Below are 272240 nucleotides of genomic sequence, written 5' to 3'. Positions count from 1 at the left end.
TCGGTGTGAGGTATCACTGGGCATATATAATATATATATACGTGTATATCACCAGGACCTGTGTCGCCAGCGCGCGGCCTCCAAAGGGGCCTTCGGCCGGCTGGAAGCCGCCGCCCTCGGCGCCGTGGGAGGAGCGGGCGGAGGAGCAGGGGGGGTAAAAGGAGGAGGTGCTGGCGTGGCGGGCGGGGCAGCGGCGGGCGGAGGGGGCGACTCCAGAGTGAGCAGCGTGTCGTCCCAGTTCAGCGACGGCGCCCAGCCCAGCCCGAGCTCGCACAGCAGCACGCCGTCGTGGTGCGAGGAGCCGGCCCAGGCCAACATGGACATCTCCACGGGTCACATGATACTGGTCGGTACCGGGCGTCCCCGATCATAACGCGCGCCGTGTCACGGTGGGGCAGCGGTGTTCTGAGATGTCAAGTGGTCCCGCAGGCCTACATGGAGGACCACCTGAGGAACAAGGACCGCCTGATGAAGGAGTGGGAGGCGCTCTGCTCCTACCAGGCCGAGCCCAGCGCCGTCTCGCTGGCTCAGAGCGACGCCAACGCCAAGAAGAACCGCTGCTCCGCCTCCGTGCCCTGTGAGTGTGGAGCGCGAGGCCCGGGGCATCTGGGTATCGGTGAGGGGCAGGTGGCACGTTCAGGGTTCTAATCTCACTGCTTTCCCTCAGATGACCACGCCAGGGTGAAGCTGAGGCCGGAGGTCAACCCTTCGCGCTCCGACTACGTCAACGCCAGCACCATAGTGAGTACGTCGCGCTGGTGGTTGCCGTGGCAACTAGCTGAGAGTGCAGTGCTTAAGTATGTATTTAGATAAAGTGATATTGATGCGGTGGGTTACGACTAAAACATCAGAGCTGTGGCCTCCACAGTGACCTTTGGCCCCTCTCTAACCTTTCACAACCCCTCCCCTCCCCTTTCAGATTGAGCACGACCCCCGGATGCCGGCCTACATCGCCACCCAGGGCCCCCTGTCCCACACCATCTCTGACTTCTGGCAGGTCGGTCCATCAACACGTTCATCAATGACCAGCGGATCGCATCAATGCCCCCCCCCCCCCCCCTCCTAACCAGGAGCACGCTGTGTCCCTCACAGAATACCCGCAGATTGTTCTTTTAAAAAGCATGCATGAAGAGAATGTGCGTTGCAGATGGTTTGGGAGAACGGCTGCACGGTGATCGTGATGCTGACGGCGCTGGTGGAGGACGGAGAGAAGCAGTGTGACCGGTACTGGCCCGACGAGGGCTCGTCCCTCTACCACATCTACGAGGTGAGGGGGGGAGACACAGTTGGGGGGGGGGGGGGAAGCAGTGAGATGCAGGGAGAGACAGAGGGGGAGTCAAAGGGGGAAAGAAAGTGGAGAAGCAGGAGGATCCCATCCGCTCCATCATCTGCCCCCCCCCCCCCAGGTGAACCTGGTCTCGGAGCACATCTGGTGCAACGACTTCCTGGTGCGGAGCTTCTACCTGAAGAACGTGATGACCCAGGAGACCAGGACGCTGACTCAGTTCCACTTCCTGAGCTGGCCGGCTCAGGGCATCCCGCCGTCCACGCGCCCCCTGCTGGACTTCCGCAGGTACCACCACTCCCCCCCCCCCCCCCCACCAACGAAAAGAAGGGACTGGGAATGTGTCGCAGAACCTCTATCAGTGCTGAAACGCTGGTGTGAAAGGATGTGTGATGATGCAGAAGAGACTTTGATCTTAGCCCCCCCCCGGTGCGATGAGGCCACTGGGGTCCTCGCTTTTATTTTTCAACATATCTGTCTGTGTCATTCTTGTGGTTTGCAACTAGTAGTCTGGCTCCAGTTGCATAGTCACAAAAATGATCATGGACTGATGTGGCTGCAGCAGGAGGTCCATCGCCAGCTACCCCCCCCCCCCGCTCCCATTTAACCCCCATATCCACATCTATCCGTCTCCTCACACTGTTATTTACTGCTCATGGAAGTGGAGTACACGTGTTTTACTTGTATGACACCGGTGCTACATGTGTGAGGTCACGAGGCCTCTGAGGGAAACTAAAAGTTCTCGTCTCTTCTCTCCAGGAAGGTGAACAAGTGCTACAGAGGACGCTCCTGTCCCATCATCGTGCACTGCAGGTAAACCGTGGCTCAAATCAAGAAATAATCCTCAAAAACATCAGGTCTGCGGGTTTCTTTTGTTCATTCGAGTTCGCTCTGTTTCCGTAGCAACGGCACAGGCCGCACGGGGACTTACATCTTGATTGACATGGTCCTCAACCGAATGGCTAAAGGTGAAGTGCACGCCGTGAGTCCAAATAAAAAGGTTATTAATCTTCCTTCTGTAGTTTTTATGGATGTTACCTGTCGACCTGCAGGTGTGAAAGAGATCGACATTGCTGCGACGCTGGAGCACGTCCGGGACCAGAGGCCCGGGATGGTCCGCACCAAGGTCAGTCCCTCTGAGGCCCTCAGTAATCTCAATGACCTACACGACCTTTATTTCCTCCCTGGCCTTTGACCCGTATGCCGCTACGGCTGCAGGATGACGTTTCTCTCCCTGTTTGCAGGATCAGTTTGAGTTCGCCCTGACCGCCGTCGCTGAGGAGGTCAACGCCATCCTCAAAGCTCTGCCCCAGTGAAACCATCAGGTCCTCTGACCTCTGACCACTGACTTCTGCCTTCTCCTCTCTCTGATGAGGATTTCCATGATAAAAAATCTGAAATTCCTGAAAGATAAAGAATAAAAATCAACTTATAAGTTAGTAAGGATTTATGCACTAATTTGTGGTCCAGATGTGATGCGTTTAGGGACTTTCTGAGTCCTAATATAAAAGCTGACCCTGAATGAATGTCCTGCACCGTGTGACTGACCCTGAATGCATCACCTGCGCGGCATGACTGACCCTGAATGCATCTCCTGCACGCCGTGACTGACCCTAAAGGTATCTCCTGCACCGTGTAACTGACCCTGAATGCATCTCCTGCACCGTGTGACTGACCCTGAATGCATCTCCTGCACCGTGTGACTGACCCTGACTGCATCACCTGCATGGCGTGACTGACCCTGAATGCATCACCGAGCCACAGAGGGTTGATACTGCCTGAAGCGAGCTTGCTTAAAACATTCCTCTCGTTGGGGGAAGTGTGTGGTCACCATGTTTGGTTCTGGTCTCGGCCTGGAGGCCCAATGATTTGAAAAAAAGGATTTTAGAGGAACTGGTGTGTCGCCTCCTGCAGGAAACGGACTCCCTGGCAGCACGTTTCTCTTCACGTTGCTGCTCAGTCCGTTTCAGTCTTTGGATGTGTTGTTGTTTACTTCACGCAAGTCACAAAAAAGAAATAAAAAAAATTAAAATAAATGCTATTCTCTGAAAAGAAAAGCTTTTTGTTATCTGTGAGACATTAATTAAATATGTTTGTGTTTAACTGCTGCAATCACTGGTGTGACTTCTCTGACTATCTGCACTTTATAAACATCTCTTTTAATGTGAATATGTGCTGAATCCATATGAAATTACATGTATTTTACATTCATGGACTAAAAAGAGGGGACTAGAGGAGGTGTATGTGCAGAGGGAGGAGTCCAGAGTAAAAGTCAAAAATCTTTGAGACCCAGAAAGGAAATAATGCGACTGAATTTAACCCCCCAGAAATGAGCAGGTACTGTCGAGGACGCTTCTCTGTGGACTGTGGAGGAAGAAGAACTCAAAGAGAAAAGAGATGTAGTTCATCGTTCATCTTTAATGACACCGACCAACAGGTTAGCATCAGCCTTCACCTTGTTAGCAACTCCACACAATATAAAAACACAGTTTGCATGGGTTCAGCTGGTGAGTGAACTTTAAATGGAGTCCCTTTTGCATCCTACAGTTAAAGGTGTGTGTGCACAGCGGTGATGCGTTCAATGTCTGAATAGAGTGGAACAGCATTCAGCGATGAAAAGAGGACTCAGAAAACCAGATAAAAGCGAGTGTCTCTGCTCCGGTCCGACTCTCGACGCAAAGCTTCACGCAACAAAGACATCACCAGCAATACGAAACCAAAAGGACGGGTGTGGGATTAGAACCAACGTTCGCCCCCCTGGAGGAGCTTCAGTGGGGTCTGTGTGATGACACCAAGATGAGACGCGCCCCCCTTTCTACTGGAGGAGTCAGCGGCGCCGCAGGGGGTGTGGGGGGGGAGGGGGGAGGGGGGGCATGGGGGGGTTACACCTTCTGAGTGAAGTTCTCGGGGAAGACGCCTTTGGCTGAAGTGTCTTTGTTCTGCACCCAGTGGGCCTCCTGCACGCCGAGCAGCCAGCCGTCATCCTGCGGGGGGGAGGAGACGCGGTTCAGATCAACGTTTACACACAGACCTCACCAATGTGTGTGTGTGGTGGAGGGGGGGGGGGGGGGCAACGCGACACCTGCTCATCCGGGTTGTCGAAGGCCAGAACCAGCACGTCGTCTCCGATCTTCAGCTCCAGCTCGTCTCCGTCGGTGGCAGCGTACTCGTGGACCGCTTTCACCTGGGGACGCGCAGAGCCACAGGTGAGCCGGGGAGACAGAGAGCTCACCTGATGCACCTGATGATCCTGAGCTCTGGGCAGGGAGGGGGGAGAGGGGGGGGGGGGGTCAGTTCACCTTGTAGAGGAATCCTGGAGGCAGATCTCCACCTGAGCCGTTGGTCACCGCACTCTGCAGGAAACAAGCAGAGGAGGTTCAGCTGTAACCCAGAAGTCAGGGAGGAGGGGGGAAGGGGGGGGGGGGGGGGGGCAGGAGGAGGACAGAAACACAGAAGAGGGGGAGGGGGGCGATGCTGACTACGGATCCTCATAGTCCAGACCTCTCCTTCCTCCGACCCTACCTGCACCTCTCCAGCGTCCCCCCAGTCACCTCCCACCTGGGCGCCGTCCTCCCCCCAGCCCGGCTGGCTGTAGGACGGGGCGCTACGGCCCCCGCTCTCGGCCCCCTCGTGGGGGTCCTCCTCTAGGTGTGGCTCGCCTTCATGCTGGGCCTCTGCGGCGCCCTGTTCTCGCTACAAAAGGTCGGGGGGGGGGGGTTGCGGAGCGTCGCGGCGGGTTCGGGGGCAGGAAGGGGAGGCAGGAGGGGAGGGTGGGAGGAGCATCGGAGAGGTCAGGACCCCCGCGAAAGGGAAAGGAGGGAGGTTTCAGATGGGAAAAAAAGAGGCTGTTATGTCTTGCAACTACTACACGCGCTGGGCTCCGCGGAGGATGGAGGAGGATGGAGGAGGATGGAGGAGGATGGAGGAGGATGGAGGAGGATGGAGGAGTCCACCAGAGCGCAGGAACTTACCCACGAGTCCCATGATGGCGCCTTCCGTGGGTTAGAGGGGTACAGACAGGACAAGCAGTGAGACCAAAGTCCTCGTACGTTAAGGAAGCACACACCACCTCTCGCTTCCCAGTTTTAAATGGGGGGGGGGCGACCGACCTGCTGCAGCTTCATCAAAGCTGTGAAACGTGCTGCAGATCTCGGATCAGCCGATGGCGACCAAGAAGCAGCAGCGCGCGTACGCACGCTGAGGCCCGAGACGCCACGCAGCTCAGAGACACACACACAGTGTCAGAAGCCGTGTTCACATGCACGTCTGACCTCATGGGGGCCGATTTAAACGTAATAATTTTTATATCTGCACGTAAACACACGCGTTCCACCCTTCAGCTCCGCCCACCTTTGACCTTTGGCACACCCACCTTGGGAGCGGGCGGTGTGGCGGGCTGTAAAACCTCCACATCCCAATCGAGCAGGTTGACCCCCGACCAGGGCGCACACTGCCTCGCACGCACACACGGACACACACACACACACACACACACACACACACACACACTGGGGTCAGGAGGGTCGACTATATGGGCGAAGTCGTTAGAGGAAACCGCACAACAATCAGCCTGACCTGCTGCGTCGTCGTCGTGGGGCTGGTTGCCGCGGCGACCGCGGAGTCTGCGGCGGGCACCGCGTCCTCCTCCGGGTCCGGGGACGGCATGGCGCGGGCCTTGGGCCGGCTGGGAGGAGGACCGGGCCTCTGCGCCGCCAGCAGGGTAGCACACGCATGCAAGAGGCAGAGGCGCATTAGTACACGGCACCACGGGCGCGCGTTAGTCACCTGCGGACGAGGTCACCTGTGGAAGTTTACCTTTGGTGCTGAGCTGGCTGAGTCACTGTGGTTGATTCCCTCACTGGGAGGAAAGAGAAGAGAAGCTCAGACAAGAAGAAGGAGGAGAAGAGAGAAAGTAGTAGAAGGGAGTAAGGGAGCATGGACGTGCAGCTCTCACATCCGTCCACACGAGGGCGACAAACAACTTAAGCAAACGTCTGCTGCTCAACAGGTGAGCGAAGGTGTCACGTGACATGAATACAGCAGGAAGCAGGCAGGAAGTGTGAGCGGCAGGTGGAAGTCAGCTGAGAAGCTGCAGGACCTGGTGAGAGCTGGACTGTGTGGAGGAGTCCAGGCAGGAGGCACCAAAAGACGTCCTTTAACTACACACCATGACTCAGGTAAATGTAACTTAGAGCCGGATCATAATATCCGGACCGCTTCCTAATCCTTAATCTCACACCTTTTACATTAAGCTATTTTCCTGGTTATTAGTTGTATTTTTCCTGCAGCATGTTAGAGGGTCACATTCCACTCAAACAAGTCGCGCGTTAGTCTTGTGAAGGTGACCATGCTCCGTTTTACCTCTTGGATCCTTCGCCTGTCTTTGCTGCTGCAGGAGCATCTTTTCTAAAGTAGGGGGCGGTGTGAGGACGTTATTGACATTGCTCCACACCAGGTGGACCTCTCAAGAGACGGGAAGCTTCACTTACTTCAGCTCCCGCTGCTCCTCAAGTTTGGTCATGATGTCGTTCAGGTTCTGGCTGAGCTGAGGAGCAGAGCGGATAACAATCGATACGTCTGCTGATCATCTATCAATACGTCTACTGATCATCTCGACATCCCACAACAACACGTCAGCTCACCTTGCTCATTTCCCCGTGGAACTTCTCCTGATGACCTGCCAAGCCTTGGAATGTGTTAACATAGACGCCAACACGACTACACGCACACAAACACACACACACACACGCACACAGTTTAAATATGTGACCCGAGTCGTCATGAATAGCTTTCTATAAGAAGGAGGAGAAGAAGAGTCTCACTTGTCCCACAGTGATGGAAGCTCGTCTTGTAACTCCACGTTCAGCTCCTCGAAAATCTTCTGAGCTCGGCCCAGCTCTTCCTCTGCCTACACACACATTAATAAAACAACTGTGTGTCTCTTAGTGTGTTTATAAGAGCACTCCAACATGCAGACAAACAGGGTTTCATAACTACGTGAATCAAACTACTTCTTCTACGACACAAAGACAGCTGAACCATAGTTTGGATTTGGGGTCAAATTATAGCGAAGCTCTCTACACACAATCATCAGAAAAGAAGCTTCAAGGTGCTTCAAACAAATCCGAACTGTGTGAGCATGCTTTGAATGACAACTGGTGACCGTGAGCAGAGAGCCTCTGGGGCAGGGGGAGAGGTTAATGAGGGGGGCGTGGAGGGGTGATGAACCAGAGTTTCACCTGGTTGAAGGAGAGGTTAGTCTGAGCCACCTGGTGGGCTGATATCAAACCCTGAGCCCAGCTGGGAGCCGCCATCTCCAACAGAGCTGCTTGCTAACCAACACACACCATGCAGGAGAGAGGAAGAGGAGGAGGAGGAAGGAGAAAGAGAGAGATAGAGAGAGAGAGAAGAAAGCAAACGATTCAACACACAAAAATGTTAGTTAGCATTTGGCAGGTAAATACGGTTAATTAGCTCACACTTTAAAGGGATGACTTAAGGTGGTATGAATTGTCTGAGTGTGTAACTCATACCACCTTAAGCCCAGAACTGGTCCTGTAGACTTTAACGTAGGCAGCAGAACGTGTGCATGCTGCATTATACATCCCATAATCCACCACACACACACACACAGGTGGTTACCTTGGCGATCTTGGCCTCATCCTTCTTCTTCCCTTTCTGTAAGGAGCTGAAGTGATGCCGCGCGCTGTCAAAGTCCACCATCTTCCTGTCGCGCTTGGCAATGCGAGCCTGCAGCAGATCTCAGGTCAGATTATCCAATGTTTATTTATTCATAATCAGGGGATTCCCAATGAACACGTGTGAGAAGAACACAACATTTAGACCTTAATATCGGGGAACTGTGCCAGGTACGAGTCCAGGGAGGTCAAAGATTTATCCGTGATGTTCTGGTGGTAGTCCAACCACAGGGTGTCTGTGTCCTTCAAGACACACACACACACACACACACACACAATGAGACGGGTTCCCACACATTGTGCTCACTGCGTTATGAAAGAAAACATGTTTGATCTCCAGTTCCTTCTGTTGCAGCAACTGCAAAAGTATTAGCATCCAAATACACTTTTCACATTATGCAGAATTAAAATGCTCATTTAAATGAACACTGGTTTGATAATAAACCCTCTTTTACATTTGATTTACTAGTCTGTATCTATATCTACAGCTTTAAAGTGAATTTATTTCTGCATCAGTGATGAGCTTCCAGTCCCCCTGGGGGGGGGCTCTCTGTTTTTTTTACCTCCAAGTTATTGTCCATCTCCTTCTCTATCATCTCCTTCAGGCGGAAGGACAGACGCATGCAGTTATGAGAGGAGAGAGGGGAGAATCATGCACAGCTTAAACGTTATTTCAGGGGGGAGAAAAGAAGAAGCACACAGATTCTTAAATAGCACTGTATTCTTTTCCCAGGTGGGGGGGGGGGCGTCCCTGAGGTCCCTGAGGTCCCGCTGTCTCACCTCCTTCATGGCGTCCATCTCCTCTTTGCCGAACCAGTCGGGCTCGTACATGTCGGCGAGGCAGTCCTGCAGCCGGCGGGACGCGTCGTGCATGGCTGCAACGCAAGAGAGAGGAGGGCGTGAGGAAGAGGAGGAGTCCTCTTCGCCTCGCCGGCGTCCGGTTACCTGCTCGCGTTACATCACTCACTCTTGACTGCCATCAGGTAGGCCTTCAGGTCCTTCTGCAGCTTGCTGCCTTCTGTCTGTGGGGGCAAACACAGCGGTCACAGTGGACCTCTGCACTACGTGTGTGTGTGTGTGTGTGTTAAAGAGACCATCCCTTGGGTGTAAATAAAGCACTAGGAGACTTCTGCTGACCATCTGCTTGTTGAAGTTGGCCACCATTTCCTCGAAGGCGGTGTCTCGGGTCTCGTCTGCTTTGCCGAGCTTCTGCATGACCTGCAGAGGAGACGGATTTGTTTTATAGGTCGAAGCCACATAAGATAAAGAGGTCAAAGGTCAACGACCAAATGACCCGGTGCAGGTTCCTTCAGGATGCCTTCCGAGCTTATGTTTTAGGAGAGGAGGAAAGAAAACTAATACTGAAATTAGCCGATGCCTATTTTCTTTCTTTCATTTTCAACTTTATCTTTCATACATAAATTATTTTATTTTTTTATTGTTTTTAAATTTGTATTCAAATATTCTTAAACATACATTGAGTAAATCTTAACATTAGTACATTTTCCGAGGTGAAAGTTCTGCTACTTACCAAAGGGTGTAATAATAATGATGTCACATTCATTTAAAGCCATTTGCTCATTTTGCTCAATACACAAGGTCACCGGCTAATCTGAGCCTCCATCAGCACCACCTGCCGCCCTAATCCTGTGACCGATACACAAACCTCCATCGGCACGACGGGGACTTCCCCTCTGCTGCACACACACACACACACACCTCACAGCAGCATTACTACGAGCACTCTGCGTGATGTCATCAGATACCAAAGCGTTGAACCTTTTCTCTTTCTGGCTTTTCTCTTATCTTTTATTTTGTCATCCATCCAAAGCGTGTGCTGCAGTTCAGATGCATTCATGGCTATTTAAATGCGGGCCTATATTTGGAGACACAACTGGCGTGTCCTTCGCAGCCCTCAGAGTCTCTGGGCTCATTGTGCACCTGTCAAACGCTTCGTGGTGCCTTCAGGGACCTCCCGTGAAGTCTGGAAATATGTGTCTCCATACTGTAAACCTAGGTGTAGTTGGTTATACAGCATGTGTGTGTGTGTGTGTGTGTGTGTGTGTGTGTGTGTGTGTGTGTGTGTGTGTTCTTAGTTCCCCCTCCAATATACCCTGGAGCACACAGCTAGTTTGTGGGTTATTAAAAAGAGGAAGAGGTCCAGAAGGGCTATTGATAGACCCCCCCCCCCCCCTGCAGTGAGGCATGCAGGGAGTGGGGGTGGGGGTGGGTCAGGTCTTTAACAAACTTAAGCTTTGAATTCTAAATCATAGGAAGATGATTTATTTCCATGTAAATGATGTGTACATAGGTACATTTAATAACATGTTCGTAATGTCCATATAGTATCATCTAACATCATGTACAATGGGTATATAAGTACATTTAATAACACTTCTCCATACAATAAGAAATGCACTATAACTATATTTAAAATACAAGAGGGGCCCTCTTTGACCCGGGTCTCTGGCTGCTCCCTAAAGGGCACGACCCCGAGAGGGAGGGAGGGGGGCAGCAGCAGTCGTACCCATCATGCTTTGCTGCACAGCGGTTCATGAGACATCACCAGGACAACCGTGGTGGTGTGAATCAAACTTACAGAGAAGGTAAAGGAGAAATGTGTTTTTGCCCTTTTAGATGAAATGTAATGCCTTTAACAACACCTAAGCAGTGAATGCGTGCGCCCCGTTGTCACGGGAACCCGTGGGCGTGAAGGCGACACGCCGGACGAGGTGGAGGCGGCGTGCCAGCCGACAGACAGCTGAGGCCGAGCCCCCCCCCTCCCCACCCCCCACCTCGAAGGGAAGATGATACTCGGACCTTCCTCTTTCCTCCTCAGCTCAGAGCTGTATGTTTCCTCCAGAAGAACTTCCCTGCTCTTTATATCACATATGTATCAACAAAACAAATTTTATATTCACAAAATGACAATGAAATTTAACCTCGTCATTAAGTGCAGCTCTACTATAGAAATAGTTCTTGATATGACAAAGTTATTTATTCAGCAAAGTATTAAATATTTCAATAAAGAGTGTGCTGCAGACATCTGGCATACAACATTATTGCACCTCATGCACGAGCATCTATTTGAGCTCAGAAGTTCAGGGCGGATGGATACCAAAGAAATAGTCCCGCCACTGTTATGTCTGTGACAAGTCCCATGCTCCTCAGAGGCCGTTCCCCTCTAAACATGTGCAGCTGCCCCGAGGGGAATCTCTAGCCCCCCCATCCTGGAGGGAGGGGGGGGGGGTCTCTGGAAGCAAAGCACAATGAGTGGACTGGATGTCTGGCTGACTGACAGCCCTCCTGGTGGAGGGTAAAACCTCAGCAGGCTTAAGCAGCAAGAGTGATTAAGACAGACCATAATAACTCCCACGGCAGCACCGGGGCTCTTTCCGTCACTTTTACACCTGCTTTTCTGAAGCTATGAATGAAAGAACTTGGATGAATGAATCCTCCTTTTGCTTTTTCATTTGATCTCGATCTACTTTGAAAAGCTTAAATTCTAATTTAAGGTAACAATCGTATAATGATACAATCTGAGTGATTATGAAATATTGATCTTTGGCGGTTGGAGTTGAAGGATGTCTAATAATGCTGTTGAGATTTGACCCGTGACACCGTTTACACATATATTATTGCCTCCAGGTTGACCCCCACATTCCGGTTTAATGCTGCCCATTGTGCCCCAGACATCAAACAGTCAGTGCAGCTACACCCTCAACCTGACGGAGTACCACTACGCGAGAGGCATTAGAAGGTAGAAAGTTGTGGATCGGGGGTCTCCCAGGGACAGGAGGACGTGCGTACCTTCTCCTGCGCTCTGGTCAGCCTCTTCTGGACGCTGATCGCCAGTTTCCCGGCCGTGCCCCCTTTCCCGATCTCGGCCATGTCTGGCGGCGTGGAGGGCTCCCCGGTCGGTGCAGAAGGAGAGAGAGAGACGGAGGGTTTTGGGGCGGGAGGAGGGGGGGGGGGGAAACGTTGTCGAAGGAGACCCTCTACTCTGGAAACGGACCGCGCGTAAAACCCGTCCGGGGGGGCGACGTGGCTCGCTGCGCGTGGCTCTAATCCGGTGACCGCTTCTTAGAGGTGCGATGCGTAATTTAATCCGGTTTATGTGGGACAAGACAAAAACAGAGCAAGGCAGAAAGAGGTTCAGAGCTCGGCTGTTCTCACTGATAAATGATGGAGACTGGACATTCGGGGATATTAAGTTTCCTCCTCAGTCGGCCCCTTAAAGGCGCAGCGCGGCGGTATTATTAGCCGCCATCTGTTGCTTACATGCAAGCGGTGTGTGTCCGTCGTTACGCGCGGCCTTATTTCTGCACACAAAGTCTGAAGCGAGGGCTAAATCCGTCCCGAGCGGACGCGGGAGACTCCTGCAGCCGGTAGATGTCACTGATGGTGCGTTCACGTGTCAGCGGGACAAAAAAAAAAAAGACAACACTCATTTACATATAATTTAATTTAAAAAATAAATCTTTTTTTCACCCAAAATAACTTCATGAACATTATTGGATTTGTGTAAACAAATGATACTTAAATACAAATCATTTAATGATTAAAGTAGTATTATTAAATAGAATATGACACACCGGTGGACAGTATTCAGAGCTTAATGGGATTAATGACATTTCATACTTCATTATCTGCATAACTTTCCCTTCATTGACACATTTTGTCACATTTTGACTAATCAAGCAATTTCAAGAAGCCGTTTAGGGTAGTTCATGATTGGTAATATTTTAGAAACAAATTAATTGCATATTAAGATTTTTGATTGATTGGGTTTTTGAAAAACATCCCTGTAATTTCCAATGAAGATGAAGATTCACAGGGAACTAAACCAGTAACAGTGAAGCAATTGAGTTATTTGAACTTGACTTCATGGGGTTAATTCCATGCAATACAGTATTTCTAATGGACTATCTACATTGTTAAAGTGGTAAAAACACGCCAGGGATGTTTTAAAACTGTGCATGAACATAAATCCCTCTTATTTGTTATCAGATACCGGAATACTGGGAAGAGGCCTCGGAGAAGACGAGTGGAGAGATTAGCGCTCCACACTGGGAACGCCTCGTGCCCCCCAGTCACAGCTGCTAGATGTGGAGGAGGAAGGGGAAGACCCCGGATAAGAGGGTAAAGATGGAGAGTAGAATCCCTTAAAAGCTCAGAACTTTGCACCTGGAAATGTTTCCGACCTCTAAATCCCAACCTCAGTGATGGTTCCCCAGAGTCACTTATAGCCTTTGAGTCCTTTTGCCTCAGAGTGTTTCTTTTGGTTCACCTGTGTCCGTTCACAGCTCCTTCCTCACTGCTTGTAAAACTCCCATCATGCCTCAGGAGAAACCCACACGCCAGGCGGCCCATCGTGGTCCTGTCCAGTCAAAAGTCTCCACCCCATGGGTCCTTTCGCTGACCTCACCTGTCTCCCTGAGCCGCGCCCAGCGGGTGGAGGCGCCCCGAGTCCAGCAGCATCCTGCCCAGCCAGTGTAAAAGCCGAGAGTACCAGTGGACCCCGTCCCGGTGGCTCCCAGTGGAACCAGTCCAGCTGTGGAGCAGCCGAAGCGGCGAGAAGGCCCAGTGGGCCAGGGAGTGCTGGTCCACCACCGCGTAGCAGGACGCCACCACGCCGTCCACCACCAGCGTGCCGTGCTGCGTGAGCGGCGCGAACGCCCCCCTGCTCTCCCTCACGCTGACCCGGGTGATCCGGGACAGGCGCCCCCGACCCGCCTCCCCCGGCGACACCAGCACGCACTGCCCCGGCCGGGCGTCGCTGGCGTACACGGCCCCGAGGGCGCCGCCCTCCGAGCAGTTCCCCCCGGACACGAACACCAGGTGGGCGGCGGTGAGCGAGAGGCGCGCCCCGGCCTCTGTGTGCAGCGTGTAGAAGAGCTTCCGGGCGACCGGGTCCCGGTCCAGGAAGACCAGCACCTCGCTGTAGACCAGCTCGCCGCCGCCCGCCGCCGCCAGGACCCGCTCTCCCGGTCGCAGGTCGCCGATGGGCTTCTGAGCGCCGCTCGCCAGCGTCACCGAGGCCTCGCCGGGGAAGCAGCCTCCGGATTTGGCCGCCATGGAGTGATCTGACCAGGAGACAGACGTGGGGGGGTCAGCAGGGTGAGGTATGCCAGAAAGTCACATGACTTTGAATAGAATTATAGTGTTGAGATGATCTAATATTATATATTTACAATTTCAGAATTGTATTTTCCCATCAGTGTTTTTTGGTTTTATTTTTTCGTGTTCTCAGGAATCTTCTTCCATGCAAAGTTGCACAATTATATCTTTTCAATCCTTTAAGTTACATATTGACTTCTTCCTCTGAACATCAAGGAACAATGAGCTGTGTGTGTGTGTGTGTGTGTGTGTGTGTGTGTGTGTGTGTATGTGTGTGTGTGTGTGTGTGTGTGTGAGAGACACTAGAGAAGTCTATCTAGGATAAATATTTGGAGAAGGGAGGAAGCCTGATGAGGTGAGTCACCTGGAGGAGGAAGGAGCAGCCGGTCAATCTTTAAAAGGCTGCACACATTTCTCTCCAGGACCCTTTTTTTCTTTAAATATACTTTTTTTTTTAAATAAATAAAAATCCGATAATTTAATTCAAAATAATAAAAAACATTATTTTTATACATATTCGGTGGGTGAAATAAGTATTTAACACGTCACCATTTTTCTCAGTCAATATATTTCCTAAGGAGTGATTGACAGGACATTTTCACCAGATGTAACAACCCAAGTAAAACATACGTACAAAGAGACCAGAGCAAAGGCGTTCAGAAATAAAGTTATGTGTAATAATGTGAAATGACACAGGGAAAAAGGTATTGAACACGCTTACTGATATTTATTCAATACTTTGTACAAAAGCTGGTTGGTAATGACAGCTTCAAGACGCCTCCTGTCTGGAGAAACTAGTCGGATGCTTTGCTCTGGTGGGATTTTGGCTCATTCTTCCACACAAACAGTCTTCAAATCTTGAAGGTTCTGTGGGCCTCTTCTATGAATTTTCGTTTTTTTCCATAGATTTTCAGTGGGATTTAAGTCAGGTGATTCCGGGCCATTCTAGCAGCTTTATTTCCTTTCTTTGACACCAGTTGACTTTCCTTGGCTGTGTGTTTGGGATCATTGTCTTGCTGAAATGTCCACCCACGTTTCATCTTCATCATCCTGGTGGATGGCAGCAGATTTCTGTCAAGAATGTCTCTGTAAATTTGCCCCTTCATCCTTCCTTCAATTATGTGTAGTTTGCCAGAACCATTTGCTGAGAAGCAGCCCCCACACATGATGTTCCCACCTCCAAACTCCACTGTTGGTGTGGTGTTTTTAGGGTGATGTGCAGTGCCATTTCTCCTCCAAACATGGTGTGTATTATGGCATCTCATCTGACCACACTACGCTCTCCCTGTATTTCACTGGCTTTTCCAAATGTTGTGCAGCAAACTCTAAACAAGCTTCAACATGCTTTTTTTCATCAATGGAGTCCTGCGTGGTGAGCGTGCACACAGGCCATGGAGGTGCAGTGCATTACTTACTGTTTTCTTTGAGACAACCTGCTAATTGCAGCTCTTTTTGAAGCTCTCCACAAGTGGTCCTTGGCTCTTAAACAACTCTTCTGATTCTTCTTTTCACTCCTCTGTGAGAAATCTTGCGAGAAGCACCTGGTCGAAACAAATCAATGGTGAAATGATTGTTTTTCCACTTCCGTATTATGGCCCCAGCAGTGCTCACTGGAACATTCAGAAGCTGAGAAATGCGCCTCTAACCAATGCCATCATTGGGTTTTCCCACAATTAGGTTGCGAAGGTCTTGAGCTCTTTGCTGTTACCCATCATGGGACGTGTCTTGTGTGACTCCTTGGCAATGAGACCTTTTTGTAGGCCATCAGTTGGGACTGAACCAGCTCATATTCATTTGCACTGACAAATTTTCTGGGTTGGTTTTTGATTACTGACAGTTTTCAGCTGTTGTCTTGGTTTTCCAGACCTTTTTGCACCTCCCTTTCTTCATGTGTTCAATACTTTTTCCCTGTGTCATTTTACATTATAACACATTTTAACACACTTTATTTCTAAACTTCTTTATTTTGGTTTCTTGTATGTTTGTATTACTCGGGTTGTTACCAACATCTGGTGATAATTTCATGTCAATAGTTTCTTTGGAAATATATTTACTGAGAGAAATAGTGACGTGTTCAATACTAATTTCAGCCGCTGTATATCGGAGGGGGGGTTGTGACCTTCAGGTTCTGGTGCTTTGCTGCCCACTAGTGGTCGTTTCCTCAACTTCCCCCTTTAAATGTCTTTAAGGAGGGTTCGAGTGTATTCTTTTTCAGCTGTCTTCTCAACAACAACTTCTTTTTTGAAGAATGTTGAACAAATTCTTTAAAAAAAAAAGGAGAACTTAAAAACATGATTAAAAATACCAACTTGATTGGTTGCCCTTCTGATCAAGTCAAGAACCGGGCTCTCGTAACCCGATCTGGGAGGGAAGGAGAGACAAGGGAAGGGAAAGGAGAGATCAAGTAGGAAAAAGAGAAAGAGGAGAATCTTTAAACCGTGGAGCCTTAATGTCAACGTGTCCTCGGGTATTAACATGCAAACTACTGCTGATCTTTACTGGATGAGACAGAAACAAAAAATACAAATACACGATTCATCCACTCATTCTGTCTGAGACCTTGTGTTCTGGCTTCAAATACTACAGTACCCATGAGCCTCGGCGGTGTTGCCACGGAGAAGAAGCCAGCGAGAGCAGCAGCAGATCAAAGATTAAAATGGGGAACCGAAACCAGCTTCATACTTTCCTCATTCATCCTGAACAGTCTGGTGACTGTGAATCAAATCTTTAGCTTCAGACCATCACCCTCTGTGATTGGATGCTTGTTTCTTTTGAATCAGCTGTTAACGATTCAACCAGGATTGTTGGATTGTTAAAGTAGTGCGGACAAACGTGGGAAAAGAGACGGATAGAGAAACAAAGTGGAAATATGAGAGCTGAAGTGAGTGTAGGTGCAAGCAGGAGGGTCAGTGATGAGCGAGCTTTGTAAAGTCCACAAAGCTAAATGTCCTGAGGGTTAAATCTTCCCCGTTAGTAAATCCAGGATGAAGGAAAGAACCAGGAACCAGCTCACTAAGATGGATTTGCTTGGAATAAGATTTGTTTATAGAGGTAGTTATCAGGAAAGAAAGATGCAAGGGTTCAACCTCCGGAGGCTTTTACTTTGAAAATCAAAAGGCTCACCTGACTTGACGCTGCAGTGGATGTGGGCCTTGGACTCGTAGTAGACCCAGTCGAAGCCCGCCTCCACCGCCAGCCGCGCCAGCATGGCGTACTTGTTGCGGTCCCGGTCCGAGGTGGTGATGTCCACGGCCCGGCCCTCGTAGTGCAGCGACTCCTCCGAGTGGTGGCCGTCCTCGTCCCAGCCCTCGGTGACCCGCAGGCGGACCCCGGGCCACAGGTTCATCACCGAGATGGCCAGAGAGTTCAGCTTGTCTTTGCAGCGCTGGAGGAGAACACTCGCATGAACGTGCGCATTGATGACGTGGACAGTGAGCGCTTTTATTTTGAAAAACCTGCAGGAAAGTCTTCTTTCCTGTATTCAAGGGCTGCAGACTTCACCTTTGACTCCAGGCCCACTGCTGCTGCTGCTGCAGGGTGAACTCAAACACCCCCCCCCCCCCCCCCCCCCCCACCTCCTGGTCAATGGCTTCAGCCTTCCCCCACAATGCACCCCTGCAGCTCTGATGTTTGCTCTGTGTGGTGGGAGAAGGAAGGCGATGTAGAGGATGGATGGAGGGGGGGCAGAGGGGGGCTACGTGAACAAGAGGTCCCCAGGGTCCCTCTAAACCGGGAGTCTGGTCCCGCTGAGCAAACAGAAGGTGAGAGGCCCGATTGAAGGACTCGGCTCTGCGCGATAAATCCCCCAGTCAGCTCCGTTAATCTCCTCCGCCCGACGAGGGGCGGGACGCGTTCCGCTGCCCAGTAGAGGGCGCTGCTGGCCCAAGTCAGATGATCAGAAAGGTCAGATAAGAAAGGTCAGATGAATTTGAATCTGAGATTTAAAATCCAACAAGAGCTTTTGTCCTCACCGGAGGAGAATCGGCAAGAAAATTGTTTAAAGGCCTTGGTCAGCCTTCCGATTATTTTGTTATAAAACGGCACACTCCGGCCTGATGGGGGCGCTGCTGAAAATGAACAGCATATCTCAACACACTCTTGATCAGGGTCCACATATCTAGAATTACTTCAGCATGAGCTCAGCATTAGGATCAAGGGGTATGCTTCAGATGTTGATGAACTGAGATGTTAGACTCCAGTCCCCTGCTTGTGTGTGTGTGTGTGTGTGTGTGTGTGGGGGGGGGGGGGGGGGGTGGTCCAGTCTAGAAAGATGTGAACAAAGACCCAACAGGAGGAACCGCCAGTTTCCATACTTACTCGATGCAGTGTGCATTTTAACATGGTTCATCTGCATCATAACACTGACCGTCCTGCAGGTGGAGTTTAAAAAGCATTGATTTCAATTCATGATTCAGATGTAACCAGCCGGGACGTTTCATTGCAACGGAAGAGCTCAAATGACTGAATGAACGTGGAGTGAGATCATGACTAGCAGGTCTTGTGTTTCCGCACAGCATCTCGTTTCATGAAGTGGGATCAAACCCTATATAAAGGCCTTTTTTCCACGCGGCTGGGATGAGAATAGCTCGCGTCTCGGGGGCCACAGATGCCTTTTCACGGTGTTCACTGTGGATTTTAACTGCGGTCACAGCAACGAGCTGGCCTCCATAAATCACGCGATACATTCGGTGGGTTTTCCTCTTAAGGTCTGCACATCGACGGGGGTTGGAGCACTAAACCGCTGGCTGCACAAACATTGGACGCCTGTGCACACCTTTAAACGTCCTCCCGAGCAGGTCCCCTGGTCTCACGAGGCGTCTCGGAGTCTAGTTCGCATCACACGAGGGGACAGACTGTTATTGAAATAGGGGAAAAGGGGGGGGGGGGTTGGATGCTTGTTGGGGGGGGGGATCTGCCAGCTTTTACGCATCCATCCGGATCTGATGGCGGCCCCGGGTGGGAAGGAAGCGGGACTCTTCTGACGCGCATTATCCGTGCACGCCAAAGAGAAGACACCTTGTCTAATAGAGGGTTTATCGGCAGTGGGGCTTCTTAGTGGGGCTCCCCGGAGAAAGCGAATACAAATGTGTATAATTAAAGCGCCGCTGGAGCGAAGTGGGCTATTTCTGCTCGTGTGTGCTGCGAAAACAAACCCCAGAGTAACACGGACTAGTAATAGACAAACACCAGGCTGTCTCCTGCGGCTCGGAGCCCATAAATTGTGCGCAGGTCTGCGCCGCGGTTCGGGAGCGCGCTGCAAAAGATCCCCCCCCCCCCCCCCAACAAGTTGATCGGACTGTTTGCTGATTGGATCCTCTGCCTCCCACGTGCACGCTCTTTTTGGATGCATTTGGGTAATAACCGCTGCGGTGAATGGCGCTCTCTGCGCGAGCGACATTTCTTGCAGCGCGCACGCAGAGGTGACAGCTCCGGACGGGACGCTGCGCGCGCGCTCACTCCCCCCACGTCGGTCTGTGGACACAAGCGCCGCCGCTCGGAGAGGAAGCCCGCGGTCACCAGGGCCAGATATAAATACGGTATTCCTGGGGAAATTGAGAGTCAAATAAATTCCACGCGGGGCCACATCAATGTCGGTGTCGTAAAAAAAAAAGTCTGACAGTCCAAAGGGCGACTGTTAACTCTGGCCAGTCGGGCTAAAAGGAAAACGGTAAACATGCGCACCCGCGTGACCCGGCTCTAACCAAATACGACTTTTGGCGGTTTTTCCACCCAGAAACATGATGTAAAACAGAGGACTAGTGTTTTAATTAAGAGTTTTTCCAAACATTTTTAGACGGGGTTGCCCTCTTTACGCACCAGCTGCCCACAGTGACCCTGTGGAGGTCCACGTGGAGCACAAGAGGAGAGCTCTGATTCCAGCTGCAGGGGGGTTTGAAACATGGACGCAACAAAGCGTCGTTATCCGTTTCTTGGCATGAAAACCCCGCTTTGATTTGTATTTGTATCGGACAGAAGGGATTTGGCTGTGATTTACCCAGACTGTGAACGCAAAGTGCCGTTTGTTTGTGTAAAGACGGATTCCTCCTTTCAGTGACGACGAGCCTTGAGTCAACAAGAAACGCGGAAAAAGATAACAGTGGCCACGCGTTTAAAGACTGGCCAAAGTGCACTAAAGCGCAGTGAAAGGCCTCCTCACGGGCATGTTTTAATGGCCACAGGGGCCCTACGGTGTGCGGAGGGGGGGGGGTTTACCTGTGTCATCATGCGGTCTGCACCTGTGTTCTCCTCATCCTTGAAGATGATGTCGGGGTTGTAGTTGGGGGTGAGCTCCTTGAAGCGCTCAGAGTTCCGGGTTATTTTCCCTTCGTACCTCCCGCTGGCCCCCAAAGTCTTCTCGGCCACGTTGGGGGTGAACTGCTTGTAGGCAAGCGGCGCGAGTTTCCGCGGTGACCGCCTCTTGCCGTAGCCTCTGCCCGGCCCGCAGCCCTCGCTGACCGGCGAGAGGAGAAAGGCGCACCCGGCGAGGCACGTCACCAGCGTCGGAAGCAGCATTCCGCCCCGGGGCCGGTGTTTGCCCCCCCTCCCCAGCTGGTGGCTGTGCTTCTCTCGGTGGAGCCTTGAGTCGCCTTTATGATTGTAGCGGAGCAGGACTCATTCCGGAGTCCCCAAAAGTGTCCATTCCCGGCGCGTAAAAGTGGCCAGTGCGCCGCTGGAGAGGACCCGGAGACCTTAACCTGTCCCCTGAGCGGCTGGCTCTGCGCTGTCCCGAGTGCACGCGGAGGTAGGGGCATAAATAGCCAAGGTGAGTTTATCTTGGCAGGCAGGTTCAAAGCTGCCTCTCTGTGTCGGAGCTGTGAGAAAAGCGCTGCAGACAGACGCGGAGGCGCGCGGTGCGCAGTCTGGCTGCGCCTGTTGGGCACGGCGGTCAAAGGGTGTCCCCGCAGCGGTTTGTCTCCCTCTGGGCTGGCTTCTCAATGCGTCCCTGTGGCAGGAATGGAAGAGATCCTACGACAGAACAGATGAGGTGCCGCGGGAGAAGAAGACCGCGCCCTGCCGGACCTGCCCTCCGCCGCGTCCTCTCCTCCCACCGGGGTGGCACCGGGCCCCGCGGCCGCCTTCATATCTTCAGCCAAGAGGGCAGACAAACGGCTCCAAGTTACGCACGCAGGTGCGCGCGTTAAAGCGGTTTCAGCCCCCCCCCTGTTGCGAAATGAGGGTCCGAGTGGAACGAACAGATCCTCATGACGACATTAAATTATCCATCAGGGAAACCCCAAAAGATTTCCCAGAATTCCCTCAGAGGCTGAATGGACTCAGAGTTAAAGGAGCTGACATGTTTACATTAATGTCGTCTTTGCTGTTCAAAGTCTTTCAGGCTGACCCAAGGTCAAACTGCAGGCTGAGGACCCCAGGGGGCCTTAGGCCGTCGCTAAGGGGCCCAAAGTGATATATTCCCAGACAAATAAGGAAAAGATAAGGGCCTTCTTTACATGAATGAATGACTTGTGAAGGTGTGACTCGAGGTCACCAAACGGCTCAGCAGTCCCACCGCGTTCGGCTCTGAATGAAAAAATATTATTTGCTCACATTAATGAGTCAATGAGTTAGTCATCAACAGGTCCAGCTCTTCTCACTTAATTATGAATCACTAACAGAGATCCTCTCTGCATTTCCAGTTAACCCGATGCCCCCCCACTCCCCCACTCCCCTCTCACAAGCAAACAGTGACTTGTGACTTCTCATCTGAGACTTCGATGGCATTCTCCATATGCAGCAAGCACTTGAGTCAACGTCTCAGTGCTGTCAGAAACGTCGGTGTGACATCACTCCGTTTCTATTTCATGGAGAACGGACAAAAACAGCATAAAAAACAAATCATCTTTATTTAACACTTTAAAATACTGACATCAAAATGCATTTCAATCTAAAAGCCGATTTCTGAGGCATAAATAAAGGTTAAAATCGGTTAAAAGAAGCAGATCCTTCCACAGGTTGGAGAAGGTCTGAACGTGCGCTCAGCGGAACAGGCCCACTGCTTTCTTCTTCTTTGGTTTGGAGGATGGCCGTGCCGCCGGATTGGACAGGACAGGGAGAGACTGGAGGACAGGAAGGGGGGGGGGGACACACGTTTTTTTAAGCAGGTTTGTTGGTATTTCCAATCAAAGCGTTGCTATGGTTTCTCTCCGACTTGTCACTCGGTGAAGGTACCTGTGTCGTACCTGTGGCACAGCGGGTCTGTCGGCCATCTTCGATACGGCGCCCTGCTCCGTCCCGCTCTCGCCTGCTTCACTGGAGGCGACGGATCCACCTTGACGTAGAGGAGGTAACTCGTAATGCCTGAGGGGCATGTGCGTATGCATTCTACCTGTGCGTGCTTCTATACCTGCGATGCTACACTGACCCAAAGACGGGGCGCTGGCGGCGGTCTGCTGCTCCTCGGACAGCTTGCGTTTCCGAGCGTTGCCGCGGGCGACCACTGCGCCGTACAGACGTTGGAGGTCGACGTTGAAACCCAGAGCCTCTGACTGCTCTGAGGGCAGGAGAGGTAGAGCCTGGGGGGGCAGGGGAAGGGGGGAGGGGGGGGGGCATGATTCAAGCTTCCCTTCTTTTCATTCGGATTTATCTCGTCAGGTGCACGCAACGTTTGGACCTCTCTGGGCTCAGGTGTTACAGCTGTTTATTGGTTACCGTGGCAACAGATATGTTTCAGGTTGTCTAACCGCAAACCGACTGAACACAACCCAACTTCTACTTTCACTTCGTTCTCTTTGGTCACGTGTATCATGTCATGAGATGCTCCACTTCTGAACTGCTTTTCGCTTCAGACCAGTCGCGCAGCTCCAAAAAACCATTAAAATATCAACGGGCAGTAATCAGGTGCATGAACTCCAAGCAGGAAACGGAGGCCGCTCGGGTGCGTTTGTTTTTTACGGCTCTGCCCGAGGAGTCACATGCCCGAGGTGTGACGGAGCCGCGATAAGCCTCTAATCAAAGCTGCATTATTGGCACAGCTGACCGCAGGTAGAGCAGTTAACACACACACACACACACACACACACACAGATAAGGGTGCGTGTAAACGGCTGCGACATTATGCAAAGGCACGGCCTGCGCGTGCAGAATCGCTCCCTATTCACTAAATCCCCCTTTCTCCCCCGATGGAGGGGACAAACTCTCCGAATTAGCTCCTCAAATATTGACCGGGAGAAATTGGTGGTCTCGCGCTCGCTGTCAGGGCAGAGGGGCTCCTAAACACACTTCGGTCAGGTTTAGAGGTTTTGCATTGATTTATTTTTGTTATTTGTTGGTTTAAATATCGTAAAAAATAAATGTAAATGATCTGGTGAGGCTTAGTTCTGCTTTGGGCACAGAGAAAGCAATGTGCAGCAGAAAGCTCTTTTTATCCACTTCCCCTCCTCTCTGGCTGCATCATTTCATGAGAAACCTGCAGTTTATTTGACCCCTTTAAGCCCCCCCCCCCCCCCCCCCCTTTGTTAATTGTGCATTCATTTACGCTTTCTGTCCCGAATGTGAGACCCCTAATGTTTCCAGGTAGGAGGTCATGACCTTTTAGATATGACATTATGGGATGTGGAGTGTTTTTGGAATGAAGGCGGAGAGGGGCTTCCCTACGTCTCCATATTTATGAGGAGCATAAAGGAGATTACAGCGGGTCAACAACCTCTCCACAAGCTGCTCCTCCTCTTGCAACGGAACAAAGTCCTCAAACCAAGGAGGAGGAGGAGGGGGGGGGGGGGGGGCTCCTCCTCCTCCCGCACAGCATGATGCTCAATTATTAGCAGCTCGGGTTGTAGACCACCTCAAGGTGCCGAAGAGTTTCCGGCCTCGCCTTCCCTCTTCCTCCTCTCTGCGGCAGCCCTACACGGCCGCCTTCCTCTCCCCCCGAGGAGGTGCACTGTGGGTAGTCAGGGTGCCAGATTTCGACTCCTCCCACAAGATGTGGCCGGAGAACCAGGATTTACCTGGAGGTAGATTTCCCACAATCCTCTCCGCTTTGTTTCACTGTCCTCCCGTCTCCCTTTCAGGACGATGACTCGGGGACGTCTTTCACCTTGGGCCTTCACCCGAGGACCTACAGCGTAAATGTGTCCCCCCCCCCCGTTCCCCCGCCTGGGGACAGGAGGACATCCGGCGCGCTCCCAGCGCTGCTGATGTCTCTGCAGGCAGCTGCAGAGGGGAGCAGCCCGGCCACAGAGCGCCTAATTACAGAGCTGCAGCGGGGACGGCCCTGTGGAAAGAACGTGCCACGGACATGGGGGAGAGGGAGAGGGAGAGGGGGGGGGGGCACGCTCTGAGCTTTGTTTTGTTACTTGTTAAGATTTCTCTGGTAGTTTTCCCGCATGAAGCATCTTTGTTTCTATTCCCTCTGAATAAATTCCAATTACAAAAGGTTTCTGAGGACCGGCTCTACGGCGACCAAAACCCACGTCAGGTCCCAGGAGGACGCCCAACGAGTTCCTCAACACGGGGGCCAAGTGGAGACCCAGAACAGACCAGGTCCTACGTAGTCCAGGTAAGAAGACACACAGATCAAACGCATGAACCCTCGCGTTGACGCTCACAGCCCAAGTTCTCTTTTCATAAGACGCAGCGATATTTGTCCTTGAAGCTCCACATTGTGGCTTCAAAAGGTTCTTTTGATGCCCACGGCTTCTCCTCCTCACCACCCGGGCCCAAAATTCCTCAGCTAGGTGAGACCACGAGACGCTGGCCGGGGCTGTCAATGATTCACGAGGAAGACGAGGAGGCTCTCACACTGCTTAGTGTGTGTGGGGGGGGGGGGGGTACGATTCTCCTCTTCAAGCCCTCAACGCACCTCCTCATGGCCGCCATGCTCCTACTGCAGCTTCGGGGGGGAGGGCTTCTGGTCGGCAGGAACACCACCAGTGGCAAAGGGCGTGAAACACGGTTGCCTTGGAGGGCGAAAAACCGGCGTCTCACGATACAGAAAGTGTGTGCGACATTTCCAAATGGGGACAACTCAATTCAGAGCTGACACACACACACACACACACACACGCACGCACACACACATATCTCGGAAAAACCCGCAGCATGTGTCACAGCCTGTGGACAAGCAGACACTCCCCTCTGTCAGGTCAGGAGCTGCCCACTGACACACACACACACACCAAATATAGGTCCTGTGTGTGTGTGTGTGTGTGTGTGTCAGTGGGCAGCGCATGCTAATTCCACCATGTAAATGTTGACCTGAGCTGGGTGGGGTGTTTTTGTGGTGGCGGACTGGGGAGGGGCATCCGTGGAAAGCTGCGATAGAAAGTAAAAGCTGCTGCTCCTGTCATCATTGACTCGCTGTCCCTCTTCACACACACACACGCACACACACACACACACACGAGCAACACAACACTGCTTGTAAGCGATGTACACAGCACTAATGTATTTATGTGTTAGAGAGACGCTCTTCTCACGTCTGGGTGCTACGCAGTTAGCTTAGCACAAAGACTGGAAATAATAATAGAATAATCAAAATAACGGCTGGGTCAATAGGCCGGCGACCTGTGTGGTGAGCGTCACCATGGAGACGGACACACACCCTACCCTGATAGATAAATACTGCACACACGCGGCAAACGCCTTCAGCTGGGTTTCTCCTGCTGACACACACACACACATATTTAACATTTTCCCAGTCGGGTTCTACACAGGCTGGATCGATGTAATTAATACACATTTCAAAATGAACAAGCTGTAAATTAAGTTAATGGCGACGGGAGAGAGGGGGGGGGGGCAGATACCAAGTTAAAATTCCACAGGTGGATCTGAAATGCCTAGTCAGTCAGCAACACACACACACACTGATGACAAATTCCACACCTGAATACAGTAAACACTTCTCATAAGCTTCGCCCCCAAATATGTGATTGCAGTGTGATTGGCCACTGCCAGGGAGCGGTTTAACGCGTGGAACATGCGTACATGCAGGACGGTAAAAGGTAAATGGAGTGGTGTGCGTGACCTCTCACCTTTGACATGAACTCCTCTCTGTAAGTTTCCTTCTCAAAGATGTCCGTCTGCAGCCGCTCTGGTTTCACACACACACACACACACACACACACACACACACACACACACACACACACACACACACACACACACACACACACACACACACACACACACACACACAGTTAAAGCTTATTAAATAGACACACACATGTGAACATTGCACACCAAATTACTTTCAGCTCACAGGACAATATTTAACAGGCTTCTGTAGAAAATGCTCTGACACACCTGTGTGTCTCACAGGTGTCCATAAACGGGTATAAAAGTCGACGTGTTAATGAAGACGTGTGTAATGTGATGCATTTTTGTCAGATCGCTCTCTTAAAGTGCGACTTGTGGTCTTAGTTTCTGTGTGTGTGTGTGTGTGTGTGTGTGTGTGTGTGTGCGCGCGCGCTACCTCTGCTGAGTGTGGCTCCGTTCTCTCTGTAGTCCTGGATCTCTGCGTCCTTCCTTCCCAGCAGACCTCCCAGCTGCTCCACCTGCCGCTGCAGCAGGTGGCTCATGGCCAGCAGGGGGCGCACCAGCTGATTGCACACCTGAAAAAACGCACACCTGAGGTTACGAGGGTGAGGTGTGGCTTATTGAAGACAACTTCATGAACAACTGATCACATGCTTCAGCTCCTGGATCCGAATGTACATTATTATTATTATTATTGTTATTATTATCCACCCGTCTACTAAGAGGTAGACTGTACCACGGGGACGGGGGCGGGGGTGCAGTGGAACTCCCAGTAGAAGGGCAGCTCCGCCAGCTTGCTCTTCAGCTTAATGCAGATGTTCCCGTCCTGCTGCCGCGTCAGCGAGAAGTGGGCGTCGCCGTCGGGCGGCCCGTCACTTCCTGTCAGGCACGGCCGCACCACGTCACACAGCTGGGAGAAGAAGGCCTCGGCCGTGGCCTGCAGACGTCTGTTCAGCTCCTGGGCGGAAGAAGAAGAAGGCACGGATCCATGGGAGGAACCACGATGGCTACGGGTGGATGGATGGATGGATGGATGGATGGGGGGGGGGGATGACCTACCTTTGCTCTCCTCTGGATGGCCGAGGAGTCCATCCTCTCCTCCCACACGCAGCTCACGTCCGTCAGCAGGACGTGGTACGCCGCCGTCTCCCCGAACCAGCTCTTGGCGAGCAGCTGGCACCCGCCGATGCTCACCGGAAGCCACGGGCGCCGAAGCAGGACATCGGAGGGGGCGGGGGGGCCTGCGACCTCCATCGCGGCACTCAGACCGCCACACGCGCTGAAGCGGGTCCAATCGCCGGTCCAAAAAAATGAAGCATGCTTTTTATTCTAAAATGAATTCTATTATGATGTAATAATGAAGCCTGTTTATTTCCCAGATCAGACCCTCTCTTCTCCACGGTCTGCAGAAGGTTCCTGGGGGTGGATGCCCATGAATGTTGTGTTGATCGCTCACCTCCAAGCACTGCGTCCCTGGTCTGAGGTCTGTTAGAGCCCGCCCGCATCACCGATCGGATCTCCTCCTCCTCCTCCTCCTCTGATGGGGCTGTTTGCTGGGGATAAAAAGGAGGCATTTCTCCTCAGTCACCACGTGAGATACAGTGAGCGCAGGTAAATAAGTGACGTCATGAGAACAATGCAGAGAAACCCGGAAGCCTGCGATGGGAGAGATTTGACTCTATGGTTCGGCGCAGATTATAACGAGTTTACATCATATCACAAATCTTCCATCCGACGAACATCTGCTTACGTGCAAGGAGCCGAACGTGGCACCAAAACGCTCCACCTTTGAATCGCGTCCTTCTCGAATAGTGATGGACGGGACACTGAGAAGCTGGTCAACTCTAACGGTTCGTTCACTGAAAACGGTTCAAACTAAAGGGTTTCTCCACAACGACAGCTTCCAAACGCACGAAAACCACCATCACAAACGGTGTAAAGTACCAGCGACGCCGCGTCGCCTCGCTCCCTGTCGTCCGTCCGGGATTCAGACTCCGACCTTCTTCTTCTTCTTCTTCTTCTTCTTTGGGATTTTACGGCAGCCTGCATCCAATAAGTTGCATTGCTGCCATCTATGGGCCTATCCCACTATTCCTTTACACTCTGTCATACACTCCAGCATCTCTTAAAAATTTAAAAAGACAGTTCTTTCCCCACTCGCTTACTCCTAGAATATTTTCCAGAGTTAGATCTTCCACGCCAATTTCTCTCAGTCCTGAGAATAGCTCCTGCCTTTGCCGATCATACTTCCTACACAACATCAACACATGCTCCACTGTCTCAGGTTCCATACATGAGCACAGGCCACTCTGATGCTTTCCAATAATATATAAAGTGCTGTTCAATCCTGTGTGACCAATTCTCATTCTAGCCATAGTAACCTGCTCTTTACGACTGCTCCCCCCTCTGCTTTTATTGATATTAACCGTAGCATGTACCCTGAATAGATGCCTCCCTTTGGCTTCCTGCTCCCATACTTGCTGCCACTTTAGCATTGTTTCCTGCCACACTACACTTTTACCTTCTGCCTTAGATAGATTTAAATTTACCTCTATAGCCTCTTTTTGAGCAGCCCTTTTCGCCAATTTATCAGCCTTTTCGTTATATGTAATGCCTACATGAGCTGGAACCCACATAAACGAAATTTCTACCCCTCTCCTTTTCACATCTCTAATTGCTATTAAAATCTCATATACAAGGTCTTGCCGCCTCTTTGACGACCCTTTCCCGATACTACTGATAGCTGACACAGAGTCACTACATATCAATACTTTTTGGTTCTGAATCTGCTCAGTCCATTGCACTGCCATCAAGATTGCATATAATTCCACTGTGAATACACTTAAAAAATTTGACGTTCTCTTAAAATCTTGGACCTTCCACCTCTGAATAATAAAAGCTGCTCCTGTGGCACCGGTTGTTTGATCTTTCGAACCATCTGTAAAAATGCTAATATGTTCCTGATATCTCTCCATTATCTGACATTGGACTGCATATACTAAATTTGCCTCAGGATTATCCGTCTTAATTTTAAGTATCTCTAAATCGGTTTTTGGGGCCTCTAATAGCCATATAGGAACTGCCGGCCACATTACCCCTGGGCAAAAGTTCTTATCTTTTATAGCCATTTCCTGTGCCACTGCCTCCCCTGTCCATCCAAAACTTGACAGTCTTGCCATCTCTCTTTCCCAGCTTGTCTGAATTGTACTGTTCACTGGGTGATCCCCCTTTTGACCCATCAGATTTACCCAATAATTCGCCTGAAGCTGCTTTCTTCGCAGATCTAATGGCATTTCTCCTGCTTCTACCTGCAATGAACATACTGGAGAAGTTCGCACGGCTCCTGTACATATTCTCAATGCCTTAGCTTGGATTACATCTAATCTGGCTAGCACTGACTTGGCTGCAGATCCATACACCAAGCACCCATATTCAATTCTTGCTCTAATTAAATATATATATATTTGCTTCAAGGAGACTACGTCTGCTCCCCACTCTGTTCCAGCCAGGCATCTCATTACATTCATTACCTTTTTACATTTGTCTACTATACTTGCCACATGGTTCCTCCACGTAAGTCTAGGATCAAATACCACACCAAGAAATTTAAAGCCTTGCACCCTTTCCAAATTCTTACCATACAACTTCAAGGTTATATTTTCGTATATTTTCCTCTTAGTAAAACACATATATTTAGTTTTCTCAATTGAAAATCTAAAACCCCATTTCCTTCCCCAATCCTCTACTGACGTCAGAGCTTCCTGCACCTTCTTCAGTGTGTATTTCACATTTTTCCCCCTTTTCCATAAGCTACCATCATCTGCGAATAATGACTTTCCAATTCCTGGCTGAACATTAGAAAACACATCATTAATCATTATATTGAACAGCAATGGACTCACCACACTACCTTGTGGCGTCCCATTTTCTACGAAACACCTTCTAGATATTGCTCCTCCTATTTTCACCTGAATGCTTCTATTATATAAGAAGTCCATTACCCAGTTAAACATATTTCCCCCAATTCCTAGTATGTGCATTTTGATTAAGAGACCTTCTACCCATAGCATATCATATGCTTTTTCCACATCTATAAATACTGCCACAACAGTCTCTTTCTTTACCTGAGCTTTTCTTATTTCATCCTCAAGACATATGATTGAGTCAATCGTACTTCTTCCTTTTCTAAATCCACTCTGACAGCTAGCCATCAGCCCCCTTTCTTCCATAAAGTGCATAAGCCTTCCATTCACCAATCTTTCCATTAATTTACCCAAGTGAGACGTTAAAGCTATTGGTCTATAACTTGCTGGATTACTAGCATCTTTCCCCGGTTTTCTTATTGGTAAAATAACTGCCTCTTTCCATCCAGTAGGAATCTTTCCCTCCTCCCACACTTTATTAAATAGATTTAGAACCTTCTCTATCCCTTTATTACTTAAGTGCCTTACCATGCTATAGCATATTTCATCTTGGCCAGGGGCTGAATTCTTGCATTTATCTAACGCATTTCTGAACTCTCTCATTGTAAATGGAACATTATATTTATCCTCTAACTTCCCTTTCTTTTGGATATTCTCAGCATATACCCTCCTTGTTTCTTCCCTACCCATTCTTTCTTCTTCTGATAGATTACTGGAACTATGCACCTTACTCAAAGTACTCGCCATCATTTCTGCTTTCTCTAAGTTCGACATAGCCAGCTGCTCCCCATCTGAAAGAATTGGATAATTCCACTCTCTCTTATTACCTTCCATTTTCCTGATCATTCCCCACACATCCTTTATATTAGTATTGCTTCCGATGTTACTACAATATCCCCTCCAGAATGCTCTTTTCTTTTGCCTTATTGTCCTTCTCACTTCTGCCTGTGCTTGTTTATACTCTATCATATGTTGAAAGTTATGAGTTCTTTTTAACCTTCTAAATGCTCTGTTTCTCTCCTTAACTACCTCCTTACATTCACTACACCACCATGGAACCGCTTTCCTTACAAGTTTACCTGAGCTTTTTGGTATTGTAGCACTTGCAGCCATATAAATACTCTTCCTCACCTCGATTTCGTTCCTTTCAACATCCATTGTTTCCTGATCTGACCTAAAATAGGAATCACTTATTTCTATAAATCTCTCCCAGTCTGCCTTATTGAACATCCACCTTCCATACCGAACTTCTGTGCTCCCCCTTACCTCAACATTCAGTTTACATATGACTGGGTAGTGGTCACTTCCAAAAGTGCCGTCTTTATACACTTCCCACTCACATTTTAAAGCCAGCCTGCTAGACACAAGTGTAAGGTCTAATACTGACTCCCTGCCCGATCTAACATCTATCCTAGTCTTTCTACCATCATTCATACACACTAACTTCCTTTCATTCATTATCTCCTCAATCACCTGTCCATTATTATCTGTCTTATCCCCCCCCCACAATGTGTTGTGAGCATTAAAATCTCCACACCATACAACATTATCCCTATCCTGGCCTTCTATTTCCTCCATTTCTTTTACTTCTAGCTGTTTACAAGGATTATAATAATTTATTATTACTATTTTCTTTCTATCTGCCCATACTTCCACTACCACATATTCTTGTTCCTTCCCTGTACCCAACACCCTATAAGGTACACCCTTCCTTATAAAGGTGGCACACCCCCCACCGCTACTTTGCTCCCTATCTCGTCTAACGATAACGTAGTTATTTAAAACAAAGTCAAATCTGGGTTTTAGCCATGTTTCCTGAATACACATTATATCGGGCTTTTCACTTTTATTGTCTATGTATTGTTTAAAATCTTGACCATTTGCTAATAAGCTCCTTGCATTCCAATGTAGAATGAACATAATAGATATGCTCACCCTTTACCTATTTCTTGGCTTGAATGAACGGCAAGACAATCCCTTATTTCTTCCCATTTTAGGTCTAGCATGCCCAAATGCTGCATTGCTGCCTTTGCAATGATTTGAATCCTTTCTGTTTTGGATTTGGCTTCAGCTGTTGCATTAATTACCCCTGCAATAAAGATAACCAAGTCTCTCTTACTATCCCTCCTCACCTTCCTTTCCTCATCCCTAACACGTTCCTGCCTCTGAGTCCATGCATTCACTGTTCCTATTTCCTCTCTAACACTTTCTTCATTACTTCTCTTGGCTTGCTCCACTCTTTTAACTGCTTCTGTATAAGGAACCCTATCCTTCCTTTTCACATTCTGAATCTCAGTCTCCTTTCTCATTGCTTCACAGCCCCAGAAGGCCGCACTGTGCTCCCCTCCACAATTACAGCATTTAGGTATTACCCCCTCACCGCATTCTCCATAGTCATGCTCCCCACCACATTTAGCACACCTTTTTTTCCCCTTACACATTTTAGCTACATGGCCAAATTTTTGGCACTTGTAGCATCTCATTGGCTTATGCATGAACTCTCTTACCCTGTATCTCATAAATCCAAAGTAAAGTTCTGTGGGCAATTCTTTTGAGTTAAACTGTATCAGAACTGACTCGGTTTCTTTCTTCTCAACCCCCTTGGTTAGACGTTTTGCACTCTGAACAGATTCACATCTTTCTTTTAAATGCTTAACCAGCTCCTTTACCTCAATTGCTAAAGGAATCCCATAGATCACTCCTTCCCTACCTTGCTCACCCACTTTCACCGCCTTTACTACCACTACTTTCCCCACAGCTTGCATCTTTAACGCTCTTCCAGCCTGCTCTTCAGAGTTGCATCCAATTAATAAATTTCCATCATTAAGAATTCTAGCATACTTGACCTCGCCAACCTGATTCTTAATTATTTTTGTCAGTTTTAGTGGATCCAAACTCTTCACCCCTGGCTCTTCAAACCTAACAACAACATTCCATTTCTCCTCACTTTCTTTCATCCCTCTAGTCCGCTTTGCTTTATTTATTCTCCTAATCTGCCAGCTTCCATCATCTTGATCCAAACCATCCATACTGCAACTGCTATCCTCCTGCATGTTTGCCATGATAGAAAACTCTGCAGGTGTATCGTGTACCGGACCTATACAGGCCGTCGGCCGATACTCCCGCAAAATTCCTCCCTCACTACCTCTATCCTAAGTCTAACAATTCCTAACGATGCTTCTTTTTAAATTTCCTCCCTTATTGTTTTTCCAACAAGTTACGGCGCAGCTCGATGCTCAACCCACGCCTGAGTCGACATCCAGACTCCGACCTCAAACAAAAGCCTCTTTTCAAAGGTTCCGTTTCTGTGAAATCGAAACCTAAGCGACCGCGGGTGCATTACACAGGTGTATCAGGTGTAACAGGTGTAACCGGTGATCGAGCCCGCCACGGATGCGGAAGCTCATGGCGGACACGGAGACGGACATGGACCGGCCGGGGGCCAAAGAAGAGTCCCGAGAAAAGGGCACCAGCATCGGGGAGCAGAAGGATGGAGGCACTCCAAGAAGCAGGTATGTCCCCTGTGCGTCATACCCGGATCCACGGTGATCACGTTCTGTGTGATTTAATGCTGACGTCCTTCAGCAGCACAGAGGCTGGAGACAGTCCTGCAGGATGCATAGATGGGACAGAACAGAACCCGGAAGAGGAGGACCACCACAAACTGTCTGTGATCTCCTGGAATGTGGATGGACTCGATGGAGAGGAGCAGCCGGAGAGAGCGAGAGGCCTCTGCTCTTACTTAACCTCGTAAGGCTTTAAAGGAGACCAGGATGCCGGTGTGACTGTGGCACGAGGTCCTCGGGATTCACCAGGTTCATGCTTCAACTGGTCCTGAGCAGAATGGTCAGTCCAGTCTCCCTCTCAGATGTTTCTCCACACAGGCACTCTCCTGACGTGGTGCTGCTTCAGGAGCTCATCCAGCCATACACCCGCTTTATGAAGAAACGCCTGGCGGAGCACTACATGTTCATTGAAGGTCTGAACCGCGCGGACGCGTTAGTCAGTGCAAACACAACCAACAGTTAAAACTCTGAACATAACGTACTGTACATGTTGAACCTGGGCAGGCGGAAAGGAAGGTTACTTCATTGGGATGATGCTGAAGAAGTCTCGTATCACACTGCTGGACAGCGAGACACTCGCCTATCCAACCTCTGGCATGATGAGGAACCTGCTGGTCGCGCAGGTTGGTGCACAGAACTTTTCATTGCAGCTTTACCCCGTGTGCGCCGACTCGAGAGATTTCCCCTCCAACCAGGTGCTGTTCAGAGGCCAGAAGTTCTGTCTCATGACGTCCCACTTTGAGAGCTGTAAGGCCAACGCAGCAGAGCGGATGAGACAGCTGAGGCTGGTGATGAAGAGGATGGTGCGGGCGCCCGATGACGTCACCGTCCTGTTCGGAGGGGACACCAACCTGAGGGATGCTGAGGTTTGAGGATCCTCCCGTCTGTTCTCTCTTAACACAAGCATTGAAAAGATATGGAACTTTGTTGATGCACACTCCCCTCCTCCCTCAGGTGGCCAAAGTGGGCCTTCCTGGCTGCGTCTGCGATGTGTGGGAGCAGCTCGGAGAGCCGGAGAATTGCCGCTACACGTGGGACACTCACGCCAACACCAACCAAGACCACCGCTACAAGAGCCGCTTCCGCTTCGACCGGCTCTACCTGCGGCGGCCCGGTGGAGCCGGGGCCCCCCCGGTGGAGCCGGAGAGCATGGCCCTGATAGGGCTGGAGAAGCTGAAGTGTGGCCGCTTCACCAGTGATCACTGGGGGATCTACTGCACGTTCTCTGCTCAGTAGAAAAGTACCAAACAAAGCAAAACCGCCGCATGTGTCCTTCAGACTACAGAAATGTTGAAGAAATAAAAAAAGAGTAAGGAAATTATGCATGTGGTATTTGGGAAAGGATAAAGATAATAAATCATATGTATTGGTTGGTTGCACAAATTCGTATGTGGGTACGGAACTTTTACCACCAACTGACAGAATGTATTATTATTTTACAATGGAAAAGCTTTTTTTTTCTTCTGATCAAGAAACCCATATTTCAAATACTATTATTTTCTCCATCAGCGTAAAAACAAACGCCCTGAGGGTCACGTCGTCAGCGTCATGACGTCGTTCCGTCGTAACCTAGGAGATGTTCTGTTTACTTCCGGGTTGTCGAAAACAAGAGGGGCAACAACACGCCTATGAAACCGTGCAAAGCGGATTAAAGTCCTACAGACATGGCCGGGGAGTCCGAGGACGAGATTCCTGGTAAACAGAGACGCTTGTTTTTATCGTTTTAGCTATTTTAAAATGCATAACGCTCGCTAGCGTTAGCGGATAGCATGCAGGTCATTGAGTTCACTTTAGCTTTGGCTAACAGGAAAGAACACTTCTTATATTCATCTTCACCGCTTAACTGCAATGTATTTGTGTGCCATAAACGTTTAAAACGTGCTTAAGAATTAGTTAAACACAAAATAGCTGTAAAAAATGACATAAGTAAAATAAAATTATACGAAATGTTTGGATGCCTAGGATAGTAAGTTAACTTCAATGTTGGTACTGTTATACTCTTTATTTTATTTCTACAATCACCTAATCATTTTGGTTTGGTTTTTGATTCAGTGGAAGAGTAAAGGTAATAATTTGATCGCATTTAACATTTTTAAGTTGGCTTCACATATATGTAACTTGACGTGATCAATTCATCTAGGTTATGATGGATTTATTGTCGGTTTGAAACATTCTTTCATCCCTTGGTTGGTGACTTGGTTTCTTTCCCCTCAGAATCAGGAGCAGTTTTCACTTTTGGAAAAAGCAAATTTGCGGAAAACGTCCCCAGTAAATTCTGGCTGAAAAATGACGTCCCCTTGAAGATAGCGTGCGGAGACGAGCACACCGCCTTAATAACAGGTGAGCGAGAAGAGGCTTTTACGAGAAGGAATCACCTCCTCCAGCTGAAGCACGTCCACCACACACGCATCAATCTGTCTTCGTCCTGCACAGGAAACGGGAAGCTCTTCATGTTTGGAAGCAACAACTGGGGCCAACTGGGTCTGGGGTCCAAGCTGACCGTGAGCAAGCCCACCTGTGTCAAAGGTCGGTGTTGTGCTGCTTCCTGTTTGAGCCTGAAAAAAAGCAAAGGGAGAGCATTGTGCATCCTCACAGAGGAGTGCAGACCCTTTGTGCTGAGGGAAACCATTCCCATGGTAATCCCAATCTGGAAGGTCCGTAATCCTTGTAATCTGGAGAGGCGGCGGCACACAGGGAGACAGTCAGAGTTGTAGAGGCTTGAACCATTTCAATACAATTACATCAGCTGTTACACAAACATTTTGATATTTGGTCAATATATCAGTCAAAAGATGAGGGAATTTTTTTAACTTCAGTCTCAAAGTTCTTATTTATTTTTCCCAAAAAATAAAATAACAAAACAATTCCAACTTAAATTCACTGATAAGCTTTTTTCCTGCGTCTTTCATCTGTGTGGAGAAGGTCTCCATCTTCACGGTTGTTTCATGCTCTTTAAACTTAGGAATCCTAAAACTGCTTTAAACGGCAACACTCAGCTCACAGGTCAAAACGCTCCCGTCTCCATGACAACTCGTCAGGCTCCACCTTCCGATGAAGGCCATGTGGCACAATTAAAACCAAGCTAAACAACAGAGCTAAAGCTGGCAGTACATGTCTTTTTAATTATTGTATTTGTGTAATTTCAGCTCTTAAATCTGAAAAAGTCCAGCATGTGGCCTGTGGGAGAAACCACACCCTCATCTGCACAGGTGAGCGTGCGACAGGTGAGCTCTGCTTCCAAAGAGGTCTGCCCAACTGAAAGCTGTGTTTCCTTCGCTGAAGCTCGGGGCAAAGTGTTCGCCTCGGGGGGGAACAGCGAGGGTCAGCTGGGGCTCGGCGACTGCGCGGAGAGGACGTCCTTCCAGAGGGTCGACTTCCTGGATTCCCACGGACCAATCAAAATGCTCGCTGCCGGCTCGAACACCTCCGCCGCCCTCACAGGTGCTGCTCACGCGTTCCTTTCCTGTGGAGCAGAATTTTTTTTCATAAGCATATGTACAGTTCGTAAGGTTAAAAAGTCATTTTGAAAAATCTAATTATTCCAGTACACTTGATTTTTTTTTTTGCAAGAGTGCGGAAAACTGTTCATGTGGGGCGACAACGCGGAGGGGCAGATCGGGTTGGGGAAGGAGAGCCACGCCTCGTCGCCGCAGGAAGTCAGCGTGGGGCGACCAATCAGCTGGGTGTCCTGTGGATACTACCACTCTGCCTTAGTCACAGGTGAGAGCGCTGGGGGGGGGGGGGGACGCACCTGACGACCTGCAAAGGAGTGATGGGTGTGGATCTCAGAGTAAATGTCCCGTGCATGAACCCGGGGGTTGACTTTGATAAAGTAAATGAAAGCTGAAAGTTCTGATCACCACATGAGTGTCTGCAGTGACAGCCTGTGTGTGTGTGTGTTTGTGTGTGTGTGTGTGTGTGTGTGTGTGCGTGTGTGTGTGTGTGTGTGTGTGTGCGTGTGCGGGTCTCTCAGCTGACGGCGCTCTCTACACCTTTGGCGAGCGGGACAACGGTAAACTGGGCCTGAGCACGGAGCAGCTGGCCCAGCACCGCGTCCCCCAGCCGGTGAAGAGCCTGAAGGAGCCGGTGAGCCAGGTGGCCTGTGGAGGAGGACACACCGTGGCCCTCACAGGTGGGGAGTCAGGAGGACGAATGTGTCCGCAGGCCACACGTCTCAGGATTTATTGGTCAATCGAATCCGTCTGAGGTCTATTTCTCGTATTTGTTTAATGTTCTTGCACATGTTTTAAGATGAATTAAAGGGAATCAATCATCTAAATAAATATAGTAACTACAGTATGAAGGAAGGTCAATAACCTTAGAGTGTGTACATAAAAGCACAGAGATTACAAACAAAAGGTTTATGGCTCATTTTCCTGGTTTGTGGGCTTCTCGTCCCTCAGAGGACGCCGTCTTCACCTTCGGTCTGGGTCAGTTCGGGCAACTGGGTCACGGGACGTTCGACTTCGAGGCTCGGGTGCCGCGGCCCATCCGTCACTTCAAGAAGGGTCGCGTCCGCCATGTGACGTGCGGCGAAAACCACACCGCCGTCCTCACAGGTCACACGGGGCTTTCGCGAGGTTCTTCTTCACTGGTTTGGATGAGAGAGGCTCACGCCTCCCTGCGGTGTTTCTGATCCCCAGACGGCGGCCTGCTCTACACCTTCGGAGACGGACGCCATGGGAAACTGGGCCTGGGAGAAGAGAACTTCACCAACCAGTTCAAACCCACCTTGAGCCCACGCTTCCTCCAGTACAACGTTCAGGCCGTACGTCTTTCGCACAACATTTGAAACATAATTGGAATAACGGGGATTTTCCGCTTTGGTTCGAGTCATTTCTGATGTGAGGATGGATAAAGAAGGCGGAGCTTGTCTTTGGCCAGGCTTCCTGCGGCGGCTGCCACATGGTGGTTCTGGCCCGGCCGAGGGACGAGAGCTGCGCCGACGTGACTCTGGAGGCAGACGACGTGACGGAGGACCACCTGGAGAAGCCGTACGAGCAGCTGCTGGGGGACGCGGCCGACTGCTCCGCCCTGCAGAGGAGCCTCTCCGCCCGGGTCCGCCGGAGGGAGAGGGTGAGTACGGAGCGCCGGATCCACCCCGCCCGGGCGGGCCTCGTCCTCACCCCTCTCCCCACATCTCCCCTCAGGAGAGATCCCCGGAGCAGTTTGGCGCCCCGTTCCGCACGCTGCCCGCCACGACGCCCAGCTACCTCCACCCGCCGCCGCCGCCGCCCCTCTCCAGCCAGAGCGTCCCGCCTCCACCCGAGCTGGGCCTCAGAAAGGTGCTCAACGGCACTCACCAACACAGGAGCGCAGGGTCAATGCACCAGGGTACCTACCTCACTTCCCCCTCCTCCTCCTCCACCTCCTCCTCCCTGAATGTGACCATCATTTGAAGTCACAAACCCTACAAAAGACGACCTCTTTGGCAAAGCGTCGCTCCGATGCCACAGCTGCTTTCACACCTTCACACTCACGATGTTTTCAGTTGTGCCACTTTACAGAGGGATGACAAACGCACACAAAGGAAATATATGTCTTTTAAAATAAATCATTTTCTTTACCAAAAGCCACATTCTCTGCAGGATGTTGTTTCAAAGCGGGCGTAGTCGGGTTTAATCCGGACCTCCTGTATTCCAGAGCAGACGGCGGGCGAGGCAGACGGCGTGGTGGAGAGCCTGACGGACAGCGACAGCGTGAAGGGCCTGGGAGAAACCTCCGACTTCCTGAACATGGTGAGGGACCAGCGGACGCTCCGTCTGATGCCCGCTCCGTCTCATCCACCGCGACGCTGCTTCTTACCTCCGTCTCCTCTTCTTCCTCCTCCTGGTAGACTCACGTGATGAAGATGGACCCCGCTGATCAATCGCTCACTTTGTCTCCAGTTCAGAAGGTAACCCTCCTAACCTTCTCGGAATGATTCCCTTCAATAGATAACAGAGCGGCCCTTAAAAGAGTGTACGCTCATGTGTGAGTGTCAAGCACTGACTGGATCAGAATCTCGTAGAACCTTCTAAACCTTCTACCCCTTCAATGGCCGAGATGTTTCATGATTTCATTTTAAACATCACTTTCCTTCAGTCTCTCTTGGTTCCCCTACACGTCTCCTATCCTCTCTAAAGCATGACTCCTTTCCTCTGTTATTTATGTCTCCTTTTCTCTCTAAAGCACGACTCCTTTCCTCTGTTTTGCATGTCTCCTTTCCCTTCTAATGCTTCTCTCCTTTCCTCTTTAATGCATGCCTCTTCTTGCCTGCTGGTGCTGGGGATAGAGGAAGGGTAAGCCCGGTAAGGCCTCCAAAGGGCACCCAAAAGAGGAGAGGAAGCTCTGGGGGCAGAGCAGCTTCTCTCCTGGTGGGGCAGTGAGCCCCCCCCGACGCAGAACCACCAATCGGAACAAAGAGAACGTGATGGAGCAGCTGCAGAGGAGGCCCGGCGGGGACAAGCCCAGTGGCGGGGACATCAGAAGGACGGCTTCCGGGCGGCGGCTCCGGCCGGCTGAGGGGAGGGGCCGGCTGACGGAGGTCAGCAGGAGGCTGGACGCGGCCTCCCTGGGCCCTGAACCTGTCCGAGAGCAGAGCACAGCCATCGCGGTGCAGAGTCGGCGAGCGGGGAGCCCGGCGGGCCCACCGCGGCGGAGAGAGAGCGGCGACCTTTTGAAGCGATCCAAGAGCGAGAAAAACAAAAAAAAGGACAAGGCGGCGAAGCTCGGCCTGCTCGCCGGAGCCGCCGCCCTCGCCGCGGGGGGGTCGCTGATGATGCACCAGGCGGCATCCAGAAGCTCGCCGCCGCCATCTGATTTAAGCATCAACATCATACCTGAGGGTCAAGTGGGGGAGGAAGGGAAGGGATGGGGGGAAGAGAGGAAGGACTCTGCAACGGCAGAAGAGGAGGAAGAGGAGGAGGAGAAGGAGGAAGGGAAGAGGACGAGGGCAGAAGTCAGTGAGGAGGAGGAGGAGGAGGAGGAGGAGGAGGAGGAAGGGAAGAGGACAGGGACAGAAGTCAGTGAGGAGGAGGAGAAGGAAGAAAACGAAGTCATTCACTTTATTGAGAAATTTACTGAAGAAGAAGACGAAGAAGAAGAAATCAACACTCTTCAACCTGAGGATGAGTCCGAAACTGAAAAAGGCAAAGAGAAGAGCAGAGATGAGGAGGAAGATGAGAGCAGTGCGCTGGAAGAAGAAACAGAAGAGGAAGAGGAGAGCAGTGCGCTGGAAGAGGAAGCAGAGGAGGAAGAGGAGAGCAGTGCGCTGGAAGAGGAAGCAGAGGAGGAAGAGGAGGCTAGCTCCACAGCAGAAAGTGAAAGTGAAGATGAGACGGAATCAAGGGAGAGCAAATTAGGGGATGCAGAAGGGGAGGAGGATGAGGAGGAGTCCAGTCATGACACAGAGAGCAAAGGGGAAGAGTCTGAAGGTGAAGAAGAGGGTCTGGATAGTGAGGAAGAGGACGATGAAAGTGAGTCCTCAAAGTCATCAGAGGAGGAGGAAGAGAGTGAGACAGAGAGAGGAGAAGAGGAGGAGGAAAGTAGTGCTGAGGATGAAGAGGAAGAGACAGCGAGTAGTGAGGAAGAAGAGGGTGAAAATGAAGAAGAAGAGGAGGAGGAGGAGAGTGAAGATGAAAAGCGGGAGGAGGAGGAGGAGGAAGAAGAGGAGAGTCAAGGTGAAAAGGAGGAGGAAGAGGAAGAGAGTGAAGATGAAAAGTGGGAGGAGGAGGAGGAAGAGGAACAAGAGGAGGAGGAGGAAGAAGAAGAAGAGGAGAGTCAAGGTGAAAAGGAGGAGGAGGAAGAGGAGAGTGAAGATGAAAAGCGCAAGGAGGAAGAAGAGAGCACTGAGGACGAGGAAAAAGAGAGTGAGGAGGAAGAGGAGGATCAGAACAGCGAGGAAGAGGCTGAGGAAGAGGAGGTTGATAGCGGTGAGGAGGAAGGTAAAGAAGTAGAGGAAGAAGAAGAAGAAGAGGAGGAAGTTGTGAAAGAGAAAAGGTCTTCTGAGGTGAAAAGTGTAAAGTCTGGAAGAAGGCAGAGGTCAGGGGTCAAAGGTCAGGCAGCAGACGAGTCGGAGGAGTTCTGGGACGACGTTCTGCCGCAGTACCTCCAGCTGAAGTAACGCCCATCATCAGCATCACATCTGCTTCACTGTGAAGACTCAGCAGGTCCCTGAACTCATCGCTCACGGTGCCTTTACTGCCGGCTGTCATTATAACATTTACATTTTTAATCATTTCATTTCATGTTTTTATTCATTCAATTGTTGGATTTTTTTTTTGTATTTCTTTTGTTTCTGTTAAAAATATATTATTCATTTTCATATTCATTTCAGAACAAACTATCCACAGAGCTCCGATTTGTTTTATTTTCTATTCTTTATATTTATATTTCTTTGTGTTTAAATTGATAGTTTTCTCTTTAAAACATCTTCAAATGTCCTAAAAACAAAAAAGATGTACGATAACTTACATTGTTTCCTGTGGAATGACTTCCTGTCTGGAGCCCTCCAGATGTTGAGATGTTTCGGAGTCTCAGGTGGGGCTCTTTTTTTTTACAATCCCTCCCGTAGTCCCGTCCCAGCATGCACTGCTGTAGTCTGGAGGAACTCCACAGGTACCAAACCATCCCAGTAGGATGAAGATGTCCTTCCTTCATCTTGATCTCGAACCCTGACTCTGTGCCAATTCATCTTAGGTTAAGAGTTTAAATGAATGAAACATCTGATTATGACATATTTGATTGACACTTTTCATCAGGATGCAAGTGAAGGATCTGCTCCGACGTGGAGCACGGGTCAAGAGGAGGAGGAACAAGAAGAAGAGGACACTGATACGTCAGCTGAGCAGAGTTTAGACGACCCGACGGAGGAGCCGACGGAGGAGCCCAGTGCTGTGAGTCCACGATTCTAAGTTCATTCGTACTTCCTGTTGATACCAAAATAAAATCACCTGATCGTTGCAGGAGCCTGAGGAGCTGGAAGTAGAATCCAAAGCTGAGGGCGAGCAGAAAGGTTCATATACACATTCGATGTATCCTAGAAGTTCTGTGACGACATGATCCCTCACAAACGTGATGTCCGTCATCAACAGCAGCGGAAGTCGGCGAGCAGCCCGCCACCGCGCAGGAAGAGGGGAGGGACCACGGCCCCGAACCGGCCAATGGGACGGGGGCCCTCAACCCCAAAGGCAACAGCAAGAAGGTAAGCTGCAGACGCCTTCACGGCCGGCGGCTCACGCAGCGCGGCGGCGTGTTTCATTCTTTGTCCTCCTTTCAGCTCTCTCTCTTCAGACGGCTCTCCTTCACGAGGCCCAAACACAGGGACGAGACCCTGGAGGGGGCCGCCTCCCCCCTGGCCGGTGGTGTTGAGCCAAAGACACAGCAGAGAGCGCTGCCACCTGGAGCCAGGGGCCCCCGCTCTGGAGCCTGCAGCCTGCTGTGAGCCCTGCGGATAAACTCTTATTTTGAAAAGACCAAAGTCAGACCCCTTTTTTTCAACATCTCTGGAGAAGTTCTCCAACTGTCTTAAATAAGAAAGAAAAGCTGCACTGATGATATTTCTTTCTTTTAAATCAACCACTATACGTTCACAAGTGACCTTCAGCTGAGCCAGCTCCCCCCCCACAGGTATCCCCATGTGTGTGTGTGTTTGTGTGTGTGAAAGAATAATGTTAAACTGTGAGGATGTAAATAATCATATTTATTATGACATGGTCCTTGAGCACATTTTTGCACTTTAGATGTCATCAGTTATATATTATGACATAATATTCTCATGTGAACTCACTTTTATATTAATGGATTTTTGCTACATCAGTAAAACGTTTTCATATGAAGCTGAACATGTCTTTTTTATTTCCAGTTTATTTAGGCTTGAGAAAAGCATGGAACCAGAACGGTACACGGTACATAAACATTAAATAACAGTTAATCAGGAATCAGGAAACGTTTATTACCATTAATATGTCAGACATAAATGGAATTTGACTTGGCGGTTGGTGCATGACGGAAGACCAGTACAATAATGGACAATGGACAACAGACAACGTAGTGCAGGATTAAGATAAGAAATATAAGAAAATATAGTGGAATCTATGCTGGGTTAGTAATATACAGCTATGGGTTAGTTAAGTTAAGAAATAAAGATGAAAAATTAAATGTTATGTCCTATTTATTTTCCCTTTTTGTGAATTTATAAATTGAATAAACGAGTGAATCGACGTACTAATGCTAAACGTTTAAGACGCAGTTACCTGTCGCTACCAGCAGGTGTCCCCCTGTCACCGGTAACTCACCCGGCTCTTCTTCTTCGTTGCTCTTTATTTTACTGTGTTGACAGTTCACCGGAAGCTCGGTATTTTCCCGAAAGAAAAATTCTCTTTTTCATCTCCTTTTCTGTGAATAAAACTAATCATTCAGCCCCTCTGGAGCGGCGGCAAATGACGACGATGGAGGAATATAACAACGGCAGCGAGGTTCGTCCTGAGTCGGCGTCACTTATGATTCAGCACGGTAGAAGTTAGCTAACGTTAGCTGTTAGCGGGCTAGCTGCACTAGCTCCTCCAGCTAGCCACTCCTAAACATGATTTCTGATGCTGAACTAACTAACAGTAAAAGTTACTCCAATAAAAGTATTTATACAACATTCAAAATACACCAACCGATTGTATTGCACGTCACATAGTATCACGTTCTCATATTTGTGTGTTTCTCACTCATCAGGGCTCATTTAACTCTGAAGAAGCTGATGCCATCGTGAAAGAGGTAATGTCATGTGTTCTTTTGTTTCCCTTTTCAATTAGCTTTAAATTAATATTGTATTGTTTAATCTATTCGAATCAAGTTTTTCCCTGTTCCACGTTTAGTTAATAATGTGGAAAACATTTAACCTATACTCTATTACTCATTTGTCATTCTGGTTAATAACTAAATTAAAAGAAAAATAATTGAACAGCTTTGATGAGATCATCATGTCTTTATTTCTAACAGATTATTGTGTAACTGTGACTTTAGAAAAAATAAATGATAACCCGGCCCCATAGTAATGACATCAAATGTTTGCTTTTGATTCACAGGATTATTAAAAGAATAATTTCAAATTTTAGTAACTCCTTATAAGGTTTTTTAAAGGCTGCACTTCTACATTTTTACTCCCTTAACATGAAAGTGTCGATAAAACGGCCCTTCCGGGGGGGGGAGCGCGCGGTATTTCCGTCTCTCCCCCCCCCCCCCCCCCGGTGACTTCCACGTGACTGTAAACACTGATCTGTGATCTGCTGCATGTCTCAGTGCATCGAGGGCGTCGTCGGGGCTGACGACTACAGCCAGAGTCTGGTGAACAAATGGACCGCCGGCATCGTGGAGCGCTGCCTGACGCAGCTGGTGAAGCAGGGGAAAGCCTACAAGTACATCGGTACGTTGGAGCGCAGCTGCACGTTTCACTTTGGGTCCATCGAGTAGTTTGGATGGCCCAGGCGCCCTTCCTGGAGCCCTTCCTGGACCCTCTGAATAAAGCAGCCATGCGTGTTTCCGAGGGACGGAAAGAGAGCTGAGGCTAACGTGAGCTCCGCGGGTTTCTTCCATCTTAGTGGTGTCTAAACGTTGGATAAAAAGTCAGTTGATGACCGCTTCTGGCACACCGCAACATAAAGGGACCCTAACTTTTTAATGCGTAAATTACATACTGCACCTTTTTAAGATGGAAGAAAACACGTGGGACTAAATCCAGGTTCAATATTGAAACTAGAACACAAATGTTTGTTTATGTGTTCAGTGACCTGTGCTGTGATGCAGAAAACTGGAGCAGGCCTCCACACGGCTAACTCCTGCTACTGGGACACGGCTATGGACGGTGAGCAGAGTCACATGACAATCGGTCAATGAGCTGATGATTCCATCGGCTCACTTCCCTCTGTTCTCGTTCCCTCCCTCGTTTTGTCCCCTGCAGGGAGCTGCACCGTGAGGTGGGAGAACCGCACTATGTACTGTGTGGTCAGTGTGTTCGCTGTGGCTGTGGCGTAGGTCGGTGTCCTCCTGTGAACAGCAGGGGGCCCCAGAGAGCCTCCTGGCAGCTCCACCCCTGACACCCCCCCCCCCCCCCAGAGGAAAACGACTGTATTTTCTGCCTTCAGATGCATGCAATCATCGTAAAGTATTGATCCCCCTTTATTTATCCTTTGCTCCAGCTGGAGTCGTCCTTCTCCTGTGGTTTCTCATGTTTAAAACGTGTCAGTTCTACGAGGATTTTTTTTTCTGATCCATTTGCAGGAAAATGAACAAGTTCAGACATTTATCTTGACTCAATAAAGGTTTGAACAAAAACAAACTGCTTCTATGACCAGTTTGTCCTCATTTTTTGTTCGGTGTGTTTCTGCTCCGTGTGTTGCATTGTCTACGCTTTGATGCATCACTGATGTAACTCAATACACTTGGGTAGAATTCTGAGGTACTTTTACTTGTGCTGTTTGCTTCCTTTCAAGTTTTTACTTTACACAGATTAAAGCACATGAATAAATGCATCAATTACTATAATCCCACATGATGTGTGAAGGCATTCTGCATGATGAGGTCTTTAACTTTTTATCCCTCAATGAATCTCTCAAAACTAAATAGATTCATGTCTTTATTACCAGCTGTAGGAAGTATTCCGTAAAGTACTAATTCCCCTTTGAGAAAATGCTTGAGTAATACTTGAGGTGTTCTTTGTTGGGACTAAAAAGTAATCACTGTCCAAAGAAGCTTTCAAAGCAAAGTTTATTATCGGAAAAGAGAAATTCCCTCCGACCACACTTTTATTTGTCCAATTTAAATAAACACAAATCGCACAGTGTAACAGAAGCGGCTCCGGGGAAAGAGGGGGGTTTGGGGGGGGGCTACCAGGCGGGACAGTGGTCTCTGCTACTTGGCAAAAAAGAAACCTGAACACTTTGTCCCAGTTCTTGGAAAGTAAGCTCCTAGAAGTTCTCTTTGTTGAAGATGAACTTGACGTCGCCCTCTGAGTGGGACAAGCTTTGTTTCTCCAGAGACTTCCCGAGCTGGGGGGGGCCGCACAGGAACACCCCTACTTTAGTCCTGGGGACACGGGAAAAGATTGTTGATGTGAAGAGCAGCTTTAATATCTGTAATGATCACTGGAGAGCCTTGATGATATTTAGTTATTTATAACTTTTTATTTCCATCTTTATTGAGACAAAAATGAGTAAAAAGTCAGGATTTCAAGAAGAAAATCGTTGATGAGGTCGTAGTGCTAGTTAAAGGAGGAGTAATCCTAGTAGGTAGCATTACGTAGTGTGTGTGTACATTGTGCGTCCCTCACCCCGGGTGCGCCGCGGCGATGCCGCTGAACTCCTGGTCCCAGTTGGGTTTCCCGTACAGCGTCTTCTGCTTCAGGCCCGTGATGGGGTCGTTCTCCGCCTCGTGGTGGACCCGGAAGTGAGCCGCCTGCCGGGGGGGAGAACACACGCAGCTTCAGGTCAGGGGGCGTCTGGCTCCACACCCGGGCCCCGCCTGGTCTCACACACCCCCCCCCCCCCCCCGTACCTCGGTCTCCTTCCAGCGCGTCAGGTAGATGTTGTAGCTGAGGAAGTCCGTCACGCCTTTCTCCGCCATCTGACCCTCCAGCGACTGCAGCAGGTCTGCAAACCACTCGAAGGCCTCGGTCTCCGGGCACAGCCAGTAGAAGTAGATCTGAGGGGGGGACACTTTAGACGCACGCCCTCCCCTCGGTGAAGACCATGTGATCAAGGACCTGGAGCTCCCGGCTCACCTTCTTAGTGAAGACCTCCTGGTTCTGCTGGATGCGTTTGTACCACACGGACTTGAGGATGGAGGCAAAAGGAGTCACGCCGATGCCCGCCCCCACCAGCATGACCACCTCGTACCGGAACACGTCCTCGCTGGCCGTCCCAAAGGGCCCGTCGATGGCCATCCTGAGAGGTCGACGTTCATGCATTAGAACATACTCATACCAGCAGCTGTGTGAGTGATCTCATCATCAGGTTAAAATGACAGTAAATGTCCATCATGACTTATTATGACATCATTAGACGCTGCTCCTCTCATTGTGTGGTCAGAACAACACAACATGCCCCCCCCCCCCCTTATAAGCGTAGAATGTCCTACTTGGGCAGCTTCCAGGCCTCCTGGGACTGGGTCTTGTCCCCCACGCAGGCCTCGTACAGCGCCTCGGTCCAGTCCCCCACGATGCGGATGTGGGCGCTGAAGTAGTCCTCCTCGGGGGCCGAGGTCAGGGTGAAGGGGTGCCACTCCAGCCTGGAGACGGACGGGCACTGGATGAAGACGTACTGACCCACCTCCATGTGGAAGCCTTTCCTCTTCATCTGCAGCTCCAGAGTCTTGGATGGGTGCATCACCACCTGAGAGCAGGGGGGGGGTTTCATCTGATGATTACCAATTCACTATTTCTTTCCATCACGACTTCAATTAAGGAATCCTAGAGTCCGGTGGAGATGTGGGTGGTTTTGATGTCTCCCCACCTTGGTGATGACCACCTTCTGGTGGGCCCGGTAGAAACGGACGAGCCGCTCGCACACGTAGAGGATCATGGGGCCCACCACCCACTTCCACGTCTGGAGAAGAGGTGAATGTCATTAGTGCGCCCAACACAGCCTTTCTTCCGAACACCCCCCCCCCCCTCTCCCGGCCCTCCTCCCCCATGCTCACCATCGGAGGGTTCCCAGCAAACGCCGGCACGGCACAGCTAGACCCGGAGGCCCCCCAGTCCTCAAAGTGCTCGGCACACGTCTCGGGCTGGTTGGTCTTCAAGCTGCCGGCGGTCTGTCCTCTGACGATCCGCCTGCAGTCACGTGATCACGTTATAGGAAAGCTGGCAGAGACGACAACAACAACAACAACAACAACGCGTCTCACCCGAAGCCGTGGAACACCAGGCCCACGAAGAAGATCACGAAGAGGTGGTGCGTGTACCAGAAGACCTCGAAGTAGGACCTGCGGATGACCTCCATGGACGAGGTGATGATGAGGATGAGGGCCAGCGTGATGACCACGCCCGTCACCCCGGCCACCGTGGTGAACATGACGATGGTAGGGTTCTGCACACGCACACACACACACACACACACACTGAGTGGTCAAGCGGTCAGGTTGTCAAACTTCCCCTCATGTACCAATGTGTGTGTTGTCAGACTGTGGAAGTTAAGTAATTGCGGATGAAAGAGTAAACGTCTGCATGTGGAGCATCTGCAGCGCTGAAAGCAGTTCAAGTGGAAGCCGAGTGCAAAAGCACAGATTAGAAACCAGAAGAATTTGTGTGTGTCTGTGAATTTTGATTGAAATCATCAATCAAAAAGCTAAATGGTCTATTTGAAAAGAGGAAGTTTCTCAAAAGAGGAGAAATAGCTGAAAGAGGAAGCTGATCAGATGAAGCAAGCGGTCATGCAGCAATGAGGAGGATTTCACAGATTTGAGCAACACGGGGCGTCCTCACCGTCTCGTTGGTCCTGATGGGGTTCAGGAAGGACGCGTTGTCCCCGCTGCCGATGACCGACAGAATGAAGGGAAGATGGCTGCTGTTCCTCTCCAGCTGGGCGTCCATGAAGTACTCAAAGTTGAACAAGTGAGCGACGATGTGCACGGCTGCAGGAGGAGGGTGTGAAGTTACGGATGTGCAGGAGCTCAGGCTCCTTCCATATGAAAACCCACGAATGAATGAATGAACGCGGGCGGGAGGTCTCCCCATGGAGCAGCTCACCCGTGTGGAAGGCGATCATGTAGGCCACCAGCTTGTGGAACGTGATGTTTCGGTCCAGCTGCCGAGCGGCCGTGCGGCTGCAGCACTGATACACAAAAGGTCACCAGGTTAATAAGAGTCGTGATTGGTTTCCCCCCCCCCCCCCCCCCCTCACCCCGCAAGCCTGTGCACGGGCTCCTCACCTGGACGGTGCCCCGCAGGAAGGACAGCAGGTTCCTGCAGACCGGCAGCAGGATGAGCAGGCAGTTGAAGTTAAGGCAGGCGGCCGGAGCTCTGGCCCAGGACAGGGCGTGCTGACGGGCGAGAGACACACACACACACACAGAGAGAGAGCGTAATCTGATTACTCTGCAGAGCAGGACGCTTTGAGACCGAAGCTGCAGCTCGATGCGTCCGGGCCGGGTTTCACTTCTGCTCCGTGCATGGCGGAGCAGACTTTAACCCTGCTGCGCGCCAGGTGGGGCGGGTGGAGCGGGTGGTGCAGACACAGGGTTAATTAGTGTGGAGGCTTTCATGATGTCGTGCTCCGTTAACGGGAAACTCGTAAATGACTCACCTGCTGGAACCCGTTGCAGTGGTAAAATGTCATATTTGATTGTAACAATATGCACTTTGAAGCAAGGGATCCGTTGTGTGATTAAATGGAGGGATTTCTGACAGCCAATGAAAAGCCTCCTCTAGCAGTAAAGAAATGTCCCCCCAAATATTCACTTCTCTCAGTATGTGATTATTGGCAATCCTTTGTGTCAATAGTGACTCAAGCTACTTGTTCATATATGTGTCAGAGATGTTAATGATTAGTGATGTGAATCGGGGGCTTTCCTTAGAATGCACCCCCCCCGGCTGCAGTTTGAGGAAGTGAAAAGGGTCGGGTCCTGTTTTTTTTTAATGCATCCTCTCCATCGATAGCTTTGGAGCTTGAAATACAAAAAAGAACCTGAAAGACAGAAGCTCCGACTCACCCCCAGCAGAACCCGGGTGTAGAACCACCTCTCCACCAGGAAGGCCATGTAGAAATGGACAAACAGGAAGGCATTGATGCCGAGCCAGACCAGCTGTAACAGGCAAACACCCACAAAAGGTCACAACTTCATCCTTAAGAACCCAAAATCTGAAGCTGAATACGATCTAAACTGTTGGATTAAAATCCGGAGAGTTCCAACGCAAAGAAGAAGACGCCCTGGATTCAACATCCTCACGAGAGACTTCAAACTGCATTTTGTATCAATTATGATCCTCCACGTTCTACACAAAGCACATTTCACTGCGTATGGGGAAAAAAAAGTGTACTCACAATAACAAAGATGGAGAGCCCCTCATTGGCCACAAAGTTCCCCATGGTGGAGAGAGCTGCTGAGGGTCACTGCGACAGGAGAGAAGGAAGCACGAGACGGTGAAGGAGGCGAGTGGAGGGTGCAGTGCTCTAGTTCCTCACTTTATAACTTTCTACCAGAAGCAGATTAGGAAGTGGCCCGACGCCAGCTGCTGGGTTTCTCCTCGGAAATTTCCTCTGGCCGTAAAGGAGGAGGCGCAGAAGGGCTCCTTGTCGATGACCTCACCCCGTGGACAGCCAACAGTGGTCTGCTGCATCCACCTGGAGATTAGTGATGAATGTGACCAGTGAGGACGGATTCCTGCAGGTGGAGATAAGACTCACAGCAGCGAATCGGGGGGCACTGACGGAGGCTCCACCTTCTCACTCCTCGCAGAGGGGGGGGGGGGGGGATGGAGGAGTCGTGGAGGTGTGGACGGCCTGCAGATGACCGCTCAGGAGGAAGCTGTTAGGCAGAGGAAGTGGTGCATTTCTAAACACCACGCCGCTTGCCACATGCATCCTGTTTCGAGCTCCGCCGCAGAGAGGAAAACAGCTGAACCCGAAGGAGCTGCAGATGGAGCTGCAGATAGAGCGGCATCGCTTAACGGGAGGTCGGGAGGTCAAGGGGGGGGGGGGGGGGGGCTGATGAACTGAGGGAAGGCTGCAGAGGCTCCTGGGCCTCATCCTCAGGAGGATGAGAGGAGCATCAGTGGCTCATTGTGGCTGGTGAACGTGCACCGGGATCAAAGACCAGGGATTACGCCCTGCTGCCGCGCTGCCTCTGAGCAACGCCTCCGTCGCCGTGTCACATGAGCGCCGCGAGCCGATTAGAGGAGCGTTGTGCTGCCACCTTCAGTGCCACCAACAGGAGGAGCAGGGGTGCGCGATGACCAGTGTAATGAGCCGTCTGGAGTTGGAGACAGAAGGAGTGCAGTGGTCCTGCCACGTCGTGATTACTTCCATAAGGGTGACGGGCTGCAGGGGTGAGCAATGCTGCATGGGGCCTGGTGGCTGCAGTCCAATCCAAATGTTTACCCTCCCGACTGATACAAGACGGAAGGATATCTTTGTCATTGATTCCAGGCTGTATTTAACATTCTGAGGACCATCCGTAAATATGTATTTAACACGAGGTGAAGCGTTGAAAACGATGAAGCTGAGGGTGTAGTTCAAGGCACACAGTGTATAATTTAGACAAAAGGCCCCAGGTGATTTCTAGATTAAACCTGTTTCCTGGGGGCTGGGGGCTTTTATTGTGAAGCAGCAAAAAGAAATACACCTTGTTTGTTATCTCCATTGGGAGATTATGTATTCAGTATATAAATCGGTTAATGTGTTTCCCTGTTACATAAAGAACTTTTGTTTTTTGTTTTTTTTTAACGTGAGGCGTTCAGGGACTCCTGTAAACCTCCCCCCTCTTCACCGAACTGCTCGGGTTTCACGCTGGTTTCTGAGTCTTTCACCAACGGCTCATCCATCACAAGCAGCTCCCTCCTTAAGTCACGTGGTCAGGTTTCAGCACCTGGTTGGGGGGGGGGGGGGGGGGTCAGTGGGTAATCCCGACTTCCGAGGAGATGCAGGAGGGTCCAACGTGACATCTGTGACCTTGCTGCTCCCTCTCCGCGATCAGATCATCGGGTGGAGAGACAAGGGGCGAGCTGATGGAGATCACGTGTGATGAGAGCGTCAGGACATCGATTAATCGACCACATCTAACAAGAAATAAAATCTCATGTTTTCTGTTTTTAATAAACCCTTGTCTTTACTTCAAATCTGATCATCTGTTTCTTTTTTTATTTATTCAATGCCACGTTGGACTTCCATGTTCTGCATGACACTCTTCTGACTCAATGACTTTGTGTGGTCTTGTCCTTTGAACAGAATTTAAAACAAAACTAAATGAATCGGAAAGATAAATCCATTTAAAATGACTGAAATTCAAAAGTGTAGTTTATTGAACATATCAGACAGATGTGTCATTTGTGCCGGTCACGGTGATTCCTTTTTATGCTTTCAAACGGACTCACATTTGTTTGTGTGCTTTCACATCATTTGGAATCAATATCTCCTTCTGTGCTTTTATCCAGCGGTTAAAGAGACAGTGTCCTGACTTGGGGGGCGGGGCGGAAACGTACACCGACGCCAGTGAACGCACCACTCCGCCGACAGCGAGCCGACGGACATCAGCCGGCGCGCGCCTTCACGCGGAGTGCACGCGCAGCACGGCACTGGGTCCCGGACGCGGGTCCACAGGCTCGAGGACTGTCCCTCCGGAGGACATCCACGCTGCTCGCCCACGTGAAGAGATGCGAAACGGCTCGTTGAAGCTGAGGGGAACGCTCGTGCACAGGTGAGCCTCGTTAGCGACCCGTCGGGTAATTAACATTAGATTAGAGATTAACATTAAAGATGTAATATGTTTTAAACCCCTTAGGATGGCACCTTTTTTATTCACTTAATCACTTAGTTTAAGTTTCGTTTTGATGATTAAATGTTAAAAACTTTTATTTTGTAGTTTGATGAGAATGACAGAGGTGCAGGATCACCTAGATGAGTGTTCCAGGTTTCACATGAAGCTCAACTCTGTCTCACTGAACACATGGAAGGAGGAGACACCCGTAATTAAGTCAATAACTGTAACAGAAAAGCAGCGTTTTCCTTTTAAAGCGAAAAAACAACAATACAGTTAATTTGAGTCCATCTGAATAATTAATTCAGCACGTTAAGGTTCGTAAATGTGGAGTTGAACGACTGATCGAGACCCGTGTTTGAGAAGAAGCGGGTCCCCTCCGTGGCGCAGATGAGCAGTCAAACGGCCCACATGTGTCCCAGCTGATAAGAAGGGGGACCACACCTCCAGAGGACCTCCAGCGTGCCTCTGCTCAGAGACCTTCAGCCTCCATGTGGCGCTCAGAGGCTTCTGACCAATAACAACGTGATTACCGAGCAGGGACGGCGTGGACTTTGTCCCCAACGTCCACGCGCCAGCTTCAGATAGTGTCTGAATGTTACCGGGTGAGAACATTGCTGCGAGCTTAAATCCCCCCCGAGGCTTTTAATGTGGAGTTTGGATTGGAGGCAGCGTGGAGACGTGATGGAGCTTCTGCCTCCTGCTGTCGCGCTCCACGTCTTCAGAACTCCTCGCTCTTCTTTGAGGACGGCGTGAAAACCGCGGTTTTGACGTGGTCGGCGTTCGGACTGTGCTTCCTGTCAGGCCCGGGCGCACGTTTAACCCCGTGACCTTTGACACCCCGTTCCTTTTTACCCCAGCAGCTCACAGAAAAGTCTCGGAGGGGGGGGCGAAGATAATTTTGTTAGCCGCGCGCTGAGGGGCACGACGTCCCGCTTGGTAACCACGTTACCATCAGTCTCAAATCGAGTTAACGGGACTCTTCATACATGTCGTAAACCGTTCATGTTTATGTCTCTGTCTCTAGTTCCAAGTCTCCTTTAACGCAGCATAAACAATGATGGACCATTTAGTGTCAAACAGACCAGAGAGCAGGGGATGCTGTGATTGACAGGCCTCTCGTAGATAACCCGCAGGGGACACTTTAGGGGCGGGGCTACCTCGTTTGTCCGGGAGTGTTCCCTCTTTCCCTCTGTGAACTTTTAACCCTTTCGGTGTGTTTTCACTTCAGGAAAGTTCATTCTAACATTGTGCTTACTTAAAAATCTACCATCCTACCATTTTTGGCCCAAAGCCGCCGATCAGCTCAGCTCAGACTTTGAGAACGCTGCACAGGAAGTCACATCACTCACTATTTAGCACATGGCGTCTGTTAATTAGCACCACGCAGCATTATGTAACGCCGTGTGTGTGTGTGTGTGTGTGTGTGTGTGTGTGTGTGTGTGTGTGTGTGTGTGTGTGTGTGTGTGTGTGTGTGTGTGTGTGTGTGTGTGTGTGTGTGTGTGTGTGTGTGTGTGTGTGTGTGTGTGTGTGTGTGTCTGTGGGAGCTCATTGACGTTTTACTCTCTCGTGGTTTTAGTTCGGACTCTTTTTATTCTCTATTGACTCGTTCACCGTTTTGTCTTATAAACTATTGCCATCATTCAGCGACCACATTTTTAATATTAAATCTGTAAATGTTCCTTTTAGTCTCTGAATGTTGGTGCATTCTTTGGAGCCTTAATACAGAGTCTCTAATTACTAATTCATCCATCCGTAATGAATTCACCTGAATATCATCTACAGGTCAATTTGTAATATTCAGTTATATTAAATGTTATTCTAAGGTATTTAACGCTGGAAGTTTTACCTCAAGAACAATCAAAGAACTGTTCATTTATAACAGATAAAACGGCTGCAACGTTTCCCTTCAAAATAAAGATTAATTTTCATTATTTGAGGATTTGTAAAGAGTTGCACATCCTCTTTGCATTAGAACCGTTTAACTCTCCCCCCGAGGGACTTTAATCCTGTCCCACAGCTGGAAAAGGATGATGTCATCCCTTTGGGGTGGGTCAGTAAAGAGGTCAGCCAATGATCGATCAGGGATTGGTTTGTGCGGACGTCCCGCTGTTGGCCGGCGGGGAGTCGGCCTCGCTCCGCTCTGACGGGCCCACCCGTCAGAAGAAATCTGCTCTGGAGGCAGTCGCCACGGCAACGCGACGCGTCAGGTGACCCTTGTGTTTTCTTAGAAGATGAAGCGAAGGAGGAGCAGGATGATGATGCTCCTGGTCTGGATTCTGTCCCTCAGGCACAGATTAAAAGTCTTTGGCTTAATGGAATCCGTGCTTTTGATTCTGGACTCTGGTTACGTAAAGATTTATAGTTTGGGATAACAATGTTCTTTATGTAACGTGGTTCGGATTATAAAAGTCTGTCTTCTGAGAAGCAAGCACTTCAGGGAACGCAGTGAATAACGTCAGGGTCACCGATATTTAGTTGATGCAAAGGGAAGGAAATTCAAATTTATCCGAGTGTGAGACACTGGATCCCACGCTCTTGCTCATGGGCACTTAAACCTAATCTAATTCACTCTGTTTATCTCCAGGTGGCAGTGTCTTTAGAGCTGTGCGTGTGTGCAGGTAGAACTCCTCCAGGAGATCAGCCTGCCCCTCAGACTTTTAACCATGTGTTGCCCCGTTGCATCATGGGCTAATCGGTGATATTTAACGCAGCTGAAGGACTTTGAGACGCGACCATAAAAAGACGCAGTTCGCCAGTGAAGCCCCGCCTCTTTACGCCTTCATCCTGGTCCACCTGGGGGCTTTGTGTCACGGAGGAAGTGAATCAGCTGAAGCCCCCCCCCCCCCCCCCTCCCCTCCCCTGACTGACAGGATGACGACTCAAAGTGTACATGCAGTGTGTGACCGGCTGCTCTGCTGCAGGTCCGACTCGTCCTTCTGGGGTCCAGTGAACCAGGTGTGGGTCCAGATGTTTGACCGCGGGGACGCGACCTCGTGCAGGTACGACTGAACGCGTCTTGTGTGCACGCAGCACGCTTCTCACACTGCTTTCATGGGCTTTTGTCTGCACAATTATTCATTTAATTTTTAAATTATATAATAATAACATTGACTTGATTTTCAAAGGTAACAAAAGTGGAAGTAAATACATCAAATAAAATAAGACGTGCAACAAAAAAGTTTTATCTCATATTTCTGTTATGTTTTTGTGTCCCTGTGCCGTCTTTTATTCCCTTTGGTTTATTGTGGAGACGGTGAGACGTCTCAGCAGTTGTGCAGCAGGGGGCGGGGGGGGGCGGGTGTTGAATAGTGTGGATTACATCTATGAAACCCAAGCTGAGGAACATTCTGTCCTCCACATGTAGCGGGTCGAGTCCTGAGTATGATGCGCAGCTTCTGGTTCTGATGCAGGAGGAAGCCTCCAGACTCACGAGGACTTCCTGGTTGCTGGAGGAGAAGAGGACTTGTTGTTCCTGCCATGAAACTATTCAATCTTACCTAATCGCTGTGTCAGACTGTAAACATTTTTATTTTGGCCTCTTGAAGCCAAACACGGGTTAGAGCGGCGACTGTCACTGAGCAACTCGTAACTGAATGTCTCCGACAGAATCTGATTAAAGCAAACTGTTGATTTGTGGAGAGACTTTAAATGAGTCTCATGTGGGCAGCTTGTCACGGGCGATGTGTTCAGGGGCTCTCTGGGAAAATGAAATTATATTGATGGTTATTAACAGTCTGACCTCAGCAGGGGTCACTGGACTAATCTGATTACAGGAAGAAGCTTTCAGCAGAGTCCGTTAATAGCCTTGTTGTAATGTACAACAAGCAATGAGTAAAGTCCTCAACCCACAGGGGGGGAGGGATGAGGATGGGGGGGGGGGTCCCATGACTGGAGGAAGATGCGCCGTGGGGCCCTGCTGAATGGTCCAGTTGTCTCCGGGTCACGTGTTGGATGGCAAGCCGCTGGTTTTAAATGTTGGGTTGGGGTCGGCAGGTCGTCCGGAGGCGGCAGGATGCCGCGGCTGCTGCGGCTGCTGCTCTGTCTGCTGCCGCTGGTGGCCGGCGGCGGCGCCGAGGTCCCGGACGCCACCTACCAGGAACGCCACGGCCCCGGTGAGTCCATGTTCTCAGATGCCATCCCCATGTTTGACGAAAGGAGACTTGATCCTCCCTCGTGACGCCTTCAATCCGAAGCTAGCTCCAGAGGTCTCCTCCCGCGTGACGTCGTCTTCGTAGTTATGTGTCTCTGTGTCACTCTGTGGGAGATAAGGAATCAGTGGTGATGGATTATCTTTACATGATTTCCATGAAATGAAACAGAGGGATTATTCAAAAAAATGTCTCTTTGAATGAGCCTGCATTAGGTCGCTGCGTGCTTCTCTCTCCTGAGAAGTGGCTCGGCGAGCTGCTTACAGCAACACTGAGGCCTTTGTCCTCTGGCAGATTACCGCCGGCGAGGTCTCGCTGAGCGATGGACGCAAAGTCTCTGACCTCCCCGTCCTGAAGAGGCCAGGGCAAAAAAAAATCGGTTTAAAACATCAGTGAGCCATGCAGTAGGTCTGTGTGAGAGACTTTTCAATCCACTCAATCTGTGAATTAAAATAAATAGTCTTTAAATATGTCAGTTGGCTCCATAAACAATGAGAATTCAGACTCTCTTCCACTTGCTGAGCAACAACGTCTTCACCTGTGTAACAACACGATGCACCTGTCCCTCCTCCTCCCTCTACCCAGTGGTTGCCGCGACGACGAGGCCTCACATCCACCTCTGCCGCTCTCCCAACATGGAGGACTTCAGCTGCTGGTGGCGTCCACTGGACAACCTGACGGACGGGGAGCAGGTGACCTACGACCTCAGATACTCCCATGGGTACGTAGTCAGTACAAGTACACGGCTCAGGTACTTGTACATTCATTTGAGTACTAGAACTATGCAGGAGTGCAAGTACAGTTTGTAGTGGTGACTGTTGTTATTATTGTAACGCGTCATCCAATGTGTGGTTTGATTGTAGTTTGCAGAACTAGAAACATTTCATTATTTTGTTCTAATATATGAAAATAATTTTAATTGTCTTACTTAATGATTATTAATTTGTTGAAAGAACTGCCATTACTGGAAACATTTACTGGAAATGGAAGACACAGGGACATCTATAAACCCTCTGTATGAGGGACGTCCCCGTGTATTAGTACATCAGTTAATAGCTGCCCCCCCCCCTCGTTCCTGCAGTAATGGGCCCTGGCTGGAGTGTCCCGACTACGTCAGCTCGGGGCCCTTCAGCTGCCACTTTGACAGCCGCCACACTTCCATCTGGAAGCCCTACTGCCTGAAGGTGTCCGCCCTCACCCCCCACGGGAACTACACCTCCCAGAAGCTCTGCGTGGACGTGGCAGACATCGGTGAGGAGGAGGAGGAGGAGGAGGAGGAGGTTGAGGAGGAGGAGGAGGAGGAGGACCATGACAGTAATAAAACAGCTACAAGACGTTATTTCATAATGTTAATATCTACGACTCCATCTGAAGAAATATAAGAAAAATAATTTGCTTTGATTGATATATGACTTAAATAGGTAATTGATTTAATGAGCTGTTACTGAATTATCAAATATAATATTTGAAGGTTTATAACCGATGTCAGTCTTTTTCAAGGATTAAAGAACTAATTAGAAATCTAAAAAAAGCAGCATGAATGTAGAACTGAGATAATGTGCACACGAATGAATAATGTCTTCATTGTCCTCCTCGCGATGTGATGAATGCATGAATCCAGTTCAGACCGAGGCTCCGGTGAACCTCAGCTTCTCGCTGAAGGACGCCGGGGGGGACGAGGTGGGTCACGCCGCCCTGCTGTCCTGGTCCTACCCGGTGCCCTCGGACCTCCGCTACGGCTGGATCACGCTGGTCTACGAGCTGCAGTACCGCCGGCTCACCGAGCCCGACGCCTGGAAGGTACCCGTTCCCCCCCCCCCCACCCTCCCGTCCATCGGGACGATTCACACTCCACTGATTACCTTTAACTATCATCCCGGGATGACCCGTTCAAAACCCGTTCAAACCCCTCTGATTGGCTGACAATTAGGGACGACGATGATGATCGTCAGTGTGACCTCTGAACCCCCCCCCCCCCCCCTCCCCTCCTCAGGTCAAGCACCCCCTGCGGGAGCCTCGGGTGGTGCTGCTCGGCCTCCCCGTCGGAGACTACGCGGTCCGGGTCCGCTGCCGCTCCCAGAACAACGGCATTTGGAGCGCGTGGAGCGCCGCCATAACGATGAGCCTCCCCGCCGGGCGGCTGCAAGGTACGCGCGACGTGGCGGGGGGGGAGGGGTGCCATTTGGCTGTGTATTGACGGTGTGTCTGACAGGTAACCTCCTGGTTGTGATTCTGGTGACGGGGGTCGGCGTGGTGGCTCTGCTGGGGATCCTCTTCTTGGTCGTCCCGCAGGGAAAAAGGTTCATAATACTAGTTCTACTAATACTAGTTCTACTAATACTAGTTCTACTAATACTAGTTCCACTAATACTTCTACTATTACTCCCAATGTACCGTTTATTATGAATACGGTTTAACTCTGTTTAAAACTGTTATTAATCCTAAGTGAGGTCAATGAAACTTTGGCGCGTTGCTAGGCAACAACACGGTGGACAAGGAGGATATTTTAAAATGTGTGAATGTGACCATGTGATATAAGAACAAAGCAGTGACCTCTTTAATGTGGTCATTGAATATTCATGTTCATGCTTCCTCTCCTGCGCCGACAGAATTAAAAACTACTTCCTGCCGCCTGTTCCAAAGCCGAGGATCATCGGCATCGACCCGCTGCTCCTGAAGGTAACACACACACACACACACACACTTCTACCCATGTTACATGTCTTATACAATATTGTTCTCCCTCCCCCCCTCCACCCAGAAGGGGAACCTGGACGAGATCAACCGTCACTTCAGTAGCTTCCACAGCTTCAGCCCCCCGAGCTACGCGGAGGACGTCTGGGTCCAGGTGAGCGGCGCCGACGTCTTCCTCGCCCCGCCGAAGGTCCCGACAGGACGCGGGAATGTCGCCCCGTGTGAGCAGATGCCCCCCCCCCAACAGCAGATGACCTCCCGCCCGCCGTCCTACATTCAGAGCGTGTTGCCCAACTGCTCCTCCCTCCCGCAAGCCGACGCCCCGTTTACGTGGTCGACGCCGGAGGTGGTGTCCCTGCCGGGGTCAGGGTACAGCGTGATGGGACGTCCCGCCCCCCCCGGCACCGCCCCCCTGCCTCCTGGCGCCACCAGCCGCTCGCCTCAGGATTTCTACACCTGCGTCCAGCTGATGAGCGAGAGCGGCGAGGTGCACCTGGTGCCCTGTCTGCCGCCGGCCTACTGCCGCGAGGCCCCGCCCCTCCCGAAGGGCGTGGGGAAGAAGAAAGGGGTGGAGCAGCAGGAGCAGGTGGAGCAGCAGGACCAGGAGGAGGAGGAGCTGGCTGGCCGCAGAGCCAGGACACATCAGAGGGAAGATGGCGGCGAAGGGGAGGGGAGCGAGGCGGCCCCTTTGCTGCCCGTCGCCGGGGGCAACCAGGCCTGAGCGCTGGATTGGTTGTTCTCCTGTTTCCTCCACAGCAAGTTGGACTTTGCCGAAGTGGAACCTGAAGAGAGAGAAATGGAGAGGTTACCCTTTAAATATATAAACTATTACCACTCACTGACCATTTTGAATACTATTGACTATTCACCTTTTTTAACCATTGACTATTGTTGACTTATTGACTGTTGAACCATTGTTGATTATGAACCACTATTAACCACTATTAACAATTGTTGACCATAAAACCATTGTTGCCCTTTGTAAAGCATCTTTTACGGGTCGATGGTCCTCAACTGTTATGTTTCTCTTTCTGGTGTTCAACGTCTTGCAGTTTTTATTCTTGTGCCTTTTTGTATTTACAGAACTGTTTGTATCCCACTATGTTTGACATAATGACTATAAATAACACATATATATATATATAAATATATATATATACATGTGTGTGTGTGTGCTGTACAAATACCTGTTTGGTGTTGGGCACTTTTTCACCTTTTTATTGTGACAAAAGCACTTTGCAGCCAATTCCATAAAAAGTGAAAATGAAGGCTTAAATGTGTGCACGGGTCATCATTCATAACACACACGCACAATACACACACACACACACCTGTGTAGATCGAATACTCACCTTGATGGAGGTAAAACGCGACTGAACAAGGCTTCTCAAAAGAGGAGAATCGAGCTGTTTTTAGAGACGGTGACAAAGTTCATCAATTCACCTCTGATTGCAGCTCGTTCTCTTTCAATCCAAACATTTGGGTTCATGTGTTCACACAGCTCGTCTGCAGTGGAGACGGGTCAGAAGTACTAAGAAGCGTTATTGCGCCGCCGTGTTTCTCTGAGTGCGCGGCTTCATGCGAAGCCACAGCTCCCCGTTGTTCATTATCGTGGGTCATCAGACTCCCATTAAAGCCCGTGGGACTGATCCAGGATCAGCTGGATGATTCAAAGTGTGAGGACACGTCAGAGATGGTTCACCGAGGTCTAAAGACAAGTAAACAATTGTCTGTGTGTGTGTGTGTGTGCGTCCTGTGACTCGCGTTAGGTGCATTCTCAGGTTATTAATAGGGTTCATTATCAGCTGACTGAAGATAAAACACTGGAGCAGCCTCTGAATAACCGATTTCATTCTGTTCATCCCGTCCCATGATGGTGACGAGGGAAGTAAAAGTAAACACAAATATGAAATCTTTTATGAAGGGAGGGAGGGAATTAAAGAGGAGACAAAAACAAACAAACAAGGACAGAAGGAAGGAAGGGGGAAGGAGAGAAGTAAAAGGAACTAGCAAAGGACAGAAGAAATGGAGGAAGATGGAAATAAAAGTAACGCTAAAAGTAGAAAAACATGTAGATGTACTTTACTGATGAATGATTATCAAGGGGGGGGGGGGGGGGGTGGGGGTAAACAGTTATTGAAGAAAAGAAAGTATGGAAGTCAAAGTACTCTGAGTACTCTACTGGAGTAGAAATACTGGGAGTATCAGAAGTACTCTTGAGCAGTACTCTACTGCTGCACATGTACCGGTGTCGGGTTCTGCAGGCCTCATGTGGGGGAGGGGAGGGGGGGGGCGGACTCTAACGTTTGTGTCACTCTGGAACCGCCGGCTCCACACGAGTTGCTTCATACCGGCCGAGGTAAGAACACACACACTCTCACACGCGCGCACACACACACACACACACACACAGCGGCAGAATGGTGGTGTTTCATTTAAAGTCGTCCTCCAGGTCTCTGAGCTTCTTCTCGCTGTTTGGTGTTTAAAGTGTTTTCTCTCCGGAGGCCTCGAGGCCTTCAGACAGCTGTTGCCTTAAAAATAGATCCTCGTGTGTGTGTGTGTGAGTGTGTGTGTGTGTGTGTGTGAACAGATACAAACATAATATGAGGATGACGATTATTTAGTGTTTTTATGCATACTACTTTATTGTCTTTTAAGTGAGGTCCAGATTGCTCCCAGCAGCACTATACTACAACTTTTACTTTAAAAAAATGTTTCTATTTCTTATTTCTTGTATTTATTACTTTTTAATATACTTCCCATACTACCATGGTGCTGTTTTTCAGTTATTGCCTTGTTGTGAAAATCCATTTCTCTTTAAATGAACAATGTCTTACTGAGCATGCAGCAGCTGGTTAGCTTAGCTTAGCATGAATCCTGTAAACATGTAAACTATTTTCTAGATCTAACCTTATATATATATATTTGATGTTTATAATTATAATGTTTCTTTATGTCAGCACATCTCTGCATCATTATGTCATGTCATATATATATATATATATATATATATATATATATATATATATATATATATATATATATATATATATATATTTATATATATATTCTAAAGAAGTGTTTGTTTTTATTTGATGGTAGAAAACATCTAGAATACATCTTGGTTGCGATGGCGTCGACCAATGACAGCGGAGAGCACCAGGACCAGACGGTTCCTGGGGGGGAGAAGGAGGAGGAGGAGGAGGAGAGGAGGAGCGCCAGAGGGATCCAGTCCCGTTACCTGCGCTGTCCGTCACCCAGGTAGGAGAGGAGGCCACCTGGAGAAGTTCATTGAATCGTGCCGAGGACGTGTCGTTTTGTGTGATGAGCTGCTCCTCTCCCTCAGTTTCTCCATGGCTTCAGAGTCCAGGTTCTCCACGATCTCCGGCTCCGACGCCGCCAGCATCTTCATGGAGCCCATCCACCTCTCCTCGGCCATGGCTGCCAAGCAGATCATCAGCGAGGGTGAGAGGAGCGCCGCTTCCGTCACCAGATCACATCAGGTCGTCCTCCACCAAATCATTTCTCATTTCTGAGTCCACGTCCACCGCTTCTAATTGAGTGAAGCGCTCTTCAATCAGCGGCTCCTCGCCTCGGGCTCCTTGGTGCCTCTGATCGGGGCCATTAGTCGCTTTAATGGACGCCGCGTGCTTCATCGGCAGGGGAGGACGAGTTTTAACATCTCCAGTGGAGACTTCACAACCCCCATCGACGCATATTTCTGTTCAGTTGTTATACGTTGAAGTTCCCAAAAACTAAAGTATTTACCAAAGTTAAACAAAAATGTACTTGTATACTTATAAATCTTGTGGCGAGGTGAAATGATTGTGCTCTTGGAGAAGCCCACTGAGCATGTGCAGAGTGCCGCCACTAGCTCCTTTCTGATTGGTCGATCCGTGCGTTACTGTCGCCCCAGTTCTCTCCTAATCTCACGAAATCGAGTGTAGTCTCGAATGAATCAAAAAGGGGTCGAAATCTGCGAAGGATTATTGTTATTATCGTTATGACTATTTAATCCCCCTTTGAGCTTTCATGGAAGGTCAAAGGTCAGCGTATTCGGTCCATGTCCCTCCTCAGAGCTGCCGCCCCGCAGGGTGCAGGCCGAGTCCGTCTCCGAGTCCATGCTGGAGTCGGCCGACCAGCTGATGGTGGAGGACCTGTACAACCGCGTCAGGGACATGATCGACGACCGCAGCCCCTACAACACGCCGTGTGTGCTGGACATCCAGAGGTCGCTGCTGCAGGACCGCGTGGAGGCCCCCCTCAACCCCGTGGACGAGGTGTGGCCCAACGTCTTCATCGGCGAGAAGTGAGTCCTCCGACGGCTCCCCCTGGAGGAACCCGCTCCAGCGGCTGGAGGCAGCGCAGGAGGTTCATGGGGATTTTTCATCTCCTTCCAGGTCCGTGGCGGTGAACAAGGCTCGCCTGAAGCGAATGGGCGTCACCCACATCCTCAACGCGGCCCACGGCACGGGGGTCTACACGGGCGAGTCCTTCTACGCCGGCATGAGCCTCCGCTACATGGGCATCAAGGTGGACGACTTCCCCGACTCCGACATCGCGCCGCACTTCCGGCCCACCGCCGAGTTCTTGGACGACGCTCTGCTGACGCACAAAGGTGAGAGGAGCTTCTTCAGGTTTCCACCCATGGGACCATCATCTGTTCCACGAAGAGGTCTCCATCCATCAGCTCATTCATTTGTTTGAGAAGCTCTACTCCCGACTTGTGTCCGTGCAGGAAAGGTGCTGGTCGTGTCCATGATGGGCGTCAGCCGCTCCGCCGTCCTGGTGGCGTCCTACCTGATGATCTTCCAGCACATGTCCATCATGGAGGCGCTGACCTCAATGAGGAAAAAGCGCGCCATCCACCCCAACGAGGGCTTCCTGAAGCAGCTGCGTAACCTCAACGAGAACCTGATGGAGGAGCGCGACGACGACGACGAGACTCTCAGCCAGTGCTCCGTCATCGACGCACGCGGCCGCGCGCGCATCTTCGGCGAAGACGAGGACGACGAAGACACGGACAGAGAGGAAGAGCAGAGCATGGTCGGCGTGAAGGCGCACTCCATCGTGATGGAGGAGGAGGAGGACGGAGCCAGCGTGATGAGCAGCGTCGCCTCCTCCGCGGCGGCGGCCGCGCTCCGCGGCGGATCGACCGCCGCGCCCAACGGGCCGGCCGACCAGGGGGCGATCGAGGAGGAGATCGTCCTGCCGGAGACGGAGGGCGAAGAGGACGAGGACGGCCTCGACTGCATGATCCGCGAGTGGCAGAGGAGGAACGAGAAGTACAAGGACGACGACTGGTGGGAGGCCCAGCTGAACAGCGACGGGGAGGACGGGGAGGACGCGGAGTCCCTCGGCGAGGGCCGGCCGGCGAAGACGTCCCCCGCGGACGTGGAGAGCGTCACCAGCGAGGACGTGCGCGCCGTGAAGGAGCGGTTGAGGCGCCGCGGCAGGCGCCCGGCCTCGGACGCGAGGTCCACCTCCAGCTGCACGAGTTACTCCGATCTGTGGAGACAGCGGCTGAGGGAAATCGAGGAACAGGCCGCTGCTCGCTACCGCAGGAAAGAGGACGAGGACGGCAGCGAGAGCGCCTCCACCGAAGGTGGAGGAGGAGGGAGGAAGATCGACGAGGAGGTGGAGAGCCTCATCTCCGACACCAGCTCCATGTACAACTTCTGCCAAAGGAACAAGGAGAAGATGACGCCTTTGGAGCGCTGGCGCGTCAAGAGGATCCAGTTCGGCTGGAACAAGAAGGACCGAGAGGACGGAGAGAAGGGCGACGGGGAGCGGGGGGGCGGCGAGGGAGACGCCGCGGCGCCGTCCCACCAGGACGTCAACCTGACGGCCTATCAGACGTGGAAGCTGAGGCAGCAGAGGCGCCTCGGGGAGGAGAACACGGAGGAGATCGTGGAGATGAGTCGGGGCGAGGACTCCGCGACCGTCAAGCGGAGGCAGAGACGCGAGGAGATCCTGGAGCGCTCCAAGAAGACTCTGGAGGAGAGCCAGTCCATGTCCGGCTGGGACGACGGGAGCAGCGTCAGCGGCGGCACCATCCCGCTCTCCGCCTTCTGGGCCGGAGCCGGGGTCGCGGGCCCGCCGAGCGTCGCCAACGACGACAACGTGTCCGTGCTCAGCGGCCGCTCGTCCGCCATCTCCTCCGTGTCACAGCCGCGCAGCGCCAGGTCGGCGAACGCCGTCGCGCCGGTCCCTCCCATCCTCCCGGCTGCCGCGGCGCCGGGCCCCGCAGGAGAACCCATGGTCAATCTGGCCAGCATCCAGAACTGGATCGCCAACGTCGTGTCTGAAACCATCCGGCAGAAGCAGAGCGAGATGAGCCTGCCGCCTCCGTCGCGCGCCGGGTCGGAGCTCAGCTTCGGCGCCCTGATTTCGGGGCGCGGCGTGGACGACGACAAAGCCTCCCTGCTGAGCGGCGCCTCCTATTCCAGCGCGCTGTCGCCGGGGAGGCGCGGGGCGGCCTCCGTCCTCTCCGGCGGCGGGTCGAGCGCCTTCTCTGCTCTCACGGGGAGAAGCTCCGCTCCGGGATCCAGGAGGAACAAGATCACCACCACCAGCGTCCCTCTGTACAGCCTCTTCCAAGACCAGGTGGACATGGGCAAACTGGACGCCATGGACAAGGAGATCAAGTCTGAGATGAGGGGCAAGATGGCCGCCTACGAGAAGAAGAAGATCCTGGAGGACAACAAGCGCAGCACGCTGTACAAGAAGAAGAAACCCAAGGAGGAGGTCGGCGAGGAGGAGGAGGAGGAGGAGAGAAAGAAGAAAGAGGAGGAGTTTCTGGAGGAAGCAAAGAGAAAGGAGAAACCCGCGAGGAGCTTCGGCCTCTCTGGGCGCCTGAACCTCAACCCGTCTCTGGAGCGAGATACCAACACCAGCGTCGACGAGTGGCTGTCGAGCGTGCGGCCTCCTCCGAGGAAAGCGGCGCCCGGAGGCGAGGCCGACGCCGCCGTGGATCCTTATGACGACCTCGACGCCTCTGCCTCCGAATTCGACTTCTCCAGCCGCCGGGCGTCCTACGCCCCCGAGGAGGAGGAGGAGGAGGGCGCGTCCTCCTCGTACAGATCACAGCTCCGTGAGCTTCCGCCGGGCGGAGGCCTCGGGTACACGCCGGACGGGAGGGGGAGCAGGAGGCAGGAAGCCGGCCACGAGGCGGAGGAGGAGGAGGATGACATCGCCACCTTCATCGCCCAAACCAGGCAGAGGATCCGAGCTCGGGCCGCCGCCGAGGCCGAGGGCGACGAGGTGCTGGAGGCGTGGAGGGCGCAGCAGGAGGCGAGGTCACAGAGCAGGAAGGAGTCCTAGAGGTTCACAGACTTTGAACCTGAGGAACGACACCTTGAAAAAAAGGGAAAATCGATTGGAAACACTTTTAACTTTAAACAGGAAAATATGCACTTTTGCATCAAAACGTAGAGTCACACGTGGTTTATTTTATTGTTTGCACTACCGTTAAAACTGAATGTAAAACACATTTAATACATATTTTCATAAATGATGACATGGAAACAAAAACTCCGGAAAACAAGCTATCATTTGTTTCAGTGTTATGTAATCAATGCTCAGATATATTACAACATTTGGGCTGTTGATCTGATTTAGATTTTTTTAATAATTTTTTATTTAACATAGGATTAAAGGGATACACATTAAGAAACAACTGATCCAAAATAGTAATCACGATAGTAAAAAATAGGAATAGTAACAATGATTTATTCATAATAACTATTATTCTGATGATTCTTGTATCATTTTTGTTTCAATTAATTAATAAATGAATGATAAAATATATTATTGTTTGTTATTATTTATTTAATAACTACATTTTTGTATCATTATTGTGTTTGTTTTAATAGATTAAACTATGTATAATAATTATAAACGGTCTACGCATTGATCAATAGGCCTGTTGTTCGTGCTTACGTATGACATCTTATTTTTGTCATTTTTATCTTGTGTAACAAGACAAGTGGAGGATTTCCTGGAAGAATCAGTGACTCTTAATTCTGCTGATTTTGTCGATTATAAAAGACATCTTTTCATATTTGAGAAGAGCGCTGTTCACCCATTACGAGGTTTTACCACCATCTATGGGACACTTCAGGGAAGAGCTTCGGCTTGGTTTCAGATTCCCGAATAGACGAAAAAACACATATTTATTATTTATTGTCTCTCTCTCAAACAACAAGGCCTTGTTTATTGGGGATCCGGCGACACAATGTGAGTTCATGTGAGGCTGTAAGCGTGTTGAGCAGCTTTACATTCCACTGAGGGATCAACGCTGTGGCAACGGGGACATTATGAGACATTTACAAACACGCAACATCAGCGTTAAATGGGAGTTTAAAAAGGGTGGAAAACACTTTAAGATGGAGTATTTTTGATCTGGTTGTTCCAAAATAAAAGGAACAATCTCTCAGTACAGTAAAGGATCTAATATCTAAAAGTACCATCATTAAATGATGCTTGATGAACCATTATAATATATTACTATATCATGATTATTGACTATTCAATGCGGTAACAGCTGATAAAGATGCATCTCGTGTGAATGGCCTTTAATTCCTGATACCAGTCAAACAAATGTAGTTTAATAAGAAGAACAAGATGTTCTCCAGAGAGTCGCTCAGCATGACACTAGTGAATTACTTGATTGATTGTGTGTTTTTTCAGGTGGAGCCGGGCTGCAAACACAGAACGTCCGTCCTGTAGAAGTGACGCGGGAGAAGGAGCAAGATTAAAGTATTAGGCTGGAAACGAGGCCTCCGGGTCAGCGGACCGACGCCAGCTCCTCATTCCTCAATTCAATCCTTCACAACGCCGGACCTCCTGCTCTCCGCTTCCCTGCGTCATGGCGAGCTGGTGGACCGCCGAGGAGGTGCTGGACCATCTGGACCTGGAGGAGGACTCCATCGTGGCTCGGGTCATTCAGGCCGTCGGGCTGTTTGGGGACCTCCTGTCTCTGGAGGACTCCATGTCGGGGGAGAAGGACGGCAAAGAGGCGGAGGGGGCAGAAGAGGAATCGCAGAGCGGGGAGGTGACGATGGAGGGACGCGAAGGAGATGAGGTGGGAAAGGAAGAAGAAGAAGAGGAGAAAGATGATGAAGATGATGAAATGGAAAAGCCTGTAGAAGTGAGAGAAAAAGTGGAAGAAAGGGTAGGAAAGGGGGAGGTGGAGGAGGAGAGAGAGGGAAGAGAGGAAAGGCGGGTGTTAGAAAAGGAGGTGGACAAAGAGAAAAGAGATGAAATTGATGAAGAAAAGACTCACATCGAGGCAGAGGAAGGAGGAAGGGAAGAGGATACGTTTGAGGAGGAAGGGGAGGAGAAGGAGGCAGATGTAGGCAGTTTAAAAGAGGAGGATGAGGATGAGCACAAACTCATGTCAACAGTTGAGGAGGAAGAGACAGAAAGACAGGATGAAGAAGTGGAAGAAGAAGAAAAGGCGCCCAGGGAAGAAATAGAGGCTCGGGAGGAAGAGGAGGAGGAGGCGATTATGGGGGATGGATGGATACATGGAGGAGATGAGGTCAGCGATGATGAAGAGGCTGAAGAACAGAGTGATGAAGGGATGGAGGAAAGAGAGGAGGACCCAGCAAAGAAAGAAGAGGGAGAAGAAGGAAGAAATGAAGGGGGGTTTGAGAAAAAAGGACATGAAAGAAAGACGAAGGCCTTCAGAGCGAAGGTAGAAAATGTAGAAAAAGAAATAAAGACCATAGGAGACCATTTGGAAACTGTAGAAGACGAAGAAAAGATGGAGGCCTTGGGAGATCAGGTAGAAAAAGTAGAAGAAAAAAAGATGGAGGCCTTAGGAGACAATTTGGAAAATAATGAAGAAGAAGAAATGATGGAGGCATTGGGAGACAAGGTAGAAAATGTAGAAGAAGAAAAGATGGAGGCCTTAAGAGACCATTTGGAGAATGTAGAAGAAGAAGTAGAAGAAAAGATGGAGGCCTTGGGAGACAAGGTAGAAAATGTAGAAGACGAAAAGATAGACAGCCTAGGAGACATTTTGGAAAATGTAGAAGAAGAAAAGATGGAGGCCTTAGGACACAATGTAGAAAATGTAGAAAAAGATAAGATGGACGCCCAAGGAGACATTTTGGAAAATGTAGAAGAAGAAGAAGAAGAAGAAAAGATGGAGGCCTTAGGAGAGAAAGTCGAAAATGTAGAAGAAGAAAAAGAGATGCCAGATACGGGAAATAAGAAGATGGAGAAAGAAGAAGAAGAACTACAGACTGTGTTCAAAGAAGAAGAGACGGAGACCTTGGAACACCAAGTAGAACATGAAGAAGAAGAAGAAGAGACTGTGGAACCCAAATACGAGCCAGAACACCAGATCGATCCACCAGATTCCCAGAAATCATCTGCCTCAGCGCCTCCACCTGCCTCTGAATGTGCAAAAATGCTGAGTCATACCGCAGGAAAAGAACCCTGCAGAGAAACCACAGAAGAAGAGCAGAGCTCAGCCGCTGCCAAAGCCCTCAACAATGACCGTCCTCCAACAGCAGCGAGCGGAGACAAAGAGACGGAGGGACGGCAGAATGTGACGGACACAAAGTCTGTGGACGCCTGTCTGGACCTGAGGGAGGAGGAGAGAAGGAGTTTGGATGAGCGACTTGACGCAACGCCGCTGACATCACTTCCTGTCTCTGGACATGAAGGAGAACCTGCAGGTGACCCCCAGGACACGACACCTGAGCCACACACAGGTAACTGGAATATGACAAGTCTGAAAATGTCCCCAAAGCTCACATGAAGAAAAAAGAAAGTAAATCCCCTCGTATTCAACCTTTGACCTCTAACATTTCCGCCAGGTTGCAGGTCGGAGGCGAAGGCGTCGCCGATGGACGCCGCCGGCGAGTCGCAGAGAGGAAGCAAAGATGCGAGTCCGACCGTGAACTCGTCCGCCACCGGAAAGGAGGACAAAGACCTGAGAAGTCCGAACTCTCTCGACACAAACAGCGAGACGGACGGGAAGAAGAACGGCAGCCATCAGTCCTCCAAGTACCAAACCGTGTCCTTCAGGAAGATCCGCAGAGGAAACACCCGACAGAGGATCGATGAGTTTGAGGCCCTGATGGACGCGTGATGAGAGCCCTGAATACTGTCTGTTGGTTCTTTCGTGTTTTTGTGCTTGAATATGACGATCTCTAGTGGCAGTAGGCCCTGGAAAGAGCCTAGTGGTACACCAACCTGTAATGTAATGTAAACGTTCATGATAATTAAACCAGACAGAGTAAATATGAGATTGTAATAAGCTGACATACTCCACGTTGAAATATTTAAAATACATGACTGATGGTATTTTTATAAACAGGCATTATACCCATCTGACGATACTAGATGGAGAGAAATCATAACTATCAGAATGCTTATTAAATTAAACAACTTTCATTTAAAAATATCCACATAACTTGGAAAAATAAATGATGAAAAATAGGTCCAAGACCAGGGGGATATGCACAGCGATACGTATAGTACCATCTGTCTTAGAATAACCACATATTTGACTATAAATATTTTAGCTTTTAATAAATGTGCCATTCAGCTTCAGTTTTGGGCTGGAGTATTACCCATCACATAATCAATACATGAATTGTTTATTGTTATATATTGTTCACAGTAGTACTAATAATGCAGGATGAATATTAGTTTTATTTTATCAAATACAATATAAAGTAGATCATTACATTTTTAAAACCTAAATCTGTCTGTTTTTTTTATGTGACACGTGTTGTCACCGAGACCCAAAACCAGGACTACAAATCCCACAATCCTCTACTCCTGTCAGTGACGTCACCCAGAGACCCGGCGTCCCTCTCAGCAGTGAGCGGTGCGCGTTTGGCAACAAAAGACTCATTTATTAACCAGTTTGCAGCGTTGTAACGACCGCGGTATTTTTTGCGACGTAACCACAGGTTTGTTTAAGAGCGAAGTGATATCTCAATATGTAGTTTTTATCCGAAGTTTGATGTTTAAATGGTTAATTGGGAATGTCGAAGTCGACTTGGATGCTAGGTGGCTAACAAGATGGCTACGTCTATTTACTGCGGAACAACGAGACGTACTTACTCCAAGCGACTTTAAAGTGTGTTTAGTGTCACTTAGCCAACCAATACAAAACCAAGAACACACATTTCTTAAAAGTTTGCGCTTAGGAAGCGGCCTTTAATCGGTGTTGGTGTCGGTGGACACGCTTGGTTCCAGGCGGTAGTTGGTAGCGATGACACCGCTGCTGCTGTCCGCCAGAGGAAGAGGAAGAAGAAGATGATGATGATGATGACATGCAGTTAGTTGGCTGGCTGGCGGACGGACGGGCGGACCACCACACCGGGACCCGGGACGACAAGAGGCCGAGATGCCTCGCAGGAAACAATCCAACCCCCAGCCGGTGAAATGTGAGTTTAAATGGTTGTTGTCTTAACAGATGTTTGAGTCAACTCAGGTGCTTTCACTGTTGTCCTACAGATGTTTGGGTCTGTTTCTAGTGCTTTCACTGTTGTCCTACAGATGTTTGGGTCTGTTTCTAGTGCTTTCACTGTTGTCCTACAGATGTTTGAGTCAGCGCTGGTGCTTTAACTGTTGTATTAACCTAATTGTAGATGGTATTTATTGGGTTAACCCGGGGTAAAAGGAGGAAATGGACACATGAAATGTTGCCCAACTGGTCTGACGTGTTGACACAACAAGCTTCCTCATGTCAGAGAGGAAGGTTGTTGAAGACGCGTCTTCTCTTTAACGATATGTGTTTGTGTGTTATCATTTCCTGAATGCTGGGGCTGGGTCCAACCCTCCACTTCCTCTCTTCCTCTCCTTTCTGCTTCCTGTCTCCACTTCCTCTTTTGACCTCACTCTCCTTCCCGTCGTTCTTCCTTTCTTTATTTTGGCGCTTCCTGTTGGACTTCTCGATCATTGTGATCTTTCTCTTTCACGTGTGTGTGTGCCCTCGTGTCACCTTTTGTGTGTGTGTGTGTGTGTGTGTCCTCAGGCATCAGAGAATCTGTATTCAGAAGTTTGTGACATCAGTGCTGGAATTTAAAGGAGTTTTTGCATCCTCGTATTCAAATGAGTTGTGTTTGATTTTTAGATAAAGGAACTTGCAAAACGTTTCATATCGATTCCGCTGGCTCCTTTTCCTGCCCCTCTTCTTCCTCCTCCTCTTATATCATCCTCACTGGATTTATTGTTTTTTTTTACCCTTTATGCTTTTACCTAACATTAACTAATCAGTCCTCTGAGCTTCAGTTTTTTTTTTTTTAAATGTCCCATGAAATATTAAAAAATCATTTTTGTTGTGCAGTCAAAGCTCCCTTTTATTTAATATGCTGTGTAAAGCAGTTGTAATCATAGGTTTTATGAATGTACCCGACACGTGTGTTCCAGTGGAGACGGAGGACGGGGCGGTGCTGTGCGACCCGGGCTGCCTGGTCCTGGACAGCGACTTCCTGCTGAGCGGCGAGCTGGAGTTTGGAGACTCTGAGATCATGGGCCTTGATCGAGACTCAGGTCAGTGGCCCGCAAACGTAAAGACACAAACGCTGCCTCGTCACTGCGATGATGACTGATAAAATGAAACAATATCAAAAGTGTTTTAGTATGTTACTTCAGACTAGTTATAAGACTTCTTCTTCTTCAGGTTTGACGGTGTTCTCTCTGAGTGTTGACGACGAACCTTCAGCACCAACAGGCTCCGCCTTCCCAGCCTTCCTGTCCTGTAAAGGATGTGGTGGACTCCTGGGAGACCCGGCTCTGGGAGCAGGTCTAGACCTGGGTAACCTTCACCCCTGATGCGCTGTTAACCTGGAAAACCCTGATGAACAGCTAGTTCTTCTTCTGTGGTTTAGTCATACGAGTGGCTGATTTAAGGTGTTGTTTCAGGTGTGGGCCTGGACCTGGGGGCGGAGCTCTACTGTCTCACCTGTGAGAAGGGCCTCCAGCACGAAGCCTCGCCCCAGGCGGAGGGTTCTGCGGAGGCCGACGGGAAGGACGGTGACGAGGACGCCCCCCCCAAGGTGTTCTCTTGCTCGCTGTGCGCCTTCACCTCGCGGTACTCCAACCACCTGAAGCGCCACATGAGGACGCACGACGGCCACAAGCCGTACCGCTGCCCCGCCTGCCCCTACGCCTCCACCCAGCTCGTCAACCTGCAGCGCCACGCCCGCACCCACACCGGGGAGAAACCCTACCGCTGCCCCCAGTGCAGCTACGCCTGCAGCTCCCTGGGAAACCTGCGCAGACACCAGCGCATGCACGCGCAGGAGAGGCCGCGGGAAAGGAGGGAGAAGGAAAAGCGCCGGGGGAGGAGGAAAAAAGGAAGCGCTGCGAGCGGAGAAGGTGACGCCCGTTTTCATATTTTTGCATGTAAAACCACAGTTAATCTATGATTAATTATATCAAGAATTTTAAAATGTCTTGTAACCAAAATAATCAGCTTTAAGATGTAAGTTCATCGAGCGGAAAAAAGGAACTAACGCTTATAAACTGAGAGGTAGAAAATGAGGAAGAGAAGTTCTTCCTGGTTTAGTGCTTATTGAGAGGAGCGTTAAACCTCCTCTTTTCTACTGCCCAGAGCTACACACAAGTGTCCTCATCTGTCCTCTGTGTGTCCTCTTGAGAGTTTTTCTAATGTTCCTCTCTCCTCCCCCCTCAGTGGTGTCAGACCTGACCCTGCGGGTGTCCCAGGACTCTGGGTACTTCCAGACCCTGGGGGGCCTCGGCTCCCCTTCTGCCCCGCTCCCTGTCCTCCTCTTCCCCCTCTGCTGCCGCATGTGTGGCCTCACCCTGGAGGAAGACGACCTGGAGGGGGACAAGGGGGAGGGTGACGGGGAAGCGGGACAGGTACGTTCCCTCGCAGCCACAGCTCCACTGATTTACTGTCACAGGACCAAAGCTCTCAAACATTTTTGGGGCTTTTTGTCTGATGGAGCTCTCTGTGTGATGTGTTCAAGGACCTGCTGATAATATCAGTTTTCACAGCTTCTACTGACTGTTCCCTTGTTTGCTCCGCGCTCCCCCTCAGGTGTGTCGGCGCTGCTCGCTGCCCTCCAAAGATGGATCCGGGTCCCCTCGTGACCTGTCCTCACCTCGGGGCTCCCGTCGGGGGCGGCGTGGCGCCAAGCTGTACCGCTGCCCCCACTGCCCCTTCCTGTCCCACTATCCCAACCACCTGGCCCGCCACGCCCACACCCACTCTGAGGAGAAACCCCACAGCTGCCCACAATGCCCTTACACCTCCTCGCACCTCGACAACCTGAAGCGCCACCTGCGCGTGCACACTGGAGAGAAACCTTACCAGTGCCCCTCCTGCAGCTACGCGTGCGGGAACCTGGCCAACCTACGGCGCCACGAGCGCATCCACTCGGGCGCCAAGCCCTTCCACTGTGGCGTCTGCGGCTACTCCTGCAACCAGAGCATGAACCTGAAGAGGCACATGCTGCGGCACACGGGCGAGAAGCCGTACGCCTGCGCCGAGTGCAACTACACCACCGGCCACTGGGACAACTACAAGCGCCACCAGAGGAAGCACGGACACGACACGGACAGCTGGGACAAACACGCCCCCATCAACGGCCTCAGCTGGAGCAGAGACGCGCAGGGGGGGCCCAGTGAGGAGCACAGCTAGAGTGTGTGAGTGTGTGTGTGTGTGTGTGTGTGTGTGTGTGTGTGTGTGTATTTTCAACACTAGTGCACCTCCAGGTCCAGGTGGAGACAAACTCCGGTGCCTTTGACAGACTCAACAACTAACACTGCACAGACTTTATTCTTAAAGGGGGGGGGTGTGTGCGCTGCATATACACACACACAATCAGTAAAGGACTCTCCTGTGCACAGACGTCTCATCTATCACCATGTGACCTTTTCTACCTGCTGGTTTTTGTGTTTCTTTGGAGAGATAATCTATATTTGGATGATTGTTTGACGCGCTTCAATTTGAGCTCTGTTTGTTTTCTTTAATCCAGCAGATGTTTGTCTTAAGGAGGCTCCTGTGCAGCTTTTTATTTCCGTCTCTTCTGGGATAATGGAGAAAATACAGAAAACCAGAAGTTTGAGTGGATGTTGTTTTAGGATAAATCTGAAATAATTGTAATAAAATGCAGTGTACATGGCCTTTAAATTAGGATTTTATTATTTTTTAAATGTAAAATATTGTGGCGTCTCAGCATTACAACTCTTGTTTATTGATTATTTATTTTTTCCTGTAATCTTCATACTTTCAACAATATGCAGAATTTAAAATGTCAAATGAATCTTTGCTGTGATAACTCCAGAATCCAACGTCAATGTAAACGTAAATGCACTCTGCTGTTCTCTCAGAGCATAACGGCAGGAATCCCATGTCTTTGTATAATATAAATACACATTCATATAATTTTATCTGCAAGCCTTTCGGAGAGGATGTTTACCTCTGAAATCAACAATTCAGGGACATGAACAAAAGAGTCGTGAAATAATTTTTAGTTTAATAAACTGTGAAATGTCAAACGTGGTCCAAATTTGTATTATTAGTTTGATGCAGTTATAAAACTAATTTCAAACTCTGAATTGATCAGACTACAAAGAGTTGTCTCGCATGCGCAAGCTGGCGTTAGCCTAGCTTAGCATCAGGACAGGGCGTGCCAAGAGCCACTTCCTCTTTTGCTGCTCTGTGTTGAGGAAGCAGCTGCCTCGGGGAGGGGGGGGCAGAGACTGTGACCGGCCTGGGTGTGTGTATGCAAAGCTGTGTGTGTGTGTGTGTGGGATGGGGGGGGTCTTTGTTTCATAAGGGACTGAAGAGAAGCTCCAGCAAACACCATCCATGGGCCTGGTAAGTACGTTATATATATATATATATATTGTAAAGTACTAAAATACGTTTAGTATGTAATATAATATAAAAAAACAACTGTTTATATAAGTTTCTATGTTTATATTTTAATACTTGAAGTTACATTTAAAATTGTGACAAAGCGAGGTCCCAAAGGTCGCTGCTCTCTAACCTCGTGCCTGTGTGCAGACACACTCGCACCCCCAGCTGTTCCCAGGCGACATCGTGGAGTACCCCAGGAACAAGTACTTCTCCCACTTCGCCGTGTACTACGGCGAGAGGGACGGCGTTCCCTACGTCGCCCACCTGACGTGTCGAGGTCTGTGCTCAGGGGCGAATGCTCAGACGTATATATGTTATTATAACAAAAATTACTGTCATTTTCAGAGGTGCAGATTGTAAGCTTTTTAGCATTAAAAAAAAACTTTCAGATAAGTTGTCTTTTTTTATTTTGTCAAGCTACAGATGCACAGTCACCTTTTTGTTGTTATTGAAAATAATTTGTCGGTCAGATTCAGACTCCAAGCTGCTGCTCTTTGGCCGAGCCCTGAGGTCAGAGGTCAAGCTGGATCCGCTGGCGCTGCTGGGGACCAAGTACAAGGTGAGCGGCTGAGCCTGGTGACGGCGAACCGGTGCTTGATTGTGAAGGGCGTGACGAGCCTCGGTTTGCGCCGCAGGTCAGCAACATGCTGGACGACTCGCTGTCGGCCCGAGACTTCTACAGCGCCGTGAAGCCCGACATTGACGAGCTGATTGGGCGCCAGCTCACCTTCGACATCCTGTTTCACAACAGCGAGCACCAGGCCACGCTCCTCAGATACGGGGTGAAGAAGTCTCAGCAGGTGGTTCCACATGGATCTTTACCGGCTCCACACTTGCCTGAAACAGATTAAACATCGGGGACTTTTTGTGGGTTTCAGATAGAGAAAATCTACGAGCACATCCAGCCGGCCTGGAAGAAGCTGTTTAAGGAGAAGAAGCTGTGAAAAAACTTCTCCTCCTGATCACCAGGGGGCCACGTTAATCCCCAGGAGAGGATTTAATGTGTTTTCACTTGACAGAATGGTTTAAATGGTGGGGGGGAAAAAACGTCAGTATGTAAGAACATGTCATGGAAAAGTGAAAAAAGCTCAAATGTCATGGCCAAAAAGTCAAGTTACACATGTACAGTTACCTTTGGTGCTTTTTTCATTAGTGTTTAAAGTACAGCATAAGAAAATTTGGTACTCTTTTTCTACCTAATCAAAGACCCCAAAATGCTTGACATGTCAGTGTACGTCTGCTTTTGTCAGAGGGGCATCGAACTGTTCCCTTTAAATGTAACGTGTCCGTCAAATGACGTCGTCTTTGTGCAAAGATAAAGCTAAAGCATACTGGAATATCTAAATAAATAATATTGTTGACAATCTTTACTATCTCATTCATAAACATGCTTGAGTACACATGTGAAAAATAGTTACGAATAATTAAATTAATGATCACGAATAATTAAATGAATGATCACAGAGACTAAGTGGGCTAACATTAGCTTAAGGCTATTCTGTTCTTCTTCTAGTGGGAGCTGAACCCACATGGTGTGTTTTGGTTTAGTTTCTCTCCGTCCTTAAAGTGAACCCGTAGTGGTTCCGGGTCGTTTGGGGTGTCATGTCCACTGTGTATTTGCCTGGTCTTGACGATGACATCTTTACACCTTTTTTTCAATGACATTTTTCGACCTTATATTTATTTACTTTTATTTGTTTCCATGACATTTTTCTACTTTTTTTGACTAGTGTATTTTAAAATATTTTTCGACCTTACATATTTTGAGTTAAAAAAAACAAACATTTTTGACATATAAATGTTAATTCTTTGACCCTGCAACACTTTTTTTTTCAAAAATATTTTTTTATCAAGTGGCTCTTCCTAAAACAGTCATAAGACGTCATAATGCCCCTGAGACAGAGCTTGAAAGCTCAATCATTGCTACTCATTCACTTTGATCTCTAAACTTTACAACCAGATCATAATTACAATAATCACCTTTTCTTCAATCGGATACAAATGGGATCTGGTCATTTTTACCCACTACACTAGGATGAATGACATAAAACATTGTGTCACTGAACTAACGTAAAGTGTAACTTCGCTCCCAGAACATACGATGACTTTGACATGGCAAGTAGTATTAAGCGAAAAAAAGGTCATGGCAAGAAAATAGTGCTAATAAAGCTCTATTTTTAGCACTAAAAGCTAAATAAAAAGCAGTAACAAAGCGATTCAGAAACAAGTCATTTCATTCATCAACATTGTTCAAAATGCTTGGTGGAAGGAGGGTTCAAACTGAGAACTTGTTTGAGGTTTTGTTATGAATCCCATGGTCTAATAGGAGAAACACAGAGATTGTGAAGCATGTGACTGAATAACACAATGGACCGGCTGAAGGGCTCCAGACTCAAACCTCCTGTCTGGGTTTGTAAGTTCAAGCCCCTTCATGAAACCATGCTTTATGCTTTGAAAGAGTTTAACCCTTAATCTCTAGGTCAAATATGAAAAATGAAGGTTTTTACGGTTGTGGGTTTGAGTCTTGTGCTTTGAAGCAGTTTTGAAGTTTGAGTACCAATCTCAAGGTTAAGTATGGGAAATGAAAAGTCAATAAGTGTGTAGTGACACAATAAAGTCCAGAATTAAATCCTCAACATCTGTGTGGTTGAACAGTGCAGGGAGATAAGAGGAAGGCAGAAGTGTAGAAGATCCATGGTTCAAAACCTGCTCTCTCAGACGGAGGCTTTGGTTTCAGGCATGTTTTGAGGATAATTTAGCAATCTCAAGGTCTAGTATGAGAAAAGAAAGCACCATTAGTGTGTGGTGAAATAGAGCTGCTGTCTTTAAACGGTAGTTGTAGGTTGTGGGGTCCAGTCCTGGGATTGAGTCTTGTGCTTTAGTTCAGGGTTGGGTAGCAATCTCAAGGTTAAATACAACAAATAAAGCATTTGTTTATGTGTGTAGAGGTGGCACATCAGAAGAGCTGCTGACACAAGCCTGCACTGCACTTAAAGGTTGTGTGTTCAAGCCCAGATGTGGAAATAGCATTTAAAAGAGTTTTAAAGTTTAACTCACATGCTCAAGGTTAAATAGGAGCATCAAAGTTTCCTAAATGTGACCAGGACTGTTGGTGTAGGGGTGAGTGCAGGGGCCAAAAGCCTCTGTGAGTGCCAGTGGGTTCAAATCCCACTCCTGCCAAGTTGTGAGTTCACTGCCTAGGAGGTACAGAGAAGTGGACCCTGGGGGTTATGCAGAAACACAAGGTGCGTTCATTTGAGTTATGATGGCATTGTCAAGAATGATGAAGAATCTTTTGAAAGTTGATGTTAATTGATAATTAAGCTTTTATCACTTATTAGCCATGCTACATAGCCTATAGGGTTCCACCTTTTTGACGGGAGAGAAGGCCGGATGAGTCAGTAAAGATGAGCAGATGTGTCTCATTCAGTGGTCACACTGACATGAAACTTATTACAGCCTCTGAAGGCATTTTTCAAGACAATCACATGTTTGTCTACTTCAGGGCATCCTGTGGACAACCTTAAACTGGCACAGGGTGTAGATTTGTTTACCCTTTTTAGTGCATCCACCCTCCAATTCTCTGTTACATTCAAATTCAACTCACTTGTGCCTTTACCAATGCAGGAAGGATGAATAGCATGGTTGATCCTCCAAGATGCACCAATCCGTCTGTGGGGCATTAACCCATTAAGTTCAGGTCCCTGTTTTGTTGTCGGTTTTGTTTTCGCCTCCTTCCTGCCCTTTTTTTGGTTGGAGTGATTTTGAGTTTTGATTATTAAAGTCCTTTTATTTTATCCTTACTCCGCGTCTGAGTCCTCCCTCCTTGCCTACGAGCCCCCCGTACTGACAACATGTAGTGCTGGGGCTGCTCTGTGGAACACGTGTCAGGGTGCTATTCATTTGTGCACAAAACCCAATATGAAGTATTTATTATGACACATAAGCAGAGATCCATGAGTCTTTGACACGGCAACAGAGTGAAACCAATATTGAAGCATCATTGATGTCATAAGGCTATACTGACCACATATGAAGTCAATCTGTAACTCAATAGAAGTACATTAAACTATAGAATGTGTCATTTCTGTTTGTCATGACTTTGTGAAAATATTTGCATGGAATTGTGCTCAGAACCAGCAGGATGCACAGGAAATATGGGGCAAATTGGATAATAAAACCACATTGAGGTCGTTCACCTAAATGTTCGCCTCTCAAATTCCTTAAGAGCATCTTGACTGAATTTGAAATCGATCGCATTAAGTCTGTAGAAGGAGTTGGTTGAACAGCTAAAAACTATGAAAAACGTAAATGTACAAAGGAAATTGGCGATGAATGTTCAAGTCACAGAATATTATTCCCAATACAATCCTATCATGTGACATGTATAATGGTTGCTGTTTAGTAATGTGATGGGGGATAGAATACATCTTCCATCAATCAAATGACCAGATGGAAGTGATATCGTTACATTATACATAAAGGTATTTCCCCGATAGGACCCCTGGTGCTGTAATGACGTCACTATTTAGCTCAGGTCGACGAGCGGCCCTGATGACGCGTCCAAGATGGCCGACAGGCCCCTGAGCTGTAACTTCCGCTGCCCGACTGTTCGTGACGATGGAGACCTGATGGAAGAAAGGAGACTGACTGGTGAGTTATGGTGTGGACTGGGGGCTGAAGGGCAAAAATACGACAAAACCACCTCAAACCAACACATAGAAACACTTGTCGCGGCGTCCATTGCTAAGTGGGCTAACATTAGCTCACGGCTAACTGGTGCTGGTGGTCTGTGCGCGCGGTTCTTTCGCTGATTTCTAGTGGTCAAATTAACCTGATTTATAGCGTTCTGTTTGGCTTTGGTTATAGTTGATCGATGGATTTGCCGATTGTTGTGTTTTACAAGAACAACATTTAATGTTTCCCTCGTTTGAAGTTAGCGTTTCTATCCGTCCTCAAAGAGCTGCGCTTCCTTGTGTTGACCACTAGGGGGCGCCCTCCATCCATCACATGGGATCATGCTGCTGTGCGGGGATGACGTGTTTATGTGCTTAAAAGATCTAAACTGAATCATGCAACACATGAACAGTGAACTCTAGTCTGCACCTGAAGAAAGGCTCTTTACTTGGTAACAGTATCGCTCATTTAAATCATTCCTTTTTCTTCTTTATTGGGTCTCAGACGGTGTTTTTGTATTTGAATGATTGTGTGACTTCAAAGTGTTTGTGTTTCTTTCTGAATTCTCAGAAAATGTTGGAGGAGCAGCTGGAGAACAACAAGGTTCAAGACAAGCGGACGGAGGACGAAATGAACAAAGTAAGGAAACCTAAGTGATTGATAAACATTGATGATGATGATTGTTTCTAGTTTTTATTTACAGTAGATCAGGGTCAGAGTTACATCATCCATATCATTACAGTATGAATCGGGGCCTTGTGAAAATGTGACGTAAAGGGCCTTAAATGTAGTTGAACGTGGTCACTTACCTCCATCATGTGTGTCACCAGACACATGGTAATAATATGATCAGATTGTTGGTGTAAGATCTGATATCCCTCCCTGTGCTTTGGGTACAAGGTTTTGATCGGTGTTGCACTAAAGTTGATGTAAAATGTCTCTTTTGAAATAGGACGGAGCCTCTTGAAGCATGTGTCTAAATGTCTGTGTTCTTTGTGCAGGCTGCTGAATGAGCAGAGACACTTGAAGGTCCTGGAGGAGACGAGGAGGATGGAGGAACATTTGGTAAGTGTCAACTCAATTATTACTAGTAGCTGTTAAAGTGGCAGCAGGAACGTTTTAGTTATTGTGATAGTATTTGATTACAAATTGGAATAAAAACAGTAATTTATGTCATATTGCTACAATGATTATTAGTATTAATAAGAACTTTAAAGTAAAATGTTAAAACTAAACTCAGTCATAGTATAGTATTTAATATCAAATCATGAAAATGTAGTTCAAAACAATACTCAAAGTATAGCATGCAACAAGGAAGTAAAAAATATAGTGTTATACAAAAATCATGGTCTGGTTTGCCGTTAAAAAGTAATAAAAATCATATATTATGACGTAAAGTGAAAAGATTACTCAGTATAGAATGCTGGGCAACAAAATGATTGTCACAAAAATATTAAGAAAAGTCATAGCATCAAAATCATAACAAACATCATAAAAGATAGTATAGTATGTTGTAAAAAGGTTATAGTAAAAAATATCAAAGTCCAGATATAGTATTATTATGTCATAACATCGTATAATATGTCATGAAAATGCTTTTAAAAATGTGATATTATTATGTGATGAAAGTCAGGAATATTTTAGTATGTTATGTTGGAAAAAAGTAGGAAATGATTATACTATAGCTTAATAAATTCATAAAAAGTATCGTCCAATATTTCATAAAGTCTTTAAAAATATTATAGTTTTTCGCAAGTAATTATAATTAGTTATTTTAAGTCTGTAAAAAAGTCATTTTAAAGTATGTCCTTAAGTATAAAAATATATGTTATTACTCTTAAGCCATGAACAATTTTAGAAACGTCACAATATGGTATTTCATTACAAAAAAATATATAATTGTAAAAGTAAACAGAAATAATAAAGCATGTCATAAAAAGTTATTAAAATGTACAAATAGGTTTTTGAATACATCGTGGAAAAATAGATTGCATTGTGTGCTAATTAAATTAATAGCATGTCTAAAGTAAAAACCAACAAGTGTGTGAATTTGATGTATTTGTTGTAGTATTCATTCCAGTGTGTGAATTTGATGTATTTGTTGTAGTATTCATTCCAGTGTGTGAATTTGATGCATTTTCTAATGTTGTGCTTTTCCTCTTTTCTCCACATGAGGGCGCAGTTTCCAGACCTGAGGACGGCAGGTTTCTTCTTCTGCTCTGCGGTTACTCTGAGAAGTAACTTTGACAGTTTGGGGGTGGTTCAGCTTTTGTCAAATGTTTGCTGTGCAGCTGAATTTTAATAAAGAATAATGTAGCATAACCCCCTGCGTGTGTCTCATTGAAAGCCCGGGAGGAGACGGACGTCTCTACTCTACCGGGGCGATGCACACTGATGATCCCACAGCGGTGGGAATCGAACCCGGGTCTGACGCCACCCAAACCGGGGACAGCGCAACCACGCCACCGTGTCATTCACCCTTAATCATGTTTGTTTGTTGCCTTTGGCTTCTTCATGTGACTAAACAACCTCAAGAATCACCCACCTGCAAAAGGCTAGAACCCACAACCTCATGCTCACGGGGCAGTCGTCTTCACCTGGAGCTATTTGCTCAGACACTTTTGTCTGCTTCATTAAATACTTGTCTTCTTCACTTTGGGTGTTGAATCTTAAAACAAACCGCAGCACGCAAGAACCGAACCCACAACCTTCTGCTTACAAAGTGTTCTCTCATCCCACTGAGCTAACTGATCTGATGTAACCACTGGCTTCATTGTACATTTGTCTCCTTTGTTTGGGCTCTTGGCTCTAAAACCTCTCCATAAGGGATCTCAACCCCAAACCTCTGGACTCCTTACTAGTCATTTGACACTCTGATTTTTTTCCACCTGCTTGTGCTTTACAAGATCCACTCAAATGGCTCAATTATTGAGAACGTTTCAAGATGTCACATTGGGAGATAGACCTTAACGGTCACCGTGCCCCGGGATCGAACCCATGACCTCCAGCCTCTGGATGAGTCCTCTTCCACGCTGAACTATCACATCTGAGTCGCTGACATTTTGCAACGTCACAAATAGTTCTGCAAACACAAAATCAAACGGTTCATATTATGAATCATCAAGAGTTCTGGTGGAGTTGTAGCAGACCTTCCTGAGCCACATTTGGGAATCGATCCTTCCTCCTCAGGGTGCCGTGTGTCAGTTCTCGTCAGCTCCTCATCTGGGTGAGCTAAACCCTGAGGGGCAAACTCGCCCATTTCTTCTGGTATTTGTTCTCCACTCTGCTGAGGAGGAACCTCAGAGGATCCTCAGGATGGATCCTCTCACTTCTCTCAGGCATCAGCGCACAGACTGCGTTGAGATCATGTGCATGTGTGGGTTTTTCACACACTATGACTATTTTTTTAATCAAGTTTTAATTTTTAATTAAGACATTTGAGACAATTATTATCCCCGCCCTGCTAAATTCTGATTTTGTTAGATTTTTTTGTTAAAACACTAATATTAGAGAACATCACCTTCCAAAAGAACTGATAAAGAAAAACAAAAACACTACGAGTATATTTATCATTTAGCTGACGCTTTTATCAAAGCAACAAGTGCATTCAATAACGAGGGTACAGAACCAGAACAAAAAGCCAAACTACAACAGTGCTTTGTAAGGAAGTGCTAACAAAGTGCTGATTCGTCCTGGTGTGGTCGGTGCAGGTGTGTTTTCAGTTTCACAGCCTGAGACACGCGTTCCCGAGAGGTGGAAATAAGGATCTGGTGGTTCACTGTGTCAGATCCTGCAGAGATATGCAGAAGGACAAAGACAAGGACGAGGACAGAGGACAGAGAGGCTACTTTGTCGTTGTGGAGTTGCCTAGCGACAGCAGTCTGTTTTTTTATGCCGTTCCATATGTTAGCAGAATTTTCCTCGACACTGAAGTGAAATCATTGAACAGAGCATTTTTTAAATGCTTGCAAGCATGTAGCAGAGTTAACACAAGTGATGCATCAAGTCTCCTGAAAGGAGTCCTCCTTTGGCTTTGGATGATTTAGTTTTAGGAGCCACCACTGCGCTCTTTCACATCCCAGAGAGACAGAGAGCATTGTTATCCATGATTGAAGGCGATGAAGAGAAACCCTTGTTGACTTGATCAGCTCTCCTAAATGTTGACTCATAAATACTCAAGATGAGTTCCTGGGTCACTGTCCTCATCTTGAATTGATTGAGTTATCAAAACGGATCTGTTTAACACAGCAGACCGTGTCCCAGTTCGAGAGGTCAGAGACCTTCTCTTCACTCACTCTGAACCTTAGTTGAATTTTCCCACCACCATACTATTATTGTTTTGACTGGTTGACTACCAAACTATACGTTTTTCCAACAATCTATACTATGACAATGCTTCAATCATTTTAGACATTTTTACGGAATATGAGATATGAGTTGAAAAAGTGAAAACCAAACGGAATCATGCAAGAACATGATGTTCAACAGACAAAACCCAAAATATATTTCATTATTTAATTGTATTCATAGTATAGTGTGTGAAAAACCCACACATGCACATGATCTCAACGCAGTCTGTGCGCTGATGCCTGAGAGAAGTGAGAGGATCCATCCTGAGGATCCTCTGAGGTTCCTCCTCAGCAGAGTGGAGAACAAATACCAGAAGAAATGGGCCAGTTTGCCCCTCAGGGATTAGCTCACCCAGATGAGGAGCTGACGAGAACTGACACACGGCACCCTGAGGAGGAAGGATCGATTCCCAAATGTGGCTCAGGAAGGTCTGCTACAATTCCACCAGAACTCTTGATGATTCATAATATGAACCGTTTGATTTTGTGTTTGCAGAACTATTTGTGACGTTGCAAAATGTCAGCGACTCAGATGTGATAGTTCAGCGTGGAAGAGGACTCATCCAGAGGCTGGAGGTCATGGGTTCGATCCCGGGGCACGGTGACCGTTAAGGTCTATCTCCCAATGTGACATCTTGAAACGTTCTCAATAATTGAGCCATTTGAGTGGATCTTGTAAAGCACAAGCAGGTGGAAAAAAATCAGAGTGTCAAATGACTAGTAAGGAGTCCAGAGGTTTGGGGTTGAGATCCCTTATGGAGAGGTTTTAGAGCCAAGAGCCCAAACAAAGGAGACAAATGTACAATGAAGCCAGTGGTTACATCAGATCAGTTAGCTCAGTGGGATGAGAGAACACTTTGTAAGCAGAAGGTTGTGGGTTCGGTTCTTGCGTGCTGCGGTTTGTTTTAAGATTCAACACCCAAAGTGAAGAAGACAAGTATTTAATGAAGCAGACAAAAGTGTCTGAGCAAATAGCTCCAGGTGAAGACGACTGCCCCGTGAGCATGAGGTTGTGGGTTCTAGCCTTTTGCAGGTGGGTGATTCTTGAGGTTGTTTAGTCACATGAAGAAGCCAAAGGCAACAAACAAACATGATTAAGGGTGAATGACACGGTGGCGTGGTTGCGCTGTCCCCGGTTTGGGTGGCGTCAGACCCGGGTTCGATTCCCACCGCTGTGGGATCATCAGTGTGCATCGCCCCGGTAGAGTAGAGACGTCCGTCTCCTCCCGGGCTTTCAATGAGACACACGCAGGGGGTTATGCTACATTATTCTTTATTAAAATTCAGCTGCACAGCAAACATTTGACAAAAGCTGAACCACCCCCAAACTGTCAAAGTTACTTCTCAGAGTAACCGCAGAGCAGAAGAAGAAACCTGCCGTCCTCAGGTCTGGAAACTGCGCCCTCATGTGGAGAAAAGAGGAAAAGCACAACATTAGAAAATGCATCAAATTCACACACTGGAATGAATACTACAACAAATACATCAAATTCACACACTGGAATGAATACTACAACAAATACATCAAATTCACACACTTGTTGGTTTTTACTTTAGACATGCTATTAATTTAATTAGCACACAATGCAATCTATTTTTCCACGATGTATTCAAAAACCTATTTGTACATTTTAATAACTTTTTATGACATGCTTTATTATTTCTGTTTACTTTTACAATTATATATTTTTTTGTAATGAAATACCATATTGTGACGTTTCTAAAATTGTTCATGGCTTAAGAGTAATAACATATATTTTTATACTTAAGGACATACTTTAAAATGACTTTTTTACAGACTTAAAATAACTAATTATAATTACTTGCGAAAAACTATAATATTTTTAAAGACTTTATGAAATATTGGACGATACTTTTTATGAATTTATTAAGCTATAGTATAATCATTTCCTACTTTTTTCCAACATAACATACTAAAATATTCCTGACTTTCATCACATAATAATATCACATTTTTAAAAGCATTTTCATGACATATTATACGATGTTATGACATAATAATACTATATCTGGACTTTGATATTTTTTACTATAACCTTTTTACAACATACTATACTATCTTTTATGATGTTTGTTATGATTTTGATGCTATGACTTTTCTTAATATTTTTGTGACAATCATTTTGTTGCCCAGCATTCTATACTGAGTAATCTTTTCACTTTACGTCATAATATATGATTTTTATTACTTTTTAACGGCAAACCAGACCATGATTTTTGTATAACACTATATTTTTTACTTCCTTGTTGCATGCTATACTTTGAGTATTGTTTTGAACTACATTTTCATGATTTGATATTAAATACTATACTATGACTGAGTTTAGTTTTAACATTTTACTTTAAAGTTCTTATTAATACTAATAATCATTGTAGCAATATGACATAAATTACTGTTTTTATTCCAATTTGTAATCAAATACTATCACAATAACTAAAACGTTCCTGCTGCCACTTTAACAGCTACTAGTAATAATTGAGTTGACACTTACCAAATGTTCCTCCATCCTCCTCGTCTCCTCCAGGACCTTCAAGTGTCTCTGCTCATTCAGCAGCCTGCACAAAGAACACAGACATTTAGACACATGCTTCAAGAGGCTCCGTCCTATTTCAAAAGAGACATTTTACATCAACTTTAGTGCAACACCGATCAAAACCTTGTACCCAAAGCACAGGGAGGGATATCAGATCTTACACCAACAATCTGATCATATTATTACCATGTGTCTGGTGACACACATGATGGAGGTAAGTGACCACGTTCAACTACATTTAAGGCCCTTTACGTCACATTTTCACAAGGCCCCGATTCATACTGTAATGATATGGATGATGTAACTCTGACCCTGATCTACTGTAAATAAAAACTAGAAACAATCATCATCATCAATGTTTATCAATCACTTAGGTTTCCTTACTTTGTTCATTTCGTCCTCCGTCCGCTTGTCTTGAACCTTGTTGTTCTCCAGCTGCTCCTCCAACATTTTCTGAGAATTCAGAAAGAAACACAAACACTTTGAAGTCACACAATCATTCAAATACAAAAACACCGTCTGAGACCCAATAAAGAAGAAAAAGGAATGATTTAAATGAGCGATACTGTTACCAAGTAAAGAGCCTTTCTTCAGGTGCAGACTAGAGTTCACTGTTCATGTGTTGCATGATTCAGTTTAGATCTTTTAAGCACATAAACACGTCATCCCCGCACAGCAGCATGATCCCATGTGATGGATGGAGGGCGCCCCCTAGTGGTCAACACAAGGAAGCGCAGCTCTTTGAGGACGGATAGAAACGCTAACTTCAAACGAGGGAAACATTAAATGTTGTTCTTGTAAAACACAACAATCGGCAAATCCATCGATCAACTATAACCAAAGCCAAACAGAACGCTATAAATCAGGTTAATTTGACCACTAGAAATCAGCGAAAGAACCGCGCGCACAGACGTTAGCACCAGTTAGCCGTGAGCTAATGTTAGCCCACTTAGCAATGGACGCCGCGACAAGTGTTTCTATGTGTTGGTTTGAGGTGGTTTTGTCGTATTTTTGCCCTTCAGCCCCCAGTCCACACCATAACTCACCAGTCAGTCTCCTTTCTTCCATCAGGTCTCCATCGTCACGAACAGTCGGGCAGCGGAAGTTACAGCTCAGGGGCCTGTCGGCCATCTTGGACGCGTCATCAGGGCCGCTCGTCGACCTGAGCTAAATAGTGACGTCATTACAGCACCAGGGGTCCTATCGGGGAAATACCTTTATGTATAATGTAACGATATCACTTCCATCTGGTCATTTGATTGATGGAAGATGTATTCTATCCCCCATCACATTACTAAACAGCAACCATTATACATGTCACATGATAGGATTGTATTGGGAATAATATTCTGTGACTTGAACATTCATCGCCAATTTCCTTTGTACATTTACGTTTTTCATAGTTTTTAGCTGTTCAACCAACTCCTTCTACAGACTTAATGCGATCGATTTCAAATTCAGTCAAGATGCTCTTAAGGAATTTGAGAGGAGAACATTTAGGTGAACGAGCTCAATGTGGTTTTATTATCCAATCTGCCCCATATTTCCTGTGCATCCTGCTGGTTCTGAGCACATTTCCATGAAATTATTTTCACGTCACCTAATGGCAAAAAGAAATGACACATTCTATAGTTTAATGTACTAATGTACTGCAGCCGCCATTATTCAACATTCTCAGCCATTCAGCTCTCGTAACTTCACTGGGCCCAAACTTTCCAGAGAATATCAGATTAAAGGTCTCAACGGTGCTCCACTAACCCAACTGCATATTGCAGAATACAGATATTCAACAACAATTCCATAAGTAAATGTTGTATGTTGCACATTGAGCCTGATTGGTTTCATCTACTTGGTTCTAACTGGATGTCACCAATGCTTCCATTAAAATATTTACATTGACAACTTTGGATTTAGAGGCCACAAAGTTTAGAATAAAAGATTAAATAATCATTGACGCTCATGTTGTTTTTCCCACTCCCTTTATTATATTTTTGGTGTTTTTTTTGCTCTTAGTAATAACATAATAAACAACAGCACGTCCTTGTGTAATAACAGTCACAGTTTGCACTGACAACCTTCACTCAGAGTAACTTCCATGTCAGCAGATTCTGTTTCTGCTTCCACCAGGTTCATTCAGGCTGTTTAAAGAAGTGAATTAATACGTATTTAAAGCACCAGACCCTTAAAACCCTCTTTGATTGGTTTTTCATTCTATTTTTCTATCATTTATTTCACCAGAGATTATGTTTCATTTCTAAATCTCGTAATGATTAGCAAGAATCATTGGAAATATAAAGAATGAATGAAAGCATCGTCCCAGGTGACCAAATGAAGACCTGCCAGCGTTGTTTCACAGCAGCAACATCTTCAAACATCTGTTGAAGAGCCGTGAGGTTTGAGGCTGGTTGATGGAGCTTCTGTCAGGAATCAGCTGAGAAGACAAGCAGACATGACTGATGAGTCATGACTTCTACTTTGTGTCTGATGGAGGGCAAATATGAAAGATCTAAGAGTCACATGACATTCATGCTCCTGAGAGGATGAACCCTGATCTTTCCTATTTAACCTTGAGCATGTGAGCTAAACCTCAAAACTCTTTTTAAATGCTATTTCCACATCTGGGCTTGAACCCACAACCTTCAAGTGCAGTGCAGGCTTATGTCAGCAGCTCTTCTGCTGCGCTACTTCACCACACACTATCAATCCTTTGTTTGTTGTATTTAACCTTGAGATTGCTACTCAAACCTGAAGTAAGGCCAAAGGCGCAAACCCAAGACTGGGCTTGAACCCACAACCTATAGAGTAAGGAGAGTAGCTCCTCAGCTCTTGTGCTGCACTACCTCACCATGCACCAATTACATTTTTGTTTCTCGTATTTAACCTTGAGACTGCTACTCAAACCTCAAAACTCTTTCAAAGCAGAAGTGATGTCTGCATGAAGGGGCATGAACCCACAACCTCAGACACCAGGTTGGAGCCTGCAGCCCTTCAGTTGTTCCCTTGTGCTATTCAAGCACATGCCTCATTGTGTCCGTTTCTCATATTAGACCTTGGGATTGTTTACTAAACCTCAAAACTGTTTCAAAGTTTACAGTTTGAAGCCGACTGCAACCAAACCCTCCTTCTGAGAGAGCAGGTTTGAACTGAGGATCCTCCACACTTCAGCCTTCCTGCTATCTCCCTGCACTGTTCCACCACACACCTGTTGATGCTTTTGAATCCAACCTCAATTCAACCTCCACAACCGTTCCATACCGTTACAATAGAATAGCAGGTCAAGTAAAGTCATATAATGACATTTCTAATAAAGCCCTAGTTGATTTCACTACTTTTATGCTGTGATCCTTATTTCACTTTTTTCGACATGTGTGCTGATGCCCACGTGAATTGAGAGGATCCATACCGACTCCCCTATGGAGCTAAACCAGTCTGAGGGTCCTCCTCAGCTGAGTGGAGAGTAAATCCTGGAGCAAATAAACATGTTTGACACACGGCACCTTGAGGAGAGAGAATCAAATCCCAAATGTGGATCAGGAAGGTCAGCTTTGATTCCACTAGAGACACCAGAACTCACGATGATTCACAGTGTCACTGTTTGTTTAATTTAAAATGTGTATTACAGAGCTGCATGAAGGCGATGTGTCAGTTGTTGTCCTTAAAGGTTTGTTTGTAATAGAAATAACAGAAAGCTATGAAGATGTTTTGCAAAACAACAACAGCAAAGAGACTGCAAAGGAGCATCGGCTCGGATGATTCGCTACCAAATAAACTGAAAATGGAACACTTACTGAAACCGTGTTCTGAAACCTAAAGTCAAATGATCCCATTGAATTACTTTTGGATTTGTTTTCTTTTGGTCTTCTTCCAGGTATCCCATGTATGTTTACCAGTATCTAAAATAAGGTACAAACGTGGCATCTTCAGATTTATATTTTGAATGACTGAGAATTAATGTACAGAATGACAGTGGCAAGCAGTCCGGTGAATGCTTTTCAGCTACCAATTAAAGAATGAGGTTAACACTGTCAAATATAAATATAGAAAAAGAGTTTTCTTGGCTGGCTCGATCCACCAGTTCAGTGGCTGCTTTCCAATAAAAAGCCTCAGCAGTGAGATCTCATTTCTTCTTCTTCTCCTGCGTGCCGGTGAACCACTGGTCCAGCAGCTTCTTGCTGTAGTAGATCTGCCAGGCGTGCACTTGCACAGCGATGACGATGACCAGGTACATGACCGTCACGGCGGGGAAGCCAAAGATGAAGCGGTAGGCTTTCCCGTGTCGATACAGCTGATGGGCCACGGGGAACATCTCCATGCTGCCGTGGATCAGCGGGGCCACGCAGAAGAGCCCGGCGCTGATCATGGAGATGACCAAGTAGCTGATGTTGTTGCGGGGCAACGCCAGGAAGCTGAAGACCAAGGGAACTATGCTCAGGAGGTAAGGGTACTCCCACTGGTACGGAGAAGCTACGACCTTGTGCGACACGAGGCTCAACTGGCTCACCATCACCTGAGAAAAGAGGAACGACACATTGACTCATGGCAGCGGTTACAACGGTCCTTTTGTTGGGGGGGGGGGCCTTACCTGAGTGGCCATCAGCAACCAGATCAGCGCGTGGGCAATGTTGAGTTTACGAATTTCAGACTTCAGCGCAACGCTGTGGAAAATGAGACAGATGTGTACGATCACACACAAAACAGAGATTCAAGAGGTAGCCAAACTCATCCTTTCATCAAAGATAAAACCTCAGGATCAAATCATAGCAGGGGAACTCATGTAGAGACATTTGAGGTCCATAGCTTACTATTTATTTTGTAACCACTGATATCCATCTGGCACATAAATCAATTGCTTTAAGGGTAGCAGAGCCTACCTCATCTGGTAATGAGATGCAACCCTCTCCCGGTGCTGAAAGTCACTGCCGTCCGTACCGGCTGCTCTGGGGCCTGCTCGAGAAGCCATGGTGGTTATCTGGAGGAAAAACTTTGTGGGTCTATTATACAGATATGAACATCGTCACTGAACTGTAGATTGCACAACAGGGCTTTGTTGTTCTAACTAATTCACTTTAACTGCCACAAAGAAATAAATTCAATAATCTCGACTAAATGTATAATTGTAATACAGGTAGAAGAAATCAAGCATGCTGATTGGTTGAGAGTGAGTCGCGGGGTGCATTAACCCAAACGTATCACTGCGCACTCAAAACCGTTAGTTGCCATTTCAGTTTTTAGCTTGAAAAGGTAGCTTCAGCAACAGTTATTGGGCAGCTTTTAGCCAAAAAGGACGATTCAGGTGAACTTCATGTGCAATCTGTTGCATAGCAACAGCACACCTACGTGGACTATTTTGAAATACCATACACCACATTTGGTGGCTACAACTTTGTGCTGAACTATTGACATACTATTCATAATGTTGGTGGCAACCGTATAATAAAAGAAATCAGGGACTCGAGGCCGTTAAGCATCGTCAATAATGTTACAGTTTCAGGGTGTTGTTAGGCAGCTGCAGCAATGCTGTGACTTGGTTGGTTCCTATCTAACGTTTGCGTTGCTAAGATGCCAAGAACGTTAATGTTTAACGGCTGCTGCCACGTCGTCTGAATACGCACGTCAGTCCAAATGTATCCTTAGAGACTCAATTCCACTTGAGACGTCATCATTAGTGTTTGCAAAAAGCCTTAACGTTACTTGTTTGTTGACATATAAAGCCGCTGAGCATAGAGGCTAATGCTAGCTAGCTGTTAGCTTGTCATCGATCTCAGTGTCAGCTAACGTTAGGTAACAGTTATCTTGGGAGAAACTAAGAGCCAAAGTTAAGTTTCCACACTATCACGTATTGTTGGCAGAAATGTTAATTATAGACACTTACTTCGTATTTCCCGTGGTTTACAGCGGGCATTAAACCATAAAAACGCTGAATGAATGAGGGAGACCAGCTAGCTGAGTGACCCGGTCACAGAAGACAGACCGGAAATGTGACGTCTCACACCGTGATTGGCCAGTTTCTTTCTCACCGATTCTCGTTACCTGTCAAAGCTTTACAGTTTTTCTCGATTGTTTACACACAAATACTGGTACTTGACACACAATGACCACAACATGTGACTCATGCACCAACCCCCTGAACCAATTCTGCTAAACTATAAGCAAAATTCTTGCTTTACACTCAAATTGCAGTTCTAAAACACACTTTTTTCAAAACACTACACACAATTCTCTGCATTCTCTGCACAATTTTCATGAAGAAAATTTTGTTTTCACAAGAAAAACACTTTCATTCAAAATTCTAAAGTCAATTGCGCTACTATGCCCACTGACTCGTCGGTAGTATTAGTATTAAGACAAACAAACAACACAATTCACATATTGCACGTTGGTTTCCCACTTATGCTGTGCATTAATTTCCCCCCCCAAAAAACTTTAAGCTTTATAAAAATAAAGAAATTAAGTACAGAAAAGATGCACGGCGGCATGTGCACATTTTTCAATATTTCTGGTACATTTTTGATGTCTCAAAATTAATTCCATCATTTGTTCTCAACAAAAAGAAATGACCACAAGCCCAAGTAGTTAAAAAGAATACTGACAAACTGACAATATATACATACATATGTATATATATAAACACACACACCTGCAACGTTGCAGCACCTATTGGTGACCACACAGAGGCAGTGCTGCACTGTGTAATTGTGAAGCCTGACTGCAGGGGTGAGATTAGTGCGTGTGTTAATGCGACATCCTCTCGACTCTCCTTGCACTCTGGTGCAGCTTGCTTGTCTCACTGGCGGACTCGAGGATGGAGAAGGCCCATTTCACCTGAGTTGTTTTGATGGGAGATGATCAATCCGCTAGGATGGTGAATCCCTGAGCCAGGTTCCATCCAAATAGATATCGCCATTTTTAAATTCTAGGTAGAATTCTCCAATGGGAAAAAATACAGGATGGAAAGAGTAAATCATACCATGAAAGGGTCTTACTTGCCGTACTTGAGTGCAGGTCCGCTTGTGAGATAATGCAATGTCTGTAGGTCGTGTGCATATCTCTCTGTGTGTACCTGAGTTGTGTAAAGCTTGTTTCCTTGCAGGTACATGGAAACTGTCAAAAGGTGAAATGGATAGTGTGTGCGCATGTACGCCTGTGACAGTGTCTGTGTGTGTATCCTGCAGGGATCACAGTGTCAGTGCAGCTTCATTAATCTCCCAGCATCGTGGGACTTGTCTGAACTCTAAAAGAGAGAACAAGCTGCCCCCCCCCACCCCCCACCCCCTCCTGGGAGTCACTCCGTTTACCCTCCGCACACTCAGGTCACTCCTCATATCACACACTCTTCAACTATACAATGTCAAACCCTCCACCAGGCCTGACAACCCAGAAGTGACGCTGCAATATGTGTGTGTGTGTGTGTGTGTGTGTGTGTGCACATCTGCGTTCGTACACACATGAACACACATGAGCACATGAACACGTGAACAGTGATAGAAGGTGAGTGATGCATAATAGACGCTGACACCTTTCCAGCAGTATGTTGGGTCATTATGGATGTGCATGATTTGCTCAAGTAGCAAAAGGAAAATCTACGCCACCGCAATTGTACAGTAAATATTTATCATGCATAAGAGAGCACATACGCTGATTACATACAAAACACACCCGCATTTATAAATATCTCAAGATAAGATTCACACTTTTTAACTATAGTGACAAAGGGATTCAATCAACATAATAATAGCACAACCACATTTGCCTATTTAATAAAAACAGGATGTCCCCCTCTTCTGAAAAGCAGTGAAAGGGAAAACGTATACGCTGCAAATATGATGGCTGATCAAATCCCTTGTTTGCCCTCCCTCTCTGAAGCAATGTTCCCGGCGGGTCGACCTCCCAACAGAAAAGTTCTCTGTGTGGGAGATGAACGGGGAGAAGATCAGGCATCTGTGATCAAATGAGGCCGGGAGGACTTTCGTGCCGCTCCCATCCACCAGCTGGTCGCCGTGAAAAAAGGCTCCTCCACCCTTCTCGCTTTGTGCCTCAATAACAGTTAAATGCCTTCCACATCAAAGCTGCGTGCGGATGGGGAGCCAAATGCTTGGAGCTGGTCGTCCTGCTTTGCAAATCTTGATGGCTGCTTTAAAGAAGCCCAAACACACACGTGTAGCCATTTATTGTCTGGGTCTCTGATCCGAGCTCCTAGCGTTTCATGGCTCGGCTTCCATCTCAACCTCGCCCCCCGCCCCCCCATCCCTCCCGCTGCTGCTACTGCAGAGCTGGCACGAACGCGCTGGTTGACCGCCTCTGGTTCATCTCTCCTCTAATGAGCGTGGTGTAAGATTTGAACCTTGTTTTGCACCCCTGGCTCCTGGCATCAGGGAAGAATACCACGGCAGCCCGGGCCGTCGCTGTGTTAAACCACACGTTTAGCCAACTGCAGTGAAAGAGGGTCAAATGCGCGAGATGCTGAGCTGTGCTGGCTGTTGGAAGTCAACTGCTAATCCGTGTTCAATGTTTTCATTTGCACAGCAAAAGGGAAATAAAATGTGGGCTGTGCTGAACCGGGACGACATTCATCCGTCCTGCAAGCTCAGGGCGTTCGGATGAAGTTTTTTTGTCCCGAGTTTTGCTTTTTGTGGTTTCAGGGCATCCAGTACGCAGTCACGCAGTGCTCCGGGTCCCGTGGGATGCGAACCAGCAGCGTACCGTGCACCGATTAGGATTGCTGAAATCACAAGGAGTGCGACTGAGAAACGGGCCTTCGGAGAAATGCAGTTCTTCCCTCATGGCCATTTGCCTCGTTCTCGTCATCCTGCGGAGTCGCGTTGGTCAGGAGGTGGAGAGGGAGGAGCTTCGTGAGGGGCCTCTGACGAGGAGTCGAGAGGTTCCAATCCAAATGGTTGAGCGACCCACAGTACATTCATAGCTCCAAGCTCCTCCTCGTCTGCGGCCCCTCGGTAGGGCGCCCCCAGTGGATTCTGGGAAACCCCGGACAGAATCTAAGCCGCTGCTGGTTCTTTCATCGACCTTCATCGGCACGTAACTATAATGGCCTGATCCCTCGGCCAAGAGACCGATACCAAAGGCGCTAACGGCGCACAGGAGAGTGGGGGGGGAGGAGCCTGTTCAAATCTGGTTCGTGAGGCATGGAGACCGCATGCGTGTGACGTCTACCATCAGCCACGGCGGCTGGTCGACGGGCTCATCCGCTGCTGCGAGGCGTCTCGTCTCTGGCGTCTGCATAATAATCCTCTTTTGTGCGACCGGTTCACACTCTCCGCCTTTTAATCGAGATCGTTGAGCCGTGCTCCCATCGTTGGAAGGGTGATCATGTGATAACGTCGAAGGTTGACGTTTTGACGACCGGGGTGAAGGTTGAAGACAATGAGGTGGGGGGGTTTATTGTCCATGACGCTGTGGGACGTCGAGATTTAAAGATGACCTTGACTCGTCACAACTGTATAGGTTGTCTTGAGGAACACAGACAGTAAATGGTTCCACTCTTGCAAACTCTGGGTGAGATTTTTAGATTTTGAGTTTTTTTTTACTGCATGATTTGATAATTCCAGTTTGTTTATTCAATAAAGCTCCAGCCCAGCCAATCATGCGAGTAAAGCTCCAAAATGCCAGCGTGAAATGCACCAACCACACTGCCCTCTTTCCCCGCTCTCCCCAATCGGAGCCCAAAATTGTCTTCTCCCGGCTTCACTTGTCCTAAGACACGAATACAAAACCCAGCGCTCGGTGGATAGACATTTTACTTTTTTTTTTGTGCGTCTGTGTGTGTTGCAGTGCAGCATCGCCGAACTGCTTAGCAGCCGCAGTGACGGTTAACAGGATTAGCCACGGCTTACATAAACATCTCCCATGGCAACCGGGCGGATGCAGGGGGGGGAGCCGGCCGTCGACCGGTTTGCTGAGCCGGCCGTCTGCCGTCTGCGAGGAGGTTTGAGGTCCGTGGGACCCCCCCGGCCCCCCCAGCCCTGGCGCGTGTGTCTCGAATGCTTCCTTGTGTGTTTCTGTGGCTCCTGCACAGCGTGTGCGAGTCTTTGTCTGCGTCCTGCCAGTGTTGTGACACTTGTGACAGCGAGGCCTGAAGTTGGGTCCTGCAGGCCTTTGGAACGGTTCATTTCCCATAATTCCCTGGGGGGGACAGAGGCACATTGCTCACCGCCTCTCGTGGTTCCGGCTCTGAAGGAGAGTAGAGGGCTGTTTTCCTCCAAAGGCCTCTGCTGATTTCTTTGTTTTCCGTTCCCATGGGGCCTCCGTGGTTACAGTCCGACCGGCTCTATCACGCCGGCCCGGGGGAAGGCCTTTGCAGACGCCCTTGAAACGGTGTTTTTGGCGCACACGTGACAAAGTGGACATTTAACGTCTTTTCTCCTCCAACGTCCCTTCCCTCCTTGCAATCGTCTCACTTCCTCCACATCCAGTCCCTGCTGTTGATTCCCATCCTGCTCCTTCTCTGCGCCCTTCAGCAGAGCTGAGGAGTCTTTTGTCTTTTCTGGGTTTTTTTTAATGTCCCTTCCTCGAATGATCTCATGTGCCGGCTTCGGTGAATTTAATGTCCGTTACTGTCACAGTTTGGTATCATCAGTTTAGTAGCCACATCCAGCCAGTCCTCCTTCTCCCACGTCTTACAATATTTGGCTCTTTGTCATTCAAGGCCACAGTGAACTTGCTGTCGAAACTCATTCAGGGTCTTTGTGTCCAGACAAAGGACACATTTGAGGAAGCATCTCTGCTTTCAAAAAGTGATTGTGTGGAGCACGACCTTGCAGGGGTCCAAAATGCGACTTAGAGACACAAATCAAACAAGGAGGGACCACCAAGAGACTCAAGGACAGCGAATAAACCACAATGAGAGAAACATTCAGATGTGAGTGTGAGAATGTTCTGCCCGGCCTGGTGTGAGTCAGTCTGAAACGTTGTGCGATTATCCAGACGACACCGGGCCTCTCCTGCCTTCGGTTTCATGGGCGCTTTCCCTCATCTTCACTGCAAGCGGCTCGTGTCCTGATGCCATCAGGGATGAACTGTCCCTATGTCTTGCGGCACAACAAAGCCTCAGCGGTCAGAATTCAGCGGACATCAGTGAAAAATGTGCATAATTACACTAAGTAGTGCCCGCAGTCATGCTATCGATTTAAGGAACATTTAAGGAACTAAGGGGTCTGCAAATTCCGAAGCATGACAGAGAGGTCCAGGTTCACGCTTTGCAGGGTGAAGACTGTCTTTCCCGCGTATGCTCACAATAAGCCGTCTAATTTACGCTATTTTGCTTTACATAAATAAATAACCAGCTTTGGAGAACACCCAATGTGCTTTTGAGGGAGCACATTTGTCTTTTTGTCACGGCTCACTTTTATGTGTGCTGCCTTTTTTCTTCTTCTTTCCATTTCGCAATCAATCACAGCTGGGATGTCTCTGTCTGACATCGCTGTCCCTTTCCCATTTACTGTCGCCGCCACCTCTAAAGGGAGCGCTTACGATCCCAACACTGCTCACCTTGAGATGTCTCCCCTGGCTCTGCTGTGTTTTGTCATCCACGAGGGGGTCTTTAACCTACATAGGTAGCTACATTAGTGGGGGCTGAAAGCACGCCACAAACCTGGCTGGAGAGCAGCCAAGTCAGCAGCAGGACGTGAGCTATCGCTGGATGTTGGAAATGCGAGGGGGGGGGGGCAGCTTCCCTCAGGCTGTCTCAGAGCTCGTCCCCAAATGAAAATAGCCACGATCCTGCTGCTGTGTGAAGACAGGAAGGGGGACGGCTCATTCTGACGCTCCGTGGTTGCTTTTCGAAATAAGAAAAATAAGAGAAAGAGATTTTCTTTCAAGCGTGAAGCAAATGAGGACTCGACAAAGCTGCCCGTGAGCTTTGTCGATGAGGCAATCAACTTCCTTCTTACGCAGCGTTATTTGAGGGACCCGGGTGTGGGGGGGGGGGTGGGGGGGTTCTTTTAAAGGGCTACGAATCCAAAAGGGTCTCCCAACTGGGATCCCGACTGCACGGTGGAGTTCAAAGCGTCCGTATTTCCCTTCCTGTCCGCCCCACAAAACAAGAACCAACCCTCTGCCTCTTGGCGCAGAGATGATGAGAATGATTTAAAAGGAGCCGAGTGGAGAGTGGGGGGGGGGGTCGATTCTAATTGGGCCTCGGGCCTGCAGCCGATCGCTGATAACGTTGCTGTTGAGTTGTGTTAGGCCCTGATTGCAGCTTATCGGGGGGGGGGGGGGTCGCCTTCTGCCCGCTCCTCATCCACATCGTGGGAAGGAAAATCTGAAAATGAGGTCAAAGCCTTGAAGGTGACACTGAATATACAAATAGTAAAATCCAAAGAAAATGGATTATTGTACCTGACGTTGTGAGAGAGACCCTTACCGTCTTTTCTTCTCCCTCGGGGTGAGAAGGAAAGGTCGGGGGTCCCCGGTAGGTGTTGGGGGAGGGGGGGGGGGGGGGGGGCACTGGATAACTGAGTTTCCCTTGGCAGCAGGCCCCGCATGTGTCACCGCTCATTGCGCTGCGCTCTTAAGCGCTTCCGAGCGAGCTCCCCCTGTCCCAGCGCATCGCTAAAGACAGACCTGTCACCTGGAGGTTTCCTCCCGCGCAGATGTGGACTCCTAATCGGCGTTGTAACCGGAAAAAAGAGGGGGTTATTATCTTAAATGGTCGTGTGCGGACTACTTGAGGGAACGGCGATGATTGCAGTTATAGAATTTAGCTCAAGGCGGTTCAAACGGCGGATCGTTTGGAGATCACCGAAGTCCAATGATCCGGTGTCATTGAGAAGCACTGATCAAAGCGCCTTCGCATAATAGACCGACTCACTGATCACAGGCCACCGGGGTCACCTCTGTCTCTGCAGTGCTTTCTCTCTGATTAGATGTGATGAAGAGGGACTGAAACATCACGGCGGGGGCATTATTATGTGTTACTGCCCTGGAGTAGGGGCTGGGGTGCCTGCAGAGCGAGTGATGCTTGGATTCTGTGTGCTGGTGCTCACTCATGAAATGTTGAAAATGAACATACCTGCAGGTTTTGGGGTTTGTTATGCGTCTCAAATATGTTGCATTCAAACCCGCAAGAGCGAGGCTGGTAGTAAAGTGAGAAAAGGGACGTCGAGGAGAGGGGAATGTGAGAGTGAGTGGGAGAGAAGTTGGAGGCTGATGTTAGTGTGTGTGTTTAGTGAATGATGAGGTGTGTGATGGTACCTAATCAGCTGTCTGCTCAGTACAGTGCACACGCTGTGCTCTGAATGTGAATGTGAATGTGAACCAAACTCTGCCCCACCTTTGTTAATAGGTGGGACGGACTGTTTAACACCCGGAAGGTCACATTTTCAGTCGAATGCATCCTGCGAGGACACAGTCTTATTGTTTAAACACACCGATTCCCTTTCCTGTGTTACAGCTGGACGAGAAGATTGATGCCACTCTTGAGTCTTGAGCCATTGGCAGCCGTCATCTCCAAAGATGAGAGGATCCGCAGCATCTCACCAATCAACACGCTGCATCTGGGTTGTCAATAGCACAAACACAGGCGTTAAAGCAGGAATTTGCTGCTTTGCCGAGTCCCACTGGTTGCCTGGCAACTGGCCCTGATCAGGAAAATGTGCCGCTTAACCTCAAATAAAAGAAAAGTTGTTTTACACTCCGATTTTTGTATGCATTCAATAATAAGTTAATTCTCAAGATTCAGAGTTTATGAAGAGATGGTTTTGTAACCTTGGATCGGAGCCGAGCTAGCGGTTTCCTGTCTTTATGCTAAGGCTAACGAAACGAGCTGCCGATGGTGATGAACATGAGCAGCTCGCTCTCCCAGGAAAGGGAAGACGTGTATTTACTAAATTGAGAAACTATTCCGTTAAATACAGCAGGGTAAGTCTTACATATTTTCCAGTAAAGCGCTGTAGTAGTAACAGCTGTGTATTACTCCCAGAATGGAAATTACTTTACAGAAACCCTCCAGTTTCACAAAAGAGGCAAAAAAAACCCACATTCAAACACCTTGTGTCAGACGGTCTCATCAGACCAAGAACTGTTTGGTTTATCTCTCCTTTTTGTATAAACAAGAGGTTTAATGAAACATTCATTACAATCTTGGACTCAAATTAGCTTTCCTCAGATTTTGTTTGCATGCAATGGAAAATTCAGAGAACCTCCCTCTGAGCCAATGGAAACATCCGAGATGTAACTGTGCAGGAAGGAAGGGTTTTTATTAAGCTCAACATTAAGCATTATTAAGGGACAGAATTCAACTTTAAACAAGGCTTTTATTTGGACAGGAGGGAAAACTGCCAATGTTTGATGAATATTGATGACCAGTGAAGACCTGTGGAGGATAAAGAGCCAACATTGGCCCTGTTTTTTAGTGCCCTCTGTGAAAAATGATACGTTTGGATCCTGCTGCAGATGACGGGGGGGGGGGGGGGGGGGGGGGGGGAGGGGAGTCATTGAGGGAGACGTTTCTCCACCACTTTTTCACGCGGGTTTGCAGTCAAACAGATAGGCAGCGTGACAGGCCAGTCAATAGAAGTCAGCAGTGATTATGCAAGTTGCTTAGGCCTAATGAGAAAGGTCAGCACTTTGCCAAGAGGGTGGGACACAAGCCCAGTCTCACACTGAGATGTACAGAACACACTGCTGTAGAGAACTGTGAAGCACAAAAAACTGCCCCCGTTTGCTTTTTGGTGGATATGTACATACATGTGATATATATATATATATATATATATATATATATATATATATATATATATATATATATATATATATATATATATATATATATATATACTGTATATATCACATGCCATGAGACAGCGGGATATTCTTTCTATGAGCTGCCGTCCTGCATCAACATCACACGGACATTGTGCCACATTGTGCCACGTAAAGACAGATATTTGCTGTTTTTTTCCCATTAGACCAGAATGCATTGCAGCCGTGCATTTATGATTGCTGGTGATAAAGTAGTTGCCTCTCTGCATGACCATCATCTCACTTGGTATTTAAAAGCAACAAGTATAAGCTCATTCTTCAGGAAATGGAAAAGCATTCTGGTGAATTGCTATAATATAATAAAAGCATACCTCTTCATCATTATTCTCCATGATGTGACCTTCATATTTATTCCACATCTATGCACCTAATAAAGTTTTCTTCTGGTTGAGTTGTACCTTACCAAAGGGGTTGAAGCGCCTGGATGTCCTCCTTGTCCCTGGGGTCCTTGCCGTTCCGCCCATGTAGCGGCGTGTAACTGTTTTTACACGGTTCTTCTTCATCATCGGCTCCCTGAGAGAAGCTGCCTCGCTCCTCATATGGCCTTATTTCGTGCACGCAGGAGTTGTTGACCACAAGCAATGCCCAGCATGGGTTGGTATATTGCTTTACATGCATTTTGTTCTTAATACCCGTTGTTAATAAATGCTTTTTACCCACAGAGCCACCGACTCTCCTTCTCATGCAGGAAAGCGCTGCACATGGCTGTGTTCATGCAGATCTCAGGTCAACAGCACAAAGGTCGGATGGATCTGTTTAAAACAAATGTTTTTTTAAATCAATGTTATTATTATTATTGCCATTTTATTTCCATACCCCTCAGCCCCCCCCCGGGATGAGCCGGCTTTGGTTGACAGAACAGCATCCTCTTTACACTTTATCTCCCTCGCTCATTGCTTTGATGTGTTGTGATTGCGTTGGTGTGTGAAGGGTGGGAGGGGTAAGAGGGATTGAGGAGGAGGAGGAGGAGGAGGAGGGGGGTGAGGAAGGGGGGACGGGGGGACTGGCAGGGGTAGCAGAGAAAAGCTTTCTGCAGTGAAAACGTGCTCCCACTGAAGCGTAGAGAGACTGCAGCACAGTGAACGAGCCTGTGCACCACCTGCAGTTGTGTGTGTGTGTGTGTGTGTGGGGGGGGGGGGGGGGGGGGCGTGTGTGCGTGCGTGCGTGTGAGAGGGAAATAATCACCCAAGACACAATGATTCAACACCCGGCTCCTCTTCTGTCAGCCTCCATCCTTTCTTACTCTCCTCCCTCCTTCTATCCTTTCGACCCAATTCTCCACGCGCACCACAATCATCTCAGCCCGTGCGCGCCTTGCACCGTGACGGCTGCTGCTGTGTGCGTATGTTGCGCATGCTGTTGTGCGTGTGTTCACTAGTATTCTCTGCTCAATTTTCTCGAACACAGCCCCCCCCCCCCTCCTTCCCCCCTCCTCCCCCCCCCATCCTTCTCTGCGACTCTCTGCTCTCATTCTCCTGGTGTCTCTCATCCGTCCATCTTGACTCCTCCATGCACTCCTCCATCCCGTTCCCGTGCGCCTCCACCTCTCCCGGTGATCACTACTTGATGCGCACTTTCGTTCGCGCGCGCATCGCCGTGCCCACTGGCCTCAAACTCTGGGAGGGGGGGGGGGGGGGGGGGTCATCCAGTGTTTTGTATTTCAATCTGTCGTTCTCAGCAGAAAGCATTCCCGTTCCCCCATATTTTCTCTCTTTCTACTCTCTCCTTCCAACCATTTGTACCCCCCCCCCACCCACCCCCCACCTCACTCTCTCTCGCTCCCTCCTCCCGCGCTGGCTGAGTAAGTGCTGCAGCATCAGTGCGCGTGTGTATGTGTGAGCTACACAGAGCAGTGGAGGTAGAGAGGCGAGTGTGTGTGTGTGTGTGTGTGTGTGTGTGTGTGTGTGTGTGTGTGTGAGAGCGCGATGCACCGGGGATCCTGAGCCTGGAGGAGAGCCGTGTGAACAGAGAGGGGGGCTCTACAGCCTGTGGATGTATGCGCCGGGGCAGCAGGGGGTTTTGCTTTTTTTGTTGTTGTTGCAAGCGAGCGTAAATGCGCGTGTTTGTGCGTGTGCGTCTGTTCGCGTGTGTGTGAGAGAGAGAGACAAGGGGGTGTGTGTGTGGGCATTCCTGCGTGTTGAATGTGTAACAGTGGCGTCGATCGGCGACGGGCTCCTGGCATTACGCAGCCGACGGTGCTCATCACACTTTGAGGACTGAGGACTCATCCCGACCGGGCGGCGGAGGACAAGAGGAGACCGCAGGGAGACGGAGGCGGATGGGTGCAAAGACGAGAGGGCAGTTTTAGGCTGTCGATGCTTTTGGGGTCCCCTCCCCCGGCACCACCCCCCCCCCCCACACCGCCCTCCCCCGGATCGCACCAAAAAGTCTTCTCCGTTTGTGGGACGCCACCAGCAGCTTTCTGACCAGCCTCCCTTGTCTTCCTCCCCCCCCTCTCCCCTCTCCCCTTCCCCACCTCCACAACCCAAATTGGAATTGCGGACACATAGCCAGACAGGTACATCCGAAATTGCCCAAAAACCCAGGAAAGGAAAATAAATCCCTTTTCTAAATCCATTCATGCTCCACGGAGAGAGGAGGGTCTCTGGACGCTTTGGGGTCTTTTTTCCGTTTGGCATCTTTCTTTTTACGTGGAGGGGGGGGTGGGTTTGGAGATAAGAGGCTGGGCCGACGAGCCGGGGCAGACGCAGGCATGGCTCGCCTCAACTGGTGCCTCGCTGCCGTCGTCAGCTGGGGCAAAGTTCCTCTTCGCCTGCTTCTTTCCTCTGCGGGGGGCAAAGCGAAACAATGTAAGGCTTCACAGAGGGGGGGGGGCACTGGGAGTCGGGATTCAGTGGAGGTTCAGAAACGTATACGTCTGGGAATGGTCTTCTTGCATGAACTGTACGTCGGCCACGGCCTTGTTGTCAGTCACACCACTCGTCCATTACATGCCGACAGACAGGTTTTACCCAAGTGACGTAGCTGTGAAAAGGAGCTTTGGCAGCTGGCATTGGACTGTAACCCCTGGCAGACTGGTTGGTGTCCTTCAAACTGCTGATCAAGGTCAGTTTTATATCTCCAAGTGGTCTCCAGGCAGCCGCTTCCGGGTGGAAGAAGGTATGGAACCGTGAGGATCGCATTATGGATGTGCCACTAGAGCCAGGCACCTACAGCAATCACTTGGAACCAATGATGGTTTCTCCTGATACATAGGGTCACCTTGCCTTCGGAGCTGCAGAATTGTATTGCACCATTATTGGGGGGGGGGGGGGGGGGGGGGGGGGGGGGGGGGGGGGGGGGGGGGGGGATCCGCATTTCCCATGAAAGAACTCGCCCCCACCCCTCTCCATCCATCTCCTGCCATTGCACGTCATGCGATATTCGTTGGTCTTTTTGACGAGAGCGGAAAGTCTTCATCCCCTGCGCCACATTCCGAGTGTCTGGTGGCATGTGCATGAGTGAGGAGGCCCATCGGAGTTCCTCGAGTGGCATCATCTGAACGCGCACATCGTCTTCTTTGTCTGCTTCCCCCGGAGCAAACGGCCTCAACCAAACACGGAGCGCAAGCGCTGCTTCTCTTCCGTGCTCTTCTCTAGCTGACAGTCAATCATGTGTGGCAACTAAACGGCACGATGTCACGAAAGCACTTACACACATGAACTGACACCAGAAAGGCACCTGGGGGGTCATCCTTTAATGGGGATGGGTGGGTTCATGCTTTGGAGTTGATGTTTGTTTTTCTGTTTGTTAACACAATGGGCATCTCGAAGACCAATCGTCCCAAGGCAGGAACCGCTGACCCAATCAATGCCCAACGCGCTGGCAGCCTCAGCAGTTTCTATGTGGAGTTCTCCCCGTGAAGTGAAGACACCTTTTGGGACTCCCAGGCGCCCTCATGCCCTTTTCATCCTCACCGCTGGCCATTTGTCTGAAAACCTGGGGTCCTGAACCTAAATCTCACTCACGAGGTCTGAAGCCTCGCGCGGTGCATTGCTGCAACTCGGCTCTCTGCGCATGCCGAGCGAGGGGATTTTTGCTTGTGGCGACGCCACGGCGTGCAGAGCTGCAGCCGCCAGTCTCTTCGTGCCCCCAACACCCTCCCCAGCAGCACCAACACTAGCAGCAACCCCCCCACCCCCCAACCCCAATGCCGCAGCTCCTTATCTCTACACCCGCGCTTTATTCCACCACGCTCCCCCTGTCGCACTGCTTTGTATGTAAAAGTGTGTGGAGCCCTGTTAGTGCATTTGCAGACACACACACACACACAACCACACACTGTCATTATACATCTCCTCCACTCTATGCATTGAATCCCCAAGCCATTATGCCTGTTCAGTCACAGCCTGTCATCTCAGCATTGGCTTTTATTTTTCTTCCTCAATCTAGAAAGAGGATTTCTTTTTAATTTGATTTTTTTTTTCCTCTTAGAAACACTCAGAGATAAAAATAAATAAAAAAATGATTGAATCAACATTGTAAATGATGGTATTTGCATGTTTTGGTTGACCACAGCCAGCGATGTACCTTTGTTAAGGTTTTGATCCTTTTAACTTGAAAGGAACATTCACGTAGCCCCCACACTAAACGCATCTGCAAAGATCAAGTTCTATCTTTGAAATTATTTCAGTGAAACTGACAAATGTTAAGGTTTTTTCCAAAAGTAAATGTTTCAGATTCCAGGGTAGCAACTGGCTATTTCTCCAGATAAAGACACTATAAAAATGAAAAGACTTAGGGAAAATGTTATTGCAGTGATTACAGTGATGGCAGATTGTCTCACGCTAAGAAAATGTTTTTCATGACTGAAGACATAACTTTTTCTGTTTCAAGGTCTAGTGTTTAGGCAGTAATTACATGACTGTCGCCTGATCGACATGATCTAACTGCATAGCAGGGCTGCGCCCCCTCAGAACCACTGCAGCAAGTCCAACGTAACATCTGGTTTCACCAGTACAGGGTTCTGCAGTTTACAAGACAACCGTGTGTGTCGCTCCGGTTGCAGGGCGCTGATCATGTGACCGACTGGGAGGTGAAAGTGGAGAGGTAAGGCGCTGTGTCTTCCCTCCGAGGGACCGCTGCGAGGTGTTCAGTTTCCATGGCAACGCGGCTCGCACGCCCCCCCCCTCCAGTGGTAGGGGCAGAGTTAGAATGGCAGACGGGCTCGTTTGACTGTGAGTGCGTGGCGGTATTGTAAGAAGGTGATCAGGGAGGTGGAGGGATGATGCGTTCGGGTTCTCTGCATGTGTGTTACTATGGTGACACCACTGTGGAACGATGAAAGAGTAACTCTCCTCATATCCTGCCGTCTCTTCTCTGGGGTTTTTCTTCCTTTTGTGTCTTTTCTGGCCTCTGTGCTCCTTATTCTTTCATGTTCTGATCCTTTTGTTTCATTCCATTTAATTACCATTTGTCCTTTAATCTCCTGTCCTTCTCACTTTCCTTTGTTTTCCATCCTCCATCTAGTTTTCTGCTTATTGTCTCTTCTAGCCCTTTCTTCTCCTTTCTTTTCTTTTGTGTACCTTTCCTTTTTATTTCCTCTTTTGCATCTCTTCTCTTCTAATCATTGTCTCTGCCTTCTCTTTCCCCCCTTTCTTAAATGTCCTTGATTTCAAATTTCCTCCCCGCCTTTATGTTCCTTTCCTTCCACCTCTCTAACTTCCTCGCCTTTCTGTATTTTATCCACCTGTTTCATCAGTGGTTTTGCCTCCCCTCCTCCAGTGTTATGTGTTTACTCGCCTCCCTATTCATTTAACTAATGTCCCCCGGAGCAGTAAATTCACATCAGGCAGGACTGCAGACAAAAGAGAAGAGCGTGATGGGAAACCTGTCCGCTGAACAGCTCCTTATTCTCTCCCTGTTGATTGCCTCTCCGGCGTAAGCATAAAAACCTCCTGATTGCTTGTTGTATTTTATCACACGCTCCCAACCCGCCGTGAGTGACGCCGCCCGTTTGTGTCGAGCGGCGTGCAGAGGCAGCGCGGATCTCTGCCTGAAAGGCTGGCTGTATTCTGATGGATGCCTTGTTTATTTTAGCATTAAAGCTTTAATGTGATGGATTCCCCCGGGCGAGACGGAGGCTGCAGAGTCCATGTGCAGGGCTATCCCTCCTCTCTTCTCTGCTACCATTGTTTATCAATGCTATCATTTTTTGGGGGGGGAGGGCGGGGGGGGGGGGGGTTTGAGCAGCACATTTCAACATCTTGGGTGGTTTTTTTTGTGTCGGTTAGAGTTGGTGATCAAATATTACTCAGTGTGGCTACACATAAGTTCTTCCCAACCTTTAAATAGAAGGAGGGCTGCTCGCATCATTAGTCGGGCCTTTAATGGGGACTTTTAATGTCACCCTTTTCCGCGAGTACAATTCTGTGGGAAAGTGTAAGCGCGCGTGTGCTTTTGCCCTTCCTGGCTGTGTGTTTTCATGGAGTTCTGGCGTGTCGCATTGGGAATAAGGGAATAAGAACCTGACCTCACTGTGCAAAAAATGTTGTACTGAGGAACCACTCCCGATAGCAGTCACAAAAGCGAATGCTTTTTGCCGATAGTAAACGATTATTCAGGCTGCATCCGCACAGAGGAAAACATGCATGAGTTGTATATTTGTAAAAGCTTGCTTTTACCCGTCTGCAGAGACGGTCTGAGGGTTGGTTGGAGGCCACTAGAGGCTGCTAGCACCCAGTTTAGACCAGTTGGCTGCATAGAGAAAGTGTCGACCGCAGCCACCAAGTCCATTTACAAACCAGCTCCCAAGCGCGCGCAACTCAACCAGTCGCATTCCCCCAATGCCTCCACATCGTGCTCCTTGCTGACATCATGTTGATACACACACACACACACACACACGCAGATGATGTGTCAGGTTAGCCTATGGATTGAGGTAACTGTTCCAGAGGACGTGATGGATCAATAGAAGGGTGTTTTCTCAAAATGAATTGGCTCTTAGCCCTTTATGGATCTGACTGTGGAGTGATGTAATGCAGCCGCACCGCTGATATAATGTTGATTCAGAGCTGTACTGGGCACAGGTGAACACATGCACATTGCAATCCCTCACACGTGTGCTCGACCACGTTGGCGTGCACACATGAATGTCGCATCATGAATGAACCACTGGGTTTTTGTTATCGCCAGTTTACGGGTGTCTTTTTTGGCTCTTACAGAAGTATAATACTGAATTTGGTTTTTTTTTAGAAGAAGTTAAGTGAGGTTTTGCTCTAAACTTAAAGGCCGTCACCAAGACAAATGCACTCCTAAAAATGAGGCCATTATTGTGCATTCGGGCTTTCTTGTTTTTCCGAGCATAATATTGCATCTGTAAGTGCAACATCTGGACGTGATGAGCTCCCCGTCTTTCCGACGTCTGCAGACGGAACCCTATTATCGTTGTTTGTCCGACCACCCGGGCGCATCGTGGCAGCTGTCGAGCCCGGCAAATGTTTCTGAAGGGAGAGTGAAGAGATCTGAAAATAGTAAGGAGTCGCCGATAAAAAATTGAAAGGACATTAGTGCAGACACGAGCGAGCATGCTTGCAGAGGAGAGCTGGAAAGGAGGAGAGGTGAGGCAAGGGGGGGGGGTGGTCAATGAATAGTGTGTGTGTGTGTGTCAAAGAGAGAGAAGGGAAAGGTGGGACTAAGATTTGAGTAGAGGGGAGGTGTGAGAGGGAGAAAGAAAAAGACTTGCCTCCCCCTCTCCTTCAAAGAGAGAGAGAAGGACCCAAGTGAAGGAGAGAGCGAGCAAGAGAGGGAGCTGAGATGCGGGAGACTGACTGAGGCCAACCCCCCACTCCCCCCCGCCCTCCCTGCACCGGGGCTCTCTGGCATGCATCTGCGTCGCCAAAGCCTGCGGGGGGGGGGGGGGGGGGGGGATACCGCACGTTCCTGCCGTGAGTCGCGGAGATTCCGTTCCTCGGGATGCCCGCCGTCTCTCTCTGTCGCTGCCCTCCGCACTGGCGGGGGGGGGTGGGGGTGGGCCAGGACCTGGGTTTGCCTCTCCTGTATGGCCTGATCCTTGGCGGACTAATCTAGTCGACTGCTGGGTTCACGTGGCGCGCGTTGCTGCGTTCGGGTCCACGCGGCCTCCGCCGATGGAAGCTATTTCTGGTTTCTCCTGTATAATTCAATCTGCTCCTCGCTTCCGACTCACTGAGTGTGTCAGGAACTAGGGGCCTTGCCTGCGTCTTGGATTTAAAAAAAAATAAAATAAAAAAATAAAAATAAAGAGAGGAAAGGTACGCCATCAGACTTGATGGTTAATTTAGAACAGCCGCAGAATCATATCATAAAGTTAAAAAAAATGCAGCTTTAAAAAAGCTCCTCAAATACATGCTATTAATAATGTACCCCCCCCCCCCCCCCCTCACACACAGAGAGGGAACATTACATTTGACCTGCTGAGAGAAACAGCCAACACAAGCCTCTGTGAGCTGGTTACTGCTCCACAGGGTTTACAGCTACGCAGCTATTTGACACAGGCCACGCCCCCTTCTTTTACACACTCACCAAAAAATGTCCTGTGCACTCGCGTGCAGTGAGGACGCTCCGCTAGGGTTCTGCAGAGTCACAAGTCTGAATACAGATGTTCTCTCTATTTCACGTGCGCTGTCTCACGAGCAGTGCACGTGGGTCCTGTGTGGAGACAAAGTCATTTTAAAAGTCCGGTAAACAGGACGGCATTGGAAAAAGGAAAACTGTTTGCATTATTGTACATGTGGGATCCTGTGTTTATTTTGTGTAAAGACGTCTTTTTGATGGGGGGGGGGGGGGGTCGTATGACACGACAGCACCGCGCTCACTACAGTAAACCAGCATCCCAGCATCGAGTGGGCCGCTCAAGATGACTTCCCCAGCGCTGAGGGACAGTAAGTCAAGACGTACGGCTGATCCATCATGTCCTCAGATGTCTTACAGAGTCCCTTATTGACTGAACAGAATCCCCGGAGAGCTCTGAAAATCGATCAGGCTTTGATTTGCTCCCCCTTCCCCCCCCCCCCAGCGGTTGTTTGTGCGATTCTCGTGTCATGAATCTGTCGCCTCTCCGCTGGCGTCACGCCCCCCCCCCCCCCCCCCTCCCGTGGCACCGTGCCGTCCTCGATCCTGGGAAGTACTTTACCGGAATGCCTCGGCGCCACCGGGTGACTCGTGTGACCCTGTGTGACCCGGGGCCACGTCGGGCCTGACCCTAACCCGCCTCACCTGCGGCGGATGCTTGTAGATCCCTCAGTCCACCGCTGCACCTGCACCCACGGGAGCATCGCCACGTGCGCCGGACGAGTAGGGGGAGGGGGGCGGGGGGGCGCGGTTTGAAGCGTTTGAAATGCACCCTTCACTCCTGCCAGAGATGAACTGGAGCTCATTAGCCATCGCGGGGGGGGGGGGGGGGGGGGGGGGGCGTCCTTAAGTCCATTAGCGGCCCGTCAGCAGCTCGGACTCCATGATCACGGCTCATTGATCCCTCGTGTCCCTCGGCCTGCACCTCGTATTGATCACGTCGCGCAAACAGATGAGGACGGGCCGTACCGGGCTCCACCAACACGGCCTCCCGCGCTTTGTATGCGTTCTTGTACACGGATCCATACTTCATCGGAGTATGGATCCGGACCAGAGGAAGAGGCCCCCCCGCGTTGTCAGTGCTTTGAAAGGTTAAAGAACTCCGAGTGATGTGACTCGACGGGTGTTTTGGAGCTTTGTTTCTGACCCTTGAGGGGATTCTCCGGCGTCTTTAACACGTTTCAGAGAAAGCTTCACAAAACTGCGCCTGTGGATTATGCAGCAACCACCTGCTCGACGTGCTTCTCTAGATGGGCTCATAATTGTGAGAAATGCCTCTGGGGGGGGGGGGGGGGGGTTACGACCAGATTAAGAGATTTCACTTATTTTCCCATCTACTGTCAGGATGTGCCGCCATGCTGATTGGAGCCATCTGTGTGCAGAGGTCGCAGACCCAGGGAGAGCCATTCGAAGGAATCGCCCCCCCCGAGAGTCCCCTTCAGTTTCTTCCCCCTTCTAGTAGTCAGACGTCACACTTAAAAACATAAACGCTAGAAACAATCATACAAATATCCACACAAATCACCTCGCTTCTCGTTTTCTTTCATTTTTTCCGCCCGTCCTCCTTCTTCTCTCGGCTCACAAAAGCGGCCATTGTTCCCAACAGAATTTCAATTAGCTGGGAATTGAAAGCAGGTGTGGCTCTGCTGCGGTTTCATCTCGGGGGGGCGGCGGGGATCTGCAGGACATCCAACCCCCCCTTTACACTCAGGCCTTTTTGCATTTTGTGGGACTCATTGGCTGCCTCTGCTCACACAAACAATACTTACTGCTGTCAATTTCATCTCAAAAGAGATGGAGGGAGGGGGGGGGGGGGGTGTAACCCTTCCGCTAAACATAAAGAAGAAATGACAGATTAAAGGTTTTAATCTCTACAGGGCCGTATTTATTTCATCATTGTGCCTTGCAGATGTTATTGCACATCGGGGGACACTTACTGAGCGATTAGTGGACCACGGGGGCTTATTGTGAAATGACATCATTACGCAAAAGATGATGCCGGTCGTCATCATCTGAACATGCTGCTTTTTGTGTTGTCAAACCATTCTTCCCTACTACAACTGGAGGAGGCTTGTTGGAAATGTCTGCAATTTCATCTTATAGCCGACCCACATCCCTGGGTGGTACCTGGAGCTCATGTCCACGTCCTCAGGTGGACACGCGTGACTGAATACGCGTCTTTGCGACGGGTTACATGTCCACGTGTCGTCCCTGTGCAGAATGAGAGGGCGCTGCCTTTGAGAGAGTTGACCCCCCCCCCCCCACCTTCTCTCTTCCCTTCACTTCCCCCCCTGCTCCCACGTCTTGGCTCTAAGTGGGGTTGCGGTCGAGGTAGCGTAGTGATGCTTTTCATTAGCTAAGTGCAACTGGGGGGAGAGGAGCACAGGGCCTTGATTTACTGGGTCTGCTGTCTATAAGCCAGGACAAACACACACACACACACACACACACACACACACAGAAACACCTACTCTCCTCTTCCCCCCATCCTTTGCTCTTACTCACTCTGCCTTTTACCCATCTCCCATCTTTCCTCCATTTTCTCTGCCGGGCCTCTCCAGGGAGTTTGTCCTCACACGTCAGTGGCTCTGGATCTTTTGCCTTTTTCCTGTGTGGCTTTTTTTCCCCCGGCTGAATAACGATGAAGATTTCAGCTCGATGTTTCTTTGCGGCATCTCTTTCTTGATCAGCGGCCACAAATCGGGTCTTTAACGTCAGAAAAGTTATCAAAGCGTTCAAAAAGCATCATTATAAAAAGTGATTACGCTTGTTTTGAACATTTGAACAGCCTGTCTGACTCTGGGGGTCTTTTCCACTTCCACAAGAGTTGAATCCCAGATGCTGCATACCCCCCCCCCCCCCCCCCGTGCACAGCCTGGTCTGCATGTATATTCATATTCATTCATTTTTTTTCAGTCCCTCGTCCATCATTGTGGGACATGAAACGTTGACCCCGGTTGCCATGGCGCCTGCCTCCGCCACAGCTGTGCTTTCTGCCAGGTGTTCTTTAACATCAGGGCTGTAGAGCGGCACCAGGTGCATCAACCGCTGTTAATAAACCCGGGCAGACCCACACTGGTCGGGGGGGGAATCCTTTGAATTAAGTGGCAAGTTTTCAGACATCATTTTTACGCTTCCACATTTGATGTTTACTCTTTACGTCAGAGGCCCTTTTGTCCTCCAGCCATCATTTGATCATTTCAAGTGATTGTTATAATCGCCTCCGTTGGCCCCCGGTTAATCGGGTGTTTTGAAGGACCCGTCGGCGTGGCATACGGTCCGTCTGCAGCTACCTGTTGTCGACGCGCTGGAGTCTGTCCGTGTGCACCCAAGGTCGCCCACCATTCCCTCCGTGGGGGTAATAGGGAGCGGTTTCGGCGCGACGAAAAGCCATTAAGATTAAAGGAGATAAGGGCAGAGAAAAGCGCTGAGAGATACACTTTAGTGAAAGCTTTGAGCCAAATTGACTGCGGCACAGGGAGAGGAAAAGAAGAAAAAAAGGAAAAGGAGCCGGCAGCTGCAGAAAGACAGAAGAAAAAGGAGCTGAGAGACAACGAGGCAAAGGGCTGCAGGCCGGGAGCCTCGCCGCAGGTCAGTTGTGGTGTTGAAGGAGCAAGTGGTGGTGAGTCCAAAAAAAAAATTGGAACATTTCGTCGCCAAATTTACAATAATTCTTGGATTTTCACGCTGTCGATGGTGGAAATCCAAGTTTCTCCTTGTCATTCCTGAAGGACTCATTCATTCATCCCTTCAAGGTGACGTCTGGAACAAGGTGTCTTTTAAAAAACTGCTTTGGCCAAAGAGCGCAGCGGAGCTGCAACCCAGACCAGGAGGTCAGTGCAGCTGCACAAATACACAAAGGAAGTCACGCCATCACCCTGACTCTGGTCAGGTCAGGAGGTGGGGGCAGATCCAGGAGGGTGTCTGAGGCCGAGCAACACGGAAGAAAAAAAACAGTGCTGCTTTTCCTTGTCGTTGTTTACATAGAACATAGAATAAAGAAACATGATGTGACGCGTCACTCACACCTGGAGATGTTCCATTAATTACCAGAAACAAGTCAGGGTTTTGTCGCAGTTTTGTGATGCTTAAAGTATTCAGAGTGTGGGGGGGGGTTTGGCTGCTTTAGACTCCAGGCACTGTCAAAGCAGATTCCAGTGACCCAGTTACAGCCTTCACGTCTGCATGTTGTCCGCCAAAACGGGGGAAAATCACATTGTGACGCTTTCAAAAGTGTAAAGATGTACAGGAGAGTTCGTCATCACCTGCGTTTTCAAACACCTGGGCTCTCCAAGGCGGACTGAAGTCACGTGCGCTTTTTTTGTTCCTCGCTGCCGCTGCTGCGCTCGGGTTCTGCTGCAGTTTCCAGCGCTGCTGTGTCCTCGGGCTGCTGCTGAGGAACGTTCCAGCGCGGCACACACACACACACACACACACAAGGGATGCAGTACAGTATGAACACACACACACACACAGGCGTACATCATTCCTCGAGTTTTAGAGGTGTTGTGTGTCTCTCTCTCTCTCTCTCTCTCTCTCTCTTCATCATTAATTGGTGATTTAATTAGGCAACTTCAAAGTGAAAACATCCTCTGCCGTCGGTGTGTGTGTCAGTGTGTGCGCATGCGGATGCAACATTGTGACACAGGTGAGAGAGTGCGTACTCGCAGCCCACGATGAGTCAAACTCCTCTATGTGTGACTTCGGATTCAGACTCTGATTAAGGAAGAGAAGTCGAGTTCATAACAAATCAAGACACACTAAAACATCCCCGAAGCATCGATTCCACCGTCTCCCCCCGCCCCCCTTTTGACCCGTCTCCCTTTCCTCTTCCTCCCCGCAGCCCGACGAGCTGGAGGGCGTCCACACGCACACCTTCAAGCTGAAGCCCTTCAAGAAGGCCAAGAGCTGTGACATATGCAAGCAGGCCATCACCAAGGAGGGCCTCATATGCAAAGGTGAGTCCGCCGCTCCCTCGTCAACTCGCCATCTCGGGCCAAAGGGACTCCTCCCCTCCCCCCCCTGCTTTTTGTACTCCTTGTTGGGTCAAACTAGAAGTCCACAGAGATCCAGGTCAAAATGAAGTAAAATGTGTCTGGCAGCTGTTGTTCTACATCTGTGTCTGTTTTCTCTGTGCAGCGCATGCACCTCCACTGCGCACACGCTGCACCCGCATGCATGAGTCCGTTCCTCCTCCCTCAGGTCACATGTCTTCGGTCCTAATTGAGGGTTTTATTGTCACCGAGAAAAGTGCAGGGGAAACGAACGTGAGAGGGCTGCCGGGCAGCCTCACATTTCCTCTCTTTCTTTCTCGTCGTCCCCCCCTCCATCTCTCCAGCACACTTTCACACCCCCCCCCCCCCCCGTGGCCCCCCGCCCCCCGCCTCCTCCTCTTTTGAAGTACAGGCGCAGAGTCTTTGACGCCCAGAAGCCCGGCGGTAGGAGAGCGGGCCCGTGTGGGGCTTTGGCTGAGGATTTGCTGTTAAAATTAGCATGCTGCTGCTGCTGCATTAGCCCAGATAAGAGGGGAAATAGGGAGCGAGGGGTGGGGGGGGCGAGCACAGCGAGGCAGGATAAAGAGAGAGAGAGAAATGGGGGTATGGGGGGATTTGGAGATTGACACGGAAAACAAAGGGAAAAGCGTGCAAAGGCAAGCACAGGAGAATTACTTTCCCTTTCATCCATCTTTTGTTCACCCCCCCTCTGTTAAAATACAGTAGACGGCAGAAAGCCTTCCGTGCCAGGGGGGTAAAGCTTGAAGGCATCCAGCTAAAAACTAAAAACGGCCTCCTGAAGACTACCAGCAGCTTTATTGTCGCGGTTTAAGCAGCAACGCATGTGCTTTCCACAAGAAGACCAAGAAGGTGGAACAGATGTTCAGGCCGAGCTCCCTCTGGCTGACTGAGATGTTTGTTGGTCTGCTGGATGTTTCGAGATTAGTAGACGTGTGATGAACAAAAACATCAAGTAAACAGCTTGCCAATCCAAAGTCCCAAATAATCGGGAAAAGGAGCCGCGATCCGGTCACACAGGCTCCGGTTGGATTTAGATCAACCAAAGACAGTGTGAGACCCCCCCCCCCCCCCCCGGCACTTCCAACCTCACACGTCGGAAAAACACTCTCTCCACCTGGGGACCACCCAGCTCGACAGCCAGGCCGCAGGTGTTTGTGGGGGGTCAAGGGTCGTACCTGCCCAGAGGTTGCGAGAAGGATTCATGCCGAAGGGGAGCGGGGGGGGGGGGGGGGGGGGCACGCTCGTGAAGACATGAATATTTCTCTCCTGTAATTCACGTTGGAATGTGCTGTGGTATTTACCTGCAAACAAAGCAGCGGGTGGAGGTGTGCTCCGCGTGGCCACTGGGGGGCAGCAGACCTCGTTTCTGTAAAACAGAAGATGTTACTGGGCATCACGGTGGATGCGTGATGAAGCAACCAGTGCGATCTGCTTTTGAGCTTCGTTCTCGGTTCTCTCCTTTTCTTTTCTTTTGAGAAACGGACGTTGACACTTCCCTGGATGAAACACAAACCTCACCTTGTCTCTTTTCTTTCAGCGTGCCGGTTGTCCCTGCATAGAAAATGCGAAGTGAAGGTAAGACCTTGAACATGTTTTACTCCTCATTATCAGTGATTTATTACTGTGCAGCAGTTGAGATGAGAATCTGGAAAAGGCTCCTTCAGATCATTGCTGCAACATCCGACAACTCAGATGTTTGCAATCAAGTGCCGCCCATGAATTTGCATCACTTAACATTTCATCATTCACTCTCACACATTTAATTGCTACAGCAGATATACGGGGAGCGTTTTTCAAATCCTGATGATGAGAAAATGCCTGAAAACCGAAGAGGAAATAAAACCTGCTTCCTCTCAACGGATCAAGTGCTTTACAATTCTACCTCTTCTCAGTCGGATCCACCACATTTGATCCCAATCTGCAGGGGAAAAGGGATGAATGCACGGGGGGGGAGGAGGAAGGAAGGGAGGGACGAACGACAGGGAGAAGTGGGGGGGGGGGGGAGAGGGTTACAAGGCTATTCTTAGTGGTTTTAGTTGTGACTGGTGGGGAGAGACGTTGAAACGTCTCCAGTAACATTTTTAACATTTCTCCCTTCCCCCCCCCCCCCCCCCCCCCCCCTGGGAAAAATCCCCAAAACCACCTCTTGACTTAAACATCACAGAAGAAACAAAAGCTGCGTGCTCCCAAAACATCATCATCGAAACATCTCCCAAATACCTCCGAAACCAGCCAAAGCCGTGTTGTGGTGGCAAGGGGGGGGGGGGGGTGATCAGGAGGGCCAGCGATGAGTCATTCAGTGTGGTGGGGACAGGCTTTGGACAGGAGGTCTCCTTTAGGAGGAGAAGTCACAGGTGAGACGTGATGAAATGTTTATCTGGTCATTTGGTTCCAAAATGACAGCTTTGGCACTATTTCCCCAATGCGTATTTGCAAATGTGCTAATCTCTAAATTGGTTTACCTCGGGCCCGAACACTTGTGTTGACTTTATTCAGTGAAATGCCCCCCCCCCACCCCCCCAGCCCTCTTTAAAGAAACAGGACACAATATCGTTGGAAGTTTCCACGGTTCAGCAGTTCACCAGACGTGAAGATCACCGGCTCTGACTTGGGTTTTCGTGTTTATCGTTTCCAGCTGCCTCTGCTTTACTTTTGTTTGCAGCGGCAGAGGCTCCCGTTCACGGAGCAGCTCTGTGATTTCACCACATTTTCACGAGGGGCCATTAATAACAATGGTGTGAAAATGATAGCGTCGATCCTTGCGGATCGTCTCTCTCTGGGGAACAACGGGCTGCGTTTACTGATCTCTGCTGGCGAACCCGAGGAATCACAACAACACGAGGCGCTCTCTGCACTTCAGGCGGGCCTCTGGATGAGAACGACGCTTCTCCCTCGGTCGCCATGGAAACCAGCCCTGGTCGTTCCTCCTGATTTATCCCCTCCAGGAAGGTCCGGAAAACACACAGGGCGAGGTTGGGGAGAAAGCAGAATGCATCCGAGACCTTTTATTCCCTTCTAAAAATAACAAGTCAAGGTGAATTGCACATGCATGGGGTTCAATGCAGGTTGTTCTCAGGGTTTCTATCTGCTCTCGACTTTCAACCCGGGCACATTTAAGAAATCTCACGGCCCGTTTACTTATCGCTTCTCTCAGCTGGAGCAGAACAAAGTGCTTTTCGTAATCAGGCTTTTCCACTTCCTGTGGTTGTAGACGGTCACAGATCAGCACCGGGGGTGAAACAGTGGGTCCAGGAAGTGAGTCACAGTGGCACATTTACACTGGACTAAATCATCCTAATCACCATCGTTCATGGACATTTACATGAGATGGTTTTCATTATGAACTCAATGTTAATCACAACACAAAGGTAAATATCTTATAAGACGTACATCTTAAAGACGGTTGGAATCCTCTGAGAAGAAGGAGGGAAGCTCCGTGGAACGTCGAGGGTGTGCACCTGCGTCGGCCGACGTCCCCCCCCCCCCCCCCGCCCCCCCCCTCTCACAACGTGACTTTAAAGCTCGTGCGAGTCGACTCGTGCGCATTCCAGACTCGACTAAGCCCGACTTGAGCCGAGCGGGATCCCCCGGTGGAGAATGTTGAGGTCAAGTGTCCTAACTTGTGTGGAAATAGCTGGCGCTCGAAAATGCAACCCAGAAGGTGTTTACTATTCCAAAAGAACATTTGGCCACCTGGCGTAGGACTGGTCTGTTGGCGTGCACTCGGCATGTGGCTTTGTGTGCACATCAGAGCTTTCAAGTGATGGGCAGAGAGATAAAAATTGGGATATCAAGCACAAAGATCTGATTTATTTTTAATCCGCTCTATCTCTGGAAGGTTGAAGGGGCGTGAAGCACGACCAAAAAGCACAGAGAGACGTGCACAGAGACAGGGGCGAGGAGCCTTCAAGAATGTTGGCATGGAAAAGCATGAAAGTAAGGAAGGTAGAACAAGAGAGTGAGAGAGAAAATGATGAGACACACACACACACACACACACACGCGCGCGTTCAGGAGAGTCGAGCCCCCTCATTCCTCAGCAGAGCCTTCACAGAGGCAGGTCTGTTTCCCCCGGCGCGACCACGCCGCATCAAAGAGCCGGCCACGCCGCGTCTCCATAGCGACGCCCTTCAGCCGCGTAGGTGCAGCGCGGACGAACCCGTCCCCGCGGCTTAATGACCGGGTGCTGGGGCCCAATTCACCTCAGACCCCGTCCGGAGGTCAGGGGGGGGGGAGGCTTTACTTTCGTCCCAAGTATTATAGAAAGGAGGGATTTGGGGGGTTTGTAAGCTTGAACCTGCACTGCTTCTATAATATTCTTATTTAGGGAGTTTCTTTGTAAAGCTCAAGGCTCAGAATGTTTAGAGATGCGGTAAGACAGCAATGACGTATACAACATGTACTAAGTAAAATACAAAAGTAAAGACCTCTCTTTCTGTCCCAATTTTACTCTCTCTGTCGAGCGTGTGTCAACAGAGAAGGCTGTGAGGGAAAGGAGGGAGGGGAGAGAAGGGGGGGGGGGGAGGACCGACCGGGGCGGGTGAGCAGAGGGATTCAGTTACTTTCGGCCCCCGGACAGCTTTCGCTTCTCTCGTTTTGGGTACCGGAATCAGAAGGAGCCTCAAGCCACTTTCTTGGCCTTATATAGCGTGTTTCTAATACTTCTTGGCAGTCGTCGGGAGGAACCGAAGCCTGCAGCACAAAGAGTGCATCCCGGGTCCGGTCCACAGGCTGCACACACACACACACACACACACACACACACACACACACACACTCTCACACACACACACACACACACTCACACACACACCCACGCATGCACAGGACCGAGTGCAGTAGCTGTCTGGCACGCGTTTGGGATTACTGCGCTGTTGTTGTGAGCGAGAGAGGCGAAGGAGGAGGAGGAGGAGGAGGAGGAAAGTGTCTGTATTTGGTACTCCCTCTTTCTCTTGCGGGGGGGGGGGTGAATGCAGAGGTAGGGACGAGGCTGAGGGGGAGAGAGGAGAGGACACCGGTGTGCAGGTAAGACCGCTGGAAGCATGGAGCTTGTTTTTTTTGCAGTGTGTTCCGTTCGTAGTTTGCATGTTCGGCCCGTTGAAAACTTCCCTGAATTTGTCGGCATTCTTTCACGTTCTCAAAATGGGCCTCTAGACGTGTGAGTCCTTAGTTTTTGTCTGTTGGTACTTGTGCGTTTGCAGCTATAACGGTGCGACATTTTAAAACCCTTGACTCTGCGTGTTTGACGTGTGCTCGTGGGAAAGCTGCTCCCGTGGGAACGGGGCCGCCACAGTTCGTTCCAGTTGCTGTTTTCGTGAACCCGACGTGAAGTGATTGGTGGCGGAGTCGGAGCGAGAGACACCCCGCTGCTGCCCGCCTCTCACAGATGTCTGATGTCCTCCGTCGCCTCTTCCTCACGCTTTTCCTTTCTGACACCTTTAAGAGAGGATGCAGACTGATGACGGCAATCACTCACCTTTGACCTTTAGCTTATACAGGGTCGGCAGTTAAACACGGGGGGGGGGTCGAGAGCTTTCGAGGCCTCTGTGTCATGTGTTCCGCTAAAGAAGCAACACAACAGGGAAGGAATGCAGTTTCATTACGGTGCCGAGACTCGACACTTGTTTTCGACTGCGGCACCTTTCTCGTCTTTCTTTTTGCATTCCACTTAAAGACTTTACACAACGTTCAGCCAGGGCCAGAAATCCAGTGGTGTAGTCTACGAGATACGCAGGTATACGCGGGAAAAGTCCCAATACCCACCAACAAAAGCAATGATACGTAACAACATCGTTGTGACAGAACAGCGTTAGCTTGTTAGCGTGTTAGCTAGACAAAAGGGCCCTTTGGCCAGTTTCTCCAACTTGCCCGAGACAGTCAAAGTCATGTCTCCCTGGTGTCTCGTAACATAAAGATGCTCTTGAAGAGTGATGCCGATACAGCGGCGGCTTTCTCTGTAGATTTATTTTCCTCCAGACAGTTTTCTCTCCCGTCCCTTAACGACAGTTCAGCTTCCCTCAGGCCGGTTCATCTTTTGACACATCGAGAAGTGAAGCCTTGGCAGCCTGTTGAGAAAAAACTTGTCATGAATTGCAGGAATATCATCTCGAGAGGACCTTCGATGGCCAGAAAATCCCTCTTGCGTGTTTGTGCTTTGCCATGTCACACTTTGTATTTGTCTCTTTGGATTGGATTTCAAGACATTCAACTGTCGCCTTTTACGAGAAAAGCGCGCAAACAGAAAGTTTGGCTGGTTTGACCGCGAGAACGGCAACATCCGGCAGCTACGTCAGCTCCAAAGTCTGTGTAACCAAAGCAGCAGTGACCAGCGAGGATGGCATTTAACACACCAGAGGCCAGGGCTGAGTTAGCAGACGCTCAGCCTGCCCACTAACTTATTGCTGTCATTAAGTGACAGGCTGGAAAAGGTGAGACGAAAAGCATGTCTCCAGTGTCGGGAGATATGATTTCACTGACGTCATTGCAGCAAAGGGACGTCCAACAAAGCCTTGTGAGCATCTCGCGTCGTGGTCGGCCTGCGTTGTTCTGCACAGCCTTTATTCTATCGGCGTGTCTCTCGCCGCGTGGGGGTGTGATGAGAGAAGGCCTCCCCAGCGGCCAGCACTGATTAACCAGGAACCCGACCATCAGCGCTGTCCGGCGTCACCATGAAAACGTGCAAAGCACCTCCTTTGCTCCGTTACACATTCGCACAGGTTTTCATTGCAAACTAATTTCCTGCGGGGGGGGGGGGGGAGACACACTTTTTAAACTGTTGTTACCTCTCCCACGGCGTAAAATGACCTAGCAGTTCTGATATGCTCCGAGGCAATTCCCACTTGGAGGTTTACAACCTGTGTCCAGAGTGAGCCGCGATTGCACATCTGATGTTCATCACCGTTTAAATGGGCTGCTTTTTCGTGACTCTAACCGTACGAGGCGAGGCGCGGCCAAGCCGGAGGCCCGCTCGCCGCTCTCCGCGCCGCGGCTCGACCGTGACCAATCCTCTGCTTCCCCCAGCGGTCTCTGGCCTCCTCCACTTGATGAAGCTCCTTCGGGCCTCAGACCCGACATCGGCATGTCGGCTTGGAGGCGAAGCGATGCCGGCGGCGGGCCTTTGAGGGAACCGATCCGGCTTCCCTGGCAGTCCACTGTGATGCTTCTCCTTGCAAATGACCTCCTACGTGTTGTGGTGTGTTTTGTCTGAACCATTTAGTGAAGAGGAAAATGCTCGTTCTCGACGGGCCGCTGTTTACGCTGTGTTAACCATGTGGCAGTGATTTTATTCTCTGTTCTGTGAAAAATGAATCCTCTCCTAGTGTTCATTCACGACGTTTAGACAACTATATAGACTTCATGTCTGTACAACAGCCCCTTTCCTTCTGGTTAGGGTGCAAAAGGACCTTGACGCAGCAGCGCAGGCTAAGAAGCATGTTTCACAAATGTTTAGAGATTTAAAGATGCACCGAATAGCTTGACTAGATGACATGTTTAGTGTTGACGACCAAAAATGAAAGATAGCACTTCAGTAGGGAAATATTCCCATGCTTTAAAACAAGACACATATTTTACTTATATTTACTCAAGTCTTTTTAGACAGCCACTAACGACATCCAGAGACGCTGCCAGCGACATGCCGCCCCCCCCCCCACCCCACCGTGTTACACACTCCACATTGTGTCCAAGCGGGAGAAGGGGCGCTTCACCATCACAGCGCCCGGAGGGTTTTATTAGGCTTCCAAGTTCAACAGAAACCCGGCCGAAGTATCCCTAGTAATAATCCCTCCGAAGGGGCCGTTGGAGCCGCAGTCCTTATTCGGCCCCCGTTTGGAAAGGGAAGAATTTACTTTCTCAGGCAAACTGCCATCAGCGGCTCTTGTGTGGGCAGGAGGAGTGCTCGAGGAATTCCGAGGTTGCGGTTGGACCAATGGCGGGCTCTCTTATGGGGAGCCAATGAGATGATTCATGCACAGTGGGAGACATGGCTTCTCCCATCAGTGTGGGGCTGAAGCGGACCAAGTTCAAGACCGGCGGGATTGTTCAGTCCGAGGGCCTACATCTTCAGGAAAATACGACATCTCCAGGAAAATACGACTCATGAGAATCAAAAGGGAACGATGATACTCAGCCACTTTACATTATGAAGGTCTGGCTCCTCCTGGGTTCTCTGGGGGAGCTTGTTCCAGCCTGCTCGAGGTGTGCTTGAGCTGCTGCACGTTCACTCATCGCTCCGCTGGACCCGACTCCCACGAAACCCACTCGGCCACTTGAGCAGCACTTTTTTTTTCTGGAGCCATTAAAGGCTCGCGCTGATCCATGCGTTCAATGGGGAGGCGAGGGAGGGGGAGGAGGGGGGGGGGGGGGGTTTAGCTCCCCCGGGTCGCTCCCTTGACTCCTTGTTCTAGTTCAGTGGCTTCCCAGACGCCCCTCGTGACTTGATGTGATTTTTAGAGGCCTAAATCCACTTTGACTCTGTTTCTCTGTGTGCCGGGGAGTTTTCTTTTGTGGTCGGCTGGTCACTGCTGGGAAGCGATTGGTGGAACTTCCTCAGGAGCTAAAAAGAAAGAGGCATATCACCAGCTAGATAGATAAAAGTGGAAAACTACCAGAGACACAGGGGTCTGTCCCTTTATGTCCTTGCAAACTGCAGTAGATTGTTTTTACGGATGCACGTTCAGGGGCTGAAGAGCCCTTTGAGCTGGTAAAAAACATGTGATGTCTGGCCTGCCGCTGCAACCGCCACACGTGGATGGAGTCCGAGTTGCCTGGTTGCATGGCGATGCGGGGAAGACCTCAAGTTTGACGCGTGTTTGAAGGAATGTGAGATTGCGAAGCCTGCTGGCCGCTCTCGTCTCCGCCTTACTAAGAACGCGATGTGATAACAATGTTCGGCCCTTTTTAACGTGCACGGATGTGCTCCCAGAGAAACACACCGGCATTGATGAGGCTGCGAGCTGAAGTCATTCTGACCTTTTAGATCAATACCGGGAGGGGGGGGGGTAATGATTGGGGCATTCGCAGGCGCACGCCACGGCGCCTCCTGTCAGCTGTTTGGCATTTCAGCTGTAGGTGTTTTTTATTCTCAACAAATCTCTTTTCTTACGATCACGTCCTCGTCATTGGAAGCGTCGCCTGAGGCAGCAGTTAGTGACTCATTCACTTAATTGACCCGGGGGAATCAAGCACACACGAGGACAAGGTCCAACTGACTCCGGGCACATTAACCCGTCCTCTCATTTGGTTAAATCTTAATTCTCTTCTGCGCACAAAGGCTTTCACGCCGGTGAAAATGTCCTGTTCCCAGGGTCCAGATCAGATCGCAGCGTGTCAGCAGCTCGGTAGCATTAGCGAACGGGCAGACATTTCGTAGCCTGGTGAACCCCCCCCCCCCCCCCCCCAGCATCGGCTCACTGTGCCGAGATGTTATCCCACGGCTGTATTCTGATAGGCCTGAAGATAGCGTCTTTTGTTTTTCCCGGAGCAAACTAATCACGGCGGCTTCCTTCCCGCCTCCGCGGGCCTCCGCCCGTAGAAACATCCGTCCACTTGCCCCCCCCCCCCCGTTGCATGTTTGTCTGTGCACACCGGAGTAAACACCATCTGATGGAAGTCGCCGTTTGTGCATGGCGATCCGTAGTTGCAGACTATTGGGAGCCGCACTTGCCCCCTCACGGACCCCCGCAGGCGCCGCGTTCCAAAGCCGGCCCACTATTTAGAGGCAGAGGTGTCAAGTAACGAAGTACAAATACTTCGTTACTCTACTTAAGTAGAAATTTTGGGTATCTATACTTTACTTGAGTATTTATTTTTCAGACGACTTTTTACTTCTATCCTTAGATTTTAAATATCTTCTTCTTACATTTAAAAAATCGCCTCGTTTTCCGGCTTGTCAGCGTTCAAAAACACACAAAAAAACTACCCGGATAAATCGCGCCGTCGGGATTGCGTGGATTTGATTGTGGTTGGATGAGAAGTGTAAACATTTACCATCCAGACACCTTATTGGTTCATCACATGACGCAAATCAGAGTGACGCTGGGTGCGTAAAGTGGTGAAGGATCTTTTTCAGGAGGCAGATCGGTACAAGTTGATCTCAGGTGGTATTTAGCGACATGAAGCCGCCTCCTCCTCCTCATGCAAAGTCCATGTAACGTTAAATGAGTCTTCATGACCATGGGTCGGCCCTACATGTTTTTTCTAACTTCTAACCCCCCCCTAGAAGTAGTAAACCATGGAGAGACACTGTAGTCTGACCAATGGGAACAACGTGTGTGTCCTCTGACTCGTGTCATTTAGCCGTCACTGGAACATGTTTTTTTTCTTTGTTTAAGTCATACAGCATGCGGGTCGGTACGTGTGTCCCTCTGTCGCCATGTTTCCATGTTTCCATCATCCGGCAGGTCACGTGACCTGAAGGCACCTTCCCATCGTGTTGTAACGGACTGTTTGTTCTTAATAGACATTTTTTTTCCTTTCAATACTTTTACTTTTTTACTTTAAGTAGTTTTAAAACTAGGACTTTTATACTTTTACTTAAGTAAAAAGCTTGAGTTGATACTTCCACTTCTACAAAAGTATTTTCAAAACCTAGTATAGTTCTACTTGAGTAATGAATGTGAATGCTTTCCACACCTCTATTTGGAGGTGCTGCGTGTGGCATTGCGACATCAGGAAATCAATACCCGCTCTAATTTTGAGGCGATTGTATAATTAGGAGACACGTGACACTGTTGCTAGGAGATGTCGGCGCCGGGGTACCGGGCCCTCCTCTCCTCGCTGGGCTCAGGAGTCTCTGCTCAGAGGGGGGGGGGGGGACCATGTGGGGAGGCATCGATGCTGCGTAGGCTCGCGTTGTTTGTCTGACTTTCACAGGATGCCCTCCCTCTCCCCCACGAGGTCTGCGCTGGAACGGCTCCCACACAGAGAAACAGAGGTTATTTCTGTGCTGGGGAGGGCAGTTCAGGGAATACTCGGGAGGAAACACTCAGCGATGTCTCTCATGCCCTGTTGCTACGAAAATAAACACATTTGTTGTTGTTGCTATTTATGTTTTTTTTATTATTCCCTTTTCTTAATCTGACTTTAACACTATTTTTGACTCACAATTACTCTGTTTCTGTGTTGACAGGTCACCACATCATGTCAGCTAACGACCAACACTGATCCGGTGAGTGCAAAGCGTGTTGTGCGTGTGTGTGTGTGGGCGCATTTGTGTGCGTTTGTGCAGTCTGAGCGTGAATTATGTGCACCGACGGGACCGTCTTTTATGGATCTTCTTGACCTCACCGTGCAACAACCCGCCCTCCCCCCCCGGAGCACAAAGGCAGCACTGGGAGGCTGCTGCTGAAGGTCAAAGGTCACGGGCTACAACAAACGAGCGCTTCCTCCCTTTAACCCTCAGCGTGCAGTTGTCAGCTGGCGAGGCGACGAGGATGATGATGATGATGATGATGAGGACGATGATGATGACGATGATGATGACGATGATGGGAATGTCCAATGACATTCATCACATCCTTGAATCCCCCCCGATGACATCCGCGTTCTCTCCAGTGCCACAATGTTGGGTTTCTTTGGGGCGCGGTGGATCATCCGATCAAATGGAGCGGAAACCGATTGCCCTCCGTTCCTGTAGTTGTGACTCCTTTAGAAGACAAAATGTGATTTGCTGAGGCTTGAGTTGTTTGACCTGAGAACTCTGCAAACTCTGCGGGTCGTGATCAGAAAACCAGCGGGGAAAGCAACTCGATCCTCCTCCTGATTCCTCCTCAGCGCAGTCGATTAAAAAGTGGCCAAGATTCACCACCAAATTAGGAAATTAGGAACATTCCGAGCAGCGGTGACGACTTTTCACTTATTTACTCTGGACGCCGGGCGCTTTAAGCGAATGCAGCAGCTTGTTAAACAGTCGCCAGCTTTGTTTATAGAGCTCAAATCAGCCCGAGACGCTGCACTAAACTCAGTTGAGAGATTTTCCTTAACACATGGATCACTGTCAAGCTCACTGTGTGTGTGTGTGTGTGTGTGTGTGTGTGTGTGTGTGTACATATTTTCTATCCACTTCCCTCATACTGTCTCTGCTTCTGCATCTCTGCCTCTCTCTGCCACTTATGAACCAGATTACTTTTGTATTGGTTCCAGGGTTTTTGTTAACTCTTGATTTGGGCCATGCTCCAATGAGATGCAGCAGTTGTCATCATAAAGTGAGAATAAAATTGAGGATAAAAAATTCAAAACAATTACCTGAAATGTTCCCTAGAATAAGTTTGGGTCTATTGTTCTATATTAAAAAAAGGGTCTAGAGCAACATAAAAATCATCTTAGTCCAGTTGGGATTTTTTTTAATTTAAGTGTTGCCATGACAAATCGTTGTTATCAGAGCACCAAAAAGAAAAGAAACACATGCAACAATAATCCACACATCATCATAGTTAAATGTGGATCACTGCTGAACATATAAGCTGCTTATGTGATAAATAATTAGATGAATAGCTTCGTTCTGACATTGACATTTGAGGTAAATTTCAGCATTATATATTATTTTTTTATTTAAATTTTTTATGATTGAGGATTGTGTCTCTGGCCTCTCTCTCTCTCTCTCTCTCTCCCTCCCTCCCTCCCTCCCTCTCTCTCTCTCTCTCTCTCTCTCTCACCATGTTGTTTCTTCCTGGTGTGAGAGAAACAATGACTAACCCACTGACTCTCTCTGGCTTTTCTCTCCAGCCTCCCACTCCTCAGCTGCCATTAAAGCATGTAGATACACCGGTGAGTAACACCTCTTCCTTACTAGTGACAATGCTCCTCACTCATAAAGGCCGCCATTGTTATACAGCAAAGAGCTGGAATAACAACCCTCGTGTGCACTGGGGATCTGGAGTTTGGCACTGGAACAATTATAGACTTTTTTTTTGTGCTTCAGTATATTCAATTGATATATTTTAAAGGAATTGTGACTAAAAATGGTTCCACCTGTTCCTGCACAGGGCAGAAGGTGGCAGCAGCATGCAATACATTACAACCACCTGATCAGCTCCACAGCAAAGGGACCCGTCACTAAGAATTGGACTTAATATTAATGGTCAAGAACTTTTTCTTAAACACAGTGATGTTGATTCAAATTCCCAACTGGCAAAGTTTCCGAGACACAAAAAAGTCCATGATTACCCCCGTGACCAGGTGACCTGAGGTCAATGACTTTGTCCGGTGCCAGTATAAAGACATATTTGGTACATACTTTACAGAATGGGAAAAGCCACCATGACATCTGTTGCTGCCAGTTCGCTGCAAACTGTGTCTCATCTCTGCCAGAAAAATGGCTGCCAAGGCCCGGCCCGAGACGAGGCCTGCATGTTTAGCCTGACATCGCTAAACCATGAAGGGTTTAGGTTTGTTTCCGAAAGGAGTAAAACGAGAATCAGTGAGAAAACATGTCCCTCAAGCCGGCCTGGTCACAAAGGCCAAAATAAATTGTTAGCTTGTTCCCAATGTTTTCAGGTCATAAGAGACTTGTCATCTTTATTTGCCTTTCTGTGCATCCAGAAGCAACATTTGTGCAGAAGATCAAAGTAGCGCCGACGTAGCGTTACTTCTGTTCTCTGTGCAGTGAGTCGGGGTTTGCGTCGGAGTGCATGTTTAGCTTAGAGTTTGCCTGGGTGACTCAGAGCGCGATTATAAACACAGATCGGTCCGTGTGCAGCTGTCTGCATGGAGATTAATGCACAATGTTTGTGTCTAAGCATCTACCACTAACAGGAAGCTGATGCTGTGTTCCTTGTGTCCCAAACATTTTGATAAGGATAAGGACTGTTTGGGGGTAAATACTCGTTTGTTGCATCCTCAGCTGAAACTGTGGGTTTTGCATCCACATGTTGTGGCTGCCACCTCAAATCAAAGCATATCCTCATTTCAACCTGTCACATCAAATCACTTTCATCTCATGGTTAAGTGGAAATACCAAACATACTGGATGGATTAATTAAAAAACCACATTTTCTGCCTTCATACTTCTCAGAATTAACATCATTAAAAACTCCACTTTCCCAAGAGCTTAAACCAGCTGATGAGCAGAAAATATTAAGATGAGCCTAATACATTTTTTAAAGTTTTAAAGTCTCAGGATTCTCGAGTCTCGAGACGTGAGCAGCAGAGATGCACCAACACGCCGTACATCCACACATGCACAGGGCGTTGGGAAAAAGGGGTGAGGGGGGTCGGTCGGAGATAATCCCACACAGGAAGTCCCAAATGCAAAGGAATGATGCATTTTTTCTAACAATTATGGATGGTATTATTCTGCATATCTTATTGTCACCACATCTTATCAAAAGGAAATGTTTATTTTTTGGCGAGGAGAAGCAGCCCTTAAATGGACACAGAGTTCCCTACATGCTCCATTGACTTTCACAAGGCGTTCACGCACCCCGTGTTGCTACAAGACAAACAGATTGTTCCAGTGATGTGGAACGTCCCGGCGCAACACCCCCGAAGCCCACCGTGCAAAAACAGGCTGTTTCATTCAGCGTCCGCGGCCCGCCTAGCATCTGCTTCCTGTCAAATCCCCCAGAATAACGCCTCCCGATTCCGGGGGGGGGGGAATTGGCTCCCTCTGGCGGAGGGGGGGGGGGGGGGGACTCTGGCCCGTGCGTTCAACCATGATTACAGGCCCTTCTCCGGCCTCTAACCCTGACGAGGGTCAAAGGCAAATCCCGCTGTCGTCGTCTCTTCTCGGATGGCTTCATCTCCTCGATGTGCAGCCGACTCTCAGGCGCTGGGAGGGGGGAGCCGGCTCTGGCTCTGTGTTGTGCAGCGGTTCCGCAACAGAACGGCGCATTTAGAAACAGTCTCCCCCTGCAGCCCTGTCACAGAACAACACCAAAAGCACCACTGGATAATCAAGTGCTGAGTCACGATGGGAGTCCTTGTTGTCCTCTTCTTCTTCTGACTTTCCCCATATAGATTATGTCGCATTGTAATCCCTATTGCTTATTAACGTCTTTCTCCCCCCCCCCACCCCCTCTACATTTTGTGTGTCTGTGTGTTTGTGTGCACCCTGCAGGGATCTACAAGGTCCTGCAAGAGTGTGGAAATAAGGCCAAAGCAGCCGGGGTAGGACACAGCTTTGTTTTCATGATTTGTTGTACTGAGTGAAAAAGAATGAATTATGAGATCAACCAGAAAGTGCAGCATCTTATTTGTCCCGTCAGTAGAAAAAACATTTTGATCCTGAAATTTCTTCTTCATTCCCCTTCCACCTGCGTTAATTGTAACGCATTAATTGTAACGCAGGTGCAGGTGACTGTAACGTCGCGCAGTGGCAATAAACCTGATCACTGTTTGGCCATTCAGACAGATGGCGTTTATCAACAATCAGTGCAGGACTGTGAACCTTCTTCCCCTCCAAGAAACACAAGCTTGATCCGCCGGCGCTTGCGTTTAATCAAGTGGACTCGAGGAGAAATCGCCTCGCCAGCAGCTGTGCTAATGAGTCCAAAGTCATTTTTCAGCCATCATTCTCTTCGCTCCCTCTGCCCCTCCAGGAATCAGAGTGTGGCCATGGAGGAGAGCCATGAGGTGGACCTGGTCTACATCACAGAGAGGATCATCTCTGTGTGTTTCCCCGCCGGCGCCGAGGAACGCAGCTACACCACCAGCCTCAAGGAGGTGGCAACGATGCTGCGGTCCAAACATGGCGAGCACTATCTGGTGAGGAGCGTTTTGAGCGGCCCACCGTTGTGTGATTTCTTCGAGGGGCAAACCACAACCAACTTAAATATGTCCTCTCTCCGATTTCAGATCCTCAACCTGAGCGAGTGGAGGAGTGACTTATCAACTTTAAACCCCAAGGTAGGAAGCAACTCAGTCATCTTCACCATTTACAAATGTTGATCTTACTTAAAGAGGAATCAAACCAAATAGAACCCGAGGACTGAGGATCGTGAACCCCCTTCTTTCGGTCCCCCGCCCTCAGGTGGTGGAGTTCGGCTGGCCAGACAACCATGCGCCGGCGCTCGACAAGATCTGCAGCATGTGCAAGGCCATCGACACGTGGCTCAATGGGGACCCACGGAACGTGGTGGTGCTGCACAACAAGGTAAAGCAGGGAGGAACGCCGCACAAGGTTCAGACCGTGACAGACACGTGTTTCCTCCGGTTCCGTGGGATCCGTTATTTCAAAAAAGGTATGTACGAAACCCGATTGGATTCGCGTGAGTGAGTCCTTTGGTCTCCGTTTGTGTGTCACAGGGGAACCGAGGTCGGACGGGAGTGGCGGTGGCCGCTTACATGCACTACAGCAACATATCCGCAAGGTATCTAACGACCTCAACGTGTGTAGACAGACTTCCTCACAGCATCGTTGCTGGCTGTTACCGCCGATGTGATTGTTATTGCCAAACACGGGAGGTTCTGACTCTGTGAGACGTAGAACATTTCATGGTTCTTTAATGTGAACAGATGTTGATGGTTGGGAGGGAGCCGTGAGGGTTTAAAGCTGCTTTCTACATGTTTAAGGCCATCAGATTTCTCAAAGTTTCACCCTTGTGCAGCTTACCTAACAGCGTGTGTCTGAATGTGTGCGTTACAGCGCTGACCAGGCGTTGGACAGGTTCTCCATGCGGCGCTTCTACGAGGACAAGGCACTTCCTGCGGCCCAGCCGTCGCAGATAAGGTCCGTCGTTTGCTCACTTCCTGTTTGCCTAACGCAAGCATTTATGAGTCTGACCATTGCCGCGGCATCTCGCCCCCTTCTTCTCAAACGCCTTGCAGCTTATGTCACAGCAGAAAAATCTGCTTTCACAGAGGAAATGTATCTCTTTGGTTCATCTCCAGTTTAGTTCTAATGGGGATAATTGTGAGTGAAGAGGAGCCCGTCTATCCTCCTGTCTGAGGGATTCCTTTGGCGTCTCTGGGGAGGCCTCAGGGCTCGCTGGCAGTTCATTCCTGTCTTCTGAGCGTGTCGGAACACATTCTCCTCTATTTCTTCTCCACTTTTAGCATCAAGTGTTCTGAGATGGTTGGCTTCTCATGATTAGTGTGCAAATTCCAAATCTGAGCCAATCGTGAGTGGTTTAAAACAATTGGAAAAATGTGTTACTTTGAATGCAGCCCCCTCTAGGGGTTGTATCTTCTGAGACGTCCTCATTTTACTCATGAATCCGCTTCCACCGCATTACCTGCCCCTTCTCCATTAATAGGCAATTAACTGCTTTGGGGGCTTGACCCCTCACCGTCTCTCTGCTTCGCCTGCGGAGGAAAGCCGATCTGAGCCCGTGCTGGAAAAGATGAGCAGGACAAAGGTTGCAGGAAATAAATGAGAAGACACAGGAAACAGCAAGGGACTTAACACCACTTCATTTCAGCTTGTGAACCAGGCAGCCAGCCGTTCTCCAACAGGTCTATCGGCTTGCCCTCTGACCCGCTGCTATTTCCTGCTTGGGATATAATTATCTCTGCCCCTGGGGCGTGCGAGGATTGTGGTCTGGAATGTGTGACATTAACATCAAGATTAGGAGCTCCTGCTGCTGCTGCTATAGCGGCTTGTAACAAGTTTGGATTAAAAGTGTTGAAACTGAGCCCCTGCTGGGTGAGCTGGAGAGTTCTTTCATGGTTTCTCTTCTCCATTTACTTGGTTAAATTGCTCAAAACAAGTAAGTATAAAACACTAAAAGTAACGGTAGATGCAATATGAACTATTTCTTTGCAAAGATCAAACAGCAACAAAAGCAAGAATAACCAGTAGTCTGAATGAAATATGTATTAGTGCTGTCTGAAGTCTTTTTTAATTCATGTGCTTGTCCAGTTTCAAAGTGTTCGTGCGAAGCCTTTTGATAAAGGATAATTAATTGATGAAACACGGTACACGATTAAGTCTCACACGACACCGCGGACCCCCTGCCTCCTCTCGCAGCGCCCCCGCTCCGTCTAATTGAACATCAGAGAGGCTAAACCACCTGGATGCTGACAGCAGAGCAAAGGGGAACGGGTAGGGGGGGGCGCCTGCGGTCAAGGTTGCGCCAGGTACCATCATCGCCATCATCATTAACAACCCGACCACGCTAACTCAACGGACGCCCCTTTGAGGGTCGATCCGTCGGAGGTTCAATCCGCTTGGATCGCAGCCCTTGATGCCTGGTGTTGAACTCGCCTCCTCTCCTTGGTTTTCAGGTACGTGAGGTACTTCAACGGCCTTCTTTCCGGACACATCAAAATCAACAACAAGCCTCTGTTCCTGCACCACGTCATCATGCACGGCATACCCAACTTTGAGTCCAAAGGAGGTGAGCTCCTCCTCTCTGCCCGAACCCATGGACAGAGACCCCTGGTCCTCCTGGAAAGTTTCAATCTGATTTTAAATCCCCTTCACAGGCTGCCGTCCGTTCCTGAAGATCTACCAGGCGATGCAACCAGTCTACACGTCAGGAATATAGTAAGAAAACTTCAACTTCAGTGGGGGGGGGGTTGAAGTCCAGGGCAGAGCGCAGCAGGAGAATCGGATTTGAACACGTTATTTTTGGTTTTTATTACAGCAATGTGCAAGGAGACAGCAACACGAGTATCTGCATCACCATTGAGCCCGGCCTGCTTCTGAAGGGAGACATCCTGGTGAGATTTCACTCCGACGCTGACGCACACGACCCATCCATTCACGTGCTGATGTTTTCCTTCTCACGCCCCCTCAGTTGAAGTGTTACCACAAGAGGTACAGGAACTCCACCAGGGATGTTATGTTCAGGGTGCAGTTCCACACCTGCGCCATCCACGACCTCGGGGTGGTGTTTGGAAAGAGCGAGCTGGACGATACCTTCAAAGGTAACGGCTCTACGGGTGGGTGTGACATTCTTATTTTTTTCTTCAAAATCTCTCAATGTGTTTTTGTGATCACAAGGAGAAAGTGTTACCCATCACAGAACAGTGATACAAGCCTATTGTCCTACAAGTGGATGAACATTTTCATGCTGTGTGTTTCCATACAGACGAAAGGTTCCCGGAGTACGGGAAGGTGGAGTTTGTTTTCTCATATGCACCAGAAAAAATCAAAGGTAATCCTACGTTCCCGACAATGTTGATTCAGATTTTCATACTGTGACTCAACAACATATGTCTCAATTGAAACAATTCCTCTTCTGGCAACAACTTATTCCTGATAATTATAGATAGTTGCACTTTTTTGGTCATTTTTAGTCATTTAGCGTTACCCATCATGCCATGTGTTCCCTAGGCCTGGGCCACCTGGAGAACGGGCCGAGCGTCTCCGTGGACTACAACACCCAGGACCCTCTGATCCGCTGGGACTCGTACGAGAGCTTCAGCCAGCGCTGTGAGGACACCGCGGACGGTGAGGACACACACAAACGCACACACGCACATACGAACCCTGACCCCTGACCCCTCAGGGACTAATCTTGCGTCGCCTGGTCAACGGTCTGTAGGTGAGAGTCCGTGAGGGCTTTAGATTGTGTAAATATGAATGGGATGGAATTTCCCTGCCACATGTCACGTCACCATGACAACGTCAAGAAATATGAAACAATGAAATATGAACTTTCTAAAATTGCTGGATCTTCTCTTTTTATTTAATTTGGATTCATCAAAGATGAAAACACCTCATGGCTTTGATACCCTCTGCATTCTATTGAAGAGAAGATCCATCCCTCTTTCGGCTCCTGCCTCTCCTCTCTAAGGCCTGCAAACCCCGCCCCCCCGCAATACCCTGTCCTGTCATCTAGTCTTTTAAATAGCCCCTGCAGAAATAGGGGGGCGTCAGTCGCCCCGCCGGTGGCTGTCCACTTCTCAGGGGGGTGGTTTGTAACCTGAGACACCACCAACTACTGAGTGCCCAAACCCACCTCCATCCACTGGCAGCCTTCCCATCGGGAATCTGAATCTGAAGCGCTCCGTCCTCTCGCGCCCATTCAGTCACGCTGAGAGGAATCAGTGAATGGGACGACATCTGAGGTAACTTCAACCACTCTTCAGGTGCCGTTGGGGGGGGGATCCAGACGTGCTCGTTGGTACGAGAGTAACAGGAAGTGGAAGAATCCACTTCGGAGGACTCGGTGTTGTTGATCGGGTTTAAAGTTTCTAGCCCAGCTGTTTGGGTAACGCAGTACTTTTTGAACCTGTGACTCCTTGTATTTTTCTTCCTGCGGCATGTTAAGAGTGTGTGCAGTTCATCGGCTTGCCTTTGCTCTATTAAGAGCCACGCGGGGGGTGTTTGCCAGCTGTCGACCCGGAAGGTCAAACGCTGGCGATTCTCCTTTTTGGTGCATGACTTTTAGGACAAATTAGAAGCGTACGAAAGATCCGCTCGATGTGCTGAAGATGCTGCACGAAGATTAGCCTGCGTGACCGCGGTGGCGTTGCGGCTGCTCGCCGGCCCAAGCGGTGGCCTGTCCTGACTGGAGTATGTCTCCTCGCAGGAGGAGCAGCGTGTGTGTGTGTGTGTGTGTGTGTGTGTGGTGTACAGTAGGGCATCGCGCCCGGTGAGAAGGCACAGGCCGCCTTCCTTGTTTAATGCCCTCCTCCCATATTTGGCTGGGGCCGAGCCCTGAAACATGTCTGGAATAGCTGGATAGAGACAGAGATAGAGAACCTTACTCAGAGAGGCAAAGCAAGCGGAGGAGGCCAGACTTGAGCCACCCAAAATTTCAAAGCGAGGAAAGTTTATTTTTTCTATGTTGCTGGACTCTGGATGAAGAAGAAAGAGGAGATAAAGGAATGAAGTAAATTCGCAGAGAGAGACGGTGATCGGCTGAAGAGCATCGATTGGTGAGTAGCTCTAAGGTTTGAGGAACTTTCTCCATTTCAAAACACATTACTACTTTAAACATGAAGCAAATTCCAAATGAACAAATTCCTTGCAAAGTCGGTTGTTTCGGCAAACAGTTAAATGTAAATAAGCGTTTACACTCAAATGTAAATCTTCACAAAACCTGATTGAAAAAATGATTGGACGGACATGAGTTTGTCTGTTTATTGTGTTGCCATGTCAACACTACATCCTGTGTGTTTGGCACCCATATGGTATGAAATGAGTCATGGAGAGAGCAATTTGTGTGCAGAACGTTTCATGAGCAGGCCACAATTTGGGTGTACCGAAACTATTAGGGGACCTCGGCCGCTAACTTCATGGAAGCTCCAGAGAGCTTGAAGTGGGATACGAAAGCTCAGGCGCTCACAGCTTGTAGAGCGTGATTCCCGGGTGAGGAGAACGCTAGATAAAGGGTTCAGGTTTTCTGATTCTAACAACTGAATAATGAGGAATTCAAGTGGAAGTCAAAACATGTGCTCTACACATAAGCTCAGATCGTCCAGCCCTTTAACGCAGTAAACACTCGCTCACAACTTTTCCACAAACTCATTTTCGAGACTGTTTATCTTTACCTCGGGACTTTAGAAGAGCTTTGAACACTAAAAGTGGCCTTCAAAATTCTGCAGAAATGGAGAGCACTCAGGCATTTCAAAAGCCCTCGGTGTGTATTTAATGAGCACATAAAGCTTCTGGTTAGACCTCTTGCTGACAGCACGGTGAGGTTCAAATCCCAGCCCTGGAAACCCTGCTGAGCCCAGCCCTCATCTCTTAATGCTTCCATTCTCCTGCTGTCTGTCTAGATGTCCCCGTATGGCTCTGCTTCCAGCCAGGAGCTTTCTGTTCAGCTTTCTGTCTCCGCGTTTAACGCACGGCGCTCTGAGAAGAGGCAGAGGTGAAGGCGGCGGGCAGATGCACTTTTATGAGAGATACTGATCCTCACGAGTGAAAGACAGATGGACAGACAGATGCACAGAGAACCAGCCCGCCAGTCAGGAGGAAGCCAGACGCACGGAGGCCCCCGACGGGATCCTGTTGGTGCTCCTTTTATAGCTTTGTTATCATTTTCTTGATCATATGCAGAAAAGCTGACTTGGTCCTTTTCGAGAGTACCAAATGGGAGCAGAATGGTTTAAAGGTGCAATGTTCTTACAAACAAAGAAAATTATGTGTATCCTTGAGGTTGAATGTGGTCTATCTTTTCTCTTTTTCTTCCTCACATTTGTTGCAAGATTTTCACATTAAAATGCACTTATTACTCATTCAGGTTTCTTTAAATAATCCCAACTGAATTTCCCAATCAGCTTCACCTGACATTTCCTCTCTCGCAGAGTGCAAAGAGTCAACATTAATCACACGTGGAGTTCAGTCAGATGTATTTCTTTTTATGACTCCGATGACAGACAGGAGGACGGATGACATCATCCTGAAAGCAATCGTGGAGGCAGACACGAATGCAGTCACCTTACCTTAAACTGAGACAGCTGGACACTCGATGACAGATAAGAGACACGCATGGAAAATATCAATCTGCCACGATTTTCCATGTGCCAGTCACTGACACACTGACCATGACACCCATTTGACTGATGGAATGTCACATTCACCCTGGATAGGGGGTAGCTATCGTAGTTGTTTATTAATACCTGTAAAATGTAAAATTCTTTTTGCTCCGGAGTTTGGAAGAAATTAGTAACTGAGCAGGTTTCGACACTGCAAACAGGAGAATTGTCCTCGAATCAGTTCAAATGGCTGTATAGAGGTGTGTATCTCTCACACACACACCACAGATCCTTCAGACATTCAGTCTGCTGTCAATCAAACCCAGCCACCCGCAGCTGGCATGCAGACTAGCCGTCGTCACGGTGACGGTGAATGTCACATCCTGCTGAGAGAAACCCGATGGGTCTCTAACAACACCGCGTGTGTATGTGTGTGCATGAACATGCCTGCCTCTGCACGTCAGGGGGTTATAATTGTACGCAGAGTCTGAAAAGGTACATTGCAGATCTTCAAAAGGTAGCTTCGGTGAAATGTCCATCTTAAGCTCTTTAGTCTCATACTAAAACTGTAGACCATTTCACAGTTAATTGAGTTTAAAAAAAAGTGGAGTCAGTCAAGTCAGAGAAGAATATAATCACATATCCACTCAATAACAGTTTAGATGGGTATTATTGTTTGTTCATGGAAATATTGTCAGCTATGAATAACTGCACGGCCCACATGCCGCTCCTTCATTGTTGTTGTTTCTCTTTGATGCACTTTGGTTCTTTTCCTCCTTGTCCCCCCAGTCCTCTTTCAAGCGGGGTGCTTCTCTTTCCCCAATTGCCTAGTTTTACTGTTATCACAGTTTCCTCTGAACCCATAAAGATTCCCAGAACTGCAAATAAACCTTCTAGCACAGGTCCCCTTCCACTCTAAATAGCTCTCATTGTAGATGTGTCTCTATGCGGAAGCATGCACTTGTAAACGGACATGAAATCTCACACCATGTGCGATGAAGCTATGATTGCAGACCTCTTTCCTAATTGGGTGAGAGACCGACCATGGGACCATGTGTAAATGTTAGACTTGTGTCTGCATTTTTTTAAATCGGATGTCGGACTTTTAAAAAAAAAGTTAAGCTCGTCTTTAAGTTTCTATTGGCCCTGAAGACTTCTCAACTAGATAGAAACAGAATTCAAAAATCTGCACAGAAACCTTTTAAAATATTGAGTGGTGGTTATTTGTCATTTCAGGAATTAGCTGTTTTAGATTCAGGAACTTTTTACGTTCCACGAACAATTGCCGTTCCAACCAGATGTATTTGTGTTGAAATAGAGGACAGTAATTGAGAAGTCACATGCACAGAATACATTAATATGAATGGAACCAGAAGTGGTCCGAGGACACAGCCCTGAGGAACCCCTAAGGGAAGTACAACCACTGGGATGAGTTAAGTGTAGATAAAACGCTAAAATGAATTGCGAGTAGATGCAATTGGTTAAACTTTCAAATAAAAGACAGTTCTGATTCTGTTTCAAGGAAGAACCGAACCAAGATTTTAACCCTGCAATTTGTGCTTTTCTTAAATGAAGGGAATGATAGATGCTAAACAAACCAAGGGTTATGAACCAAGTGTGAAGGCTATATGTGTCCATGGAGCACATTCGGTTGCAATGTCCAGCGCCAACCAGCCACCTTGTCATTGCTTTATGGGTGTGTTGACAAATGTGCTGCCTCAATCACCCTGACCTGTTCATCTCTAAAGAACTAACTATGTGTACAACATTCCAGCTGGTGCATTTCATACAGCAATAACAGTGGATGTTGCACATTGTCTATTTATAGTAAACCATTAGCCGCAGATGTTTAAATGGCCTCAAAGGCTGCAAACGTGGCCCTCAGACACTCAGGAGAACACTTAAGAGAATACAGTGTGTGTCTGTGAGAGCACCTGTCGCACGAGAGAATACAGAGAAAGGACAGGTGTAAGTGTGTGTGTGTGTGTGTGTGTGTGTGTGTGTGTGTGTGTGTGTGTGTGTGTGTGTGTGTGTGTGTGTGTGTGTGTGTGTGTGTGTGTGCGTGCGTGCGTATGTGCGAGCGCATTTCTGCAGCAGAGAGCGAGGACGGGGCGATCGTGTTGAATTGATGAAAAGAGACAGTGTAAATGCTAAATGTTGTTTCAACTCAAGTTTCCCTTCTCAGCACTATATATATACACACTGATGAGTGAGTAGTGGGAATCGTGGCTTTGTCCTTTGAAGCAGACAGAATGGCATGTTACACACAAGCTGTCAGCTATTTGCGTTGGCCGAGCCTCGGTGACTCATCTGATCTGGGGTTCTCCTGCAGCTTCTGACACCAGAAGAAAGCTTTGTGATCTACTCTGAAGATGACGCCGGGTCACATTATATCTTCCTTTGTTCATACCTGGATTATTTTACACAATCCTCCTTTGCAGAGGAACTCCAGTCCCGCTTACCTGGTCGGAGTTTCTCCCGACTACGCACCTGCCATGAGAATGTGGGGAAATGTAAAGGTTGTGACCTTGCAACTCCTGTTTAGTTTAGTTTCAGTTCCTGTCACGCCCAGCGCTTCTTGGCACTTCCCTTCTTTACTTAGTGAAGAGTATCACGCCCAAGTGGCAGGTCTCTTCTCCGAGAGAAGATAGGTGTTTAAGGTGTTTAAGTTGGCCACTTATTGGTACGGCAGATAGGAGATACTAGATATGAAGGCAAATGTATTTCCCATAAAATAACAATTATTGTGACTGATTGGTCAAAGAATTTGAAAATCATTTTAATGCGTAATATGTGTAATGGTTATTTTATTCGATTTGGTTGACTTGATTTGACCTCTTGGCGGGGTCAACCAACCGCTGGAAAAAGTCTCCCTGGTGGACTTGAGTTGTCCACAGAACACTAAATTATGCTTTTTTTTATGAAGGAGATCAAGGTCATTGGCTGTTCTGTTAGAGGTGAGAGAGAAGGAGAGAGGGCAAAGACAGCATGGTGCAAATTGAAAATACAGTTCCCTTAAAATACTGAATATTAATATATATTTAAATGCTTGAAATATCTGAATATTACATCATAGTTTCTTTAAAAGGCCTGCAGTGAAAGCTTCTTCTGCAAAAACCGAAAGGACAGGGAATGACCCTGAGTGAGGGGATCCCCTCTGATGACATCACCAGGCAGACAGACGGCGGGGGGGTGAAACTACGTGGCTTTACGTAGAGCCCCCCCCCCCCCCCCTCGCTGCCGGGGAACAACCACGGATGGTCACAGCTCACCCCTTTCGGCAGCTTTGGTGGTTGGTGGCCCCTCCTCCCACATTTTGGGGGATGAGAAGACAAGAATCAAGTGGGGGGGGGGCAGGGAGTATAAGACAAGAAGCTGCTTGAGTTCAGTGACTGAGAGGCTAAGGAGGGACTCAAATGTAGCTCTGTGATCGCAGTATAATTGGCGGAAGAAGAGGAAATATTTTGAACTTGCTTGAGTGTTTTCTGAGGTTTTACCTAAATTACAGGTAAGCAAATTGTTTCTAAATTTGATTCTGTAATGTAGGGACGAAATTATGCGTTGAAGCATTTAAAAATAAAAGTCACTTAATATATTAAATTTATCAGCTGTCCAGGATATTTTCAATTTAAGCTGGGAGTGTGGACAAGAAAGAAATATAACTTTCCTCACAAATTAAAACTAAAAGAAAATGTAACACTAAACCTCACAGTTTAGTAGTTTATTATGTTGATCCTTGTAACATCATTAAAAAAACCACAGGACCAAACTGTTTACAACTTCCTCGCCTGGCTTCTCCTTCTTGTTGCTACCGTGAGTTGTTGTTGACGTGGGTTTTAAAATAGCTGCGGTCCGTGTGATTCACCATCTGTCCCCGGGGGAGGGGGGGGGTCGCTCAATTTGGAATCACATACACAAAAGGAACTTTCAAATAAGTTATATAATATACTATTGATGCTTCTGTTATTGTAAACAAAATGTGATTTTATGTTTCATATTTTTTACTTCCATGCACAATTTTTTATTTGACGTCGCAGAGAAGGAGCAATAACAAATTCCTTTTGTCCTGGAAACCAATTCGGTGGATGATTTGATTGGGCAACATGTCAGTCTGACTTTGCCAGCATGATTCAGCTGCCAGAAGACTTAAAGACCCCCCCCCCCCCCCATCCCACCCCCCTTCAGCTCTTTGCCTCAAACAAACCAGCTGTTTCCGTGTGTTGGACAGCAGCCGACCAGGCTCACGTCACACCATGTGGGCCTGCACTGACGCCACGTCACAGGGGCTTTAGCGCAGCCAATTGGCCTTTAATAGAGCTGGAAGGGCTGTTTTACTGGATTTCACCACGAAGACGAGATGATTCGAATCCTCTCAAAAAGCTTTCTACTCACCGGTGTTGGGAACTGCTTGCAACTAAAATGATTTTACTACATGTCTCTTTCCATCTATTTCAGATGTTGTTCACACCCAGGGTCCCCTTGATGGAAGCCTTTATGCCCGGGTCCGCAAGAAAGACTCCCTGGAGGGAGTTGTCACCGTCAACGGCCTCCCAGTCCATGAAAACTCCTTGACCAACGCCGAAAACCCGCCACAGCAGCCGAGTCACCCCCTCCAAACCGCTGACCGAACCCTCCCTGTGACAGGCCACGCCTCCCTCCCCGCCGTCGACCACACCCTCTCCGTGAGCAGCGACTCGGGCAACTCCACTGCGTCCGTCAAGACCGATCGCACTGACGAGCACAGCCAGTCCGCGCACGGCGGCGTGAACCACAGCAACCCGACAGCGGCCCACCCGGCGCTCAGCCCGCAGGACAAAAGAGAGCTCCAACAGCTTCTCAGTGGCCTCGAAGCGCCAACCCACCAACGGCAAGCATACCTGTCCACCAGTCCGGGAGGAGGTGTCCGACACCTGGTCCCGGCACAGGTGCACGTCAACGGGGGCCACACCAGGCTGGTCGCCGCCCCTTCGTCAGAGGAGCGCGAGACCGAAATTCTAGACGACGAGCTGCCGAATAGCCAAGAGGGCAACAGCGTGGACAGCTTGGGCACGCTCTCATCCCTTGAGGGCCAGGCGACCCCTGCTGACCTCTACTACCAACCGCAGACGGCCGCCGGCAGGCAGAACGACGGACCCTACCTTGAGAGAGGCGTTACTGGGGAAAAGTTGAGCAAGATGCCCGTCCACGGAGTACAAGCGCCCACGGCGATGCAAGACAGGTCTGTGGACTCCGCATCGCCACAGGGGGGATACAACAACTACCAGAACGGAGGGGGGATTTACCATCCACAGTCGTATGGGAATCCGCCAGCGGGCAGCCCCGAGGCCAACCCTAAACTGATGCCCAGGGCCCCAGAGAGGAGCACCAGTAGCCGCGAGGCTGTTCAAAGAGGTCTCAACACCTGGCACCAATATAGCCTCCCAGATGATCCCTTTGGCCCTCCCCTTCAGTCAACCCACAGCCTGCCCCACTTCCCCACCTCCGCCTCGCAGCGGGACATTGAGCAGTCCATCGAGGCGCTCAACATGCTCATGCTCGACCTAGACCCAATCAACTCCCACATGTCCAAGTCGCACAGTGCGCCCCCCGGCGAGGACAGCCTCGGTTTGTCCCAGGCGCCCTTCTCGCAGACCCTTGCAAGACCTTCCTACCAAGCAGACTCTGCCATCCACGGCCACAGCAACACCGGCTCTTTCCATCAGGCGCCGTGGTCGGCTGGGAGACCGGTGCACGACCAGAGCCCCCTCACGGAGTCCCCGGTCTATTCTCCCCAGAGGTCCAACGCCGGCTACCAACACCAAAACATCACCCCAACGCAAACCCCAGAGCCCTTCCAGCACACGCGACAAGCAGCCCCCCATCACCCGACAGAGCCCTCCCCTTATTTCAACCAGCAGGTACCAGCGAAGCCTGGGAACTCTTACCCGGGAGGCCGGGTTTCCACCTCCCCGGAGCCGCAGGGCTCATCTCCGTATCCAGGCTACAGTGCCTCTTCCTCTCCTATCCAGGCACTCACCCCACAGCCAAAAGACATGTCTTCTTCATCCCTGCCCAGAGAACAGGAGGCAGAGGAGGAGACGCTTAACTTGGAGGGCCTGGTGGCTCACCGCATCGCCGGTAAGGCTCAGAGTTATTGCCTGGGATCAGTTGGATGAGGAGCAGGTTGCAGGCGTTGTGTACATATAGTCTCAGTTCAAGTTTATTCTCTTGCCACTAATGGAACTTAATGGAAATGAAATATAATCTTCTAAAGGCCTTCAATTCAATACCCTTATAGCTATATTTTAAATGCATCCGTGTGTTCTGGGTAAAATGTGAGCCTCCTAAGATGATGACACAGCCGACTCCATTGGACACCGTGCGGTATTCAGTGTCAACGTCAGCTACAGGCACTTTTAGTCTCACACACCAGCGGTGCAGCTTTCAGCAGGTTCTGTTACCGATTTGTCATCGCAGGAATGACCCGTAGTCATAAAATTAGATCTTCAGCTGAAGTGAAGCAGAGCTGTTGAGAGTGGCGTTGGGATGGGAGTAAGAATAGCCGAGCCTTCAGAGGATCCAGCTTCCATGCATTGTCCGCATCCATATTTACATTCATGGGAAAGCATTCGGATGCTCCCAGGCGCCACCCAGTGGACAATTTGAAACATGAAATAATCATCAACCGTATGAAAATCCATTATTTGGACAATGCTTCACTTCATTTGACAGATTTCTTTTTGTCTTCTCTTCACTTTCATTAGATCCATTTCTGTTCTGATATTTCTTCTCCTTTTCTGTTCAATCCATCTCTCTCCTGTATGGACTACCCTTCCCACCACTTGCTTCCACCACTGCACCTCCCTCACCTTCCTCCTCCACCTTCCTCTTCCACCTCCTGCTCCCCATCCACCCTCCCTGACCTCCCTCCCCTGGGAGCCAGAGTACAACGCTCGTATTCGGGGCATCAGTGAAAGCATGACATCGCAACAATCTGACCGCCATCGCTCCTTTTCCTTCTCTGGTTTGTCCACTTCCCCTCGCTTTTATTTTCTGGGTTTGGTTCATTTTTCCCGGCATTGGTAGAATCTTTCTCTGCACCCCAACCATTTATTCACATTCTTTTAAGGTCACCTTTCATCCTCTCACTTCTTGATATTCTATCTCCCTTTCTCTCTCTATTAAATTTCTCCCAAACATGTAACATGTCATTATAGAAGAAGCTATATAGAAGCAATTTTAAAAGCCTATTCCAAACACCTTTTGTTTTTTCGCAGGGGTTCGGTCCAGAGGAATGACCCCAGAAGTGACGCAGGAGACGGGTCGACGTCGGACCACCAGCGAGGGACAGTACCAGAGCAGCCACGATAACACGGCGATGGCGGATTCGTCGGACTTCGCCCACAATCTGTCCCTCAACCCGGGAGGACGACCCAGAGAGGTCAGCATGTTGTTTTGTGAAAACCGAACAGAATACAGTTCCTCCTTCCTGACCAAACGTTGCCATGAGCTGCCTTCGCCTCTTCCAGGGTCTCATGCACAGCTACCGGGAGGCGTTTGAGGACGACGAGGCGGACGGGTTTGACAACATTCCCGCCTTTGGAGGCGGCGGTGAGAATTCGAATTCCCCCCCGACCCCCAGCTTCCCAGTGTCGCCACAGACCCCTTACTTCAACATGTGTAGGTTCCCCCCCGCCTGCAGACAGAGAGCTCTCCCCAACCTTCTGAATGCCGACCTTTGACCCAAATTCACTTTTGTCTTATTTTGAATGAATGCACTCAATTATTTAAGCATGAAAAGAAAGAAGGGAGAGAATTACAAATTGAGATCAACAAACAGAAAAAAACATTTTAATTTTTATTCAATTAAATATTATATTTCAACCATAATATCGTCTGCCAATATTTGAATAGAAATAGAATAGAAACAAAGGCATTGGAATACAACCCCCAAAACACATGATCACAACAAAGAGGAGAAGGAACCCATCTGCTTCAAGCTAAGTAAATATCATGTACCTGTGAGAGCCCATAAAACAAATGAACTATAATAATAATAATAATAGATTTTGTTTGTACTGCACTTTACATTTGAAAGCAAATCCCCAAAGTGCTACAGTGACGAGTCCCTCAGTAACAGATAAAATGGAGTTTCTCCTCACAATCAAAAGCCTCCCACTTTCCATCATCCGGCCCCAGCCCGTCGTTAGTGACCCGGAGGGCCCCGCACTCCTGCCTGACTGCGGGACACTCGGGCCTCCCCCCGAGTCCCCAGGCCTCGTAACTCGGCGGCTGCCCGTCCACCCACAGCCAGTCTCCGGCCATGAAACGCAGGCCGATCCACACCCGCGCCGTGTGCTGCACCTTACCCAGCTCCGCCCGCATGAGCATTGTCTCCGTGGCCGACGCCACGCTGGCGAGGTCCGAGTGGTCCTTCCTGCAGTGCTCCAGCGCCTCCTCCCAGGACTTCATCTCGCTCACCACCAACACGCTGTAGCAGAAGAAGGGAATTTCCACATCGGTATCATCGTGCCACTTGTACTTAATAATGAGGCCGTAGTTTTCGTTCTCATTCAGACGGTTATTGGGCTGACCCTCTTCCCAGAAAAATGTGGACACCCCCCCTCCTCCTGACCAGGTCCAATTCATTGGGTGCGTGGAGTCCCTTACGAGTCCTATCCAGATTGGCTTGTCGCTGTCGTGGGTGATCCGTTTGAGACGCGTCAAGTCGTACTCGCCGCTGATGGGCGCCAGGTCCGTGTGATGCTCCCGGCAGTACCCCTGAGCCTGGGCCCAGTGCTTTTTGTCATTGATGTAGACGTACTTGGCAAAAGTTGCGGACAAGCTCAGCAGGAGCAGGAAGCGGAAGGAGGTGTGCGCCATGGCTGTCTTGTGGTGTGGATGGCGAGAGCGAGCCCTGCGGCAAAGTGAAGGTGCAGAGCGGCGCTGGAGACCAACATGCTGCGGTTAATGACCCTTGCGGGTGTTTTGAATAGGGCGGGCCCTTCTCCTTCAGTCAGGTCGTGGGGCGACAAGAGAACTGACAGCTCACTTCTAATCACCAGCCAGAGTTGACAGAATGTGTGTTAAACAAAACTTCAATATTTAGGGTGAAAAGCAGCAGTTTTTGACTGGTCAGAGTTACGTTTTGGAAACATACTGAGATTAAGGACATTCTGTTTTCACAACCCTTTAAAAGAAAATGTCATGCGAAATTAGAAGTGTGCAAATCCAACGCAAAGCAGGTGTGTGCAAATCTTATTTTTGAATAACAAGCCCATGCAATATTTCCATTGTCACGCTTTTCTTGAAAAAGCAAATTAAGAGGAAAAAATGAGTCACTGTGAAAGAGACTTATGTAACATATTCTCCCTCCACTTCCTCTCTTTTCTTCTTTTGCGTCGCCTTTTCTCTTTTCATCCCAAAAATGTGTATAGCGAATCAAACCTACCGACGGACTGTAGTTCAATTGAAGTCCGCCGAGTATCGTTCAACATACGAATTCACATGGGGGGAAAAAGTGAAAAGGGATGCATCAATAACATATTGCTCCTTGGACCAAGTCCCTCGAGACTATGTAGAGGACAGCGTGATCAGCGGGTTGTTTGCCTCTCCCCCCCCCCCTGCAGTCGGTCCTGAACGCACACAGCCGTTGCAGTAAGAACCTGCTGTGAGGCGACCCTCTCATTGATTGAGGATTGATGAACGCGAAGGGTTCATTTCCAAAATGCCGGATGTCCAAAGGATTTAGGCCTTTGTTACTTCCAGTGTTTAGATTCCTCATTGGCAACATCCCTTTTGGAAATGACTCTTCTGTTTTTCTTCAGGCTTCCATGTATCTCTAGCATGTTTTCACCCTCATCTGCTAACAATCTAACTCCGATCCGACGCACAAGCCGTTTCATCCCTGCATACATGTGTTGTGGATGAATGCTCATCTTTCCAACTCATTCAGCCACAGGACCATGATTTTAAGGAAACACCACCATGTGCTTACGTTTTGTGCGTTGTGCAACCGCAGCCGCGGTTAGTGACTGTACACATGGGGCTTTTTCTAGAGCTTGGCGTCTATTGTCTGTCGCCTCTGACCTGGTAAACATCTCTGACTTGTAAAACAGTCGAGTGGTGTCCTGGAGTGGAAGAAAGCACATTGTGTTGCTTGTTGACCACTTGGAATAAGATACTTTATTGTAATTGTACCTTGTGCGCAACCGAATGCACCTCAAACATCTTCCATTTAACACATTCAACGTTGCATTGTTGCTGTAGTGAAGAATTGTGTCTTTTTCATGCCGTACATTGCTTGTTTTCATCCTTGCATGGCTTGTATGGGCCATTCTAATCTCATTCTCCTCTTTATTGGTTGTGTTTGAAAGTTAAACTTCCATTACATCTCTCTTTTGCCCTGCAGCTCGCTCGCCTCCAGGTTTGACAAAGACTCCTCTGTCAGCTATGGGCCTGAAGCCTCATCACCTTGGGGGATCAGGTCAGTTCACGCCCAGTAAATATAATTCATTCATCCATGTTTGTGGATTTGATTATTCTAACACCCTTAAAGCTACTAAAGAGGACCAAAAGGGCCAATGGAAAACACTATGAAGCTGTATAACTCCTGGAAATGCTTCCACTAAATGCTAACAGCTAACACAGACCCTGTTGTGCTGCGCGCTCACACGTGTCCTCCTTGTCTCCTCCTCTTCCACACATCTCCTTTTCTCTGGCTTGCTCTCCTTCTTGCTGTCAGAGTCTGATTCTAACGATGGAGAGCAAGGTAAAAACATTTTTGTGGCAATATACTGTAAAGCGGTTCCTTTCCCGGTTGTTCTGCATCCCAGCTCTTCTCACAACATTTCTCCTCGAAACTTTTTGTTTGGTTCCGAAGTCGGCAACTGCCTCCCATTTGGTTCTGAGTGACGGATATTCAATGACACCTGAGTTGAGACTGACCGTATCTGTGACGCTTTGTTATATTCAGATAATCGCAGTTTTGGGGATTTCAGAGCGCAACCATTCAACGCTCCTCTCTCTTCTAGCAGTCCTGTCCACGGTGCTGATGGGTGAGTGGGAAAATGTAACTTGACTCATCAATAGCCTTCAGCAGATCAATGGTTCCACACCAGAAGATGAGCTACATTTCAGATTCATTTTCCAGATGTTTATTGATAATTTGGATGCTGCAGTGAATGACGAACTGATCATCTCTTGTTCCCTTGTGTGCAGGAGGAGGATTCGTTCGTCGCCGCACAGTCCCGTCCCCTCCTACCCTTACAGACCCGCCTCCCCCGAGGGCTCCCAGGTCAACGTCATGGGCGTCCACACCGTCCCCGGGAGCCCCAACACCCTCCACCGAACAGTGGCCACCAACACGCCGCCGAGCCCCGCCCTGCAGAGACGCCTGGGCCAGGCCAGCCCCTCGCTGGCCAGAATGCCTCCTGCGGCCGGCGTCCCTTCCAGCCCCCTGATTGGCCGAAACGCAAAAACGGCGGCGGCGGCAGGCGTGCCCCCCAGCCCCCTGATGGGCCGTCGGACGGCGGCGAGCGGCCACAGCACACCGGACGAGCTGGGAGCCGCTTCCCGTCAGGGGAGCGCCCAACCTCCCTCCACGCCCGCCTTCCCCGTCTCCCCACAGCTGCCGGAGAAGAGGCACATGTCCAGCGGAGACGCCGAGAGGACGGACGCCAAGAACCCGGCGCCGGCCAGCGGGGTCAGCGCGCCGAACCTGTCCGGCACGCAGACACTCCCCGACGCCTCAAAGTCCATATACGGTGATGCGAAGAGACGTGACGCGGCGGTTTTGGGCAGAATGTCTGCGTCCTCTCCAGTTCTCACGTCCGTGTCTCTTTGGTCCGCACAGATGGTTGTCCAGACATCAAGATGAACGTCAAGTTCGTCCAGGACACCTCCAAGTTCTGGTACAAGCCGGACATCACCAGAGAGCAGGGTGAGAGTCGGATCGGATCGGACAAACCAGCGCTCAGAATTTATTGATCGCCTTGGGGAAGAGATTAAAAACCATCTTCTCCGCGTGTTTGTCTATTTGTCACCTCATCACTTTCTTTGTTTTCTCCTGCTTGGTCCCTCCTTCATCCAGCAATCAACGTGTTGAAAGACAGGGAGCCCGGTGCGTTCGTCATAAGGGACAGCCATTCCTTCAGAGGGGCCTACGGGTTGGCCATGAAGGTGGCCTGCCCGCCACCAACCCTCCAACACAACAAAAAAGGTAAGACAGGCAAGTGTGAAACACAAGATTCTAGATTTAAGACAAAATCGTTTCGCTAAGTCTCAATGTTTCCCAGTTGGTGACATGACTAACGAGCTGGTGAGGCACTTCCTGATTGAGACGAGCCCCAAAGGCGTCCGCCTGAAGGGTTGTCCCAACGAACCCTACTTCGGTGAGTGCATTGGCTCGCTCTTGGCAGTCAGCGTTTGAGGTGGAAGTGACGCGGTTGAACGGAGAGACGTCTCCTTGTGTTGGCAGGTTGTCTTTCCGCTCTGGTGTACCAGCACTCCATGACTCCGCTGGCTCTGCCCTGCAAGCTGATGATCCCCGCCAAAGGTCAGCGACCCCCCCCCCCTCTCTCTCACCTACGCCGACGCCGCTGCTGTTTATCGCGTATCTGTTTGTCCGACAAAAAGCGATCCTTCCAACTCGTCTCTATTCTGTTCCGTCACTCATAGACCCGAACGAGGAGGCGTTGGAGCTCGCCACGCCTACCGATCCGGTTGTTGAACTTCTGAAGCAGGGCGCAGGTAAGCTCCGCTGTAATTCACCTGTTCACTACAAATTAAATCTGTGCAACACGCCCTATACCTACTTTTATTCAATCAATCGGTTGATTTCACGCATTGTCACGCTTGCCTTACAGTTCAGAAGGTTCCCGAGGACGCCCACGGTAAATGCTCGCCTGCATTGCTCCGCCGCATGGTGCACGCTGACTGAATGTGGCGAAGCTTGGTCTCGCAAAACAAACAAGTGCCCTCATGAAGTTTAATTTATTCGGCACCTTGAAACGATCCGTCACACTGCGTTTGACCTGCATGCAGGATGAATTGAGGGTCCCAGTTTATCAAGCAGTGCACGAAAGAGTAAACCACACAACGGTCGTCCCTCACAATGAGCTGCATGCGCACTGTTCTCCTCTGCGATTGATCTCACCGCGTTGTCATCCTCCAGCGTGCAACGTTCTCTACGTCAACTCCGTGGACATGGAGTCCCTCACGGGGCCTCAGGCCATCGCCAAGGCGATCAGTCAGACGCTGGCCACCAACCCTCTGCCCGCCGCGACCGCCGTGCACTTTAAAGTGTCCACGCAGGGCATCACGCTCACCGACAGTCAGAGGAAGTGAGTCCTGCATTGACTCAAAGACTCCGAGGCGGGAAGATCAACTCAAAGGTGCTTCGGTCGCGATAATAACTACAATGTGTTGGTTGTTCATTACCCTCGCGCTGCAGACTCTTCTTCCGGAGACACTACCCCATCAACACGGTGACCTACTGCGACACTGATCCCCAGGACAGAAAGTAGGAAACTTCGAGACCCGTCCGGCTTGGTTATTGTTTCGTTTTAAAGCAAGCAAAACAAAAACATTGTTATTTTCCTTCCAACAGGTGGGGCAAAGAAGGAGGTGGCTCAGTGAGGTATGTTTATAGCTCAGATGAATAGATATTTCACTTTATTGTTTCAGGTTATTGTGAGTTTAGACTTTTTTTCTATCCCACTAGGCTGTTTGGATTCGTGGCGCGGAAGCAAGGAAGCACAACGGACAACGTCAGCCACCTGTTTGCCGAGCTGGACCCCGATCAGCCCGCCTCCGCCATCGTCAGCTTCGCCTCCAAAATGATGAGGCGGTGAAACCCACGCCGTCCGAATGGCGGCGGCCATTTTCAAATCTTCCCTCTTCAGTGGTGGATTTTATTCCGCCCAGGAAATGAAGTTCTTTTTTTTCTTCTGTTTTCTCAGTTTCTCCTTGGTTTGTTTCCGTTTCCCTTCTCACCCTTTTCTCTCTCTGCCTTGCTGGTTTGTCCCGACTTTGGACATTTATGGACGAGTGTCTGCTTGGTGTGGACTGTGAACGTGACAAACATGGACAAACGTTGAAGGGAGGAACGTGTAGGAGGTGAAAGTCTAGTTAAAGACTGAAGGAACAATGCCAAGTTGAGTCGAGGAACACAAAAATGACCTGTGTGTTTCAGGGTTTTCCGTTTTATTGATTGATTTACCAAAGGTAGTTGCAATACAAGTGCAAGAAAGATGTAGCTATTAAGCCATTATTATTTCCTCTTTTCAAAAGATGAAGTCTCAAACAAAAAGAGAAAAAAGAAAAGAAATACAGTTTCTTCTTGAATTTGTCTTCAGGAAAAAAGTTGGCCTTGATGGCTTTTAGCAAAACAGTGTCTGAAGACCTTATGCATGTTAGCTTGATCTTTAAGCTTGGTTCTTCCACCTTCCACGAAAATCATTGTGAAATCCTTGAAGTGGTCATTTTTCGGGTCTGTTGTGTGTTGGAAAGGGCTCAGCAGTGAAACAAAGACTGATTTTAACTGCGCATAGAAAACCAGACTTTCAAAAAAAAAAAAAAAAACAGAAGAAAAGCCACGCTAAGGTCACGGTCACCGCGTGTCGATGCACACTCGCATCGCTTTGGACGCCCCCCCCCCACTCCGAGCCTGACCCCCCCCCCCCCCCCCCCTCTCTCTCTCTCTCTCTCGTTCTAAAAAACTCGCTTGTTGGAATCCTGCAATCACTTTACTCCTGATAGCATGGCAGTCGGAGAGAGGAGGACGGTTCGTCCACATGGTGGCGTCGCTCCTCCAGGTTCGGGCCCCTCTTCCTCCCCCCCCCCCCCCCTCCCCTTCGAAGCATCACGTTGACTTGCCCGTCACCAACCGCTCGCAGTAGTGCACCCGTTGATAGACGCTGCCATGGAAACACACTGGAAATCACCAGGGATGCGGCCCAACGACCTGGACCTATGCACTGTTCTTTATGCATGTTGTTGTCCCAAGTTGCACCCTCCATCAAAAGCTACCTTCAACATCACTGAAAACATTCTATGCTGTGTGCTAAAAATGACTTTAAAACCTTCAGGCGAGTCCACTGAGGTTGTATGACTTGTCAAAGGCTGCATGAAATAGACAACATTTTTGTACTCTTCTCAGAGTCCTGAGGATAATTAGACAACCCGTTGTTGAAGTAGTCACATGACGGCGAGATTGGCGACATTTTTTTCTTTCCTCTTTGTTTGGTCCATTTGAGCCAGGGTTACCTTTCACTGTATCGAGGACTGTTCGGCCCTTGTTTTTCCTTCCGTCAAAATTCACATTTAGATACCTTTTAGGGCAAAGAAGTTGAAAAAAGTTTCCACACTGTGCGCAATATGCCTGCTTGTTGAACACACGCTCAACCATTCACAGTAAGCTAAGGAAAATTGATATAAATGTACATAGATATACTACTTTGAAAGGTGACATAGCGAAAAAGTATTTATTTTTGTTGCTTTGGTCCCTCATGATTACTCATATATACATATATTGTACAGTAAAGAAGATTACCTAATGGGTTGAGAAAAAAAAGATATACTTATTTTGGCTAAAGATTTCAAAGTCTGACGATTTTGAAACGTGTTTGAATATATGGTGTACATTACTTTGTACATGTACATGTTTGTTTTTCGGCTCGTCATGTTTTGTTTTTCTCCGTGTTTGCGTTCTCTCAGAGCGAGGAAGGGCATGAATGAGATAGAAGCGTCTGATTTGCATGGACAGAAGCATTTGAGTGCGTTTCCGCCCGCAGGGACGCACTCTTAGAAGCAAATGCGTCGTAGCTGATAGATTATGTGGATTTTAGAAAAAGGGAAGCACGAAAAAACGCTCAGAAGCCAACCTCAAATGCAATATGAAAAACAGCCGTATGCACCCATGACAGTTCCATTTATGATTTTGCCAAAGATTCAAACACTTTATGCTGCATTTCTTATTTTTTACGTTCAATCTCCTCCATCTTTGCGTTCCACGCTCTGCACTTCTCGGTCAGCTTCAGCAGCACATTTAAGAACCGGCAGCGAGGGGCCCTTGTGCGTTTTTTACTGACGTCTCAATGCAAAAGTGCGTCGGCGGTTGAGGAGAGAAACCGGTTTGCCCCCCCCCCCCTCCCTCCGTTGGAGGCGTGCAAAACAAAGCGTTGACATTCACAATAGCAGAAAGAAGAAAGTCAGACTGTCAAAGGTATAAAAAAAAGTCACTGATTTATTTATTCTTATTTATTCTCATTTTTTAAATCTCGTTTAATTGTTGCAAATGGAGGAACATATGGTGGCGCTTCATTGAATGCAGAGAGGTACAATGCACCGAAATCGACTACTAACGAGTAGCTTTGTGCCAATTTTTGTCATTTTGAGAAGAGAAAGTTCTCTAAATAAAAAATAAATAAAATTTAAAATGGCATTTTACCTTTCGGCTTTGGGTCAAAAGTTACCTTGTTTCAGTGAAAAAGAAGAGATTTGTGACCCCTATGTACCGATGGGACGTGTATGAATGTGATACGATGAATGTACAAAAGGGTCTCGGATTTTGTTTGCTCTTTTCATTTTCATTATATTGTCATGGCTAACCTGTTCCTAAGGAGAAAAGAAAAAAAAAAAAAACATTAAAGCAATACAGTTACGTTCAAGCCATGTGTGTGTTTTGTGACTTGATAAATAGCTCTCATCTCCAAGGTCTGGAAGCCCAACGTTTCCGAAACAGCGTTCCTTTGTTCCCTCAAACGTCCACCTGAAGCTCTCCCTCTACCTCGTTAGCTTCAATGTGAGACACCTTGGGGAAGTTCATTTAAGGAGCTGCCGAACCCGTGTCCCCCCCCCCCTCCGTCCCCCCCCCCCGGAGAGGAAGCGCTTCACACAAATCAACTGTGGTCGAGAGTTTGGGGACGCGATTGAGATCCAAAGCTGCTCCGATGAAACCACTTTGCATTAAAGGCACATGTGACCGTTGGTTCACCCGCCGCCCTCCTCACCTTTAACCCCCCCCCCCGACCCGTCATTCTACCTCCAAAATAAAACAAAACACGGGCTCCATTTTATATTTATTTAATTGAATTGGCCACATGTGCAGCGTTTCCTGAATTTCAAAAATCTTAACAAAATATACAAAATATTTGTTTCAACCACAACCAGAAAATCAATCTCACACGAGGCAACTCAAGATGTTAGCAGGTGTGCGTGATCGTGGCCTGAGAGGAGCCCCCCCCCCCACTTGTCTGCTCGGTGTTTGAGTCCCAGTCCGGAGGCCCGAGAGGGTCGGGAGTAATGAAACGATGAATAATGAAAATACTCACGGCCCGCAGACAGTGTTCAAACTCCCAAATATGCATGACACACATGACACACATTACGAGCTGTAAGGGAGGGTTCCTCTCGCCACGGTGTCTCTTGGCTGGGCTCGCAGACGCTACCGCATGCGCGCTCCCCGCGTCAAGACACACCGCCGAGGTGGCGGGCTTCGGTCCACGCGTCTGACACGAGAGAGGGGAGAGCAAAAGGTGCCATTTTTTCTTTTATATATATATATATATATAATGTGTAGTATAAGAAAAGGCAGAGGAGTACCGCATCTGGGAACCGCTGAATGTCTTCCAAGTTCCCGAGGCAAGACGCTTCAACCCGACGCAATGGAACCTTCTGGAATCTGATTCCCCCTCAATTCGCCCCGGGTTGAAAATTTTGACCTCAACGTGAACCAAAGTGTGCAGGGGGGAATGTGTCCAATCTGGGAGGGGGCATCTCGCCCCAGGTGTGACCTCCGTACGCACACACTCGCCTCGGAAAAACACGACCCCCCCCCCCTCGCACATGCAAACGCCGCTGGACTGTAAATATTCAAATAAGGGAAAATTCCCCACTGAGCTCTTATCAAATGGAAAAATCAACCTGCTTTGTTTTGGTTTGCGCTGTAACTCCTGCGTGTCTCCTACCTCCCAAAGAGGACGTATTATTGGACACCGTGGGAGACAGAAGTTCAATCCTCTGTGTCCGCTCACGAAGCAGCAGTTGTTTATTTCAACGCTAAATGCATGGTTGTCTTTTCGCTGCCTCCAGACATGCAGACATCTCTTACGTGAAGCACGTCGGCGATGTCGCTGCTCGTGGTAAATCTTCGAGCTCACAGGTCCAGAGGCTATGCTAAAGATAACGGGGGCTAATTAGGCCGGGAAACGCTACACTGGGCCTCTCTTCACATCCACATGTCGGTCAGAGAGAGGCCAGCTGTTCTCCGGCCAAAGCCCAAAGACCCCCCCCCCCCCCCGCCTTCATCTACACGCTCATGGGAAATCTCTCCGGAACAACGGCCGCGCATCAGAGCGCCAATCAGCGCCCGTATCGGCCCCGCGGCGGTGCGCGGAGCCCAGCTCGCTAGCGAGGCCGAGTGGAGGCTCGCGAGGCGTCTCGGTGAAGCGTGGACCGACATTCGGGAAGCACGCGAGCAGGCGTCACCCTGCCAGGACCAGAATGTTTGCTTTGGCCGGCGCCGGAGTTGTTCTTATTCGACGGTTCCAGAGACGTGTTTTGGGTTTTTAACCCAAGGCTCGCCGAGTTCCGTGAGTGGTCGAGTCCTTTTTAGCATCAACCAGAGCGCTTAAGAGGTTCCGTGGGAGGTCCCTTTGAACAGAACCAGGCTAATGCCCCCCCCCCTCACCCCCCACGTCTTTATGCTAAGCTAACAGTCAACGCTATTAGCCACCTGGCTCAGGCTTCACATTGCATGAATGTGAATGCTCCCAAACTTGAGTCATGTCAGGGCGTAAGTGTGTGTAAGTGGCCCTTGAGCCCCGGAGCTCTGGGACGGGCCAGATGAGAGGAGCCACATTGTATGGAGTTACCTGCATAATTTGTTTCAGATGCTTTTATTGGCGTTTTCCTCAGGTGATATTATTCATGTGACATCAAATGATTTACACGGCGCCTTTTTGTCTCCAACATCTGACATCTCAGTTGTGGAAAACCTTTAACTTGAAGATTCTTCTGGCTGGAAAGTGCCTTTTGAGGTGAACATGAGAGGTTGCATCAAAATGTTCAGTGTAACAAGACAGACACACTAAAGTGGTTTTAAATCTTGGACCGATGCAACGCGGTCAGTGTCTTTCCAAAGTTCATAATTCCGTTGCTTTGGGTTTCGCCTGTTTTTTTTAATTTTTTTGCCATGAAAAGGCAGATAATTGCCAGCATGAATGAACATGACCACCCCCATTTATTGTACCGTGTTTGAGGTACCACCGATTCCATTACACAACCATTATTTAGTCTATGTATTCCGCCAATAGCAATAAAAGTGGAGACGATCTCCTCCACACTGCAACTTACACCCCTCGAACCATTCATTCAGAGGACCAGCTGCCAAAAAGCTGTAGAAAGTGTCTGTCGCAACCATCCTTTTTATTGCTGCATCACCCTTAAAACAACATGTTTCTCCAAAAGTTGGATAAACATTCTGCCTTTCTGTCCATTTCAAATGGATTTATTTCCCCGAATCAGGCAGAAAGGTGTGCACATTCCCACACGCTGCAAACAGCTGTAAACGATTCGATCAGTGAGGTGCACCTTGTAAATCTGCCCAACGTTGAATAAAAATGCTTTTAGGGTTTGTGATCTACGTTAGCGTGCACATTTTTTCCCATACATATGCTCCTATCAACATGGAAAAGTGGATTGGCTTGCTTTATGCAAATGTTTTAATTTACTGAAAAACATTGCCTAACAGTGCGGTACAAAATCAAAGGATAAAGTGCACATTTCAGGCCAATAGTGCGTTTTTTCAAGTTTGCTGTGAACAAAGCAGTCAGGCCTCTTATTTCAATGAAACAGTGAGGTAACCAATAACAGCTAAGCTACTACTTCTTTGCTTTCAGCCAGATACTCAAACAGACAAACCTTTTGACATTTTCAGACAACGGTCACCCATCCCCCCCCTCCCCAATTTTGTTTTTTAAAGAAATACTTTCTTGTTGTGGTCTGCTTTGGGCCTGTTCCCATACAGCAAATGCAATTGTTGCCTTACAAAGGAAATGTATTTCCCCCCAGAATCCATTTTTTTAAATGTTATTTAATGCTTGATTTATGAAGCAAAGGGATGTTGCAACATGAGTTACGCCCCTTAGAAGGAGGTCTCATGTGGCCACTCGAACGTTGTCTTTCCCCGACACGGCTGGACAGAAACTAAGTCCCAGACATGAGGTGCTTTGGGAGAATATTTATTTTCAGTGAGCCCCACAAAGGATAAAATCACGTAAATTCTAAGGGCTCTATTTAGTTTGCTCTCTTTAGTTTTAAACTTGTCTATATTTACCTGTGCACAGATATGACGAGCTGGCATTCGTCATCAGACGTGAAAACACACACGCGCTGCCCCCATTGACCCCTTTTAAATCCCCCAGCCCGCCTGCAAAGCTTCGCTTAGAGGAAGCGAGAAAACCCATAATTCACCCTTCTCTCTCTCAACACTTGACTGTCAGAACTACCCCTCGAGCGAAATACTCAGCGCCACAACTGCGCCAGAGGAGCACCTGTGGGTTCGTCAGTGGGGGGGGGGGGGGGGGGGGGTTCTGCTGCTCCTGTTACGAGCCGAGCAGATGCAGGAAACGAGGGCAGAACTTCTCTGGATGGATGAAGGCGAGGGGGTTTTATAGAACATCTCGGTCTCCTAACGGGTCACTCAATTCAACGCAACAACCAGCGTGTCCATCAGACAACTTGGTTTGGGGTTTTTTTAATTTTCTGCAAACGTTTGGGTTTGGGCCTTGACATCTGCCAGAGAGTTTGTTGTGCTTTGTTTTGAATGTCAGCAAACAGGGTTCCGGTGTAAATACGGGAATCAGGAGGTTAACTCAAATCGGACGCGGGGTCGAACAAGCTTCGAGCGTCGAGCTTCATGCGCTCCAAGCCACGGCGAAGGGAGGATTTCATTTGTGTGTAATAGTGGCCCGCAGGCCGGTTTATTTTTAACTCCTCGGGCGGAATGTCTGAAATTCCCTTTAAAGATGGAGTGAGCGTCGTGTGAGGTGCAAAAAGAGGCAGAAAATCGCAGGCCTTGACACAACAAGCCCCGGACAACGCGAGCATGCTGCAGCTTTTTTGTCTCCCCCTGAGTCTCTGTGGGGGAGAGAAGCTGTTGATGGAGACCACGATGACAGTAACAGTCGTTTATGTCTCAGCAGGGTCCCACTTTTTGCTTTTGAATTCTTTTGAATCTACATTTTAAGATTTCAACGACGTGTGCTTTTACGCCTCTTGACAAAACGGTCCGTTCTCTATTTGTTGATTTCCTGGTTCACGTAGACTGATGTCGACTAAACCCACAACAAAAATTCAGACATTTCTGGAAGTTGATACTTAATATTGAAGGTATGGTTTACCTCTAACTGGTTCCAGATTATTGATGGATGAAGTGTTTCCAAACGTCTTATAAGCAGTTTAATGGTTTTAAATGTTCTGTGTTATTGCACACGGGCTTCAACTTCCTGCCGTCAATAATCTGGATACCTAAAGTTAAAGCATGTGCACGCTGAGCCGGAACTGTCATCATACCCCACATGTGCAGCGCTGTGGTTCAGCCGTGGGAGTTTCTCCCCTCGTGGACAATCCCGGGAACCCTTCTGGGACGCGTAAATGAAAAAAAATACAAAAAAGAAGGGTCAGCGGTGTGTTTGCAAGCGGCCCGCTGGGTATCATCTCTCTCGGGCACATCTCCCTCCACGTCGCTCCCGTCACGACGGCGCGGCCCAGCCTCATCCATCATTCTGACACAGAGTGCTCACAGGATGCCCTCCCCTCACGGTTTGAAGGCAATGTCGAGGGAATAATGGCTATTTACGACGGTTTTATGCACAGCCCTGCGGGACGCCGCCGAGGGGCCCCTCGCCTAAGAGGCTCAAACTGTAAATTAAGTGGAGGGCCGTGTGTAACTAAATCCCTTTCGAGCCAAATGAGGCTGACTTGCTTGACGTTGTTTGATGGTTTGATGACTTCGTTCAAGCTCGAACGCGACCCGTTTTTTGTCAAATTGTATTAGAAACACCTGCTGGAGAAGAGTCCAGCTTCACATCTGGTCGGGTTCGTTGGCATTGGAAAGGCTTTCTGCAACAAAAAGTGCCTTCTCGAGTGCAACGGACGCAGTCCTCTCCGTCTCCTCCTCCAGCGCTAGGGTTAGCAGGGTTGACATGGCGTTATGCCTCCCACACAACCATCTGCTAGCGCGCCGCGTGCGTTGGAAGGTACTTATCGCACACGCTTGTGCATCCGGACGCCTGCGATGCTGCAGAAGTCGATTCAGAGAACTTTTTTCCCCCCCCGCTGCCGCGATCCGTTTTTTCCCACCCGCTTTTCAGTCAAGGCGCGGAGATAAACGCGAATTAGGATGCCGCAGCAATCGCGATGGCAAAGCTCCCCCCCCCCTCGCTCTGATCTGCTGTAAGAGGATCTGTGGGCCTGGATTTGCCGTGGCAGCTGTACAAGGCACCAAGCTTCCAAACACACCGTGTCTGTTTGCTTTGGATACTGGCGTTGCTGCGAACCTCCCGCAAGAGGATAATATTTCTTTGTAATTAATAGCAGCCTGTTCTGTCTTTTTGGCACGGGGAAGAACACCGGTTTGCACACACAGACGGACGGAAACTTTGCCGGCCGCGGTTGAGTTGGATCAGCTGGACGGAGGAAGCATGGAGGCAAAAGCGAGGATCTGCCTCTTTTGCAGGAGACAGAGTTGTTTATCACCCAATAATACACAATGTCATAGATGTCATTAGCGTGACAAATACAGACTCATTGCACGCAATGCCACAAAATGACAGTCTTCCAACAATCTTGAAATAACACTGACTAAAAGCTGTGTAGTTACACTGCCTCATCCAATGTCTGCAGCTTTATTAACTTGACTTGAGCTCCGCTTGGATTGGCATCAGGAAGAGTGTAAGCAGTACGTGCAGCATAATCCAAGAAAATGCCACTGTCCAAAGCCATAATCCTGGAAGGCTTTAAGACTCATGCTTTGCAAATACCCCCCGCCCCTCTCTTCAGATATTACCTCAGGACTGAATGCAATCGTCTCACGCACACCGGGAGGATCCAGGTGAGGGCTTCAGCTACGACTCTGAACCGGTCTTCAGCAAGTGGAAGAAACCCTTCGCACAATGGCCTAAGCGCCAACGTGCACGAGAGACACACACACAAACACACACACACACAGATCCGCCTCTGGTCCGAAGACAATGAGGCTCTGTGCGGGGTCGAGAGGAAAGGTGCATCCCGCAGACAGACTTCCATCAACTCCCTCGTGTGATTGTTCGAGCCTCGTCTCCGCCAAGAAGAGTGACTCAGGCCGCACGTATACGACGTGTCATTAAGTCATGACTGTGGTATTAAGACGTGTCAGTGACAGCTCGCTGAAGGGTTTGTTTTGCGTTGTTTTTCTTTTGAGACGAGACTGTCGCATGGAGGAAGGCAGAGGGTTGGTATTGGTGTTTTTCTCATTTCACCCTCTGCAAGAACACTCACGAAACAAAAGACGGGGAGAACTGCTGTGTCCCAACGGGCCAAAAGCTACAAGTGGCTGTACGTTTCTTTGCTTTGTAAAGTGTCTCCTCTCCTTGAGTCGTCTCACCGGCTGAAAACTGATCCTTTCGAAACACAAGACGACAGAGAGTCTCTCGTCGAACGAGAGGGTATGTGCGCTCACTCGCGGTTTTGAGAGTTTCTGTCCACAGTAGAGAACCCCCCCCCCCACCCCTCCCCCGACTCAGTTGAGCCCCACAATGCCCTCCTGTCACGGTATCGCATGTCGCGATAACTTGAAACCAGAAAGAGACCGGTTTCTTTTGTTTGTTTTGCTCTTTCTCGCGGCAGACACCGTGAATTTGCATGACTGCATCATCACGGTGGACGATCTCACGGTATCTCGGCTTCCAAAGTGTGGAACCGACGAGCTCAGCACCCCTGATAGGAATCTGCAGCGCTCACGGAAAACCCGCTTTTTTCTCTTGACGCCTCATCATGCTCGTCTCCTTGGCCTCTCACATTGCCATGATGCACAGGATCCTCAAGGACACTGACACAGGGAGGATGTCTTGGATTGTCAAGACGTCTTATCTAATGCATAAAATAAAGCCCTTGGATTGTAGATTCTCTGGAGCGTGATTTACCATTGAGGAGTGTCACGTGGCTTTTACAAGCCCACGGGAACGATTTATCTCTAAATCGGACTTCTGTCTAACAGATGAACTTCTAAGATGCTGAATCTGGAAAACGTCTTTGTGTAAAGATGTGCGAGGACTTCCGTGTGGCAAAGGCCATGTGAGAGCAGGAAGCTTCATTCAAAACATGATTTTCAGTTAGACACACATTCTTTTCCCTGTCAAGCTGAAGGACAGGCCCCTCCCTCATGTCAAAGAAGGTTAAATTAGGGGTGTTGCTTTATGAGCATTCAAAACTGACATATTTACTACTTGATTGAAGGCTGCAGCAAACCATGTCAGAGTCACATAGTCAGCAAATTTCAAGGAATGATTCAAATGTTTCAAAGAAAATGGTTTAATCGAGACAGGAACCAACGTGATTAAGCTGATCACACAGTTGCATTTTTGCGCTGAATGAAGGACACAAAGGTCTTCATTGTGAGCCTCTGGTTCTTTGTGGTCGGGATGGGTTTGAAGATGGAGGCTGTTCATTGATATCTTCATTGGAGGTGGCCTTGGCAATAGTTTCTCATCCTGGGGTTCACATTCAAATAAACACCCCTCACACGATTACAACATTAACATCCAAAACAGCTAAAATACAGGCAACGCATTTAAGTTGATCATCCACACTGCAAAATCCAAAAGGTTCCCATTCTGGTCCTAAGAACTCCTTTTAATTGGTGTTAATTGATGGCATGTGCTTCATTTGCAAGTTAACACCTGGGAAGGATGGCCTGATTGCAGCTGCTCTGTGGCGTCCACACACAAAAAAAAGATGGTTATCGAGTGTGTCTCTTTCCTCTTCCGAAGGACCCGTCAACAGCTGCCGTCCGCGTGCGCATCCAGCAAGGCCAGGAGGACCTTCAAGTGAGCTGGAGAAGCTAAACGGACCCCAGTAAACCGCAGCGTTGCTTTATTCTGGGAAAGACCCTTTTTAGAAAGAAGCCAAGCATCCAGCCAGAGGGAAAGCAACAAAGCGGAGGACAGCGAGACCACGAGTTCAAACTACTCTGAAGCCTCGGCGCAGTGAAGCACAACGGCTCCCTGGAGAGTCGCCTCCTGCCAAATTCATCCATGTTTTCTTGGGAGGTGTTCTGCATGCCACGCTGCGGACCAGAGAAGAAACCGCAGATTCCAAGAAAGCATTTTTAGATGACTGATGACCGAAACGAGGATGCCAAAATCCTGTTTTCCACGAAATGTTTTGCTGGTTTCGAGCTCGGCGCTCTGCAGGTGCTACGGCAGGGCCTGCGTTCACCGCTGCAGATCTGTCCTCGCCGCATCGCTCGCTGCGGATCCAGCCCGACGTGTTGTGAGTCATCCGAATGCAGTTCACCTTACAGAAGACGGACGGGTTCGCCGACAGATTTGAAGATTCGGGTTCCACAGAGCGTTAGAAAATAAGGCCCCCTCTCTCTGAACAGAACCGCGTGGCGCGGACCCACCGAGTGCTACTCCAACATCTGGATGCAATGATCTGCCTTTGTCCGATCCACGGTTGCCAGGGCCACACAGATGTGCTGACCAGGCTCTGGCCAACCTGACTGCTGTCTCACTGCACTGCCTCCTGCGAGCTCCTCCTTCGCGGAACCCCTCACGTTCCCCCCCCCCCGAAAGCGCGCTGCCATTACCCCCCCCCACCCCCCCACCCTCCCCAGTGTGCGGCTTGGTCGCGTTTGCTGCAGCAGCTGCCGCTGTGTCGCGGGGATTTGAAGTCATCTTCAGCTCGTGACTCAGAGAGCGACCGGAGCCGAGCCGTTTACAGCAAGAGCGAGTTTGGGAGGGCCAAGATAAAAAGGGGATTGGTGTTTTCTTTGCCGCAGCCCGCCGACAACTCACCACGCCGCTGTTGTCCCCCGATGCCGTGCAGCTATTGGTGTGGCACCGCTGTGCTTGCCGCATGTTAAGTGGGAATCTGAAAATGTGGCCCGTGACCCGGGCATGTGTCCTTTTCCTGGGACTTTCGCAGTCATTTTCTTCCCAGCATGCCTTGTGGGAAAAACACACTGGGGTCCACGCCCATGAGCTGCAGGTCAGAACACTGACCGAGTTTCAGTCCCAGTTTACCCACAGCAGATGGCTCTATTTGTATCTGGAAACAGAGTTCCAGCAGTATTCCTCAGCACATGTCCAGCGGTCTACTTGGCTTTGTTGCTTCCCGTAAACTCTGGCTGCGTTATGTGACTTTGTGCATATGTCACATAGACATTAACAACGACGCGACAGGGGACAACAGGCACACAGGGCTTAAATACAGTAGGGAGGTGCAGGTGATTGGACACAGGTGGAAACAATCAGGCAATCACAGGACAAGACAGGAAGTGAAGCTCACCCAGGGACACAAGAGGCATGAAACTACAAAATAAAACAGGAAGCAGAACCAAACCGTGACACTCACCAAGTGTGTAATAGCAACGCTGGGATGAGAGCGGTGAAACGGACCAGATCATGGAACCTGTGCATCGCCTCGCCCCCAAACGGCTAGCTCGTCGCTAAACAATTACATTACCGAAATCCTTACTATCTGCTCCTAACGTGTAAACAGCTTCCATTTATTCCTGTGCTGAACTTCTGGGGAAATCCTGAAGTTCCCTTTCTGTCGAGTGCAGATACATCCACCAGCTGTTGCACCATTTGGGTGTGTTTGTTTTTTTGGGAACCTGAGAGAGACAGATGTGTCACACAGGTTTACAATGTCAATGGCGCTCTTTCTGTCACGGTTTGGGTCTGCTTGTCTTATTTTGTAGCTTTCTTGTGTCTCGTGTCTCTGGGTAACTTCACTTCCTGTCCTGTGATTGCCTGATTGCTTCCACTTGTGTCCAATCACCTGCACCTCTCTTGTGTATTTAAGCCCTGTGTGCCAGTTGTCCTTTGTCGCGTCATTGTCCATGTCAGTCCTCGTTGGTGCACGTTCTGTTAGATTTGTATTAAATAAAGAGCACGTCAGAAGAACCTGCATTTGAGTCCTGCTTCCGCCTGCACCAGCACCCTACGTGACAGAATGACGCGACCATGGAAGGACTCAGCAGGATTCAGTTTTGTGAACCCGTTTTTGGGAACCCGTCTGGCCCTCGGCGGTCCCCGCAGCGTGCAGCAGGCTGCCAGGCGTAACGCCGACCCCGGCTCGCCAGCAGGCTCCGGGCGGCGTCCCGGTCGACGCCCTCGCCGCTGTCCAGACACCGCTTGGGACTCGCAGTGGGAGGCCAGCGCCCAGCCTCCAGTCCTCAGCGAACGCGGGAAGCAGGTGCTGGAGCTGGCCGCCCTCCTCCAGGCCAGGTACGATCCCCACGTCCTGGACCTCCGAGGTCGGCGGCAGCAACACCGTCCACGACGCCTGTCAGCGCCCGTTCCTGCGCCGAGACGCCCGTCAGCGCCCGTTCCGGCGCCGAGACGCCCGTCAGCGCCCGTTCCTGCCCCGAGACGCCCGTCAGCGCCCGTTCCTGCCCCGAGAACCCGGTCAGCGCCCGTTCCTGCCCCGAGAACCCCGTCAGCGCCCGTTCCTGCCCCGAGACGCCCGTCAGCGCCCGTTCCTGCCCCGAGAACCCGGTCAGCGCCCGTTCCTGCCCCGAGAACCCGGTCAGCGCCCGTTCCTGCCCCGAGAACCCGGTCAGCGCCCGTTCCTGCCCCGAGAACCCCGTCAGCGCCCGTTCCTGCCCCGAGAACCCCGTCAGCGCCCGTTCCTGCCCCGAGAACCCCGTCAGCGCCCGTTCCTGCCCCGAGAACCCGGTCAGCGCCCGTTCCTGCCCCGAGAACCCGGTCAGCGCCCGTTCCTGCCCCGAGAACCACGCCCCCGGTCCCGGCCCCGCGGCGCCTGACCATGACCCCTCCCTCCCACCCTCTTGGGACCGCCTGGAAGTCGGTCCTTGAAGGGGGGGTGGGGTCAGGGGTTGGGCCGGAGCCCCACGCCACGACGACGCCGCAGCCGCACTGCTCGGCGCCCCCCGCCACGACGACGCCGCACTGCTCGGCGCCCCCCGCCAAGACGACGCCGGAGCCGCACTGCTCGGCGCCCCCCGCCAAGACGACGCCGGAGCCGCACTGCTCGGCGCCCCCCGCCACGACGACGCCGGAGCCGCACTGCTCGGCGCCCCCCGCCACGACGACGCCGGAGCCGCACTGCTCGGCGCCCCCCGCCACGACGACGCCGGAGCCGCACTGCTCGGCGCCCCCCGCCACGACGACGCCGGAGCCGCACTGCTCGGCGCCCCCCGCCACGACGACGCCGGAGCCGCACTGCTCGGCGCCCCCCGCCACGACGCCGCAGCCGCACAGCTCGCCGCCCCCTGCCACGACGCCGGAGCCGCACAGCTCGCCGCCCCCCGCCACAACAATGCCGGAGCCGCACCGCCCGGCACCCCCCCAGACCCTGACGCCCGGTCGCCGACCCGGCAGGCCCCCCGAGACACTGAGGCCCAGTCTCCGACCCGGCAGGCCCCCCGAGACCCTGAGGCCCAGTCGCCGACCCGGCAGGCCCCCCGAGACCCTGAGGCCCGATCGCCGACCCGGCAGACCCCCCGAGACCCTGAGGCCCGGTAGCCGACCCGACAGACCCCCCGAGACCCTGAGGTCCGGCGGTCATCCCGGCCGGAGGGACCCGACCCCGTGCCGCCGACCCTTGGAGTCCCCTGGGCGGCCGGGGGTTGTCGGGTTCCCCGCCCTCCCTCCCTTGTCTGTTTTTCTGGGTTCCACCCTCCTTTAGGACCGTCTGGAATTCGGTCCTTGAGGGGGGGGTTCTGTCACGGTTTGGGTCTGCTTGTCTTATTTTGTAGCTTTCTTGTGTCTCGTGTCTCTGGGTAACTTCACTTCCTGTCCTGTGATTGCCTGATTGCTTCCACTTGTGTCCAATCACCTGCACCTCTCTTGTGTATTTAAGCCCTGTGTGCCAGTTGTCCTTTGTCGCGTCATTGTCCATGTCAGTCCTCGTTGGTGCACGTTCTGTTAGATTTGTATTAAATAAAGAGCACGTCAGAAGAACCTGCATTTGAGTCCTGCTTCCGCCTGCACCAGCACCCTACGTGACACTTTCTTCAGATCCGTACAGGTAGGCGAGGGAACCGAAAGGAGCGCGTGGCCGACCTTTCCGACACCTGTGACGTCAACTGACACCTGATGCGGCGCAAAGGTCAAAGGCGGCAGCAAGCACGGGTCGGATGATCTGACAAGAGTTTGCCGACTAAGTTTCACGAATGGGGGAGGGGGGGGTGTGAGAGAGGAAGTGAAACCCAACGCAGCAGAGAAATAGAAGCCTTGATCAGTCTGTGTCTTTCAAGGTCAGTTTCAGCAATGACACACATTGAATTTATCTCATCACAGGACTGCAAAACCCCCCTTAAAGTGCAAAACCAAGATCAAGAACCGCAGGATGTAAACAAAAAGGCAAATAAAACCAAATAATCAAGGAAGTATACACAGCGCTTTTCCAAGAAGATGACCGGAGCCTAAAGCATTAAATGAACTCCCCTTGGACTTTGTATGCTAAAAAAAACAAAACATGCAGATCTTCTACAATCTTAAGATATATAACAGTATCTGCCAAAACATCAAGTGAGTTACGAGCGTTTTGTTGCAGTCCATGAGCGCTGACCACTTATCTCACTGGACACTGACCTCGCTAAGTCATAAAATAAGCTCGGTCCGAGTGCAGTTTGCACCGATCAGGACCTTTTTTTACAGTCCCTGTGCAGATCTTTGGAGACTGCATTTGTTATGGATAAGACAGCATCGCACAAATATTTAAAGCCACGGTACTTTGGCAAAAGAGAGCAACCCAAAGATATAGATCGGAATTAGGGGAATTATAAAAGCCTTCTGGGTTCTCAAGCTGGAACCAACCCTTAACTTTGGAAGTCGTACATTTTGTTTGGAGCGGTTCAACTATTTCTGGAATAAACACACACAGAGAAAAATGACACATGTTAGGGTTGAGGGGGGGTCATGTATTCATCTGGTAGCTGCACATGGGAGCAGTGAATACTGCAACATGAGTATCTGAATGTATTCCAATGAAACCAGCAGAGAAGGAGACCAGTCTGAACTATGAGATGAGGGGTCAGGTGGCACGTTAACCTCATGTGGATAAACCCTGATGGACATTGACCAACAGAAATGCTTCCTCTCTCAGTGGAAATGTTCTCCATTAAAGTCTCGGAAGAAGTCTATTTAATGTCAATCTCTAAATCAAAAAAATTATCATGCAACTTGATTTCTGTTGCATTAATTCTTTCTTTGTTTTCTGCCAAGTTATTCCCTCTCTCAGTGTAGTAATGGCACAGGATATATATTATATATATATTTTTCACAAGAGGTCTGTAAACACTAAAACTACTTTTCTTTCCTCATTTAAACCGGGCTAAATGGATCTCATGGGCTGTAATTCAAACGACCTCATCAGCGATTTAAATGCAATTCTTGTTTCGTGACCTCGGAAGAATTGATGTGACTTGTCGTCTTGCTCTGAAGGGCCACTGTGCATTCAGTCGCCTTCAGTCGCATCGTATCTGGCAGATCTGGAGGCATGCCGGCACCCGCCCCGTGAAATCAGCGTCGCTGCGCACGGAGCTGACAAGTGCGCCTCCCCCTCCAAACGTCGTGTGACATACCCATCGTTGTATGCTTCGCCTCTGGATGTTTTTTTTTTTTTTTTTTTTTTAAAGGCAAGGTCAAAGCCACAGATTATACATTTTGCTCTCCAACCGTGCTGGTGAAGTAACCTACGGAGGGAGCGACAGCGGGAATCGGGCGTTTCATCTCATTTGGAGACGATCAACTCGCGCGTAAAACAGCGGCACCGGGGCATCGCTGAGGGGAGAGAACCTGGACATTTCGTTTACTTTATCTTGTTTTTTCTCTCTCTCTCTCCCTCTCTCTTTTTGTGGCTGGCAGCAAAAGGCAAAGCCGCAGCGACTGTTTCAGTGGATTGCGGATGCTCTGATATTTGGCGACTTTAGCGCGCAAGGCACCTGTGCGTGCGACACCCCCCCCCCCCCCCCCCCGCACCGCTTCTACCCCCTGACGCTCGTACTTCTCTTTTCTTTTCTTTTTTCTTTTTTTTGTTGCAAAGAAGGGATTCAGCCCAGGATATAGTAGAGAAGCGCGCCATGCTGCTCGGCGTGTCTCTCCTGGTGGTCCCCCTGCTCAGCATCACCGGCTGCGGCTCGTCCTACGTGCCGTGCCAGCCGTGCGACGAGAAGGCCCGGTCCATGTGTCCGCCGGTGCCGCTCGGCTGCCAGCTGGTGAAGGAGCCCGGCTGCGGCTGCTGCCTGACGTGCGCCCTGGAGGAGGACCAGCCGTGCGGCGTGTACACCCGGCCGTGCACGCGCGGGTTTCGTTGCCTGCCCAAGAACGGCGAGGAGAAGCCGCTGCACGCGCTCCTGCACGGCCGCGGCGTGTGCAGGAACGAGAAGTTGTACAAACAGCTGCATCCGTCCAAAGGTAGGCCGGCGCATGGGTGGCGGGACCGTGCATGTTACTGTAGACCTCCTCCCCACCAGAACAGTCCACTCGGGCTCCACGCTGCGTGCGTTTCTATCGCGGAACGTGGGTCATCACCGAGCGATCTAAAGGGCGAGGAACAGCGAAACCGCTGAGATAGAGATGTTTCCCTTCTTTTGTTATTGCAGGAATTTGAATGAAGGCGTCAAAATGGGCAAACAACCCCCAGAATGGAATCACGAGTCCAAAAAAAAGAGCTTTCCCGATATTACTCTAATACCCATGGGTTGGCTCCGTGTTTGGGGGATCAGACTCTTTGGGAGCCAGCGAGGCCGACGGCACCGAACTCACCGCCCTCTTTGGGGCTCTAAAACCTGTCATTACGGAGGCACACGACTCAAAAGGCCCCCGAGAACCCTCTCAACAATTAGTGCAGAGCTTCGATCGACCTGTCATCATGGCTTTGACGTCACGGGGCTGTGAATCAGTAGGTTTTCGTGTGAGAGGCCCGTCGCCTCGGAGCCCCCTGAAGATTACAGGTGGAGAGACACCTTTGGGCTCCTTTTTTTAAATGGCAGGTCAGGGACAGTCGCTTTGTGGGACGTTTTCTGTTGTCTCTTTACTTGACACTTTCTTTTCATTTTTTTGTCTGTCCCTTTGCACACCTCCTAGTTTTCTACACCCACCACCTGTTTATTTTTCTTCCCCACACCTAACCCACCTTTTTTGTTTGTCTCCGTCACTCTATTCTCTCCCACCAAACGGGCTCTTCTCCTCTTTCCCTCCCTCTTCATCTCTTAGACGCCATTATTCTTCTTCTCCACTCCCAGTTTCACCTGTACTGTGTTTGTTCAGTTTTGGTCGGGGGAGCAGAGCTGGAAACTCGCTGGCCGTGTCAAACGTCAGAAAGCACAGGGGTTTTTTGTTGTTGTTGCTTAGAGCAAAGCTCAATAACAAAAGACGAAAAAAAAATGGAAACACAGAAATACTGTCAGACAAATCAAATGCATTTGAATCTGCTTTCATTTTCTACATCGTCTTTTAAATATTTGGCTGCCTTCATCTGGGCAATTGAGCATCAAAAAACAACCTCCAGTCTTCTATATTCATGTGCCCTTCCCGTTTCTAACCCCCCTCTGCTCCCTCACATCGCGCCTCCCAGCCCCCCCCCCCCCCCCCCCCCCTCCTCCCTACCTCCCTCACCCTCACCCTCGCGGCGCTGCAGGCAGGCCCGGGCCGTCATTCAGCAGAATGCAGCGCGGGTTACTGATCCCCCCCTCCCCCCCCATCTGTCCGCCCGTCAGCTTCTCCATTTTCTCCACACCGACATTAAAACCACTCGCTTTCCACAGTGGTGAAGATCGACAACTGTGATTGCAGAGTGCACGTTCATGAAATGTGGTTTTCTAGCACGCCTTTCCCACAATGCATCACTGTGCACGTGTGCATTTTGCACAGATGTAATGCAACGACACAAGTTGTTTCATTCAAACCTCGGGGGAAAGCTGCAAAACAGTAGAGGCCTTTTTGGCGCGTTTGCGACCGATTTTATGTGAGTTTTCGACGAGAGCAAAGAACGGGAGGCGCTTTCTGTCACTGACACCTGCGGGGGGGGGGGGGGGGGGGGGATTCGCCTCTGCGTGATCCCTGCGTCTCACAGTTCAAACTCGAAGAAAGGAGGAACAAAAGACGCGATCCGTCAGCGCAGGTGAGATTAGACAAACGGGAGGATTGGCGAGTGAGGACTTGCTTCGGTTCGCGCTCGCTGTTTTCTCTGCAGGGAAAACAGAGTCAGCAGGAAACCGGCGGATGGGGAATGTCTGGCCTTTCCCGAGAACCCGTCATTGTGTGTTATAGATGACATCATATTCACCATCGTCGTCATCTCCTGTGGAGGGCGTGGGGGGGGGGGGGATTTAACGGTTTTAATCGCCCACTCGCAACGTGACGAGGGCCTCGCCACACTGCCAAGTTAGCTTAGTAGCTTAGCGATCACGCCAGGAGGGGAGCGGAAAGGGTTTACAGGCACAGTCTGCAATCTGCCAAAATGAAACGGAAACGGGTGCGTGACATCGCAGTGGAAGCGGGCCAGCTGTGAGGCCCGGGACGCAAGCGAGGCCCATGCGCGTCTACAGCCAGGAACTAAGTGGAGTGTCAGTTTTCTTCATCGCGACCCCGTTGTGACCCCTTGTGGTCAACTACTCAAACAAGTGGATTCAGCCACCGCAGTCTTGTCATTGATTGGAAGTTGTTTCATTTCCGTCCAATTGACGAAGAGCCTTTGCTTTCCCTTTTAGACGGAGAGCGACCCGCCCTCGGGACGGCGCCGCCCCCGACCAGGGCGCTCTTGTACGGAAACAACCAGCTGATGAAGTTCCACGCCAGGAAGCAGGCCAAAGAGCGCACGATGCAGCTGTCCCGTCTGCGGCCCTCCGGCACCCTGAACTTCTCCCCGCTCGGCCCGGATAAGCTGGAGCCCGAGTTCGTAAGTCAAGATAAAAAAATTTAAAAAATCACTGAGCGGAATCATTACAAAGAAAAGCCAGTTCTGACCAATCAGCCGCGGCGCCTCGTTCCCATGCGCCAACAAGGTGTGAACAAATTACTAAATCACTCATTAGTGTAGGTATTTGCCACTGATTTTTTTCTTTCTTCACTCTGTGTGTGCATGTGTGTGCGTGCATGTGTGTGTGTGTGTGTGTGTGCGTGTGTGTGTGTGTGTGTGTGCAGGGCCCGTGTGGGAGAAGACTGGATCATCTCATTCACAGCATGAAGGACGCCTCCAGGGTCTTGGCTCTCACTCTGTACGTCCCCAACTGTGACAAGAAGGGCTTCTTCAAGCGCAAGCAGGTACGCAGAGCTCTGTCCCCCCCTCCCCCGCAGAACAGAAGTACCACAAGCGCCTCACCCCCCACCTGGTAACCCTGTGATTGCAGTGCAAGCCGTCTCGCGGCCGGAGGAGGGGCATCTGCTGGTGCGTGGACAGGTTTGGCGCGAAGATCCCCGAAATCAACGACGCCGGCGGAGACCTGCAGTGCAAAGAGCTCGAGAGCAGCAGCAGCAACCAGTGAGAGGGGGACACCTGCCAATCAAGCCAGCTCACCTGGTGGCTGCCAATCAGGAAACACATAGCACAGGTTCTTCTACATGTGCTCGGGTGGGACGGACTGCGTCTCTTTTTGTTGTGAGCTCTTGGTCTTATGGGGCTCCCTGGTGACCGTTAGCTAGCACCTCATCTCGCTATATCCATAGATCATAGAGGATTATATATATATATATATATATATACATATATTTGTATAATATTTTCATTGATTGTGTTTCTAGAGACGAGACATATTTTCCACGAGGCTAAACGAATCAACGCTTTGCTCTTTCTTTAACCAGCGACGTTTAATTCATTGTTAATCATGTGAGGGGCAGCTTTTCACACATCAAACAGCAGCTTTCAGCATTTATTCCCGCCTCCGACCGGCTGTCACGGGACATTTCCTCCGCCGCGGGCTGCACGCCATCAGAACCAGAACCACGGTACTTGTTTGTTCAGCGCGGAGCCGCAAAAGCTTTCAGTCTGTTTTCCCCAAATTATTCCCAACCAGTGAGATGATACCACGCTGTAAAAGAATCATCACAATTCTACAGACAGAATGAGCGTCAGAATGAATCATCATACGCTTCCTCCCAGTTTGAGGTGCAGTGTGACCACCATCGGCCCTCATAAACCAGCGCGCTTTATTGCGCTGTCAAGGGTTAGATGTTTGACTCCCTGCCTCCTATTTCCAACCCAGACAGCTGCGTCCTCTGTTTGTAAATGTATGTACAGTGTGTGTGTGTGTGTGTGTGTGTGTGTGTGTGTGGATACTGAGTATTGTTTGTGCCCGAATAGTTCACAACTACAACTAAGCTCTATTTTAAATTCTCCAGCTGCTGTTGGCACTAATGCGGCGCGTCTCCTTTCTTTGGCTCACAAATGGCATGCAAAGGGCCCCGCGCTGTCCCTGTCTCCGCCTGCAGGGTCCTCGCCGCCGCAGACGCCGCCGCGCAGGCAAATCCGAGGCTCCACGTAAATCTGAGGGGCCGCTTTGAATCCCCGTTTGCATGTGGCAGCCCGGGCGCCATTTCTTCCTCCTGCGAATCACACTTTGCCTCCGGGTTTTTGTTGTTACCGTGATGTTGATTTAGCGACTCTTGTGGTCCCGTGCGTCCCGGATGAGACCAGCCGCGCCTCCCCCCCGCCCCCCCACACCTCTTGATTCCAGCACACATGTGAACACAACACGGGGACACTTTGAGCATTCTCCTTTTAGGAAAAAGAGATTAATGTGAACACTATGGTGAAATATTTATCAGGCGTGTAATTGATGTACTCGTGTTTTCTTTTTGTAATGACGAATCACTATTTAAATAAAATTCATGTACTCACATAAACAGGCATGACGGCCCTAAGGTTTGTTTCTGTGGCTGACAGCTTTGACCTTGACCTCTGTGGGTGAAACTGGCCGTGGATGTTCTGGAAGGTCAGCTCAGCATAGTTTGGTGCAAAGTGGGATTTATTATTGGCACACAGTCATTATAAATAATGTAACACAACTGTAGGGTGTCTCAACAAGTACCGAAGGGGTCACCTGATTGGACTTTAAGTCCTAACTGACAAATCATGAGATTCAGCAACAGTGAAATAAAGCAAGTGAGCTTTGATCATAAATCTCTACCATGATGTTTCTTCCCGTGGTTCCAATGTCTGAAGTGACAAAACAAAAAAATGTCAATTTATTATTGAATTCATTATCACTTTTAATAGCGTCACAAACTGCAGGCCACGACAACGAAAACACACGTGAACTCAAATGGGTTGACGTCTTTTTACTTTTCAACCGAAACACAACAAAACAGTGAAAACGCAGCTAATGCGAGGCAACTGGATTCTATTGTTTAATCCTCCTTCAGGTGGTTAAGATTTCATCACATCAACTAGAGACACCTACACAAAGAAAGAGAATACACAGCTTACTCAGATGCTCTTTTGTTTCCAAGTACTTTACAGTTTGTTTGGTTCTTCTGTCACTTTATATCTGCTCCATGTCGGGGAGCTGCAGCTCCACCAGGTACTGGCTGCAGTTGGGGTCGCCCCGCACGGTGGGGGCTGACGGGATGGCTCGGCCCGTGTGGGGGTCGACGCACCAGCACTCGCCCCTCTGACCGTGGAAAGACATCTTGCACTGAAACCAAGAAGCTGTGTTCAGTTTTTTCCACTCTGTGTGCAGAGAACGAGGGACATCGGATGCCCCTCTGTGAGTACATTCGGGGCTTAATATCACAGCCTGCTCCCCCCCCTCAGCTCACCACCCCGAGTCACCTGTTTGAGATTATACTGCCCCCTCTTGTCACAGTTGGGGATGTGCAGGGCGTACAGGTCTTCCAGGGGACCTCGGTTGTCTCTGAAGGGCATCTTGGATATCCTCTCCAGGATCTGGTCCAGCTCCTGCTGACACTGAGTCTTAAAAAAACAACAACAACAACAGAGGTTATGCTGGCGCTCTCATAACAGCAGGGCGGCCTGGGTGCTGGTGGAGATTTGACTTTGTCTCCTGTTCCCGTTTTTCTTTAAGTCCAAACCTCACAAAGGAGATTTAACACAGCAGAAGTGCATTCGTCAACACCAAGGTGTGTTTGCAAGGCATCAGCACATTTTTGATATGCTACATAAAATCTCAAATAAAAGCCACACAAACCAACGCACACATAATAAAGCCTAGGGGGCTTTTTTTTGTGTAATGAGCGAATGAATCATGTTTTTCTTGCCGGTAATGAACAACAACATCTTGCCCAGTGACCTCAGATTTACCCCACAAAGCCCCAAAAAGCAACAGCAGCAGCGCCGAAGACGGGGTGTAGAAATGCCCTTCTGATTGACCTTACTTCTTAAATTCAACTATTTATTCACACGTTGAAGCCTTAAGAGACCTTCAGAATACATAAAAAGCTCCTCTTTGCTGTGGAACACAGTTGTCGCCGGGCAGATTAAACATCAGTGCATTTAAGCGTTTTCATGACCTGGCAGTGAAGGAGCGAGGCCTCGCACACGGGAGAATGACCGCTGCAATGCTTTCAACAGAGAAGAACACCTGGCAAAATACTTTGCTGCTTTATTTTAACTCAGCTGGCTCCATTTTTTAAATTCATTTTACTTTCTGACATCACATTTGTATTGTCGTAGATGCTTTAACCACTAAAATGTGAAATACACCAAAGCTTTCCCTCCCGCCCCCGGTGACTCACCTGTTTGGGCCGCGCGGGTTTCACCTCCTCGCCCTTGTTGGTCTTCATCTTGGTCTTCATCTCCTGCCTGTGCTGGCGCACGGCGCTCTCCTTGTGCCCCAGCCAGGCGCTCTCCTTGCTGGGCTTCCGCGCGGCCGCCGGGACCTCGCTCGCGGCCTGCTCGGGCGGCGCCGGCGGCTCCACGGCCTCCCCTGTGGAGACACGGCAACCAGACGGGTCCCGTCACCGACAGCGTCTCCGCCCGCACCCCCACCACATGACGCTCCCTTGGCCAGCATGTGGGCTCCGGAAAAAGTTGGCCTACGCTGAGCTTTGGTCAGTCAGGTTTCCATGGTTTCCAACCTTTTTTTTTTTTTTTCCTTACTGCTGTGACTTAACTCCATGAGCAGATGTTAAAAGTGGTGATTAATGAACAAAATAATCTATCATTCACACTTGTCTGCAGCTTGGAGGATCTCTACAGGGACTTGAATGTGTCCCAGTGGGGCTGAAGCTTTCGCCTCCGACCACGCGGCGAAGCACCAGCCAATGAGAGAGCGCTCTTTGTTTCAGCTGAAACCCACGGCATCTACGCGGAAGAGCGGATTTCCTGTGGCCTTCCAAGTGGTTCCTACGGTCTCGGCTCGTCTCCTCTCTCCTTGGAGCCTTGTTAAACCTTGTTAGAAAAAAAACCCTTCTTCAAACAGATGGAGCAAACAATGTGAGGGGCCATCAGGTTCAACTGAACATGTTGTTTCTGACAACAGAGCACACTTCAGGGTCGAGGGGTTCGCCGCGGAGGGAGTGGAAAAGGAGCCTGGCGCCGGAGCAGCTGATTTAAGAAGAAGAAACGCCGCGATCGCGCAGAGCGTTTCCTTTCCATGATATTCAGACGTGTACGTTTCACCTGTGCAGGAAGCGGGGAAATAAAGCACAGACCGTAGAGAAGGTCAAACAGGGAGGACGGTGCCGGTAGGACACGAGTCCAAAAGGCCTGAGAGGGACCGGGGGGGGGAAAGGAGCAACAACAAGGCGCCGTCGGGCTCTCTCCCGCCTCTCCCTTTGAAGGCCGGGCTTCGGTTCCAAATAAGGGTCAAAAGTCAACTGGAATCAGGTGCGGTTTTGATCGCAAGTGGCGCAGATAAACACGCGGCACCCCGAAACCTCGGCGGCGGGGGTGGGGGGGGGGGGCTTTTTGTTTTGCCGCGTTGCGTAATCGCGGACGCACGGTTTAGAAGCAGCGAAGGCAGCGACCTCCCTCTCGAATGCACACACACACACACACACAGAAACCCAGCGGGGTCAGGACCCCACTTTCGGGGGATAGCGAGGCCTCTGCAGGCCGAGCCGGGCTCCGGGATCAGCAGAACCAACAGAGCAGCAGGCCTCCTGTCCAGTCTGCTGCTTGGCTTAATCCTTGGTGGCTCCGGGGGCTTTCTTTCCGTGTCTCATCCACATGTCGAGTTCCCGGATGGCGCGCAGCCCAGTGGTGTCCCGTCCCGATAAGAACCGCCCCCCCTCCCCAAAGCCGCCACTTGAATCCACAGACGTATCAAAAAGACTTTTAATCAGCCAAAGAAAAAAGTCTAACACAAACGCAGCGACGTGCAGGAGGAGGTTCTTGGCCCGGCTACGCGCAAAAGCCCTGTGAGTGGGGGGGGGGCGGTTGGTACTATGTGGGAGCTATTTCAGTCTGTGCCCCCCCCCCCCCCCGCCCCTCCCCGCAGGTGCACAGGAATGCCCCCCGTTAGCTAACAATAGGACTTCCTCCCACCTCATTCTCTTTCCTCTCCACGTCGCCTGTGAAACACTGGATTTGTTTGGACCCTGCGAATGGACCGGTTGGTGTGTGGTGTGATCCCAGTCATCCCAGTCATCCCAGTCATAACAACTGAAGGCTGGGTGAAAGGAGCTCTACTTCCTCGGGGACGAAACACGGAGCGATAGAGACGCCGGTGGGAAAGTCGTGGGCGTTGGTTTGGAAAAGGGAGGCATTCCAGCCCCAAAACGTCGGGAACCTGGAATATTTGTGTTAGTAGTAAAAGTCTGAAATTGAAATACAAATATACTTAGCCGTATATTTAAGAAATTCCAATTTTAATCGGTTCTCGGGTCCATGAGGGAGTATCTTGTTTAGCTCTCCTCTTTTTCCCAAATCCCAGTGGGGTCCTGGTGATTTTAATCCATGAGATATTGTGACACCACAAGATATTAAGTTGCATGGCAAAGCACAGTGGGCTCGGGGGAGGGGGGGGGGGGGTGACATCACTTTTACCAGCTGAAAAACGAAATGAGTTCATTCATTTCCCTCTTTGATTCTTTGACCCAGTGTTTCCAATCCACTGCAGAGCCACTGCTCCCCTAAACACAGCCACTTATTGTACTATCATCAACGTATTGCATTATAATCATCTTATTGAATTATAATCATCTTATTGAATTATAACCAACATGTTCTTCCATCATGTACACATTCATTCCAGGAAGCAATGGGTCGCAGCCACAGGTTTGCTCTCAACCTTCCAACAGCCTCCGTGAGGTGGGATCAGTCGGGGATTCCATCCACTTTTTGTACCTGAGAAGGATTGATGACAGGAAATCGGTTCTGTGTTGTCTCAAACTGGGCCGAAGGGGGCAAGCGGGAGACAAATGTGTTCCGCCGTATGTGGATGGGGGATTAAACCTAAAGCTGAAGCAGAGTAGATCTGAGCGTGATGAACACACGCTGCAACGCAGAGGTGACTCCTCAGATCCTTTAACCTTTGACCTGAGCCAAACCCGAGGAAAGAGACATCAGCGGCATCGGACTGCTGCCTGTCCTCCTGGCGCCTGGCTTCACCGCCCACAGGTCCACCGTGTGCGTGTGTGTGTGTGCGACCTGTCCCGATTCAAACCCAGGGCCACGTGGGCCTCTCGGCGCCGCCGTGCCATGCCGCATGCATTCGGCTCCTTTTCCAGGTAGACTGCCCAGTTAATGCACTCACTGTCAACATCGCTTTACAGCTCTCTCTGGTCAAAGCCTAAAGTCCATGGCTTTTCCCAATCAATGCAGCATTCCTCCCTCCCCGTCCCCCCCCCCCCCCCCCCCCCGGTTATGTTAACATCAATTCTGTAATGTTTTCTGCACCGATCCCACGGAGTCACGTCTGGGAGGAGTGTTCTCTGTCACTGGGTTTTAGAGAGATACTGGGAGGGGAGCAGGTTCCAGCTGTTTTGGAGCGTGGTTCCATTGGGCAGAGTGACTGTTCCTTTTGTTTCTCTCTCTCTCTCTCTCCTGGTGCACATATAACACTATAAACACTATGCAAATGCAAAGCGCACTTTAACATGAGTGTTTAGAAACAGCACATTACGACCGACATACTAATGCACCGCAACAGATGCAACAAAGTGCTGGCAGCACAAAACGTCCACATTCTTTCAGGTCTGTGAGTAAAAACCTGACAGCATAAAGGGCATAAAGCGGATGTCAAAGGGCAAAGACTTATTGAATTGCTGTTCATACGATGCACTGCAGACGCTATAAATAGAACCCGTGATTTAACACCAACGCATCTTATGTGCAAAATAGTGACACATATTCGGGCTCAGCCTTCATGACAAAGCGAAATGTCTCCACACCATTCCCCGGGCTGCAGTCTAGACAGCCTCATTAAAAATGAATGGAGGGAAATCGGGTTTCCGTTGCGCAGACTGACCGCTGGTTTGCTCCCGGTGCTCCTGGCTCAACGCGCCCGTCTCGGTGTCCACTTTGCGCCGGCATTGCCCCTGGCCCTGCACCAGTTGCTCCAGGGGTAGCTCCGAGTCGGGCGTCGGGTAGCATCGCAGACCGGTGGCGCACCTCGGGGAGTACACGCCGCACATCTCGCCCTCCTGCCGCGCGCACACGGGGCAGCACCCGCAGCCGGGTTCGCGCACGATCTCCGCGCAAGTCTCGGCGAGCCCCGGGCACAGCGCCTGGCGCTCCGCGGTGCAGCCGGGGCAGCGGAACACAATGTCGGCCCGGGAGGCACCGGCCAGAGACGCGCAGAGGATCAGCAAGCTGCACGCGTACATGGTCAGATGGGTCGTAGTCGCGGGGCGATGGAAGGCAATGCCCAAGTGGAGAGAAAGGGGGAAGAAACGTGCAGGCGAACAGGTGAAGCCGGGGGGCTGGGAGGTCTGCTGGGTCCTACAAATTCCCAGGTTTGCTCCTGGGGCCAAATGTGGGTGTTAATGTGGGGAGACAGAGGATTGAACTCAAATGTCATTTTTCAGCTGTGCTGACAGGTTGGAGGTAAATTACTCTAATGCGCGTTTTGGAGTCTGAATGCAGGGAATCGCCCTGCAGAGTCTCTGGGTCGGATCAGCTGCAAATGGCATTTCAATGTCCACCTTTAGAACAAACACATTGCTGTCTGTGTTTGTGCACACAAGAGCTCACGCGTGTTTTCTGCACATATTAAATCAAAGCGTGTCCTCGTTGTTTTCCCCGAGACGCACGTGACCCCCTGACCTCTTTGTGGTGAAGGGGAACAGAACTTCCTCGAGGCGATTCTAAAAGAAACTGCTTTGCCGGACAGAGTTCATAGAGTTAAGAAAGTCGGTGGCTCCCACCCCCCACCCCCCCGGGCTGGAAGACTCTGCATTGCCTCATGCACTGTGGCGTGTTTGTTTCAATCAGTCCAGCCCAGATGCCAGGATGCATGAATACATAAAAAAACAAAAAACAGGACTATGTGCGGCGCATTCCTTACATGGAAAGACCTCCACGCCGCGGCAGACGTGTCCATTGACACTCAATTAAACCCTGCCAGCTGCTGCCGACTTATGGGCCTGTGCACAGTGATGCTACAGTAATGCCACTGTGCACGTATTCAGCAATGTTTCCTATCGATCGGCGAGGCCAAGCCTTGAGGTGTCGCGCTCACCCACCGAACAAGCTCCTATTAACCCTGTCCAGCGCGGTGGACTAATCGCTGTTTATCCAAGCGCCCAGAAATAGAAGGGCCATGTGTAATCTTATACTCCGCAGATTTAAATGCAGATTATTTTGTTTAGCGCCCCCCCCCCCCCCCTGATTTAATGACAACTTGGCCCGGTTGGCGGCCGGCACCCGAGCTCACCTTGAGGGGCGCGAGGAGGGAGAAAGGCGCACATTGGAGGCTGTATCTCAGGGTGCGAGTCGGGAGGATGCCCGGAGGGCTGTTTGCACACGGAACCTCACATGTCATTTTAGGAAACCGTGGGTGGGAAAGCAGCAGGATGGCCACTGGCTAACAGGCCTAACGGAGCCGCAGTATCTGCCCATGTGTGCAAAGTAATCCCCACCAAGGTCGGCTACTTAAATTCCTCCCCCAATGGAACTGTAAAAACAAACTCTGGATAAACTCCACATTGATAGAGGAAGGTATGGCATCGGTGATGTGCTGAGGACACATCACCGTGCACTAGGTCCACAGAGAGCGGTTTGTCTTCTCAATGAAGAAATCTTGTTATCAGCTATCTATCATGCAGCAATCTTTTTTTTTTTAGCCACTTCAGGTGTGAACAGATTTACGGATCATCTGCCCAGTGTTCGAAACCTCATCGAGCGAGTCGAATACCGCAAACTATGCAGTTGCAGGTGGTCGTGCCACACTCCACACTGCTAATTCGGAGCATTTTTTGGGCATGACTTTTGGAACACGGCTGCAACAGAAAGTTTAAAAGTCAAAAGGCTGCATGCAAAGGGTCAGGGATAAAACAATTTATCTCTTGTGTTGCAAAGCTTGAGCCAATAATTTCACACCTGGGTCTAAATCCCAAATGTATATTTCTAAAAGAAAACACAACTAAGCATAGCATTTGTATAATTTTGGCTCTACACTGGGTTCTTATCTACCCAAACACGTCCCCAAAGACACCTGGTGTTCATTCTTCAGCATGTGATGATGAATGAGTGCACTGCATAGTGTTTGGCTTTGATTATACTTAATTAAGGCTCCCTTTGCTTGAACTGGTGATTAGATAACTAAGGTGTAGAGGGGTTGAGAAGTAATTCATCATCGGATTAGTAAGCCTGCACGCACTGAAGACAAACCTACAGTGTCTAAAACGACCAAATATCAATTATGTGTTTTATCCTCAAATAAAATGTTTTTTACTTTTTTTATTTGAATGCAACAGGCCAACTGCAAGAGATCACATGAGTAAGAAAACTGTTTAATTCACTGGTGCAACATGCAACATCTCACCAAATGGAAATGTTTACCGAATTTCAGTACATAAATCCTTACATGGAAATGTTCGCATCACAAGGCCCAAATGGAAAAATGCTTGTGTGTGTGTGTGTGTGTGTGTGTGTGTGTGTGTGTGAGTGCCCAAGTGTACGTGTGTTTGTTTGCCGCCTAGCAACAAGGGATGCATGTTCAAATTAGGAAAGTTCTTGCTTTATTTGCTCATGCAGATCTTTGTTGAAGGATCGGTTGTGGAACCTCGGCGTTACATATCCCCAAATGAAACGCCGCTCTGCTAAATGTGCCAAACGGGTGGGTTCAGGGTCCAGAAGTTGAAGCTCTCAGCCTGGTTAAATGCTGATGTCATCATTACACTATTTACAGACAGTTTTTCCGGTAACAAAGTCGCTACCTCCCAAGCCTCTTAAGGGGATTTACCGTCTTTCTACTCAACATGGCGTTTAGGACTTAATTTGCGTTTTCACTTTCTTTAGCCATGCAAACAGAGCAATGATTACACTCAGTCTGCCCCCCAGCTCTGTCCTTTGTCGGTGCCCCATATGGTTTGGCCAACATGTGTGGTACTACACTCAGATTGGTCTATTTTAACTGCTGGAATTTATTAAAACCACAAAGGTTGCACTTTATTGGGTCTTTAAAGCGCTGTGGCTTTAAATATGTGCCCCTGTTTATTCCATGTATATTTAACATGTGATTTGATCGAAGGGAGGACTCAATTGAACTTTTCATGCGCACTACCTCATGTCTGTAGATGGCAGTCTGGCAGTCTTGCCAAAGCGCGTCACCTAGTGGCCATCTACCGTAAATTAGCAAGCACAACTCGTTAAAAAAAGTATATTTATTGTGACTTTTAGATTAGATAAATATATACAGTTGAATTTCCTTATAACTGTAGCTTTATCTAACATTTGTGAATCAGTTTTGTGGAGTCCGCAAGATGGAAACACGGATGCAGGCTTTTGGTTTGGTCTTAAGGTGATCAGCTTGATTTCTTCTTTTTCAGAATTTCAAGCGAGATGTGACGAAGCTCTAACTCCCAGTAACAAACAAAACACTGGGATGTTTGTATTTGTGTATTTTGCCGATTACATTATCGAGAGGCGAGATTTCACAAGTCATTTTGAGCGACTGTAGCTTTTTGGTCAATCCGGGCCACCGTAGTTGCTTCAGGCGAGTCGTCATGTGACGTAGAAAAATGTCAACATCACCGAACACTGCACAACGAAACCACCACATTGCACTTAATAGACGTTGTTTTTCTTCACATACAAAAATGAAGACGTTTTAGTGCTACCTTATCCAATCACCTGTCTGTTATTTGGCTGTCACTACACAGGTATGCCGTTTTTTAAGCTTCTATCGCAGAAAGTCGGTTAGCTAGTTCGCGTTAGCTTGGCTGACGTTAGCTGCGACAGTTGCGATGTTTTCTATTCTAAAGCTCGCCAACGTTGCCATAAAAGCGGCTGAAACGTGCCGTTTAACGGTTATATTTCCGCTGCTCAGGATATGGCATTGTGTGCTATTGTGTCGACATGCTGTTTGATATGTTTCAGGATGGCTGTCCCTCACAGTGGCCAGTCCTCCCTTGTACCCAGCTTGGCAACTCTCCTCAGGAATGACGGTATGTTCCAGTTACTAAGTTAGATGATACTAACTTTACCCCCAAAGGTACCTGTTCGCTAAGTACCGCATCCGTGAGACACAACGTCATTGGGTGAAACATTCTGAGAACCTTGTGATAACAAACTGGATTTGAGATGGGTGTTTTCAGCAGTGGATGCACCCTGCTTGTCCTTCATCCTCAATTTTAAAAGCTCATTATGTTGCATGCAGACATTATTTATGTATCTGTCTTGCAGTTCATGCAAAACAAACAAACACACACGCTGTCAGAGTTTTTTTCACATAATTGTGTTCTACAGTATGTACCAGGCAACACTGTATGAGTCCTCCTCGCCCCCTTCCCTCCCCCCCCAGGCGACGTGGTGCTGGACGGCACCAGCACGCTGACCCTGGCGGCGGGCAGCCTGCAGCAGCTCACCAGGCTGTTTGAACAGTATTTGCTGCCCAGGAGCCAGCAGCATGGGTTCCTGGCGTTGCCCTCCCACCCCGCCGACACCGCCTCCCTGCTACAACTGCAGTTCCTGTTTGACGTCCTGCAGAAGACGATCTCGCTCAAGGTGAGCCGGGGGGGGGGAAAGGAAGTGTTTTTGTTAGGGATGGCTGCTTACATATTTACCTACTTGTTTTCATGAATGATATGTTGTGCGTCCTGATTGTTGAACGCAGCTCATCAACCCGCCGGGGATAAGACTTCAGTCTGTGGTGAAAATCTTCCCATTCAAGTCTTTGAAATATTTGGAGGTAGAGTATGAACCATATCTGCATTATTATCCTCATTTTCCTCAGGGCATCTCTCCCTTCCTCAGTTTGCATCACTGAACGTCTCCCGCTATCTTGTCCCTTTGGTTTCTCCTCCTCCCCAGCTGAAGCGAGTCCCTCCGCACTGTCTGGAAGGACTCAGAGGAGTTTACTCCCAGTTGGAGGTCTTTACTTGTTCAAAGAGCCTTGACTCCCTGGAGGTAGGGTCAATATGCAGTATATACATCAGCAAGTGTCACTCAGTGTATTTATGCAATGGGTGTCTGTTTTTTTTAGGAGCTGCTCTCTCTGTGTGGAGGGGACCTGAGCTTAGCGCTGCCTTGGCTGGAACTGCACACGCTCAACTTCAGCTACAACTCCATTGTCTGCCTTGACCAGTCACTAGTGAGACGAATACACACCGGTGCATTGTTAACGACTTAACAGCGCATTTCATCTTCACTAACCTCAACCGACGCTTTCTTTCCATTCCATCTAGAGTTTACTGAACGTCCTGAAGTCCTTGGATGTAAGCCATAACAAGATTCAGGAGTGTGCTGAATTTCTAAAGGTTCCCACAACTATATTTCAACTTCATGTGTGTTTTCTGCGTGTGACGACACCTTGTTTGGCTCCCGGCGATGTCTTATTTCCTTGTTCCTTTTTCTCAGCCTCTGAGTGAACTTCAACACTTGAACCTGGGCTACAACTGCCTGCAGATGGCGCCGACGCTGGGCCCGAGTGCCAGGGCCAAACTCCTCTCACTCATCCTCCGAAACAACGAACTGGAGACCATTAACGGTAAAGTCGAGTGTGATGAGGATACTCTCTTTATGCTTCTCAACTCAGATCAGACGGAGAAGGTTAAAATCACAGGGGGAGGAGTGAGCCTGAGAAAACAGGAAGCAGATCAGATTGAATGTCCTGGATTGTTGTTTCCCGTCACACAGGGATGTAATATGTATAATAGCACCGCGATTTAAAGACATTGGAGTGGCAGGTTCCTCTGACGTTGCTGCAGACTTCATACCTTTGTCCCTGACAGTCTGCCCCCCCCCCCGATTGAACAGGTGTGGAGCAGTTGTCTTCTCTCCAGCACTTAGATCTGGCCTACAACCTGCTGTTGGAGCACTCCCAGCTGGCTCCGCTGTCCCTGCTGCACTGCCTCCACACGGTATGGAAACACATGCAGCTTTCGTTTTAAACAGAATTGTACTGTTTGTCGCATAGTTTGAACTTTAAGTGGGTGCCTTTTAAGGGAAGGCCTCTTAACCCCGAACACAAAGATGCTCAAAATCCATTTATCCGTTGACATTGCTCTAAGTGATGGAGTATGATCACTCTTTAACATCTTGTTCAGTTTGTTAGGACTTTTATTTTATATTGTGTAATAATGCATCTTCTTTTTAGCTTAACCTGGAGGGGAACCCGCTGTACTTCCAGAAGACCCACCGTACCTCCACCGTCCAACATCTCTCCCCAAAGGCCGCAAACCTCAGAGTGAGCAACCACTCCAGCTGAACATTTGTATCATTTTTTAAACTGGAAGAATGCCGAAGCTCCAAAGATAACAATAGTGGAACATATTTGTTAGCCATGTAGATTACTTTCTAGATTTATACATTCTACTTTGTTCTCTACTCTGTTGCAAAATGTCAGAAAATAAAGAAATCTCATATTTAAAGGGGATGTCTTTTCAAAAATTCGTCTTACTCAGTTTAATATAAACTGGATTATCTTTCTGTTGGTGAACTAAAGAAACGTTTTACATTTTTTAAAATTTTGTTTCTTTCCAGCTCAAACTTGACGCCTCCTCGCTGTCCTCGTCTGAGTTATCAGTAAGTTTGTCATTCAATGTTAATCCTAGTGCAGCAAATTATTATTTTTACTCTGAAGCAGATATTTTAGAGTTTTACGCCCAAATTATCTTTTATAATCTGCAGGTTTTGACCAAACAAGGCCAGCGGATGGTCCAGGTCCAACCCGCACCTCCAGTTGCCATGGCTGCAGAAGTGTCAGTGGATGTGTCCAGCGGTGCTGGGGAGCTAAGTGACAGCATGTCATTTGGAGACGTCTCTCGCATCCGGAAGAAGAAATCCAAGGTAAAAATGTGGTCAATTACTTTGTGAGGAATTGAACTCTGTGCTGATCTATTGGGACGTTAAATACTAACAAACCGCATGCGGTGACTCAATTTCCTTTTTTCCAATGACTGCGTGTTTCAGAGTAAGGTGAGAGTGCGGCGGGCCAGTATTTCCGAGCCCAGTGACACCGACTACAGTTGCAGGCTGCGTTCCTCCTCACAGAGTAGGTTTCACAAGCATTTCTGCCCAATGGCCGTGTTTTCTTCCCCGTAGATTGAACTAGCTGCATGTGATGTTCCTCCACCAGGCATCGTCCTCCACCACCAGCAGGAGATTGAGCGCATGTCCAGCTTCAGAGACCAGCTGGGAGAGGATTGGCTGAGGTACCAGCATCACCTCGACGGATCGCCCAACGCCGCCGTCAACGCGAACCCGCCCCCTCCTCAAGCTCAACCCCCCGTCAACGGCTTCAACGACGCCACGTGCCTCTCCCCACCGCCCCGGGAGGCCCCGGACGCCCCCCCCCCGCCGCTGCTCTCGTCGGAGCCGAGACCGGAGGCCTCCGCGGATGGGGACGAGGAAACCGACTCCACCCTCCAGGGGCCTGGTCCGAGCTTGGAGGACAGCGCGGTGGACGGCCTGGTGCTGAGTCCGGGAGTGGTGAGCTCACCTGGGCCGCGTTCAGAGTCCCAAAGGTCGGCTGGTGGAGAGAGCAGAGAGGAGGAGGAGGAGGAGGAGGAAGAGGAGGATCTGGGAGGTACGGTGGTTTAACATCTGTAAAATCACAACACTGGAAAGCAGAGGATCTTACGCTTCTTTTTTCATGTTAGTGGATCTATGTCACCCCCTTCTTGTGGGTGTCCTCCCCAACAAAAAAAGAGGAGAAGTCGAGGCACCGGGGGACAGCGGTAAGAGGAGGAGCAAGGTGTTCCTGCGCATCAAACAGCGCCTGCTGCTGGAGGTGGACATGCAGCACGGCCGGGAGAGATGCCGTCTGGAGCTGGGCAGCTTGGCCCGCGTGGAGAGCACTGAGGCTGCGTGGAGTCGAGGGGTGAGAGGGAGACGGGATGGAGAGGGGTGGTAATCACGTGTTATTGATTGAGTTAAACACTGCTAAATCAACATAGTTTCTTCTGATATTCATTTCAAAGCTATTGTGTTTTCTTTCCCTCTTTCAGGAGACAGAAGAGATGCTTCCTGCTGTGGAGCTTCATTTTGACTACATCAGCAGGGAGAAAAGGAGGCGACTCTACGTCCTACTAGACGACGACCCACAACAGGCCCTGCAGGTTAGTGACACACACACACACACACACACACACACACACACACACCGAGCACGTTTGTCTACACACCCCCATGCATGATTTACAGCACATACAAGGTGCAACACGTTCACTTTTATGGAAAAAAAACACCCACCCACTGCATTCAGCACAGGTCTGGTCACGCTTGAGGCTTCCTGTGCTGAAACTCTGTTACCTTTTCTTTCTTCGAATGTTGCGTCAGCAAATGTTCCATCATCACGACCTTTCGACTTAAATGTGTCTTAAAATCTGTGCCAGGTGACGTTTTAACACAGAAAGCCGACTACAGGTTGAGCATTAAGGGACTAAGTGAGAAGAATAAAACGCCTTCAACCAAGCCGTAGCCGCTCATTGTGGCCTAAAGGTTCCAGGTTTCATTTATTCCTCTGACGCTCTACGCAGCGCCACCAAGATGCGACGGCTCTTTTAAGCTGCAAACATGCAGCAAGCTGTCTGCGCCTTACCAGACCTCCTTCTGCACTGTTACATAACACAAACTATTCTAAAAACTTTTTTTTTTGCTGACCAGGCTCTGGCCGACGTGCTGAGTCATGTGCTGGAGGAAAACCAGCGGCGCCGCTCTGAGCGCCGTCCCAGCTGCGTCCGCCTGCAGTGCCTTCGCTGCAGGTCAGAGTTCACCGGAGACAACCGGGAGGAGGCGGGGGGGAGGGAGAGGAGGAGGAGGAGGATGAGGAGGGGGGCCGCCTCGCTACCAGGAGGTTCGGAGCAGCTGCACGAGGAGCTGACGAAGTTCAACGACGACTCCGAAGGTGAGGCTGAATCTGCGTCTACAGAAGCCTGTTTTCTCCTTCAATTCAGTTTATTTTGAATTTGTGAAAAAAAAACTGGCAGCAATCTTTTAATCCCTTTGGCGGGTTTATTTGGTGGATTAAAGGCCTTTACAAAGTTCACATGGGTAGAGGAGCAGTGGACAGCAGATACAAGTGCACAAAGAGAACGAACAAGCCTCATCACACACACACACACACACACGCAGCGTGGAATCTGGGGAACCTTTATAAAAAAGATATATATATAAAGCGCTGCGTGCATTTTTCTCCACTAAGAACTGTACTTTCACACAGTAGCGTCAGCTGCTCCTGTGTGTTGCAGAAAGTCCGGGATAAGACGGCAAAGGGAAGGTCACACATTTAAACCGGGAACGTTTCCCATGATTCGATGTTGAAGCTCTTGGTGACTATCAGCCTCTCTTTGCAGATCCGCTCGGGGCTCGCACTCTTTTCCCAAAACAAACGTGGGGCTCCGCAGGGCCCGAGTGAAGCATCCCAGGAGTTATCTCTCCCCTTTCATTGCCAGGCCGCTGAGTCCCCAGCTGTATAGTTAGCAGCGTATAGATAATAGCAGCCACCTGCATGCGCTTCAAGCCAACCCAACACTAGGACATTAGGTCCTGCTCCGGCATGCTTTGTTCAGCAGATGTTTTGGGAGATTACTTGGCTCGGGCTTCTTCCCTTTGTTAGGGTTACAGGCAGTAAATACCTTTTACAATTCCACGCGTCTGAACTGAGGCGGTTGTTTGCTTGTGGCTTTGGGTGAGGTGTGCTCTGCAGATTTCAAACACAAGTCCCTCACCCCTATGACGCGTTCAAGGAAGCACGTTTGTTTTCACCATTTTCTTGCATTAAAGTTGTATAGATGGACACAGATGAGATTTAGTTTAACTCCTCACGGCCAGTGTTTTACCTTTAGTAGATTGAGTCTGGACAACCGGATCAAAACATTATGCTGCTGTAACATAATTAATATCAGATCAGTGGGCCACAATGGGAGAAACTTCTATTTGCTGTAAGCGATTGAGTTATTTTAGCCAGTACCAGTGTTAAGCTTTTTTGCAATAACTTCCCATGTTCTTCCGGGTTTTTTCAGGAGAAAGTCCCATTTGTCCAGAATGTGGCAGCAACCATGTGGTGGAGCTGGCTGGCCAATCCACTCCCTACTGCAGTACGCCCATCGATCGCCCGCTGACCCCGGAGAGCGAGGGCGACCACCTCGACGTGTTCCACAGCACGCCGCGCCCAAACGAGGTCATTTCTAATCCCCTGTTCACTGTTCACAAAGCCATTCAACCAGGATCTCATCATTTCATGTGTTTCGCCGCGGCAGGATGAGCGCGCAGACGGCAGCGTTGGCGGCGGCCCGCCCCGGGAAGCTGCCGCAGCCCCGGGGGGGGACACCACCCTCGTCTCGGGGGACACCACCTTTGTCTCGGCTCAGGGAAGCTCCTTCTTCATCGGGAAGGACGAGGGCGACTCATCCGGCCTCTGCGCGGAGTACCAGAGTAAGGACGGTCTGGCCGGCAGCTACCGCTACGCCGCTACGGGCACGCCGCCGGGGGTCCGAGGCCCACCTGCAGCAAGGCCCCCCCCGACCGGTGGGTTTCCACTCTACTGTAGCAGCCGAATGATGGTTTGTCAAATCCAGAATTCTAAAAATAGGACAGTAGGTCTGCCTTCAGATATATTCAACTATAATGTCACTGAATGTGAACAGGGGGGGGGGCGCGGGAAGTATTTGGATGCCGCGGATATTGTGTGGCACAGAAGTCCTTCGAGGCGGCATCTTATTTCCCCCCCCCCCACATCTGCCTGCCATGCACGAGCCTCAGAGAGGTACCGTCCTGCAGGGCCGTGACCTCTGTCCTTCTAAACCAGTCTCACACTGGAGACACGGTGCTCGACCCATTGTTGTGAGGCAAAGGTCCTAATTTTCGTCTTTCTGAAAAAGTGCTTGGTCTCTGGAGATAAATCAATGTGTGTGTGTGTGTGTGTGTGTGTGTGTGTGTGTGAACCCTTCGCCCTGCACAAAGGAGTCTTTCTGAAGGTTCAAAAGGCTCTTTAATCTGATCCCTCCAATTGGAAGACGTGGAGTTTGTTTTGGCCTCTGCAGGTCAGCGCCTTGTCCTCCTTCATTAGCTGCAACCATTCATCCATTTTCAAAAAAGCTCCAGCGCTGTTCGTTGGTGGATTTATTGCGTTTAAATGTGTTTTCTGCCTGCGGGCTGTTGGCTGAAGCTGCAGGCTGCTGAAGTGAAACAAAATCTGTTGAAGGCCTGATCGAAGCCAAGAAACATGCGAGTCTCCACAGCGCTGCCAGGAACTTCACTTTTAATGCCTCATATGATTTGGGGAAAGAAATAAAAGACTTAGTGAGAGTATTGTACTGTACGTCCAGTTTAGTGCTGATACATGCTGATGGATGTGAGCTCTAACTGCTCTCGCCCCCCGTCTTGTTTGGACCCGAACGTGGTGGGGCTTACCGACTGTTCATCTGCAGATGATTTGGACCTGCTGACGGAGGACTATGAGGCGGTGGACCATCGGCTGCAGCTCTTCCTGGATGTGGAGGTCTTTGAGGAGGAGGAGGAGGCGGAAGAAGAGCTTCACTTTTTCCTCAAGGTACGCATGAGTGAGCCAAGCGCACACCTTTAGTATAACGCTGTGACTTTAAATAAACGTGACTTTAATAAGCAACATTCTATATTAACCAGGGGATGAGATGATGTTTGTCGTTCAATCCAAGCTAAGCTAAATTGTTAAGTTTAACACTAAAATCACTCAGGCAACGTAATCCATTTTTGCGTAGAAGCAGTTTTTTGGGGCCTTTTGCATTAAGGCACAAACCTGTGTTAGTTGGCTCCCATTTTCAGTTCGGCTAGAGATGAAAGCCGCTGGCACAAATTTAGAAGCGTAATGCTATTGTTTCACTCGTGCTTTCACTCCTGTTGTTTCAGAGGACTTTAAGCGGGAGTTTAAACCGCGATGCTCGTTCCTGCTTCGTGTCACGTGTCTCTTTCTCTGCGCCTCCAGATGTCGGCTGTGAAATTCGGGGAGCCGGGGCAGGTTCCCTCTCTGCTGGTGGTGTCAAACCGGCGGATCTATTTCTTGGAAATGACGGCGGAGACCCAGTGAGTAGAGCACCCGCCGCTCTGCAGCCCACTTTTGATGCTGCTGTGCAATCCCACACCCTTGCCGTGACTTATGTGGATTATATTGCGCAACCTGCACAGGTTTCTGGGTCACATCTTGAGAACACATTGACCTCGCAGCGTCTGCAGAGCGTGGTGTCTTTCCTCCTCCTCATTCCCACAAATGTAACGATAGGTGGTGACTTGCAGAGAAAAAAATGCAGAGAATACATGACCTGTTGTCATTAAAGTGTCGTTCTGGCAGTGTCCGAGAGGATTAGTCGGTCCGTCTGATGCCGAACGTGGTTTTCCTCCCAGCAGAGGCCAGCTCTCTGATTGGCTGCAGAAGCGGGACAGCCACCCCATCGCGGAGCTGAGCTTCCTCGAAGTGGGACTGGCCTCTCAGAGCATCCACATGGAGTTTGTGGGAGCGGCCTACACCCTCCTCGTGAGGGACAGTGTACGCTGCAAGCGCTTTTTTGCCCTGCTGACAGGTAAGAGGGAACTCTGCCAAATACAAGAAAAGTCTAAACGTCTCTGTTTCAATGTATGGAAGAAACTTGGAACAGGAAGTTTCTCACTAGGGCAGAAAAACTTTCCCTCAGGTGGTCTGAAGGACAATTCACCCGATTTTTAAACCGTGGACTATCATGGATTTACTGTAAAGTTGTACAGTGTGTTTTGATTCCCAGAGGGGGGGCATCGGAACACTGTGTCCCTCTTGCTTAAAAGCACACACTCCCCTCGCAAACCCCCCCCCCCCCCCTCTGCGTTGGGTTCAGTCAGACTGAGAACATCCGGCCCAGACCAACGTTCCTTTAAGGGCGGGGGGGACTGGCAGCTCAGAGGAAAACCTTTTATTAGACGGGGGGCTCCTGCTCGGCTCAGGAATGTCTGGAAAAATATGGAAAATGAATTTGACCACCTCCAGCCTCTGAAACGCAGTGCTGCTCAGTGGTAGCACAATATGACAGACCATGTGACGTATTCTGTCACATTGTGTCACATGTTACAGGCGCAAGGCAACCACCACCCGATCAGAGGACTCTGACAGCTGTCACTCAAACACAATCAAGCCGATCATCTGACTGTCCGGGTGAGGAGCTGAAAATGGAGCTTGCGCGCCGGGACGGAGCGGATGTGTGAACAGCGGTTTTCTTTCAGGTGCATCTGGAAATAACTGGGATTCACATCAGGGCTCTGATGATTGCATTCCCTTTGATCCTTCAAGACAACCATAGCTTAACTTATTATGGAAAACTCTTTCGCCAAATGAACTCCAAAAACAGCTGTTGTGAAATTCAGTCGGCATGTGGACGAGGGTGAGGGAGGGAGGGGGGAGGGGGGAGGGGGGGTTGAAACTGGGACAGGAACCAACCGGGTCTGACCCAACTTCACTGACACACGAGAGATAAGGCGAGGCGTCCGGACCTCTGCGGCCAAAAGAGGCTCCTGTTGTGCTGCCTCACTTCATTGTGTTCCTCTCGAAGTTATCTGAGCCCCGAAGGCTTGGAGTAGCAAAGCGAGAGGACATGAGACGCCACCTCTTTAGCCGCTGGGATCTCGGCTTTCTCCTCCGCTGCCCGACGTCTCGGCCCCCAGGAAACTCATTTCAGACACCCAAAGGCTCAGGTGTGAGGGCTCTACTGAGAACATTCTCACCCCGGACCTTTTGTTCCGTTAACATGGTTTTAGACCGTATTTGACTTTTAGTTTTAACACCTCCTCACAGCCTGCAGGAGTGCTTTTGTAAAGCGTGAGAAAGGGAGATGAACGAGACATCTTCCACCGTCCTTTTTCTCTTTTAATAATAAAAAAAAAAAATCCCGTCTATTCAGACTGGATAGAGTGGAGCCACGGCGCTGGTATCCTCCCCGTCCCGCTGTCACGCCCAATGACTCGCTGCTCACCGGTGAATGGGAGCGTGACCCAGCACATTGTGTCCCCAACACTTTCTCACCCACTGACTCCAGCGAGGCTGAAATCTTACACCTGCAACTAGAGACCTTTGGGCTTTCTTACCGTGGTCACAATGGCTGAAGAAGAAGAAGTCTCGCATCAAGTTTGGCTTTTGTGTTTTCTAGTCCGTGAATATTTGGGCGGGACATTTTTAGGATGTACTCCACCTTCTCTGTACTTTAATGGGTATGATCGTGTGCGTAGAGGCAGTTATTTCTTGAAGGATGATTTCACAGACGTTTTGGAATGAATATCTTTCTGTAATTCTGTCCTTATTTCCTCAGGAGTTGTGCGTGAGATGGCTCACAAATCCGACAGCCAGCTGATGTCCATCTCCACCACCAGACTCGGCCCTCGGCACCATCTCTGGTACGCACGCTGCTGTCCAGATGCAGGGAAAACATGGCCGCCGTCTTTGACTGCATTTGTTTTGCACGTTAGTGCGTGGGTTGGGAGGTGCGAGTTAAAGGGAATTCTAGCTCTGCGCATATGTGGCACATCTTTAGTTGATTACAATCAGCCCTATTTTGTAAAGCTGCACCACTAAATTAACTGTTAAACCGCATCTTAATTTGTAACACGTGTGGCGCTGAATGGTGCAGTTCGCTGTAGAGAAGATGGTAACTTTCTCCAAAAGGGAATGTTGTTATCTTATTGAAAACGTTATTTCAGAGGAGAATGTGTGGGATAAACAAATGTGGTTCATCCTCGGTTCCTTTCCACCCGAGTCCCGCCTAGAGGGGACACAGAGAAGGAGACGTGATGCTGACAGAAGGATCAGCATCTTCACACACACCTCAGACCTGTCGTTGGTCTTCAGGCTCCAGACTAAGCTGCTCAATCAAAGCCTTCCAAACATTCCCAGAGGAACACACTCTGTGTGTTTTTCCCAATCCAACCTCTGTCAGCTATTATTATCTCAATTATCCCCTCCGCCTTGCTGTTGCTGTGATGTGGAAGTGCTTCCAGCAGAGACCGCATGGGAGCGCCTGCCGGCCAACCGCGTCCTTTTAGCTCTGCAGCGCCTACATGTAATGTCGTTGGTTTCCTTTCATCCGTCAGGCCTCTGGTGTGTGAAGACATCCAGGCAGACGTGGAGGAGGGCCAGCTGCAGTTTTTCTACATTCTGGCTTTTGTTCTGCAAGGTGACAAATCCACGGACGCTCCCGAAACATGCAAAATGTTATATTTACCGTTTTAAGAAGTGGCTCAAGGCTCACCATGTCGCGTGTGTGATGCCGCAGAAAGGTTTAAAGATCAGTGCTGTTCATGCTGATTACTCTCAATGCTGCTGTCTCTCTGGGTTTATAGTGGGGCTCTGTGTGGGTAATGGCAACTCAAGCCATTTCTGGGGGAAATGTGGATCATAAACATTCCATTTCAGCTCGCTGGAAGAAAGCCGCAATAAAATCACAACCATAATGCAACCGAAGAAATAAGTGCCGGGAGACATATTCTAAATGGTGGAACAATAACTAAAAGTAATTATAGTGATTTCATGCAGGAAGAGTAAGATCTGCCAGAGAGTGAAAGTGACGTGAGGCGCCTGTTAAAGACCCGCACACACACACACACACACACACACACACACGTGGCTGTTGTTTGGGCTGCTAAGTCAGAGGAACACTTGAACTCTTCTTTAGATTTGCTCCAAACTGTGTAACGCCAGGGGTCAAAGGCCGACTGAGCGATTTCCCCTCCACCATGGGCGTAATGATTTCCAAGTTTCCCCCCCCCCCCCACCCCTCCTCTCCCCAGGGGACATGTGGGTGCCGCTGACCGTCCTGGCGACCCGGGAGACCCTGCACCTGCTGCGCGAGGATCACCAGTGGAGGAAAAGCGGCAGCGGGCCGACGGGGAATGAGAGCCAGGAGCCCCACAGCGGCGGCGTGTCCGTCCTGGAGACGCTGCCCATCAGCTGCGTCAGCGCGGTGCAGCTGTGGCCTTCTGACCAGTGCAGGATGGACATCATGCTCTACGACGAGGTTACTGCTTTGTTCATAAGGAATCGAAAAAGATTTCTTTTTTTTTGTATTTGCGCAACCAACTTCCCCCCCCCCCCCCCCCCCCCCGCAGACGCTGAAGCAGGAGAAGACGTGGTGCGTGCGCTCCGAGAGCGGCGAGCTGCTCCAGGGTCTGCTGGCCTGGGTCAGAGCCCAGTGGGAGGCGATGTTCGGAGTGAAACTGCACACGAGCCCCCACCCGGGGGTCAGGGAATGAAAACGACTCCCGTGTGCTTCACGGACATGAAGCGTCTGCACTCCGCTCCCATCACGGGGAGGACGGCGCCCATTCACGTGGCACTCAGGGCGGTAAAAGCACTGGTTGCGTAATCCTTCATCCTCCAGATGACCTGCTTGGGGGGGGGGGGGGGGGGGGGGGGCCCTTCTTCTTCAGTCACTGAAGCATCCAGTGACCCGGGCTTTGGGAAGTGAGAGGGCGCCACATCACGCGCTCCACGCGGGGCCCGAGAGGCGTCCGATAGGCCGAGGCTGCAGGCGGGGTCATCGAGGGTCACCTCACTCCCCAGTTGAGATCTTAGGATGCGTCCCAGTTGGAATGGGACCTGAAAGAGAAGGATGTTCTTATGGCCAGAAAGTGGGAACCATTTTGTTTGCATTCATTTGGGACGTTTTTGTTTAAAATGATGTTGGTTAAGCACTTAATGGAGAACCTCTGCTACAGTGAGGTTCATGTATATATAAAATCATGCACAGACTAAGATTAAACTGTAACTTCATTTTTTATCTGTTAGCATTTTTTTTCAAATGGATCCTTTATTTTTATATGAGCCACGATGTGTGACGTGTATTAGTGAATAGCAAAGTATTTAAGTCTTTCTTTGTGTGGGTTCTTTGTCAGAAACTTGAATAGCGACCCATTTATTTTTGTGGTGGAAAATAAAAGTTTCTTTTAAGCTTCAGTGAACCAGAGCCCTGCAAACACTTTGTCACAAAAAGCCTTATGGAGCTTATGGCGTCGTACATTCAACATCGACCCGTGGAAACTTGTGAATGACTCATGTTGGCTTCTCCCACACTGGACCATCTTTTGTGCTAAATAACAGCTGCTGTCTTTGCCGGCTCTACTTGATCACTCCGTGATTTCTGGCAGTGACGGAAGAGCTTGTTTGATTGCTTGATCAAACTCGTGGTCTTTTGCCTACGCTGCATTATTTATTCATCTCGTTCAGACACTGGAATTATGGGATCACCAATCTTTCATGTTAAGAACCCGTGCCCCACAGCTTGTTTGGGTTTGTGGAACATTTAGAGCATAAATCAACAATCTTAAGTGCTGGAGTGGGAGTCAGGTGGTACGTCTTACCAGCAGCAGAGTGCACACCACGTGCATGGTGCTTTCATTATTTGTTTGACTAGATAAGTCTAGAAAAGCTTTTTACAAATGAGGATATCTTGGTCTGTTGAGAGATGCTTGGGGTTAAATAAGGGCTGAAGTGTATAGTTTACATGAAAGGAAAGCGGGTCGGTGCTTGAGCCAGTAAATGGTGAAGTGAATGTTTTTAATATGGCGTGCATTTTTTTCTTTCACTATTCTCCGTGTATTGGTGGTAAATTTTCCATACATTTTTCAGGAGTCCTGCTGCCAGGATACCTTCTTTGGGGGGAGGAAAGGCTTCAGGCCGTGCAGGTGGGGCTAAAGTACCAGTGAGTCCTGGCCTCATTCAAGCAGCTAATATATTCACTACAGGGGTGGAGAAAGGAATTTTCAGCCCCATGAGATTTCCATTGAGGCTTAAATTGTATAATCCCATTGTAATTTTTTTCAGCTCAGGAGCCCTAATTGTCACACCCTTCACGCATCAACTGCCATAACTCAGTGGTATTTAATACAGCTACGAGGGGGGGGGGGGGGGGGAATAAACAAAGCATGTCTTAAGACAAACAATCCATGGGTTAAATCGGAGATTCATTATGTTTCTCCGTCAATGAGTGAGGATAAAAAGATGCAAGGTGCAGGAGTTCGTGTCTCGCTTTGGCTCAGGTTTGCGAGGCATGTGGAGCAGAGCTGGGATCCAGTCGTGGAGACTCTGCAGACATCCGGCCCGGATTCGACGTCACACGGCCTCACCTGAGACGTGCCACAGCTGCACCGTGCATGGCGGCAAGAGATCTGTGGCAATCCGAGGAAACAGTCAGACGGTGGGCCTGGTGGTCCGAGGGCAACACGGGGTCCCAGGAAGAGAGACTAAGTGGTTCCACTTTTTCTAAGGGATGCAGGTTGGGAAAACATTCTCCATGCAAGTAATATGAGAAAAAACATTAGAGCCTCTTTCTACTGATGTGGGGCAGCTGGATTAGGTTCATATGGAGATGTCTTAATAAAGTGCATCCATATCTCCTTGTATAAATATCCATGAAATCAACGTAAATCAATATCATACAGATGTCCTTTAGTCCTTTTGGGTGTCATGAGTTTGTGCCAAATCAAGGTAAAGGCTTCACTTTAATTTCCTTCAACCCAGCCCCCCCCCCCCCCCCCCGGAGGTGCGCGGACCTGGCGGAGCATCATCATATTATAAAACGTATGATCGGATTCACACAGCCCCGTCGGGAGGAGGGCCGGACGGTAGTCGTGGATCTCAGGTTTCAGGCGAGGGGCCTCCTCCCCTTTGGGGCCGCGTTACGTGGAGGTGGTGCAGGAGGAGGAGGTGGAGGAGGAGAGCAGGAGAGCAGGAGCCTGCGGGAATCACAGATCTTTCTTTTGTCCTCTTGTTCGGGATCCCCACACATAGGGGGTCAATGCGGGCTGCGTGGGCTCCCACTAAGAGGACCGACGCGGACGCAGACGCACGCAGAAGCCAATAAGAGAGCGCGCGCTAATTAGGAAAAGCTGGTGGAGCAATTAAGCGCGCGACGCCACGCGGAACGGGACGCACAAGATTGGTGTTTTGCGGCAAGTGAAAGTTTGTAAAAGCAGCTCCGGTTCCGTTCTCACAGATCCTCTGTTGATTTGTCCAGTTGGTCGGAATCTTCCGAAGCGGGTCCCGCGGAACGAGATTTGGGATTACGCGTGGCACAGTGCGGTGAGTCCCTGCGTGGTTCCGCCTGTCGGATAGTTTCTCAAAGTGAAATGAGAACAAAATACACGTCTAAAGTTTGCACAAGTGTCTGTTTATAGCTGCACACAGTTTGATAAAAGCGCTTTAAAGACTTCTGTGAAACCAGAGGAGATGACCGGCTGCCACATCTGGATGTTTAAATGGACTCTCACCGCAGACCGAAAGCATTACAGTGATTTTCCTTTTTTGTGTTTTTAATGAGCAATTTTTCAACTAATCGCCTGGTGGTTTAAACTTTCCAAACTCAATGTGTTTGTGACTCTTGGTGATGGATTCATCCAATTCACCTCTGGACGCCACGCTTTTCCAAAACGACTCCGCACAGGCTTTTCCAACTTCCCCAGATTTTCTTCTAACAGCGTGTTCGTGACAGAACGGAGACTTTTAGGATGTCTCTCGAAGTCCGAAAGCGTGTTTTGGTCCCAGAGGAGCAGTGATTGGCATCTGTCGGTGCTGCGTTCTCGCTCCTCAGACTGCATGGGGGTTTCATGTGCCCTCTGTCTGCTCCCTGGACCCTCGTAATCCAGCTCTGCTTTTGGTTAGGCAGGAATGTCTGCCCCCCCCCCATCTGCGCCATTAAATCACTTGAGCTGGTTTGAGCCCATATGAGCAAATAAGCTACTGTTTGAAAGCCGTTCTTGGTTGGTTTGCTTTGGGGGGGGGGGTTGCATTTATTTGAGCTCGTAAACCAGGTTGTCCAAATCCAATAGATTGTTTGGTGGGATCTTCTTTTGTTGTCCTCGTCTTTATCAGGGTCAGAGGGTGACTGCTTTTCCCAGCTTTAAACATCTCTGCTGAGTGCATTTGGCCCGTTGGAGGAGTGAGTCTTTAACCCCGTCCTGGGCCCTTGGCACCACGTCAGACGACTCCTTTCAGATCTATTGACAGAAAGACGCTAAAGAAATGCCCGTCTCACAACGTACACATTCAACTTGCTCAACCTTTTTCTCGTAGGTTGATTTTTGTCCTTATTTGGAACATGAATCAAGTCAACACTATTCCAGGTTACCGACCCCTGTGGACATTTGACCGACTTAATTGGCGCTTTGAGGCCAACATTAGGCAGGTCCTCATTAGTCCGTTGGCGAAATCCTGCATCTCTCACCTCTGTTTGAAAGGGCAAGTCGTATCAGCATGTGTAGAGTTCCAAGAAATTGGAGCGAGGAGATAAGTTTCTTTGTAGTTTGATATAACTGGCCAATACAGAGGTAGAACCCCATAGAGGTCAAATTCCAATGTAATTCTAACAATATGACAGAGTTATTTGGTCGTCTCCTCAACTCTTTTAACGGGAAGGCTGAGCATCAAAACACAAGAGAAGGAAACAAAACACGGTGGCAACTGCGACCGATGTGGTTTAAAGGGACGATCCGCCTCATCCACGGCCACATTTTATTCACGAGAAATGTTATATTTACTTATTGAACCAAGTACGGCTTATCTAGGGACACCTTGAGTCGGGTTTCTTATTATACGGTTGGTTAAAGCGATGTTCCCCCCCCCAGCTGCTGTTGAGTCTTTATTTCAGGGCCACAAAGTCTTCATCCTCAAACAATCAACGGTTCCCACCACGGCGAGTGGACTGTTGACTGTTCCGTGGAGGCGCGCGGCCTGTTTTCTGACCGATCAGATGCTGCTGCAGCCATCTCAAGCCTCTCTGGATGTGATGCGAGTAAACTGTTCCGACTTAATTTTAGATCTGACAAGTGTTTTGAAGGCCTGTAATTTTCGAGCTCGGGCAAGTCGGTCCTCGCCGCGTCTGATGGTGCCAACGCAAAGAGAGGTCTCTCGTAGGAATGGATGAGTAACCTGGCAAGCGAGGGCCTGAGTTATCGTCCAGACGTGCCCACAGATTCTTGGAATGGCCACAGCCTTGTCCTGTCCCAATGAGTCACTAAGGGCTGGTTATTTTCCAAGCTTCACCCTGTTTCCTTGTAGTCGAGTGCAGAATGTTTGTTTAATGAATAAAGTCACACGCGGCTTTTTAAATCATTTTAAATGGGCAACCTCTCGCCATGTTGCAGGAAATAAATAACTTTGTAACCACACGCACTGCCTTCGAGTGTCATAATTCCTGCGGTCCAAAGCCTCAGCAGAGTGTTGGTTTACCAAACCGCTAGCGGGACAAACGGGACGGACTGTTTGTTGTGTCGGTTCCGCATGGATACCTGCGTGTCTAAGAGGTCTGCCTCGAATTACAACCCAGCATGTGGCTGTGTTTATTTCTCCGGCCTGTGGCTGAGGCCCTATTTTCATTTGCATTCTTTAATCATTGTGTGGATGCGTGGGCCTAGGACACGTGTACACTTTCCAGTCCAGTGGCTTGCTCGTGACACCAGTGCGTCTTTCTGCTCCAGATCCGTAGCTCCTCGGCACCATGAGTTGGAGCTTCCTCACCCGTCTGCTGGATGAGATCTCCAACCACTCCACCTTCGTGGGGAAGATCTGGCTGACGGTGCTCATCGTCTTCCGCATCGTGCTGACGGCCGTCGGCGGGGAAACCATCTACTACGACGAGCAGAGTAAATTTGTCTGCAACACGCAGCAGCCCGGCTGCGAGAACGTGTGCTACGACGCCTTTGCGCCGCTCTCTCACGTTCGATTCTGGATCTTTCAGGTGAGCAGCGCGTCGCGTTTCAACAGCGCCCGGTTTGAATCCGACACCTACAGGCGGCGGTTTTAGACGATGTCGTGTCATCTGTGTGTCCAGGTGATCATGATCACCACCCCCACACTCATGTACCTGGGGTTCGCCATGCACAAGATCGCCCGCACGGAGGACAGCGAGTACCGGCCCGCCCGGGCCCAGAAGAAGAGCGTGCCCGTCGTGAGCCGCGGGGCAGTTCGAGACTACGAGGAGGCCGAAGACAACGGAGAGGAAGACCCCATGATCGCCGAGGAGATCGAACAGGAGAAACCCGACAAGGCAGAAAAAAGTACTGTGGCCACGGCAGCAACGTTGCATCACAAGCGGTTCCAATTTCCTGCCCAGATGTTCTTTTTGGTTCCAACCAAGTGTGTCTCTTTTGTTTTGAAGGCCCGGTGAAGAAGCACGATGGCCGTCGGCGGATCATGCGCGACGGCCTGATGAAGGTCTACGTGTGCCAGCTGCTCTGGCGCACCTCCTTCGAGGTGGCCTTCCTCTTTGGCCAGTATGTCCTCTACGGCTTCGAGGTGATGCCCTCCTACGTCTGCACGCGCTCGCCGTGCCCGCACACTGTGGACTGCTTTGTGTCGCGCCCCACCGAGAAGACCATCTTCCTGCTGGTGATGTACGTTGTGTCTTTCCTCTGCCTGCTCCTCACAGTCTTCGAAATCCTCCACTTGGGGGTCGGAGGCATCCACGACACCTTCCGCAGGCGGGCCGCGCTCTGCTCTCGCACCCGCCTCCCGCCGGCCTCTCGCTCCGGGCCCGCGGGCCCCCCGCGGTACCTCGCCACCGCGAAAAAGGGGAAACGGAAGGGAGAGCGGAGGGACTCCCCATTGGGGGACTCGGGGCGGGAGAGTTTTGGGGAGTTGCCCTCGTCCAGGGAGCTGGAGCGGTTGAGGGGTCACCTGAAGCTGGCGCAGCAGCACCTGGACATGGCCTACCAGGCCGACGAGGGGAACCCGTCCCGGAGCAGCAGCCCCGAGGGCAACACGGCGGCGCAGATGGCCGCCGAGCAGAACCGCCTCAACTTCGCCCAGGAAAAGCAGGGGGAAGAGAGCGAGAAGGGTAACGAGCTTTTTACAGCGGGTTGAATCCAGTTGGGTGTCCAAACCTCCAGTGTTTAAAGATGAACTACCTTGTGTTTTTAATTGGACTAAGAATGGAAAATCATTTATTATTTAACCAATTTGATGTAATCTGACCATTTCTAAAAGTGCTAAAGTTAAATTTGAGACTAAGAATCGGTTAAATCTACCAAAATATTTTCAGATAATGTTGTCCCATCCACTTGGCTCTATTGTCACCATAGCTGTGATTCATTTCCATATAAGGCCTGACCTCAGGTCAGCAAAGCGCCTTGTCACTCAACTTTGCTGAATATTTGTCTCTTGTGTCTCCTTCTCCTAGGAGTACAAGCCTGAGCGTGCCCCAGCCGTCTGTTCCACTCCTCCTGGCTTTACACATGCGGGGGGGTGTGCAGTCAGACCACTGATGGAGGGAGGAGGGGGGGGTGGTGTTGTTTGTCTATGTATGTGTGATACTCTTGTCAGTATTAGGTGAGTCAAAAAATGACCCTTGTCCAAAACGTGTGCCTTCAGCTGACCCTGTTCTCCCGCCCCCTCTTTGTTGTTGTTGTTGTTGTTGTGGCCGTTCAGTGATCCTCGTCCATTTCAGACCTTGTCAGGATTATCAAATCCTTTTTTTTTTTTTTTTAAACCGTCTCTGGCACAGTGTACTTGTCGTTGACTCCGAAGAGGGGCTCTCCCTTTATAAAGTGTCTTTGTGGAGGCTTGTCGGCGTCACACAGAATCTGCGAATGTCTTTTCTGGACCTGACCTGCACCACATGAGGCATGTTTGATTTAAACAGATGTGATGTTGGGGATTATTGATGTTTATTATCCACAATCCAAACAATTTCAGAAATATTTGACAATTTGGACGCCTGTGTATTTGCTCAACTCTGTCAAAATGTTTACCTGGGAAATGCTTGAATTTATTGCCAGGAAATGTTCCAAAGAATTTCCAAGAATTACTCGATTAATTTAAAGCCCATTTTACTAGTAGCTGTTTGACTGTTCTCCCAAGCTCCAGAATATGTACTTTTTTTTTTGTAGTTTAGATGGAAGTGTTGAAACCACTAATGCGACAGTCGGTACAGCTCTTCTCTAAATGTACAATTTAAAAATGTATCAGAGTTCATCTTTGTGGAAATCGAAAGAAAAATTCCACTTTTTTTTCTCTTTTTGTTTTCTAACGACTGGAAACATCTGCCTTCTGCCAACAATGAAATTCCTTCCTTGTTTTCTGACATTCACATTCTTCTTTGGTGATGTTTTTTTTTTTTTTCTTCTTTTTTTCCGCACTTGACGTGCACCACCCAGAAACATGGATGCTTTCATGTATCCTGGAATACAAACTCCACCCAGCTGAGAAAAGGATGACTGTTGGCTGCTGAAGCTGAGCCATGTAAACACGTATAATTGGTTCATGGTGAGGCTTTTGATCAACAGCTTTGTGTTCATACCGAGGGTCTCTTTCCTTGTCTGGTCGATGGTCTTAAGATGAAACTATAAACCTACGTTGCTAATGAACAGTTTGATGCTGTATTTTTGTAATCTCACTTCCAGTTTTGTTACTTGTAGAAGGGTACGACATTCCATTTTGCAGATGATATTTTGATGGTCTATTGTATGTTTTGTAGTTTTTGTAACGAGATTTTTTTCTTCAGAGTAAATATATTTCAAAGTAATGCTTTGGACTCGACTCTTTGTGGTAAAGTAGCTGCACATGAATCTTTTTGGTGTTAGTGGGACAAAAGAACATTTGTGATATTAAATAAACAGCTTTATTCAAAGCAGTTTAATTTAACAGACATCAGACTTATGTTAAAGGTATTGATGTAAAATGAAGTGAGGTAAATGTAGACAAAGACTGCCATCTATAGGTCAGGATGTTTTTAAATCATTTATACTTGACTAATAAACTCTTTCTGATTAGTAACTAGTTGAATGCAGAGCTTTAATCTGTCACTACACATTTCTTCCGTCTTGAGTGGTATCTAAAATACTTAGTTTTTCTAAAACAAATGCCCTTTAGGCCTCCAGGCTCAGAAACAAACGCACTCTTCAGGAGTCATGTTGGGCAACGTCTCGTACTGGAACGAGGCCCCCCCGTCAGAAGTCGTGGTGACCCTCAGGGACCTCATGGTGCCCGGGACCGGAGCGCAGCACCGAGCGACCCCCAGCGCGCCGGTGGTTCGATCCGAGGCCGAGCAGTTCCCGTGGCAGTAGTAGAAGGTCAGCCGCTTCGGGTGGACGATCCAGTGGGCCCAGCCCAGCTCCTCAAAGCTGATTTCCAGCTCTGCCCTCAGGCAGTCTCTCTGCCGAGGCCCCTCCCCGGAGGGCCGCCGGAGCGGGCCGACGGCGGAAGGGGACCAGGGGACGGTCGCCGCCGCGTGCCTCCGCCGGCGCACGGGGCCTCGAGGCCGAGTGCGCAGGTGGAGAAAGGGCGTCTTGTCTGGTTCGTCGGCGTGGCTCTCACAGGCCGCACAGCGGACCTGGAGCAGGAAGGGGCCCCCGCCCCCGGGGGCCGGCTGGTCTCCTCCGAGGTGGTAGGTGATCCACCCGTCCGGGCTCGTCTCCGAGGGAGCCCCGGCGGGCCGAAGAGGCCGCTGCGCTGAGGTTTGAACGAACAGCTGGGCGGAGGAGTTCGCTGCTTCGCCTGCATGGAACCAGAAGTGGGCAGATGTGACCAGCAGCTCCAGGTTGTTGGTGGAGGGCTGGAAGCGATACGTGAAGTGGCTGCTGGCGTCTGACTCTGCGCAGAATGAGTCTGCCAAAAAAAGAAGGGATTTAGAAAAGCAGTCAGTGGCGTCGGCTGCTTTGCTATTGTTCTCCTTTCTGTTGTGTGGAGGAGGCTTCAGGCTCTTTCAGATCAACACACTTCTTTTCACAAATACGAATGAGAACAATTTGGCTACAACGTAAACTGAAAGGACACCAGTTAACTCAAATGTATTCATGTTTAATATCAATATAACATCTAAAACATTCTTTGCTTTGTTAAAAAAAAAAACTAGAGAGCAAAGCTTCTCACCAGAAGTGGGGAAGAGAATGATTTCAGATGTTTCCACGGTCGGAGGGGTCGGGTGGGTGACCGCCCTGCTGGTCCTCGGGGCCCTGCAGGGTGCGGGCCTCGCTCCTGGAACCTCCGCCGCGGCCGGCGGCGCCTCCTCCAGCCCGAGGCGCTCCAGGAACCGCCCTGCGAACCAGGACAGCAGCGCTTCGCGGGACAGCTCGTCGCCCGCGCAGGCTTGTGTCAGAATGTGGACCCACAGGGGGCCCAGGACGAAGAGAGCACAGGACACCATGGCTGCACCGGGGGCGACTACTCGATTCTGCTGTGTGCCAAAAAATACCCCCGCCAGGTGTGAAAGCGTCTTGTTTCCAACACACGAGTGGACGATAGCAAAGGACGGCCTTGACGGCTGTGAGGTGGCATTATCTTTTTCTGCGGCTGTTTCACACAGTGTTGAGCGAATGTTTTCTATCCTGCGGAGGTGCTTTTGGTCGACGTAGCTGACTTACAGTTTAAACAAATATCAGGAAATTAGCCACTGTCACACACATGTGTACATAGATAATCCTGATCACGTTAGTTAAATAATGCATCTTTTGTATTATCAGCTGTCATGGTAGGTTACACAATGATATATTTGTGTGTGCTGTTTTACCGCCCTCATGATGCTGGAAACATTCATTTGTGACCTGTAATAGAGAATTTTGAATGGTGCAGACCGGCCATATCTAACACACACCTGTTTTCTAATCAAAGAAGAAGTCTTTGTCTACTTGACAGGAAGCCGTGACGAGGCCGCGTTATCAGACTGCCCTTGAATCAGTCTCGGAGAAATAGTTTTTCGTGTGGTGTGTTTGTGGAACATTTAATCAGCTATTTAACTTGCCACAGACCAGATGTTCACAGATGCTTTGGTTTTAACCATCCAATTTCCTATTCATCAAATGCATAACATTAGGAAGCTTGCACTGAAAAAAGAGTAATTCGTTCATGGTTTAAGTTTATTATAATTTTCACCTCATAACCTCTTCTTTGTCATCGGTTTGTGAGATTGGGTTGAAGGCTAAAAAGTGAAACTCAAAACACAAAAAATAAGCCTAATGTAATCATGTAATACTACCAAATAACAAAGCAACATACAGAGAACAAGTAGCAATTTGCCATCATTTCGTCATATCTTTGCATTAACTAAACTAGTAAATTCGATTTGCTTGAAGTGTACTTTGTAAGAGCGATCACAAGTGAGACCTGCAGGATGAGGGCACTTCTGATGGCACTTTTGAAAACACATAAATGTAATATGTATATTATTATATAGCCATAATCATCACATTTATATCAAATAAAGGCTTGAAATATCTCACTTTGCATGTAATGAATCTATATAATATATTAGTTTTACCCTTTACGTTGAATTACTGAAAGAAGCCCAGCCCATTCCAGACCAAAGAATATGGATTTTCCCTTTAATATAAGTGTCACGTGGTATGTGTCAAAGTCAGGGGAGGTGTGTATCTCAGAGAACTACGCGCTGGCATGCACCGAAACCTCCTCATTCATTTGCAAATATCATACAAACCGGTAATACAGTAAGTGGGTTTCTTCCAAAATGAAAATGAAGCATCGGCAGAGTAACACAGCATTTCCGGTGATACACTGCGGTGCCCCCGTCAGCACATCTGGCCAGCCTTGACCTGCTTGACCTAACCTGAACAACACCCCCCCCACAAACGTCTCACGGGTGAGAGAAACACTTTGTTTGAATTTTTTTGTGTCGCTCAAATGTTTTTCATTTTTATAATGTGCAAAAAAAACGTTTTAACATAAGAGAAGTGTCACAAAGTCAGCAAACGGACCCCCCCTAACGGTTATCGCTAAACGTTAATTGTGCTAACGTTAGCTAACATGTTAGCCACTAACGTTAGCTAACGTTCTAAGGTAACCTGACGTTGTTTATTTTCATTTCATACCAAGTTAGCTTTGCAAATAACTATTAACGTGAATTTTACTTTAGCTAATAGCTGCATATAAGCTATTGCTTACACGGACATGAATTGATTGATTAATGCTAACTTGAGCTAATAGTAATTAGCATTGCTGTAACGTTAGCTCGATACTTGAGCCTTTTGTTGTCATTGAGGCAATCAAGCTTAATCCCACAAGTCGTCGTGTTGACCAGAAGATGGCGACAAAATACTACAACACAACTTAATTCATCTTTCTCCACTGATTTCTGCTGTACTCCCAACAGCAACGTTTGTGCCAATGATTTAATGAAGATTAGTCTTAAATAGCTCAATTGGAATTAAAATTACATCCATATTATATTTTATATTGCCTTATTCCTTAATTTAGCCTTGCATGTACTTGAAGAATTAAAATAACATGTATGTGTTACATTATTATTATTATATACAACATTTGTTTAGGAATTCTATTTTTGCATCTTTCATTTCATCACAGGATATAAAGAAATATTTTTTTCAAAACATGTACCGTACGGTGCAAAAATAAAAATACACAACTGTTACTTTCACTGTTTTTAAAGATTCATTACATCACAAAATGTTTTAATGTGTTTGGGAGAAACCAACAGCTGGGTTTGATTAAAACAATTGGATGCCTTTTGATAGAAGGATATAAGAAAATAATCATTATATGATTGTTAATGCCTCAACTGTTAGCAAAACAGTATTATTATCATCCCACTTAGCAACCAAAAACAAACACAATCCAAAATGAGGTACTCGTGATATTATCATTAGAGCTTTACGTATCTGCTATACAGTGTAATTCAGTGTAGCTAGGATAAACTCAGCTTTGCTCAGTGTTGTCACACCTCTTAGTGAACAGCTTAGTGAAGACAAGTTGGAACCGATTTCTTCTTTGGGAAACTGGGAATAAAGACTTAAAGAGACTTAAACAAATAGCAACATCTCAACTCCTGTCCCTCGCAGATACTAACTGCACTCACTAATTACATACGTCCTCTATTTTGTGGATGAACCAAAACAGGGATTTCAGAGAAAAGTAGACAGAACAGTCTACAATATGTGTTTAAGTGATGCATCCGCGATGGTAAAAAAGATAAAGAAAGCCTATTGATCAGAGGAAAAAAGTGAACCAGCTAGCCACCTGACAATCCAAAGGGCTGACGATGAAATGAAGGAACAACAATGTTGTGGAAAAATGGATATATCTTTAGCCACTGTTATGATAATTAAAATGGGTTAAAAGTAGCATCTGTAGACACGGCAACAACGCGGATACAACCCATGCAAAACTAATAAGAAAGAATATGAACTCAAAAGGCCTCTGTTGTATAAATGTTTCAAGCATTGTATTCTACTGTGACTACTGCAAATGATCCAACCACTTGTATCGCATTGTAATGTTATATCACTGCCCTCCAGTTGTGTGAATCACTGTCTCTATTCTTAGGCTTTCTTTTTATAGCAACTCCAACTGTCACACACACACACACGCGCTGTCTTTGCCCGTCCCTCACACACAAACATAACACGGTTCTTCTGTCTTTGTGAGGACACGCATTGACATAATCAAGTCCTGAACCCTTCACCCTAAACTAAACCTGAACGATAAAAACAACAGGCCGCGCTTTAAAGGAATGTCCCAAGGGATGTTCTCACTCTCACACACACACACACTGCTTGATAACTGTATCTAAAGGGAGCTTGTATGTGTTTGAGGGGGAGGGGGCCAGTCTAAGAAATGTGACCTGTCCACAGTGGTGCAGCTGTCATTCCCAACCTGAGGGGATTGAGGGATGAAGCAGTGCGATGGGAGAGAGAGAGAGATACAGGGAGATAAAACGAGCTTCTGTAAGTACTGAAAAAGCACTAAAGTGTATTATTTTCTACTCTGATGTGGTCACTGAAGACACACGAGAGCAGCGGGCCGGAGGGGCTGACATTTAGGGAAAGGGATCTGTGTCTCAGCAGTTACCGGCGGCGCTGAAGCTGTTGAAAGGGGCCATGGCAGCGGCTGCTAATGCTACATGATCTAGGGTGGACTTACACCTGCAGCCCGTGCTCGCTAAAGGACACGCACACGAGACACAGGCTTTAGTAAATGATTTGAGATGAAGTATTTTGCTCCATGGATCTTGTTACCTCAACTTGGACTTTGCGGGGATGTCCAGAAGGAGATCTTTCGTCTTAAATGGAAAAAGTGAGGTGAGATGCATTTCTTTCTCTTGTGGGGCAAAGTCTATTTTAAGCTAATCTTTGGATCAGTAAATTAACGGGATATTACATTTTTGATCAGTAATTAAATTGCCACTAAGGTTTTTCCCCCCCAAAAAGGATGATTATTAAAATTGCAGAAAGTTCTAATAACTAAAGCCAACCAAACTGATAAACCTGTGATCTCTGGTTCTGATGCGGTGCTCCCATCAGCAGGACAAAGACACGCCGGTAGTAACTTACTTTGTTACCAAGAGGAAGAGCCACATCAAAAAAGGTATAGATGAAAGGCGAGTCCCGGCATTCAGCGTCAAAGCTCTTTTGTAGGGCAAATCCCCCCTAAGACTGCCGAGACTTATAATATAACCTTCATAGAGCCCCCTACTCACTAGTAGCATCTTAACACATGTTATAACGGTGTCAGGAATCAGGACACGCCTTGTTCCTCACTTCCTGGCTACCAAACTGACATCCAATACATTGTAAGAGTTCTCCAAGCAACTGCACCTGCAGGAGATGGAAAAAAAGAGTCACTTCTTCAGCCCAGTATGGATCCAACTTCCCATTATTGAATTGAACACAAAATAAAATGAATTATTCACTTATGACCACATCGTCTCACTAGCAGCACAACACATAAAGCATCCTTCGCTGTGAAGAAAAATGTGAAAGTTTTATTTAGTGCAAAAGGTTGGGCAACAGATACGGGTTGTTTTAGTCCGTTTTAAATAAATGTTGTCAGTTGGGATCTTTAATGCACATAACTGTGGTTGTAAGCGATGTTCTCTGGTCATTACAGTCCCCAGTGCACGTCTGACAGAAATCTAGATGGCGGAAGGCAGTGTCCAGAGGCCCAAAGGCACCAAGGACCAGATTCATCCAGACGCCGCCATGCAAGAACCCGCGCCGCCCGCTTTCACCCAAAAGCTCCGCAAAGCGGCGGTCGGCACCAGCTGTGACATCCGACTGAGGCTGTCGGTGGCCGGATTCCCCGAACCTCTGCTGACGTGGTACCACGACGGCGAGCCGCTGCCCCCATCCGAAGCCCAGGACGCCGGCGGGCTGTGGATTCGGGACTGCCGCACCAGCGACGCAGGCCTGTACACTTGCGTGGCGACCAATGAGCTGGGAGAGGCGAGCTGCAGCGCCGTCTTGGCCGTTATGGACCTGGGTGAAGGTAACCGCAAGCCGCACGAAACCTCCTTTCAGCCTCTTAAAGGTTTATTCACAGATGTGGATGTGGACACACTGCAGACCGGAGTGGTCACTGACCACGATGGAGCGAACAGCTGACGAGTTGAACAATCTGCTCACGTCTCCCTTCTTCCTCCTCTCTTAGCTTTTCTCTTTGTGCACTTGTACAGTGAAGTAGGATCCAGGAACTGCTACTTTGTAGGAGTGGCGGACAGAATTATTTTGCAGTTTTTAGCGGTGAGATAATAAATCAGGAGCCCGTCTGTAAGTGCTCCTGTGTCTTGCTCTCTGGCATGAAGGGTTTGATTGGATTGTCTATCATTACCCAGTTTATCGCGTCACCTCCGCCCCGCACAGATAACGATGGCATTTTGTCAGCGAGGCTACTTTTAAGCTTGACTCTCCTCTGCCCTGCTAACTATGTTTAGCAGAATTGTGTGTGACATATGGACACATGTATGTCATAGTTTCAGTACCTCAGCGACTCAGCAGTAAATCTGACTCTTTTAGGAATAATCGGTAAGAATAATGTGCTAGGATAACCCAAATGGGAAGGCCACCATTAGATCAAATGATCAGTTGCGGTCGTTTGGGGCTGGATTTGATCGGGGTGTCGTCGTCTTGGCTTGTGGAGCCAGTTGACAGTTGGGCCTGCATGTCACCAGCTCTCACACTTGGGAGCTGGCACACACGGTTCAGCTGCGTGTCACTCGGCACCTTTCTGACTCGCTCCCCTCCGTCTGATCGACTCCCTGCAGTCCAGCACTAGTTTCTACTTCTTGACCCCTGTGTTTATCATCACCTACTTCTGCTCTTTGTCTCTTTCTCTTCATCGCGTCACTCTCATGTTTCTCTCTGCGAATTTCAGCCAGATTCAAGTTGTGAATCCTTCACCTTACAATGAGTAGACGCCACAGATCGCTTGCATCCGTTTGGTCCATTCTTCCTTCATACATTTTTAATTCTTGATCCCTTTTTGGTCCTCGAGTAGTTTCTCTCCCTCTATGTCCTGAGCCGTATGTTAAGCTTGACTTAACCCACTCCTCCCCCCGTGGTTATTTATAACCTGGTACGTGCCATGCTGGCTAGAGGGCTCGTGCTCGAGTGATGTGTGGATTCCGCCGGCCCCTTCTCCGATTGCACCAGCAGACATCACAGATAATTATAGCGTCTCCACGGTCAAGACGCCGCGCTGTCACTCTCCATCGCCGTCAGGGGGATGAAAGGGAGACTGGTGGTGTGTGGGGGGGGGGTGGGGGGGAATTTGTGGTGAGGCCTGTTTGGCGGTTTGAGCATTGTTTCGTTTCCCAGATAGATGGACCCTCAGGTCTGTCACTTTAAGACATCACCCAGAAGCCACAGTCTAGACCACTTGAATGACGTCGCTTGAATAAATCCGGCGTGATGCGAGCTCCGCGTAAGACGTATTGTAAGCTCCTTTTGAAATGGCAGACAATTGTGACGCAGGAGGCGTGTCTTTGTTGCACCTCAAAGCAGTGGCTTGAAAAGGGAACCGAATCATTTCATGTGTCCAGGCTCACGTGGGCATTGTTCTGTGTGAGTGGCATCACAACTGTGGGACCACAAGTTGCACGTTTTAGGCGGTTAGCGGAGGTAGGGGATGGATGAAGTTTTGACCCTGGACCCACAATGCATGTGCAGTCGCAGCCGTACTTTAATGGTGTATAACGAGATCCCTGTGGTGAAAGCAGAGTGACCCACAGAGGACGACGAAGGTCGTCCGCTGCCTGCGTAGCGGTGGGTTTTAATCTCCTGCTGTGGCTGCGGGGGGCAGGCTCTCTGAAAGGGGGTGCAAAGGGAAAGTCCACTACAACTGAAGGGGTTGTACTATGCAAGACTGGAAATAGACTGCTGATAGACTGGGGGAAGACAGGGAGAGGGAGAAAAAAAAAGAGGCGTCCTTGAGGGAAGATGACGCCGGGAAAACTGGGCCTGCTGGAGTCATTTTGAGAAAGTTCCCCTGTAGAAAGGCCTTGTGGGAAGACTTGCACACAGCGGGGCAGATGTTTGGGGAAGTAGCAGCATCTTGAAGGGACGGTTCGGAGGAAGACGAGAGCGATGTATCGCAAGGAGCTGCTCGAGGCCCGGAGAGCTTTGAGGAATGCTCGGGAAGGTGTGAGTGGGCCGAGGAGCAAGAAGCAGAGAGGTGAGTGGGAGCTGGCCACATTACAAAATATGAACCACGATAGCAGCAGGACACGGATCCCACTGAGATTCAGAAAAATCCACTAATTGGTAACAGCTGTAATGGAAATGAAAACAAATTCATGCACTTGAGGCTGCTGCTTAATTGGATTCACTATGTGTGTCAGCTACTGGAGAAGAATGCTTGATGTTTAACTGAGGTCAAACAGGCCTAAAGCGTTTCAATGTATGTTGTATGTGGATTGAGACTTAAAATGAGAGTAACAACCCGGCAGTTCAAACTTGTAATTTCCATGGCTACAAATACGATACTTAAAGTTTAATATGTGCTTCAGTCATTCCTGCTCTGCCCACTTCTTATTGGCCCAGTCTGCTTCCCATCGGCGTGCCAGAGCAGAAATGATCCATAGCTGCTTGATGATTTCACATTCTCTAAATATTTTGATCAAGTAGATTAAGCATACGTTACCATTAATCAGGTTCTCTGTCCTCATGGGGCAGCTGAGCCAATAAGTGAAGGTAGTTTCCCACTGTTTGGTCTGGCAAAAAGTGTGTTTGTGTTCCACCCCGCTGGTACACAGTGATTCACAGGAACCCTGAGGGATCCTGTGAGGATTAGGTGGTGGGATCAGGTTGCAGTGGGGCTGTCAACATTTGCCTTCTTTGCGGGGGCTGATGAAGAAGCATCATCTACATGACAGTTTTCTCTCCTTTTGTTCAGATGAATAGCTGCTAAATGTGGTGCAAGTTGGATCACAGCTCCAAATCAGAAAAAGACTTTTGCCTTTCTTTGCCATCAATGAGAGATGCGTTACAGCACAACGTTTGTTATTCTGTACTGTATTTAATCATTCATGCTGCCTGTGGAACAGTAGCACTGCAAAATAGCCTGGAAGTGTACACTCATTAGACCTTGTTACCATCAAAGAGACAGTGAAGTGAAGTGTTCTTGTTGTTTATGGACATTTTCCATATTCTTCAGATTTGGATACTTCTAGAGTGGACAGGACATGTAACGCGTGGTAGCGTGTGATCACAGTGTGATCCATGAGGTGAGCAGCAGGTCCTCTGTTGCTGAGAGTTGCGGCCTGGTTTGCTGCTGATGGAGCTGCGTCCATCCATCAGGGCCGCTGCCCAGGAAGAAGCCTCTGTCACAAAATCAATGAGGTTTCTGTGAAGTCTGCTTACGCTGTTGTTGTTTCAAGATGATTAAAGCACAGCGGGCCTCCCGTCACATCTGATTTTAAGGCTCATTCAGTGTCCGCCATTTCTCCATCTCGCGGTAAAATGGCATGCATGTGCTTGTGTTTGCACATGCATGTCTGAGGCATGTTGGACGTCAATAATAATGATTGTTGGATCGTTGAGAGGGAAACGTGGCCATTGAACACAATCAGATTCAGAGGAAGACAAATTGATGCAGCGATAAAATGTCATCTCTTCCCAATGGTTGATGTCTCATATTCCAGCAAGAGGCCTTTGTGGATTATAGTGAGCTCAAACCATCCCCATGAGGGGTATTTCCAAGCTCCACTGACCTCTCTGCGCCCTCATAGGTGACGTGGTTTGATGAGCTTATTGATCCAGGTGCGTTCTGTTTCTTGGGGGCGTGTATCCCGCTATCGACCGCTGCGCTTTGTGCCTGATGGAGGAAAATCCACAGCGTCCATGTTTGTGTGAAAGATTCAGGACTACTAAGAAGTTTAATCTACATAGAGGATGTCCTAAAGATAAAAATTAAAATAAATACCATCCGCTGCTGGTGGCTCGGAGTGAGCAGAAATAAAATCATTCACGGAGCAACTTGTGATTCACGACAGGAGTAAATCTCACATATCGATTCTGTTTTTTACAGGCCGTAAAACCCAAACATGCCTCACTTAACGACGCCATGATGCACATCAGTCAGCACTCTGGGAAAGAAGAGCTGTTCTGAAATGTGCACATCTGGGCTTGTTGGGTTTTGCTTTATTTTATGCCTCATTCAATAGACCACACAGGATGGGTGCATAGTGAGAAGGATGGCTGCTGCTGGTTGCGTACCTGGAATAAGTACCATGCATCATGCTGTAATCCAGTCAGGGACATGTCCGCCGCTGGGGGCTCAAGTCCTTGACCTTAACCCTGGTTACAGCTACCACACATGCACCGTAGAGGCATCATTTATGGGTTTAGTGGAGAGGAAACAGTGTATATAGGAGAGCAGAGCGAGAGCGGGAGGCTGCATGAGGGTAAGGATTTGCTCTAGTTTTGTATTCTGAAGGAAATGGAGATCCCCTCTCTCTTGTCGCTCTTGTCATTATGCCTCTTCCTCCTCTGCTTCGCCTCCTCCCCCCCCCCAGGGTGAACATTTGCCATCCTCATCTCCAGCCCTCTCCACCTCTCCTCTCCATCTCTTCTCTTTCTTCCTGCTTTTTTTTTTTTTTGTACCACCTCTTTCTCTTATTCATCAGCGCAATCAGGAACAGCACATCCCCTTATGCTCAGGCTTCCAACCCCCACCTCCCCTCGCGCTGAGTGTGCTCTCGCTGAAGGCGGAGCGGGTGAACGGGGTGGGGGTGGGAGTGGGTGTGGGTGGGGGGGGGCAAACCAGCTGAGAACTGCTCCTCTAGAGGCAGCGTCTACGTCAGAGAGGGAGGCTGCTCACATCAGCGGATACACGCTCAGACACAAAGACACCTGGCTCCGGGGCTCATTTGCATCTTCTCTCTTTCTCGCCGTCTTGCAGACCGGAGACGAAGCGGCGGCTCAATCCCTGCTTGCAGTCCGTTGTTTGTGCATTTATTTATTTATTTACCGGGTGATGCCACTCCCTGGGCTTGTTCGCGTAGTGGGGATATTTTTGTGAGCTTATGCCACAGGTAATGTTGCGCGCTTGAGCGGAATAACTACTTAGAGAGATGAAGAAGATCTGGTCCAAGAAGAGATTTCAGGTGAGTTTTCTGGTTTCTTATTAAAAAAGAAATGAATTCAATGATCCAGGTTGTCTTTCATCAAAAATGATTTTGTTTTACATATTGGGATGTAATGCCACACCCTGTAACTGATAGAGATGCAAATGATTCATAACAGATCACCTAAAATAAACATTTTAGGTATGTTGATTAGAACTGAGCAGCTTTTGATTCCATTTGGGGGAAAAATATCCTCTTTATTTCTTTTTTTTGTTGTCTGTTATCCGTCAAGAAGATTCAGGGCAAATCAGGACAGCGTAACAAAGGTCAGCTCAGAAAAACTCTGGTTGCCAGGTAGAAAAATGAACCAAGATTTTCCACAAAAATCATCTCCTCAGACCGCCACACGGAAACAAAGGCAACAGTAATCCACTTGAGACCTCTGCTGTACCCCACCGCGTGCTGAAATATGTACCCAGCGCCGCTTTGTTGTATAAATAAGTTATTGTTCAAACAGGTTTCCCAAACTGATAGCAGATGGGAAAGTGTGTCAGTAGGCTTCCCTCCGTGGACACAGGAGAATCAGGGCAGCCAGTCAGGAGAAAGCAGGTCTCTGATGGCGCTCTGCCTCCGTATCAAAGCCTCGAGACTCGTTCTCCAGCTTCCAGCCAATGAGAATAATGGGGTTTGGGGTTCGGATTATACCCGTTGAATATTTATCAAGTGTTTGCCAAACGCAGCCCTTTCAAACGGATGCAGTTGGTGTCTGCCTTTTGCTGATTACGGCGATGCCTCGAGGGCGTAACAATGGACATCACAACAACAACGGGGGCTTCCAATGGCCACCAGGCGACAGTTAATCACAGAACAGAGGAACCATTTGAGCAGTGAGCAGCCAACGTGGGGGGGATTTGAGCGTGAAATGAGTCATCTCGCTGTCGCACATTAGCGACTTTGCGTGCGCCCGCTGCGGCGAGTCACTCTGAGAGCGCCGCTCGCTGCTGATCGACACGCCGTCCAAGAGGCGCCTCCCCCAGCTGCTTCATCAGCAGACACGTGGCCTCAGAGACAGATGTTTTTAGAAATTCGACGGTTCAATATTCTCCATTAAATCGACAAGATGCTTTTTGCGCCAAAGGGAGCCTTCAAGTTGTTCATCCAGTGTTTGATTGAATCGTGTTTTCTGCTGAATAATACACTGTACCTTTTGTATCTTTGTTTCAGAGAACTGGGCATTCCACACGGACATTTGGCCGGTTTACCCATGGTGTGTTGTCAGTATACGCTTTACGCCAAGTTATATTCTGTTAGTAAATCTGAAGACCATTTTCTCTGGTCTGGTGTTTCATCATGTTCTCCCCTCCTCCTTTTCTCCTCTAATGACTCTTTTGTATGATAGTACCAAATATCTCTCTATTGTTTTTACTGCTTACTCAAAGCAATTTTTGCCTCTGTGCATAAAACGCTCTATTGAATAATATGCGGCCTCAATGATTTATGGTATCTGTGTGCACTATATAACCACAGGCTCGCTGTACTCTCCTCCAAAACCTTTTTACGTATCAATAAAAACAATACGGGCCCTGTAATTCCACAGCGCAGTCAGTTCCCCACGCTATTTGGCTCGAGTGGGTGGATCTACATCCCCGCACCCGGGAAGGTGCAGGCGGGCTGCTGCTGCTGCTGTGGCAGTGCGCTGAGCCGGCGGTGACTGTTCATGTTACGTTGGCTCTCTCGTCATCAGGCGGACCTTCTGCAATTATCTAATCGGGTTCCGACTGGATGCGAGGCGCCATGCGGTGCCAACTATTTTGTGGTTGTCGCGGCGCTCCTTCTGGAGCTCTCTAACCAGTAATCTGTCAGCCACCCATCGGCTGGTGATTTTTAGACTCTAATGGGTACGAAGAGGATTGGTCGTGTGGGTGAGAGAGATGCTGGTTTCCATAGTAACGGTGCTCTCCCGTCTGCCCTCTCTTGCTGCCACTATGGAAGTGAAGTTTTCCGCTCCTGCCGAAAGCAAAGCTATGGTAAACCTGCCTGTCTTAATTAATCTTCTTTTTTTTTTTAAATGTTTTCTCTCATCTTTACATCCGTCCTTCTTTGGCTGGTTTACTGATGTCGGGGGTCTCTCAGTCCACTTCCCCTCATTGTTCAAATTCCCGCGAGAGATCAGTGCTCCACAATCCTTTATTTGCCAGCGTCTGTGTTTGTCTCCATCTGTTTTCTGTTCCTCATTTTATTGGAACCACAATCAAACGTTGTCCCTGTCCGCGTTACATCTTTCTCATTTCTCTCGCTCTGACCGTTTGTTTGAGGCATTTTCTTCACTGCTGCACAGAAACAGAATGTTGCTCCCCACTATGGACAGTTACACAGTCATCCTCTCAATAATGACATTGAGTCACATTTTAGTTTGAGTCATGATGTAAAAAGATGATTTTTAATCGCTTAATAGCTTTTGTGTATAGCTTATGTGTCATGATTTTCTTAGGCCTCAATCTGCTTCGGTTAAGAGGTACTGTGAAACCTCTAAATAGAAACAGGAACAGAGCATTGGGTTTAATGGAGGACCACTAAGCTCAGCCTGCTGTTTTTGTCAAGTCTGCTGCTGACCTGATGAGAGGGAATCGGCACATACTCCTCCCGTGTATTAAGCATGTATTTGTGTAAGCCATGTCACGCTCCATCTTCAACACCATTTCATTTCACTCTGATCATCAAACCCTGCACCGCTGCCCGAAATGTTGATTTCACCGCCTCCTCTTCTCCTCCACCTCAGTTTCTCATTGCTGAATTTGCACCTTCCTTCCTCCATCTTGACTCATCATTGTGTTCTACCTCATTTCAGACTCTGAGAACACAGAGGATGAGACCACAGATCCTCAGATGGAAACCAAAGAAGGGCCCGGGAGGCACCAAGAGAAGGCTGGCCGGAGAGGACCTTCAGGTGAGCAATACCTGCAAAAGATGCTGCGTGCACTTACTCAGTGTCTCTTCAAACCATATTTACGAGGTGATGGTCAAAATGATTCCACATCTTTGGCAAATAAACACCACTTGTATGATTAGATGTGGATTTAATAGAAGGTGGTAATCTGCTTGGGAGCTGTGCGTTGGTGGAAACGTGATATGAGCGGATCTCTCCTGGTTTGTGACACACTGCCCTAGTTCCAGCAGGGCACCTGTCTCAGGTCTGGATCTCACCGCAGGGCTCCACAGCTGAGAGGAACGAGGCTGAAGCTCACGGAAACAGTGACTTTGCATGTTAATCAGTTAGGGTATTCATGTGGAGCATTTAGCCCCATTGGTTTTCCATACTCTTTGAAATGTCTAATTGCAGATCTTGGTCATCGTACCACCAGTCTTTCAATAATTACCTTCTAACCTCCATGTGGCTGTAATATTATAAAGGACTTGTGAGTTAAGATGACTGCTGCAGATCTTCAAGTCAAAGTGCCACTGTTTATTGCACTGTTCCCTCCACCCTTTTGGTCTAAGAGGACACTGGAGCCAAATTTGATTGAGTCTAACAACCTCATTTAATCTTTTTTTAACAACATGGCCAAAGAAATATTGATTCGCTTCCCTGTGATCTCAGAATACAAATGAAAATGTGAAAACGATGTGACTGGCAGACATCTCCCGGGGCGAGACCCACTGAGTCTTTTCCCGTCAGCCTGAACTCCTGAAAGAGAATTTACCCGTCAGCCGGGCAACAGGATGTCTGAATATAGATCTGAAATATCGACACCCCTCCCCGAGACCGGGAAGACATTTTAGATGCTCCTCTCGCTTGTGTTTGCACTCGGCGTCCCTCTCCGCGTCCCTCTCTCCGGAGACCGGCTTTGAAAAGGAACAATAGAAAGAGAACATCAAACGAGGGGAGGGATGAGGCGATGCATTATGTGCTGTCTCCTGTAGGAATTGATTCGCCTCGCCTCAGCTGTACCAGAAGGCCGTGTCCGACCCTCCTGCAGAAGGTTCGGGCCGTGGTTTGTATCCAGTTGGACGGAGCCGTGTTTGTGAAAGTGATTCATCCCTCAGTTTCAAAACGCAGCACTTAAAGCTTCTTCTGTGAACATTAAAGGTTCTGCAGGGAAAGTAAAAAAGCTGAGTCCCTCACGGCCGTGAAGTGTGTAATATATTCCTCTGAAAAAGTTCTTTATTTAGTGGTTTGCTTTTAGAGGAGCCGGATTGAGTCCCTTTCATTTGTCTTTTTACTTCGCCGGCGCAGTTTCAAGGTTCCCCTCGTTTTACTGAAGATGCTGACCGCTCTTTCTTTTTCCCCCTCAAAGCGTTTCTTTTTCTGTCTCCATTGCTCACCATTAACATGTCAATCATGACAGGATTTGCGATGGGGGGGGAGGACGTCTTTAAGTGGCGCACGCTCCACAGCGCGTCGCATTCAATCTCGTGTCCTGTTTCCCAGCGGTCATGGACTGATGATCCGCCTTCCCATCTTTATTCTTAGTGCATCTTCATCATATCATTTCCTACCAGCGTTTTTGAAAGTACGGCATAGTATATTTAATACAGACAATTGCTCCCCTTGTCCTTCATTTCTTATACATAATAGGCTTCATTTCTTTTTTTCTGCTACCACCAGAGTGTAAAGGTGTTTCAGTATTTAATTTGAAATCATGTTGCACTGGTAGCACCGTGCTGTATCAACTGCAGATACCCCACACACACATTCATGTTTCTGGACCTCTCTCTCCCTCTCTCTCTCTCTCTCTCTCTTCTCCCTCCAGATGAGGGAGGCGGGATGATGGACTATAACCCAGACCCCTCGGATCGCAGGGCCACCCTCCCTGGTGCCTACGACCCTGTGGTGGAGCGGGAGCTGCGCGCTCTGGGCTCCCGCCCTCCGGGGCCCCACCTGGACCCCACAAACCCAGCCAGGCAAGCCCTCGGTGGGGCTCCCTCTGAGGGGGCCCCACCTGTCCGTCACCTGGGTGTGGAACCGCTGATCCGGGCGTCTCACGCTAACCTGGCACGTCCTGTCCCGGGCTCAGAGGAAAGTGTTTCTGTAGGCAGCGACTACTATGGGAGCATGTTCAGCTTGTACCGGGGGAGGACATTCTCCATGCCGTTATAGCACATGGCATTTTGTTTTCTAAAAAACAAAAAAGACTGCCCACCAATCGCAAAAAGAAAAAGAGACACATAAGGCAAGACATTGCATCCCACATGGACCCAACTCACAAAGATGTACCCCTTACGCATAAGTTACATCATTTCTCTTATTTCATATATTCAGACTTATTTTCATATAACTTTGTTACTTGCCATTTTTATTTTTTGATGTCACACTTTCCTTTGACTCTGTTTTTGTTTTTGCTATGAGTTTGGTTTTGTTTTGTACCTAAAGATTATTACCGGTCTTATAACCAATAAATGATGGTTAATATTTCTTATAGCCATTATAGAGGACACCATGGAGGAGTCTGCTAATATGGATTATTCGGCACTTCTGAAAACTGTGATTACTCTTTTTAGCCACTGCATGTTTTCTAGAGCGGCCCCTCACTTTTAGCACCAGGTCTTCATAGGTTTGCTGTGGCATGCACGGGTTGCTGGTTTTGAGCCGAGCTAATATTAGCATGAATGTTCTCACAAATGAATGATCATGTGACTCACGGGTTCTTTTCAGGCATGTTTTTGTGTTGAAAGTTTTCTTAATGTCGTCACTCTGCGTTGTTGTCGCTGCAGAATTGCCTACAATTTTTCAATTATTACCGTGTCCATCCCCACCATGAGCTTAAGTTCTGACGAACGTTTACACGTAGGCGACATGGTTTTATTTTGATTCCGTTCTGTGCCATTTATTTTGTCACTGTCAGAGCACAGAACACGAGGAACTCAGTGGTGAATCAAAAACACGAGGCGAAATGACACGAATGGACGTCTGCTTCTTTATTACTCTCCGAACGCCTACAGCAGCTGCACCAGAGCTCTAACTTCACACCTCCATTTCCCCTCAACCCTCACCCCTGTAGGACCCAAACTGCTGGAGGATCAGCGGGGGGCTCCTCCCGTGTCCCCCTGTCTTCTCCCCTTCAGCCACCTCCCAGTACGCAAAAAAACAGCATCAACACCCCGGACCGAGACGCGCGTCAAACCGCTCTTTCTCAGCCGGAGCAGGCGTCAAGTGTCACCGGCGTTGCCATGACGCCCAAACTGGCTCGCGCAGGGCCCAAGATCTTCGACAAGGTCAGAGCTTTTGAGGAACGAAGGGCTAGCGTCGACCTGCCGGGAGGAGTTGGATCTGCACCGGCTTCTCGATTTGGAGGAGCGGCTTCCTGCGACCTGGACGACAGCGGCCCCGGCACACAAGACCAGCGGATCCTTCAGAAGCGAGCTGCCTTCAAGCAACGGGCGTCTTCTCTAGAGGACAAGATGAGCTACTCCCAGAGGGTGCAGAGCCGGTTTACTGAGGAGCTCCAGAGGATCAAAAAGCTTGTGGTGAAACCAAGCATGAAGAAGGCGTATTCCACTGAGCAGCTGTCGCAGAAAGAGAGGCTCACCACAGGGAAACTAGAGCCCATTCCTCCCCAAGTGGTTAAAAAGTTGGAGGCAAGGGAGCGAGCCCGGGAGGACAGACAGGCCGGGGACAGCAGATTGCAGATTTCTCCCCAGGGGCCCAGCAGGGGCCCGGAGAACCAAAAGAGCACCGCCGAAAAGACTACGATGACACAGCCAGATTCACAGGGGAGACCAGCGGGAAAAAACTCTGTTACCATAGAGACGGCGCCAGTTCACCTGTTACCAGGGCAACCATTGCCAACAGCCACACGGAAAAGCCTCAGCAGGTTAGGATGAAATTCGTTTATTGATGGATATATGGTTTGTACTTCAGTGTTACGTAACAGTTTTCTCACACACAGGGAAACTCTACAAAAAGCCGACAAAGACGCATTCGTTCAATCGCTGAAGGGGGAGACCACGGTGGAAAACAGAGCGGACTGCAGACCGCCCAGCACGACGCCGCTAACCGCGAGGGAACCGGGCTCCCAGTGCCCACCTAAGCCCCCCCGGGTCGCCCCATCACCCACCTCCATCAGCCCTCATGTGAAAAGGAGGAAGGCCGAGGCAGGGCGAACGTCTCCATCCACGAGAGTGAACACCCCCGTCGTCCTGGTGGAGGAGGAGCCCATGGAGACGGAATGTGCTGCAAACAGGAGCAACGAGACGAGCAAGACCAGAAGGAAAGAGGGGCGGCTCCGAGAGGAGGGTGGTTCTGTTCAGCCCCGGTCTGCACAGGAAGGTACTACATATTGTATCAGGCTACTTATGTAAAAAGTGTAAAAAGAGTAGGAAACAAGCCGTCTCCAGAAATACCTGGACTTCATTTGAAAGGATTGTATAGAAGTATAACTTTGGGAGAAGTTTGCCTCGATTGACGGGTCACTCCAGTGGCTTCTGATTAAATGACCGACCTGAACTCAACCCAAAAGTAACCCTTCAGAAAGGCACTTTGTGAGGCCGGACCCCTCCTCCCAGGTTTTGTGAACCCAACATATGCGCCATGTGGTGTAAAGTGGCACTTCAACTCCATCGGCCTAAGAGACATTAAAGGGGTTATGAGATATTTCAATAATTAGAAGCATGGAAGCGCATGTTTTGTTTTGTACTAAATGCACATTTTGGGTTTGTTGGGGTCGGGGTTAATTATTGACCTGTTGTTTCCAGGGGCCTCGCCTGATGCCTGCGACCTGCCCGCTGACGAGGGGCCCGCTGGAGCCCCGAGGTTTGAGAGGACTCTGGTGGACACCTGGGCCTCCAGCGGCTCGGAGGTCACGTTGACCTGTGTCGTCACGGGGAGTCCGCCCCCCACAGGTACCACTGACAACACGCCTGGACGTATTTCCTTTGTTGACTGAGATTACTCTTTAGGTTTAATGGTTTTTATTATGTGCGTTATCCACTGTGTGAGCTTCCATTGCGTTGGTCCTCTGTGTGAGCGTGTTCCTCTCTGCCTCCTCAGTCACATGGAGGAAGGATAACGCAGAGATTCGAAGCGACGTGTTCCACGTGGTGAAGGCGGACGGGGGGGAGCACAGTCTGGTGATAAAGCAGACGAGGGCGAACCACGCCGGGTCGTACTGCGTCACAGCTGCCAACGCGGCGGGCCGAGCCTCGTGCCGCGCCGCGCTCTCCGTCCGCTCAGGTGAGACCAGGACGAGTACGCAGCAGACATTTTAAATGGAGTCCGACACATTGAGGCACGTTGAAACGATGCTCTCTCTGAAATACATTTTGACTCACGCCCGACATTCTGTCGTAGTGACTAGAAAGGCCTGCTGGAGCTCAGCATCCCGACCGGTGCTCCTTGCGGCGACAGTTGCCATGGCAACCCATTCTGTTCTTGAAAGGCGCCGAGCTCGCCTTCGTTGCGTATTCCAAATGCTCACCGCCCCCCCCCCCCCCCCCCCCGTCACACAAAAGGTCTCCCGAGTCCCGAAAGGCAGGCATTCACAGCGGCTCTGTTACCGAGGGGCCCCGCGGCGGATGTGTGTTTAATATTGAAAAGCTTGTACCGCTCCCAGAGTGTTGAATCCACTCGTGTGGATGCAACCTGCACTTCCCCAGTTTAGTCAACAAATGTGAGCGCGCGCTGTGGTTCTGTCTCAGCGGCAGCACGGGGGCCTGTGTTTCCATATTAGGCCAGGGGGAGTCTTAGCTTGCAGGAGTATTTTTAGCCACCCTCTTGTTCTCTCGGGTAAATGCTGTCTGCTTTATGTCCCAGCGCGAGATTAATCACACAGTTTTTCATCGCTGTAGATTTCACGCTGCAGAGTGGACACAGTGTGCTGGGAGATTAGCTGGTTAAGCTGGGAACAGAGCGCTTCATTGGCGGAGTGACTGAAGGGTGTCAGACCTCAATATGGTGAAAGAGCTTATCAGTTCTTTTCACAGTATCATCCTCCTCTGGATTCTGGTTTGAAAAGCAAACAAATCTCCAAACTTGAATGAGCCCAATGCTGTTGTGTGATCTCTGGGATGTCAGGAATGCTGGACACTACTGACATGAATGTGACGGGAGGCAGGGAGAGAATAGAGGATGAGACTGAAGAGGAAGGGTAGTCGACTCAGACTGTGCAGCAGCAGTTGTGTAATAGGTTGGCCGGTCTGTGTAAATACTCCCGGGACTTATCCTCTGGTGCACAGGCGCCGCTCAGAGATGTGACTCCAGGTAGGTTATTTTGTCTTTTCTTCCTTTTTAATAGCAGTGTGACGACAATCAATCAAAATACCTTCCTACCAAAGACTAATAATCCGATCTTTGTGTTTTTTGTCCTTATTTTGTATGTTTTAGCTGCGCACGTGGACAAACCCGTCTTCTTTCTCCTGCAGGTTAAAGCAGATGAGCCTGTTTTTCTTTCTTTAGACTTACTTTAATAACGGTACTTTTGCTTTTTCATCCATCTTCCTTGCCACTATTTTTTCCTTTGGAGAGGACATGACTTTTTGGGGGGGAATCGATGTTACTCATTCTCTGTCGTCAGTGTTACCTGCTCATGCCGGAAGCCTGGATTTAACCGGCGAGGCACAAAGGGAAAGAGACGAGCAGCCCAGGGCGAGGAACTGTAGGGTGGTGGGGATTTCATATTTCTGTGTCCAACGTTGAATTAATCCTGACTTTGGTGGAAGCAGCCGAGAGTCCAGACACAGCGTCTGCTCGGGAGCTTCATGCGAATAAGTGAAATGATTGTGTCAGAGATTACGGGATTAATCCATTGTCGGTCCAGTTGCGGTCACTTCAGGGACGTCCCTGCGCTCTCCGTGCACAGACGTGGGCGCATATGGCCCACTCGGCACTCTATGTTGCCAACTTTCATCTTGGCAAAGAACATCATCTCCAGAAAAGCTAGCAAAGCCTGTGAACATCAGAGCCCTGACAGATTGTTACTGTTCAAAGGTTTAAAGGTTTAAAGCACAAATTAACCAGTGAGCAAAGCAGAGTTATCCAGGGACCCCAGTGGAGGCGGATCTGATGTAGCTGATGTCTGTTCCGTGTAAATCCAACCTCACTCTCATGTTCTCGCAGAGCCAACCCACGTGCGATGTGGAAAGCAGGTCGAGGTCTTGGAAGTCAGAGGTCAGAGTCCTCAGGAGGAGGCGATGGAGCTCCGGCACTCAAACACTCAGATTAAAAGAGTCCACTTCAAAGACACTCCCTCATTTCAGGTAGGAGGGTCTCAGATGCAGCATCTAGATGCGTTTAGATGAGGGACCTCGTGGGTTTGCTAGTTTTGTGTTACCATCCATCCACCCAAAGATAGTTAATTTAAATATATATTTCACAATAAAAGCAGAAACTGGTGCAAACGTATCGCACAATTGCTTGAAACATTAACTATTTTGTGATTTACATTTTTTAAAAGGTGTTGCCATGTGACCAGGAGGTGACTGAAGGACAAGATGTCGTCATCTCAGCCAAGGTGGCAGGGCAGCCCAAACCCATGGTTCACTGGTGAGAGACCTTCCCACAAAGCTTCATGTGCGACAGACACCGCCCCCTACGACCTACCGTCACACACGCACACACACGCACACACACACACACCCGGCCCTCTATCAGACACCCAAATCCAATCGACTGACGGCCACTGTGTGCCGGCCCCAGGTCAAAGGACAGGCTGGCGGTGAGGACGGCGGGGCGCTTCTCTGTGAGCGAGACGGACGGCGGCGGCAGTGAAGTGAGGATCGGCTCGGCTCGGACCGCCGATGGGGGGCTTTACGTCTGCAAGATCGTCAACGAGTACGGATCCAAGCAAGCCGAGTGCAGACTGGAGGTCAAAGGTGAGTGACGGAGACTAGATTCCGTCTATTTTAATCTTGACTTGAGAGGTATTGCGTAATATTTCTTTCTTTTCTATTTTCATCAGCTGCTGCAGCACAATCGGCTCTGAAAATCACCCAGGAGGTCAGGGATGTGGCTGTAAGGGCCGGAGAGTCGGCCATGTTCGAGTGTCACATGACGGGACCTCCAGACGTTGATGTGGACTGGCTCTCAAACGGGAAGCTGATCCAGCCAGCGCTGCTCAACTGCAAAATGCACTTTGATGGCAAGAGGTGGGTTCACGTCCTCTGGTGGTGTTTGTGTGTTTCACTCCTTTCTGCTTTACTTTATAACATTGTTTTGTCTCACAGGTGCCGCCTGCTTCTTAATTCGGTTCACGAGGACGACAGCGGAACGTACACCTGCAAGCTCAGCACTGCCAAAGGTGAGCTACATATTAACGAGAAGTAAAAAGCTCGTGGCTGGGTTTGCTTGTTAGGATGCTTTGTAATTAGCAGTTTTCTAAAAATCTGAATTCACTAGGTCTGAATTTAGAAAATAACCATATGGCGCACAGTAAATGTTGTTTCTGAGGAACGTGTCATTGCACCTACAGAGGAGTTGACCTCAAGCGCAAACCTGAGTGTCGCCCCCTCCAAGGAGCCTCTGTTCACCCGTAAGCTGGACATCCTGGAGGTCATCGAAGGTCGCACGGCCCGCTTCGACTGCAAGGTGAGCGGATCACCCGCTCCTCGAGTCACATGGACGCATTTTGGTAAGAATCCCCAGTGGTGTGTGTGATATTCAAAGAAGAGAGAGGATTCCACATCTGATTTGTATTTCACGCTGATGTTCTCCCAGAGACGAGAGTGGAGGAGAGCGATGACGTTCGCATCCTTCAAGAGGGGGGTCGTCATTCGCTCGTCATCGCCCACGTTAGCGGCGACACGGAAGGCTTCTACACAGCCGTCGCTCAAAACATTCACGGAAAGTCTGAATGCACCGCTGAGCTCTACATGCAAGAGCCTCGAGCTGCCATCTCCTCTCACTTGTAAGTGAAGTAAATGAATCCGCATTCAAGAACTGGGTCGGTCCATGAAGGTGCTCAGATTTTTAAACTCTACCTCTCGTCCCTTCCTTCAGGGCCAAGCTGGAGAAGATGCCGTCCATCCCAGAGGAGCCCGAAGTGCTGGACGGCGAGGTGGAGAAGAGGACCATGCCGGACTTTGTCAAGCCGCTGGCCGACGCCGAGGTGATCGACGGCAAAGAGGCGCTGCTGAAATGCAAAGTGTCTGGCCTGCCCTACCCGACCATCGCCTGGTACCACAACGGCAAGCGCATCGAGAGCAGCGAGGAGCGCAAAATGACCCAGCGTAAGCAACGAACCCGAACCACACGCGAGTTGGTTTTGCAGCGAGCGACAGTACATGACAAAGCTGTGCGTCTGTTCTTTAGAGAGAGATGTCCACAGTATGCTCATTCGGAGCGCCTGCCACGCCCACGGGGGCGTCTACAAGGCCGTCATCTCCAACAAGCAGGGCAAAGCGGCCTGCTATGCACATCTATACGTCACAGGTACAGGGGAAGGCTTTATGTCTGACGCCATAGAAAGATTTTCCATCGATGATATACAGTTTATTGTGTATTTATTTGGAAACAGATATTGTTCCTGACCCCCCGGATGGTCCTCCAGTGATAGAAGCCATCACAGGGAAAACGATAACGCTCAGCTGGAAGCGACCAAAGAGGCTTGACACTCCCTTTGGTAGGTTGATTGGGTTAAAACAAGATGTACGGGAAACATGGCCATGGAACTAGCTGTTGTGGATGTTAAGGGTTGTAATGCAGAGGGAGTCATTTAAAACTCTGTACGTGTGTGTGTGTGTGTGTGTGTGTGTGTGTGTGTGTGTGTGTGTGTGTGTGTGTGTGTGTGTGTGTGTGTGTGTGTGTGTGTGTGTGTGTGTGTGTGTGTGTGTGTGTGTGTGTGTGTGTGTGTGCAGATGCCAGCTCCTTGCTGTATGTGGTCCAGCAGCAGCCTCTGGGCTCGATCCAGTGGTCCGTCGTGGCGTCCAACCTGAGGGAGACCAACTACACCGTCACCTCCCTGTCCAAAGGGGTCCGCTACGCCTTCAGAATCCTGACGTCCACCGGGAAGACGCTGAGTAAACCGTCGCCCTCCACTGACTTGGTCCAGCTGCTGGACAGAGGTAACGAAGCCGAGGTAGGCTTTGATGTGTTTTTTTTTATATTTCATGAAGGGATACTATTGAGTTGATGTGGTATTTGTTACCCCGGTAGGACCCTATTTAAGGAAAGCCCCGGTCATTTTGGACAAACCTGAGATTGTTTATGTCGTTGAGAACCAACCTGCGAGCATCACCATCGCGCTGAACCACGTGCATGCAGTTGTCACGTGGAAAAGGTCAGTTCAACCTCTTCAGTTTTGCAAAAATAAGACGACACTAAACACGAAACAAAGAACAGAAGAAATCGCTCAGCAGCTGGAGCCCATGCTGGTTTTTGTCCTATTTCTCCTCTCATTGCATATTGTTTGATCCGTTGAGATGGAACACATTGGACACACACACACTGGTTTGCTCCGTTTTACAATTTAGTCCCATGGCTTTAATATGTTGCCTCCGTCTTCCCCAGGAGGGGGGTGGTGTTGGTCAACCGACCGGGGATGCATGAGATGAGCATGCCAGACGACGATCAACACACCCTGAAGCTCCAGAGGGTCAGGAGCTCGGACGTCGGTCAGCTTGTGGTCACGGCCAGCAACCAGTTTGGCAGCGACCTCTGCACCCTCCAGCTGGCGATGGCGGGTCAGTTTCGTTGAGGCGGAACACCTGAGGATGAATTTAGCATTTTTTAGCTGGAATCCAAAGGACTTTCTAATTATTATTTATTTTTGCTTTTCCTTCCTTAGTGGCTCCCAAGTTTGAAACCATCATGGAGGATGTGGATGTTCACATCGGGGAGACGTCCAGTCTGCTTGTGGTGGTTGAAGGAAAACCAGACCCAGATATCCTGTGGTTCAAGGTAAAATGATTTTAAAGTGACCTGACATCAGATAAAGAGGTGACGTGGTGCAGCACAGGAGCCGGAAGAAACATGACATTGAAATCCGCTGAACAGTTCACCGTGTTGGTTTGGTCTGTCGCAGGACGACGTTCTCCTCTCCGAGAGCAACCACTTCACATTCGTGTACGATGACCCCGAGTACTCCCTCGTCGTCCTCAACGCCCGCCCCGAACACTCCGGAGTGTACACCTGCACTGCCAAGAACCCGGCCGGCTCCAACTCCTGCAAAGCTGAGCTCACGGTTCATAAAGGTCGGCAGTCCCACAAAACATGGACAGTACTGTGTGAACAAACACGCTCATCCTGGTAATTCATTATTATAATCCTGCGGGATTTACAGATAAGATGAGGTAGCATTTTCTCATGATAAATACTTCTGTTTTGTTGGCCTAAAAATGTTTTACCAACAGGGTTTTCCTCTATTTGCTTTTGATCTGTATAATTTATTCTAGATTTTAACTATCCCCTGATGCCGTACGCACCACTTTACACTGGTTGCTGTTGTTGGAAATTGCTCCTTTAAATCGACCACAAATGGAAACGACTGCAATGTGAAGCCATCTGTCGCTATGCTGGCGCTCATGTGCAGTCATGCACACACACACACACACACACACACACAAAAATGCCTTCGTTGTCGCTCCCTGCAGAGCGAAAGCAAGCGGCCGAGCCAATGGAGGACGAAGGATCCATTCTGAGGAAGATGAGGCGGTTGACGGATTACTACGACATCCACAAGGAGCTCGGGAGGTGAGTGAGTGAGTGTGTGAGTGTGTGTGTGTGTCATGCTGTCGCTTCACATGCAGCGAGTACATATGCTGTGATGGCTGTTGGAGGTCGGGCAGGGGGAGGAGTCTCACCTGCCGAACAAGCCGGCCCCACCAGAGATAACTCAGACCAATGCAAACCCTCTTGGTCCGTGTTGTGGGCCGATCAGAACATGCCGATGATGCTTGTTTGGGTTTTTAACCGGAGCAGCAAACTCGGATGGAATTCTGCTTTGTTTTCCCACAACGCCGCAGGAAAAGCAGTCAATCATGCAATGGCCGTGCCTCGCTCCCTGGCCCTCCATTCCCCTGAGGGAGTGCTGACTCGCCAAGGAGAATCAATTATTTAAATGGTTGTAAAGGTCATCACTACCAGTGATTTGCTCCTTAAATCTTTCTCAGGGAATTACTGTATGTGTTACCTCCAGATCATCAGTTTTAGATTACTTCCCTTTAGAGACCTTTTGTTCTCTATGTTTAAACCTCCTAAAAGCCTTCAGTTTATGTTTAAGCAGATGCTATTTTGTCAGACGTGCTGCTCAAAAAGGTCAAGAATGGACTTCCATGCTCATAGCTATAATTTGATCTGTGCCCTGTAACGAGGCTGCTCCACCTCATGTAACCTTTATGTCTTTGCTGATGGGAAATTAAAGGATTTGACAGGATTTTTTTTGGCTCACTTTAAATGGAACCTAGATGTCTGGTATGTATTAAAGTAGAAATGTTCCCATTGTTGTGTGCAGGGGGGCTTTCTCCTATGTGAAGAAGGTGGTTCAGAAGAAAGGAAAGGCCGAGTTTGCTGCTAAGTTCATTTCTGCGAGCGGGAAGAGGAAAACCTCGGCCCTCAGAGAGATGGACCTGCTGTCCGAGCTGGACAACGAGAGGATCGTCTATTTCCACGACGCCTTCGAGAAGAAGAGTGTGCTGGTCCTCATCACCGAGCTGTATCCTCTCAGTCATTTTATCGTCTCTTTTGTCCAAGCGGAGAAAATATCTGCATTTTATATCTCTGGTTGCTTGTATATTCATTTATTCATGTCAAAAAGACTCTACTTTTCCTGCAGCAAATTCACTCTGCTTAAGATCCAAAGCATTAATCCTGATGTCTCCTGCGCTCCCCTAGAGGCACGAATGAAGCGCACCACAGCTTTCTCTGCCTGACTCTTTGCCGATGGGTGGAATTAGCGAGGGATGGGAACCGTGGGAGTTTTTCTCATTTATAATTCATTGCTTGTGCACCCACCACTTGGACTGTGCAGTCAAGCCACAGCTCTTGTTGTTTTTTTTTGTTGTTTTTTTCCTCAATCGCTGTGTTAAGATGTCACGAGGAGCTGCTAGAAAGACTGGCCAAAAAAACAACAGTGAAGGAACTGGAGGTGTGTGTCTGTGTGTGTGCTGCCTGCACTGCGCTATGGTTACGTAAGATGAGTGTTGAGGTTCATTCCTCCTGTGTTTTCCAGATCCGCTGGAGCGTCCAGCAGCTTTTAGAAGGCCTCCGTTATCTTCACCAAAAAGACATCGCCCACCTAGATGTCAAGGTACCTGTCCACCCCCCCGCGTCCAATGCGTGTGATCACATTCTCTCATAGGAGCCTAACTGAACGTTTCTCGGGGTGCCCCCATCTAGCCGGAAAACATTTTAATGGCAAGTCCTGGGAGCGACCTGATCCGCATTTGTGACTTTGGCAACGCCGCAAAACTGGAGGCTTCCGAGGAGCACTACTGCAGATACGGCACGCCAGAATACGTGGCACCAGAGATTGTTAACCAAACTCCCGTCTCCACGGCAACGGACATATGGTGAGCCACCCGTTCTCCAGCCTGACTCCACACTGCGCTGCCTCGTTATATGATATTGTTCCCTAACAAAAACAAAAATCCCCTTGTCAATCATCCTGTTCTGCTCCCCCACAGGCCTGCTGGAGTCATCACGTACCTCTGGTATGTCGCCCGGGTTTGTTATCGTTGTTTGTAATTTGCATAGTTTCAGTACAGTAGAACAGGCACAGATGTCTTGTATTTATTGTATTTCTTTTGTTAGCCTGACTGGCGTGTCCCCCTTTGCTGGTGAGAACGACCGAGCGACGGCCTTAAACATCCGTAACTACAACGTGGCGTTTGAGGAGAGCATGTTCGCCGACCTCTGCAGAGAAGCCAAGGGATTCGTCATCAAGCTTTTGGTGGCGGACCGACTGTAAGCAGCTTAATGACCATGAATGTGTAAATATGAATCACTTTGGCCGTTGCCATTGTCCAAACAGTAGCATGCTGCCCTTTTTTTCTCATCTCCCAGGAGACCGAGCGCCATCGAGTGCCTTCGTCATCCCTGGTTCAAGGTGAGTTATTTTGGAAAAGATGCCCCGACCCCAAAATATTTACCGGTGATCGTAGTGACATTTTATTTAGCGTGTAGATATCACCCCAAAACTTCCTCTATTTATTCCATTTTGTGCTAATTTGGACACAGAAACCTGAACACTGGATGAAGCCAGGTCCACCATTTGTGTTTCATTTTGTTGACATTTCAGAGTCAAAAGGAAGGCTGTATTAATCACACCGTCATTAAAAACTGTCTGAAATGGGTGTGTATGTGTCAGGGATTCAACATTGAATAAAGACATTAAGGCCCTCTGCTAAATCCTTCTGAATAAAGACTGTAAAGTTTGGTGCATTTTAGTTAGTGCTGACTCCGCCCTTTTGTCTTGCAGTCGCCAACCAACAAGAGCATCAGCACAGCTCTGCTGAAGCAAGTTCTGTCTAGAAGACGATGGCAGGTAAGCAACTGTAGATTCATTTATTACGTGCAAAGGATTGTGAATAATTAAAATTACATTCTCTGTGCTCCTGAACTAAACGATGAATCCATGCCCCGATATGACGTTACTTTCATTGGAGATGCCAGAGTTTGAAGCACAGTATATTGCAACCTCTGTCAGTCTAATTCTGAAACATATTCACCTCACTTTTTCCAGCGTTCCCTTATCAGCTACAAATCAAAGATGGTCATGCGGTCGATCCCAGAGCTCTTGAATGAGTCATCCAACCACGTCTCCATTGCTGTGGCCCGGCATTTGAAAGAAGGCTCCCCACCCCCCTCCTCTTCCTCTGACTCCGACGCTGATGTAGATGAGCTTCCCTTCATTCCCATGCCGCTGTCCATGGTCTTTTCCGGTTCCAGGGTCTCCCTTAACGAGATCCCGGGGGAGGAGGAAGTGGACAAGTGGACAAGTGTTGCTGCTGAGGGCACAAGGAAAAGGGACAATGTGGGGGCGGCAGGTAAGAGGGGAGGGGCTGACGAAGCTCTGAAGAATGAAGAGGAAACCCCAGTTGAGGAGAAAATGGAAAAGACGACAGTGGTCCCTCTTGAAAAAGGAACGAGTGTGGAGGCAGACGACACGCAGCCGAAATCCAGGAGGTCTACGATGAGACGAGGCAGCTCTGCCGATTCGGCGCTGCTTCTCCTCATCGACCCAGAAGAGGGAACCGCCAACAGGGATCCACAAGACAGCACCAGGAGCCTGAAGAAGGCCGTTTCCATGGAGCTACCCAATCGCAGCCCGAGCCCCGGGGCGGCCAAGCTGAGCCAGGAGGATTACGCCCTCAAACTGGAGCTGATGAGGCAGCGGCTGCTCAGGGGAGGAAACGTGGACAAAAAGATGAGCGGCCTGCGGGGGCCCCTGTTCGAGACGCTCGGCATGGACGACGAGAGGCGGACGGCGTCCCTGGATCGGAACCTGAGGAGATCCAGAGCCGCGTCGACGCTCGCCAGAGCCGCGTCCTCGGAGAGCGCCGCGAAGGACACGCCGAAGACCAGAGTATTTAGTAAAAGCGCCTCGTTCGCTCAGGGGGATTCGGAGCCCATGCCCCTGCACCGCAGGTTCGGAGCCCCCTTGGAGATCCCTTCGGGGGGCAATGGCGGCGCGGCAGGGGAAAAGCCCCAGGAGGCGAGCTCAATGTCCGCTATCGCGGGACAGACACCCGAGTCCGTCTCTCCTTCAAAGAAGATTTCCTTTGTACTCCCGACGCCAGGGAGGCTGGACCAACAGCAAAAACGGAACGATGCGAAAGAACGTGATATGCAAAGTATGAATGAGAAGAACAGGAACGTTACAACGCAGAAAAGAACCAACACCCAGAGCTCTGAGAAGCCCAATGAAGAAGAAGGTGACTCCAGATCCCCCTCGGTTATTACTCCTATAATTGTAATAGAGGAGGAGGATGATGAGGAAGAAGAGAAGAAAGAAAATCAGGAGTTGCACATTAATGAAAAGGACATGAATGAAGAGAAGGCGCGCACTAGTGAACCCTCCTCTGCGTACGCACGTGTCCTCCAAGCAACAAATGACACGCGGCCGCCCGAGCACCCGGCGGTGTTTGCCAAGGTGGCGAGCGCCGACCGGCCTCCGTCCTCTGCCTCCACGTCGTCAAACCCCGAGCTCGCCGGCCCCGCCCGCCGACCCGCGCTCAGGACGGACATCAAGGACATCGACTCGGAGGAGGTCTTCCAAGCCAGGTTCAAGAAGCGCGAGTCGTCTTTGACCCGCGGCCTCCGAATACTGACCAGGAACAAGTCGGAGGAGAACTCGCACGCGCCGAGCCGGAAGGCGGGCGAGGGCGGGGAGGAGGTGTACAGGCCGGGGCCGGGGGGGGCGCCCCTTGAGATGCTCCCCAAAGGACTGCGCGAGAAATCCAAGTCTGTTCAAGATTTAAGGGACGAGGAGAGAGAGACCGGCCTCAGGCTGATCGGGAGGTTCTCCTTGCGGGCCAAGAGGTCCACATCCGTGGATAAGAAGGGGGAGAAACCGAAGGAGGGAGAGGCCCGGGAGGCGCAGGAAACCGCTGTGAACAAAAGGGTTTCGTGGGCCATCGGTCGCAGCAAGTCGCTGGATCCAAAGGAGCCGAGCGGGCCGCTGGACGAGAAGGAACCAAGGAAAGCCGACGAGTCGTCGGTTTCTGCGATGAGGCGCAGGTTTGAGTCCAAAGTGGCCGGAATCTCTGCCAAAATGAGGACGCAGTCAGAGGACGGGAAGGGGCGAGGCGCCGGGGGGGGGCAGAAGGAGCAGAAGGATTTGAAGAAAGTCCCCGATTCCCCGGTGCTGGCGATGCGGCACAAGTTTGAGAACAAAGTGGCGGGGATTACGTCCAAGATCCGCAGTCAGTCCGAGGAGAGAAAGGGGGGTGAGGAGGGAACCGGGACGCCTCAGTTCACCCGCCATCGCCATTCCCAGTCCGAGGGGCGGGGGCTCAAGGGGATGGGCGTCCCCGAGAACCAGCTGGCCAGACAGAGCGGCGGCGGCGGCGCGTCCAAGGAATCCATCGAATCCGCCTGCAGCGCCCACTCCGAAAAAGCCGCAGAGGGCGACAGGCGGTCCCGGTGGGACAGGTGGGGCTTGGCGAGGGGCAAGAGGGACAAAACCCCGTCCCGGCCCGACGTCCCCAAAGAGGAGGGTCTCTCCACCAGCCAGCAGTTCATCCGCTCGCCTTCGGATTTCGCCCCCGTGTTCCACATCAAGCTGAGAGACCACGTGCTGCTGGAGGGGGAGCCGGTCACCCTCAGCTGCCTCCCGGCCGGCAGTCCTCCTCCGGGCATCGCGTGGACCTTGGGTACGCCGCCGCGCTCTTTGGCCCGCGTGCTTTCATCAACGGAGGCGCCGACTCAGCTCCCTGTATTCACTGTGCGTTGCAGACCGCAAGCCGCTGGAGCCGGAGGAGCGCATCGACCTGAAGTCGCACCCGGACGGCAGGCAGCTTCTCACCATCCGGAGGTCCAGCCGGAGGGACGCCGGAGTTTACGAGTGCGTGGCGACCAACCCCATCGCTACTGTCAGCACCTCCTGCACTTTGACCATAGCCTGTGAGTGGCCCACTGCGCCTTGTGCTGAATGTCGTTGCAGAGCTGCTCCTTTGACACGCACTGATTAGCCGCATGATGTGATGTATCCTACAGCGTTTAATTTTAATTGCTGGAAGAGTAAAATTAATATTGAAGCAGTTTGAATTAATTATAATGTCAAGAGATTAACTAAATGGAACAAATGATGCTTCCAGAGAATTTAGGAATCCTTTGCGCTAGGTTATTATTTAATACTCCAGACAGGCCTTTGGACAAATAATATGTAAGGAAAGCTGGGATGAGACTTTTGAGGTTCCAATACATTTCTCAGATTTTCATTGGAACCTTATTTGTCCTTGTTCGGGACATGAAGTCCTTCTAATCTCAGCCACTGAGGTCATTTGTCTCCCCTTCGATTATTCTGTGCTGCGCCTAAGAAAACCCCTGACAGCTAATCCCGCCTGATGTATCGGCTCCAGCCGATGCACACGCTGAAAGCGAAATGCGTCCACAAATGAAGGAACCACGCTGTTTGTGTCCGGCTCGGTTTGGTTGTGACTACAAATCACATCGTCTGGACCCGGTTTTTACATCCTGAGCCTCGGGAGAATAATGTCTTTTCTTCTCTCGTATCTTAATGTGACATTTATAATATAGGGGACCAGTGATTGCTGTACCCGGTGCAGTGTACTATGTAACTCAGGGGTCTTAATATGTTCTCTTTCAAGGTGTCCCAAAACGCCCCGGGACCCCTGAAGTCCCCCAGACCTACAGCAACACTGCCCTGGTGCTGTGGAAGCCAGCAGACACCAAGTCTCCATGCAGCTACACCCTTGAAAGAAAAACCGAAGGTGAGTCCTGTCACTTTTTTTATTCTCACATCTGCAGTATTCAGCTCACCTGAATGAATACAGAGCAGGTTGTGAAATGCACTAGTATGAGAGTATTATTGATAACACTTTGGTGGTAGCAGTGGCTTCGTCACCCCGTGAGGTCTCTCTCACAAGAAGTGAGTCCTGCACTGAGCGTTCACCTGTAGCATGACATTTCACCTCAGCCATGTACATTTCTACATTATCTATCACTTTGACAACTCCGCCATCTGGTGGTCAATATGTGAACAAACAGAAGTCTTTCTCCACCCAGAGCACAAAACCAAACTATTTTCTACTTTTTACCTATTCAACAACTCCTTGTCGTTCTTCACTTTGTAATTCATCACAAATATTTATTTCCAGTATGAATACCTAAGTATTTAAAAAGAATTCAAACCACTATTCCTCCATGAAGATCACTCCTCCCTCCCCTCTCTGTGCTGCAGGGGATTCTAAGTGGCTGACCGTAGCCACGGGCGTTGTGGACTGCTACTACAATGTCACCGACCTGCCAGCAGGGGGCGCGTTCAGGTTCAGAGTCTCCTGCAACAACAAGGCCGGACAGGGGCCGTACAGCGGCTCCTCTGCTCCAGTCAGCCTGGACTCGACAGGTACTTCACACACGGGAAGCCTCCGTCACAACATGCTGGGCAACAGCGGTGATTAAAGGTCGTATTTCGTTGTCTCGCAGCGGCTTTGAGCACCGCGGTCCCGGCTCCCCCCGAAACCGCGGCCCCCTCCTCCGTGGCAGCGCCTCCGGTAAAGCCGGTGCAGAACATTGCTCCCAGCGTGTTCGTCTCCCCCGTCGCCTCCGCCTCTCCAACAGATGCAGCCTCTCCCACTGCTTCACCTCCGCCCCTTAAGCCTCCACCCTCTCTGCCTTCCTACACCAAACTGCCGCCTGCGGCCCCCCAGGACGCTCCGAAGACAGGCTCCTCCCACCCCCCTTCAGACCCAGTCAAAGCACCTCCACCCTTCGTCCTGCCCAAGCCCCAGAGTCCAGTCAACGTGGTGTCGCCTATGACCCAGAATGCAACAGCATCGCAGCCATCGGCGACGCCAATCAAACCAGCAGTGGCCTCCGTGCCCACATACGCCCCCGCCGCCCGTGGGACCCCGACTCCGGTCTCCTTCTCGCCACCAGTGCTCCAGTCCTCCAGCATGAGTCCGTTTGGTGACGGGGTCAGCAGCCCCACCCAAAGCGCCGCATCGGGCCGCGCCGCGCCCTCCGCTGCTCCGCGCCACGCCGTTCCACAGAAGCCGTACACTTTCCTGGACGAGAAAGCCAGGTGAGGCGGAAGGTCGTGGTTAGGCCCGTGTTTTTAGGCTTTTTTCAAATGTTAAAAATGATGGAGGCCGTTATAAGTTCATTAAACTTAAACGTCAGTACAAACATTTGGCTTTTAGAAAATAATCTTACCATAAATTGTAGTTGTTTCGGATAAAATTTTTATCTCAAACATAATACTAATAACCTAACCCTCATTAAATGCATTTCTATAGATATCCTACATTGGATTACAGACTCTACTGTATAAAGAACTCGTTCTTTTGTATTGTGTTATTTGTTTTTGAATGATTTTTTTTGCCAGAGGTCGCTTTGGAGTCGTCAGAGAGTGTCGTGAGAACGCGACGGGCAAAATCTACATGGCGAAGATAATCCCTTACAACCAGGAGAACAAGCAGGACGTCCTGAAGGAGTACGAGATCCTGAAATCCCTTCACAGCGAGAAGGTCATGGCTCTGCACGAGGCCTACGTCACGCCGCACTGCTTGGTGCTGGTGGCGGAGTACTGCACCGGCAAAGAGCTGCTGCACAGCCTCATCGACAGGTAGGAGCGCCTAGAGACACCAACAGACCACACAGCAGCAAAATTCACCATCACGTAACCTCCACTTGCTGTGCACAGGTTCCGCTACTCTGAGGACGACGTGGTGGCTTACCTGGTCCAGATCCTCCAGGGGGTGGAGTACCTCCACAACCACCGCGTCCTCCACCTAGACCTCAAGCCCGATAACATCATGGTGACCCACCTCAACGCCGTCAAGATCGTAGACTTTGGAAGCGCTCAGAGCTTCAACCCCCTCAGCCTCCGAGCGCGGGCCTCGGCCGCGGGGACGCTGGAGTACATGGGTGAGGGTCGTCTCTGACCATAACAACAAAAGCAAAAAGACAACCCCCATCTTATCATCTCTAAATGTCCTCCTCCAAAGCTCCTGAGATGGTCAAAGGGGAAGTGGTTGGTCCTCCTGCCGATATTTGGACCGTTGGCGTCGTCACCTACATCATGTACGTGTGCGGCGTCTCTTCGGAATTCATTTAGTGTGATTTCGAGCGAGAATTGTGTGTTTTAATCACTAACTCAATATCACAACGTAATATTTATTTTTAATAAATGAATCTGTTACATTATATCCTGCCGCGTGGTTTTTCCTGTGATTGTGAACAGGCTCAGCGGTCGACTGCCCTTTGAAGACAAAGACCCCCTACAAGTGGAATCCAAGATCCTGATGGCAAAGTTTGACCCGTCTAAACTTTACCAAAATGTGTCCCAAAGTGCCTCCGCCTTTCTCAAGAAGATGCTGAGCAGTTACCCGTGGTGAGAGTCGACAAAGTAAGATGATCTACGCCGTCTAATGAAGGACATGAAAGCTTACCCTGTCGTCTCCCCCCACCTCCCCCACCACAGGGCCCGTCCGACCACGCGAGACTGCTTCACCCAAGCCTGGCTGCAGGACTCGTACCTGATGAAGCTGAGGAGGCAGACGCTCACCTTCACCTCCGGCCGACTCAAAGAGTTCCTGGTGGAGCGGCAGCGGCGGCGCGCAGAGGACGCCACCGAGCACAGGGTGCCGCTGCGCACCCACCGGAGCTCCCCGGGGGCCCGGAGCTCGCCGCACGTCCCCGGACCCAAATGAGGCGGTGGTGGCTGTGGGGGGGGGGGGGAATGCAGCGACGCCCCTCTGGGGGAAAATGTCCTACGCCGAAAGGATCCAGAGATGACAGGAAGCAGAAGGAGGAGACTCGTTGAATTGAGGAACCTGCTCAGATGGCCCCTAGTGAGATCTGAAAGTGCACCTTAATATTGGCTTTAGGGAAACATGGGGCTCCACTCTGCACATCAGCCCGGGGACATGTGTCTCATTCGCTTCTTTCTGTCACCGAATTAGTAACAACTCATGTGAATGTACCATGGTTTAAGCTGCTAATTTATTTTTGCATTTAATTACACATTTTAAAACCAAAAATATATTTTTTTTTTCTTGAAGTTGTTTACTTTTTACATGTTAATTTATTTACATACGTGAGTGTGTTTGTTTTTGTGTGTGCGTGCGTGGTCATTTTGAAATCACTTTTTTCAAATTCAGATCGAGTCGGAAAAAGAAAATTAAAAATACAAAGTGTCTTTGTGATTGTGATTCAAAGAAACTTTTTTAGGGTGAGCTAGGAATGTTTGGAAATGTTTCCGTACTGTGGTTGTAATAAACTATGAACCGTCTGTAATGTGGATTTTACATCTGACATGGACAAGTCATCCACTGGCTAATTGCTGTGGTTTCTCAGCATTGCCCGTCAGTTGGTCGCGTTGCTTCGATCATGATCAGATCAGACCCAGTCAGTGCCTAAATTGGATTTATATCCAAAGTTCCTGTTGTAAAGGTGTCTCTGGTAGTAGTGGTTCACAATGGAATGACAAATGTTCGACTCCAACAGACTCATTTAGATCCTTACAGTACACGCAGTCCTTGTAATAATAAAAACTATTGTGTGTTGCTCTATCTTAGTGTTCCTTTTTGTATCAATTTGAACGTTTGAAGATTTATAAATGTACCAATTTGCGGTGTTTATATGTGGGGAAAAATTGAAGATGTTTTTATGAGAAGGTATGTAATAAACTGTTGATACAATTGGGAAAAGTTACGTGCTTTGTGAAATGCAGTTTTGGGCTTGGGTTTCCAAATGAATCATGTGCTTTGATGGGATTTTTTTTTTTTTACTTTTAAGATGTTTGCTGCCATAAAAATGTCTCGACACACAAAGTTTGCTGCACAACAAGAGCATAAACAATGGTATTTTATTTATTTTATTAACAATGGTATGTCATGTTTACAAGCATGCACAAGGACAGAGGCAGCAGTACAAGATATATTGACTTATTTGTATAGATAATTAAAAGTGCATGATTCAATCCAAAAAATAAATGTTTGTTAACTTTCCTGCACCAAACAATAATAGCACGGGAAGGAAAACGCACATCTATGAGAAAGTATGACAAATACAGGAACACATTGATACAAAACGTCTTACAAACGATTTAGACCCAAACTGCACTGAAGCATTAGTTTCACTTTTATTTACTGTTATTCTGCTACTGTATTTCGGGGGAGAACTAAATACCCACCGGAGACAGAGGAGGCACTTTATCCACGGTCCCTGGATCAGGCGGTTTCAAGGGACCCGAACTGGGCGTTTCTCTGCGGCCACCTCTACTTTAAAAGTTTTCAATGATTCTGTCCGATACACAACAAATACAATTGTGCAGACACACATGTACACACATGTCCAGGTGTTGCTAATACGGTGGTAACGTACCGCAGGAGTAACCGTTAGCTGAAGTTAGTTGGTGTTGCTACATGTAGCCTGTTCGTAAGTTAGAGCGTTTATTTAATCGATTGTATTGTTGTTGTTGTTTTTTTTAATGTTTCGTGGACCGAAATATTCAACGCTATCCGCGTAAATGCACGCGTGTCCGGCGGTAAATCGGACGTGCTCCGTCGCCAGCCGGCTAGCCGAGTCGTGAGTAACTTTCCTCGGTGCCGCCGTTAGGGACCGCGGTGAAACGCGTCGCCGCCGGGGAGGGCGCGAGGTTGCACGCGGCCTTTCCCCTAGTGCGCCGCTTTAAGGGGAAGCGGGGAGCCTTGAAACCTCCCGTGTTTGTATCTTGAAGTTGCGAGCGGAGTTGAGCTCCATGTTGAATCAAAGTTTCTACCTCCTCGGCGAACGCTTTTTTTGATTAGAGTTTCACACCTACGACCTTTTTTATTTATTTTTTAATAGTTGGTTGTGTCGGTGTCCCGAGCGGACGACGACGACACCGGGGGCGACATGGCTGTGCTGTAGGGCCGACTTGTTGCGATGTTTTCCGGGGCGCTTCGGCGTCGTTTTCCTACATGTTGAGTTCGTTTTAATGCACCGAGTCAGCGAACTCTCCGCAACTTAAAAGTGTGAGATCAGCAACTTCTGGACCAGACCTGGATGTGATGGACGGTCCGTCCTCAATAATCACCCAAGTCAGCCGGGATGAAGAGGGAAACAAAGCCGCAGGAGAGCGGGGTAAGTGTCTTTTTAATTGTTTTGCACTCGCGTCAAAAACAACAACAACAACCACAAAAAAACTTTTGCAGAGCTCCGTTGAGTCCACACCTCGGAACCCGTCCTCTGCTGCAACAACAATCTGCACAACATTCACCGCTGTTTCTGCACGGAGAAAAGTGCCGTGAAACTGTCACTCGTGCGCAGATGGAGGCTGCGGCCTCGGGCCTCCTTGATCAAAGTGAAGGAAATGACCAAAATGAGGATCCCTTCCACCGCAGACCACACTATAAACCCCCGGTAGCACCGTGCATATTCCACGTGGAGTGGGATGATACTTTGGTTCCCCCTCTGTTTGCTCCCCAACCTCAATGTTGAGAAAGGTGGCCACCGGCTGACCCCTGTCAGCCATCGCCCCCCCAAAAGGAGCTCCCGCCAAAGACGTCCCCTCCAGCCTTCAGAAAGGTCACCGCGATCCCGGGAGCGTAAGGCGTGTTGTTGCGTGTGATGTGGGGTCAGTGGGAGAAGTGTCTACCTGTGTAATAGCCTCATCCCTTACATAACCACGCGTTCATCCCCAACCTCACGAAGGCCTCGCTTATCATCTGTCAATGCAGCTCCAGGGTTGCCACGTCAGGTTGTCATGTACCAGCGGAGTACAGCGTGGTTTTGTATTGCGTCATTAATGGGCCCTGCTTTCTAATGATTATGCAAGAATAGTTTGGAAATCAACAGAAAAAAATTCATTTAAAGGCCTTTTTTTTAATTCTCCTGCTATAGAAAGCGTTTTATTTTGAAAGGCATCATGGTCTGTTGCATTAGAGGGTTCATGGCAACACTGCGTTTTCCATAAATTGGAGATGAAGGCATGTGACCCTCTGCTCTTCAGGGCGTGAGGGTCCATTACGGGAAAACATTCACACGGTCAGACCTGCATATGGATCCTCAGCTGATAAGATGATCTGAAACGCCAAAGCATCTTATCACGAGGGGATCCGAGTCACAAAGCGATTAAGCATCTTTTGAATTCTTCAAAACATAGAACCTTCCGATGTGTTTATTATTTCACAAAACGTTGACTTTCATCTCAGGCCTGAACGTGTTATCGTGCCTCACTGAAGGGTTAATGTGGGTAAAGTGACAATGAAACGAAGCTTGAAGTGTTTTACAGACTTTACCCGCAAACAAACATCAGGCGGCAGTTTTCGTCGTGTTGGGTGAGGTCATCATAAACTGTGACACATTTACAAATCTCTACTGGTCACATTTTTAATTTCTGTTTATTTGGCAAATCCAAGATTCCAATTCAGCGTTCTATTACAATTCACAGCATCACAAGCTCCTGCTCCACCAAAAAAACTAAAAAAAAACCTAAAAAAAACGACACCACGGCGAGCAGCTTCCTCCGCTGATACCCGTCTGTTTCCTCTTCCTGTTTTGGGGCCGGCGAGGGGTCGGACGCAGTTTGAATCCACAAACGCAGGAGGAGGGAATGAAAGAGGTTTGTGTTGGTAGCACCGTCACGTTCAGGGGGAGAGAGAGGAGGGGGGGGGGGGGGGGTCACAAATCAGTCATGTGTTGGAGCCGGATACTTTGGGGGGAATCCCCCTAGAAGACGTGCAGTAGCTGACGGAACAAAAATGTAACCTAAGCCCCCCCCCCCCCCCCTCCCCCTCGCCGCTGCTTTTAAAATAAAAAAAAAAGCTAACTGTCAAACGGCGTCGTGAAGATGACTTCCTGCAGCTGCTTTCCACGCTGTCGGCGTTGTCGTGGTTTCCTTCCACAGCGTCCGACAGCGTTACGCAAGAGCCGCTTGGCGGGCCGCCTGTGACCGGTACTTTGTACTGTCCCACGTTCACTGACCCGATTGGGGCCTTATCATCCTGAACATTGATTCACGGCAGCTCAATCTTTTTCAATTATTTTCTTTTTTGTTTTGTGACCTCCTCCTCCCCCCCCCCCCCCCCCCCCCCCCCTGCAGGCTCCTCGCCCTCTCTGTCCACCAAGAAGCCCCGGAGCCGAGGCCTCTTCTCCAGCCTCTTCTGCTGCCTGTGTCGAGACCAGGACGCGCCGCCGTCCGTCAACAACAACGCGCCGCTGCTGGTGGAGGAGAACGGCGCCGGCTCCAAGGTTGTTGGACGGGAGGGAGCGTAATCTGTCGGGGGGGGGGTGAAGAGTTCACGTCTGACTTTGTCTTCCCTACTGGTCCGTGTGCGTTTTGTGCGTCTTCCTCTTTAGATCCAGGTGAAGCCCCTGCTGGCTCCAGTGAAGTCGAAAGACTCGGGAAAGATCTGCGTGGTCATAGACCTGGATGAGACTTTAGTACACAGCTCTTTCAAGGTGAGGAAACTGTGGCCTGTGACCGATCACATGACATCATGTGACGCGTTCGCCTGATAATAAAACACACATCTGTTTACAGCATCGTGCATTCACTCCTCCGTGTGCGCACACACACACACACACAATCTGCCTGTCACAGATTTTATGTTGGTAAAAAAAACCTGACCTCATTATGTGTGTCTTTTCCTTTGTCATTTCAACAGCCTGTGAACAATGCAGACTTCATCATTCCCGTGGAAATAGATGGAACAGTACACCAGGTAATGTCTGCATTACACTTCCAAAAAAAACCCCACCAAAAAGCCCCAAATGTCTCTCCCGTGTAAGTGTCCTGGTGAGGGGACGGCGCCTGGCAGAGTGAGGGCTTTGGAGACGGACGACGCACCGCGGGTCTGGGCCTGGTTCAAGTAATCCAGGATAGGTTTGTTCAGACAAGCACAGCCTATTCCGGATGACTTGGTTCAGGAACGCTACCCTCATCCACCGGCCGAGCAGAGCGAAGAGAGCCGCAGGAACCCGAGGAGGAAACGGGACGCGCATTTAATGTGCATGACGTCCACCTTTTTGACCCGTTCAGTCGTCATTTTGGTTATGTTAAACGCCGCTGCGAAGCGCCGTAGTTCCATCGGGCGGCTACGGTTTGTGGAAGCATGCTTTCTGAGTTGCATTCTCCGACCTCGCCCCGTGTGTGGGCGTGGTTTTCGCCTTCCAGGTGTACGTCCTGAAGCGGCCCCACGTCGACGAGTTCCTGAAGAGGATGGGCGAGCTGTTCGAGTGCGTCCTGTTCACCGCCAGCTTGGCCAAAGTGAGTGAGCTTTATTCTACGCCTTCATCCCAGGTAGAACATGCGCATCACAGCAGTGGTTCTCAACTGGTCTGGGTCCGGGGCCCACCATCTCCCCTTAATGACAAGCCGCGACCCCAAATCTCAACTTCTCAAATTTATTCAAAATCAAGTTCATAAGCTGAATTTTATATTTTATATTCAGGATGTTTAATTATCCCTAAAAACCCAATGTCTCCCCCATATCAGAATGGTTTGACCCAACCAGGCACACGCTGCTGAAAACAGCCAGCAAAAAAAACGACACTCCGCTGTCCCTTCAAAATAAAATATATATTATTCTAATTTTTATTTTCCCATGCAGAAAACGGGACCCACCAGTTGAGAATCACTGCATTACAGTATTGCATCAGTATTTGTTTTTGGTTAATCTCCGCAGTACGCGGACCCCGTCTCCGACCTCCTGGACAAGTGGGGCGCGTTCCGCTCCCGCCTCTTCCGGGAGTCCTGCGTCTTCTACCGAGGCAACTACGTCAAGGACCTGAGCCGCCTGGGTCGAGACCTCAGCAAGGTCATCATCGTGGACAACTCCCCGGCCTCCTACATCTTCCACCCCGACAACGCGGTGAGTACGACGCGGCGGTGGCGTCGTCGCCGCGGCGACGGCTTTGGGCGCGAGCGGTGCGGCCGCTGATGGTCTTGCGGCCTGTTTCCAGGTGCCCGTGGCCTCGTGGTTCGACGACATGGCCGACACCGAGCTGCTGGACCTCATCCCCTTCTTCGAGAGGCTGAGCCGGGTGGACAACGTCTACACGGTCCTCAAGCACCAAGGCGCCGCCAGCTAACGGCGTGCCGCGTCTCGGCTCCAAAACAACACGGCGTACAAAAAAAAAAACTGGATACACCCCCCTTCGCCCCCCCCCCCCCCCCCTGAGCAGCGAGGCTCCGCCCACCTGGACTGCTTCCCGCTCTCAAACCCATGTTCGGGACTCTTGGCTGACCTCAAACGGCCTCGGCGCCGTCCGCTGGTCAAACATTAGCTCGATGAGGGATGAAAGGATGAAAGGATGAATGGCTCAGGCCGCAGAGGAAGGCCCTCGCCACAGACCCCCCCCCCCCCCTCTGCACACCTCGGACCGACTGCGCGTGGTTCAGGGTTCGGTAAGCGAGGAGAGACGGAAGTTCCGGAATCGTGCAAATGAACTTAGGCCTCGTCATTGAATGAGCAGCTGATGTAGGAGTACTGTAGATGTATTTTTAAACAATATATTTGCTACACATCCTAATTTAGTCAACTGTCACACTATTTGTCTGCAGAAAAACCGCTTGTGATGCTGAGGAGTCATTTTAGAGTTCTTACAGCTATATTGATCAGGTCATTGTTTCAGTGTTATGGATGAATCCGATGAAAAGAAGTAATCAGGAGTTGATGAATGAATAAATGACAAAATGATTGGACAGCACTTTACAGTCTATAGTCCACACTTTGATTGTGACAATATTAAAACTAAACCCTGCTTACTAAACAGCATTAGCTGGTGTATTGGGATCGTTGGTATTTAATTTAATCGTATTGATATAGGCGGAGAAAATGTTCTTCTGCAGCAGCAACTGTACCCACTGTACTTTAATCAGTGGAATATAAAGCCCAAGACAAAGTAAGACACTAATAGGAATACCAGACCACCTGCAAGCGGCAAAGCAGCTGCTGGGCTCTGTGGTGGTGATGGACGGCCCAAATGTGTCTGCCCACACACGTTTGAGCCCTGGGGGGGTCGGGGTCGACTCGTCTGACTCGTAGCGCTTTCTGCCTACTCTTTTCCTCCGAGCGGTACTTGGGCTGGAAACATTTTCAGGCCTGTAAAAAAAAAAATGGGTTTGGAGGGATGTTCGAGGTGCTGCAGGCAGACACACGTCTGAGATTTAAAAAGAGAAATGCACCCCGAAAGCTTCTGTTATTGGTCGGATTCTGTTGTACTACGATGACGTATTTCTGCTGCAGCCACGTTGGAGTTTGATATGTATTGAACATGACCTCTAAATGTCAATGAAACATGCAATTTCACATAAACGTTTGTAGAAATAAATCCGAGGAGGAAGAGATGTTCACACTACTGCTACTGAAAATGCCATGAGTCATTGAAATTGCCCAAGGAAATTAATTTTGGGTAAAAAAAATGATCAGTGGGTGGAATTTTCCTTTAAATGCTCCCAGGGGATCCGACAAAGTGCACCTGTGTTGCTTTACAGACTATGATTATGTAGCAAGCTTCTTGCTATCTCACTCCTATGCGTTGACAATACCATGTGCGGCCTGAAGAAAGGAGCCGTGGGTTTGCCTACAAAAAGCCTCCATGGTGTGTGTGTGTGTGATGTGACTTTTCACAGAGGTGGCTGGGATCACAATTAAATCTGACCTATTTAGAGCTTTCGCGTTATTTTCAGTTTTAACAAGTTCTCGTCAATCAAATAAGCCTGTATTTCTAAACAATGAGTGTTTTTTTCTGTTTTGTTTAAGTTCCCCAGATGTGCTACTTTGATACAATATTCAGTTTTGTTGTTTTCATGCAATACCTGGTTGTTTACCTCCTATATTAATAGGCCAATATATGGAACAGAAGCACCAGCAGATTACTAAAAGGAAAGTATCTTACTGTTGTAGACACATAACAGGGTTTTATTTTGATAGGGTGCCATGTAACCACCATCACATGTCCCAAATAGGTTAAAGGCCAATGGCTGTGGTTTTGTTTGGAATTCATTGGCAAACATGAGGATTTATAGGAACATTAAGTCATTTTTATCAGTCATTTGATTACATATATAACAAGTGTTGTCAGTATGGGGGCTCGTTTGCTGATACTGTACTTCTTACACATTCAGTAGATATGTATATTTTTGTTTTGCACACTAAGAAGGCAAACAAATCTTCATTAATATATGGAAAATTCCTGTTACTGTACTCGTGATTGAATAGATGTAACATAATTTTGGAACTCTTTTATATTGCCGAATTATCCAAGTATTGTATGTAATAAATAAATTTCTTTTCCCCACCCATAAATGTTAAAAGAAAGATGGTCCTAGTGCTTTTGACGTTGAGCATTTCTTCTCAAACCAATAAAACATAGCGTCTGTCAAATGAAATCCTATTGTGTCTCAAGCGCCCTTGCTGTTAGAATAGGAAACATTTTAGTAGTTTAAACCAATGTTTCCAATAATTTACCTATTTCCTATTTTTAATTTTAAAAACTGCTTGACGCGAATATTGAAACGTTACTTTGCGACCTCATTAACGTGACGTCATGTATTTAACGTCTCGGCCGGCTGGTGGCAGCACGAGCTTCGATAACCGTTAATTAGCCATCTGTCAGCTAACCTGTTAGCCTGTTAGCTAACGATTGCCTGTCATCTTAATGTTCATTAACGTTAGTTACACAGCCACCAAACGCAGATAAACATTAGCATTTGGAGTCGTGTTTCTGGACACTCAATACACGTGAGTACCATATTTACTTTCATTTTAGCTAAGGTCTAATTACATGATAATGAAATGTTAATATGAGGAGCAGCTAACAAGTCAGTTAGCTAACCGTTAATAGTGCTAATGCCAGAAGCGCTAACTAGCGTAGCTTGTCAGCCGTTTGCTGTGTTTGTGCTATATAACGGACCCTGTTCTGGACATAGTAGTGTTGGTTTTTCACAAATAAATATTATTATTAGTGTTCTTAATCTCTAAAAGCTTTAGTGCACTTTTAAGTTAGTTTAAGTGATGAGTAACCGATCAGGTAAGCTAACGGTAGTGTTGTACTGTAACCAGGGCAACGTTAGCTCCATGTGAGGAATTCTCTTTATTTCAGGAGAATTAACACTCGGCGTTTCAGCCCACACAGTCTTTGATTAACATGAATTATTTAAATGAAGTATTTGTATCTACCTTTTTTCTTCTCTTTTTACAAGTGAGATATTATCAAATCATTATTTTAAAGTAGCATGAGGGATTGAAGCAAGGAGGATACACTTTGAATTATTAATCTTGGGTGAAAGGGCAGGTGGACAATTTCCCAGGTAAATAATGAACTTAAAAACAAAGACTGCTGAATGTGGTACATTTAAATAGTTATGCAAAATATTAGTTTATTTATCAATGATGTATATATGTTAAGACATTTGTGTCCCTATTCAGAAAAAAGTGACAAATTTGCCGGAGTAGAACGTTCATTTATGGGGGGAAAATTTCATCAGAATACAAGAATGTATTTAAAGTCAATCGGAAATCAGGCGAATAAATATATACGACACAGTAAAAAAAAAGAACAACCTGACTGAAGTAACATATTGTCGCTAAATAACCTCAATTTGAAGTAAAATCCGGGACAGGAAAATGTAGGTTATCCAAACATGACAAATCAATGTAGAAATGTTTGGCTGAGATGGGAAAGTCCCATTTTTACTGTCAGTTTCGTTTTGTCTCAGACTCACTTGCATTTCTATCTCTTCCCCTAAGTTTCTGTTACACTGAGCGTGGCATTGCTCTTGGCCTTGCCCATGGTAAACTTCACCACACCGCTCATGTCCACGCTGGTTTGTTTCAGGGTGAGTTTGTGGACCCTTCCGTGGTCTTCCACGCGGACCGAGGGGCCGTGTTGAAGGGTCTCTCCGTTCAGAGTCCAGAGGGGCGGCTTGTTAATGGCGACGGACACCTCACACTGGAAGGATGCCGGCTCAGGCTCCGTTACCTCCACATCCTCGAGCTCTGTGACCATGACGAGTGCTTGGGCTGCACAAAAAAAGGCAAGTGTTAAGAAACATAAGAACAAAGGACATTAATGATAATAATACATTAGTATTGGTACAAACAAATCACCCTTCAACAGTCAAATTCAAACATTTGACACACATCTTTTAAAGTTCTAAGCCCCGAACTCAACGTACCTTCCACCATCAGTTTGGCTTTGGATGTGTGCTCCCCAACCTCAACGCTGTAGGTGCCCTCATCCTCCACAGCCACCTGCTGGATAACCAGTTTGTGTGAGCATCCGTCGGCCAGGATCTCCACTCGATCCGAGGGAACCAGCTCCTCGCTGCCCTTGTACCAGACAGCGCTGGAGCGAGGCATGGAAACTGTGCATTCCAAGATCACGCGGTGTTTCTCCAAGGCCGTTCGATCTCGCAGCGGTTTTACAATGCAAACGGGAAGTTCTGAAGTAAAAAGAAAGGTTTTGAGATTTTTTAAGCTGCCAGCATTCTAAAAGAGTCAAAGGAGGACTTACCTTCTACTTCTAAGGAAGCCGTGGATTTAATATCCTTAGCTATAAAGCAGATTTCCCCAGCATCCTCGGCAGTGACGTTGCACATCAGTAGGAAGTGTTTGGTCCCTAAAGAAGAACAGACTTCAGATCATCTAAATTGAAGCTCAAAATGTTCTATTCACCTCTAGATATTCTCTACCTTACAGATGTGCTGAATCTTTTCACAACTTTGGTACCTTTGTTGGTGAACTACCTACTGATATACTGATCCAATTTGGATTTCCATCTTAACAGAATTATTCAACAATCAAACCCCTCTTTTTCTGACCTTCGGTGCGGATCTTGATGCTGCTAGTGGGCCGGATCTTGTGGCCATCTTTGTACCACTCGCCAGCAACATTCTCCAAGGAAACCTCACACATGAAGACCGCGTTCTGGTCCTCCTTAATGTAAAGGTCCTCCAGGTCATGCACTATCTCCAACGTATGCTCTGTGAGGTTAGCAAAGACATTTAGATCAACGAAAACAGAATTAGCGTCTCTCTCTCGTTGCAACCTCTAGGTGGAGGTGTATAATCCCTTCAATGCAGTTTCAGCATTTGAACAAAACAACATAAAACTGAGTTCACATGGTGTGTGTTGGACACTAACCGTACACCTCGAGTGAACAACAAGTGTTGATGTCCCCTGTGTCACATGTGTAGGTGCCGGAGTCGGACCGGGAGCACAACATGATCTGACAGAACCGCTTGCGGCCCATAGAGTAGATCCGACAATTGTTCCCCGGCTTCAGCTCCGCCCCGTTCTGATTGACGGAAGCGAAGGAACAGATGTATTGCTCATGCGTTTAGAACACGTGACCATCACAGCCTGCAGTTTTCTACCGTGAGGCCAAATCACAGGTCGAGAGCAGATGTTTTTTTTTTTTACCTTGTACCACTTGACTTCGACGTTTTGTCTGGAGAATTCACACTCCAAAGTGGCCGGGAGTTCCTCTTCCACCCGGACGTCAACTAGCGTCTTCAGGAAAGACACCGGAGTCTCTGCCGGTTTAACAGATCCAATTATCGAATCAACCAGCCGATGAATCCAATTCAATCAAAGGCTTCCAACACTGAGTCCACAGGCCCATAGCTACCTTTGACGGTGAGCCTGGCGGCGGTGCGCACCCCCTCAGCTGAGAAGACGATGGTGCCCGTGTCCTCCAGAGTGAGGTTGGACAGTGTGAGGCCGTGGACGAGCCCGTTGGTGCTCACTCGCCACTGGTTGTTGGGTTTCACGCGGATGCCGTCCTTCTGCCAGATTCCCTCCACATCTGTGTGCGAGAGCTCCACCTCGAAGGAGGCGGTCTCTCGCTCAACGGTTTCTTGATCCGTTAGGCCTTTACGGATGGAGATTTTACGAGCTAGGTTGGAGGAGATGAGGGAGACAAAAGATTTTCTAAATACATTACACTCCTTAGGAATGGTGCATGTGAAGAATAATTACTAAATCCTTCTTGCACAGCCAACTATTTCAATGTACACTGAAAGAACGCCGTGGTTCAGGGAGAACCAAAGGTGGATCAAATATAGACCCAGCTCACTTCATCGGATTACTAAAACCACACCTACAGGAACAGTGTCATTCTGCACTCTGTGTTTCCAAAAGCTTTTCACATGTACAGGTCTAGTCTTGCTATTCTTTGTATCTTTATGGACTGAGTCAAAAACCTTGATTAAACTGCTTTGACACAACAGTTTAGATGAGTGATAAATCATTGAGGCCGTCCAAACATCTTACGTTCTACATTGAGTTTGACCTGCGTCCGGTCATGCAGGGTCTCGCAGCGATAGGTTCCTCGGTCTGACAGATTGAGGTTTTGGATGACCAGGCTACGCTTACAGCCGCTCTGGGCCAGCGTGTGTCGGGGACCGGGCTGGATGACCACGCCTTGCCTCATCCACTGGACCTCTCCAATCTCAAGGCTGATCTCTGTCTCCAGGGTGGCGTCACCAAACTCTTCCGCCATGACAGCCTCCATTTTCTTTGTAAACATGACCTGAGCCTCTGAATATGAGGGAGGATTGACATAAATTGGAATCACAATGCACTGCTGTTGATTCTGGTGAACAGCTTTTCATCAGTTGGCCTTACCCTGAACTCTGAGGCTGGCTTTGCTCATCTGTCCCTCGGCCTCCGCTGTAATCTTCGAACAATCCAACATCTGGCATTTCTTAACAACCAAAGTGTGGCACAGGCCGTTCTGGTTTGCCTGGAAACGATCTCCAAGGGGGATGGCTTCGTTGTCCATGAGCCAAGCCAGCTGGACATCCTCAGGGGAAACCACACACTTGAAGGTGGCATCTTCTCCTTCAAGCACAGTGGTGTTGTGGAGCTCTGTGAGGAACTCCACCACCCGAGGCACTGAAGAGACACGGGACAGTTTGTGAACTCGCCACCTCGCTCAAGAGAAGACAGAAAATCAAAGCAGCGCGGGCGTACTTACTCTCTACTCTCAGTGTCGCCACGGTCCGGTGATCTCTGGACTCACAGGTGTACTCCCCAGCATCCTCTCTGGTTAACCGGTGGAGGGTCAAGCTCCGCTCCACACCGTCGGCCCGAATGGTGAACCTCCTGCTTGGAACCACCTCCACGCCGTTCCTCAGCCACTGGACGTCTGCTTTAGGCTTGCACACCTCACAGCGAAGGGTCACCATACCGTCGGCATGCGCCACCGTGTCTTGGAGTGGCCTCACAAACTTGATTCTCATTTCTGACATACAGAAAAATATATATATGGAATATAATATTGCACTTTAATTTTTGTTTAATTTTATATGATGAAAAGATAAAAAATTTGAAATTTGAACCTTTCACCAGCAGGCTGAAGTGGACCTGGTCCGTGCTGGCATCGCAGGTGTACTCGCCGGCATCAGAGCGCCTCAAAGGCTCAATGGTAAGGGTGCGTTTGTGCCCCTCTGTGAGAGCTCGGGTACGTTCGCCTTCCACGGGCGTCCAGTTTTTCATCCAACGCACTTGAGCGCTTTCCTTTGACACGTAGCTCGTCAGGGTCACGCCCTCCGCTTCGTAACCCGTCACGACGACGTCGTCCTCCTTGTTCACAAACTTAACTGCAGGCTCTTTGATGGTAAAGGAGAGACGGAATGGTATTGAGTAATAATGTCGATAATCATATCTGTGGAGGCTTCGGTGTGAGTTTTCACCTTGAATCCTGACGGCGCTTATCATCTTATCGTCCACAGCATCACACACATACTTCCCAGAATCGGATGCCTGGACATTTGAGATTATAATTTTCCTCAGGGTGCCGTAGCTCTCGATGTTGGTCCGGGAGTCGCTGGTCAGCAGCCTGTCGTTGCAGTACCACTGGACTGGGGCGTTGGCACGGGACACTTCACAGGCCAGGATCAGGTCTTCCCCTTCCACCATCTCCTGGTTGTCAGAGTCGTTTGAGTTGCCCACAATTGTCACTGGGGGCTCTAAGGGAAAGAGGGAAATCCTGGTTGATTTATTTATTCTAAAACAGTCATTAAATGAATCAAATTCACTCCAGTAACTTCACCTTGCACTGTAACATGGAAGGTGATGTTGTCATCTCCGGCATCCAGGAAGTATTCTCCAGAGTCTCCGAGATCAGCGTTGAGGATAACGAGTGAGCGAAAAGCACCTTCTTCCTCTTCGCAGAACCTTTCATTGCCCTCAAGGCGACAGTTATCTTTGTACCATTTGGTGACGCCGTTGGCCCGGGAAAGCTCACATTCCAGCACGATGTCATCAGAAATCATGGATCTAAGATTTGTGTTAATCTCTGTCTTTCTCAGGATCTTTGTGGGAGGCTCTGATGATGCAGGATAAAATATTGACCATCATCACAACGATTTTTGAATTGCATTTCTGTACAGAAATCATCTCCAAAGCTGACGTTGCCTCATTACCTGAAACTTTGACCTCAAAATCAATTTTGTCATCAACAGCATCACAGGTGTATTTCCCAGAATCCTCTGGGTTGGGACAGTGAATCGTCAGACGATGGATGAGCCCGTCCTTTGTGATGGTGACGTTACTGCTCTCCTCTACTTCCCTGCCATTCAGTCGCCACACAACTTCAGCGCTTGACCGGGACACCTGGATCTCCAGCACTACCGGTTCGCCGGCCAAACTCTCCAATTTGTCAGGTGTGTTTTTGGGACGAGTAAGCGTCACTGGTGGCTCTGAGCAAAAAGGAATCGAGGCATTTTTAGAGAAAAGTAAAAGCTTAAAATGCAATTGAATCCGTATGCCCTCATTTGTACCTGCAATAGTGACCAGGAAGGCCACAGAGTCATCCTCAGTGTCGCATACATACTCCCCTGTGTCATCCATGGTGCTCATGGGAATAACCAGTCGACGTCGGGCTCCATCCACCTCCAGGAACAAGTTCTGACCCTCCTCTACCTCCAGGCCGTCTTTATACCACCGGACCGGGGCGTCCGCCAGGGAGATCTCACAGCTGAGCTCCAGCCTCTCAGTGACCGGATGAGTCAGTTCCAGCTCTGACTCGATGGGGGAAATGATTCTCACCAGCGGCTCTGGTGCAGGAGGACGATGGTTAAACACTTCACACGTTTTGTATTCGATTGTGTGGCGTAAGGGAGCACGAAAGGGAGGTTTCGGTCTTACCCTTGACGCTGAGCTGGAAGAAGACGGAGTCTCCATCTGTTTCGCAGACATACTCTCCACCGTCCTCCACTGAGCCGCTGAGGATGGTCAGCCTCCTGTAAGGACCCTCACACACCAGCTGGATGTTGTCGCCTCCCTCCACCTCCTGGCCGTCCTTGAACCACCGCACCTTCCCACTGGAGCGAGACAACTCGCACTGCAGCTGGATCTCCTCTGAGATCAAGCTCTCCAGCACAATATCGTCCTTAGGTTCCACGATCATCACTGGAGGCTCTGTGTTTGTAGAGGAGTCAGAGTGTGGTTCTGCATGTTGTGCACTTTCACCAGCATGTGGATGTGTAACACTGCTCATCGGCAGTCAGACGGGTATCGATACCTCTGACATTGACTGTGAACTCCATGCTACTGTTTCCTGCCTTGCAGGTATAGCTGCCAGCATCCCAGGTCTCTGCAGAGCGGATGATCAGCCTCCTCATGCTCCCCTCTGCCTGCAGCGTGATGTTGTCCGTGGGCTGGATCTCACAGCCGTCCTTATACCTTGGACACGTCAAATCCCACACAGACAAATATGAAAGACAAAGGACCAACTAATTAAAATCAAAAGTGCGATCATTTTAAATTTTGGAAGCAACAGCCATTAGCTCCTGGTCGTCTTACCACACGACCTCGGCCTCGTCTGAGGAGACATGGCAGAGCAGCACCACGGGGTCCAGCTCCATGCTGCTCTTATGAAGCTCCTCCTCAGGAAGCAGCCTGAACTCCACCGGGGGACCTGAGAAAAAAACGCAGCAGCGAGAGATGTCAACAGCTGGATGCTTCCTACAAATGGGAAGTTTTCAGATTGCAATGTGGTTTAACCAAATAGATTAAATAGATCTAATAGGCATATAAAAGATAAAAAAATCATTAAAAAAGATCTTAACTTTAAGATTTTAACTTTAACACTTAGATGTATCATTTATACTGTACTATTCTTTAAATACTTAAGCAATGATTATAGAGTATGTTTATAATCAAATCTAATCAACTTTATCAAAAACATTTCACCTGCAACATCCACGTTGAATTTGATGACATCTCCTGCAGTTTCACATGAATAAACTCCAGAGTGAGATGCATCAGCTGACTGAATCACAATCCTCCTCATGTTCCCATCCGATTGGATGTTGAGTCCGTCGATCACCTGCAGCTCCTTGCCATCTTTGAACCAAGTTACTTGAGCGAAGGGATGGGAGACTTCGCAGTAGAGAACAATGGGGTCACTCATGTCCACCCTCTTGTTGCTGTCTGAGTCAGACAGGGGACTGAATTTCATCACGGCAGCTGCAACAAAAAAAACCCAAAAATAAACTCCAAAGAAACGCATCCATCACATGCTCAACAGAAGGAAAAGTGGATGGCTACACCTACGTTTAACCGTGAGCACAGCTGAATCCCTGACTCCATTGGCTATGAACGTGACCTCCGCAGTGTCCTCTGTGGCGCTGGCTTCCCGGATGACCAGGGAGTGTCGTGTTCCAGACTGTTGTATTGAGTATCGTCCGCCATGCTGCAGTTGAGAGCTGTTCAGAAACCAGGTTCCGACCATTGGGGCGGACAATTCGATGGAAAAGGGAGCGTCTTTTCCCTCCACAACCTCGCAGCCTTTGAGCCCGCTGCAGATCTTTGGTCCAGGAGCTAATGAGAATGGAGAAATAGAATTTACCTTCCTGGTAGCGATTGATTTCCTCTCGATACAATACACACTTTCCACTGTGTCTGCCCCCGACTGGATGTTTCTCACCCAGATGGACAGCTTTGGGGAACTCCACGTGGCCGCTTCGGCCGTACTTGTTGATGCAACACACACGGAACCGGTAGTCGCCTTCGGACGGCACGCTGTCACCGGTGATCTCGGCTGAGGCGGCGCTCTCTGAGGTGAAGCACTTGTGCCACTCTGGGGAGCCCACTTCCTGTCTCTCCACAACAAACATGGACCGGGTGGAGGTCTGGCTATTGGGGGCAGCAACCCAAGTGAGCAGGGTGCTGTTGGGTCGCTCCACGTCCATGTTAACTCCCACGGGGCAGATGGGAGGGGAGTGTCTTGCAGCTAATTGTGGGGAAAGAACAAAGAATGTAGCTGGTTTAAAATGTGTAAAAGTGTTACATGTTTATTGAATGTTTTCAAACCAATCCTTGAAACTGTGAAGCTAACATGAAGGTTAGCGTTTCCTTTACGTACCTTTGACCTTGAGACGCGATGAGGTCTTGGATCTTCCTGCGACAAAGGTCACCACCCCCGAGTCCTGATAGGCCACGCTGACGAAAACCAGAATGTGAGTTTTGCCAAAAGACTTGAGGATAGTCTGATGAGTCTCGTGGAGCTTCAAACCATCTTTAAACCAGTGGATCTCCATGTCTTCGTTCTCCACCTCCACACAGAACACAGCGTTCTCCCCCTCCAGGACCTCCAGCTTCCGGGGAAGTTTTCGAACAATAGTGCCTGTAAGACAAAAATTGTACTGTTTACGTTCATTTTCTTTTGTTAAACGTAGCTGGAATCTTATTCTCTGTAGCAAATCCACAGATCGTTGGACGTTGCAGTCTTGACTGTAGGAAAAGGTAACGTGTAACTCTGATAAATTACCTTTAACAGACAGCTCTGCGATGCTCTTCGCTCCGTCTGGCATCTCGCAGAGGTACACTCCATCGTCGTCCGTCCCCACATCGTGGATGGTCAGTCTTCGCGTGGCGCCTTTCTGCTCCATCCCGTATTTACTGCTCGGCATCAGCCGCTGGTCCTCCAGGTACCAGGCGGACGGGAGCGACTCATCGGGTACTTCACACTCCAGCACGGCGACGTCCCGCTCCCTCACCTCTGCATCCTGCAACGGGCGCCTGAAGTGCACCGCTGGGCCTGGAGAACGGGTAAGTGGGTGGTTCATGATTCACAGATATAGGATGCTTGTAGTAATAGTGAAAACATAGATGAATCAGTGTACGTGTGTGTATATGGGGATTACTAAAACTTTGCAGTTTGCAGTAGTCCTGACTTTTTTCATTGTAGTACAAATTATTTTCAGCTTGCTGGAGTCTCTCATTTCACCACTCAATACTTATTAATCCAAGATCCGTTTCTGTAATCTATTTTATCTGTGCATTGACCAAGACTAAGACTAAAAGATAGAGTAGAGGCAGCTGGCAAAGTGCTGGAATGGGCATATGAAGAGACATCTGACTGAGAATGATCAAGCCTTTATGACTGGATTAGGTCATAATAGTTAGCCATTAAAAGGTGACACCAAGCGTTTTAACAATGCATGCAAGCAATTAGCCCTTACAAGTGTAGCTTGGGGTTAAGTACATCGGTGACACAATGACTTATTTATAATTGCATTGGAATTCCATCCATCTACCCATATACCATGTCTCCACTGTTTTGCCTTTTACATTTTGAAATGCTGCAGAAAAGCATGGGTCTCCTACCTTTGACGGACAGGTGAACGGCACTGAGGGTGTTTCCGAGAGCGTTTGATGCCGCACACACATACAGTCCCGTATCCTGCACCTTACAGTACAGAACCTTCAGTGTATAGTAGCCTTCTCTGTCCTCAAATATCAGGTGGCGTCTCCCGGGTTCTAAGGGAACCCCGTCTTTCTTCCAAATGATCTCTGGCTTGGGCTTCCCTGTCACAAAACAGCGGAACTTGGCGTGTTTCCCCTCCGCCACGGCAAACTTCTTGGCTTTAGACGCTCTGACGGGCGGCTCCTCGATAACCCTCGACAGACTGAGCCTCCCGCCCCTGTGCTTGGGCGACCACTGGCTGTGAGCCTGACCATTGGAGGACATTTTACCTTCCTCTCGTTCCGGCACCGGCTCCACCAGCAGCACGGCTCCTGCCAAGGCCTCGCCATGGCAGTTGGCGGCCCTGCAGGTGTAGACGCCTTTGTCTGGCATGCGCGTCCTGTAGATCTTGAGCTGGAACCAGCCGCCATCTTGACTGCTCACGCTGAAGTGTGCACTCTCGAAGATTTCACTGAGCCTCTTCCCGTCTTTCTCCCACGTCATGTCGGGCAGAGGACTGCCCCACATTTTGCAGGAGAAGGCGGCGTCTTCTCCCCGATCCACGCGCAAAGAGATGGGCTTGATGAGGAATCGGGGTCTATCCTCGTCCTCTCGCTTTTCTCCGTGTAGCGCCTCTCCATTTTCATCCCTGTGTTCACCATGTTTCGCTGTAGAGTAGCCATTCTGGTGTCCTTCAAATACTCTATTGGCTCTTATTGGTTGCTGCATACCATTGACTCCTAATTGCAGTTGCCCCCCATCCTGTGGCTGGGCCTCTCCTTCCACTTTGAGGCAGGCTGCTGCATAGGTTTCACCTATGCTATTTTTGGCCTTGCAGATATACTGGCCTGCATCCTGCAGAGTTACTCCTGTGATGGTCAGCAGGTACGCGTTTCCATCCTCAGAGAGCTTGTGGTGTTCATCAGACACGACCCTGGTGTTTTTACGCTCCCAGATCACATCGGGACGAGGGTCCCCACCAATCTGACACCTGAGTGTGGCGTCTGAGCCGCTATGTGCTACCACAGGGCGGGGGTAGCCCAAAACACGAGGAGCACCTCCAAAAATATCCATGGTGAAGTTTACCTTCTCTGTGGTTTGAATGAAGGATTTAATTTTTTAGACCCTCTTCTCTCTGGTGGAGCAGCTGTAAGATGAAGAACATGTGCATTTTGTTAGGCGTTCAACTCCAAAGTCACAATCTGAATACCAGTGATAATGGAACATGTCCAGGGGGGTTAGTGAAGCAGGTTTTGAGCAGTCCTGAGTCACTCTTGGTCGTCTCTCAGCTGGTGCTGTAACTCACTGAAGAGTGTATTTATAAAGTAGTCTGTCCAAAAAAAGAGCAGAGGCCATGTCCCTCTCAGCAGGTAAACCGTTCAGTCTGCAGCCACCAAAGACAAAACTGACTCTTTGCTTTGTGTAAATGTGTGGAACATGAATGTCAGCTGTGTCCTAGAAGGATCGCCTTTGTGTCTTTGCATTGTTGTCTTTTTCAATGATTCTTCCACTTCCTAGAGAGCTTTTTTCTGCTTTCCAACATCTCATGTTTTGATCATGAAGCATCCAGTGCAAAGCGTTATCCCTCTCATGTAAGAAGTAATGGATCAGTAAAGACATGAAAGAGGCTCAGCGACTCATTGAACATTGTGTTGGCATATTCTTCTTAACAAATGATAAACTCACCGCTGTATGAGCTGTCTTTAGGTTCCCCAAAGCGTTCATTGACACGCCCCTTCTTCTTCTAGAATGTGAGTCTCCTCAGCTCTTTTTCTGCGTCCCTCTGGTTTGTTGTTTCTAGATTCTGGTTGAGAGCCGTAGTAAGTGAGGAACCGTTCACACCTGGCGGCCCGTAGTCACAGGTGTCAGCTCTTGGTTGTGTCCTCTTGGTTCGGCGCGAGGTCGCATGTGGCAGTGAAGGAAATGACGTTTGAGCCGACTGCTCGCTTCATGTGTCAGCCCTGATACTGTCATTGTCCAACAGCTAAAGACTGCGAGAGAGAGACCTTTGGAATGGGAGGAGGGGGCGTTAAATGCTTTCGCAGCTGCTGCCACTGCAAGCCCCCGCCTAAAAATACCAGCAGCTTCCATGACAGAGGTCCAGATAAAGAGAGGCCGCCCATTCACTAAAGATAGAGAGGAGGCCGCGCTCTGCTGAGGATCACTAAGCTCAACAACCCTCAAAGAGAAAGGACACCCCATCTGCTTTAGATGAGTCATGCTGACCCATAAATAATCAGTAGACAATTTATAAAGAGTAGAGAGCTAAGATATTGGGCAGAAACCGCACTTTTACCGCAATTTACTGAAGGTTTTTAAACCGTTTACAAAGAGTATTCAAGGTAACAAATGGTAATTTTATGAGCTTTTCAAACACCGTAAGCATCTGGATGAGTTGATGTCTAAAAGGTGTCCAACTTTCCAGATGGTGTATTTGTAAAGATGTAAATGAAATAGAGGATAGCTGGACACTTATTAAAATAAACATTTTTTTTGTGCTTTAAAGTACTTAGCGGTGTTAAATCCGGTGTTGACATGCGTCTCCTGCATTCTCAGACCATAGCTCTCGAAGCTATCTCTTCGGGTGGAGTGTTTCGGACGCCCCGAACCCTCGTCACAGACATGTGACCTTCACTACATTTGTAAAGTAAAGGAAACACATAGCAGCCGCTAACAAGCATGTGTCACTAACACAGTTTAAATATCAGAGTCATTTGAAGCACCCGTGGCTCCATTTAAGGCTGCTGGTACCCTTACATTCTCATTCATGCAGTCATCCCTGCAGCTGTTGGCTACAATGACACCGGGAATCAAGAGCTCTTTGTCCTGAGATTGGGTTTCAATATCAAAAGGCCGAAGAGGACAGAGTGGGCAGCCTTCTTAACAGGGTCCATCAACCCGCACACAGGGACACGGACACGCGTGTACAGGTGTGACGGTTCTGCACAATATTCCCACTAGATGGAGCTAGAGATCAATTTAAGGAACAAATGAGTTGATCTGAGACCACATGAAATCAAGGACATAAATAATAAGAAATTATGCTTTTTGAGACACCCAACATTGACCTCTGACCCCGTTGAATGAGAACAGCATCAAGAGACTGCTCTCGACTGCAGTGGGACCATATCTGGAAAATGTTATCAACTGAATTTGATTTAAAATGATCTAAAGATGTCATTTGTTCAAAGCAGGAACAGGAAGTGTGATGACATTATCTTAGTAAATGAAAAACGTACAGATTCTGTTCTGCGCCAGGCTGTTGTTTCTTGTCATTTTGATTTTATCAAAGTCAGGCTTTTTAAATTTGTGATCCCATAGCAGAGGGAGAGTGAGAAAGCGCACGTACACATCCTCCATCCCAAACCTAACTGTGCGAATGTATACTGGGGAGAAAAAGGGGGAGGTAGAGAGGTGGTCAATGACATGCAGAGAGGAACAAGAGAGATCAAACATTTCTGTCAGATGACCTCTGACATTTTGGCTCCTCCTCTTTCTCCCTGCAACCTGCATGCATGCTGGGAGAAACAACAAGTGATTCTGGGAAAGACGGGAGGAGGGCTTTCCCTAAATACAAACAACATCTGTGTGTATGTGTGCGAGGCCGATGGAGGAGTGCATATGTTCAAGCAGATGTTTTTTTTGTATTCTTATTAATATTGTCATTATCATTAGTGCCTCCCGAGAATACTTTTCGCTCCTAAACATTTTAAAACATAGAAAATGTTTTAAAATTGGACACATTTAACCACCTATCTTTTGTGGTGTAATTTGCAACGTTATGTTCACTAGTCTAGTCTGTTTGATTAGATTAGCTTCAGTCTGTTATCCTCTTTTTTTTTTCTTTCGCTGGAAGTGCACCGCTGCCTCCCTTTAAAAGCAACAACCCATTTGTTCCTTTGCAAATATGAATGATAAATATGCGTGTTGATCTGCATAAAGAGCGGGAGATCGGGTCACAAGTGGCTACTGTCAATGTGGAGACCCACTCCAACGCCACTTGTCACCTGACGTACTTGGAGCTGTCCACTTATGATTAGATCACCCAGGACGCATTGCAGATGAAAGCGGGGCTCAAGACTTCTTCTTCTGGGCGTCATTGTCTTATTTGTGCCTCAGTCTTGATGCTATCATGGAATACATAAACGCTTTGTTTTAGCTTGTGTGTACATTCATCTAATCCAAAAGTGATTATCTACACATAAAGCCACTCTCCTAATCCACACATCATGCACCAAACGTTCCAAATGGAAAACTCAGTTACAGAATGAACGGCACGGCATTAATCTCACCATCTGCACGTCGCTCTACATTCAGCGGCAGATGATATTTGCAGCCAACTGACATTGGCTCTCGGGCGGAGTGGCGGGACGCACACTCAGAGGAACATTGTGACAGGTGTTAGGGAAAGCGACCGATGACGTGGCATCGGCGGGTTGCCGATGGCAACCATCAGCTGTGCACGCCAACCCTTCCTTTCAGACGATCCATCTCCTCGGACTCTTTCGCGCTGTCGCTTCCTCCCTCGCTCCTGTTCTCGCCTTGTCTCACAATTCCTTTAAGCCATTGAGCAACCTCAGAACAGCAACTTTTGTCAAGACGTATACAATATGTGTGCAGAAATGGCAGTTTAGAACTGCACGGCCTGTATGTCTGTGCGCCACTGGCCAGTACGTGTTAACTACACTCACAACACGCCAATCATGTGCTCACATGAGCTGCTTATTGTGAAGACCTTAATTAACCCATGTGTCCAATTAGTGGCAGGTAATCTAATAAGGCGGAAAGAGAATATCTGGGAGAGGCTGCGGTGCGCAAACCCTATTATAGTGTAACAGAAGAGCTTTTTATAGATCTAGCCCCCCAGCAGGCATTAAGATGAGTGCTAGGAGGACGACGTGCTCTTGTAGGCCAACAGGGAGTAAACATTGCTCTCTGGTTTATTCCACTGGTCACACAACAAGAGATTAAAATCTTGTTTGTCTTAACAGCGACCCCAAAAACGCCATTGACTTCACTATGAAGGAAAAGGAAGTTCAGCAACTGCTCACTCGTTTCTGACTGACAGATTCCTGCAGCGCCGCGTGGACACGGTCCATTTAAGGCAAACATCCTGATGCTGCTGCTACTATGACAATTGATTTGTGTGTGTGCAGCCTTTCCTTTTCCGCCACATTGCAACAAAGTGATACACGGATCCACTTGTTGTCGTAGAGCAAAAATAGTCTCGTCAGCGCCGTTCCACCTTGTGTTGTTTCGGCCCAGTTTTTTGGTGCCAGCTTGCGTCGCCTCCCACACTGACAAGATGTATTTGGGATTGCTACCACCGAGGTGTGAACACCACGAATCACCTTTCAACTCTCAGCAAACACAAACGTTTTAAAGCCGAGTAGAAGAATCCCGAAAGGCACTCGGACCAATCCTGTTCTGAAGTGGTGGTGTAACCCTACTCAAAGATCCCGAAACACACTGTCTAATTCATTCATTTAACTCAAATACGCGTGAAATGAAGCCAAAGGATTTCAACAAGGAGAGAAAACTGAATGAAGAAGCGCGCTTTATGTTATACAATCTTGTGTCTTCTTTTTTGGGCCTTGAGCCAAAAGAATCAATCAATTAGCTGTTGATGGAGATCCAGATGTTTGGTTTCTGACATCGGATGAGATCGTGTTTAAAGATACGGAAAGCGGATTTTAGAATCAGTTCAACTTTCAAACATTTGACTGAGAGGTTTTTCCTTTGGCAGCTCTACATTATTGATGCCATCGGTAGTTGCGTAATGTTATTCTACCACAGCACCATTTTTAGGGCCTGAGCCGACTGAAAGTCGATCGAAGCCCTATTGTGTTTCGAAGAATTATTATAAATTATGTCTGATCATTTTCTAGTGTTTATAGCTATATCTCTACCTTTTTGTTCCTCAAATTTCCTGCTCACTGTTGGTGAACTGCAAAATTGGCCACCTTCTTGATGTCCCGATGTGGAGCACACACATACACATACACATACACACACTATGGCAAGTAGTGCCTGTCATGTCAGAGTTTCCTTTGTGTGTGTGTCCTTTTCCCCGTCTTCCACCACTCCTTCCGTCTGGTTTCCATGGTTACCTCCACACCTGTCACGTGCAGACACAATTAATCTCTAAATAGCAACAGTCTGGTTAGAAAAGCTAAACAGTGGACGCGTCCTCTCTGAAAAAGATGAAGCTTTGTCATGTGAGGGGGATCTTGTGTTTGCTTTATTGCAGCGGTGAGAAGAGCCAGTGCGCTTCTTTGTTGATTCCAAATGATGAATAGAGGGCAGCAGATAGACTGAATGGAGCACTCTTCCCGGTTGACCTTTCACTAAGCGCCATGAACCCACATTACCAGACACCAGATCCGTCTTTTAAGTAAATGAAGTGCATGGGATTATTTTTTTTTGCATTTTCTACTGCTTTCCCAAAATGCCCTACGGCCGGGACCACAGGGCCGCTGGACATCACAAAAGGTGAATTGCGCGGCAGGACTGCGTTACATAAGCTAGATTGCACACACGGATAACCACATGGCAGAAAGTCACAGACGGGAATGAAGAGTTACGTAACGTTGCGTAGCGCACATGTGCACTTGATCAAGTAAACCGCGACAAAAGAAAAATCCCTTGTTCACTGACCAGATTCCTGTGCGTGCGTGTGTGTGTGTGTGTGTGTGTGTGTGTGTGCGTGTGCGTGTGAGTGTGAGGGCATCCATTTCTGGCTGGCAGATTGCTCGCAGTGAAATGTCAGCTGCCCACACCATACGTCATGCTGCTCTGCTGCTATGTGCGTGTGTGTGGTATCAGTGTGAGTGTGTGTGCTACAATCTTCATTCACAGTGTGTAATAGAGTGACAAGCAGACTGACAGATTGTTGCTGATTGGAGGGACAGCAGGGAGAGGAAAGATCAATACTAAATGTCACATGACATTCATTTTTCATCATCTATGTGGAAGGTGTAAATGATGATTCCTCATTAAACATCAGCTTGTAGATGTGAATCTTTCCCTTCTGCAGTCAACACTTTATTAGGATATGTGGCAATTTTGTCCAATTTAGTTAGTGTGTGCCAAAGGGTGTACTTCTGGAATAATTATCTTGAGAAGATGGGATGTGGATTGTTGCCATGGCAACTAACTAATGGGGTTAAAATTGCGAGTGGTTTCTGTTTCCTTTTTTCTAACAGGAGTGCATTACAGTGTCATTAATGACTGTGTGTGTATATGTAGCATTTGGCCTCAGCTTGAGGCTCGATATCACGTGCTGCCATCCTGATTGCAGAGATAACTGGAGGCTACAATCCCAGTTGTTCCACAGGCATCTTTTAACTTCCTCACAAAGTGATCGGAAACACGCCCTTTGGTTTTTTGTTGTGTTTTTTTTATACTTTACACATCTAGCTGCAAACACACCGACGCTCACTCCTCTGCTGTCTTCATCACGTCATTATTACTAATCTCCCTCTCTTCACTCACACACACACACACACACCAGGACACCAGCAATACGGACAGTACACCTCTACACTTTATTGTGTGAGATCTTTTGTTGCTAGGCAACACTGGCCTATGTCAGAACAGATCTGCCTCCGATGTATCCTACAAACAACGACCCTTTATTATTCATTTGAAGAATTAGAAAATGATAATGCTCTAATCTGAAAAAAGAGCAATCGTTGTGATTAACTGCATATTTATTCATTGTGGTGAAGTAAGTAGAATGTGTAGGGAGACACAATACAGGGGGGAATCATTCAAGTGAGCGTGAAGCTAATCATCACATTTCTTTCCCCCGGCATCAAACCGGGCGTCTACGGATCCAGCGTTCAGTGGTTCAGTGAATATCATCAACATCCTAACCGCTTTTCACTCTCTATAAAGCTGTGACTCAATGTTTGCGTTAGTGTTAGCAATAATCCTCTCGTGGCGAGCTGGAGCCTCACTATTTGAACAGTGCTGCTGCATATTGTTTGGTAAATGTATGAGGCGCCTCTGGGGCACATTTTAGGAAGTTGGCCGAACAGCAGCTTAAGTTACTTTTCACAGGACAAGTGTCATCCGCTCTGCAGGGACGGTGATCGGCTGCAATCTGCCGTCTCTCCTGGAATTTTCCAGGACCCTTAAGCGAGCCTAAAAGATTGTAGCTGACTCCTCTCACCCCGGACAAAAACTGAGTGTGCCCCTTCCATCTGGCAGGAGGCTGATGTCCTTCAGAATCAAGACCTCCCGTTTTTCACAGTTACAGTTTCATCCCGCCGGCAGTCGGGCTCATCAACAGAGCCGGGTCCCCCACTGACTGACTTTGACATCCTCTTCCACTGGGTACTCCCTTCACTCTCCACATGCACATACACTTGTCTCTTTTACATACACTCACATGTTCGCTGGTGCAACTTATTTTAACTTTTCATTCTTAACTTTTATTTTTAATTTAAAGGATTTCTTATCCTTTATTTTTAAATTGTTTATTGAGTGTGGCCTTGTTATCACACATACTTATTATTATTACTGTTGGAATGCTGCCTGAGAAGCAGGTATTTTTCTTTGAATCTTTAGCATTCCAAGTATTGTTCTTCGAATCTTTAGCGAGGCATTAGCCAGATGTTTACTCTGATAATATCACTAAGCGTTCCTTGTACTCCTACTACAATGAAATTCCAAAGGCCATGTTTACGCCTTTGCCTCCCGAGCTGTTTATGTGTGCGAGCGTTGTTTGAGGTTAAACAAGAACGTATACTGCATCAATTATTTTTTTAAATAATAATAATTTGGAGCTCTCTCTCTCTCTCTCTCTCTCTCTCTCACCTTATCTCTGTATTATAACGTCCCACTACTCCCCCCGCGTATTCTAGTGACTATAAACAGTAGGAACTCCACAACAAACACGTCCAGCAGCCAACAGCGGTTGAGATGCAGTGAACAGGAAAGCCACTTCTTGGTTTTCTAAGTGACTTCAGGGTCACGAGCTGAGGATAACAGGTTGACCCTTTGTCCGCTGCATCTCTCGAGCGATTATTTACGTGCCGGAGTTGTTTCTAGTGTTTGGTTTCTCCGTACCAGCTTGATGACCGGTTGAGAAATCACTTTGTCTGTTCAAGGACTCGGGGAAGGCTCCGAGGCATCGTGTGACTCAATCATTCATTCCAGTCAAACTTTATGGCTTTGCTTTAAAGCACCGAGGTGCGGCGATCGCTTGCAGCTGCAAACAGTTTGGTCCCTGATCGCTCAACCAATTAAACATATCCATTTCCTGAGTCAGTAGCAGCCGAACCAGAAGCTCGCCTAAAGGCTTGTGCACAAACGTTTTCTCCCAAGTCCTTCTGTACAGGTGAAACTCGAAAAATTTGAATATTGTGCAAGATTTCAGTAATTCAACTTAACCGTCTACCAGGACAATTTAGTGCACTTCATGCTTCCTTCAGCAGACAAGCTTTATGGAGATGCTGACTTCATTTTCCAGCAGGACTTGGCACCTGCCCCCACTGCCAAAAATGTTGCTTGTAATGAGTCTATATAGTATATTAGTTTCACCTTTTAAGTTGAATTATTGAAATAAATGCTTTTTTGCACGATATTCAAATTTTTTGAGTTTCATCTGTACATGTCAGTTTTAATCCAAAATGCAAAATAGGTCATTTGTGTGATGTAGATCTGCAAAAAAAAAAAAATTGTGGGGGGGGGGGGTCTTCCAAGTAATCTGCGAGCGCAAGCTGTCTTGTTCGTTTGGCCATGTCATCATGTGCTCTTTGGGTCTGCAGCTGCCTCTTTGTTGTAATGGAAAGGTATGACATTTTAAGTATCTAACATAGTCTAATGTGCTAATGTCAGACACACGCAAATCACATCGACCACAAGAATCAAAGACAAGTTATCGTGGTTGTGAAAATTGAAAACCATCAAAGCTAAATAGCCGCAGCTTATTTGTGTTTTACTGGAATAACATTGAAGCTTATGCATATATATATATTCCCTGAGGAGCATCCTTGTTACTTTTTTCATTCCTCCCTGTTTGTACTGTAAACTAAGCGACCCCGACCCGATGCCCTCTGTAGTCCTCCTCCAGCACTGCCTGCCTTTTACCCAACATCCCCTCCCTGCCCCACACCGCCACTCACCTGTCCAGTTTTACCCCCCCACCACCCCGAGCTCCTCCTCTCAGGGCAGATGAGCCACCAGTGGGTATAAAAGTATTCTGATGCAAAGAAACCTATCTTCTCTGCTCTGGAGAGTGTGGAAGACTCCGGACTGAGAGAGAGACAAAGAGGCGGAGTAGGAAAGTTGCAATTTAAAAAGACAATTGGATCGAGTTCTCAGACTTGCGTTGCCATGGGACTGGGGGTAAGTATTGAGCTTCGTCACATGTTTTGGACTAGTCCTGTAGGTTAAGGTTAAGATGGTTATGGCCTTTGTACTGTATGCTTTCTCTTCCTTTAGTTAATAGTCTTTCAAATTGGGGATATTTGTGTGAGCCATTCGCAACCCGTCTTAACAATGATAAACACGTTTTGCAGCATGTTTGAAAAGCAAGGTTGACATCGCTCTGCGCTGGTGCAGCATCAGAGGAAGCAGACTTCCCTCATGTGCTCGCTGTGGTTCAGAGGCTCACTTTCTCTCACTTTCTTCAATACAGAGAGGAAAAGATGAGTACAAGTTGGCGGCAACCTCAGACGGAGGGAGCAAGAAATCGAAGAAAGCTAAAGGGAAGAAGGATATAGAGGAACTGAAGAAAGAAGTTGACCTGGTGAGTACACAACCTATGGAAGCCCATTTCCGCCACAAAAAAGAAGGGTTAGAAAGTCGAAATTATGACTTAAAAAGTCAAAGTTATGAGATAAAATGTCGAAATTATGACTTAAGATATGCGCATGAGCATGCTCCTTTTTTGTTTGGTAGTAGTTTCCAAACCCTATTGCCGACGTTTTGTCGAAAGCGACCAGCGATGAATCCAGCGATCTGGTTTAATTGGAGACTTTTGTAGTGTCTGACGTGAAAGCATGTGTGGTTTTGCAGTTACTGGCCTCAGCGAGTCTCACAGAAACCTCGAGGCTTGCAGCAGTCCAGCTGCAGTCATGAGCACAGAGGAGACATACGTCACGTCCAGACTGACAGTCACTGATTCTGCAGATTCTCGTTGAGGAACTGGCCACACTGGTTCCATAAAGAGAGAACTTTCTTGAGGACATTTCAATCGTTACTAATCATGACAACTACTGAATTACCACCCGGACTGTATTTTATCTCCCAATAAGTTTGATTTATCTCAGACTCGGAAATACCGAAGATAATTTTGACTCCACTAAAAGCGGACCCTGGTACGTCAGACGTCCCTGTCCCTCCCTGTTGGTTATGAGGTGTGGACTGAGTGGCTGCAAGTGTCTGTAGAACGTTTACATTTCGGTAAAGTTGGCAAGATCAAATTCAAATTCAGACATCCCGGTTTATTAGGTCATCAGCCAGACGTTGTTAAAATACGACATCTCTCTGTGACCGTAGTGACGTCAACAGAGAGTTTGAGTTGGATTTTAAATCTATTCGATAACATCACTTTGTTGCCACATTTTTTCTAATGTCTAATTCACTCAATACATTTTTTTGCAACAGTAAACTTAACCTAACAAACAGACCATAATACATAAGTACAGCAGGTGAACATTTATTTGTGCAAATTTAAATACAAAATACGTACAGGAAAAGCTGCATTAAATGAGCATGGTTTATGTACATTTGAACAACACAAAAAAGCAGCATTAACACTGGATAGCAACACTAAAACTGAACTCCAGAAAAACAAGAGACCTAAGAAACCTAAACTTCTCAATGTGAATCTTAAAAATATAATTAACAAGCTTTGAACGGCACAAGCTGATCTCAGTTGGGTATTTAGCGAATGCTGCTGTCAGTTTATTGCTGCACTAAAGTAACTTTTTTCCCAACTATATAAACGTGATGGCTCAATCTCTTTCTCTCTTTCCATAGGATGATCACAAGTTAACCTTGGACGAACTCCACAGAAAGTATGGGACCG

At 48.9% G+C, this 272240-nt stretch overlaps 25 protein-coding genes and 2 long non-coding RNA genes across 51 annotated transcripts in view; 18 read left to right on the top strand and 9 right to left on the bottom strand.

Moving 5' to 3' along the window:
- LOC119219907 (receptor-type tyrosine-protein phosphatase-like N) overlaps window positions 1-3397 on the top strand; it is a 10068-nt gene extending 6671 nt beyond the window's left edge. The window contains exons 12-21 of one of the 2 annotated variants that reach the window (XM_037475419.2): window positions 71-346; window positions 430-577; window positions 668-741; window positions 920-997; window positions 1148-1267; window positions 1407-1573; window positions 2045-2098; window positions 2189-2253; window positions 2338-2411; window positions 2530-3397. In XM_037475419.2, the coding sequence (XP_037331316.2) occupies window positions 71-346; window positions 430-577; window positions 668-741; window positions 920-997; window positions 1148-1267; window positions 1407-1573; window positions 2045-2098; window positions 2189-2253; window positions 2338-2411; window positions 2530-2601 (1128 nt within the window). In that variant the 3' untranslated portion in view covers window positions 2602-3397. Of the gene's footprint in view, window positions 1-55; window positions 347-429; window positions 578-667; window positions 742-919; window positions 998-1147; window positions 1268-1406; window positions 1574-2044; window positions 2099-2188; window positions 2254-2337; window positions 2412-2529 lie in introns of both variants that reach the window. The other variant, XM_037475410.2, reaches the window with a different exon arrangement.
- A 286-nt stretch (window positions 3398-3683) lies between these two features.
- bin1b (bridging integrator 1b) lies at window positions 3684-12328 on the bottom strand. 7 transcript variants are annotated; one of them, XM_062561561.1, is made up of 18 exons: window positions 11794-12327; window positions 9121-9201; window positions 8951-9005; window positions 8764-8858; window positions 8131-8226; window positions 7928-8035; window positions 7525-7617; window positions 7108-7193; window positions 6928-7003; window positions 6775-6830; window positions 6647-6691; window positions 6101-6143; window positions 5861-5989; window positions 5257-5277; window positions 4808-4978; window positions 4585-4638; window positions 4368-4469; window positions 3684-4269 (listed from the first exon to the last, which is right to left on the bottom strand). In XM_062561561.1, exons 1-18 carry the CDS (start codon window positions 11872-11874, stop codon window positions 4168-4170), a joined length of 1494 nt encoding a protein of 497 aa, XP_062417545.1. In that variant the 5' UTR covers window positions 11875-12327; the 3' UTR covers window positions 3684-4167. The 7 variants fall into 7 exon arrangements, with proteins under 7 accessions (XP_062417545.1, XP_062417547.1, XP_062417548.1 ...); XM_062561563.1 differs by lacking the exon at window positions 6647-6691 and having other exon boundaries at window positions 11794-12328; XM_062561564.1 differs by lacking the exon at window positions 7525-7617 and having other exon boundaries at window positions 11794-12324.
- Window positions 12329-13407: 1079 nt separating this feature from the next.
- Window positions 13408-21146, bottom strand: LOC119220628 (indian hedgehog B protein-like). Its single transcript, XM_037476743.2, has 3 exons — window positions 20317-21146; window positions 17227-17488; window positions 13408-14069 (listed from the first exon to the last, which is right to left on the bottom strand). Exons 1-3 carry the CDS (start codon window positions 20614-20616, stop codon window positions 13408-13410), a joined length of 1224 nt encoding a protein of 407 aa, XP_037332640.2. The 5' UTR covers window positions 20617-21146.
- A 782-nt stretch (window positions 21147-21928) lies between these two features.
- On the bottom strand, window positions 21929-33383 carry nhej1 (nonhomologous end-joining factor 1). 2 transcript variants are annotated; one of them, XM_062561580.1, is made up of 10 exons: window positions 33271-33383; window positions 27827-28075; window positions 27533-27629; window positions 27136-27355; window positions 26813-27034; window positions 26513-26651; window positions 26073-26131; window positions 22448-22616; window positions 22284-22372; window positions 21929-22160 (listed from the first exon to the last, which is right to left on the bottom strand). In XM_062561580.1, exons 4-10 carry the CDS (start codon window positions 27328-27330, stop codon window positions 22080-22082), a joined length of 954 nt encoding a protein of 317 aa, XP_062417564.1. In that variant the 5' UTR covers window positions 27331-27355; window positions 27533-27629; window positions 27827-28075; window positions 33271-33383; the 3' UTR covers window positions 21929-22079. The 2 variants fall into 2 exon arrangements, with proteins under 2 accessions (XP_062417564.1, XP_062417566.1); XM_062561582.1 differs by having other exon boundaries at window positions 22466-22616.
- Window positions 33370-34988, top strand: LOC119220881 (tyrosyl-DNA phosphodiesterase 2-like). Of its 2 annotated transcripts, none has more exons than XM_037477195.2 (6): window positions 33370-33511; window positions 33588-33749; window positions 33884-33978; window positions 34070-34188; window positions 34261-34431; window positions 34520-34988. In XM_037477195.2, exons 1-6 carry the CDS (start codon window positions 33393-33395, stop codon window positions 34799-34801), a joined length of 948 nt encoding a protein of 315 aa, XP_037333092.1. In that variant the 5' UTR covers window positions 33370-33392; the 3' UTR covers window positions 34802-34988. The 2 variants fall into 2 exon arrangements, with proteins under 2 accessions (XP_037333092.1, XP_037333084.1); XM_037477187.2 differs by having other exon boundaries at window positions 33385-33511; window positions 33585-33749.
- On the top strand, window positions 34801-42436 carry rpgrb (retinitis pigmentosa GTPase regulator b). 2 transcript variants are annotated; one of them, XM_062561504.1, is made up of 15 exons: window positions 34801-34874; window positions 35075-35260; window positions 35780-35905; window positions 35999-36091; window positions 36712-36774; window positions 36848-37006; window positions 37136-37285; window positions 37539-37697; window positions 37969-38124; window positions 38209-38333; window positions 38450-38641; window positions 38716-38899; window positions 39209-39303; window positions 39402-39461; window positions 39840-42436. In XM_062561504.1, the coding sequence occupies exons 2-15, from the start codon at window positions 35230-35232 to the stop codon at window positions 41667-41669; spliced, it is 3423 nt and encodes a 1140-aa protein (XP_062417488.1). In that variant the 5' UTR covers window positions 34801-34874; window positions 35075-35229; the 3' UTR covers window positions 41670-42436. The 2 variants fall into 2 exon arrangements, with proteins under 2 accessions (XP_062417488.1, XP_062417489.1); XM_062561505.1 differs by lacking the exons at window positions 37969-38124; window positions 38209-38333; window positions 38450-38641; window positions 38716-38899.
- A 1425-nt stretch (window positions 42437-43861) lies between these two features.
- Window positions 43862-45861, top strand: LOC119221107 (dynein light chain Tctex-type 3-like). Its single transcript, XM_037477562.2, has 5 exons — window positions 43862-44022; window positions 44270-44311; window positions 44837-44960; window positions 45321-45398; window positions 45495-45861. The coding sequence occupies exons 1-5, from the start codon at window positions 43987-43989 to the stop codon at window positions 45566-45568; spliced, it is 354 nt and encodes a 117-aa protein (XP_037333459.1). The 5' UTR covers window positions 43862-43986; the 3' UTR covers window positions 45569-45861.
- A 420-nt stretch (window positions 45862-46281) lies between these two features.
- On the bottom strand, window positions 46282-50914 carry LOC119220341 (cytochrome b-245 heavy chain). The gene is made up of 13 exons (XM_037476277.2): window positions 50572-50914; window positions 50240-50332; window positions 49460-49570; window positions 49278-49362; window positions 49014-49162; window positions 48437-48618; window positions 48230-48362; window positions 48043-48135; window positions 47669-47922; window positions 47313-47475; window positions 47087-47233; window positions 46863-46987; window positions 46282-46618 (listed from the first exon to the last, which is right to left on the bottom strand). Exons 1-13 carry the CDS (start codon window positions 50614-50616, stop codon window positions 46501-46503), a joined length of 1698 nt encoding a protein of 565 aa, XP_037332174.1. The 5' UTR covers window positions 50617-50914; the 3' UTR covers window positions 46282-46500.
- Window positions 50915-52750: 1836 nt separating this feature from the next.
- Window positions 52751-61106, top strand: LOC119220346 (growth hormone receptor-like). Of its 3 annotated transcripts, none has more exons than XM_037476290.2 (10): window positions 52751-52942; window positions 55927-56004; window positions 56999-57117; window positions 57739-57874; window positions 58235-58404; window positions 58775-58953; window positions 59147-59300; window positions 59366-59453; window positions 59763-59832; window positions 59915-61106. In XM_037476290.2, exons 1-10 carry the CDS (start codon window positions 52899-52901, stop codon window positions 60566-60568), a joined length of 1692 nt encoding a protein of 563 aa, XP_037332187.2. In that variant the 5' UTR covers window positions 52751-52898; the 3' UTR covers window positions 60569-61106. The 3 variants fall into 3 exon arrangements, with proteins under 3 accessions (XP_037332187.2, XP_062417543.1, XP_062417542.1); XM_062561558.1 differs by having other exon boundaries at window positions 52879-52942; window positions 56416-57117; window positions 59915-61105; XM_062561559.1 differs by lacking the exons at window positions 55927-56004; window positions 56999-57117 and having other exon boundaries at window positions 59915-61105.
- A 1033-nt stretch (window positions 61107-62139) lies between these two features.
- Window positions 62140-67658, top strand: dusp27 (dual specificity phosphatase 27). Its single transcript, XM_037475061.2, has 6 exons — window positions 62140-62206; window positions 62950-63108; window positions 63194-63312; window positions 63925-64156; window positions 64248-64465; window positions 64586-67658. Exons 2-6 carry the CDS (start codon window positions 62978-62980, stop codon window positions 67168-67170), a joined length of 3285 nt encoding a protein of 1094 aa, XP_037330958.2. The 5' UTR covers window positions 62140-62206; window positions 62950-62977; the 3' UTR covers window positions 67171-67658.
- Window positions 67659-68879: 1221 nt separating this feature from the next.
- LOC119220137 (cilia- and flagella-associated protein 251-like) lies at window positions 68880-71313 on the top strand. Its single transcript, XM_037475845.2, has 2 exons — window positions 68880-70574; window positions 70680-71313. The coding sequence occupies exons 1-2, from the start codon at window positions 68909-68911 to the stop codon at window positions 70952-70954; spliced, it is 1941 nt and encodes a 646-aa protein (XP_037331742.2). The 5' UTR covers window positions 68880-68908; the 3' UTR covers window positions 70955-71313.
- A 328-nt stretch (window positions 71314-71641) lies between these two features.
- LOC119220445 (zinc finger protein 513-like) lies at window positions 71642-76345 on the top strand. Its single transcript, XM_037476490.2, has 7 exons — window positions 71642-71783; window positions 72073-72263; window positions 73249-73371; window positions 73502-73636; window positions 73744-74199; window positions 74516-74703; window positions 74885-76345. Exons 2-7 carry the CDS (start codon window positions 72224-72226, stop codon window positions 75485-75487), a joined length of 1545 nt encoding a protein of 514 aa, XP_037332387.2. The 5' UTR covers window positions 71642-71783; window positions 72073-72223; the 3' UTR covers window positions 75488-76345.
- A 267-nt stretch (window positions 76346-76612) lies between these two features.
- Window positions 76613-78067, top strand: plaat1l (phospholipase A and acyltransferase 1-like). Its single transcript, XM_037477513.2, has 5 exons — window positions 76613-76669; window positions 76859-76988; window positions 77182-77270; window positions 77347-77511; window positions 77590-78067. The coding sequence occupies exons 1-5, from the start codon at window positions 76661-76663 to the stop codon at window positions 77653-77655; spliced, it is 459 nt and encodes a 152-aa protein (XP_037333410.1). The 5' UTR covers window positions 76613-76660; the 3' UTR covers window positions 77656-78067.
- A 3115-nt stretch (window positions 78068-81182) lies between these two features.
- Window positions 81183-83710, top strand: LOC119221246 (uncharacterized). 2 transcript variants are annotated; one of them, XR_009955958.1, is made up of 4 exons: window positions 81183-81364; window positions 81701-82027; window positions 82390-82453; window positions 83571-83710. It is a non-coding gene; the product is annotated as an uncharacterized LOC119221246 (long non-coding RNA). The 2 variants fall into 2 exon arrangements; XR_009955957.1 differs by having other exon boundaries at window positions 81191-81364; window positions 83564-83710.
- Window positions 83711-86993: 3283 nt separating this feature from the next.
- LOC119221279 (uncharacterized) lies at window positions 86994-89509 on the bottom strand. Of its 2 annotated transcripts, XR_009955960.1 has the most exons (5): window positions 89339-89493; window positions 88865-89003; window positions 88677-88745; window positions 88251-88314; window positions 86994-87140 (listed from the first exon to the last, which is right to left on the bottom strand). It is a non-coding gene; the product is annotated as an uncharacterized LOC119221279 (long non-coding RNA). The 2 variants fall into 2 exon arrangements; XR_009955959.1 differs by having other exon boundaries at window positions 88677-89003; window positions 89339-89509.
- A 2695-nt stretch (window positions 89510-92204) lies between these two features.
- Window positions 92205-94306, bottom strand: LOC119221040 (protein jagunal homolog 1-B). The gene is made up of 4 exons (XM_062561591.1): window positions 94165-94306; window positions 93164-93273; window positions 92875-92947; window positions 92205-92799 (listed from the first exon to the last, which is right to left on the bottom strand). The coding sequence occupies exons 1-4, from the start codon at window positions 94192-94194 to the stop codon at window positions 92410-92412; spliced, it is 603 nt and encodes a 200-aa protein (XP_062417575.1). The 5' UTR covers window positions 94195-94306; the 3' UTR covers window positions 92205-92409.
- Window positions 94307-105711: 11405 nt separating this feature from the next.
- tns1a (tensin 1a) lies at window positions 105712-155593 on the top strand. Of its 9 annotated transcripts, none has more exons than XM_037474674.2 (35): window positions 105712-105877; window positions 116461-116575; window positions 118170-118207; window positions 127761-127799; window positions 129356-129397; window positions 131688-131737; window positions 132169-132334; window positions 132425-132475; window positions 132600-132722; window positions 132875-132939; window positions 133215-133298; window positions 134795-134907; window positions 134996-135056; window positions 135157-135232; window positions 135310-135439; window positions 135604-135669; window positions 135849-135965; window positions 143396-145057; window positions 145863-145943; window positions 146197-146360; window positions 146449-146599; window positions 149331-149405; window positions 149664-149690; window positions 149895-149976; window positions 150140-150684; window positions 150774-150860; window positions 151011-151139; window positions 151216-151311; window positions 151398-151475; window positions 151598-151669; window positions 151786-151812; window positions 152094-152262; window positions 152373-152441; window positions 152529-152558; window positions 152643-155593. In XM_037474674.2, exons 7-35 carry the CDS (start codon window positions 132185-132187, stop codon window positions 152770-152772), a joined length of 4710 nt encoding a protein of 1569 aa, XP_037330571.2. In that variant the 5' UTR covers window positions 105712-105877; window positions 116461-116575; window positions 118170-118207; window positions 127761-127799; window positions 129356-129397; window positions 131688-131737; window positions 132169-132184; the 3' UTR covers window positions 152773-155593. The 9 variants fall into 9 exon arrangements, with proteins under 9 accessions (XP_037330571.2, XP_037330565.2, XP_037330589.2 ...); XM_037474668.2 differs by having other exon boundaries at window positions 135310-135454; XM_037474692.2 differs by lacking the exon at window positions 129356-129397 and having other exon boundaries at window positions 135310-135454.
- A 14579-nt stretch (window positions 155594-170172) lies between these two features.
- Window positions 170173-175222, top strand: LOC119220940 (insulin-like growth factor-binding protein 5). The gene is made up of 4 exons (XM_037477299.2): window positions 170173-170571; window positions 172869-173056; window positions 173302-173421; window positions 173508-175222. The coding sequence occupies exons 1-4, from the start codon at window positions 170238-170240 to the stop codon at window positions 173640-173642; spliced, it is 777 nt and encodes a 258-aa protein (XP_037333196.1). The 5' UTR covers window positions 170173-170237; the 3' UTR covers window positions 173643-175222.
- A 197-nt stretch (window positions 175223-175419) lies between these two features.
- igfbp2a (insulin-like growth factor binding protein 2a) lies at window positions 175420-181058 on the bottom strand. 2 transcript variants are annotated; one of them, XM_037477277.2, is made up of 5 exons: window positions 180528-181058; window positions 176851-177041; window positions 175928-176068; window positions 175637-175790; window positions 175420-175552 (listed from the first exon to the last, which is right to left on the bottom strand). In XM_037477277.2, exons 1-4 carry the CDS (start codon window positions 180883-180885, stop codon window positions 175638-175640), a joined length of 843 nt encoding a protein of 280 aa, XP_037333174.2. In that variant the 5' UTR covers window positions 180886-181058; the 3' UTR covers window positions 175420-175552; window position 175637. The 2 variants fall into 2 exon arrangements, with proteins under 2 accessions (XP_037333174.2, XP_037333164.2); XM_037477267.2 differs by having other exon boundaries at window positions 175420-175790; window positions 180528-181053.
- Window positions 181059-184196: 3138 nt separating this feature from the next.
- Window positions 184197-243341, top strand: LOC119221197 (striated muscle preferentially expressed protein kinase). Its single transcript, XM_062561486.1, has 48 exons — window positions 184197-184383; window positions 184601-184668; window positions 185025-185227; window positions 185337-185411; window positions 185534-185629; window positions 185706-185813; window positions 185908-185979; window positions 186080-186209; window positions 186479-186582; window positions 186819-186908; window positions 187205-187246; window positions 187352-187510; window positions 187634-187715; window positions 187800-188245; window positions 227062-227145; window positions 227343-227431; window positions 227585-227760; window positions 227847-228033; window positions 228112-228185; window positions 228357-228515; window positions 228602-228791; window positions 228884-229113; window positions 229196-229315; window positions 229401-229505; window positions 229741-229947; window positions 230039-230162; window positions 230393-230565; window positions 230670-230782; window positions 230907-231075; window positions 231475-231574; window positions 232335-232535; window positions 232910-232967; window positions 233052-233129; window positions 233219-233391; window positions 233506-233532; window positions 233633-233785; window positions 233885-233927; window positions 234300-234365; window positions 234564-237195; window positions 237278-237445; window positions 238153-238275; window positions 238746-238910; window positions 238991-239588; window positions 239892-240131; window positions 240210-240433; window positions 240514-240589; window positions 240750-240899; window positions 240990-243341. The coding sequence occupies exons 2-48, from the start codon at window positions 184602-184604 to the stop codon at window positions 241216-241218; spliced, it is 9378 nt and encodes a 3125-aa protein (XP_062417470.1). The 5' UTR covers window positions 184197-184383; window position 184601; the 3' UTR covers window positions 241219-243341.
- LOC134127017 (serine/threonine-protein kinase 11-interacting protein-like) lies at window positions 194080-197048 on the top strand. The gene is made up of 4 exons (XM_062561595.1): window positions 194080-195052; window positions 195746-195828; window positions 196442-196668; window positions 196760-197048. The coding sequence occupies exons 1-4, from the start codon at window positions 194982-194984 to the stop codon at window positions 196901-196903; spliced, it is 525 nt and encodes a 174-aa protein (XP_062417579.1). The 5' UTR covers window positions 194080-194981; the 3' UTR covers window positions 196904-197048.
- LOC119220682 (gap junction gamma-1 protein-like) lies at window positions 199360-205170 on the top strand. Its single transcript, XM_037476860.2, has 5 exons — window positions 199360-199730; window positions 202124-202383; window positions 202477-202702; window positions 202804-203481; window positions 203824-205170. The coding sequence occupies exons 2-5, from the start codon at window positions 202144-202146 to the stop codon at window positions 203835-203837; spliced, it is 1158 nt and encodes a 385-aa protein (XP_037332757.2). The 5' UTR covers window positions 199360-199730; window positions 202124-202143; the 3' UTR covers window positions 203838-205170.
- Window positions 205326-211069, bottom strand: inha (inhibin subunit alpha). 2 transcript variants are annotated; one of them, XM_037477141.2, is made up of 3 exons: window positions 210944-211069; window positions 206514-206817; window positions 205326-206234 (listed from the first exon to the last, which is right to left on the bottom strand). In XM_037477141.2, the coding sequence occupies exons 2-3, from the start codon at window positions 206785-206787 to the stop codon at window positions 205525-205527; spliced, it is 984 nt and encodes a 327-aa protein (XP_037333038.2). In that variant the 5' UTR covers window positions 206788-206817; window positions 210944-211069; the 3' UTR covers window positions 205326-205524. The 2 variants fall into 2 exon arrangements, with proteins under 2 accessions (XP_037333038.2, XP_037333027.2); XM_037477130.2 differs by having other exon boundaries at window positions 205330-206249; window positions 210944-211063.
- LOC134127014 (striated muscle preferentially expressed protein kinase-like) lies at window positions 211529-222978 on the top strand. The gene is made up of 3 exons (XM_062561584.1): window positions 211529-211877; window positions 219803-219901; window positions 221706-222978. The coding sequence occupies exons 1-3, from the start codon at window positions 211529-211531 to the stop codon at window positions 222050-222052; spliced, it is 795 nt and encodes a 264-aa protein (XP_062417568.1). The 3' UTR covers window positions 222053-222978.
- On the top strand, window positions 243220-248678 carry LOC119220934 (carboxy-terminal domain RNA polymerase II polypeptide A small phosphatase 1-like). The gene is made up of 7 exons (XM_037477287.2): window positions 243220-243634; window positions 245595-245743; window positions 245852-245953; window positions 246160-246216; window positions 246669-246761; window positions 247180-247365; window positions 247457-248678. The coding sequence occupies exons 1-7, from the start codon at window positions 243562-243564 to the stop codon at window positions 247583-247585; spliced, it is 789 nt and encodes a 262-aa protein (XP_037333184.2). The 5' UTR covers window positions 243220-243561; the 3' UTR covers window positions 247586-248678.
- A 2293-nt stretch (window positions 248679-250971) lies between these two features.
- Window positions 250972-262247, bottom strand: obsl1a (obscurin like cytoskeletal adaptor 1a). Its single transcript, XM_037474615.2, has 25 exons — window positions 261884-262247; window positions 260119-261344; window positions 259280-259549; window positions 258875-259135; window positions 258437-258742; window positions 258064-258330; window positions 257701-257976; window positions 257311-257425; window positions 257030-257190; window positions 256654-256926; window positions 256287-256562; window positions 255930-256205; window positions 255557-255832; window positions 255198-255473; window positions 254844-255113; window positions 254480-254746; window positions 254128-254397; window positions 253774-254040; window positions 253130-253396; window positions 252922-253034; window positions 252643-252796; window positions 252321-252482; window positions 252014-252118; window positions 251676-251942; window positions 250972-251520 (listed from the first exon to the last, which is right to left on the bottom strand). The coding sequence occupies exons 2-25, from the start codon at window positions 261269-261271 to the stop codon at window positions 251243-251245; spliced, it is 6606 nt and encodes a 2201-aa protein (XP_037330512.2). The 5' UTR covers window positions 261272-261344; window positions 261884-262247; the 3' UTR covers window positions 250972-251242.
- An 8215-nt stretch (window positions 262248-270462) lies between these two features.
- Window positions 270463-272240, top strand: part of LOC119219846 (sodium/potassium-transporting ATPase subunit alpha-1-like) — a 16586-nt gene continuing 14808 nt past the window's right edge. Inside the window, exons 1-3 of the mRNA XM_062561512.1 lie at window positions 270463-270553; window positions 270846-270956; window positions 272192-272240. The exon at window positions 272192-272240 is cut by the window's right edge and continues 11 nt beyond it. Of these exons, the coding sequence (XP_062417496.1) occupies window positions 270542-270553; window positions 270846-270956; window positions 272192-272240 (172 nt within the window). The 5' untranslated portion in view covers window positions 270463-270541. The remainder of the gene's footprint in view (window positions 270554-270845; window positions 270957-272191) is intronic.

The sequence above is a fragment of the Pungitius pungitius genome, chromosome 3 (assembly GCF_949316345.1).
Source record: "Pungitius pungitius chromosome 3, fPunPun2.1, whole genome shotgun sequence".
Lineage (NCBI taxonomy): Eukaryota > Metazoa > Chordata > Actinopteri > Perciformes > Gasterosteidae > Pungitius > Pungitius pungitius.
The sequence above is the reverse complement of the archived record's forward strand: the minus strand, read 5'-3'. Positions and strand labels throughout refer to the sequence as shown.

Excerpts from the sequence above, each read along its gene's own strand:
- bin1b (XM_062561561.1), bottom strand. The coding sequence starts at position 11,874 with ATGGCCGAGATCGGGAAAGGGGGCACGGCCGGGAAACTGGCGATCAGC. Across the intron at positions 6,692-6,774 it reads GAGGAGCAGCGGGAGCTGAA|AAAAGATGCTCCTGCAGCAG; the intron begins GTAAGTGAAGCT and ends CCCCTACTTTAG. Across the intron at positions 5,990-6,100 it reads CAGCCAGCTCAGCACCAAAG|AGGCCCGGTCCTCCTCCCAG; the intron begins GTAAACTTCCAC and ends CTGGCGGCGCAG.
- LOC119220628 (XM_037476743.2), bottom strand. The coding sequence starts at position 20,616 with ATGCTGCTTCCGACGCTGGTGACGTGCCTCGCCGGGTGCGCCTTTCTC. Across the intron at positions 17,489-20,316 it reads CAGACCGCATGATGACACAG|CGCTGCAAAGACAAGCTGAA; the intron begins GTAAACCCCCCC and ends GTTCTCCTCCAG. Across the intron at positions 14,070-17,226 it reads CCACTGCAGCGTCAAGTCAG|ATCACTCCATGGCGGCCAAA; the intron begins GTGAGCCTTTTG and ends TCTCCTGGTCAG.
- nhej1 (XM_062561580.1), bottom strand. The coding sequence starts at position 27,330 with ATGGAGGTCGCAGGCCCCCCCGCCCCCTCCGATGTCCTGCTTCGGCGC. Across the intron at positions 27,035-27,135 it reads CCATCCAGAGGAGAGCAAAG|GAGCTGAACAGACGTCTGCA; the intron begins GTAGGTCATCCC and ends TCTTCCGCCCAG. Across the intron at positions 22,161-22,283 it reads ACAGACCCGCTGTGCCACAG|TCTCTCCCTGTCCTGTCCAA; the intron begins GTACGACACAGG and ends CCTGTCCTCCAG.
- LOC119220881 (XM_037477187.2), top strand. The coding sequence starts at position 33,393 with ATGCGGAAGCTCATGGCGGACACGGAGACGGACATGGACCGGCCGGGG. Across the intron at positions 33,512-33,584 it reads GGAGGCACTCCAAGAAGCAG|CAGCACAGAGGCTGGAGACA; the intron begins GTATGTCCCCTG and ends GACGTCCTTCAG. Across the intron at positions 34,432-34,519 it reads CCAACCTGAGGGATGCTGAG|GTGGCCAAAGTGGGCCTTCC; the intron begins GTTTGAGGATCC and ends CTCCTCCCTCAG.
- rpgrb (XM_062561504.1), top strand. The coding sequence starts at position 35,230 with ATGGCCGGGGAGTCCGAGGACGAGATTCCTG. Across the intron at positions 36,092-36,711 it reads CAAGCCCACCTGTGTCAAAG|CTCTTAAATCTGAAAAAGTC; the intron begins GTCGGTGTTGTG and ends GTGTAATTTCAG. Across the intron at positions 38,642-38,715 it reads GGGTCCGCCGGAGGGAGAGG|GAGAGATCCCCGGAGCAGTT; the intron begins GTGAGTACGGAG and ends ATCTCCCCTCAG.
- LOC119221107 (XM_037477562.2), top strand. The coding sequence starts at position 43,987 with ATGACGACGATGGAGGAATATAACAACGGCAGCGAG. Across the intron at positions 44,312-44,836 it reads CTGATGCCATCGTGAAAGAG|TGCATCGAGGGCGTCGTCGG; the intron begins GTAATGTCATGT and ends TGCATGTCTCAG. Across the intron at positions 45,399-45,494 it reads CTGGGACACGGCTATGGACG|GGAGCTGCACCGTGAGGTGG; the intron begins GTGAGCAGAGTC and ends TGTCCCCTGCAG.
- LOC119220341 (XM_037476277.2), bottom strand. The coding sequence starts at position 50,616 with ATGGGGAACTTTGTGGCCAATGAGGGGCTCTCCATCTTTGTTATT. Across the intron at positions 49,163-49,277 it reads CATGATCGCCTTCCACACGG|CCGTGCACATCGTCGCTCAC; the intron begins GTGAGCTGCTCC and ends CTCCTCCTGCAG. Across the intron at positions 48,363-48,436 it reads CTGGTGTTCCACGGCTTCGG|GCGGATCGTCAGAGGACAGA; the intron begins GTGAGACGCGTT and ends ACGTGACTGCAG.
- LOC119220346 (XM_037476290.2), top strand. The coding sequence starts at position 52,899 with ATGCGAAACGGCTCGTTGAAGCTGAGGGGAACGCTCGTGCACAG. Across the intron at positions 56,005-56,998 it reads GGGGACGCGACCTCGTGCAG|GTCGTCCGGAGGCGGCAGGA; the intron begins GTACGACTGAAC and ends TGGGGTCGGCAG. Across the intron at positions 59,833-59,914 it reads TCGACCCGCTGCTCCTGAAG|AAGGGGAACCTGGACGAGAT; the intron begins GTAACACACACA and ends CCCTCCACCCAG.
- dusp27 (XM_037475061.2), top strand. The coding sequence starts at position 62,978 with ATGGCGTCGACCAATGACAGCGGAGAGCACCAGGACCAGACGGTTCCT. Across the intron at positions 63,313-63,924 it reads CAAGCAGATCATCAGCGAGG|AGCTGCCGCCCCGCAGGGTG; the intron begins GTGAGAGGAGCG and ends GTCCCTCCTCAG. Across the intron at positions 64,157-64,247 it reads AACGTCTTCATCGGCGAGAA|GTCCGTGGCGGTGAACAAGG; the intron begins GTGAGTCCTCCG and ends ATCTCCTTCCAG.
- LOC119220137 (XM_037475845.2), top strand. The coding sequence starts at position 68,909 with ATGGAGGGACGCGAAGGAGATGAGGTGGGAAAGGAAGAAGAAGAAGAG. Across the intron at positions 70,575-70,679 it reads GACACCTGAGCCACACACAG|GTTGCAGGTCGGAGGCGAAG; the intron begins GTAACTGGAATA and ends CATTTCCGCCAG.
- LOC119220445 (XM_037476490.2), top strand. The coding sequence starts at position 72,224 with ATGCCTCGCAGGAAACAATCCAACCCCCAGCCGGTGAAAT. Across the intron at positions 73,372-73,501 it reads GGGCCTTGATCGAGACTCAG|GTTTGACGGTGTTCTCTCTG; the intron begins GTCAGTGGCCCG and ends CTTCTTCTTCAG. Across the intron at positions 74,704-74,884 it reads GTGACGGGGAAGCGGGACAG|GTGTGTCGGCGCTGCTCGCT; the intron begins GTACGTTCCCTC and ends GCTCCCCCTCAG.
- plaat1l (XM_037477513.2), top strand. Across the intron at positions 76,989-77,181 it reads CGCCCACCTGACGTGTCGAG|ATTCAGACTCCAAGCTGCTG; the intron begins GTCTGTGCTCAG and ends TTTGTCGGTCAG. Across the intron at positions 77,512-77,589 it reads GGGTGAAGAAGTCTCAGCAG|ATAGAGAAAATCTACGAGCA; the intron begins GTGGTTCCACAT and ends TGTGGGTTTCAG.
- LOC119221040 (XM_062561591.1), bottom strand. The coding sequence starts at position 94,194 with ATGCCCGCTGTAAACCACGGGAAATACGAA. Across the intron at positions 93,274-94,164 it reads TAAACCACGGGAAATACGAA|TTTTTCCTCCAGATAACCAC; the intron begins GTAAGTGTCTAT and ends AGACCCACAAAG. Across the intron at positions 92,948-93,163 it reads GCATCTCATTACCAGATGAG|CGTTGCGCTGAAGTCTGAAA; the intron begins GTAGGCTCTGCT and ends CATTTTCCACAG.
- tns1a (XM_037474692.2), top strand. The coding sequence starts at position 132,185 with ATGGAGGAGAGCCATGAGGTGGACCTGGTCTACATCACAGAGAGGATC. Across the intron at positions 135,670-135,848 it reads TGCACCAGAAAAAATCAAAG|GCCTGGGCCACCTGGAGAAC; the intron begins GTAATCCTACGT and ends TGTGTTCCCTAG. Across the intron at positions 146,600-149,330 it reads GACCCCTTACTTCAACATGT|CTCGCTCGCCTCCAGGTTTG; the intron begins GTAGGTTCCCCC and ends TTTGCCCTGCAG.
- LOC119220940 (XM_037477299.2), top strand. The coding sequence starts at position 170,238 with ATGCTGCTCGGCGTGTCTCTCCTGGTGGTCCCCCTGCTCAGCATCACC. Across the intron at positions 170,572-172,868 it reads ACAGCTGCATCCGTCCAAAG|ACGGAGAGCGACCCGCCCTC; the intron begins GTAGGCCGGCGC and ends TTTCCCTTTTAG. Across the intron at positions 173,057-173,301 it reads ATAAGCTGGAGCCCGAGTTC|GGCCCGTGTGGGAGAAGACT; the intron begins GTAAGTCAAGAT and ends GTGTGTGTGCAG.
- igfbp2a (XM_037477277.2), bottom strand. The coding sequence starts at position 180,885 with ATGTACGCGTGCAGCTTGCTGATCCTCTGCGCGTCTCTGGCCGGTGCC. Across the intron at positions 177,042-180,527 it reads GCACCGGGAGCAAACCAGCG|GGGAGGCCGTGGAGCCGCCG; the intron begins GTCAGTCTGCGC and ends GTGTCTCCACAG. Across the intron at positions 175,791-175,927 it reads GGCAGTATAATCTCAAACAG|TGCAAGATGTCTTTCCACGG; the intron begins GTGACTCGGGGT and ends TCTTGGTTTCAG.
- LOC119221197 (XM_062561486.1), top strand. The coding sequence starts at position 184,602 with ATGGCTGTCCCTCACAGTGGCCAGTCCTCCCTTGTACCCAGCTTGGCA. Across the intron at positions 186,583-186,818 it reads TGCTGCACTGCCTCCACACG|CTTAACCTGGAGGGGAACCC; the intron begins GTATGGAAACAC and ends TCTTCTTTTTAG. Across the intron at positions 228,516-228,601 it reads AGTCACATGGACGCATTTTG|AGACGAGAGTGGAGGAGAGC; the intron begins GTAAGAATCCCC and ends ATGTTCTCCCAG.
- LOC134127017 (XM_062561595.1), top strand. The coding sequence starts at position 194,982 with ATGGCTCACAAATCCGACAGCCAGCTGATGTCCATCTCCACCACCAGA. Across the intron at positions 195,829-196,441 it reads TCTGGCTTTTGTTCTGCAAG|GGGACATGTGGGTGCCGCTG; the intron begins GTGACAAATCCA and ends TCCTCTCCCCAG. Across the intron at positions 196,669-196,759 it reads ACATCATGCTCTACGACGAG|ACGCTGAAGCAGGAGAAGAC; the intron begins GTTACTGCTTTG and ends CCCCCCCCGCAG.
- LOC119220682 (XM_037476860.2), top strand. The coding sequence starts at position 202,144 with ATGAGTTGGAGCTTCCTCACCCGTCTGCTGGATGAGATCTCCAACCAC. Across the intron at positions 202,384-202,476 it reads TTCGATTCTGGATCTTTCAG|GTGATCATGATCACCACCCC; the intron begins GTGAGCAGCGCG and ends CTGTGTGTCCAG. Across the intron at positions 202,703-202,803 it reads ACCCGACAAGGCAGAAAAAA|GCCCGGTGAAGAAGCACGAT; the intron begins GTACTGTGGCCA and ends TTTGTTTTGAAG.
- inha (XM_037477130.2), bottom strand. The coding sequence starts at position 206,787 with ATGGTGTCCTGTGCTCTCTTCGTCCTGGGCCCCCTGTGGGTCCACATT. Across the intron at positions 206,250-206,513 it reads CATTCTCTTCCCCACTTCTG|ACTCATTCTGCGCAGAGTCA; the intron begins GTGAGAAGCTTT and ends TTTTTTTGGCAG.
- LOC134127014 (XM_062561584.1), top strand. The coding sequence starts at position 211,529 with ATGGCGGAAGGCAGTGTCCAGAGGCCCAAAGGCACCAAGGACCAGATT. Across the intron at positions 211,878-219,802 it reads CGTTATGGACCTGGGTGAAG|ACTCTGAGAACACAGAGGAT; the intron begins GTAACCGCAAGC and ends ACCTCATTTCAG. Across the intron at positions 219,902-221,705 it reads TGGCCGGAGAGGACCTTCAG|ATGAGGGAGGCGGGATGATG; the intron begins GTGAGCAATACC and ends TTCTCCCTCCAG.
- LOC119220934 (XM_037477287.2), top strand. The coding sequence starts at position 243,562 with ATGGACGGTCCGTCCTCAATAATCACCCAAGTCAGCCGGGATGAAGAG. Across the intron at positions 243,635-245,594 it reads CAAAGCCGCAGGAGAGCGGG|GCTCCTCGCCCTCTCTGTCC; the intron begins GTAAGTGTCTTT and ends CCCCCCCTGCAG. Across the intron at positions 246,217-246,668 it reads TAGATGGAACAGTACACCAG|GTGTACGTCCTGAAGCGGCC; the intron begins GTAATGTCTGCA and ends TTCGCCTTCCAG.
- obsl1a (XM_037474615.2), bottom strand. The coding sequence starts at position 261,271 with ATGGATATTTTTGGAGGTGCTCCTCGTGTTTTGGGCTACCCCCGCCCT. Across the intron at positions 252,797-252,921 it reads TCGAAGTCAAGTGGTACAAG|AACGGGGCGGAGCTGAAGCC; the intron begins GTAAAAAAAAAA and ends TCCGTCAATCAG. Across the intron at positions 251,521-251,675 it reads AGCCAAACTGATGGTGGAAG|CCCAAGCACTCGTCATGGTC; the intron begins GTACGTTGAGTT and ends TTTTTTGTGCAG.